We start from the raw sequence: 288,358 nt of genomic DNA on the forward strand, positions 1-288,358 counted from the left end.
ACACCTTCGCTTATCAAATCAAAGTTTATTTGTCACGTGCGCCGAATACAACAGGTGTAGACCTTACAGTGAAATGCTTACTTACAGGCTCTAACCAATAGTGCGAAAAAAAAGGTGTGTGTGTGTGTGTGTGTGTGTGTGTGTGTGTGTGTGTGTGTAAGTAAAGAAATAAACAACAGTAAAAAGACATTTGAAAATAAGAGTAGCAAGGCTATATACAGACACCGGTTAGTCAGGCTTATTGAGGTAGTATGTACATGTGGGTATGGTTAAAGTGACTATGCATATATGATGAACAGAGAGTAGCAGTAGCGTAAAAAGGGGGGTTGGCGGGTGGTGGGACACAATGCAGATAGCCCGGTTAGCCAATGTGTGGGAGCACTGGTTGGTCGGGCCAATTGAGGTAGTATGTACATGAATGTATAGTTAAAGTGACTATGCATGTAAGATAAACAGAGAGTGGCAGGGGGGGCAGGGGGAGGGCACACAATGCAAATAGTCTGGGTAACCATTTGGTTATCTGTTCAGGAGTCTTATGGCTTGGTGGTAAAAACTGTTGAGAAGCCTTTTTGTCCTAGACTTGGCACTCCGGTACCGCTTGCCATGTGGTAGTAGAGAGAACAGTCTATGAGGGGTGTGACATATAGAGAATGTTTACCATTAAAACTATAAGAAAAATTCATAAAATTCCACTACACTTACTGTACCTCAATTCCACTTTGCAAAGTTTCTACCTTCTCAGTTTAACTTCTCAAAGTATTTCCATACAGGACTTCACTGCTGTCGCTTGCCTTTCTCTGCCATTTTTTCAACTTAACGATAATGACGTAGTGGTGGAGAGTCAACTTCAAAATAATTGATTCCTGGCACATTAACTTCCGTGGTGACTCCCGTTTCTGAGTGTAAAAATTAGATTCCGCAAGGAATCAACACCTCTACACCTAAGATTCAGTATTTTTGGAACGGAGGAGACTGATTAGTAGCCGTACTTCGGAGAACACAAACACAGCATTGGGTTAATTCAACCCAGCAGGTTTGGGTTGTGCTTGACCCAACTGCTGAGTAAATTGCTGGGTTATAAAACAGCCCAGTGTGTTGGGTTGTGTATGTGACGACCCCCACAAGTGTCACGGGACTCGTCTGAAGGAATGGAAGTATGAAGGTAGATTTGTGCCACCCCAAAAAAAGGGGTTACATTATTTTTTACAAAAAAAACAGAATGTTACCTGAGCTTCTTATATCTCCTAGACATAGGACAGACACTTCAAAACCTTGTTTCTTATTATTTATTTTTGGGCTGTCTAGTTTGATAATTATGAATGTGTTATTCAATGTATTTCTCTGGGTTGTAGTAGTAAAGCCCCCCCGCCACCCCCCCAACAGCTTAGATTTACAGGGGTTAACAAACAGCCTGCTTTCCAGACCAGTGTGATCACAGGTCTCCCTGCGCAGTGAGTCATGTGGGTCACGTCAGCCAGGGTAGTTCGTCACAGCAAACAGAATCAAATTCAATTGTAATGTTTTGTAAAAAATGTAACCCACCATCCCTGGAGTATCCAGCAGATGCGAATACTTTCTGACTATTTTGACTGTCCACTGAGCCCTCTGGATCGCGGTCTCCTTCATATATTCCGCAACCTGGTTTGCCAGCCAGATATTGTTCAGCAACTTGGTCATCTGGGATGCCCTCTCACATTTGACTCTGTTGTGAGCACAAAGTATTGAATAAATTATAAATTCTATTTAACAATTTGTTTTCAAAATACACAACAAATCTTTCAACATCTACCTTTCAAGACCCAGCTACTGCTCAAGCTCGGTGTGTTGCTCGGTGTGTCCACAGTCCTGCGTATTCATGTGTGTGTCCAGAGGACCTCCCCTCTTGTATAAAAAAGTATTACAGAATACTCACTGCGTGTAACATGCTGACTAGACTGGGCGCACGTGCGCATGATGATTTCGTCCACCCGCACCAGACGCGATCACGACACGTAGGTTGAAAAATCAAAGCAAACTCTGAAACAACTATATTAATTTGGGGACAGGTCGAAAAGTATTAAACATGTATGGCAATTTAGCTAGCTAGCTTGCTGTTGCTGGCTAATTTGTCCTGGGATATAAACATTGGGTTGCTATTTTACATGAAATGCACAAGGTCCTCTACTCCGACAATTAAAATCAAATCTAATTTTATTTGTCACATACACATGGTTAGCAGATGTTAATGTGAGTGTAGCGAAATGCTTGTGCTTCTAGTTCTGCCAATGCAGTAATATCTAACAAGTAATCTAACAATTTCAGAACAACTGCCTTATACACACAAGTGTAAAGGAATGAATAAGAATATTACATAAAAATATCGATGAACGATGGCCGAACGGCATAGGCAAGAAGCAGTAGATGGTATAGAGTACAGTATATACATATGAGATGAGTAATGTAGGGTATGTAAACATTATATAAAGTGGCATTGTTTAAAGTGGCTAGTGATACATTTATTACATCCAATTTTTAATTATTAAAGTGGCTAGAGATGAGTCAGTATTTTGGCAGCAGCCACTCAATGTTAGTGATGGCTGTTTAACAGTCTGATGGCCTTGAGATAGAAGCTGTTTTTCAGTCTCTCAGTCCCAGCTTTGATGCATCTGTACTGACCTTGCCTTCTGGATGATAGCGGGGTGAACAGGCAGTGGCTCGGGTGGTTGTTGTCCTTGATGATCTTTTTGGCCTTCCTGTGACATCGGGTGGTGTAGGTGTCCTGGAGGGCAGGTAGTTTGCCCCCGGTGATGCGTTGTGCAGACCTCACTACCCTCTGGAGAGCCTTATGGTTGTGGGCGGAGCAGTTGCCGTATCAGGCGGTGATACAGCCCGACAGGATGCTCTCGATTGTGCATCTGTAAAGTTTGTGAGTGTTTTTAGTGACAAGCTGAATTTCTTCAGCCTCCTGAGGTTGAAGAGGCGCTGTTGCACCTTCTTCACCACGCTGTCTGTGTGGGTGGACCATTTCAGTTTGTCCGTGATGTGTATGCCGAGGAACTTAAAACTTTCCACCTTCTCCACTACTGTCCCATCGATGCGGATAGGGGGCTGCTCCCTCTGCTGTTTCCTGAAGTCCATGATCATCTCCTTTGTTTTGTTGACATTGAGTGTGAGGTTATTTTCCTGACACACACACCGAGGGCCCTCACCTCCTCCATGTAGGCCGTCTCATCGTTGTTGGTAATAAAGCCTACCACTGTAGTGTCGTCAGCAACTTGATGATTGAGTTGGAGGAGTGCATGGCCACGCAGTCATGGGTGAACAGGGAGTACAGGACAGGACTGAGAACGTAACCTTGTGGGGCCCCAGTGTTGAGGATCAGCGGGGTGGAGATGTTGTTTCCTACCCTCACCACCTGGGGGGCGGCCCGTAAGGAAGTCCAGGACCCAGTTGCACAGGGCTTGGTCGAGACCCAGGGTCTCGAGCTTAATGACGAGTTTGGAAGGTACTATGGTGTTAAATGCTGAGCTGTAGTCGATGAACAGAATTCTTACATAGGTATTCCTCTTGTCCAGATGATTTAGGGCAGTGTGTAGTGTGATTGCGATTGCGTCGTCTGTGGACCTATTGGGGCGGTAAGCAAATTAGAGTGGGTCTAGGGTGTCAGGTAGGGTGGAGGTGATATGGTCCTTGACTAGTCTCTCAAAGCACTTCATGATGACGGAAGTGAGTGCTACGGGGCGATAGTCATTTAGCTCAGTTACCTTAGCTTACTTGGGAACAGGAACAATGGTGGCCCTCTTGAAGCATGTGGGAACAGCAGACTAGGATAAGGATTGATTGAATATGTCCATAAACACAACAGCCAGCTGGTCTGCGCATGCTCTGAGGACGCGGCTAGGGATGCCGTCTGGGCCGGCAGCCTTGCGAGGGTTAACACGCTTAAATGTTTTACTCACTCTGGCTGCAGTGAAGGAGAGCCCGCAGATTTTGGTAGCAGGCCGTGTCGGTGGCACTGTATTGTCCTCAAAGCGAGCAAAGAAGTTGTTTAGTTTGTCTGGGAGCAAGACATCATGGTCCGCGACGGGGCTGGTTTTCTTTTTGTAGTCCGTGATTGACTGTAGACCCTACCACATGACTCTCATGTCTGAGCCGTTGAATTGCAACTCTACTTTGTCTCTATACTGACGCTTAGCTTGTTTGATTGCCTTGCGGAGGGAATAGCTACACTGTTTGTATTCGGTCATGTTTCCGGTCGCCTTGCCCTGATTAAAGCAGGGGTTCGCGCTCTCAGTTTTGCACGAATGCTGCCTTCAATCCACAGTTTCTGTTTGGGGAAGGTTTTAATAGTCGCTGTGGGTACAACATGACCGATGCACTTGCTAATTAACTCGCTCACCGAATGAGCGTATTCATCAATGTTATTGTCCGACACTATCTGGAACATATCCCAGTCCACGTGATCGAAGCAATCTTGAAGCGTGGAATCCGATTGGTCAGACCAGCGTTGAGCAGACCTGAGCACGGGCATGTCCTGTTTTTGTTTCTGTCTATAGGCTGGGAGCAACAAAATGGAGACATGGTCAGATTTTCCGAATGGAGGGGGGTATGCATCGTGGATATACCGCGGCGTACATTCGATATGCTGATAAAATTTAGGGAGCCTGGTTTTCAGATTAGCCCTGTTAAAGTCCCCAGCTACAATAAATGCAGCCTCAGGATATGTGGTTTCCAGTTTACATAGAGTTCAGTGAAGTTCTTTCAGGGCCGTGGATATGTCTGCTTGGGGGGGGGGGTATACACGACTGTGATTATAATCAAAGAGAATTCTCTTGGTAGATAATGCAGTTGGCATTTGATTGTAAATAATTCTAGGTCAGGTGAACAAAAGGACTTGAGTTCCTGCATGTTGTTATGATCACACCACGTCTCGTTAATCATAAGGCATACATCCCCGCACCTTCTTCTTACCAGAGAGATGTTTGTCCTGGGTGGAGAGATCCATTGTCCTGGATGGTGGTCCAAACAGAGGTTCCGCTTCGGGAAAGTCGTATTCCTGGTTGTAATGTTGGTGAGTTGACGTTGCTCTTATATCCAATAGTTCCTCCCGGCTGTATGTAATAAAACTTAAGATTTCCTGGGGTAACAATGTAAGAAATAATACATAAAGAAACAAAATACTGCATAGTTTCCTAGGAACGCGAAGCGAGGCTCTGTCGGCGCCGGAAATCAGGATATGAATTCATAGATAAATGGGTAAACAGAGTTCATTTCTAGTAATCTCTCCTCCTTCAGGCTTCTTCTTCTTTGGACTTTATATGGCAGTTGACAACCAACTTTAAGGTGCATTACCTCAATTCATCTTTCAATCACCCACGTGGATATATGCTCCTAAAAATTTTTTTTTTACCTTGCTGGCTTGGGGATTCGAACCAGCAACCTATCAGTTACTGGCCCAATGCTCTTAACCGCTAGGTTTAACTGCTAGGGGGGAGATTTTAAGGGATAGTTTCACCCGTATTTCTAAATTAAATATTTTGAGGGAAGGGTTATCCAGGTCAAATAGTTGAACAAAGGCAAGGGAGTGAGGAAAGAGCAAAATGAATCGGGGCGGCAGAAGCTTCAAGGTTAGAAAGGCAGGCCGATATTTGAACCCCTGACCTGCCTGCGGGGAAATCCGCAGGGAGGGATCTGTCAGCCTGAGGGTTAACAGATACAATATCTCAGTATACTACCTACTACTGTGGTGCCCTTGAGCAAGGCACATTACCCCTAAGTGCCCATGAGCTGCTCCCAGCCTGTGATGTGTGTGTTGTGTGTCAGGTTAGTCACTGTGACAGAATACTTGTGCAAATGACCAATAAAGCAAGTATGGTCAAATGAAGGCCAGACTATCTATGGTAGCTGTGCATGTAATGTATCTAGTCCCAAAGTGGCTGAATGGTTCTAAGAGGCTCTGGTGAAGTTAAGTCTTTCAAGTTTCCATTAAGGTTGTACTATTGGTTATAGATGACAATGTGGAAGACGTAGATGCTGTTTTATACATGGTCAATGAAAATCTGTGTGTTTTCCCCCTCAAAGCTCTGTCCCCACTCAGTTTTACTTACCCTCCAACTTTGGAATCAAAGAGGCCAGGTTCCACTCAGTCAGCGTATCTTTACAAAGCTGTCCATTCATTGGCCTTGACCTCTGCATTTAAGTACAGAAATTAAGAAATGTTAGAAACATAGCAGCAAGCGAGCTAACAAGATAAACTAACTTGGCTGCATCAAATCACGTTAGCTAGCTAAAATAATTTGCATTCATCCTCTTCAACTTCACAAGTCTGACTGAAGCTGCCAAAGTCAGAAACCATTGAAAACCAGTACAGCTAACTAACTCCATTAATCCCCATGCAAGCAAGAGATAACTGAACTATTTGCCAGGCTTAAATTAACTCAGATGGATAAAAAAAGAAAATCTAGCTATGTAAACTTAGCTAGCCAGCTAACATAGCTAACGAGTAAAACAGTGTCCAAGACAGTCCAGAAATGTCAGAAGTTAGCTAGCTACCAATACAGACACTGACATAGTTATAGCTAGCTAGCCAAACGTCAACAAAAATGTTTTACATTTAGTTATATTCTGTGACACTAGCAGTAAGCTAGTGTCACAAGCATGGTCTAGACGGCTAACATTAGTTAGCTGTACTAGTTTTCAATGGTTTTTATGACAGTGGCTAGCTAAAGTTACCACAGCCAGAGATATTAGCACAGTCGTTAGCTAGCTAATGCTCAAGCTAACGTTAGCTAGCCACATAATTATGATAGGACAACCTATTTAACCTGAATGAACATCAAATTAATAATGTTTGTTACATACCATTTTCACGGTTTTCAGTCAGCCAAAACACCCTTAGTCTGTCAAGATAACATTAGCCGTTTTCCACTCGTCAGTCACTCAGTCGCACTAGAATGATAATACTTGCAAGTATACTATTCATTGACTACAGCTCAGCGTTCAACACCATAGTACCCTAAAAGGTCTTCAATAAGCGAAGGACCCTGGGACTAAACACCTCCCTCTGCAACTGGATCCTGGACTTCCTGACGTGCTGCCCCCAGGTGGTAAGGGTAGGTAACAACACATCCGCCACGCTGATCCTCAACACAGGGGCCCCTCAGGGGTGCGTGCTCAGCCCCCTCCTGTACTCCCTGTTCACTCATGGCTGCACGGCCAGGCACAACTCAAACACCATCATTAAATTTGCCGATGACACAATAGTGGTAGGCCTGATCACCGACAACAATGAGACGGCTTATAGGGAGGAGGTCAGAGACCTGGCTGTGTGGTGCCAGGACAACAACCTCTCCCTCAACATGATCAAGACAAAGGAGATGATTGTGGACTACAGGAAAAAGAGGACCGAGCACGCCCCCATTCTCATCAACGGGACTGCAGTGAAGCAGGTTGAGAGCTTCAAGTTCCTTGGTGTCCACATCACCAGCAGACTAACATGGTCCAAGCACACCAAGACAGTCGTGAAGCGGGCACGACAAAACCTATTCCTCCTCAGGAGACTGAAAAGATTTGGCATGGGTCCTCAGATCCTCAAAAGGTTCTACAGCTGCACCATCAAGAGCATGGTGACTGGTTGCATCACTGCCTGGTATGGCAACTGCTCGGCCTCCGACCGCAAGGCACTACAGAGGGTAGTGCGAACGGCCCAGTACATCACTGGGGCCAAGCTTCCTGACATCCAGGACCTCTATACCAGGCGATGTCAGAGGAAGGTCCTAAAAATTCAAATGGCTACCCAGTCAAATGGTTACCCAGACTATTTGCATTGCCCCCCCCCTAACTCTACCTACATGTACATACTACCTCAACTAACTGGTGCCCCCGCACATTGACTCTGTACTGGCACCCCCCTGTATATATTGTTACTTTTTACTGCTGCTCTTTAATTTTTGTCTCTCATTATTATCTGTATTTTTTTTGTTTAAATTGCACTGTTGGTTAGGGGCTCATAAGTAAGCATTTCACTGTAAGATCTACACCTGTTGTATTTGGTGCATGTGACGAATACAATTTGGTTTGATTTAGGTGGACTTCACGCGCTGGTGGCAAGAGAATTAACCCATTGGCTGGGTGAAATATCCATAGCCCAACCTTAATAACCCAGCACTAACAACCAAACCTTGCTGTATTTACAGAAAACAACCAGAAAACTACAACTATTGACGCAGTGCCTGCAATCCAGCAAGTGGGTCTTCCAAACAAACCCAAAATAATTTTGAGTGTAACTTGCATCTCAAAGCCATGCATAAAAGAAGCCTTGACCTGTCTGGTGCACTCATATTTATCTGTCCTCAGTTTCATTGAAGGCCTCAATCTGTATTTTTGCCTTGCAACTGATTGCTTCTAGAAAGAGAGAGGAACAACACATGCTCCAGATGAGCTAGCTACTAGTTTAAAGCAATGAAAGATCTAATTGTTACAAATAATTAATGTATGGGCTACATTTATGAAGACAATACACTAATTTATCACTCAAAAAAAGTGTTATGAGTAAGTGCACCACAAACATTTTTCCAGGGTGTTGATGCATCCTCCTCCCAATACATCCTCTTCCAACACCGTGGGTAGGTGAAGGGTATCCATCTGCAAAGTGAAGTTTTGCTCTGATTTCAAATCAACTCATGTTATTGCTACAAAGCTACTTTAGCTGTTGTGCTAGCTAACATGCTAATGAACTGTGACACTAGCATATTGACATGCATATTCGTATTAAAAGACAGCAATGTATTCACCTAAAAATATAAGTGTTTAGACAAATCATTAGTTAGCTTGCTAACTAGCACATGAATTGTGCAAACGTTAGCTAGCTACGGCAAGCGCCATCCAGCGCATTTCCCACTTCTCCAGAGTCCAATTGTGGCGAGCTTTACACCACTCCAGCCAACGCTTGGCATTGCACATTGTAATCTTAGGCTTGTGGGCGGCTGCTCGGCCACGGAAACCCATTTCTTGAAGCTCCCGACTAACAGTTATTGTGCTGATGTTGCTTCCAGAAGCAGTTTGGAACTCGGTATTTGATGTTTCACCAACCAAGTTTATACAGTAACTTCATGGCCATACGGTGATGAATATGACACAGCATGTTTTAACTTAGAGAATTGAAAGCAAAATGGCACTTCATTTTATCTAACTAGGCAAGTCAGTTAAGAACAAATACTTATTTTCAGTGACAGCCTAGGATCAGTGGGTTAACTGCCTTGTTCAGGGGCAGAACAACAGATTTTTACCTTGTCAACTCAGGGATTTGATCTTGCAACTTTATGGTTTCTAGTCCAATGCTCTAACCACTAGGCTACCTGCCGTATTGTATTCAGGCATGCAATTAAATCCACCCCAAAGTGTCAAGCTACTATTTATTTAAAGCACATTTCAAAGTGTCTCAACACTTTATTAAAGGCAATATTCCAGTTTGTACCCTAGCTTATCAGCACACTATCATATTTGACCCCATCCTAGTGCCAGCCAAGAACCAGAGTGGACATACTCATGAGTCCTTTTCCATGGGTACCCTGTGACATCATGATGAATGGCTTTGCATTAGGTTGAGGTGGGTAGGAGATGGCCTCCTCACCCTCACCGCCCGAGAAAAACATGATGATCCCAGAGCAGGTCATTATAATTAAACTCATCTTTTGAGCAGTGGTAGTGGTGGTTTTTTTCTTTCCGCTGATGAAAAGAAATAACACTGGGGACAAGGTTTCTGCCGTGCAAGGCACATTTTATGCAGCGCACTCAGTTAATGGAATGATTATAGAGGCAGGGTACACACCTCTGTGTACTGTGTTTGTATGCATGGTTATGTAAACAAGTGAACATAGGAGTCTGCTCTTCTTTTGTGTGTGTGCGTGTGTAACTCTTTTAGAGGTCTTCTCCAATAATAAAGGGATCTGCTATCTCTGACACAGTACTCACACACATCATGGCATTATAAAATATAGAACAAGTTTTTAAAGAATACTGAGCCAAAGGTTTCGCCACAGTATGTCTGAATGGGGGAACAGAGGTGTTTGTGAAGCCTGTTTTAATAATTTTTAAAAATTCATTAGTCACACTGTCCAACCTTTCCCCAAAACATGTTTAAGGAATGACGGAGCAGGAGACATGTTTGTATATTATGGTAAGAACACACAATCCTGACTACCTTAAATTCCATACCAATACCCATGATTTAACTTAATAGAGGCTACCAAACAGCTGCCCAACACAGATTCAGATTATACAAAGATTATAGCACTACATTTCCTCTGTTCATAAGGGACAGCTATACATCTAAAGCAGTATCCCATTGTTTACGTGCCTTAGTGACTTGATGCCTTGTGTTTTAATGTACAGTGGGGGAAAAAAGTATTTGATCCCCTGCTGATTTTGTACGTTTACCCACTGACAAAGAAAGGATCAGTCTATAATTTTAATGGTAGGTTTATTTGAACAGTGAGAGACAGAATAACAACAAAAATATCCAGAAAAACGAATGTCAAAAATGTTATAAATTGATTTGCATTTTAATGAGGGAAATAAGTATTTGATCACCTCTCAGTCAGAAAGATTTCTGGCTCCCAGGTGTCTTTTATACAGGTAATGAGCTGAGATTAGGAGCACACCCTTAAAGGGAGTGCTCCTAACCGCAGCTTGTTACCTGTAAAAAAGACACCTGTCCACAGAAGCAATCAATCAATCAGATTCCAAACTCTCCACCATGGCCAAGACCAACGAGCTCTCCAAGGATGTCATGGACAAGATTGTAGACCTACACAAGGCTGGAATGGGCTACAAGACCATCGCCAAGCAGCTTGGTGAGAAGGTGACAACATTTGGTGCGATTATTCGCAAAAGGACTGAAATCCTGCAGTGCCCACAAGGTCCCCCTGCTCAAGAATACATATACATGCCGTCTGAAGTTTGCCAATGAACATCTGAATGACTCAGAGGACAAGTGCTGAAAGTGTTGTGGTCAGATGAGACCAAAATGGAGCTCTTTGACATCAACTCAACTCGCCGTGTTTGGAGGAGGAGGAATGCTGCCTATGACCCCAAGAAAACCATCTCCACCATCAAACATGGAGGTGAAAACATTATGCTTTGGGGGTGTTTTTCTGCTAAGGGGACAGGACGACTTCACCACATCAAAGGGACGATGGACGGGGCCATGTACCGTCAAATCTTGGATGAGAACCTCCTTCCCTCAGCCAGGGCATTGAAAATGGGGCGTGGATGGGTATTCCAGCATGACAATGACCCAAAACACACGGCCAAGGCAACAAAGGAGTGGCTCAAGAAGAAGAAGTCTCCAGACCTTAATCCCATAGAAAATCAGTGGAGGGAGCTGAAGGTTCGAGTTGCCAAACGTCAGCCTTGAAACCTTAATGACTTGGAGAAGATCTGCAAAGAGGAGTGGGACAAAATCCCTCCTGAGATGTGTGCAAACCTGGTGGCCAACTACAAGAAACGACTGACCTCTGTGATTGCCAACAAGGGTTTTGCCACCAAGTACTAAGTCATGCTTTGCAGAGGGGTCAAATACTTATTTCCCTCATTAAAATGCAAATCATTTTATAAGATTTTTGACATGCATTTTTCTGGATTTTTGTTGTTATTCTGTCTCTCATTGTTCAAATAAACCTACTATTAAAATTATAGACTGATCATTTCTTTGTAAGTGGGCAAACGTACAAAATCAGCAGGGGATCAAATACTTTTTTCCCCCACTGTATGGACATCCTTGTGAATCATTACAGAGGCATAGGGAAGACACAACCTCCTTAGGGATGAGCCAACTAATTAAACAAGGTTTTGTATGGAAGTGGAAGCGAATTGAACAGCATCGTTTTTACACGGTGACAGATAGACACAGAGTCCCATGGTGGGCTTCTATCACAGTGTGGGTGATGCACTGATACAAGGCGGCCAGATGTTTGTAGAAATTAGGGGTGGAGAAGCACAAAATGGGACATTGACGACTTGACGTTTATTGGGATGAGTCTTGTCCTGGAGGCAGAAATGAGCAATTCCCGCTAAAACAGGTATATTCAACTCTCACCCTACGAGGTCTAGAGCCTGCTGGTTTTCTGTTCTACCTGATAAGTAATTGCACACACCTGGTGTCCCATGTCTAAATCGGTCCCTGATTAGAGGGGAACAATGAAAACATGGAGTGAAACTGCCGTTGAGGTCCAGAGTTGAGTTTGAAGGTGCTAGATGTGCCAGCTGCAAAGTCAAAATTGTCTATATTGCTTTTTGGGCTTAATTTGAGGGTAGGGTTAGGCATTAGGGTTAGCAGTGTGGTTAGGGTTAGGTTTAAAATCTGATTTTAGGATTTTGTGGCTGTGCTAGCTAGTGACCACTGTAGAGCTTCCTCCAGTACACAAATCATCCCAATAAATGCTAACCTGTGACTTAAACCGCTGTCGGCATTATTTATATATTGCCGTGTAATGTTTTTGTGGCTGATGTATCTGTCATTTGTAAAGTGACAGTGAGTAATGGGTTTCACCTTTGCATTTCATTCGTCTGGTTCGTACAGTGCCTTCAGAAAGTATTCACACCCTTTGACTTTTTCCACATTTTGTTGTGTTACTGCCTGAATTTAAAATGGATTAAATTGTGAATTTTTGTCACTGGCCTACACACAATACCCCATAATGTCAAAGTGGAATTATGTTTATTGAAACTTTTACAGATTAATAAAATTAAACTACTTGTCTAATTGACTACTTGTCTTCAGTCAAGAAGTCAACCCCTATTTTTATGACAAGCCTAAATAAGTTCAGGAGTAAATATTTGCTTAACAAGTCACATAAGTTTCATGGACTCACTCTGTGTGCAATAATGGTGTTTAACATGATTTTTGAATGACTACCTCATCTCTGTACCCCACACATACAATTATCTGTAAGGTCCCTCAGTCGAGCAGTGAATTTCAAACACAGATTCAACCACAAAGACCAGGGAGATTTTCCAATGCCTCGCAGAGAAGGACACCTATTGGTAGATGGGTAAAAAAAGCAGACATTGAATATCCTTTTAAACAAGGTGAAGTTATTAATTACACTTTGGATGCACCCAATCACTACAAAGATACAGGCGTCCTTCCTCACTCAGTTGCTGGAGAGGGAATAAACCACTCAGGGATTTCACCATGAGGCCAATGGTGACTTTAAAACAGTTAGAGTTTAATGGCTGCGATAGAAAACTGAGGATGGATCAAAAACATTGTAGTTACTTCACAATACTAACCTAATTGACAGACTGAAAAGAAAGAAGCCTTTACAGAATACAAATATGACAAAACATGCATCCTGTTTGCAACAAGGCACTAAAATAATGCGGCAAAGAAATGTGGCAAAGCAACTTTTTGTCCTGAATACAAAGGGTTACGTTTGGGGCAAATCCAATATATTACTGAGTCCCACTCTCCATATTTTCAAGCATAGCGGTGGCTGCATCATGTTACGGGTATGCTTGTAATCGTTAAAGACTGGGGAGTTTTTCAGAACAAAAATAAACGGAATGGAGCTAAGCACAGGCAAAATCCTAGAGGAAAACCTGGTTCAGTCTGCTTTCAACCAGACACTGGGACATTAATTCACCTTTCAGCAGGACAATAACCTAAAACACAAGGCCAAATCTACACTTGCTTACCAAGAAGACAGGGAATGTTCCTGAGTGGCCAAGATACAGTTTTGACTTAAATCTACCTCAATCTATGGCAAGACTTGAAAATGGTTGTCTAGCAATGACCAACAACCAATTTTGGAAAGAATAATGGGAAAATGTTGCACAATCCAGGTGTGGAAAGCTCTTAGAGACTTAACCAGAAAGACTCACAGCTGTAATCACTTATTTTATAAAGTATTGACTCAGGGGTGTGAATACTTATGAAAATTTGTTATTTCATTTTCAATAAATTTGCAAAAATGTCTAAACATGTTTACACTTTGTCATAATGAGGTATTTTGTGTCGATGGGTGAGAATGTTTTGTGATGTAATCAATTTTAAATTCAGGATGAAACACAACAAAATGTGGAATAAGTCAACAGGTATGAATACTTTCTGAAGGCACTGTATCTGCGTGTTCTGTATACCCCTTTCAAACCCAAAGAGCCATGCTCAGCTCACACGTACACTCCTAGATTTGAAATGGAGGTGTGAATAAACATGCATACATGAAGCCTAGTTCCCCTGTGTCAAGCCTTCACTATTACCTTTAACTAGCCTGAGTAATTTGCTCTTCTCAGCTAGCTAATATTGGCGAGTTGCAATGAAGTGATCAATTTGGTCCTCGCTGTCAATAGACATGGATATTCATAGAACTGAAACGTGGGTCATTTGTCTTCAAACTCGCGATTATGTGATCTGTACAAACGTCTTCCATGAATACTTCTATGATAAATGTCAATTGTTGCAGCTTGATTCATCTTTTGTGAGTAGCTGTGGGTTGCAATGCTGACCCTTGGCCACAATTGGTTTCCTGATTTCTACCTCGAAATTCTTCACATTTGCAATCAACACCTCTAATTTGGGAGGCTAAAGCCTGTTGCTTGCTTTCCAGTCAAAACAGGTTGACTGTTCGCACACACAAAAAAAATTATTGAGGCAAGTCGATGTTTGGTAGCCGAAGTCTATGCCCGTTCGTTGGTGATTGGTCAACAGTACTACTCCTACAGTGGTTCTTCCTTTAAAAGTAGCGTCGTACTGCAGCACACCTTACGGGCTACCGCAGAATTCTATGGCACATTATTTAAATAAGTGTCAGCCACTGTTGACATTAATGCTAGTTAGTGCTAGTTTGACCACCAGAGGGCATCTTTGAGAAGCATTTGACAGTTTTTTTTAATATTGACTGTACTTGAGAATTATTATAATTTTTTTGTAAGAACATAGTATATGGGATTGATTTTAAGAAATGTAGCTTAATTAATTAGATTAATATTATGGTGTTTCTATTCCAGGAAAAATGAAAACCCTCAGGGTTTCCGTTTGGAAAATATGGCACTGTACAACATGACCGGTCGGGAGTAGGCTACTACTGTAAGTGACTGCGAGTGAAGGGCAAAATAATCCTAACATTTCCACACCTTAATTGTAGGCCAACCAATACCCAAATGGAGATTCAGTGTAAATAAAAATCTAATTGATTTATCAAGACCAGGCCCCATGCTTGTCTCAGAGCAGCACAAAACGGTGCTGAAATAGTTGACCACATGTGGGTAGGCTATCGCTTCAAATCCTATTATAACAATTGGATGACTTTGGGAGTTTCAGTAAGCAACAATTTGTTGACTTCATTAGCCTACTTTATTCAATTTTTTCTGTTATTCAGTGATATTTATTCCCATAGTAATTCGTTATGGATCCATCCAGATGTGGTTAGAAAACAGTGCATTTGGTGGGCTATGTAAAGAGACGGGAGATGTGACATGCCTCGCAAACATCCATTAATACATTTAGTCTCTAACCTCGGCAAGAGTCTATTGTCCTGCTGATAGCCCATCAAGGTTGGAAGGCTAGCTAGCACTGCGATGCAGTGCCTTAAACCACTGTGCCACTCGGGAGGCCCTAAAAATATATTTTTCATCTCTACATGTAGGTCTCTTGATTTAAACCCGATCGCACTTGTTTGGCATCAACTGAAAACATTAATCCGTAACTCTGCCAAGCCTACAAGCAAAGATGAACTGGTGAAGGCCATCAAGACATTTTGGCTTGAAAAATTGACAATACAACAATGCAACACATACATTGATCATCTCAGTAAGGTTTTACCTGTGGTCGTGCAGCTGGGGGGAAGTGCAACTAAAAGGCAGTTGAAATAAACATCTGCATTTTTGAAAGTCTTTTTTTCTTTAGACTACTTAAGCATCGAATACATTGCAAGTTGGGGGGATTTTCACACCTACAGTAGCCAGGCTATGAAGAGTCTATTGTCCTGCTAATAACCCATCATGGAAACATTGATGGACTATTACTCTCCGCCTCATGACCTCAAACTGCACCATTTTGTTTCTCTCCGTCGCCCACACGCACTTCAAACATTTGGATAATAAGGCATTTAAAGCATACTGAAGACAGAAGCTGCCTCTTAATGAGTTCCAAGAGCCGATCTGTTAGAGAACGATTATTTGTATTATTATTATTATTCACCATGCATTATAGTTATATTAAGCCCCTTAGATATTCTCACAGACCAGATTTGCCCTAACGAAAAATGCCCCTTAGATATTAATTTAGAATCATCCAATCCTGGAAACATTGTTTGCAGAATTCACAGCCCGCTACGCTTGTGAAAAACTAAATGCCCCAGCTGTCCATCACTACTGTGAATCTTAGTTAAAAGTTTTGTCACAATTAATTACAGATTTCTTGATTCATCTTAGATTAATTAGGTCTATGTTGTTGCTACAGCATCTCAAGAAGGACAAAGTAATATTGCCATTTTTCAAGTTGAGGTATTTTTTAAGGGAGTATACGAGGCACAGATGTTCACATAGCCTAGCCGAGTTCTTCTAGGAGCAAACCAAACTTAGTATGCAGGCACCTTCACCTTTACCCAATATGCATGACTTTTCCAGCAGATGCGAACACAAGCTGTGTGTCATGATGAAACCATTGTCGTGTCTTTTGCTTTCCAATAATTAAACCAAATGTTGTATTGCTGATTCCACTTGTTAGCCAGGGTTCGTGAAGATAACCAAGAATTTTACGACTTTCAGATGACTGAATAAGGTGATAATTAATAATTGACTGCTATTGATATAAAAGATTACCAGGTCTTTAAGAGTTTATTCGGAAGACAACAGCTCTATAAACATTCTTCCGTGGTGCCCCAACTTCCTAGTAACTACATTTACACGATTAGTTGAAACAGGTAATATTAATTACAGAGAAATGATTTTATAAAATAGCATGTCGTATCACTTAATCATCCTGACACACAGCTAAAGTCATACAAGAAAACGTCCCTAGCGGACGGAACCGATATGATGACTGGCTAGACAAAGAAAGGGGGTTGGGTTTGAATGAAAGCACAGGAAGACTAAGGAACTACAACTTGTTCAGAATGAGTCTGACGTAATAAGGTAATTTTTAGGTCAATGCCTGAAGGTCAGTCAGAATTGGTGTCGAGGGAGTCTGTAGTGGTTTTACCACAAGTCACTGTCTTCCACTATTGTAGTGGTATAGCTATGTTATCCCCGGAGGAGCTAACCACACGACGGAAGTACTCTCAAAGCACTGAACCAGTCGTACGTGGTGTGATCATTGTAACTTTCCTCTTGAATGGAGGGTTCTATTTATTAGTGGTATGTATGTTGACCATCAGAAGAGTGTTCTGGAGATTCCCTTATGCGTGTTGCAATCTGAGTGACCACTAACTCCTCTGTCGCTGTTATCAATAGCAATTTGACATGTGAGGTCTCTAATCCTCTTACGGATTGTTGCTGGACTGACTGTGGTATTGGTACTGGTACTCAAGGGGACCATTTGTCCTACCGATTTATTTTGAAATGTTATCCTACAGTAACACATGATTAGAGAATTTTACTAGTTGTTTTGTAGTGGCTACTACACATGGCAAGGAATGATTATTATTGCCATTTGTTTTGGAGGTGGAAAAGTCCACTGGACTTCCTTTATGACCAGTGTGGTACACCTCCGTAATATCTTAGATGTGTTCTAAGATAACCTCCGTCTAGGGGCCTGTCTGCTCCTCACTGTTCTCATAGGGGAGTTTTACAACTAGATTTGTCTTATGCTCTTGCGGCCTCGTACGGTGTTTCACGTAATCTCGACCTTGATGAGGCTCATCATGGGTCTGGGCTACTATTCCCCCCCTTTGTGTCTCAGGACCCCCCCCCACCCCCACCAGCGGGTGGTGTTTGTATCCGAGGCGCAAACGAAAAGTTCGGACCCTATGACCGAGTTGTCAGTGGCCACGTTGTTATGAGAATGGCTGTAACCTTTCAACCAAATCTCCTGGTGTTTGTGCTTCACAACGCTCAGTAGCTGTCGAGGTATGTCAGTCACCACAGCGTCCTCATGTGGCAACCTCTTCAGTACCTGCGAACTGAGAAGATATCTGTCTGTGATATCGCAAAGTGTTTCACCATTGGGAGTCATCGGGTCAGTTGCTGTCATTGTAAGGGGTGACAGTCCCCCACAAAGTGGAAGATGTATCATCAGAAGCAGAGTACACTCTGCGCATCAACGTTTTTCTTGCTGGGATGGCTGCAGTGCTTGCGGAAGTGTCCGAAGGGCAACATAAATTAATCTCAACTACCGTATTGCATGACTGCAAGGAGGTAAGTTGCTCATTCCCAGAGGCAGCTGGCTTGAAATCATGAAAAGAATGGTCAATCAGGTTTGCTGATGGGATGTGTCGAGATATCGTAATATCTCCTTGGGTCCGATTCTGTACCAAGAGGTTTCGAAACGTCTTTTCCCCAAGTGGTGCTTTCGACAGATACCCATCATGGGTGACTGCATTGCAGCTAGCGTTAGGGGAAGACAGTGTGGTCAGTGGAGAAGGCACTGTGACCTGTGACATACATGGTTGGTTTTCCAATCCATCAGTGGGAGTAACCGATCCATCAAGTCTACTCCAAGTAGCAGAGGTTCAGATTCGAGGCTGGTAACATACACAGGGTGAATGAGCGATACGTCCTGGAAGTGTAGTTTCAGCATGACTCTCAGTGTGAGAGGTGAGGTAGTCTGAGTGAATCCTCGAAGTGTAGTGCCGCATCATTCCACTTTTAACCAATGTTTAGTTGGCTTCAAAGCCCTTTTGAGATCATTGAACAATGTTAGAGAGATGACAGATATTGTCGCCACCGAATCAATTAGCGCATGACAAGTTAAGCAGTCCTGCAGGACTGTTTCCATGTATGGCCATTTCGAGTCGCGTTTAGTGGACATATTCCCCTCCTCTTGTGACTTATCTTTTACCTTTTTCTCCAATTTTTCTTGCTTTAGTTCTTCACGTAGTGGAACTTCTAGAGAACATTGGTCTATGTTTTGATCTCCTTTAACCCTTTGTTACACTTGTGCTCTGACACTGTGTGGGTAGGGTGCAGGAATGTAGTGAACAGGTAGATTGTATCGGTAGTCATTTTGATGGCGACGTACTTTACGGTTATTTTGACTGCGGTGGTTATTGGATTTGTGGTTTCGTGGTAGAAACGGTTGTTGTGCTCCAATACCTGATAATACACCCTCTAACTGGAGTGAGTGCTCCTGGTCAAACTTCAAAACCGAGTGGTCAGGGCTCTTAGATTTGCAAACTTTTGATGCCTCAAAAGCTGTGCTTGCAAGCTCTCTGAGTTGTAAGATAGGCAAGCCAACGTGGGCTGCAGGGCCCAAGTAGGTAATGAAGGTGGGATACATGTTTGACAGAAACATTTGTTTGAATAGTAACTACTCTTCCATTCCTGTTTTCAGTGAGTAGGCCAAAGTAAGCTGAACGAAGCCTATGATAGTACACCTGTGGGTGTTCATTCCGAGCTTGTTTGACAGTGTTAGCCAGTGAGCTATCGTGTTCGCGAGTCGCAGAGCCACTGAATTCTAATTTCAAAGCTGTGGCAAGTTTAGCGTAGTCATTTAGTATGTGTTGCTGTTGTAGACGAATGAACCTCGTCACGTGTCTATTCGATGTTCACTTCAACAGGTAAATCCTGTCAGAACCCGTAGCCTTCGGGTAGCCATCCAATGCATCCTCTATGTCAGCTAGGAACGTCTCAATATCATTTGGCTGACCTGGAATGGGGTCAAAGGTGGGGAAATTCTTGACGAGTTTGTCAAGGTATTCCACGTCAAGTAGGCGGAGAGGGTTGGCTTCATCCTGTGGGGAAGTTGGGGCCAAAGGGCCAAGAGGAGGAGCCAAGCTTTGGCTTTGTTGGCGAGGAGGCGCCATATTACTCAGTGCTGAATGGCCAAGAGGAGAAGACTGAGGGACACTTGAGGGAGGCAACGTCTGAAACCTATCGTCTTCACTCCTTTGAGTACCGGACTCCGGTTGCTTGGTTGGGTAGTCACACTTTAGCGCGTGACCATTCTGGAATTCCACCAGGTTGTACCTAAGGGTGGTATTCTGCTGCATTGCAGAGTCCACTTGAGCGCTTAGAGTACTGATCTTGGACACGTGAGTGTCGCACTTGCTCCTTTCGGTCTCAGACTTATCTGTCATCGTTTGCAGATAGAGGTTTTGCGTGCGGAGCGAGAGATTCAGTGATGAGATTTCTTCCGCTTGCATGGAAAACAATATTTCCATCTTCATCACCAGAGTTCTCTCAGCATTCATTTGGTCAGCGACTTCAATGAGTTCTGCTGATTTGTCATCCAACTTAGTCATTGTGTTCATTAACTGATCGTCTTTGGTCTGCTGAATTTGGAGTAGAACATTGTTACCTTGAGTAACGTTCAACAAAACTGCCTGCATGTTATCAATTTGCGCGCTCCTGTTTGTAGATAACTCGACAGATTTATCTAGTTTGCCATGGACTATATCGTATTTCGTTTTGGCTAAATCGAGTTGTTCCTGGAGACAACGATTTTGTTGAAGAGTTTGTGCTCATTCATTGTCATTAGTCTTTGCAATTACTTTTAATTGTTCAGATTTCAAACGCAGTTCCTAGCAGAATGTTTTCATTTCCTGCTTTGGTCAATAGTTGCTCGGTTCTCTCCACCTGTCCCCTCATGTTAGCCATGTCTTGCACATGCTTCAGCTGTGCACTGTGGTATTGGACTGATACCAATCGTTGATGGCGATACATATGTGCTAAAGTGGAGAGAACCGTCACAAAGCCTGTGTTCGATGGTTGATTTTGAAGAGCGTTGTTCGCTAATGGCATAATTAGGGTTGGTATCGCTGCTGAGTTCAGAGATCACACCTTTTATGGGTGGAGGTTCACTAATTAGTGGAGGAGTGGTGACCACCTCTGATAGCATGCACATTATTAGAAAATGTTTTAGGAAAATGTTCCTATTTTTTTCAAAGTTTGGGTTTGGTATTCGTTGGAAGCTGCAAAGACAAGTTTAATCTATTTATAGATGTTAACGAACCATCAGTAATGTGGGAGTTGGACGTGAATGAATTTGCAAAAGCAAATTGAATTAATTAATCAATGATAATGATTAATCATACCTGGATAGGCTTTCTGGGAATTAAACTTGAATTAACCTGAGAAGTTGGTTGATCCAGGTTAATATGGGAAGTTTAAAAGTGTCTCATTTGATTGCAAGAACCTTAAGGTATGCTCAACAATTTAACTTAATAAATTGAATGAGACGATGATAATCCATACAATCTCCATTGATTGATTGGATATCATAAGTGTAAACAATAGTTTAAATGTTAGGGTACATTCACCACTAGGTTCACTTCTCCCTAAGGCCGAAGCCACATGTGATTGAAGGAATGTACTGGCAATTCTTCAGAGATCACCGATAGCACACGCTGAAATCAAACGGAAGTACAAAGGGCGGGACTTCCATTGCGCATGGCGATGGAATTTAAATTTGTCACAGGAAAAACAAAATAGCTGTTTTCCCTTTGTTAGCTTAGCATCTAGTGCAAGCTAATCCTACTTTGTACATTTTCAGGCATAACATAGGATCCCCTTCAGCAAGGTTATGTTTTACTTATAACATATTATGTTCAAAATCTTTTTGGCGTTATTTTGATGATGTTTTAACAGCAATGCGCGGCAAACAACGCAATGCACCGTGGTCTACTCACGTGGAAACGCGCGAGAGAGAGATAATTATCGCTGGTCAAGCTAATATCTACTCAATTTCAATCGGCTGGCTCTTTGTCCTCGCTCGAGAAGTTAATAATGACCGAGCCTACCCGGGTCTGAAACGCTGGAGGCACAAATAGCCCTGCGTTTGTCCAAATGCTCTATTTCTGAAATGTTGATAATTAGCTTTATCAGCCCTAGTACTAGAATTGTGTAGCTTGCGATACCCACTAGCTACGTCAGAGAACAACACGGAGGCAGTCTTCAGAACACACACACACCACCAATAATTCCTATCTACAACTCCAATAATATGTATAATAAACTGGGTGTAGTATGTAATCTGCTCTTCAATTTTATATAGGCTGAATCAAAATGAAAGCGTCATCAAATTTTCGATTCCTCACACTGGGCGTCATTAATGTTGTGTCTTTGCTATGCCAGATTAAGTGATATGACATGCTATTTTATAAAATAATTTCTCTGTAATTAATACTACCTGATTCAACTAATCATCAAAATGTAATTACTAGGAAGTTGGGGCACCACAAAGAATGTTTAGAGAGCTGTTATCTTCCGAATAAACTCTTAAAGACCTGGTAATCTTTTATATCAATAGCAGTCAATTATTAATCGTCACTTTACTCAGTCTCATCTGAACGTCGTAGAATTCTTGGTTATCTTCACAAACCCTGGCTAACAAATGTAATAAGCAATACAACATTTGGTTTAATGATTTATTTACTATAAATACCTAAATAATCACACAGGATGGATCATACATTGATTACTAATTATGTCATACAAGAAAATGAAAACACAAAGACAGGGGGTTGGGTTTGAATGAAAGCACGGGAAGACTAAGGAACAAAAGGATTGGGTCTCTATCAGACCTCATGAAGCTATGCTATCGTAAATACAGAATCTTATGCATTCTAAATAACCGCCCATTTGGAAGAGGAAAATGCAAGAGCTGTGCTTCGATAGATTGGTCATAGATGGAAGGCTGGGTTGCCCAGCAGAGATCTCCCTTGTCCTTTGAAGAATATTTCTTGTGGTAGAACGGATACGTTGTGGTGCCATCGTTGTGTGGTAGAACGAATACTTTGTAGTACCCTGTCTTTCTGAAGAGATTGTCCGTCCTCTCCTAGCCTACGTTTACAGCTGCTGCTGCTAACTCGACGTCTAGGATGTATCACTTCTTCAGTGAATAAGAGTTCAAAGTTCATACCAAGTTGCCATACTATAAGCTCATGCTATATTCTGGCTGGTATAGTCGAAATTCATCCTTCCACCGTGTCGATCGTCACCTCCACGTTGAAATTAGCCCTTCTAAACGTATGGACATCAATCACAATGTTAATTTCGTTAGGTTGTAGTCATTCAACCATTCGCAACCAGACCTCATGCTGAGGTTGGCTTAGTTCTGTAGTTGATATTAACCCTTTTAAACGTATGGACAGCAGTCCTCACGTCATCAGGAACACAAGGTTGACTTTCATCAATGGGCTTTGTAGTGGTGGAGAGAAGGGCGTGTTTTATAGTTCACAACCAATGTCTGTTCACTTGGTGGGACCACTGAGTGAGCATAGTTCACTTATGAAAACATTTCTCTCATTTAGAAGCTAAAATTACATTTAATATTTTCACAAATAGTTTCATATTTAAACATTTAAATTGCACGACAATTCCATGTGAATCTGATAACTAGAATGTGTAGACTTTCCAAGATACAGTTTATGTCATCCTATCATCAGTAATAATGTATCAGACGACAACTGATCTGACATTATATTCTTTAAGTACCAACGGATATTTTCAACTGGTTGGATTACCGAAATATGGTTCCGTTCCCAACCTGTTACCAGACTCTCTCTATGTTAACAAAGGGTTTTCCAATGTTTCTGTAGAGTAGAGAGAGAAAAGGGGGAAAGGTATTTATGGGAGTCATAAACCTCACCAACAGGGCAACCAACAGGGCAACGTCATGACACCATCAACAATTTGTCAATTCCTGATAGAACATGGTGTGTGGTTAAAAAGCAAGACGGAATAATCAATAACGGACTTACTATTTTTAGATTCTGTCCAATTGTAAAAGGTGATTCTGAGAATGAAAAGCCTGTATCAATAGTTCATATACCAACTGATTATGTTGACTTCATCATGGTCAACACACTGATCCTAAGTTGACCAGGACACTGTCTTGTGTGGCAGAGAACTATTCCATTTTGATAAAGGACAGGGACCGAATACATAATGGTTTATGTAAAAAAAACACTGTTAAATAGGAAACTGCAACCCTAGCACTCATTCGAGATGACAGGCATCCGAACGGGGGATGTCAGTTTGCCCAGGAAGTATGTCTCACCAGGAAGGCGGTGGCTGAATGTTGTCATCATCACAGAATATGTCATAGAAGTAAAGAAATGTCATCACAGAATATGCAATAAAAGGAGGAAGGTCACAAAAATCATCATCCTTTTACCCCCACTCCCCATCCTGTTCTATCTGTCAGGAGGATAATGATTGAAAGCTGGTAAGGAATGGTGAGCATTCTGGCACAAAGTGCCTAAGGCCATCCTGCTTACGGAAAATGAACATTGCTTACTACTTTGTTGTAATATATCGCCGGAATCACCCCTTTTGGGCGTTCGTTGGAATTGCATACAAAACAGCACATTGGCTGGTAAACAGCACAGTGGCAAAGCTTCCTAGCTAGATGTTCCCACTTCCCTCCCTTGTTTGGTTAACATTGAAAAATTGTGCTGCTGATCATTTGCACAGACTTTAAACTTTCTCATCTCTGGTCATAAAGTGTCAAATATCAATGTCAAATTGCTTAATGTCTCCTTCAGTTTCCTCCTTCCCATTCATAGCTGGAACCATCGTAGGAGTATCGTTAAATCTCCGAGCTGTTTCGCAAAACCAACATTACTAAAGTTGCCTCGGGCCATTCATAAAATGGTATGTGTGTCGTTAGATGCTTTTTTCCCCCTTCCCCGCCACTTTATTCACAGAATATCTCTGCTAAACATACAATCAAGATGTTTATCTCTCTGACTGTGACCAACAATAACTTCAGAAAAAAGTTGTCAAAGTCTTTGCAATTGTTACAAACAAGTAAAGGATTGAAATTCAATCCGAGATGACTGCATTAAGGTCAAATAGACTAGATGTATGTACATTTTTTTTATTATATTGAAATAAATGTAATCGTTCAATCAATTGAGTTCTATTTTGCCAATAGGCTACTGTCTCAAATTTTTGCCTCAATAAATGTAATAATGTTTAGTCACCATGTTTGTTAATCATGTTGTTAATCTGTGATTTAATGCATAATAAGCCGCCTCAATAGTTGCAGCCATCGTTGGTGATATCGCTCTAGGAGCTGATCTGTCATAAGTATTGTGGAGTGATTATAATGTTAAGGTTAGATTTGAATGGAGAATGCTGATCCGAGGGCAGCGCTGCTTTTCTTTTGATCCTATTGGTATCAACACCTGGTCTAACGACATACTTAGCGAACGTTTTCTCTGCGTGGTATTTTGGGAAATCCACATTACTTCAGCCATTTTAGGAATGATGCATCGTTAAAACACTTGTGATGCCCCGTTTACATCGTGATGCATTTCATTACGCCGTGGGTCATCTTCACTGAGTCTTGCCCTATTACTGAATGGATAAGTGTAGTGTTTGTAACGCAAGATGGAGGACAGCCTATCTCTCGTCAGAGAGCGCATTTTATTTGGTGAGATTTGAAAATATGACCTTTTCAATCAAGACAGAATAAATATATTGTTTCAGGTGAAAATGTTGTTTTGTTTAGTTACGTTTTTCTCAACTTGTTTTTCTAACTTTATAGCACATCAAGCTAGTTTGCACTGCAGAGTAGCTCGCTAGCTAACTAAAAGCTGTGCAAGGTTGATGATAAGGTTGATGATACCATCAATTATCACCAATTATCAGCAAAAATAATCATTATTACCATCACAATAAACTTAAATGGGAGGCAACAGTCATAAAATATAATTGGCTTAACAGCAATTGTGTATTATTTAACATTACTATTAAAATACTAATTGTTTACAAGTTGCTAGCTATCCCATAAAGCCATCATTGGAAAACATATATCTTCTTCTGTGCTTTGGTAACTTCCTGTTCTTCAACGGACCTTCCATCTCGCAATGGAGCCTTCAACTGCAAGATGGTGTTGCGTTTCCCTTATGGACGTCCCCATTGAAATGCATGACATCCCGCACAACGTAATGGAGTGCTTTTGGGTAATGTGAACGAGCCTTAAACCTAAATTCCATCGCTATTGGGAAATGCAGGCGAACATAACTTAACTGAATCCGAACTTGCATCACTGCAGCTTAAGTAGTGTAGTTCTTAACTAAGTAGTTCTCGTACTCCAGAAATAGCTGTTTATCAATTTTTAACAAATAATTCCAGGGTGGTACAGTTGGGTTGTAACTGTGATGCACACAAAATGTATGGTCACATTTGTGTTTATGTATTGTTCTTTGTATTGGGAGGAATGTATTTACTGAAATGTCAGTCCTATAAGGTTTCGCCATTGTGATGCATTTATACTACTGTTGTTCAGTAGGGGGCAGTGAGACGTGTTCGCTTTGCACTGAGACTATATGTGATCCTGCACCTGTGTGTTCTCATAATTGAGAGAACCTTTGAAAGAGAAACCGTGTTCTCCTATTTCATAATTTATCCTGTGTTACAGGTCAGTAAAGTGCAAAAATACACTGAATACCACAATAGTTTTGTAACTTGCCTGTTGATGTCAATGTAATGGTTTTGATCAACATAGTAATTGTATAACTTCGTACTAGACAGAACACGCATGTCGAGTGTAAAATGAAATGATGGTGGTGCATTCCTTTGATCTAGAAAAAAACCGAATTGTTAACTCCTGAACATTTCTATTTTTGAAAATGACACTCCTGACAATATCCTAAGGGTTTCGAGAATTTAATGTTGTAACTGTGATGTTTAAGAACTTTGTAATTGTTGTACTGAAAATGTTAGAAAAGCGTTTAGCTTTTGGATAACTCCGGTTAGCTGTTTGCTAGCTCTGGTCAGTTGGTTGCTAGCTTCAGTTAGCGCTATGCTAGTTTGTTCAGTCATTTTCCAATAACTAGCATTAATGTCAGTTGCAATAGTCTTTCTATTAGCCCTTCTTACAGAGGGTGAATGTATTTTGAGCATGGGTATGAAGTAACCTCTAATGAGTTATACCAGTCTTTAACCTCTCTAGGGGAGATGGGACGAAATCGTCCCAAACTATTTAACAGCCAGTGACAAATCAGAGCGGCAAATTTAAAACCACAAAATGTCATAATTCAAAGTTCTCAAACATAGGACTATCTTACACCATTTTATAGATACACTTCTCCTGAATCGAACCACGTTGTCCGATTTCCAAAAGGCTTTACAGCGAAAGCAAAACATTAGATTATGTTAGGAGAGTACATAGACACAAAAAACCACACAGCCATTTCCAAGCAACTAGCATGCATCACAAATACCCAAAACACAGCTAAATGCAACACTAACCTTTGATGATCTTCATCAGATGACACTCCTAGAACATTATGTTATCCTCTATGGGCTAGGTGGGACGCTTGCGTCCCACCTACTCAACAGCCAGTGTAATCCCGTGGCGCGATATTCAAATACCTTAGAAATGCTATTACTTCAATTTCTCAAACATATGACTATTTTACACCATTTTAAAGACAAGACTCTCGTTAATCTAACCACACTGTCCGATTTCAAAAAGGCTTTACAATGAAAGCAAAACATTAGATTATGTCAGCAGAGTACCCAGCCAGAAATAATCAGACACCCATTTTTCAAGCTAGCATATAATGTCACATAAACCCAAACCACAGCTAAATGCAGCACTAACCTTTGATGATCTTCATCAGATGACACCCCTAGGAAATTATGTTATACAATACATGCATGTTTTGTTCAATCAAGTTCATATTTATATCAAAAAACAGCTTTTTACATTAGCATGTGACTAGCATGTGACTAACATTCCCACCGAACACTGCCGGTGAATTTACTAAATTACTCACGATAAACGTTCACAAAAAACATAACAATTATTTTAAGAATTATAGATACAGAACTCCTCTATGCACTCGCTATGTCCGATTTTAAAATAGCTTTTCGGTGAAAGCACATTTTGCAATATTCTCAGTAGACAGCCCGGCATCACAGGGCTAGCTATTTAGACACCCAGCAAGTTTAGCACTCACCAAAGTCAGATTTACTATAAGAAAAATGTTATTACCTTTGCTGTTCTTCGTCAGAATGCACTCCCAGGACTTCTACTTCAATAACAAATGTTGGTTTGGTCCCAAATAATCCATTGTTATATCCAAATAGCGGCGTTTTGTTTGTGCGTTCAAGACACTATCCGAATGGTAAAGAAGGGTGACGAGCACGACGCATTTCGTGACAAAAATGTTCTAAATATTCCATTACCGTACTTCGAAGCATGTCAACCGCTGTTTAAAATCAAGTGCATTCTGACGAAGACAACAAAAGGTAATCAAACTTTTATAATAGACGATTTCGTCCCACCGGCCCTAGAGAAGTTAACCTAACTAAATCAGAGGCTATGCCACTTGATAACCTTTACTCTGTACCTAATACTTCTCCCCCTTTCCCTTTTAAATGGTCTCCCTCAGGTTTTACGTATCTGGGTATATTTGTAACTCTTAAATTCCAACAAATGTATAAAGCCAATTTTGTTCCCTTGTTCGACACAATAAGACAGGATCTGGAGCGCTGGAACTCTCTTCCGATTTCATGGTTGGGTAGAATTTCCCTCTTGAAAATGAAAATTTTACCTAGGCTACTTTACCCAATCCAAATGATCCCAGTATTACTCTCCAATAAGGTAATAAAGGATGCAAATGGATGGCTAAGTTCCTTTATATGGAGTAAACGCAAGCCAAGACTTAAGATGGCAATATTGCAGCTGCCAAGTTCTATGGGTGGCTTGGATCTGCACAATATCAGGTTATATCAGTGGTGTGCCCACCTATGTTATATTTCAGACTGGATCACAAATGATGACTCCTCTATTTGGTTAGACATTGAGACTTCTCTTTCAAAATACCCTTTACAGGATCTTTTATTTTTCACAAGTTTCAAGTCTGTAAAAGATCACTGTAACAACCAGGGGCGGAAATCCCGGGGGGGACAGGGGGGACACGACCCCCCCATCCTGGGAAAAATATGATTTGTCCCCCCCAATATATCACTGAAACATAACTATGTAATTTAAATAATATTAATAATACGCAATGAAAGCAATTGTGCTGATTATAGACACTTAATAGCGCGTTTTTAAGTTTCAAAAGATTGCCACCCCCCCACCCTTTGCCTCACAATGGTTTGATCCACTGCCAGTTCCTAAGCTTGCTAGGTAACAGAGGGGTCGTATCCACTGTCTGAAAGGCACTCAATGAACGTAACTGACATGAGGTTAATCCAGTCAATCGCGCACACACACTAGCTGAATATGCAGAGCTAGCGCGCAAATATTAACTATTAAGCTAGCTAGTACCTATTCCATTTATGTGGCCTCGTCAAAGATGGAATCTTTGCTATCGTCAATTTATTCCAAGATCAGCATGCAGATGATGTAAGTTAGTGCTTCAAAGTCCCTGTGATAAGGTTAGCGATAAACTGGAGTCCAAACTGAACAGAACTACACTCTCTTCTACCATTTTCTTAAATATATTTAATGGTCTCGTTGCAAAAGCTAAATTGTCGCAAGGGAACTTTTATTTATTCATTTTATTTCACCTTTATTTAACCCGGGTAGCAAAGATTATAGCAAACACCACTGAAACGGAATTGGTGCTCGCTAGCTTTGCAAATTCAGCTATTGTTGAAAGCCAGCCAATATGAAACAAACTATTAAAATTACAAAAGGTTGCAGCAGATGTTGTGTAAATGGTGAACTCATACAGCTGTCAACTCTTGTCATTTTAATCCGTTTCACATTTGCTAGCTACCTTTTAGATCGAAGCCCAAATAGAATGATAAAAGATAAGATGATAGAAGCCCATCTCCTACTGTAAATAACCTACACACTATGTGTGTGTGTAGCCAGCCAGCCAGCCAGGTAGAAAAATGGCAGAAAAATAAAAGACGGATATCAGAGTATTTTTCAGTACACCAAAACGCAAAGTAAGAACCCTAGTAGCCTAATATCTCAAAGACTAGTTGATACAATGTCCATAAGAAAGAAATGAAATTCTAATGGAAATGTTTCACAATGATGTCATTAGGCAGAGCAGGCAACAGATGGCACACAGACAGCAGAGTTGGGGACAGATATGCAGGGACAGACTGGCAGAGACAGGGAGTCTCAGGTAAGTTTGTTGAGTCTTTGTTTGGCAACATTATGAAAGGTTCTCAATTTTTTTTACTTGTAATATAGGAACATAATTGGAAAATGCCATGGATACCCCCACTCTCAACTTAAACTGGTGACTGAACTAAGATTTGTTAAAGGCAATGGTATTGCTGTTGTGATTAGTTGTGTAGTTTTGGGTACCGGTAGTTAGGAGTACGGCAAACACCTTATTTCTTTGGTTCCTCAATATACATTTACCATATTACAATGTAGGCTATGTGTTACAGTACTACTTTTGGTGTCCCCCTCAGGAATTGCTCTTGAGAAAATTTCATATAATTGTCCCCTCCAAAGTTGATATCAGATTTTCGCCCCTGGTAACAACCCCATTACACTTAACACACTCAAAGTATGGAGGTCAATTCAACGTTTCCTGGGAAGGTCCAAACTAACCTCTGCTCTGACCCCAATTCTTAACAACCCAGATTTTGTCCCAGGATTGCTGGATGCTGGCTTTAACGTTTGGCTTAATAAGGGCATACGCAGACTAAATGACTTATTTGCGGATAAGATTTTATTGTCATTTGAGCAGATGGTCGAGAAATATCAACTCCCAAAGCAGGACTTTTTCTGTTTCCTACAAGTAAGACATTATATTCTGAAGAGCACCACCTTAATTGGCAACCCTGATATGTCTGTCATTGAAAGAATGCTTTTTTTCCCACAAAGGAAAATGTCTGTAAGTCTGTTTTATGATGCTTTAAGGTCATTTTCCGCTGTTGACACAGAGGGTGAAACAAGTGTGGGAGAAAGAACTGTCTGTTACTATTGACGAAGAGATGTGGGAGGACATTTGGAAATATGCAAAAACAATATCTATATGTAATCGTACTAGAGCAATTCAATTAAGAATAATACACAGATTGCAAATATCCCCAAATCGCAGACATGCTTTTAGCCCCTCTTCCTCTTCTCCTCAGTGTCTTAAATGTAAAACTGATACAGGCACCCTAACACGTTGTTTATGGTCATGTACCAAAATACAAAGATATTGGTCTGGTGTTCTGCAAGAAATTGAAAAGATCCTAGGGGTTGATCAAGAATTGGACCCAGTTTCTCTACTGTTAGGTCTCCCTAGTAGGCATGTTACTTCTGTGGGTAAGAGGAGGCTTTACAACATCCTCACCTTCGTAGCGAGGAAAAACATCCTCTTACAGTGGATTAGTGATAAGGTTCCCTCTATTAAAGATTGGCTTAAGATACTTTTTGAATGGGTGCCGCTGGAATATCTGACATGTACATTGCATTCTAAGACAGATCAGTTCTACAAAGTATGGGAACCTTACCTAAATTACCTAGAACCTGAAGTATCAGCTATTATGCTGCAAGGATTCTCTTAGAATGGTGGTGATCTATGTATTTCAGAGTTACACTGTACGTTCCATGTGGGGAACCCAACTTCTTGGTTTAAACTGAGCTTTTTTTATTTTTTTATTTTTACATTTCTGTTTATGTTTATGTTTGTTTAAAATGTATGTATTGAGAGACGCAATGAGGGGGATGGGGTGAGAGAAGCGCTGAGCGGGGAGAGGAAAATGGTGTGTGTGTGTGTGTACGTGCGTGCATACATACGGATATGTGTAAGTGAGTGCTGTTTTTTTTGCCTTGTCTTTGTTGTTGTATCTCTTAATATGGGTGAAAATTGTGAAACTCCAATAAAGTACTGTTACAAAAAATTGCTTTTCGGCAAAAGCACATTTTGCAATATTCTGAGTACATAGCCCGGCCATCACGGCTAGCTATTTTGACACCCACCAAGTTTGGGACAACCTAAACTCAGAATTACTATTAGAAAAATTTGATTACCTTTGCTGTTCTTCGTCAGAATGCACTCCCTGGACTTCTACTTCAACAACAAATGCTGTTTTGGTTCCAAATAATCCATAGTTATATTCAAATAGCTCCGTTTTGTTCGTGCGTTCAGGTCACTATTCAAAATATTCCATTACTGTACTTCGAAGCATGTCAAACGCTGTTTAAAATAAATTTTTTATGCTATTTTTCTCATAAATAGCGATAATATTCCAACAGGGCGACGTTGTATTCATTCAAAGGCTGAATGAAAAAAAATGGAGAATTCTCGTGAAAGCGCCTCTCAGTCTCACTGTCCCCAGGCTGACCACTCACAAATTCTCCTGCTGTTCTTCGCCCAGAGACAGCAGACACCCCATTCCACTTTCTGGCGCCTTCTGAGAGCCAATGGAAGCCTTAGAAAATGTCACGTTACAGCACAGATGCTGTATTTTCGATAGAGATGCAACAGAAGGACAACAAATTGTCAGACAGGGCGCTTCCTGTATGGAATCTTCTCAGGTTTTGGCCTGCCATATGAGTGCTGTTATACTCACAGACACCATTCAAACAGTTTTAGAAACTTTAGAGTGTTTTCTATCCAAATCTACTAATTATATGCATATTCTAGTTTCTGGGCAGGAGTAGTAACCAGATTAAATCGGGTACATTTTTTATCCGGCCGTGAAAATACTGCCCCCTATCCCAAACAGGTTAAAGGCTTTCATGTTTTAGAGTTTCCTATGGGACTATAGTGGGCAACAGTCAACTACATAATTATATCCTAAACAGGTGAATAAAAGTTAAGAGTAAATGTGTTTCAGGAATAAATGTAAAGAATTTTAGGATGTGAATTGGAATGATGTATTTTTTTAATATGTTCATGAAATAATATGTCAGGGATTTATGAGACAAATTGTTACATACAATGAAAAGACAGAAAATGATGATTTGCACTTGAGAGAACCTTTGAAAGAGAAGCCACTTTCTCCGATTTCATCATTTATCCTGTGTTACAGGAACTATTATCTGCTGCACCAGTCCCAAAATTGGGATTTGTAACATAACCCATGTCTTTTTAGTGATTGAGTGATGTTCTCTTCCTTGCACACCCTGACATTTCTATGCCTTATTTTGCCTTCCTGACAGATGCAACCAAAAACTTGTGCATACTTTCTATGCTAGGATAGTTTCTGGCCGTCGGTGTTTCAACAAAATATATTCCATCTAAGACCAAGAATGTGCTATGTCAAATAAAAAATGTTAGGTGCCTTACTTCTTCCAAAGAAACTGTCTCGACACTGTTTTAATGTGGACTTTCATTTGGCTTTGGGTGATGGTGAGGGAGGAAGGAGAAGAGAGGCTGAAGGGTGAGAAGGAGGGTGGGTTATGAACTAAGCTTGATGAAAAAGATTATTCCACATAATTTCCCACTCTTTGTCATTGGGGACATTGTCACAGTCAGTGAAGTTCTGTCTTGCAGTGAGCCTGGGCAAACATTGTAAAGCATGCCAATATTCTGCAGAGGGGGAATTAATTTATCCCAAAAGTACACACATCTCACCTCCTGTGGGTGGGGGCCTGTTCCATATGCATGGCTCAAGATGCCAAAGTTCTGCGGCATCTATGGTGTTGTCAGCACCTTTGCGATGTCACTTTGCCCGTGTCCTCGCTAATACTGTAGCGCTATCTCATTCCCTGTTGAAATGACCCCCTTACTCCCAGACACACACCCCAGAGAGATGCATTAGTCTTGTTTGAGTCTGTCATTGTGGAGCTAGTGCATTAGTGGGAGACGTAATTACAGAATTTCATCCTGGGTCCAGTCCTTTGCCACGTTGTGAAGGAGTGTCGAGATGTGGGCTGAGGTTATTATCCCCCTTCGTTGCTGCGTTGGAGAATGGGGACGAGTGGAGGCTCAGTGTAGGCGGAGGATAAACTCATGTGGGCGGTCTTGTTCGTAAGAATCCATGAAGGCTCTATGTCAGTTTTTTTTATTGTATTCTCTCTCCCCTTCTTTCTCTCTCCTATTTCTCCCTCTTGCCCTTGTGCCCCAGTCCCTTGGTGATAAGAAATGCCCTTTGCTGCAGTCATATCAGACCTCACTTCATGGGCCAATGAACCATGCATTCCCTCCAGCACTCTGGCTAAAGCAAGTGTCAATGGACAATGTAGTATTCCCAGTTGCACTTTAGCTGGTGTTCATGCCAATGGACCATTGGGCTAAATCTGATGTCTATCTCCTTTGGGAAGGCCTATAGATGCATACAAATGGCCTGTGAGTTATGTAGGCCGACAAAATCTCCAACAGCATATTCTCTAATAGCACATTTCCCAATGTCTGTATTGGGCTTGACTAATATTTCATAATCACGGATGTACTCAAACATCTTCCTGGGCAGATTGAACTCTGTTTCCGTCCAATATCAACAGTTTTGATGGACCTTGACATGCACAATAGAAGGTTTTAGAACGCTCCAGTTTCCTGGACACAGATTCAATCAATCCAACAGTAAGCAATGCAGATGTAGAAGCACTGTGGCTAGGAAAAACTCTAGAAGGCAGGAACCTAGGAAGAAACCTAGAGAGGAACCAGGCTCTTCTGGCTGTGATGGGTGGAGATTATAAAAGTACATGGCCGTTAAGGCCAGATTGTTCTTCAAGCTTTTCAAACTTTCAGACATGACCAGCAGGGTCAAATAATAATCACAGTGGTTGTAGAGGATGCAACAGGTCAGTACCTCAGCAGTAAATGTCAGTTGGCTTTTCATATCAGAGCATTCAGAGATCGAGACAGCAGGTGCGGTAGAGAGAGAGTTGAAAACAGCAGGTCCGGGACAAGGTAGCCCGTCCGGTGAACAGGTCAGGGTTCCATAGCCGCAGGCAGAACAGTTGAAACTGGAGCAGCAGCACGACCATGTGGACTGGGGACAGCCAGGAGTCATCAGGCCAGGTAGTCCTGAGGCATGGTCCGGGGGCTCAGGTCCTCCAGGAGGGGAGGGAGAGAGAATTAAAGGGAGCATACTTAAATTCACACAGGACACCAGATAAAATAGGAGAATAACACCAGATATAACAGACTGACTCTTTCCCCCCGGCACATAGAACATTGCAGCATAGATACCTGACAGCTGTGATGTTAGCATGTAAATCTTGGTGCGGCAAAAAAAAAAATATTGTGGGATGCATGCCAGCAAAGCCACTACACAACACTAAACAATACATTAATTGCACTATAACGGTGACAAACGGTACCCACAAATTGTTAGGGCCTACATAAGTCCCAACAGCAGTCCCAACAGCAGTCCCAACACCTTAGCACTGCTATCAGCAGAGCCTTGTCTAGCAGCAAAACAGTTAATTCAGCCTCATAGCTGATAAGGTTGACTTGCTTAAACAAATGTGGTTTCTACTGACAATTGAGTTGTACAAACTATGGTATAAGGGGACGACAAGCGGATGAGAGACAATCCGTAATATCGATTAAGACGTTAATGAGCGAGCTAGGACGGATGTAGTCAATATAGCTATTTGTTCAGCACTTTTGAAATGTACAGCGATAGAATTCAGAACATGGGTCATTCTTACAGTGTTCTCCCTGTACACCAAGTCAGAACCGAAGGAAAAAATAAAGGGAGGCATATAAGCAGAAAATGAAAGCTCTTACAATATTCGATGATTACATTTCTCAAAAACAGGTTAAAGGCTGTGTGCTCCACCACGTCAGAAAGTTGGCGAAATTAATTAAGAGGTGAAAATAGACCAAATTATTAGGGTGAGGCACATGGGCTACTAACAGCTTACTACACAACATACACTTAGTATTACTTTCTTTTCTACAGTATACATATCTCCTGGCATATTACATCATGTATGCAGCAGCACACAATACATTTTTGGACCTTGTTGTGCTGTGCTCACTTGAACAATTTTGTCATCAAACTTTGTCATCACAGTCTGTAATTCTCTGTATTTATGGTGCTTTCAAGACAACTGGGAACTCTGAGAAGAAGAAAAAAGTTTGAATCATGATGACGTTAGTGATCTTCAGGTCATAGCTCTAGAAAGAGGCCCGAGTTCTGAACTTACAATTCCAGGTTGGATGAAAGTTCAAAACGTATTTTCCCAGTCATAGCTTGTTTTTCCAGAATTCCCAGTTGTCTTGAACTCACTAAAGTCAGATTTTGCAGTTCCGAGTTAAGTTGTTTTGAGTGTGGCACAAATCATGCTTCATTGACAGCATGGCCAATGTTGAATGTTTATCATTTTAAACTAGGAAAAGAGACCCTTAATCTTAGACTTGGCCATGACTAGACACAGCCACTCCACTGAATGATTGCTTTGCATTGCTTGCAATTAGCCACTGATTCCTCCCAAACCACTCATTGTTGAATTTGTGATTTCCAACTTGTTGTGTAATGTTTATGTCCAATGGTAGATTGGCACTGATACATTTTATCTATAATTTCTCTTCATTATTTCTCTTCATTATGACAAGGTTAAAAAAGGATTTGCCAGTAGATTGTCGACTTGATTCATGATGATGACTGCTAGCTTAGATTTTGAAAGTACAGTATGATGTTGACATGATCAGTCAAATCAAAGCTACTGTAGATATAACGTGATTTGACGTTGTTTTATCTGTGGCCAATGACCTTGAGCCTTCTTGGATGGGCACTTCTAATGTAACTATATGGCAGCACCCAAGGGGCTAGAATTTTCCACTGATAGTGGATGCTGATTACACCTAGTCCTGGACTAAAAACCTATTTCAATGGAAATTCTCAATTGAATTACATTTGTTATCTGGACTAGGGCTGTTACGGTGACCGTATTACCACCTCCCTGGCGGTCACAAGTCATGAAGACAGTCAAATTCCACGTGACCGTTTAGTCACTGTAATTAGGCTTGTCCATACTGCTGATGGTCATTAGTAGCCTACCAAACTTGCTAACTGCCTGGTACTCAGCACTCTATTGTCCCTCTAATCACTCTGACATCAATGCAAAAAGATTTGAAAATCTAATTAAACACTTCATGAGAGCCCAAAGGCTATGCAATTGCGTGAAAAAACAGAGTGATGGCCTCTACTAAAAAGAGGAGGATCCAACAGCTTTCTATAGGCTTACAATATTTATTTCTCAATTTTCCTAATATTAAGCTTGTTGCTTCTCTTTACAACAGAAGTATAGCCTACCTGGATGGCATGAAAATGAAAAGGAAGGCCGCACACTCAGCTCAGATGCAATAATTTAATAACCTAATAACCAACGTTTCGACAGACACGCTGTCTTCATCAGGGTATAATGACAAACACTGCGGGACACTAGTTTATATAGTGTCGAAGGACACACAGGTGTCTGTAATCATGGCCGGGTGTGGCTTGATATCATTGGTTCATTTATAGATATAAATACAACATATAAAAAACTAATGGATAGCATACAATCACAGATACAATTTGGCTACATAGGCCTACAAACATTTACAATGAATAGCAAAATCACAATCACAAGACTGGCTTCAGATCAAAGTTTATGTTGAGACTGAAGGGAGCAAAGGATTTTAAATTAAAGATCCAGGCAGCCTCTAGTTTTAACAATAAATTGTCAAGGTCACCCCCTCCCCTAGGGAGGGTGATGTGTTCGATGCCGATATAACATAGGGATGAAATCGATTGGTTTGCTTCCAAAAAGTGGGATTCAACTGGGTACGTTGAGTTTTTGCTCCTGACGGTGCTCCGAGATTCGTACTTTTAATTCACGCTTTGTTTTAAGCACAATTTTTGCCACAAGGACAAGTTAGAAGATAAATAACTGCCTTAGTGGAGCATGTGATAACACCTTTGATTGGGATCTGTTTCCCTGTTTGGTGGTGTTTGAAGGATCTACATTTGTATGTACCATTGCATTGAGCGCAGCCATTACACATGTAGTTTCCATCCGGGAGAGGCACAAATAGACGTTGTGTAGGTGTATTTTTGAGTGGTAAATCAGAGTTTACCAATTGATCTTCGAGATTTCTGCCCCGTGAGAATACGACCAAGGGAGTGTCCGGAAACACATTTCCGATACTGTCATCGGATCTTAGAATGTGCCAAAGTTTGTGAATGATTCCCTTAATTTTTTCAGAGCACATTGAATAGCGGGTAGAAAGAATGCAAGTATGCTTCTTTTTACGAGGCTGTACTTGAAAGAGATCATGGCTCAATTTTTTTATTTATTTTCTCAATGGAATTATTAATCTGACCATTTTTGTACCCCTTCTTGAATTTTCTTTGCGTCTCAGCCATATTTCTGTCAATGTCCTGGGAAATGAACCACAGGAAAAGTGTCCTTTATTCGCTATTTAAGTGCATAGATGTCATGTATTTTTTTCCCCTGCCCCTGTTTCGAGACAGGTGCATAATAATAGTCCATTCTAAATCAAAACAAATTTCACACATATTGTATATCATTTAGTATATGTCAAGACAAGATTAAATCAAGATAGAAAATACTAGCTTATCACTTGTGAATTATATATTATCACTTGTCAATGTAGCCCAACGTAAGGCAAGAAACAATGCAGACCTTTTTTTTGCGACTTTTTCAAATCATAGTCGCACACCTCATGTAGCCTAGCCCATAGGCCTATATGTTAGTTAAGGTTTGTATCACAACTAAAGTTGCCAAATAACTTCTTAAAATTAAGCACATTAATCCGCTTTAACGGGTGTAGAGCAACTGGCATACATACGCAGCGCGTGAGTTTGAAGTGTGGGGAAGATCATTTTCACCATAGAAATGCACCTTTAGAATAAAAGCATTACATGCATAATCGCATTTGCTGTCAATTTTGATAATGGTGTATTCCCGCTGATGAAACATTCACGCTTATAACCTACTGCTTATAACCTATAATGTGAAGAAATAGTCTAATAGTTTATCAACATTTTAAGCTAAACGTTCTGATCTGGGGTTTTTTATGCTAGTGGTTGTATTAATTTGGGATCTATCGCATCCCTCAACTGTCCCAGACTCTGTTTGGAATGTTTATTTATTGCACAGAATATGTCAACTTTTGTACTATGAGGAAAAGTATATTGATGTATGCTTTTGCTGTTCGTTAAGCCTACTCATCTTGTTGGCTGATAAAAAGTAAATGTGGACAGTTCTTCCAATGTCTGTGCTTCCTCAGAGGTAGGGGGGCCAGCAGGCCAGAGGTGGATGAACGCAGTGCCCTTGTTTGGGTGTAGGGCCTGATCAGAGCCTGAAGGTATGGAGGTGCCGTTCCCTTCACAGCTCCGTAGGCAATCACCATGGTCTTGTAGCGGATGCGAGCTTCAACTGGAAGCCAGTGGAGAGAGCGGAGGAGCGGGGTGACGTGAGAGAACTTGGGAAGGTTGAACACCAGACGGGCTGCGGCGTTCTGGATGAGTTGTAGGGGTTTAATGGTTAGATAAAGGAGAGTCTTATCTTTAAAATGCTGTGAAATAGTCATATGTTTGAAAAATGGAAGTTTTTGGGTTTTTGTATTTTTTATATCATTGGATATTGGAGCAGGTGTTCCGCTAGCGGAACGTCTAGATGTAAGAGGGTAATCTAACCACACTGTCCGATTTCAAAAGGGCTTTACAACGAAAGCAAAACATTAGATTATGTCAGAGTACCCAGACAGAAATAATCAGACACCCATTTTTCAAGCTAGCATATAATGTCACATAAACCCAAACCACAGCTAAATGCAGCACTAACCTTTGATGATCTTCATCAGATGACAACCCTAGGACATTATGTTATACAATGCATGCATGTTTTGTTCAATCAAGTTCATATTTATATCAAAAACCAGCTTTTTTACATTAGCATGTGACGTTCAGAACTAGCATACCCCCCGCAAACATCCGGTGAATTTACTAAATTACTCACGATAAACGTTCACAAAAAACATAACAATTATTTTAAGAATTATAGATACAGAACTCCTCTATGCACTCGATATGTCCGATTTTAAAATAGCTTTTCGGTGAAAGCACATTTTGCAATATTCTCAGTAGATAGCCCAGCCATCACGGCTAGCCATTTAGACATCGACCAAGTTTAGCCCTGACCAAACTCCGATTTACTATTACAAAAGTTTGATTACCTTTGTTGTCTTCGTCAGAATGCACTCCCAGGACTGCTACTTCAATAACAAATGTTGGTTTGGTCCAAAATAATCCATCGTTATATCCAAATAGCGGCGTTTTGTTCGTGCGTTCAAGACACTATCCGAAGTGTAAATAAGGGTCACGAGCATGGCGCAATTCGTGACAAAAAAATTCTAAATATTCCATTACCGTACTTCGAAGCATGTCAACCGCTGTTTAAAATCAATTTTTATGCCATTTTTCTCGTAAAAAAGCGATAATATTCCGACCGGGAATCTGCGTTTAGGTAAACAGACGAAAGAAAACATAGCATGGGGTGGACGCGGGCACGCGTATGAGTCTCACAGTACTGTAACCAGCCACTACCCAAACGCGCTACTTTTTTTCAACCAGAGCCTGCAAAGCCACGATTCAGCTTTTTGCCGCCTTCTGAGAGCCCATGGGAGCCGTAGGAAGTGTCACGTAACAGCAGAGATCCTCTGTAATGGATAGAGATAATCAAGAAGGGCAAGAAATTGTCAGACAGGGCACTTCCTGCATGGAATCTTCTCAGGTTTTGGCCTGCCAAATGAGTTCTGTTATACTCACAGACACCATTCAAACAGTTTTAGAGACTTTGGAGTGTTTTCTATCCAAAGCTAATAATTATATGCATATTCTAGTTTCTGGGCAGGAGTAATAATCAGATTAAATCGGGGACGTTTTTTATCCGGCTGTGAAAATACTGCCCCCTAGCCATAACAGGTTAAATAACTCTAAATTGTGCAAATATGAGTACCTGTATCGTTGTTATTAACCACTCAACACAGAATAGCCCCATGTATGCAATTGCTCAAATATTTGGAGAAAATATCCTTTCTATTTTATTCAATTGTATTCTTCCTACTATAAAATACTATAAAATAATGCCATGGAATTCTAAGCAAATCTTGTCTGCTAAATGAACTAGTATAGCCCACAGCCATATGGCATAGCCAGATCAGTACCTAACATAAGGACAACTGAGTATGCTATTCTGTTCTTCTGAAATAGACTACATTTTCTTCATATCATGTTTCTTTAGACCTGTTTAAAATAAATCATGGATTTATTGTGAAGGTGTAGGCTATATACCATGGATTTATTACACCTTTTAAAATGTAGTTGTTCCAAAGGTCTGCATCAGTGGCTTGTAAGCTGTGTGTGGAGCCAGAAGATGCTACTGTAAATGTGTTTATGTTAATTATCGGTCAATTTCCATGAGACCGACAGTTATTTGTTTGACAATCACCGGCTGACAAAATTTTGTGTCCGCCACAGCCCTAATCTGGACCTTCCAAGGGAACCTATTACACCACAAGTAATCTACAGAAGTAGATTAGACATTTGTTTTTGGGCTAAATTATGGGATACTTTTACATCATCTGCCACAGGGCCTTAGGCAATTGCCTCGGTTGCCTGCCCTTACACTGTTGACAGCCCCTCTCTCTGTGCACTCAAGAAAGATATGAAGGAGAGACAAGAGGAGATGGAAATGCACAGTAGTGAGATATCCTGTAGCTAAAGGTAATGTGTCAGCCTATTAATTATGAAAATATAAAAAAAACACCATATTACTATGCTATTCATAATCAAATACACATTTTCTATAATTGTATGCTAACTGTAAGCCACCCTGCACAATCAATGAACCAACAGCATCGCCTAGTTCAGTTATTTAAAATGCTTTTCTGCAGTGCATAATATGGGGTAGGCTATCTATTGTATAACACCACAATCATTATTTTAATACAGGTATTTTTTCAGCCTTAGGCTCATATCAAGTGCATTTAGAAATTATTCAGACCCCTTGACTTTTTCTACATTTTGTTACGTTACAGCCTTATTCTAAAATTGATAAAATTGTTTTTTCCCCCTCTTCAATCTGCACACACTACCCCATAATCACAAAGTAAAAACAGGTTTTTAGAAATAGCACATTTGCCTAAGTATTCAGACCCTTTACTCAAACCTTTGTTTAAGCACTTTTGGCAGTGATTACAGCCTTGAGTCTTCTTGGGTATGACGCTACAAGCTTGGCACACCTGTATTTGGGGAGTTTCTCCCATTCATCTCTGCAGATCCTCTCAGTCTCTGTCAGGTTGGATGGGGAGCGTTGCTGCACAGCTATTTTCAGGTCTCTCCAGAGATGTTCGATCGGGTTCAAGTTCGGGCTCTGGCTGGGCCCCTCAAGGACATTCAGAGACTTGTCCCGAAGCCACTCCTGCGTTGTCTTGGCTGTGTGCTTAGGGTCGTTGTCCTGTTGGAAGGTGAATCTTTGCCCCAGTCTGAGGTCCTGAGGTCCGCTTTGGAGCAGGTTTCCATCAAGGATCTCTGTACTCAGCTCCATTCATCTTTCCCTTGATCCTGACTAGTTTCCCAGTCCCTGCTGCTGAAAAACATCCCCACATCATGATGCTGCTACCACCATGCTTCACCGTAGCGATATTGCCAGGTTTCCTCCAGACGTGACGCTTGGCATTCAGGCCAAATACTTCAGTCTTGGTTTCATCAGATCAGAGAATCTTGTATCTCATGGTCTGAGAGTCCTTTAGGTGCCTTTTGGCAAACTCCAAGCGGGCTGTCTTGTGCCTTTTTACTGATGAGTGGCTTCCATCTGGACACTCTACCATAAAAACCTGATTGGTGGTGCTGCAGAGATGGTGGTCCTTCTGAAAGGTTTTCCCATCTGCACAGAGGAACTCTGGAGCTGTCTGAGTGACCATCGGGTTCTTGCTCTCCTCCCTGACCAAAGGCTCTTCTCCCCCAATTGCTTAGTTTGGCTTCTTCCATTTAAGAATGATAAAAAAACACTGTGTTCTTGGGGACCTTAAATGCTACAGAAATGTTTTGGTACCCTTCCCCAGATCAGTGCCTCAACACAATCCTGTCTCAGAGCTCTACGGACAATTTATTCGACCTTATGGCTTGGTTTATGCTCTGACATGCACTGTCAACTGTGGGACCTTATATTGACAGGGGTGTGCTTTCCTAATCATGTCCAATCAATTAAATGTACCACAGGTGGACTCCAATCAAGTTGTAGAAACATCTCAAGGATGATCAATGGAAACAGGATGCACCTGAGCTCAATTTCGAGTCTCACAGCAAAGAGTCTGGATAGCTATGTAAATAAGATATTTCTGCTTTTTATTTCTAATAAATTTTCCAAAATGTCTAAATACCTGTTTTTAGCTTTGTCATTATAGATTGCTGAGAAAAACATTTATTCAATCAATTTTAGAATAAGGCTGGGGGTCTGAATACTTTCCGAATGCACTGTATAGGCCTATGCATATGCATAAGCTCTATGTGTATAGGTGTTTTGAATTAATCAGCACTTTAGAAAGCTCTGTCCATTTCGTTGAGTTAGGCTTTAAAAACATCAACCATGTTTTGCACTCAGTTTCAACCTGTTGTTCAAATTCTTTGTTCAAATTCATCAATCGCAGTGAGGTGTGTTTTAAAAGCATGATACTGCTTTGATAATAAGTGTTTGATGTCATTTTCGATTGTATTTGCATTGACGTCAGAGTGGTTAGAGGGACAATAGAGCCCTGAGTACCAGGCCATTAGTGACCTGATGGTCATTAGCTAATTAGGTACTACCAACTCATGTCCAGAGTGCATAAAAGGAGATTACCGTGATTCAACGGTCACTTGGAATTTTACTGTGGTTATAACTTATGACTGCTTGTGTGGCTTTAATATGGTCACCACAACAGCCCTATGGCACGCGAATATAATGAACAAACCACTGTTCATGATTCCACTCGTTCGCAAAGAGGCAGGCGCAATTACAACCTCACTCAACTCAAGAATATAAGCGTGCTGTGCTTTGATCAACGCTGGGAGCAATATTTACATGTTGACCCATAATTGATTTTATTAATTGTGTACAAAATATGTATAAAAATCACATCAAAAAAATTTGACGTCCAGACCTCGGTGTCCTCATATGTAGTTACGGCCCTGCCAGGGCAATTTTCTCCCAGGAGCTAGTGACAATGAGTGAGTAAGAGTTTTTCAGGCCCCCCTTGACAGTATTTTCCAAAAAACGTTCTAGTGAATATAGATTAATTGTTTCAAAGCATAATCATTTAACATGTTTGTGTCTAATCTTCCCCTCCATTGTCTTTGATCTGTAGTCATGCTAAACCAATTGTGAGTCATCTCTGGTCTGAAAAAGCTGGTCCTGATTGCATTGCATTTAAACAGTGTCTGGCTGTTTTTGAAGCTCAGGATTTGTATTCAACGAATACTATTCACTATCGATTCATTGCCTTTTGTTTTCCCTCAATCTAATTTCGTCCTTTGGTTCATGTTTGTGAAGTTAGTCTTGATAGACATGAGACGAGACATGGCTAATGTCTTCAAGCTCTAGGAATGATTTGCGGCAAACAATGTTGTATAAAAAACATCTCATCCTTATCAGAACTGAAACAATAATACTAACAGCTGACCCCTGAAAAATTATTTGTCTCCGAAACAAGACACGGCCATTATTGATCCTCAAAACAAATATGCCCACAGGGTCCATTAGCATCGAAAGTGTCCAGGGTCCAATAGATTATGATTTATCCTTTTGCCCTTTGCTATATCCCATTTTGTGTTTCCTTGTGTTTCTCATTAGATGCGGTGATAGATTGCTGTGAACTGTTGATCCACTATCTGTACCTGGTCTTGCTGGGTGTCAGCACCTTGTCTACCGATGGCCCATCCGGAGAGTACAGAAGTCTATACTCTTTCTATGGCCTGTGGTGAGTTTAGATATGGTAAGATTAATGTTTGATTAATGTCTGTGTGGTAGTCTGATGACCTAGGGAGATGTCTGCAACACCTGTTATGGCCCTATTATATTTAAAGCAAAGCAGAAGTATGTCTGGGGCTGGAGTCCCAGGAGATACAATGCGGGTACTCTCTCCAAGTTGGGGAAAGAAGGAATAAAAGGGGATAACTTTTCACGTTGTTCATTCAGATAATGGCCAGATTTTTACTCTTAGAAAGTGTGTCCACACACGTGTTATGTATCTTATTTGAATAAGATGTATTTGACATTGTCTCTTGATTTAACATGTATGATGAATTAATCTAGGGGTCTGTAATTCCAGTATCTCCATGGCTTCAGTGTCTGTTGGTTTTCCCTTCTCCTTGCTACGTAATTGATCATTTTATTTCACTGATCTGACAGAAAATCTACTCATTAATTTCCCACATTATATCAGTCATTCTCTAAAGGAAACTACAGAATGAGACATTGCTGTTCACTGAGAGTGGATTTCTGTGCCCCTGTATTAGACAATAGCAGAAAGTAAGGATTAACTAACTTTTGGTAAAAAATGATCAAATGAGACATAGGAACCCAACGATAAGTGATAACAAGTGATGTATCCAACTCTCCAGATAACAGCAGCCATTATATACACTACCGTTCAGACGTTTGTGGTCACTTAGAAATGTCCTTGTTTTTGAAAGAAAATCAAAAAATTTGGTCCATTAAAATAACATAAAATTGATCAGAAATACATTGTAGACATTGTTAATGTTGTAAATGACTATTGTAGCTGGAAACGGCAGATTTTTTTGTGGAATATCTACATAGGCGTACAGAGGCCCATTATCAGCAACCATCACTCCTGTGTTAGCTAACCCACGTTTATCATTTTAAAAGGCTAATTGATCATTTGAAAACTCTTTTGCACAGCTGAAAACTGTTGTTCTGATTAAAGAAGCAATACAACTGGCCTTTAGACTATTTGCGTATCTGGAGCATCAGCATTTGTGGGTTCAATTACAGGCTCAAAATGGCCAGAAACAGAGAACTTTGTTCTGGAACTCCTCAGTCTATTCTTGTTCTGAGAAATTAAGGCTATTCATTGCAAGAAAATGCCAAGAAACTGAAGATCTCGTACAACGATGTGTACTACTCCCTTCACAGAACAGTGCAAACAGGCTCGAACCAGAATAGAAAGAGGAGTGGGAGGCCCCGGTGCCCAACTCAGCAAGAGTAGATTAGTGTTATTTCAGTTTTTATTTTTAATACATTTGAAAACATTTTTTAAACCTGTTTTCTCTTCGTCATTATGGGGTATTGTGTGTAGATTGATGAGGAAATGTTTTTATTTAATCAATTTTAGAATAAGGCTGTTACGTAACAAAATGTGAAAAAAGTCAAGGGTTCTGAATACTTTGCGAATGCACTGTATTACGTGGTTATAAGAGCAATGAAATTAATGGTGACCATGAAGGTACATCTAATGAATACTTGAAAATAAGGGAGAGCCGCACACTCTAGGAGCTCAGATGCAAAAATGTAATATCCAACGTTTCGACAGCCAAGCTGTCTTCATCAGGGTATGATCACAAACACTGCGAGATGACTCGTTTATATAGTGTCAAAAGACACACAGGTGTCTGTAATCATGGCCAAGTGTGGCCTAATATAATTTGTTAATTCTCAAATATAAAAATGGCATACAAAGAACACCATACAAAAAACAAATGGATAGCACACGATCATAGATTCATTTTAGACTACACAAGCTTACAAACAATTACAATGGCAAAGTCACAATAATCACAAGAATGGCTTAAGATCAAAGTCTATGTTGAGACCGAAGGGTGCAAGGGTCTTTAAATTAAAGATCCAGGCAGACTCTCGTTTTAACAATAAATTATCAAGGTCACCCCCTCTCCTAGGGAGGGTGACATGTTCGATGCCAATATAACGCAGAGACGAAATCGAGTGGTTTGCTTCCAAAAAGTGGGCCGCAACTGGGTAAGTCAAGTTTTTGCACCTAATGGGATACATACTTTTAATTCATGCTTTGTTTTACCCACATCATTTTTTACCACAAGGACAAGTTATAAGATAAATATGTTTGTGGGTGTTTGAAGAATCTACATTTATAAGTGCCATTGCATTGAGCACAGCCATTACACTTGTAATTTCCATCCAGTAGGGGCGCAAATAGACGTTGTTCAGGAATATCTTGGGGTGGTAAATCAGTGTACCAATTGGTCTCTGAGATTTCTGCCCCGCGAGAATACGACCAATGGAAGGTCCGAAAACACATTACCGAGACTATCATCGTATTTTAGAATGTGCCAATGTTTGTGAACGATTCCCTTAATTTGTTCAGAGCGCTTTGAATAGCGCGGGTAGTTAGAACGCAAGAATGCGTTTTTTTGCGAGATAGACCTTGAAAAAGGTCATGTCTCGTTTTGTTTTGAATTTTATCAATGGCAATATTAATCTGATCATTTTTGTACCCCCTCTCCTTGAACTTTCTTTGCGTCTCAGCCATAGTTCTGTCGAAATCTGATTGTTTTTTGCAACTGTCAGCCCTCAACAAACTGTTACGATCAGTAGGTTTCCTGTAAAGATCAGTGTATAGAACATTATCTTCACACAAGATCAGAAGATTAAGAAAACTGATTTGACGTGTATCAGATTGCATAGTAAATCTCAAATGTTCAGAACAGGAGTTAAGAAAAGCATGGAATGCCTGGAGCTGTTTTGCATCACCCCTCCATAGAACAGAAATATCATCAATATACTGTTTCCAAATAATGATGTAAGGCAAGAAAACATTTTTGAGAGGATTGAAAATAGTTTCTCCATGTAACCCACATACAAATTAGCATAGTTAGGAGCCATGGGGGATCCCATAGCAGTACACTTCGTCTGAATAAAGAAATAATTTAGAAACATTAAATAGTTATGTGTAAGTACTATTTCAGCCAATGTTATAATGCAGGCACTGGAAGGTAATTCATTAGGGTCACGTTGCAGAAGAAAATGTTCCATAGCTTCAATACCGCCCTCGTGTGGAATATTTGTGTATAACGACTCAACATCAAAAGTAACTAACAATTATTCTCAGGAAGAGGATCAAGAGATTCAATGATAGAGATCATACTGCTGGTGTCCTTTACAAAGGAGGGGAGCTGTTCTGCGAGTGGTCTAATAAAAAAGTCAACAAAAGTAGATAGAGGGGCCATTACTGCATCAATGCCCGCTACAATAGGGCGCCCTGGAGGTTTTGTATCATTCTTGTGTAATTTCGGCAAAGTATAGAAAGTGGCAATTTTAGGGTGTTGAATAGCCAAAAAGTCGTGTTCTTTTTTGGTTATCTGACCAGAACTTAAATACCCATCTAGGACAGTAAAGATAGTGTTCTGAAATTGGGAAGTGGGGTCACTTCTGAGTTTCTTGTAAAAGGTGTTGTCAAGCAGCTGTCTATGACACTCATTTACATAAGCTGTCCTATCCATGAGTACAACCGACCCACCCTTATCAGCAGGACGAATAAGGACTGACGTATCAGATTGTAAATCAAGCAAAGCTTGTTTTTCATCCTTACGTAAATTATGGAAAGATTTGGACTCCTGTTTGTTCTTAAGGAGATGAACAACATCTTTTTCAACGAGTCTGCAATATGTCTCAATAGAGTGATTGCGATTGGCTGGAGGTATAAAATAGCTCTTGCTTCTAAAAGGAGTCGGAGTATGTGCAGGTGAGTAACCTACTGGTTCAATAGAAACATCACGATTAGGGGAGCTAAAGTATTCCCTTAAACGGATGTTTCAAAAAAACTTAAACATGTCTACCTTAACATCAAAATCGTTGCACTGGGTTGTAGGCACAAAATATAACCCTTTATTAAGCAAAGAGACATGGGCAGGGCTCAATATCTTGCTTGATAAATTAAAGACACTCAGTCCCGTGGGTTCTGGGACCGTGTGAACGGTCTCCTCTGCCTCTGATAGTCGTTTCTTCTTACCCCGTCGGGTGCGGCATCTCGTCGGGGCGCGTGTCCATGGCCACCTCCGCGCTTCCGTCGGCCCAGTCTCTCGTTGAGTAAAAAACTACCACTGGAAGCCGATGAGGCGCTGGTTGTAGAGTGTTGGTCAGACGGGGGTGGATCGAAGTAAGCGGCATCCCTCCTGCGTCTGCCATGGAGAGGAGGAGCAGGACCTCCTTTGTCAGGGTTTCTCCAGAAGTAGACTTTGTCCTCGGCCTTGTCTTTTTTGTCTTGGTTGAATTTCTTGATTTTAAGCTCCTTTATTTCTGTAGACAACTTGTCCTGGAGCGCTTGGTTAGTTTTCATCAATTCATTGAATATGCCATCATCATTAACAGCTATTTGTAGAGCTGTGCGTTTGTCTTAAATCGTATTAATTATAATCGTATGAATATATAATTATACCACAGAATTACACATATAAGGTTTCACATGTGCTCACAAAAATAATCAGATACCACTGACAAAATTACTGAACCGATGGCCTGTGTCAATTTGAATGCAGGCAATTTCCTCTGAGCAAATATAGAGCCAATATAAAAATGTATAAAAACCTTATTTTCACTTTGTCATTATGGGGTATTATGTGTAGATTGATGAGAAAAATCTAGAATTGAATCCGTTTTAGAATAAGGCTGTAACGTATCAAAATGTGGAAAAAGTCTAGGGGTCCAAATACTTTCTGAATGTACTGTATATGTCAAATCAAATCAAATCAAATGTTATTGGTCACATGCACATGTTTAGCAGATGTTATTGCGGATGTAGAGAAATGCTTGTGTTTCAGACCCTTTCAGAGACTTGTCCTGAAGCCACTCCTGCGTTGTCTTGGCTGTGTGCTTAGGGATTGTTCTCCTGTTGGAAGGTATTGGCTCAATCGGATATTACCTTTACATTTCAAGCGCGACACAGGGCTGCACACTGCAATATGGATTGAATCCAGCCCTAAACCTTTTCACTTCCTATAGCTGTTATGGCTTATATACCAGAAAATTATAAAGTAGATGAGCTGTTGCGCTAAAATCTGCTGTCTGCCATAAGAGAATTCAGCTCATGCTCAAAGTAGAAGCATAATGAACCGACCGGGTCTTGCACTCTCCCATTCCCTTCCTTAGGAGAACATGCGGAGGCGTAATGTAGATGTGAACTAGGTTGACAGGGGAGGTTGTACCACCTCTCAATCATACGCCCCCACTGCACCTTACCGACTCCTCCCCCATTATTTTTGTCATCACGCAGGTGTCATTCCTTATTTATTTTTATAGAATTTTTTTACTTCTCAAATTTTAGAAACATATACAGCTGTTAGATTATCTATAAAAAATGCAAAGTACATAACCAAGCACTCAAAATTAATAAATAACACAAATAAAATAGAAAACAATTTACTTTTACAAATGTCACAGAGGACTTATGTGCATTCAATTATACATATAATATCAGGCTGCAATGAGCTTCAGGGTACGTTTATTTTTAACAAATCTTAATGATTGCACAAAAATAACAAGCTCTCTTTCAAAAACTAATAATAAGGGGCTAGTCTTGAAAAATCTGCATTTGTATATAAAGAATTTGGCTAATACAATTAAATTATTGACCAGGAAATTGAAATAATTAGCATCTTGGAATAAATCAAATTTGACGTCATTGTATGTGGAATTGGAAATATTAATAGTCTTTGAAAACAATAAATCATGTAACTCCAGAAAGTGCTAATATGATCACAGTAAATGAAATATTTTCAGTTGTTTCAATGTCATTCCCACAAAATGTACAGTCAATGGAAGGATACATATAATTTAGAATTTTTAGATGTTTCTATTTGGCCTTGGATTGTGTCATAACGTGGCCCTTTCTGGGTATAGATTGTGGCTTCCCCCTCTCTCACTCTCTCCTACACCCAGGTTCTGTTATCTCAGGTTGTAAATTCCTGGTGGAGACTCTCTCCCCCTTTTCATGCATAGAGACCACAGACTGAACAAAGGATTTCACGTGGCCGAACTCCTAAATCCCCAAAATGGGAAAATGAAACAATATGTCCACTTGTGAGAAGGTGGGAATGGTCCGTGGACACCTAAGGGCCGGGTATGACGAGTATGTTTCATTTGGTGACCTCACGAAGGACAGGAAACACACATAACTATATCTCTGAATGTGTACATTTCTCAATTATGGTGTTTGCATTTAATTATTGTATAAAATGAATGAGTAAAGATGAATCTATTTGGGAAATGATGTAATGTGATGTTAAACCTTTTATGTGAGAGAATTGTATTCCCTTTAAAGTTTAACTATGTCCTTGGCCTGCTCCCGTGAGCACAGACATGATCAGGCGTCATAGAACCACCTTTTCTACTGTTACGAATAAAAGTCCCTCCTAAGAAAATCCTCTTTAGACTGAGCAAACCCACAGCGTGAGCTGATTGCGAATAGTATAGACCACGCATACCTCAGTGTAAGCTGGGGTTTGAGTACCAAGACTAAGCAAACCCACAGCGTGAGCTGTGATTGCGAATAGTTATTGAATTCCTAACCATATCACGTGGAGTATTGGCTACACAGCTGGAAATGGTTCAACTCTGAGACTATCGATCCCTACAGAATAAGAGCAAATCTTAGATACTAATTACTAATCTGCAGCTAGAAATTATGTAAACCTGGGGCGAGAATACCGACAACCACCAAAACATCTATTCTATTGGAACATTTATGAATGGTACTCTGAAGTATCCATTCTAACCATTAAAGACTTTGATCTTCAGGGAAACAGGAAGAGAGAGCGAGACGGATGAACTCTCCAGCAGACGGACCGGATTCTAACAGAGCAGATCACAATGACACATGGGCATAAGTATATATTGATTGCATTTATTCCCGAATGAGTGCACGTTCATGTGCAAAGGATTAGCATTTCAATTAATATAATTATCAACTGTGTGTAGTGATCCCTTTTGTCTTTCCCGCTTCTTTCTCAGTCGACACCCACTTCCCTTTGTCCACCAAGCCATCATATCGGCTTAGCCCACTAGGGAATCTTCCCTATCCTTGTTATGAACCAATATCTACTGTTTATTTGTTTATGCATTTATGTGATTAGTTAGTTAGTAAATAAATGATTAAGCCAATTGGCTTATGTATGATTTATAGTAAAGGCTGGGTTCGTGCAGATAACCAACAGATTACGACGTTTGGAATGAGACTGTTGTGAGGTAAAGAAGAATTAATTAATAGAAGACTAATTGATTAGATATTAACCTGTTATGGCTACCCGATTTAATATGGTTACTACTACTGCCCTGTAACTACAATATGCATATAATTATTGGCTTTGGATAGAAAACACTCCAAAGTTTCTAAAACTGTTTGAATGGTGTCTGTGAGTATAACAGAACTCAAATGGCAGGTCAAAACCTGAGAGATTCCTTTACAGGAAGTGGCCTGTCTGACCATTTCTTGAACTTCTTTGCCATCTCTATCTTTTACAAAGGATCTCTGCTCTAACGTGACACTTCCTACGTCTTCCATGGGCGCTCAGAGCCCGGGAAAAACCTGAATGTCGTCATCCCAGCCCCAGGCTGAAACACATTATCGCCTTTCTCAAGTGGCCGATCAAGGGACTGTGGGCTTAGGCGCGTGCCCTGGCCGCCCCCGTCGTTGTGATTTTTCCTCTGTTTGCCGAAAAGGAGATTCCCGGTCGGAATATTATCGCTTTTTTACGAGATAAATTGCATAAAAATTGATTTTAAACAGCGGTTGACATGCTTCGAAGTACGGTAATGGAATATTTAGAATTTTTTGTCACGAATTGCGCCATGCGCACGACCCTGATTTACCATTTCGGATAGTGTCTGGGACGCACAAACAAAACGCCGCTATTCGGATATAACGATGGATTATTTTGGACCAAACCAACATTTGTTATTGAAGTAGCAGTCTTGGGAGTGCATTCTGTCGAAGACAACAAAAGGTAATCAAACTTTTATAATAGTAAATCTGATTTTGGTGAAGGCTAAACTTGCCGGGTGTCTAAATAGCTAGCCCGTGATGGCTGGGCTATGTACTTAGAATATTGCAAAATGTGCTTTCACCAAAAAGCTATTTTAAAATCGGACATATCGAGTGCATAGAGGAATTCTGTATCTATAATTCTTAAAATAATTGTTATGCTTTTTGTGAACGTTTATCGTGAGTAATTTAGTAAATTGTTAGCAAATTCCCCGGAAGTTTGCGGGGGGTATGCTAGTTCTGAACGTCACATGCTAATGTAAAAAGCTGTTTTTTGATATAAATATGAACTTGATTGAACAAAACATGCATGTATTGTATAACATAATGTCCTAGGTGTGTCATCTGATGAAGATCATCAAAGGTTAGTGCTGCATTTAGCTGTCTTCTGGGTTTTTGTGACATTATATGCTAGCTTGAAAAATGGGTGTCTGATTATTTCTGGCTTGGTACTCTGCTGACATAATCTAATGTTTTGCTTTCGCTGTAAAGCCTTTTTGAAATCGGACAGTGTGGTTAGATAAAGGAGAGTCTTGTCTTTAAAATGCTGTGAAATAGTCATATGTTTGAAAAATTGAAGTTTTTGTATTTTTGAGGAATTTGTAATTCGCGCCACGCCTATCATTGGATATTAGAGCAGGTGTTCCGCTAGCGGAACGTCTAGATGTAAGAGGTTAAAATAGCTGAAGAGTTATATTCGGAAAAGTATAACTTTGTAATCTGAAGATTTTCCGTGGTGCCTCGACTTCCTAGTTAATTAAATTTACATGATTAGTTTAATCACACAATAATAATTACAGAGATTTGATTTGATAAAATAACAGTCTTCACCTTTAATGATGCCAAAGACAGAACAATTGTATAGGGAAAGACACCTATTTTGTTCTTATTTTCTTGGTTGTAGATACATAAAAAATGTGATGGATATACACTAATTCCTTTTTAACTGTTCTGGGAAAACATTTTTGGAACTAAGTTGTCTGATGTATATTGTTACACTTATCCTGTAAATAACAGCCATCTACAGTATGTATAAAGATGGTAGGAAAGGTGAAACATCTGAATATAATACCATCCCTTTCACAATCAGTATAAGGCAAGAAGAAATAGCATTTATGACTTAACAATATTGCTTAGGATGACAAGGAAAGACATGTTTTATCATAAAATCATTATAGCTGAGGATATTATCACTTTCATCTAAAAGATCTGTAACAGACCAAATATTTTTGTTAATCCATTCTTCAATGAATATGGTATTTTTTACATTACAGAATACACCTATTATTCCATATTGGTGTGTTATGTGGAGTGAAGTTGTGTTTATATGCCAATGTCCAATATAATAACACTTGGTGAAATGCAGAAAGTTTCACAGGTAGTTTGATAATATTAAAGACACATCTAAGCAAGAAGTCTATTCCTCCAATCTATTCCTTTTTAAAGATGGAAGCAGGGACACTGAACCACAGGCTATCTGTACCACAGAGAAAAGACAGTAATGACTAGTTTCAAAATACCATTCATAAATTCTAAATCAATAACATTCCAGCCCCCATCCTCATAGGGTCTAAACACATCACAATTTCAAATGTAGTGAACCTTGTTCTTCCATATGCTATATAATTTAAGTTAGTTTGGTCCATACTTTTTATAAACTGGGACAGCTAATGACAGCTGGATGGATTATCCTTCATTCTAATAAAAAAGGGTTCCAAAATGGATCTTCGTCTGTCCCCATCGGAGAAACCTTTTTGGTTCCAGCTAGAACCATTTTTGGATTCAGGAAAAGGGTTCTACCTGGTACCAAGAAGGGGTCTTCAAAGGGTTCTCCTATGGGGACAGCTGAAGAACCCTTTAAGGTTCTATATAACACTTTTTTGTCTGAAGACAAACTTTCCATTTTTGTCAGTACAATTCTTCTAAATATCAAATCAAATGTTATTGGTCACATGCGCAACAGGTGTAGACTTTATTGCCCACATGAAGCCATCTGCCATCTGCCCGGTACAGTTGAAACCGGGATTCACCCGTGAAGCGCACACTTCTCCAGCGTGCCAGTGACCATCAAAGGTGAGTATTTGCCCACTGAAGTCGTTTACGACGCCGAAATGCAGTGAGGTCAACATCCTGGTGAGGATGACAAGCACGCAGATGAGCTTCCCTGAGACAATTCCTGACAGTTTATGCAGAAATTATTTGGTTGTGCAATCCCACAGTTTCATCAGCTGTCCGGGTGGCTGGTCTCAGACGATCCCGCAGGTAAAGAAGCCGAATTTGGAGGTCCTGGGCTGGCGTGGTTACACGTGGTCTGCGTTTGTGAGGCCGGTTTGACATACTGCCAAATTCTCTGAACATTCAATTATGCTACAGAAATTAACATTAAATTATCTGGCAACAGCTCTGATGGACATTCCTGCAGTCAGCATGCCAATTGCACACTCAGTTAAAACTTGAGACAATCTGGCATTGTGTTGTGTGACAAAACTGCACATTTTAGAGTGGCCTTTTATTGTCCCTAGCACAAGGTGCACCTGTGTAATGATCATGCTGTTTAATCAGATTCTTGATATGCCACACCTGTCAGGTGGATGAATTATCTTGGCAAAGGAGAAATGCTCACTAACAGGGATGTAAACAAATTTGTGCACAAAATCTGAGAGAAAAAAGTTGGAACATTTCTGGGATCTTTTATTTCAGCTCATAAAACATGGGACTGTGTTTATATTTTTGGTCAGTGTAGTTAATGAAGTTATAGGACTACTGCTGCATTTCTCTGAGTTCCATGTGCTAATTTCTTTAGCTGCCAATGGAACAGTGTAGGCTATCAATGTGTCCATATGGCAAAGGCTGGTTCTCTTGCATTAGATGAATTTTAACTTTGAGATTTTTACCATTTCATTCTTATTTGTATGATTAACCACGTGACAATAATTTTGAGAAACAAATACCAAATAGTATTTCTGAATATCAGGAAGGCCCATGATTCATTGATCATTTTGAACGGCTTACTCAGAGGTTTCTCCCTCAAGGAACTTCCTGAACATATTACATAACATATTACAAACTTCTTGAACCAGTCTCCCAAAAGGGGTAGAGAGATTGCACTGAGGAGGTACAGTATGTTATACATTTTTATTGTGTCTATTTTACCCCAAAGTGAGAGAGGGAGGTCTTTCCATCTTTCAAGGTGATCAGATATCTTTTTACTTACAATGTTAAAGAGAGAGAATTTCATGTATTTTGGGTTTTAGTGTTACTCCAAGGTATTTAATTCCTTCTGGAGACCATTTGAATGGAAGGGAGGCAATACTGTCTTTGTGACAGTGTATTTTTAAAGGTATTGCCTCCGATTTGCCCCAATTGACCTTATAGCCAGATAGCTTGCTGGGCATTAAGTACTGTTAGCAGGATGTCATCTACATAGAGACTTGGTTTGACGGTCTCTTTACCTTTATTAATTCCTTGTATCCTTTTATCATCTCTCAGTAAGCAGGCTAAGGGTTATAAAGACAGAATGAAGAGCAAAGGTGAGAGAACGCACCCTTAGTGTGTTCCTCTGTGGAGGGTGAAGGCATCTGACATCAGATCATTAGAGCTGATTTTGGCTGTTGGTTACTTGTATAAAAGTGATATATTCTTAATAATGTTTGGCCATAAACCAAACTCTGATCGTGTTCTAAACAAGTATGACCATTCTATGTGGTCCAATGCCTTCTCCGCATCCAAGGAAACAGCCATTGTTGGGAAATAGGACTCTGGTGTTTGGGACTCTCTGACATAAAAAAGACATTTGCATGAGTTTTGCATGTTGTCTGCTATTTGTCTATTGTTTACAAAGTCAATTTGGTCTTTGTGGATTAGTTTGTGTAACATCTTATCTAAGCTAATATCTTACCAAATATATTATTATCCACATTAAGTTGAATTGGTCTGTAATTGCTGTAATCTACCGAGTCTTTATTTTGTTTGGTCAATAGGGTTATTATCAAGGAGTTCAATGGTTTTGGAAAGGTGCTTTAGAGTTGTTTTTAAAACCTTTTAACAATTTCGATGACCGTTGCAAATCAAACACTCCAATTTGTGAAAATCACATTCTAAAGTTTACAACAGCTGTGATGCAGTACGTCCTGTTACCCTAACTAACCAAATGAATGCCCCAGTTCTATTGCTATTCGGGCTTTGCACTGACTGTTCATCTAATGGGATGGTTCCCTCTCTCTGTTTCACTATCTGTCTGTTATTCCCTTTCTCTTTGTCTCCTTCGTTTCCTCCCTCTGTCCCTGAGGATGTGATTAAAAGTGTAGGCGGTCCCGGTGGGAAATCGGTCATGTCACTGCATTGTGTGTCCATGGTGGACTGTTTTTCCTGCTCACCGCAAGCTAAATTACTGTGCAGACTGGGGTGGAGGAGGAGGAGGAGGAGGAGGAGGAGGAGGAGGACAGATGCTATTTTAAAGAGACTAGAGAACTGCACTAAACCCTTAACACCACTGTTCCATCTCTCCACCATGTCCCCTCCAAGTGGCTTTTATGGAACACTTTTAACAGTGCTTCTAAACTTGAATTCCTGGAGGTCTGTGTGCATGTCTGTGAGCGCTGTAGTACATTCCTAAGCCAAATTTTCACTCAAAGGAAAATTGGGCAGATTTATTAAGACCAATTAAAATGTTGGTCTTATTGCCAAACACCTATGAAACAGAATAGACTTAGGCCGGGATTCAATCCGAACTGTTTTAAAACTTGCTTGAAATTTAAAGGTCAATTCCAATTAAACCGTCAACTTGCTCTGTTAATGAAAGAACATTACCTTTAAATTCCCAATGCAGCCATTTTTAATATCAATATCAAATAATTTCTGGGTAACAATGAAGTACCTTACTGTAATAGATTTCTGATAAAATGGGCAAAAATTGCTTTTTAGCAAAAAACTATTTCTCAAACAAGAATTTTGCTAGGACTGTCTAGAGTGAGTGGTCTGAGCAGATAGGGGGAAACTGAAAACCAGCTGTTTTTGGCAGAGTGGTTTGGAACTCCTTTTGTTATTGTTCTATTAACCAATTTATCGCATGGTGTGGTCACCATGGAAAGCTGAATCTCACACCTATGCAAACCTTCTGATTAGAAGGTCCTGTGTAAATTGTATTTTCAACCAGCAACTATTAGGAAATAACACTGATCCAGTGGGAAAAACATAATAGTTGGACTATTGGTCTGCCCTTACAAAAATACCTTTGTTGCGGCAAACTTCCGGCAAGTTTGTGACAAATTTGCTACAAACTAAATAGTGTGGTGAATCTGCAGCAAACCTTTGGAAACAATAGCATTTATTGCCACTGGCTAACAATTCTCTCAAGATTATATTTGAATCTGTGGCAAACCTACAATACATCCCAAAAAGGTATGTGGACACCTGCTCGTCGAACATCTCATTTCAAAATCATGGGCATTAATATGGAGTTGGTCCCCCCTTTTCCACTCATCTGGGAAGGCTTTCCACTAGATGTTGGAACATTGCTGCGGGGACTTGCTTCCATTCAGCCACAAGAGCATTAGTGAGGTTGGGCACTGAGGTTGGGCACTGAGGTTGGGCACTGATGTTGGGCATTTAGGCATGGCTTGCAGTCGGTGTTCCAATTAATCCCAAAGGTGTTCGATGGGGTTGAGGTCAGGGTTCTGTGCAGGCCAGTCAAGTTCTTCCACACCGACCTCAACAAACCATTTCTGTATGGACCTTGCCTTGCGCACGGGGGCATTGTCATGCTGAAACAGGAAAGGGCCTACCCCAAACTGTTGCCACAAATGTGGAAGCACAGAATCATCTAGAATGTCATTGTATGCTGTAGAGTTAATATTTCCCGTCATTGGAACTAAGGCGGCTAGTCCGAACAAAGAAAAATATCCCCAGACCATTATTCCTCCTCCACCAAACTTTACAGTTGGCACTATGCATTGGGGCAGCTAGCATTCTCCTGGCATCTGCCAAGCCCAGATTAATCCGTCTGGGTTAATCTGCCAGATAGTGAAGCGTGATTCATCACTCCAGAGAATGCATTTCCACTGCTCCAGAGTCCAATGGCAGCGAGCTTTACACCACTCCAGTCAACGCTTGGCATTGACATGGTTATCTTAGGCTTGTATACGGCTGCTCGGCCATGGAACCTAATGTCATGAAGATCCTGATGAACAGTTCTTGTGCTGACATTGCTTCCAGAGCCAGTTTGGAACTCTGTAGTAAGTGTTGCAACCGAGGACAGCACTCGGTGGTCCCATTCTATGAGCTTGTTTGGCCTATCACTTGAGGCTCAGCCATTGTTGTTCCTAGACGTTTCCACTCCACAATAACAGAACTTAGAGTTGACTGGGGCAGCTCTAGCAGGGCAGAAATTTGATGAACTAACTTGTTGGAAAGGTGGAATTTTATGAAGAAAAAAAATATCCCAATGCCCCAGGACACTGTCCTGTGTAGGATGCTGTCTTTCGAATCGGATGTTAAATGGGTGTCCTGACTCTCTGTGGTAACTAAAGATCCCATGGCACTTATCGTAACAGGGGTGTTAACCCCGGTGTCCTGGCTAAATTCCCAAGCTGTCCCTCATACTATCACAGTAACCTAATCATCCCCAGTTTACAATTGGCTCATTCATCCCCCTCCTCTCCCCTGTAACTATTCCCCAGGTCATTGCTGTAAAGGAGAATGTGTTCTCAGTCAACTTACCTGGAAAAATAAAATACAAAAATAAATGACGGTGCAACGTTGAAAGTCACTGAGCTCTTCAGTAAGGCCATTCTACTGCCAATGTTTGTCTATTGAGATTTCATGGCAGTGTGCTCGATTTTATACACCTGTCAGCAACGGATGTGGCTGAAATGGCCAAATTGACTAATTTGAAGTGATGTCCACATACTTTTGTATTCAGTATACAATATAGTGTACAGTGCATTCGGAAAGTATTCAGACCCCTTGACTTTTTCCACATTTTGTTACATTACAGACTTATTCAAAAATGTATTAAATAGTTTTTTTCCCTCATAAATCTATACAGAATACCCCATAATGACAAAGCAAAAACAGGTTCTTAAAAATGTTTGCAAGTTTATATAAAAAAACTCATATCACATTTACATAAGTATTCAGACCCTTTACTCAGTACTTTGTTGAAGCACGTTTGGAAGAGATTACAACCTCAAGTCTTCTTGGGTATGACATTACAAAATTGGCACACCTGTATTTGGGGAGTATCTCCAATTATTTTCCAGGCACAGCTATTTTCAGGTCTTTGCTGAGATGTTCAATCGGGTTCAAGTCCGGGCTCTGGCAGGGCCATTCAAGGACTTTTGGGGTTTTCAGAGACCTGAAGCTACTCCTGCGTTGTCTTGGCTGTGTGCTTAGAGTCGTTGTCCTGTTGGAAGGTGAAGCTTTGCCCCAGTCTGAGTTCCTGAGTGCTCTGAAGCAGGTATTCATCAAGGATCTCTCTGTACTTTGCTCCTTTCATCTTTCCCTCGATCCTGCGTAGTCTCCCAATCCCTGTTGCTGAAAAACATCCCCACAGCCCGATGCTGCCACCACCGTGCTTCACCGTAGGGATGATTCCATATTTCCTCTTGATGTGAAGCCTGGCATTCAGATCAAAGAGTTCAATCTTGGTTTCATCAGATCAGAGAATCTTGTTTATCATGGTCTGAGAGTCTTTAGGTGCCTTTTGGCAGACTCCAAGCGGGCTGTCATGTGCCATTTACTGAGGAGTGGTTTCCGTCTGGCCACTCTACCATAAAGCCCTGATTGGTGGTGTGCTGCAGAAATGGTTGTCCTTCTGGAAGATTCTCCCATCTCCGCAGAATAACTCTGGAGCTCTGTCAGAGTGACCATCGGGTTCTTGGTAACCTTCTCACCCGATTGCTAAGTTTGGCCAGCTCTAGGAAGAATGATGGCATGATGAAACCCTAGATCATTGTTATTCTAACTTCCGCATCACATATAAGGCCCTCCCCCGCCCTTCTTTCAGAAAAGCTGACCACGACTCCATTTTGTTGCTCCCAGCATATAGACAGAAACTTAAACAGGAAGCACCCGCGCTCAGGTCTGTTCAACGCTGGTCCGACCAATCGGATTCCACTCTTCAAGATTGCTTCGATCACGTGGACTGGGATATGTTCCGCATAGCGTCGAACAACAACATTGATGAATATGCTGATTCGGTGAGCGAGTTTATTAGCAAGTGCATCGGTGATGTTGTACCCACAGCGTCTATTAAAACATTCCCCGACCAGAAACCGTGGATTGAAGGCAGCATTCATGCAAAACTGAAAGCGCGAACCACTGCTTTTAATCAGGGCAAGCTGACCGGAAACATGACCGAATACAAACAGTGTAGCTATTCCCACCGCTAGGCAATCAAACAAGCTAAGTGTCAGTATAAAGACAAAGTAGAGTTGCAATTCAACAGCTCAGACACTAGCGGTATGTGGCAGGGTCTACAGTCAATCACGGACGACAAAAGAAAAACCAGCCCCGTCGCGGACCACGATGTCTTGCTCCCCGACAGACTAAACAACTTCTTTGCTCGCTTTGAGGACAATACAGTGCCACTGACATGGCCCGCTACCAAAACCTGCGGGCTCTCCTTCACTGCAGCCAACGTGAGTAAAACATTTAAACGGGTTAACCCTCGCAGGGCTGCAGGCCCAGACGGCATCCCCAGCCGCGTCCCCAGAGAATGCGCAGACCAGCTGGCTAGTTTGTTTACGGACATATTCAATCAATCCTTATTCCAGTCTGCTGTTCCCACATGCTTCAAGAGGGCCACCATTGTTCCTGTTCCCAAGAAAGCTAAGGTAACTGAGCTAAATCACTATCGCCCCGTAGCACTCACTTCCGTCATAATGAAGTGCTTTGTGAGACTAGTCAAGGACCATATCACCTCCACCCTACCTGACACCCTAGACCCACTCCAATTTGCTTACCGCCCCAATAGGTCCACAGACGACGCAATCGCAATCACACTGCACACTGCCCTAACCCATCTGGACAAGAGGAATACCTATGTAAGAATTATGCTAATCGACTACAGCTCAGCATTTAACACCATAGTACCCTCCAAACTCGTCATTAAGCTCGAGACCCTGGGTCTCGACCCCGCCTTGTGCAACTGGGTCCTGGTCTTCCTTACGGGCCACCCCCAGGTGGTGAGGGTAGATAACATCTCCACCCCACTGATCCTCAACACTGGGGCCCCACAAGGGTACGTTATCAGCCCTCTCCTGTACTCCCTGCTCACCCACGACTGCGCGGCCATGCACGCCTCCAACTCAATCATCAAGTTTGCAGACGACACTACAGTGGTAGGCTTGATTACCAACAACTACGAGACGGCGTACAGGGAGGAGGTGAGGGCCCTCGGAGTGTGGTGTCAGGAAAATAACCTCACACTCAATGTCAACAAAACAAAGGAGATGATCGTGGACTTCAGGAAACAGCAGAGGGAGCAGCCCCCTATCGACATCGACGGGACAGTAGTGGAGAGGGTGGAAAGTTTTAAGTTCCTCGGTGTACACATCACGGACAAACTGAAATGGTCCACCCACACAGACAGCGTGGTGAAGAAGGCGCAGCAGCGCCTCTTCAACCTCAGGAGGCTGAATAAATTCGGCTTGTCACCAAAAATACTCACAAACTTTTACAGATGCACAATCGAGAGCATCCTGTCGGGCTGTATCACCGCCTGGTACGGCAACTGCTGGGCCCATACCGTAAGTCTCTCCAGAGGGTAGTGAGGTCTGCACAACGCATCACTGGGGGCAAACTACCTGCCCTCCAGGACACCTACACCACCCGATGTCACAGGAAGGCCAAAAAGATCATCAAGGACAACAACCACCCGAGCCACTGCCTGTTCACCCCGCTATCATCCAGAAGGTGAGGTCAGTACAGGTGCATCAAAGCTGGGACTGAGAGACTGAAAAACAGCTTCTATCTCAAGGCCATCAGACTGTTAAACAGCCATCACTAACATTGAGTGGCTGCTGCCAACATACTGACTCAACTCTTGCCACTTTAATAATGGAAAAATTGATGTAATGAATGTATCACTAGCCACTTTAAACAATTCCACTTTATATAATGTTTGCATACCCTACATTATTCATCTCATATGGATATACCATTTTTTTAGCAGACGCTCTTATCCAGAGCGACTTACAGTAGTGAATGCATACATTTCATACATTTTTTTTTGTACTGGCCCCCCGTGGGACTTGAACCCACAACGCTGGTGTTGCACACACCATGCTCTACCAACTGAGCCACAGGGAAGCCTACCATCTACTGCATCTTGCCTATGCCGTTCGGCCATCACTCATTCATATTCTTTTATGTACATTCCTTTGCACTTGTGTGTATAGTTGTTGTGAAATTGTTAGGTTAGATTACTTGTTAGATATTACTGCATGGTCGGAACTAGAAGCACAAGCATTTTGCTACACTCGCGTTAACATCTGCTAACCATGTGTATGTGACAAATAAAATTTGATTTGATTTGATTCTAAGTCCCAGTTTATGCTACAGTAGCTACATTGTTTATTTATATAGCATTTATACAAATCAGAAACATTTAGAATGCTAGTGTCAGTGAGAAGCATATTAACATCAAGACAACTTTGTAACAGCTGATGTAATTTTCCCAAAACCTTACTTGCAATCAATTGATTACAACATTACCCCAAAAATGGAGGCGGCAGGTGGCAGTGGGAGGATGTAGGGAACTGGTCTGTCTGCCCAATATAAAGGATCAACTGGCGGAGGAATAAAAATAGCATAAATAGGAAAGTATACCAGTTTCGTTTGAGGACCAGTATGTTGACAACTGTGCCATACAGATTGCAAAATAGTTGGGAAGAGATTTTTGTACCGATTCCACTGTACAGGGTGTATGAGTTGATATATAAAACAACGCAAGATTCTTTTCAGCGAATTTTACAGCTAATGCCGGTTTGCCTGGGGCTGATGCCATGCAGGTGTTTGTACACATCCATATACACACACTCTCACTCAAATACACACATACACTGACACACACATATGTAAATAGTGCCAGACATGCACTCAAACCTGTACAGTTGGCCTTGCTGTTATGATTTTAGTTGTCCTTGATGTCATTTGTTTTTTTGTATTGTTGTTTTCTGTTTTCTTTTGTCTTATTTTTTCTCATGGGTTGAAAGCTATTGCTTAGTCATCACTTGGCTCATGTAAATTCTGTAGCTGCCCCTTTAAACATCCTAAGGGCAACATCCCTATAGAGTTCACATTTCTCTCATGTAAATGTTGTAGCTACATAAAAATGTTACAGAAATAATGTATTTAGGAAATACAGTCTTTGCTCTTTTCTACATTAGCACACTGATGATTTCAAGTTATATTGGATTTATTTTTGTCTGTTTAGTATATTTAGTACATTTATTATGTTTAGTTTTCTTTGTGAGAAGCAAGTTCGTTTAAAGTTAGATGTTTTATTCATGTAGATAAAACATTTCAATGTTGTTAATACACAAAGTTACCAAAAATTGGGTCTAATTTGCTTATTCATAATGAGTTTGCAGCAAACAGTAGAATGTTCATCACAAGTTTCCCAGTCGCCGCAAATTTGCGGCGACTTGGGAACTTCTGGTCACAATGATGAAAATAATAATAAGAGGATAGAGGTTCAGTTATTTGGTCTTTCATTGGACTCACAAACTTAATTAATGGGACCATCCAACATCCAGTTGGGAATGTCCTGGATAGAAGTTAAAGGTTAAGTCTTATGACCGTGTGACCCTAGTAGCGCCCTTGTAAAAGGAGAGCTCTCTGAAGTCAATCTACGGTATTGACCTAAAAAACTTGACGACATACCACGGAAGTCCCACTGAGCATATTAAATGGAAAAGATATTCAGCAGAAGACCTAAAATGTCTTAATCCAACCCAATTAGGGCTGCATGTCTGGAAGACCTTTTTCATATTAAATGTCACAATGCTGTTTTTAAATTGATAATTAAGCTTGAAAAAAATGGTAGTGTGGGAAGTACTTTCCATCCGTCTCCTATAGTGCAAGAGCAAGCATAGGCTTTTATGGCCATGCATGTGAATAGAGTAGTCTTACATTACAGCAATGAGTTTATAACTACCAAACCAAATGAGGCCTTCTTCCTCACAAAGGACGGTTAAAGTAAAGGAGTTCATGTGTGGGTTACAATTACCTTCACTGACAAATAAGGTTTGTAAAAAAAAAAAATTGGACGGGAGAGGTCTGGCCGCCATCAATTTGTCTCACGCAGGCGACAGCGAAGACATCTGGAAAACGTCCATGTCAAGTGATTCGGAGTACATCAAATCAAATTTTATTGGTCACATGCACCAAATACAACAGGTGTAGACATTACAATGAAATGCTTACTTACGAGCCCATTACCAATAAAGCAGAGTTAAAAAGTAAGACAAGTGTTTGCTAAATAAAAAAAGGAAATAGTAACACAATTAAAAACAATAACGAAGCTACAGTGTGTATACAGTACCAGTCAAAAGTTTGGACACACCTACTCATTCAAGGGTTTTTCATTATTTTTACTATTTTCAACATTGTAGAATAATAGTGAAGACATCAAAACTATGAAATAACACATATGGAAGTGTAGCAAGAAAGATTTTTTGAATAAATCAAAATATACACTGCTCAAAACAATAAAGGGAACACTTAAACAACACAATGTAACTCCAAGTCAATCAGGCTTCTGTGAAATCAAGCTGTCCAATTAGGAAGCAACACTGATTGACAATAAATTTCACATGCTGTTGTGCAAATGGAATAGACAACAGGTGGAAATTATAGGCAATTAGCAAGACACCCCCAATAAAGGAGTGGTTCGGCAGGTGGTGACCACAGACCACTTCTCAGTTCCTATGCTTCCTGGCTGATGTTTTGGTCACTTTTGAATGCTGGTGGTGCTTTCACTCTAGTGGTAGCATGAGACAAAGTCTACAACCCACACAAGTGGCTCAGGTAGTGCAGCTCATCCAGGATGGCACATCAAGAAGGTTTGCTGTGTCTGTCAGCGTAGTGTCCAGAGCATGGAGGCGCTACCAGGAGACAGGCCAGTACATCAGGAGATGTGGAGGAGGCCGTAGGAGGACAACAACCCAGCAGCAGGACCGCTACCTCCGCCTTTGTGCAAGGAGGAGCAGGAGAAGCACTGCCAGAGCCGTGCAAAATGACCTCCAGCAGGCCACAAATGTGCATGTGTCTGCTCAAATGGTCAGAAACAGACTCCATGAGGGTGGTATGAGGGCCCGACGTCCACAGGTGGGGTTTGTGCTTACAGCCCAACACCGTGCAGGACGTTTGGCATTTGCCAGAGAACACCAAGATTGGCAGATTCACCACTGGCGCCCTGTGCTCTTCACAGATGAAAGCAGGTTCACACTGAGCACGTGACAGACGTGACAGAGTCTGGAGACGCCATGGAGAACGTTCTGCTGCCTGCAACATCCTCCAGCATGACCGGTTTGGCAGTGGGTCAGTCATGGTGTGGGTCTGGCATTTCTTTGGGGGGCCGCACAGCCCTCCATGTGCTCACCAGAGGTAGCCTGACTGCCATTAGGTACCGAGATGAGATCCTCAGACCCCTTGTGAGACCATATGCTGGTGCGGTTGACCCTGGGTTCCTCCTAATGCAAGACAATGCTAGACCTCATGTGGCTGGAGTGTGTCAGCAGTTCCTGCAAGAGGAAGGCATTGATGCTATGGACTGACCCCCCCATTCCCCAGACCTGAATCCAATTGAGCACATCTGGGACATCATGTCTCGCTCCATCCACCAACGCCACATTGCACCACAGACTGTCCAGGAGTTGGTGGATGCTTTAGTCCAGGTCTGGGAGGAGATCCCTCAGGAGACCATCCGCCACCTCATCAGGAGCATGCCCGGGCGTTGTAGGGAGGTCATACAGGCACGTGGAGGCCACACACACTACTGAGCCTCATTTTGACTTGTTTTAAGGACCTTACATCAAAGTTGTATCAGCCTGTAGTGTGGTTTTCCACTTTAATTTTGAGGTTGACTCCAAATCCAGACCTCCATGGGTTAATAAATTGGATTTCCATTGATTATTTTTGTGTGATTTTGTTGTCAGCACATTCAACTATGTAAAGAAAAAAGTATTTAATAAGATTATTTATTTCATTCAGATCTAGGATGTGTTATTTAAGTGTTCCCTTTATTTTTTTGGAGCAGTATATTTTAGATTCTTCAAAGTAGACACCCTTTGCACAAGGGCTATTTGACCAAGGAGAGTGATGGAGTCCTGAATCAGATGATCTGGCCTCCACAATCACCTGACCTCAACCCAATTGAGATGGTTTGGGATGAGTTGGACCGCAGAGTGAAATAAAAGCAGCCAACAAGTGCTCAGTATATGTGGGAACTCCTTCAAGACTGTTGGCAAAGCAATCCTCATGAAGCTGGTTGAGAGAATGCCAAGAGTGTGCAAATATGTCATCAAGGCAAAGGGTGGCTACTTTGAAGAATCTGAATTTTAAACAAAGAATTTGTTTCACACTTTTTTGGTTACTAAATGATTTCATATGTGTAATTTCATAGTTTTGATGTCTTCACTATTACTCTCCAATGTAGAAAATATACACCAAAAAAACCTTTAATGAGTAGGTGTGTCAACTTTTGACTGGTACTGTATGTAAAGGAGATTTCTGTATTTAACTTTCAAATAATTTGCTAATTTTCTAAAAACATGTTTTCACTTTGTCATTATGGGGTATTGTGTGTAGATGGGTAAGAAAACAAATCTATTTAATCAATTATGCATTCAGGCTGTTACGCAACAAAACTTGGAATAAGTCAAGGGGTACGAATACTTTCTGAAGGCACTGTAAAATGAGAAATCATATTGTAATGTCTAATTCAAAGACAGGAAGTTGCATGAATAACAATCAAATCAAATAACTCAAGTGAGTATGTTTTTTGTACTGTACTGCTGGTCATACTGCAAATTAACTTGCAGCCTTGAATCACTCTCGTATTGTGGTGGTGAATAAAACCGACATTAATATAGAATTGTTGTTTCCGATCAATGAAAATGTTGTAATTAATGTTGTTTTATTGTACTGGAAAAAATGACAAACAATAATTGAATGTGTTGATTAAGAAAAAACGTTCTAAAACAATTCTGATTGGGGTGACAATATCCTACAAGAATGATCAAAAACCTATGGAATCCAATATGATAACTTTTGATTTCCAATAGGAAAAAAGTAGTCCAATAGGATTCCAATATGATTCTGATAGAGGTGACACAAAATCCTATAGGGTTGCAAGAATCCTATAGGATCCAATAGAACCAATAGGATTCTTTTAGAGCAATCACAAATTATATAGGAATATTTTTCTTTTTCTAAGGTTTCACCCATCTTTATCCAAAACCCCATTGGCTGCGTTAAGATCAGAGCTCTGTACAGCAGCTAATCTTAACAAACATTGTATGAAATGTCATTTCTTCTCGGTCTGAAATCATCCATCACGTACTGCGACAACAATACACAGCTTGAAAATGAATAGGCTTTATTGGATTTGCAACTTTACCTTTGTTTTAGACAGAAATTATAAATTACCTTAACAACGAAGAAGGATCGATAGCAAGCACAAAACAGGCACAGACTGTCATGTCATATAACCGATTTACATGTCTTCTTGTCTTTTAAGGAGTGATTAAATGCTACGAATGAAAAGGCGAGTAAAACAAAAGGAACAAAGTATTGCTCTGAAACAGAAGAGTAGCTCCTCTCTCACGGGATGCTGACGTTCATAAAGGGAACTATTTTGTACGAAACTTTTCGCACCGTTGACTGATCTAGATATTTGATGTAGTGATGTAATTCAATTGGCAAAGATTTCAGGATCATGGACCGCGCCTGCACGTGGTGGTTACTAAGGTACAGAATAACAGTTTCAGTGATAGGCTACTATCACAGCACTTAGCCCAAATTTGGTTAGATTTTGGTCAAAAGAAGTTGAGAGTCGGCTGCATATGACTGGTGTAGCCAACTGTACCCTACTTTTTCTGTAGTGGAAGTGGCAGCAAAATAAAAGGTGGAAGTGGCAGTGAGGTCAGGCGGCCGCAGAATAACTTCTATTCGCTCGCTTTCATCTGCATTGGCCTTTTAACCCTCACTGCATTTTCAGGTCATTTGTACCCCCTTCGAATACAAAATGCTCAGTTCCATGGCGCTCACGTCATCTGTGAAAGTAGTACAATAATATCAACACAGACGGAGAGAGTCTAGTCCAGCGGTGTGTGGATTTTAACTACCACATGGTGGAGCACAGCCTCATCAAACTTTGTTCTGGTTTTAAACCCTGAACTGGGAAACAAAGTTCAACATTTGGAAAACATATTATTCAAAGCAAAAAGTTTCTCTGCAATCAACTTTAATGGATTGTAACTCAGAAGCCCACATTTTTCGTCTCTCCTAAAAATGCCAACCACACGCTTGTGCTGAGAAAACGGATTGCGATGATTGTGCCCAACGTGAGCCTCAGCGGCTGCACAAGGACCAATAGCGCGCTGTGTGCGGTTGCTGGAGACAGGAATCTGGAAGCGTCATACCGCACCAGCCTAAGCCCGACCGGGAACCTGATAGTCGCTGTGTGTTTGGGCTTTATTGGTACCTTCGGATTCCTCAACAACCTCCTGGTTCTTGTCCTCTTCTGCCGTTACAAGGTGCTGCGCTCGCCTATCAACCTGCTACTAATTAACATTTCCTTCAGCGATCTGCTTGTGTGTGTGGTGGGCACTCCGTTCAGTTTCGCGGCAAGTACGCAAGGAAGATGGCTCATAGGAAAAAGTGGATGTGTATGGTACGGGTTTGCCAATTCACTATTTGGTAAGTGTACTATAGAGTTGCTTCATTATTAGCGTTTGGTTATGTTTCAAATGTGGTTGTAAAAGAGGTATAGGCTATCCTCGATGTGGTGTGCGCTTTTGGAATCTGGCCAGCACAATGCGTAGAGGGGATATGCTTGGTATTCTTTTTTATAGTTTAATTTGAATATCACAACTGCATATCGATAGTCATCAGTTCCAACCGTAGCATGCATGATGGGTCCTTTCTATTCAAACGTCCATATATCACCAATTAATATCTTGTTTCGACATCCCCTTCTGAAGTCTCTGACTCATTTGTGATAGATAATAAGATGTAGAAAAATATATAAATATATAAATATATATATATATCTTGTCATACACATTAAATCAGGCTAGTTAAACATGATCTCTGCTTGATTAAACTGCATTATGGTGTTCACTGTAGGTAGGCTACATGAAAATAGCTCTGACGCCCAGGTGCATCAAAAACAAATCTTATTTGTTAAATGTTTAGACATTTTGTTTAGTCTTCATTTAAAGTGCACGCCCGACTGTGTTGTGAGTCAAATTGGGTATTTAGTCTGTTAAAATTGTAGTTTTCACATGATTCATATGCGGTCTTCAAAGGATAATGAAATGCATTTGAGGGCACCAACAGGTCGGATATCAAATCAAATGTATTTATATAGCCCTTCTTACATCAGCTGATATGTCAAAGTGCTGTACAGAAACCCAGCCTAAAACCCCAAACAGCAAGCAATGCAGGTGTAGAAGCACGGTGGAAAGGCCAAAACCTAGGAAGAAACCTAGAGAAGAACCAGGCTATGAGGGGTGGCCAGTCCTCTTCTGGCTGTGCCGGGTGGAGATTATAACAGAACATGGCCAAGATGTTCAAATGTTCATAAATGACCAACATGGTCAAATAATAATAATCACAGTAGTTGTCGAGGGTGCAATAAGTCAGCACCTCAGGAGTAAATGTCAGTTGGCTTTTCATAGCCGATCATTGAGAGTATCTCAACTGCTCCTGCTGTCTCTAGAGAGTTGAAAACAACAGGTCTGGGACAGGTAGCACGTCAGGTGAACAGGTCAGGGTTCCATAGCCGCAGGCAGAACAGTTGAAACTGGAGCACCAGTCCACCTTGCTGTCCCCAGGTGGACTGGGGACAGCAAGGAGTCATCATGCCAGGTAGTCCTGAGGCATGGTCCTAGGGCTCAGGTCCTCCGAGAGAGAGAAAGAAAGAAAGAGAGAAAGAGAGAATTAGAGAGAGCATACTTAAATTCACACAGGACACCGGATAAGACAGGAGAAATACTCAAGATATAGCAGACTGACCCTAGCCCCCCGACACAAACTACTGCAGCATAAATACTGGAGGCTGAGACAAGAGGGGTCAGGAGACACTGTGGCCCCATCCGATGATACCCCCGGACAGGGCCAAACAGGCAGGATATAACCCCACCCACTTTGCCAAAGCACAGCCCCCACACCACTAGAGGGATATCTTCAACCACCAACTTACCATCCTGAGACAAGGCCGAGTATAGCCCACAAAGATTTCTGCCACGGCACAACCCAAGGGGGGGCGTCAACCCAGACAGGCAGACCACGGCAGTGACTCAACCCACTCAAGTGACGCACCCCTCCTAGGGACGGCATAGAAGAGCACCAGTAAGCCAGTGACTCAGCCCCTGTAATAGGGTTAGAGGCAGAGAATCCCAGTGGAGAGAGGGGAACCGGCCAGGCAGAGACAGCAAGGGCGGTTCGTTGCTCCAGAGCATTTCCGTTCACCTTCACACTCCTGGGCCAGACTATACTTAATCATAGGACCTACTGAAGAGATGAGTCTTCAGTAAAGACTTAAAGGTTGAGACCGAGTCTGCGTCTCTCACATGGGTAGGCAGACCATTCCATAAAAATGGAGCTCTATTGGAGAAAGCCCTGCCTCCAGCTGTTTGCTTAGAAATTCTAGGGACAAATAGGAGGCCTGCGTCTTGTGACCGTAGTGTACGTGTAGGTATGTACGGCAGGACCAAATCAGAAAGATAGCTAGGAGCAAGCCCATGTAATGCTTTGTAGGTTAGCAGTAAAACCTTGAAATCAGCCCTTGCCTTAACAGGAAGCCAGTGTAGGGAGGCTAGCACTGGAGTAATATGATCACTTTTTTGGTTCTAGTCAGGATTCTAGCAGCCGTATTTAGCACTAACTGAAGTTTATTTAGTGCTTTATCCGGGTAGCCAGAAAGTAGAGCATTGCAGTAGTCTAACCTAGAAGTAACAAAAGCATGGATTCATTTTTCTGCATAATCTTTGTACAGAAAGTTTGATTTATGCAATGTTACGTAGATGGAAAAAAGCTGTCCTTGAAATAGTCTTGATATGTTCGTCAAAAGAGAGATCAGGGTCCAGAGTAACGCTGAGGTTATCATGTCCTTTCAACAACCAGATTGTTTTAACAACAGTGTGCTATCTGTCACATTTTTTGTTGGGAGACTGTAGCAAGAGTGCAAGATTGTAAAGTCGAAAGATAGATTCCCCATAGGCTTCCTCGCCAAGAATGAGAGTATAGATACAATTGTATTGCACAGGAGATGCTTCAAGAGCTTTAGTCACAATCAACTGTGGGTGTTATAGCTGTCTATTTACTGATAAACCATGCAGTGATATGGTTCGATGCCTATACTGTAAAACCTTGAAATGTGACACGTTTTTAACCAAGACGTCAATGTTTAAAACTTAAACATTAGGCATTTAGGCACATTAAGCATTTTGATTTGCTAGTATTCTCATCTTAAACACAGGCTTTCAGAATACAGAATTAAACATGATAGTCAGCTTTTTCCAGTCAGTTCCAACCAGGAGAATATCTATATCTCCTGAGTGTTTCGATTTTAAACACAAGTGTTTACTTTCCTATCATCCTGTTTTGAGTGCATCTAATCATTAGAAATGTATGTGACCTTCCATGTCTTTTATTCAGTTCAGTGTTAGGAATGTCTGTCACCTTACCTACATTTCAGCGCAACTGAACATGTCATTTAATTTAATAAATATTTTTAATTGCGTGGTGTTATTACTCCACATTGTTAAATGTATTTCTGTTAACTCAGAGTGAAAAAGATGTAGGTGGGGCCTCATCATTTTTCCCAGTATGCTTTGTTGCAGGTAGATTTTTAGAATAGTTTGTTTTAATATCTATTTAATTTCCTCATGCACATTGATTAATTAATTCATCTATACAAAGATAAATAACTGGCATTTTTCTAAACTAATCCAATCTGTTAGCTAGTCTTGTTTATTAAGTCCTTCACCATAGTAGTCATTCAGGGTACAGGTTGAGTGTGATAAAATATTCAAATTCTTGAATATCCTCCCTCACTTCACAAACCAGCGTATTGTGACATGCAGGTCTGATGTGGCCCGTGAGCCAGGATTTTCAGACCTCAATGTCGAGGATAACTAGGCCATAACTAAAGGCCTTATGTAATGTATAAGATGTTGCCATAAAGGGTTTACTTTTAATTGAAATACATTCACTAAGGCAGTCACTTGGTGAAAGCTTCAGGAATAGAATTTATTTAATGCAGCAACCAGGTCTCTGTCACTAACAAACACAGTCATTCTCATTCACTCAAAAGGCACGCTGGGAAAAATGAAAATACGTATTTTACACCCTACAGTGTTTAGTGTTTAAAACCTAAACACATTGTGAGAATAAACTTGTTAATGTGTTTAAAAAGTGTTACAGAGAATAAACATGTTCTGGTGTTTACGATCTAAAAACACTATGACGTGTTTTCATTGAAATTCTAAATCCCTTGATGCATTTAAAAAGTGTTACAAAAAAGTGTTTAGTTATGTGTTCAGATCATAAACACTTGGTTTTACACTGTACAAGAGATTCAGGATACCATTGACTTAATTTTCTGTGATTTCAAGCTAACTGAAATAATCACTTCAACAGTGACTTTGAGTAATTTTATCAGTCCTACTCTGTGATGCTGCTTCAGTCCCTCACAGATGTCTGGAGTTTAGAACTGTGCCATATTGGCTTCTCATGAGTTAAGTTTTCTGAGTGTTAGATAATGAAGGTTATGTAAATACTCCACTCGGGCTTATTCAGAGATATCGGTCTGCCTCTTTGTGTGGTTTTTACTGTTGTTTTTGGAGTTGGGCACCCTCCTAATCTCTCCTAATTGTCCGAAGCCCAGCTCATTTGCTGCCTTGCACATTAAACTGTCCAAAGTGCATTAGTCCATCCAACCAGGCCTCAATAGGCTGTAAAGGAAGAATCACCAATGTTCCTGTGATCTGCTCTCTCCACTGGCTTCCAGTTGAAGCTCGCATCCGCTACAAGACCATGGTGATTGCCTACGGAGCTGTGAAGGGAACGGCACCTCCATACCTTCAGGCTCTGATCAGGCCCTACACCCAAACAAGGGCACTGCGTTCATCCACCTCTGGCCTGCTGGCCCCCCTACCTCTGAGGAGGCACAGTTCCCGCTCAGCCCAGTCAAAACTGTTCGCTGCTCTGGCACCCCAATGGTGGAACAAGCTCCCTCACGACGCCAGGACAGTGGAGTCAATCACCACCTTCCGGAGACACCTGAAACCCCACCTCTTTAAGGAATACCTAGGATAGGATAAAGTAATCCTTCTAACCCCCCCCCTTAAAAGATTTAGATGCACTATTGTAAAGTGGTTGTTCCACTGGATATCATAAGGTGAATGCACCAATTTGTAAGTCGCTCTGGATAAGAGCGTCTGCTAAATGACTTAAATGTAAATGTAAATGTAAATCTGTTTGCTGATATAAACACACATTTATTGAAACTGGCCATATGTGGGCTGCTCGGGTTGTTCTAGGCCAGAACCAGTGCATATCCTCTTTTTATAACATCTCAGGCTCTCTGCTATCTTTATACAACAGTATTTAGCAGCTATAGCTCTTTTTAATAGTCTCCATAAGCTTGTTTAAAGCCCCACTGGCAAATTGTGTTTTAATGTGTCCAGACCTGCATTAATACTCATTGGCACCATTTTAAAATAAAAATGTCATGTTTCAACCCAGTATGGTACATCCAAACCAGTTTTAACTGCCCCAATCACACCCAAACCTAGTCCCTCTCCTTTGACCACACATGATAAAAGCTGGAATGTCAGCCCCTAAGACATGTTGTCACGAAGATATATACATGTTGGTTTTCCATCTGCCCCTTGTGATTAAGAGATGCTGGCAGTGCAGAGACATTCAGGGGGCTACAGTCTAAAAATGGCACATCCAACTTTGTATCATGAATCCAGTTTTTTTTTCAATTGAATTTTGCTAAACAATGCATGTTCCATTAAAAAGCTTTTCCACACTGGTTTGGCAGTGGCGGTGAGCCATGGCGAACAACAGAATACAACCATCACTTAGGCCTATTGAATACAGATGCATTTTTCATAGAAAATTATGTTTAGTGATACTCCAGCATGGTTAAATTCATTCATTGTTTGGGAAATTAAGTTGACATTTACAGAAAATGTATATTTTCCTGTCTTCAACAGCTTATTTCTAAAACAAAAAAAGGGTGCTTTTCGGTAGAGCTATGGGCAGTATCATAAAATATTTACAACTTAATTTAATACAGGAACATTGTTAGTGCATCCCTTCAGGTTAGATAAGTGATATCCTTGTGACATTGTTAAAACTTTTTATACTCGCAGAACTATCTTGACCTTTTCTCTTCTTAAATAGTTTTTTGCCTCCAAATTGAAAGGAAGCTCACATAGCATCACACCAGCTCCCAGAGTTTTGGCTGGGACATTTCATTGTGATCATTTCAAGTCTCTTAGTCTTGATTTATTGCTTACTAAGTTACCCACTATATGAGACATTCAGTGGTTCTGCATTACTTATATTAGCCACTGAAGTGATAACAGTACGTTCCACAAGGAGCCAATTTACTAACCCTTTGACAAGTTTTGGCATCTGAATCTGAGGCATGGTGTGTGGTCGCTAGGCACTGTTGCTCCCAGACATCAACAAGGGTCCATTTTCCATTGGCTGTGGCTGAGGAATTACTCAGAGTCACTTTTGAAGTGATTATTTCTCAGTTTCAGTGTTATGCACTCAGGCTTGTAGGATCTGTCTTATACAGGCTTGTCAGAAAAAATACTCAGTGGAAGAAGAATATGTATCATAAATCATGAGAATAAGAAATAATGACTTAGAGGGGAACAAAACTGAAAGTATACACATTTATAGTATACACACAATTTAAATGTGTTTGGTATCAAATATTTACGATTGTCACGTCCTGACTAAATTACTCACGATAAACGTTCACAAAAAACATAACAATTATTTAAAGAATTATAGATACAGCACTCCTTTATGCAATCGCGGTGTCCGATTTTAAAATAGCTTTTCGGTGAAAGCACATTTTGCAATATTCTGATAGCTCACCATCACGGGCTAGCTATTTTGACACCCACCAAGTTTGGTACTCACCAAACTCAGATTTACTATAAGAAAAATTTGATTACCTTTGCTGTTCTTCGTCAGAATGCACTCCCAGGACTTCTACTTCAATAACAAATGTTGGTTTGGTTCCAAATAATCCATAGTTATATCCAAATAGCGGCGTTTTGTTCGTGCGTTCAAGACACTATCCGAAGGGTGATGCGCGGACGCGTATCGTGACAAAAAATATTCCATTACCGTACTTCGAAGCATGTCAAACGCTGTTTAAAATCAATTGTTATGCGATTTTTCTCGTAAAAAAGCGATAATATTCCGACCGGGAGACGTCCTTTCCGTTCAAAGACTCAACATCTAAAATGGACACTTCACGTGCACGCACGCACCCGTCTCATTGTTCTCAGATCGACCACTTACCAAATGCGCTACTGTTTTTCAGCCTGGGACTGCAAAGTCATCATTCAACGTTCTGGTGCCTTCTGAGAGGCTATGGGAGCCTTACAAGGTGTCACGTTACAGCAGAGATCCTTTGTTTTGGATAGAGATGACAAAGAAGGCCAATAAATGGTCAGACAGGGTACTTCCTGTACAGAATCTTCTCAGGTTTTGGCCTGCCATTTGAGTTCTGTTATACTCACAGACACCACTCAAACAGTTTTAGAAACTTTGGAGTGTTTTCTATCCAAAGCTATTAATTATATGCATATTCTAGTTCTGGGCAGGAGTAATAACCAGATTAAATCGGGTACGTTTTTTATCCGGCCGTGAAAATACTGCCCCCTATCCATAACAAGTTAACATGCTGGTACAAATGAGGTAAAACCAATTTAAGTTTCCCTGCATTAAAGTCCCCGGCCACTAGGGGCTCTGCTTCTGGATGAGTGTTTTCCTGTTTACTTATGACTGTATACAGCTAATTGAGTGTGGTCTTAGTGCCATCATTGGTTTGTGGTGGTAAATAGACAGCTACAAAGAATATAGATGAAAACTCTCCTGGTAAATAGTGTGGTCTACAGGTTATCATGAGATACTCTACCACAGGCGAGCAAAACCTTGAGACGTCCTTAGATTTCATGCACCAGCTGTTGTTTACAAATATACATAGAGGCTGCTGTTATTTCTTGCCGAAAACGCGTAAAACCTGGTAGCTGTATGTTATGCATGTCGTCGTTCAGCCACGACTCAATGAAACATAAGATAATACAGTTTTTAAAGTACTGTTGGTAGTATATACGTACTCGTAGTTCGTCTCTTTCATTATCCAATGATTGTACGTTGGCCATAGAGGCTGCTGTTATTTCTTGCCGAAAACGCGTAAAACCTGGTAGCTGTATGTTATGCATGTCGTCGTTCAGCCACGACTCAGTGAAACATAAGATAATACAGTTTTTAAAGTACCGTTGGTAGAATATACGTGCTCGTAGTTCGTCTCTTTCATTATCCAATGATTGTACGTTGGCCAATAGGGACCGATGGTAAAGGCAGATTACCCACTCGCCGCCGGATCATTACAAGGCACCCAGACCTACGTCCCCGATATCTCCGTCTCTTTCTCCTGCGAATGACGGGGATGAGGGTCTTGTCGGGCGTCTGGAGTAAATCCTTTGTGTCCGACTCGTTAAAGAAAAAATCTTCTTCCAAGTATTGGGTGGATAATCGCTGTCCTGATATCTAGAAGCTCTTTTCGGTCATAAGAGATGGTGGCAGAAACATTATGTACAAAATAAGTTACAAATAACGCGAAAAAACACACAATAGCACAATTGGTTAGGGGACCTTAAAACGACAGCCATCTCCTCCGGCGCCATTTAGGTAGAATACAGTATATACATATAAGATGAGTAATGCAAAATATGTAAACATTATTAAAGTGACTAGTGTTCCATTATTAAAGTGGCCAGTGATTTCAAGTCTATGTATATAAGGCAGCAGCATCTAATGTGCTAGTGATGGCTATTTAAGGTAGTGAGTGCTACAGAAGTGAGTGCGATGGGGCGATAGTCATTTAGTTCAGGTACCTTTGCTTTCTTGGGTACAGGAACAATGGTGGCCATCTTGAAGCATGTGGGGACAGCAGACTGGGATAGGGAGAGATTGAATATGTCCTTGAACACTCCAGCCAGCTGGTCTGCGCATGCTCTGAGGACGCGGCTAGGGATCCCATCTCGGCCGGCAGCCTTGCGAGGGTTAATACGCTTAAATGTCTTACTCACATCTGCCACGGAGAAGGAGAGCCCACAGTGGTCGGTAGCACTGTGTTATACTCGAATCAGGCGAAGGTGTTTAGGTTGTCCGGAAGCAAGACGTCAGTGTCCGTGATGTGGCTGGTTTTCCCTTTGTAGTCCGTGATTGTCTGTAGACCCTGTCACATATGTGTAGTGTCTGAGCCGTTGAATTACGACTCCACTTTGTCTTTGTTCTGACGTTTTGCCTGTTTGATTGCCTTACGGAAGGAATAACTACACTGTTTGTATTCGGCCATATTCCCAGTCACCTTGCCATGGTTAAATGCGGTGGTTCCTGCTTTCAGTTTTGCGTGAATGCTGCCATCTATCCACGGTTTCTGGTTAGGATAGGTTTTAATAGTCACAGTGGGTACAACATCTCCTATACACTTCCTGATAAACTCAGTCACCATATCAGTGTATTCGCCGATGTTTTTCTCAGAGGCTACCCGGAACATATCCCAGTCTGCGTGATCAAAACAATCTTAAAGTGTGGATACCGATTTGTTAGACCAGCGTTGAATAGTCCTTAGAACTGGTACTTCCTGTTTGAGTATCTGCCCATAGGAAGGGAGGAGAAAAATGGAGTCGTGATCAGATTTGCCAAAGGGAGGGCGGGGGAGGGCTTTGTAGACATCACGGGTAGTTGGAGTAGCAGTGTTTGAGTGTTTTAGCAGTGCGAGTACTACAGTCAATGTGTTGATAGAACTTCTTTTGCGTCTTACTCAAATTTGCTTTGCTAAAATCCCCAGCTACAATAAATGCAGCCTCAGGATATGTGGTTTCCAGTGGTTTCCAGTTTGCAAGTCCAGTGAAGTTCTTTGCGGGCCGTCGTGGTATCGGCTTCAGGGGGAATATACACGGCTGTGACTATAACCGAAGAGATTTCTCTTGGGGGGGGGATACAGTCTGCATTTGATTGTGAGGTATTCTAGGTCGGGTGAACAAAAGGACTGTATGTTGTCACAATCACACCATGAGTAGTTAATCATGAAACATACACCCCCGCACTTTTTCTTCCAAAAGAGATATTTATTCCTGTCTGCGCAATGGACTGAGTATTCTTGGGTATATCCCGAGAGAGCCATGTTTCCGTGAAACAGGGTATGTTACTATCCCTGATGTCTCTCTGGAAGGAAATCCTCTCCCTGAGCTCGTCAACTTTATTATCCAGAGACTGAACATTAGCGAGTAATATACTCGGAAGTGGTGGGTGGTGTGCGCGCCTCCTGAGTTGGACTAGAAGTCCACTCCGAATCCCTCTTCTCTGCCGGCGGTGTTTTGGATCAGCCTCTGGAATCAGTTAACCTCTATGGGCTAGGTGGGACGCAAGCGTCCCACCCGTGGTGCACTCCATCAACAGCAGGTGCATTTCAAGAGCGGCAAATTTGAATCCAAATAAATGTCAAAATTCACATTTTTCAAACATACAACTATTTTACACCCTTTGAAAGATAAACATCTCCTTAATCTAACCACGTTTTACGATTTCAAAAAGGTTTTACGGCGAAAGCATAAATTTAGAGTATGTTAGGACAGTACATTTACAAGAGTTGTGTGTAATGTTGTGCCAATTCAAAGACAGGCGTCACCAAAACCATAAAATCAGCTAAAATGATGCACTAACCTTTTACAATCTCCAACAGATGACACTCCTAGGACATTGTGTTAGACAATGCATGCATTTTTAGTTCTATCAAGTTCATCTTTATATCCAAAAACAGCGTTTTACTGTGGCGTTGATGTTCAGGAAATCGTTTCCCTCCAATAACCGGCATTCAAGTCAGCACCACAAATTAAATAATTAAAATTAGAAAACATTGGTAAAATATTATATTGTCATTTAAAGAATTATAGATTTACATCTCTTGAACGCAATCAACTTGCCAGATTTAAAAATAACCTTACTGGGAAATCACACTTTGCAATAATCTGAGCACTGCGCCCAGAAAAATACGCGTTGCGATACAGACTAGCCGCCATGTTGGGGAGATCTAAAATCGAAAATACTATGTAAATAATCCATTACCTTTGATTCTCTTCATCAGATGTCACTTCCAGGTATCACAGGTCCATAACGAATGTAGTTTTGTTCAAAAAAGCTCATCATTTATGTCCAAAAATCTCCGTCTTGTTAGCACATGATCTAAGCCCGCCGGACTTCACTTCATGAACGAGGGGAAAAAATATATTTACGTTCGTTCAAACATGTCAAACGTTGTATAGCATAAATCATTAGGGCCTTTTTTAACCAGAACATGAATAATATTCAAGGTGGACGAATGCATTCTCTTTTATAACGTATTGGAACGAGGGTACCCAACATGAACTCGCGCGCCAGGTGTCTAATGGGACATCATCGTTCCATGGCTCTTGTTCGGTCAGATCTCCCTCCAGAAGACTCAAAACACTTTGTAAAGGCTGGTGACATCTAGTGGAAGCAATAGGAAGTGCCAAAATATTCCTCAGCCCCTGTGTTTTTCAATGGCATAGGTTTAAAGGTAATACAACACATCAGATATCCACTTCCTGTCAGAATCTGTCTCAGGGTTTTGCCTGCCAAATGAGTTCTGTTATACTCACAGACACGATTCAAACAGTTTTAGAAACTTTAGGGTGTTTTCTATCCATATATAATAAGTATATGCATATTCTAGTTACTGGGTAGGATTAGTAACCAGATTAAATCGGGTACATTTTTTTATCCAGCCGTGCAAATACTGCCCCCTAGCCCTAACAGGTTAAATTGCCCTGGGGGGGGTACGAACAAAGGATGCGATTTGGGAAATTTGTATTCCTGATCGTAATGGTGGTAATGCTGGTGAGTTACCGCCGCTCTGATATCCAAAAGATCTTCCTGGCTGTATGTAATAACACCACAAAAATTCTGGGCTGACAACGTAAGAAATAACACATAAAAAAACAAAATATTGCAACGTTGCTTAGGGGCTAGATGCACGGCTGCCCGATCTATCTGCGCCGTTTTCTTGGTTGTTTTTCTTGACAGCTGTGTGACAACAACTACTGACAAGGATAACCTCTCACTTCATATTCTCTTTCAGGCCAATTCAGAGGTGAGGTAAGTGAACACAACTCAGACTTTCATGTAAATCATTAACTGATGTCAATGGGTGACTTATGTGGAAATTTGTGTAAAGTTTGCAGATCTCAAGTCGTAATACCGTCTTTATTCTATGTTGTTAGTTGCCCAGCATAGGAACATCATATCGCTGAATAAACAATCTACCTAAAGAAAATCACATCAACTTATCCTCAAGAGGACCCTCAAGAAGCTGTGCTCATGACATTAGCACAATATCTAGCTTTGGTTTTGAGGCTGTAAAACAGTTGAATGTTGCATACATCAGTCTTGCCATTGGACCTGAACGGCCAGTATTGTAGTTAAGTGATGTCTGGAATGACTTTAGAACCTGCTGCCTCAACTAAATGGCCTGAGATGAGAACTCAGCAAGTTTAAGACCGGAAAACATTATTGCAGTCACACATCTTATTTCACATTAAAAGGGCTTGCTTAGTTAGCAGCCCTTGGCAACCATTTAGCCAGTCCAACTCCTCTTTGCATTTGTATCCTTATCTCGCAGTGTCATTGTCCTCTATTGTATTGAAAAAGACTTCCTTCCTCTTTTGAACTTCCTTCCCTCCATCATTCCTTCGTGATCCTGCATACGGTAATGCACTACATGACCAAAAGTATGTGGACACCTGCTCATCGAACATCTCATTCCAAAATCATGGGCATTAATATGGAGTTGGTCCCCCCTTTGCTGCTATAACAGCCTCCACTCTTCTGGGAAGGCTTTCAACTAGATATTGGAACATTGCTGCGGGGACTTGCTTCCATTCAGCCAAAATAACATTAGTGAGGTTGGGTATTGATGATGGGCGATTAGGCCTGGCTCGCAGTCGGCATTCCAATTCATCCCAAAGGTGTTGGATGGGGTTGAGGTCATGGCTTTGTGCAGGCCAGTCAAGTTCTTCCACACCGGTCTCAACAAACCATTTCTGTATGGTCCTCGCATTGTGCACAGGGGCATTGTCATGCGGAAACAGGAAAGGGCCTTCTACAAACTGTTGCCACAAAGTTGGAAGAACAGAATCATCTAGAATGTCATTGTATGCTGTAGCGTTAAGATTTCCCTTCACTTTAACTAAGGCGGCTAGCCCGAACCATAAAAAAATACCCCCAGACCATTATTCCTCCTACACCAAACTTTACAGTTGGCACTATGCATTCGGGCAGGTAGAGTTCTCCTGGAATCTGCCAAACCCAGATTCGTCCCTCGTACTGTCAGATGGTGAAGCGTGATTCATCACTCCAGAGAACACGTTTCCACTGCTCCAGAGTCCAATGGCAGCGAGCTTCACACCACTCCAGCCAACGCTTGGCATTGCTCATGGTGATCTTAGGCTTGTGTTCGGCTACTTGGCCATGGAAACCCATTTCATAAAACTTCAGACGAACAGTTCTTGTGCTGACGTTGCTTCCAGAGGCAGTTTGGAACTCGGTAGTGAGTGTTGCAACCGAGGACAAACAATTTTAAGCACTTCAGCACTTGGCGGTCCCGTTCTGTGAGCTTGTGTGGCCTACCACTTTGTGGCTGAGCCGTTGTTGCTCCTAGACATTTCCACTTCACAATAACAGCACCTACAGTTGACCGGGTAAGCTCTAGTAGGGCATAAATTTGACAAACTTACTTGTTGAAAGGTGGAATCTTATGACAGTGCCACGTGAAAGTCACTGAGCTCTTCATTAAGGCCATTCTACTGCCAATGTTTGTCTATGGAGATTGCATGGCTGTGTAATATATATATACACTTGTCAGCAACGGATGTGGCTGAAATATCCAAATCCAGTAATTTGAAGGGGTGTCCACATACTTTTGTATATATATTGTATCTGCCTCAGGTGTACACAGGCTTTGAATTAACCTAACCTTGTCTGTTCTTGCTGAATGCAGAAGTTGGACTGTATTCTGTATATGGCCCTGATTCGTGTAGTGTTTTTTGTCAAGGTCGGTGAGAACTCTCAACAGTATAGGGAAGCAAAATCACTCTAACGTAAAGGTCATGATACGATGGTAATGAGCAAGTCCTATAAATAGTGAATAAACACATCTCACAATACTCATTATGTATGATGGGAGGTGGGATTTCAGAGCATTAGTATTCCTATACAGAGTTGCCTTGGGTGCAGATAGCAAAGGTAGTCATTTGTACTTTATCCGTAACCTTTTATTCATACAAAGAAAAAAAGTACACAGCTTATGTTAATTGTGTAAGCCACTTTCAGATCCTGTATCTTGTCAGTGGTGCATTCTTTGACCTTTTGTGCCCGTAATTCCTTTTAAATGTATGCACCTCCTCTGGCCTTATGAAAGATAAAGCAGAGCTTCCCAAACTTTTGCAAATGCTTCCTTTCTCTAATCTGTATCATTCCCACATTGAAAGTCATTCAGAGTGGTTGTCTTCTTTCGAAATTGAATTTATTCAACCACACAGCCTCTTCTCCATAATAAAACAGTGTATCCACTTGAGTCCAAACTTTTAACAATGGGCCTTCATTCATTTTCTTATACACGGGGTACCAGTACCGAGTCGATGTGCAGGGGTACGAGGTAATTGAGGTAGAAACAATGTATTTGGACTCCTTCCTTTTTCCACATTTTGTTACGTTACAGCCTTATTCTAAAATGGATTAAATAAAAACAAATCCTCATCAATCTACACACAATAATGACAAAGCAAAAACAGGTTTTTGAAAATGTTTGCAAATGTATAGAAAATTGAAAACAAATACCTTATTTACATAAGTATTCAGACCCTTTGCTATGAGACTCGAAATTGACCTCCGGTGCATCCTGTTTCCATTGATCATCCTTGAGATGTTTCTACAACTTGGTTGGAGTCCTCCGGTGGTAAATTCAATTGATTGGACATGATTTGGAAAGGCACACACCTGTCTATAAGGTCCCACAGTTGACCGTGCATGTCAGAGTAAAAACCAAGCCATGAGGTCGAAGGAATTGTCCGTAGAGCTCCGAGACAGGATTGTGTCGAGGCACAGATCTGGGGAAGGGTACAAAAGAATTTCTGCAGCATTGAAGGTCCCCAAGAACACAGTGGCCTCCATCATTCTTAAATGGAAGAAGTTTGAAACCACCAAGACTCTTCATAGAGCTGGCTGCCCGGCCAAACTGAGCAATCGGGGGAGAAGGGCCTTGGTCAGGGAGGTGACCAAGAACCCGATGTTCACTCTGACAGAGCTCCAGAGTTCCTCTGTGGAGATGGGAGAACCTTCCAGAAGGACAACCCTCTCTGTAGCACTCCACCAATCAGGTTTTTATGGTAGAGTGGCCAGACATAAGCCACTCCACCATAAAAGAAAAAGGCACGTGACAGCCCACTTTGAGTTTGCCAAAAGGCACCTAAAGGACTACTAGACCATGAGAAACAAGATTATCTGGTCTGATGAAACCAAGATTGAACTCTTTGGCCTGAATGCCAGGCGTCACATCTGGAGGAAACCTGGCGCCATCTCTACGGTGAAGCATGGTGGTGGCAGCATCATGCTGTGGGGATGTTTTTCAGCGGCAGGGACTGGGTGACTAGTCAGGATCGAGGGAAAGATGAACGGAGCAAAGTACAGTAAGATCCTTTATGTAAACCTGCTCCAGAGCACTCAGGAACTCAGACAGGTTCACCTTCCAACAGGACAACGACCCTAAGCGCACCGCCAAGACAACGCAGGAGTGGCTTCGGGACAAGTCTCTGAATGTCCTTGAGTGGCCCAGCCAGAGCCTGGACTTGAACCCTATCTAACATCTCTGGAAAGACATGAAAATAGCTGTGCAGCGATGCTACCCATCCAACCTGACAGAGCTTGAGAGGATCTGCAGAGAAGAATGGGAGAAACTCCCCAAATACAGGTGTGCCAAGCTTGTAGCGTCATACCCAAGACAACGCAAGGCTGTAATCGCTCCCAAAGGTCTGAGCTAAGGGTCTGAATACTTATGTAAATGTAATATTTCTGTTTTTTAAAATGTATACATTTGCAAAAAAAATTTTAAAAAACTGTTTTTGCTTTGTCATTATGGGGTATGGTGTGTAGATTGAGGGAAAAAATTATATTTCAAGGGGTCTGAATACATTCCAAATGCACTGTATGTACAGTACATTTAACTAGGAATATAGTTCCTAGACAACAGGATCGATAATAAAGAGTAGCAGCAGTGTATATGCTGAGTCAAAAAAGCGATTGCAAAAATGGTTAATGCAGGTGCTATTTGTTTAACTATTTAACCAACTATTTAGCAATCTTATGGCTTGGGGGTAGAAGCCTTTCAGGGTCCTGTTGGTTCCAGACTTGGTGCATCGGTAACGTTTGCTGTGCGGTAGCAGAGGGCCTTCCTCTGACACCGCCTGGTATAGAGATCCTGGATGGCATGGTGCTCGGCCCCAGTGATGTACTGGGCTGTATGCATTACCCTCTGTAGCGCCTGCGGTCGGATGCCAAGCATTTGCCATAGCAAGTGGTGATGCAGCCAGTCAAGGTGCTTTCAATGGTGCAGCTGTAGAGCTTTTGGAGGATCTGAGGCCCATGCCAAATCTTTTTAGCCTCCTGAGGGTGAAGAGGTGTTGTTGTCCCCTCTTCATGATTTTGTTGGTGTGTGTGGACTATGATAGACCCTTAGTGATTATTCTACAATGTAGAAAATAGTAAAAATAAAGAAAAACCCTCGATTGAGTAGGTTAGTCCGAACTATTGACTGGTACTGTATATTATAATCAAAACAGTAGGACTATAGTACTTTTAAAACTCACCTCACTGTGATGATCAATTTGAAGAAAGAAGTTCAAAAGAAGGTTAAAACCGTCCCAAACATGGTTGTTGTGGATGTTGTTTCAAAACCTAACATAAAGAAATGGACAGCACTTACTAAGGTGATGATTAATTCAAAACACCCATAAGTATAGTAGAGCTTATGCATATGCATAGACTTATGAGTACAACACCCCCCCCCCCAAAAAAATAAGAAATTGGATTGTGCCGTTATTAAATGCATAGTGTACCGCATATTATGGCAGAAAAACATTTAAAGAAACTGATTAAATATGTCTTTGGAACACAATTAGTCTAGCATATACTCAAAAATTAAACAAATTCAAGTAATCACCTTTGAGTGTGAACTGTATTATGTATACTGGATGAACTGGTTACCTTATGCTATGTTCACAAAAATATCCATGAGTCTGGAAGAGAAAGTATAGCCCTAGGCGATGCTGTTGGTTCATTGTTGGCTCACAGTTAGCTGTTCAAAATAGAAATGCAGTAATTGTAGGCTAAGTAATAGTGCTTTTTTCCCATAAATAATTGGGTGACACATTACCTTTAGCTATGCAGAATATATCACCATCACGCTTTCTCCTCCTCTCTCTCCTTTATTACTTTCTCGAGCGTGTAGACTGGCTGTCAAAAGTTTAGTGAAATATGTTTAGTTGCGTACACATGTTACTATCGATGTTCCCGAACAGATTTCACTTGGTTTCCCAAATTAAGCACTGGGTAGCTGCAGGAACAAGGTTGGAAAGCCCAAGGCATACAGAGTTTCAGCGGAATATCATCGTTCGGGGCAGACAGAGCATGCTCCTCAAACAGTGGTTGATGCATGGAGTGAAATAAGTGTTCTTATATGTATTTCTCAGCTGCTCATCAGCTGCACATCTCCGCTATAAAACCGAAGTAGCCTACAAAACGGAGTGGTGAGAAACCTTGCGGGCTCCATTCGCCATTCGAGTGCATACAGATGCCATGTCTTTTATTCCCCCTGCCCCGGTTCCTGCCCATTTCATAATCGGCCATTCTAAATCAAGATTAAAGACTTTAAATGGAGCATAATCTGATGGGTGAAAATATGACCACTTGATGAGAGAACAGCTGCGCAGCCTGAGACAAGGAACAGAGCTTTTTTGCAACTTTCTCAAATCATCAATAGCCTATAGTCGCGCCATGCAGCCCATATACGTTTTGATTTCTAAGACATTCTATGGTTTGTATCATTCACAACTAAAGTTGCCAAATAACTGAATCTAGCATATAGGACCTTTTTCAAATGATCCCTTTTACGTTCAACATAGCCACTTCATATGCAGAGTCGCTCCTTAATAGGAAAAATATCCTTTAGATTTTCTTCAGCTAAATTCAATTATATTCTTCTTATTAAAAAAATCATATAAAATAATATAATGGCACACGATGTATTAGCATATCTTGTCAGAAGCCTATGGCATGGAGCATATCCAGATGTTTTAAGATGGCACCGAAGAGGATGGCTGCCGTTTTACATGCTCCTAACCAACAGTGCTATTTCGTTAGTTTTTTTGCGTTGTTTGTAACTTTTTTTTTTTAACTTATTTTGTAAATAATATTGCTGCTACCGTCTATTATGACCGAAAAATTACTTCTGGACATCAGAACAGTGATTGCTCACCTTGAACTAGAAGAAGCTTTTTCCTTTAACGAGTTTGACAAGAAGAATATACTGCTTTCCCAGGAACAGGCCTAAATCCCCATTGTTTGCGTGAAGAAAAGACAGCGGAAAAGGGGGCGCATGTCGGGCTGCCTTCTGAGAATCTGTAGGCGAGCGAGTAAACTCCCATTGCCATCTGTTCTACTGCAATCATTGGAAAATAAAATTGATGAACTACGATTATCCTTATCCTACCAACGGGACATTTAAAAACTGTAAAATCTTATGTTTCACCAAGTCGTGGCTGAACGACGACACGGATAATATAGAGCTGGCAGGATTTTCCATGCACCGGCAGAACAGAGAAGCTACGTCTGGTAAAACGAGGGGTGAGGGCGTGTGTCTATTTGTCAATAACAGCGTATGCGCGATGTCTAATATTTATGAAGTCTCGAGGTATTGCTCACCTGTGGTAGAGTACCTTATGATAAGCTGTAGACCACACTATCTACCATGAGAGTTCTCACCTATATTATTCATAGCCGTCTATTTACCACCACAGCCCGCTGCTGGCACTAAGACCGCACTCAACCAACTCTATAAGGCCATAAGCAAACAAGAAAATGCTCGTGCAGAAGCAGTGCACCTAGTGGCCGGGGACTTTAATGCAGGCAAACTTAAATCAGGTGTACCAAGTTTTGTCACGTGCAACCAGAGGAAAAAAACTCTAGACCACCTTTACTCCACACACAGAGATGCATACAAAGCTCTCCCACGCCCTCCTTTTGGCCAATCTGACCATAATTCTATCCTCCTGATTCCTGCTTACATGCAAAAATTAAAGCAGGAAGTACCAGTGACTTGCTCAATACAGAAGGGGTCAGATGACGCGGATGCTATGCTACAGGACTGTTTTGCTAGCACAGACTGGAATATGTTTCCTGGGATTCATCCAATGGCATTGAGGAGTTTACCACATCAGTCACCGGCTTCATAAGTGCATCGACGACGCCGTCTCCAAAGTGAACATGCATACATATCCCAACCAGAAGCAATGGATTACAGGCAACATCTGCACTGAGCTAAAGGCTAGAGCTGCCACTCTCAAGGAGCGGGACACTAATCCGGACGCTTATAAGAAATCTTGATACGACCACCGACGAGCCATCCAACAGGTGAAGCATCAATACAGGACTAAGATCGAATCCTACTACACAGGCTCTGACGCTCGTTGGATGTGGCAGGGCTTGCAAACTATTCTTTCTTCTATGCTCGCTTCGAGACAAGCACTACGGAACCATGCATGAGAACACCAGCTGTTCCGGATGACTGTGTGATCACGCACTCCGTAGCCTATGTGAGTAAGACTTTTAAACAGGTTAATATTCACAAGGCTGCAGGACCAGACGGATCACCAGACGCTAGCGAAACAGTCCTGTAGCTTATCATCCGCTTCATCGGACCACTTCCATATTGAGCTGGTACTTCCTGTTTGAGTTTTTGCTTGTAAGCAGGATTCAAGAGGATAGAGTTATGGTCAGCTTTGCCAAATGGAGGGTGAGGGAGAGCTTTGTATGCGTTTCAGTGTGTGGAGTAAAGATGATCTAGAGTTTTGATCATCTATTTGCACAGGTGACAATTAGGTAAGACATATTTCAGTTTCCCTGCTTTATAATCACCGGCCACTAGGAGCACCACCTCTGGATGAGCATTTTCTTGTTTGCTTATGGCCCTATACATCTCTTTGAGTGCGGTGTTAGTGCCAGCATCAGTTTGTGGTGGTAAATAGACAACTACGATAAATATAGATGAAAACTCTCTTGGTAAATAGTATGGTCTACAACTTATCATAGGTATTATAAGAGGCGAGCAGAACCCTCAAGACTTTCTTAATATGACAGCTGTTGTTAACAGAAAGACACTCACTTCCCCCTTGAGCTTACCCGATGCTTCCGTTTGATAATGCCAATGCATAGAAAAACCAGCTAGATGTATATTATCCATGCTCTTGTTCAGCCACGACTCTGAGGAACATAGGATAGTCTTGAACGGAGCTCATCCAGTTTGTTCTCCAGTGATTGTACGTTTGCCAATTGAACGGAGGATAGAGGCAGATAATTTATTTGCAGACTTAGTTTTGTAAGGGTGCCCGCATGCCGGCCTCTCTTACGCCGTCTTTTCCTTTTCCGAGTATCTGGGATACATAGCCCATCTGTAAATAGCCCCTCCAACTACCTACCTCATCCCCATATTGTTTTTATTTACTTTTTGCTCTTTTGCACACCAGTATTTCTACTTGCACATCATCATCTGCACATCTATCACTCCAGTGTTAATTTGCTAAATTGTAATTACTTCGCTACTATGGCCTATTTATTGCCTTACCTCCGTATTCCATTTGTACACACTGTATATAGATTTTTCTATAGTGTTATTGACTGTACTTTTGTTTATCCCATGTGTAACTCTGTGTTGTTGTTTTTTGTCGCACTGCTTTGCTTTATCTTGGCCAGGTCGCAGTTGTAAATGAGAACTTGTTCTCAACTGGCCTACCTGGTTAAATAAAGGTTAAATAAAAAAAATTAAAAAAATTGGGCCTGATCCGGGGTGAGCGGTATATCCTGCGCCCTCGACTCATTGAAGTAGAACTCTTCATCCAAATCGAGGCTAGTGATCGCTGTTCTGATGTCCTTTTCGGTCATAGGAAACGATGGCGGAAATATTACATAGAAATATTACGTTTCACTTCAATGAAAAAACAAACAAGATAAAGAAGATGAGGGGTCAGGTTTCTGGGAGCAGTGGCTGGATATGAAATGCTCCTTTGCAAATGCTGCAGAGTAGGAAGTATGTGCATTGAAAGGTGAGAAATTATAGAATGCTCTATGGAAGCTTCTGTGGCATCTATTCATCACTGGTATCATTGGCCCTCCTGCAGAATGTCTAAAAGCTAAATTCTGCATGCTCTATGCTACTTTGTGTGAAGCAATCACACTTACATGTTGTATAGTACATTGGAATCTCTCTTTGCAAAGTAATAACAACCTATATGGATGCATTACTTACACTTCCAGGGTAAAACAGTAGGAAGCCAGCATACACTCAAGTGTGATATCATTTACTTGTGTCTATATGAGCACTCCCACTAATGATTCTGCATGCATTTTTGTTTAAACACCCCGTAGGTAAACATTTGTTTTAAGGCTGGAGTGTTGTGTCTGTGTTGTCTTTGACCCCCGATGAACTCCTGTATTGGCCCTGTTCTACATAGTCTGAGCAAGTGTCTGTGTTCTCGTTTCCAGGCATCGTGTCCCTCATCTCCCTGGCCGTGCTCTCCTACGAGCGCTACAGCACCATGATGGGCCCAACCAAGGCCGACTCCACCAACTACCGGAAGGTAGCCTTGGGCATCACTTTCTCCTGGTTCTACTCCTTGATGTGGACCCTGCCGCCGCTCTTCGGCTGGAGCCGCTACGGCCCCGAGGGGCCCGGTACCACCTGTTCCGTGGACTGGAAGGCCAAGAGTGCCAACAATGTCTCGTACATCCTCTGCCTCTTTGTTTTCTGCCTCATCATCCCCTTCCTGGTCATAGTCTACTGCTATGGTAAGCTGTTGCATGCAATCAAACAGGTGAGTAGGACAACCGCACTTGTTTTCTTGGATTCATACATTTATTCATGTTGATTTTCATTACAGTAGCTATTGCACAGAACTCTGTTACAGTGCACACTACTAAATGCATGGACTACTGTTCCTTGGTCTAGGCAGTGCTGAGTTGCAGTTAGAGACATTTGTGGCCCTCTCCGACCTCCCCATCCTTACTAATAACAACACACACTATGGGGTATTTTTGCAGCTACTTAATTGTGGCAGTAAATGTACTAGCTGTTGTAAAAACACATGGAAATGACTAGAGATTCACGCATTAAAATATTTCAGCCATTGTCCAAGTTCAGAAGTTAAATACGATACAATATATGGAATAAACCACAATTGTGTCTAGAGTGCAGCAATGATGTATGTTACGGTACTTCCAACTTGTCTCACATTTGTATGTTCTTAAGCGCATTATTACCCCAGTAAATCATCATGAACTATGGCAGCTTTTGTTTTCGCTTCCACTCTCATTTCTGACTATCAGCAGACAAGCTGTAAAGGAAGCGTTGTCTCACACAGAGAGAGACCTCCCGGGGATCTCACCTTGCTCTGATTTCTGAAAGCCGGTCTCAGAGCAATCTTTCCAGGATTACAGCTCACTCAACACTTAGTGCATCATGCCTTAAATGATAAACGCTCAGCGGCTCATCAACAACCATGAGGAACGACATGAATAATAACCAAAGTTTCCATTATTTTAATAAGCAGATCCCTCCTTTCTTATTTTTTTCCTTTTCTTTTTTTTCTTCTGAAGACGCATAGTAATGAAATCAGAGATGCTGACAGCATTGAATTCCCCAAGCTAATAAAGTGCTCGTCTATGGTCCGGGCCACATGAGGATAACAAAATCGATTCATCTATTTTAAGCTGCGACAGGCTCCACCAACTTTACCTTATCAATGATAAATAGCCAATCAACGTAAGGGAGGTGAGGGAGGGAAGTTTTGGATGATGCAGCTTCCCCATTGTTATCGTCTTTTTATTTATGCCGCATTGTATGGAAATTAGGGGTGTTTATTAGTAGAGAGGAGTTGGTCATGGGACAGACTCCCTCTCTCTGTCCTTGCATAGAGAAGACTTAGGGACATTTTTGCAGGTATAACTACAGTGCCTTGCAAAAGTATTTATCCCGCTTGCCGTTTTTCCCCCCAAAAATTGCACTACAACCTGTAATTTAAATTGATTTTATTTGGATTTCATGTAGTGGACATACACAAAATAGTCCAAATTGGTGAAGTGAAAAAAATAACTTTTCAAAAATGTCTAAAAAAATAAAAAACGGAAAAGGGGTGCATGCATGTGTATTCACCCCTTTGCTATGAAGCCCCTAAATAAGATCTGGTGCAAACAATTACTTTCAGAAGTCACATAATTAGTTAAATAAAGTCCACCTGTGTGCAATCTAAGTGTCACATGATCTCAGTATACATACACCTGTTCTAAAAGACCCCAGAGTCTGCAACACCACTAATCAAGGGGGTACTACCAAGCAAGCGGCATCATGAAGACCAAGGAGCTCTCCAAACAGGTGAGGGACAAAGTTTTGGAGAAGTACAGATCAGGGTTGGGTTATAAAAATATCTGAAACTTTGAACATCCCATTAAATATATGCATTATTAAAAAATGGAAAGAATATGGCACCACAACAAACCTGCCAAGAGAGGGCCGTCCACCAAAACTCACGGACCAGGCAAGGAGGGCATTAATCAGAGAGGCAACAAAGAGACCAAAGATAACCCTGAAGGAGCTGCAAAGCTCCACAGCGGAGATTGGAGTATCTGTCCATAGGACCACTTTAAGCCGTACACTCCACAGAGCTGGGCTTAACGAAAGAGTGACTAGAAAAAAGCCATTGCTTAAAGAAAAAAATAAGCAAACACGTTTGGTGTTCGCCAAAAGGCAAGTGGGAGACTCCCCAAACATATGGAAGAAGGTACTCTAGTCAGATGAGACTAAAATTGAGCTTTTTGGCCATCAAGGAAAATGTTATGTCTAGCGCAAACCCAACACCTCTCATCACCCCGAGAACACCATCCCCACAGTGAAGCATGGTGGTGGCAGCATCATGCTGTGGGGTTGTTTTTCATCTGCAGGGACTGGGAAACTGGTCAGAATTGAAGGAATGATGGATGGCGCTAAATACAGGGAAATTCTTGAGGGAAACCTGTTTCAGTCTTCCAGAGATTTGAGACTGGGATAGAGGTTCACCTTCCAGCAGGATAATGACCCTAAGCATACTGCAAAAGCAACACTTGAGTGGTTTAAGGGGAAACATTTAAATGTCTTGGAATGGCCTAGTCAAAGCCCAGACCTCAATACAATTGAGAATCTGTGGTATGACTTAAGGATTGCTGTACACCAGTGGAACCCATCCAACTTGAAGGAGCTGGAGCAGTTTTGCCTTGAAGAATGGGAAAAAATCCCAGTGGCTAGATGTGCCAAGCTTATAGAGATGTACCCAAGAGACTTGTAGCTGTAATTGCTGCAAAAGGTGGCTCTACACAGTATTGTCTTTGGGGGGGTGAATAGTTATGCACGCTCAAGTAAAACATTTTTTTGTCTTATTTCTTGTTTGTTTCACCCAAAAATTATTTTGCATCTTCAAAGTGGTAGGCATGTTGTGTAAATCAAATGATACAAACCCCCCTCCAAAAAATCTATTTTAATTCCAGGTTGTAAGGCAACAAAATAGGAAAAATGCCAAGGGGGTGAATACTTTCGCAAGCCACAGTGTATAATTTATTCCATCCTAGTCAAATTTTGTCATCTGCTTGCATGCAGCTCCCCTATCAAGGTGTTTTGGTACCTCCCATATGCACTATGCATTTGGTAAGACCCAAATGCAGACTGTGTTGAAGTACAATGTTTATTACAGCAACAGAGGCAGGCAAACGACAGGTCAATGCAGGCAGGCGTCGATAATCCAGAGTGGTGGGGCAACGGTACAGGACAGCAGGCAGGCTCAGGTTAGGCAGAAGTCGGTAATCCAGAGAAGGGGCAAAGGTACAGGACGACAGGCAGGCTCAAGGTCAGGGGCAGGCGGAGTGGTCAGGCAGACCGGTTCAGAGTCGGACAGGCAAGAGTCAAAACCAGGAGGGCGAGAATAAGAGAGAATGGGGAAAAGCAGGAGCTGAGACAAACTGCTGGTTCACTTGACAAACAAGACGAACTGGTAACAGACAAACAGAGAACACCTGTATAAATACACAGGGGATAATGGGGAAGATAGGCGACAATCACAAGGACATTTGAAACAGATCAAGGCGACACTATCCACCATTAATAGTGACAATAGTGGGAGGTGGATCATTTGTCCAGATCTGCAATAGGCTAACTAGAAATCTTACCACACATTATTGTTGTGTGGTGCATTGACACAGAAAACTGTTGGTGGAAAATTTGTTGCATATATTTCATACCATGTAATATCCTGTAGTACCCTTGCATTCTCTTTTCCATACTTGTCTGTAAATACACATCTAGAGAGTATACTTGCATTTGACAATACGGAGCTCAGAAACACATGGTTATCTGACTCAAACAGTTTGCATGTTTTTAAAATGCCAATTAGTGGGACCTTTGCAAGTGATCTTGAGGAAGCTTGTGGGCCACAAGCTGCCACTTGTGGGCCACAAGTGGCAGGTCTCGCTCCTTCACTCTCCGTTTCTCTCTATCTTGGCTAATATCTCTCAATCTCTTAACCACTCTCTCTGTCGCTCTGTGTGTCTCACTCTTTCTCTTTGTCTCTCTGCGCCTTTGCATCCCCATACAGACTTATCTATCCACATCGTTAACCTGTAGTTACGAGGCCTTGAATCAGATTAATCCACTACTTCTTTGACTCTTGACTTGTGATTAGCAGAGGGAAAACATAGGTGGTTGATGTGCTAGGGGTTCAAATTGAAGTTTTGTAGGAAAGCTTCTGCCATCCGGAAGGAAAAGAAACGAGCTACGATTTGCTGTGAAAAGCACTTTGTTACATTTACATCTATGTCATTTAGCAGACGCTCTTATCCAGAGCGACTTACAGTAGTGAATGCATACATTTCATCTCCATACTGGTCCCCCATGGGAATCGAACCCACAACCCTGGCGTTGCAAACACCATGCTCTACCAACTGAGCCACACGGGACCTGTTAGTCAACCTGTTCGTGTTGCCAATACCAAAGACCTGGTCAGAGGCAAGTCACACATCGAGAGGCATTGTATATATTTATCTATCGTCAGTCACTGAAGAAAGGAACTGCATTTGTCCGAGCCTAAAAAATATGATCAGACAATTTGAGATGAGCAGGTCACGGCTGTCTCATTCGAACATTGCACAGATAACAACAGCACTCTACAAACCAGTGCTTTCCAACTCCGAGAGCTACCCTGTGGAAATACAGGATCCTGTGTACAGAAGTTCTCATTTTCATGTTTGTTTCTTCTTACAACAGCGACTATGGTTGCAAAGGGAAGGTGTATTCCTGGAAACGTTCAAAATTTACCAGTAAACTACCAGAATTTTGGTAAATCGATTTTTTGTCATTGTATGTTTAGTCACCTTTTTGGGTACTTCAGATTATCACAGGTATCTGTAATTTTATGTAAAATATATAAAATAATAAAAATAAGATTTAAAAAATAAAATAAAAAGCTGTAAAACATTATCCTAAATATAAACCATCAACTTTAATATGCTGTTTAATATGAGGGTTTCAGCATTAAATATGTTTTTTTCACACTTTTACCAGATTAGCACACATTCCATAAATCTGATCTAACAAAGTGGCACAGCGGTCTAAGGCACTGCATCTCAGTGCAAGAAGCGTCACTACAATCCCTGATTCGAATCCAGGCTGTATCACATCCGGCTGTGATTTGGAGTCCCATAGGTGGCGCACAATTGGCCCAGCATCGTAAGGGTTTGTCTGGGGTAGGCCGTCATTGTAAATAAGAATTTGTTCTTAACTGACCTGCCTAGTTAAATAAAGGTTAAATAAAAAAAATATGGATATTTGTGAAATCCGTAATGATTTATGCGTTGTAACAGGCTCACATTTGGTTACTTAAGTCCGATTTCGACATATGTGGCTGTTTTGCTTGCAACATTTAGAAGTTGTCCTTTTTCAGGATTAGAAGAAGTGACTGCTAAATGCTAACTCCCGTTCGTTTAAGCTGGTTAGCATAGCTAGCATACAGAAATGGGTAGTGGTAGTCAGAGTTGTTTTTAACTGTAACGCAGTTGATTGGTGATGATGACATGAACATGTGTTGGGGTTGACATCTATACAAGCATTATATTCAGATTTTTACCTTAACATAGTGTGAAATACACATATAAACCATAGCCTAAATTTTTCAAAATTTTTCTGGGGGGGCAGTGAGGAGATTTGGGATCGTTCCCCCATGCATTTCCATGGCAATTCCATTGTTTTGGTCGAGTTTGATTGACCTCTTTACCGCATCTATATTGGTCAGGAAGAAATCAAAACCAGTCAAATTGGAGTGAATGGCAGTTGAGGCATAATTTTACTTATGCAGGAAAATAAAAGTAAGGCATGTGATATATCAGTATTTATAAACTGGGTGGTTCGAGCCCTGAATGCTGATTGGCTGACAGTCGTCGTATACCACAGCTATGACAAAACATGTATTTTTACTGCTGTAATTAGCCGTGGTATATTGGCCGTATACCATACCCCCTCGTGCCTTATTGCTTAATTTGTAATATAATTATTGTCAACCTAAAATATTGTTATAGTTTATATTGGTTTTATACCAATTGTCTATATAAATAGCCTCTAAAATATATGTCAACAGACCATAAATGTCTCAATTTTAGTTTTTGGGGAAAGCTGTGAGTGCTATTACAGTATATGATACAATATCAGTACTTGTTGCATTTACAACTTGTCTAAGTCCTATTATCAACTGATTTCAGCCAGTGTATGGCTGTGGATCGACTGCATTGTTTGAATGGAATGTTGGCATATTGGCAGTTTAATTTGACACATTTATGGAATCATTCCTCTAGAACGGTCTTGCTAGCTAGCTAGCAAACATACAGTGCAGATAAATTCTTCAAATTCATTATTTTACACAAAACCTTATCACAGCACTGGCAAACCATGGTTGACCAACTGACCAAAATGTCTGACCTTTATCCCATCATAAGACGGTTCATATCCATTCTAGTATTCTAATTCCTAATTCTATGGGTTCGACCCCCTCCCCCACATTCTATCCCCTATTGTGTGCAGAGCTTCCACCAGCTTGATAATATGGCTGTTGTAACCAGAACGGGTCCCAGGGTGTGTGTGTGCACACAAGTGTGTACATGTTTGTGTGTGTATATATGTGTGCACATGTGTGTGCCTTTGTGTTAAGGCTGGTTTACAGTCTGTCTATCGACATGTCTATAGACAATTAGAATGCGACAAGTGTTGCTGGTCAAAATGCAATTTAATTTATACTCCAGTAAAATGTCTGTAGACCATCGCTGCAACTGTCAGTTTCCTTGTTGCACAGACATGAAAAAAGTTTAAGTCTCTGTGACTGTCGCAACATCCGTTGTTGTGTTTACTAGACTGCCACAGCAACCAGACTTGTAATTATATTGTTGTTGGTTTATTTTCCTGTAATGATGAATAAAAAGTAGTTAAAGTTAAGATGCTGTCAGCTATACTCTGGTCATTATTTGAACTGGCTATCTCGCCAGCTAGCTAGCTAACAACGAACCAAACCTTTGTTTAGAAAATTGTTTATAGTTGCCTGGCTTGCTAGGTTGACATTTACCGAATTTATTTTTAAGCGGATGGGTTTCTTGGTGTTAAAAAAGAGAAAGTATGCTATTTGGAGCACCGGGCTGCTGATGTCATGCAGAGGCTGTCGTTTTGTGTTTATACTTTTACGTAATGGCAATGATGTCGGATAACAATAGAATGTTCATGATGTCGCTACGACAATTGTCTATAGACATGTTGATAGATGGACAGTAAACCAGCCTTTAGTCCCCATCTTAAGAGTGCTAAACGAAAAGCAGTGAAGCAAAGCGCGTCTGTGTTTCTAGTGTGCTTGTGTGCACAAGTGTGTGAAATTGTACCTGGTTGTCGGGATTGGGCGAAGTGAGCACTTTGCAGAGCCGTGTGTTATTGGAAAATCATACCTACTTTTGGACTTTACTATTTTGTATTAGATAAGTAATGGGAAAATTGCCCATGCCCGATGCCATTTGCAAGCTGCGAGTGTGGTTGGAAGAAATGTCCTAGTTTCCTGTGAATGTAAATTATTACTGACGTGAAACGACACACACGGTAGACATTACACATGCACATACACATGGTCTATAGTAATTGTTTCAATTAGAGATCTTGGTTTATTGCTGGCTCTAAAATAACATTATACAGTCTACTGAATACTGTACATGTACAGTATCACTGTAATTGTATAGGATCGACTACTAATTTAATTTTTGCATTACAAAACCACATGACAGCAGTGACCCATTCAATTGCTGTGGAACTGGAGACTGAGGCTTTTCATTATTTTGCACTTTCAAATGAGCAATTAGCGAAATGTCAGTTATTTTTTGTTTTTTAACCTCTCTTGGGTAGGGGGCAGTATTTTGACATCCGGATGAAAAGCGTGCCCAAAGTAAACTGCCTGTTACTCAGGCCCAGAAGCTAGGATATGCATATAATTGGTAGATATGGATAGAAAACACTCTAAAGTTTCTAAAACCGTTAAAACTATGTCTGTGAGTATAACAGAACTGATATGGCAGGCGAAACCCCGAGGACAAACCACCCCCTCCCCCCAAAGAATCTGCCTATCCCTATTTTCGATGGCTATCACTTTTATTATAAGGCCAAGTCCTCCCAGATTGCAGTTCCAAAGGCTTCCAGTAGATGTCAACAGTCTTTAGAAAGAGTTTCAGGCTGGTTTTTGGAAAAATGAGCCAGAAATTATAGTTGTTCTAGGTGGCTCCCATTTTGGCTGTAGTGTTTCCAAGCGCGTGGAAGAGAGCGCGTTCTTTGGTATTTTTCTCCGGTAAAGACAATAACGATTCTCCATCTTAAATGTTATAATTTATTTACATGTTAGGGTACTTAAGGTTTGATTATAAACGTTGTTTGACTTGTTTGGAAAAGTTTATTAGTAACGTTTGGGATTCATTTTGTATACATTTTGATTGAGGGAAACTGAGTGGATTATTGACTGAAGCGCAACAGCTAAACTGAGTTTTTATGGATATAAAGAAGGACATTATCAAACAAAAGGACCATTTGTGATGTAACTGGGACCTTTTGGAGTGCCAACAGAAGAAGATCATCAAAGGTAAGGCATTTTTTATATCGCTATTTCTGACTTTCGTGTCGCACCTACCTGGTTGAAATATGTTTTTCATGTGTTTGTATGCGGGGCACTGTCCTCAGATAATCACATGGTTTGCTTTCACCGTAAAGCCTTTTTCAAATCTGACACAGCAGCTGGATTAACAAGAAGTTAAGCTTTATTTTGATGTATTACACTTGTGATTTTATGAAAGTTAAATATTTATAATACTGTCGTTTGAATTTCACGCTCTGCGATTTCACCGGATGTTGGCGTCCCACCTGCCCATAAGAAGTTAACTTGAAAAGGGAGGGGGGTTCTACTTTATAACATATGAAATATTGGATACAATATTGAATTTGGCCTTTACTACTATAGCCCATAAAAATGCATTGAATAAGAAATTCATAGATGGCAAAAAGACAGTCAAAAATATAACATATAAGACAGCTCAGAAAATGTTTTATTTAACCCCTTATTTTTGTTGTTACCTCCATACTTCCATTCATTTGTACCTTCAGACGAGTTCTGTGATAATTGTAGCTGAAACGGTTCTGACGCTACAGACAGCAGTTGGCACATCAGCATTACTGACTTCAGACGAGCCCCGTGGGGCTTGTGAGGGTCGTAGAGCAAAACGGAGAACATCGTGAGAGTCTTATCTTTTCATTGAGTTTGCCAAACCATTAGTATGCTATAGACGTTTTCGTAAGAAGACCGATTTTCGGGATGTCCCATGGTCTGACAAACACCGCTGTAGCTCGGCCACCTTCCACCGTAGATGCGGAAGGCCGACGGTGGATTGAGGCAGATGTGGTGGATTGAGAGGCTGCCCATGCAAAAAATCAGATATGCTATACATTCAAAAGTATGTGGACAACAGTTCAAATTTGTGGGTTCGGCCATTTCAGCCACACCCGTTGCTGACAGGTGAATAAAATCAACCACACAGCCATTCAATCTCCATAGACAAACATTGGCAGTAGAATGGTTTTACTGAAGAGCTCAGTGACTTTCAACGTGGCACCGTCGTAGAATGCCACCTTTCCATCAAGTCAGTTCATCAAGTTTCTGCCCTGCTAGAGTTGCCCCGGTCAACTGTAGGTGCTGTTATTGTGAAGTAGATATGTCTAGGAGCAACAGCGGCTCAGCCGCGAAGTGGTAGGCCACAGTTGTGTCTGTCCTCAGTTGCAACACTCACTACCGAGTTCCAAACTGCCTCTGGAAGTAACGTCAGCACACGAACTGTACGTCCGGAGCTTCATGGACGAGCAGTCGCACACAAGCCTAAGATCACCATGCGCAATGCCAAGCATTGGCTGGAGTGGTGTAAAGCTCGCCTCCATTGGACTCTGGAGCAGTGGAAGCCCGTTCGCTGGAGTGGTACATGTGCCAATACATAGTGCCAACTGTAACTGCTAGGCCCGTTAGTTTCAGTGAAGGGAAATCTTAATGCTACAGCATACAATAACATTCGAGACGAGTATGTGCTTCCAACTTTGTGATGACCATTTGGGGAAGGCTCTTTCTTGTTTCAGCATGACAATGTGTGAGCTCGATGCTCAGTTTCTCGAAAGATAAATCAGATCAAGCCTGAACTGTGCGATGTACTAGGGCAGGGGCGAAAATCTGATATCAACTTTGAAGGGGACAATTACATGAAATTCTCAAGAGCAATTCCTGAGGGGGACACCAAAAGTAGTGCTGTAACACATAGCCTACATTGTAATATGGTAAATGTATATTGAGGAACCAAAGAAATAAGGTGTTTGCCGTACTCCTAACTACCGGTACCCAAAACTACACAACTAATCACAACAGCAATACCATTGCCTTTAACAAATCATAGTTCAGTCACCAGTTTAAGTTGAGAGTGGGGGTATCCATGGCATTTTCCAATTATGTTCCTATTTTACAAGTAAAAAAAATTGAGAACCTTTCATAATGTTGCCAAACAAAGACTCAACAAACTTACCTGAGACTCCCTGTCTCTGCCAGTCTGTCCCTGCATATCTGTCTCCAACTCTGCTGTCTGTGTGCCATCTGTTGCCTGCTCTGCCTAATGACATAATTTTCAAACATTTCCATTAGAATTTCATTTCTTTCTTATGAACATTTTATCAACTAGTCTTTGAGATATTAGGCTACTAGGGTTCTTACTTTGCGTTTTGGTGTACTGAAAAATACTCTGATGTCCGTCTTTTATTTTTCTGCCATTTTTCTACCTGGCTGGCTACACACACACAGTGTGTAGGTTATTTACAGTAGGAGATGGGCTTCTATCATCTTATCTTTTATCATTCTATTTGGGCTTCGATCTAAAAGGTAGCTAGCAAATGTGAAACGGATTAAAATGACAAGAGTTGACAGCTGTATGAGTTCACCATTTACACAACATATGCTGCAACCTTTTGTAATTTTAATAGTTTGTTTCATATTGGCTGGCTTCCAACAATAGCTGAATTTGCAAAGCTAGCGAGCACCAATTCCGTTTCAGTGGTGTTTGCTATAATCTTTGCTACCCGGGTTAAATAAAGGTGAAATAAAATAAATAAATAAAAGTTCCCTTGCGACAATTTAGCTTTTGCAACGAGACCATTAAATATATTTAAGACAATGGTAGAAGAGAGTGTAGTTCTGTTCAGTTTGGACTTCAGTTTATCGCTAACCTTATCACAGGGACTTTGAAGCACTAACTTACATCATCTGCATGCTGATCTTGGAATAAATTGACGATAGCAAAGATTCCATCTTTGACGAGGCCACATAAATGGAATAATTACTAGCTAGCTTAATAGTTAATATTTGCACGCTAGCTCTGCATATTCAGCTAGTGTGTGTGCGCGATTGACTGGATTAACCTCACGTCAGTTACGTTCATTGAGTGCCTTTCAGACAGTGGATACCACCCCTCTGTTACCTTGCCAACTAAGGAACTGGCAGTGGATCAAACCATTGTGAGGCAAAGGGTGGGGGGGTCGCAATCTTTTGAAACTTAAAAATGAGCTATTAAGTGTCTATAATCAGCACAATTGCTTTCATTGCGTATTATTAATATTATTTAAATGACATAGTTATGTTTCAGTTATATATTAGAGGGGACAAATCATATTTTTCCCAGGATGAGGGGGGTCGTGTCCCCCCCCCCCGGGATTTCCGCCCCGTGTACTAGGGAGTTGTAGTTTCCAACAGACCAATAATCTACATAGTTTACCACAGAAAACGTGGTAATTAACTACAATGACCATTACCCATTGCATGCACGCCTACTTGTCCCGTCTATGTGGAACAGATACGGAGAGAAGAGAGAACGCGTGATCAAGAGGGACAGAAAGCAGTTGCTTCACAAGGTATCTCTACCTGAAAATACATGATCTAAGTGATTGATAGTTGGTATTCAGCAGTCATAAATGATGACTTATTTACTTTGAAGAACTACTAAAATAATGATTTTGTCACAGCACAGCATAGGCAGCAGCTCTATAGAGTCATCAAATAAAACGAATACACAACAACTGAAATATTATATCTATATATATATTTTATTAAAGTAAAGTAATGTGACTAAATGATGGTTAATAAGTAATAAGCAAAAATGGGCAGTCACTACCATCATGGGATTTTTATTAATTGTTGTATTCTGTGTTACAGTATTCAGCCCACATAATGCGTAGTGCATTTCATGTAAAAAATAATAATAATCGAAACTGAAATCGAAAAACATGGTTATGTTTTAATAATTTACCTAAACCGAACCAACCTCAGAAAGCACTAATCGATTAGTACTACTTTCCATTTAACTTTTTAAAATTGTAGACTAAACTATTGGGAACAAAAAGCAAACAAACGACTACAAACAACTACTTCCATGGCAACATGTCAGGCCATAATCATAGATGTCATTTCCTTCCATTCTGCCATGGCAGCTTATGACTGACACCAACCACTGAAAAATGAATCGCTCACCTCTTAGGGATATCTTTGTTCCTGATTGTGGAACCGCCTGACATTTAACTGCTTGCGCTGCCGACCTGACATCTTATATTTCAATTTAGCAACCCTGCAACTTTGTGACAATTATCATGTTTCCAAAGAGCGTCCGTTACTAGCATATCACAGTCATGAAATTGGGTGTTCCATACCTGAAATCTAATTTAATTATCCTTTAACTTGGCTCTATATTTGCTCAGAGGAAATTGCCTGCATTCAAATTGACACAGGCCATCGGTTCAGTAACTTTGTCAGTGGTATCTGATTATTTTTGTGAGCACATTTGAAACCTTATATGTGGAATTATTTGGTATAATTAACTAATTCATTTGTTGATGTATTAGAGATACCTTCATGTTCACCATTAATTTCATTACTCTTATAACCACATAATATATAATCCATTTGATGTTTTGATCAATGGAACTTTGTACCTCCATGATCCCCAATTGAAGAACGTTAGGCCACTCTAAAGCTTATTTTGCCACAAGTTTGACAACAAATAAGCTCGGTTCAATGGATATTCCTAATATTTGGACTGAGATTTCCTATGTCCTGTGAGTTTACAAATTTTGATTTCTGTGAAGTTTCCCTAATATATTGGGAGAAACTTCAGCGGCCAATTGGATTTAGAGAATGTGCTGATGATTTACGTTTTTACATTGGATAAACCTTTAGCTGGTGAAACTAAGTGAAACTGCAGGTAAAGAACTTCAAACCTTTTGATTATCACAGTCCATGGCTAGGTTCCGAAGTTAGCATGCATACCCAATACAACTCTTCATTCTGAGTGGTAGTGTACATTTTGACTGAGCCAATATTCCTGATCCATATGTTCATTCTCTGAAACTCCCTTTTGGTATTTTTCTCTTCTATTTTTGATCATCACTCTCTATCTGACTCTTTCACTGTCCTTCATTCGCAATGAAAGCCTTTCTCCTCTCCGTAATTGCCATTCCAACACACACTTCAGACATGTCTCATCTCCTGTCCAATTTTTGATGGTTTGGGCAACCGTTTTCTGTCGATAAGGAGGCATGCAACAGTTTCACAGCTGTCAAGATGATACCACACAGCAGTTGCATTGAAATAGAGGAACATTTGACATAGACACCATACAGTAGTAGTCTTTTTTATTTTAATGATACATTTGGTGTCCAATGTTCTGAGTTGCGACAACTATTGCTATTAATTGGGCATGGCTTTGTAGGGATTAGAAGTCATTTTAACAACGACACCACCTACTTAATTATACTTTTAAAGTGTCAATGTGATGTGTGTGTTTGATACATGTCAGTTTAATTCTTTGTTTGTGTGTAACATGTCCCCTGTGTACTACATTTTGTGATGGTAAAATATTTTGTAATAATCACCTCTTTCCTCCCTCTACATTGGTGATGACACACTCGACAGGCAAAAAACAGCAATTATGTGTTCACTTTATTGAAATACAGTTAGATGTAGAGTGAATAAGAGCACGTTTGCAGCAACAGATTGACAGACATTTATCCCTTAGCGGTGAATACCTGTCGGATTTAGTCATTTTTCCTCAATCCCTTGGTTTTAAGTGATTATCTCTGCTTTGACACATCCAAATTGTCTGTGGCCATGATTTCACTTAGCAAGGTCTGTCACATAGGGCAGACCCATAGGGAAGGCTGAAATACTTCACACTTATTACCAAGTTGTGCTTGCTGTTAGTTACCAAAGTGTTCTGCTTTCATGCTCAGTGACAGGTTTTTTTCCCAACACCATTGTCTCACATCAGATAGCGTGACGGCCATCTGCACTGATCTGTCTAATAACTCGCAAACGCTCATGGGATAGCTAAAAAGACGTCTGGCTACAATATGCTGTCCTAACTAGTGCTGTTGCGGTGACTGTATCACCGCCACACCGGCAGTCATGAGTCATGACCGCAGTAAAATTCCATGTGACCGTTGACTCAAGGTATTCTCCTTTTATGCATTCTGGACATTCTTTGGTAGTACCCAACTTGCTAACAACCATCAGGTCCTAATGGCCTGGCACTCAGGGCTGTATTGTCGCTCTAACTCTGACATCAATGCAAATGTATTTGAAAATCAGATGAAATCGTTATCATCAAAACAGTATACTGCTTTTAAAACTTACCTCAATGTGATGATCAATTTGAAGAAAGAAGCCTGGTCCTGGGCTGTGTCGCAGCCGGCCACGACAGGGAGACACATGAGGCGACACACAATTGGCCCAGTGTTGTCCGGGTTAGGGGAGGGTTTGGCCGGGGTAGGCCATTATTGTAAATAAGAATTTGCTCATAACTGACTTGCCTAGTTAAATAAAAAATTAAAAAATTAAATTGTACCAGTGGTGTAGTGGTGCCTGGAGAAGTGGGTATACTATAATTTTGCCCCAGAAAATGCAAGCGGCCAGCCCGGCGAAGGAAAGGCGCCATGTGTAAAAAATTCTATAACAAACAGTGACATACACATTGAATGACTTAAATGATAAATCCCATATTGGTCTTTCAGTCAGGCCAAACCAAGTTGCACTGCGCAGTAGGCTAATAGTAGGCCTACTATTGAAACATATAAACTGAGTCCGAAATTCACAGGTTTCAGATATTTCTTCAGGTTTTTGTTCTGTCATACTTTTTTTTTACAGAAATATGACGAAAATGTATGTTCTAATTCCATAACAATGCTTAACCCACATCAGGAGACCACTTTTGAGAGTATTTACCATTTAATTCAAATGTGTAGGCACCTAGCACTATTGTTTGATTGAAGGTGTTTCTGGATTGATGCAAATAATCATGATACCATTCTGACAGGTAGGCATAGTCTACTTTGTATCTACAGTAGTTAACATTTAATAGAGAAGATTTTTGGAAAAGCCTTTCCATCTACCAGAAGACTTTTAGGCCAATCATTAGCATCGCTATATTTTTCCTGTTCCTTAATTGTTTCAAACCTGGATGTTTCGCTTCATTTTATGAGCCATGTGTTAGCTTTCTACAAAGTAGCCTTAAGAAAAAATCCCACTATAGAAGCGTGGAGGCAATTATTTTAATAACGACTTACTCATATGCATTCTCTTGTTCTTCTTTCAACTTTCTTTATTGTCTAGCAGCCAAATGGCATTATCCTAATCATATTAGCAGCCCATGATAGTTCTTGCTTCTTTAAAATCCCCCCTCTTCCTAACTGATATTTCCATCTCTGTTCATGAAACCGCTTGATTTTAGAAAGGTGTTTTCCCTCAAATTGCATTTTGGAACATTCACGTGTAGGCCTACCTCAGTGTGTACATTTCTGTGCATAAAATGTGAAGAAATAATAGTTTATCAACATTTTAAGCTAAACATTACGATCTGTTCCATCAGCCATATTAATTATTAACTTTGATACTTATCAGTGAGTATAGGCAATACCCGCTTAAAAATAAGTGGGTAGCCTATATGGCTTACCTACAGTACGTATACCCTCCACTACTCCACTGATTGTGTCTTATACAATACATAGCCTACCGCATATTGCATATTACGCATGGCAGAAAAACTTCCAACAAAACTGATTTAAGATGTCTTTGGTACATAGGCTAACTGGTCTAGCCTATATTTTAAAATCACTTGCTTTCCCAAATGTAGCACTGGGTAGCTGCAGAAACAGGGTTCGAGAGCCCATGTCATACAGAGTTTGGGCGAAATAAGTGTTCTTATATTTATTTTGCAGCTGCTCATATTAAGCACAGCTCTGCTATAAAATCGAAGTAGCCTCCAGGCAAGATTGAAAAAAATGGACCAGCGGGAAAGCGTGCAGCCTCCATTCGCTATTCGAGTGCATACAGGTGACGTCTTTTTTCCCCTGCCCTTGTTCCTGCCCATTTGTTAATAGAAACTAATTTCATATACACTACATTAATAAAAGTATGTGGACACCTGCTCATCATTCCCACTCTTTGCTGCTATAACAACCTCTCCTCTTCTGGGAAGGCTTTCCATTAGATGTTGGAACATTAATGAGGTTGGGCACGGATGTTGGGCGATTAGGCCTGGCTCGCAGTTGGAGTTCCAATTCATCCCAAAGGTGTTAGATGGGGTTGAGGTCAGGGCTCTGTGTAGGCCAGTCAAGTTCTTCCACACAGATCTCAACAAACCATTTCTATATGGATCTCGCTTCGTGCACATGGGCAATGTTATGCTGAAACAAGAAAGGACCTTCCCCAAACTGTTGCCACAAAGATGGAAACATAGAATTGTCTAGAAAGTTATTGTATGCTGCAGCGTTAAGATTCCCTTCACTGGATCTGAGGGGCCTAGCCCGGACCATGAAAACAGCTCCAGGCCATTATTCCTCCTCCACCAAACTTTACAGTGGTGCAGGTAGCATTCTCCTGGCATCCGCCAAACCCAGATTTGTACTTTGGACTGCCAAATGGTGAAGTGTGATTCATTACTCCAGAGAACGCGTTTCCACTACTCCAGAGTCTAATGGCGGCGAGCTTTACACCACTCCAGCCGACACTTGGCGTTGTGCATGGTAATCTTAGGCTTGTGTGTGACTGCTCGGCCATGGAAACCCATTTCATGAAGCGCCCGACGAAGAGTTATTGTGCTGACATTGCTTCCAGAGGCAGTTTTGGAACTCGGTAGTGAGTGTTGCAATTGAGGACAGACGATTTTTACGCTCCACGCGTCTCAGCACTCTGTTTTCCTGTTCTGTGAGCTTGTGTGGCCTACCACTTTGCGGCTGAGCCGTTATTGCTCCTAGATTTTACACTTCACAATAACAGCACTTACAGTTGATCAAGGCAGCTCTAGCAGGGCAGAAATTTGATGAACTGACTTGTTGGAAAGGTGGCATCCTATGACAGTGCCACGTCGAAAGTCACTGAGCTCTTCAGTGAGGCCATTCTACTGCCAATGTTTGTTTATGGAGATTGCATGGCTGTGTGGTCGATTTTATACACCTGTCAGCAACGGGTGTGGCTGAAATAGCCCAATCCACTAATTTCAAGGATTGTCATACTTTTGTATATATAGTGTATTAGTAAAGACAAGATTTAATTGAGAATAGTCTGATGAGTGAAAATATGATCACTTGATGAGAGAACAGCTGTGCAGCCTGAGGCAAGGAACAAAGCGCAAGCTTTTTTGTGACTTTCTCAAAATGATCAATAACCTGTAGTCGCATCATGCAACCCATATATGTTTGATTTCTAAGACATTCTAAGGTTTGTATAATTCACAACAAAAGTTGACAAATAACTCTTAATCTAGTGTATAGGACCTGTTTCAAATAATCACTTTCAGCTCAACATAGCCACTTCATATGCGTACTCGCTCCGGAATGTGAAAAATATCCTTTCTATTTTATCAAGCTAAGTTCAATTATATTCTTCTTACTATAAAATCATATAATTTAAAATAATGGCAGCGTATATATACCTATCTTGTCAGCTAAATGAACAAGCAGCCTAGAGCATAGCCAGATAACATACAGTAGGCCAACTCATATTCTGTTCTTCAGTTTCTTTAGACATGACTAAAATAAACAATGGATTTATTGTGATGGTGTATATTAAATTGATCTATTAGACTTTTTGAATGTAGATGTTCCAAAGGTGCGCCTCAGTGGCTTGTATGCAGCTTGTATGCGTGGAGGCCTGGAGGTGCTAAACGTGTTTATGTTAATTAACCGTCAACTGCCGAGAGACCGGCAAACTTTTGCATGATAATAGCCAGCTGACAAAATGTAATGGCTGCCACAGCCCTAGTCCTAACATTCAAACATGTTACCAAGGTGACATCATCCATTGAACCCCCTTTCATCCTCAAAAGAGTCAGAGTTAATCTTACCAAAAACTATAAACATTTAGCTAATATTGATGTATTTTTTTCATGAGCAAGCCTTCACTACTTAATTCTACATCTAGTGAATGTGTTTTGTGGTGGTAGAATCAGTATTTATGACATTTGAAATGTGCATGGTCATTTGCTAGTTAAGGAGTAAGTGTCTGCTTGCTGGCTGAACCAGTCTCAAATCAATCCATATTAAATGAAAGGCAGGGATGCTAACAACACCAGTACACACACTCAATGCTGAATACTCCCTCTAGTTAGCTAACTAGCTAGTGTAGTCAAGTTTTAGATAATGTACAAATTTGTTTTCTTGACATCTGTTCTTCTGTGATTAGTGCGGAGAGTTCTACAGCACAGCTGACTGCTCTCTGCATAGTTATCACGTTGGCCAATTGTTACAAAGTAGCCAGCTGGCACCGTGTCAACTTTTCAGATTCAGATACATGCTGATTCCTGAGAACAGTCCCATAACTTTGATGCTTTACCACTTTGGTGCCTTTGGGAGTATGTCCCTACTGGAGAAAGAGGTGAATGAGCTTTGTGGTAAGATGATAGTTCTGAGGCAGGATAAGGAGGAGCTGAGAGAGAAACTGGCAACGGTCGAGAGCATCATGAGGAGAGAGGTAGCTGGCATCAGGGAAGATCTACAAAGGGAGTTGTCATAGAATTGCTACAACACAGACATCACCATCCACACTCTAACAAAACAACTGGAGCAACCCTCACTATCACACCCTCACATCCCCTCATCAACAGTACCACTGCTTCTCATAGTGAACCTCCGGAACTCACACACTCAGCCCAAGAGGTGAGTAACTAGACCCAGTACAACTCCTCCTCCCTCACCAGCACATTCCCCTCGTCAGATAGGTCTGGCCAGACTTCCCCAAGATCATCCCAGCCCCAGAGCACCAGAACTAGCGGAGCCATGCTGGGACCCTCAGGCGAGAGGAAGACAACGAAAGGTAACCTGTGGTCCCCATCCCAGTACATCCAAAGAACATCACTCCAGACACCACAGCCCAGAACAGGAGCACACAGGCAGAGGACCTTGTGGCCTTCATTTTATATGACTCCAATGGGACATTTCTCATAGAGAAACTGCTAGTCCCTGGCATGTCAGTCAGAAAGCTATTTTGCCCAACAACAGCAAGTGTCTTAAAGTCTGTCAAGCAACAAATTTAATTGGGCCAAACATATTATAATTCACACAGGTACTAATGATTTGATGGTAATGATAAGACATGTAGCTCCTGCAATGCAGCAAGTGGCAGCCAGAGTTGTAGAGAGATTTCCTAACACCAAAATCACTGTGTCCACCCTGTTACCATGTGGCGATGTGCCCTTCCACATTATTCAAGGCAAATAACGCTGAGCTGTCTAGAGTTCTGTGCACTCTTGGACAATGTTTACCTAGAGAACCACCATGACATTTACCACCCGCTGATGTGCAACCTAGTACACTTGAACAAATAGGGTTTCAAGGTGTTTGCTAGGAAACTGAATGAAAAAAAACAACAAAAAAAACAGGAACTCTGCTATACATCCTCCAAGATAACAACCACCAGCCCCCACCTAGAGAGACCAGCACCACCCTACACCACCAGGCCCTAATCCAGAGAGGCCAGCTCCACCCTGCACCATCAGGCCCCTTCCAGAGTGGACAGCACCCACCCACCCACCCCACCCCACTACCCCCCATGCTAACAGGACAAAACCCCAATCAGAAGAGACCAACAGTCCAGCAACACAGCTATGGAGAAGTGGCACAAAGAATAGAGCACCCTGCTGCAGCTGAGCTAACAGGGCCTGAAATGTACCTTTTGGTCCACCAGCAACTTAGACAAACTTTTCTGCCTGTGCGCAGAGCTTCTAAAAAGTAATCTTTCACCCAGCTCTTCGCGTGCGCACATCCCCCAGCCAGGCAGTGTTACAGCACAAGGTAGGATAGGATTCATAGTTATTTTACTTTGTGTGATTAATTTACCAGCTATGAAAGAAAACGGCAGAAATACTTTGAAAACAGCTACTGCAGCATTTATTTTACTATAAATGTGATCATACTTGACCATTTTTATTCACAACTGCGAGTGAAATGCTCACACTGTGCAGCCCAGCTGACCACCCGCCAACGTGGCTGGTGAAATAAACATCTTACCCACCAATGCCAAAATCTACCCACATTTGGCAGGCGACGATTGTTAATTTTAGGCCCTGCGAGCTAAAATCCATGAATTCCTTATTTTGTATTATAAGAAATAAAATTATTAGAAATACAACCTATTATCATTACGAGTTCAGTTTTATATAAGCTACCCAAGAAAGAGTTAACGTTAGCTCCTATAAATATATGTAGCCTCAGAAACAAAGTTCATGAGATTAGTAATTTGCTAATCTTAGATCATATTTTAATATATTAGCCTTTTCTGAGAATCTTGATGATACAGCAGTAGGAATAAAACGATATAACATCTATAGAAAAGAAGGGAATGCTTACGGGGAGGTGTTTCTGTATTATTCTTAACCTTATTCCTGTAAAGCTCAGAGAGGATCTCATGACAAATGAAGTAGAAGTGCTGTAGTTGCAGGTTTACCTGCCTCATCTGAAGCCTCTTCTTTTAGAGTGCTGCTATAGACCACCAAGTGCAAACTGTCAGTATCTGGAGAATACGTGTGTGATGTTAGATAAGGTCTCTGATGCTAACAGAGAAATGTATTTTCTTGGTGACCTGAACATTGACTGGTTATCATCTAGTTGTCCTCTCAAGAGGAAGCTTCTTACTGTGACTAATGCCTGTAATATGACCCAGGTTATCACTCAACCAACTAGAGTGTTTACTAATAGTGTTGGATCTGTGACATCCACTTGCATTGATCATATCTTCACCGATGCTGCAGAGCTTTGCTCCAAAGCAATATCCGTTCCCATTGCCTGTAGTGACCTTTACATTGTGGCAATAACAAGGAAAGCCAAAGTACCAATGGCAGGAGCTAAAGTTATTTAAGAGATCATACAAAATGTTTTCTCAAGACTCTTTTGTTGAAGATGTAAACATGTTATGTTGGCCTGATGTGTATAAGGAGGAGAATCCAGATGCAGCACTTGGGAGTATTAGTACAATTATTCTTGCCAATTGTTGACAAACATGCACCTGCTAAGAAACTGTTAGAGCCCACTGGATCGATTAAAAATTGTATGATGCAAAAAAGGTGGCAAACAAGTCAGGCTGCTCAGCTGATTGGTTGACATACTGTCAATTGAGACATTTTTTTTATTTTTAAGAAATTGTATTTCCAAACAAGATATTACATAAAAAACTATGGGGAAAAGACTTAAATGCACCTTAAATTATATTATGGGCAGAAAACCCAATTCATCGTTCATTGAAGTTGATGGGTCATTTATAACAAAACCTTATGATATAGCTAATCATTTCAATTACTTTGAACAGGGAAGGAACAGTGAACCATCATATTAGTGTATTGAATATCTAATAATGAAAGAGAAGGATTGCTGTATTGAATTTGGTCAAGTTTGTGTGGAAGAGGTGGAAAAACAGTTGGTATCCAACCACCAGGTATAGACAACCTAGATGGGAAACTATTGAGAATGGTAGCAGACTGTATTTCTTTATTTGCCATGTCTTTAACCGAAGCCTAAAGGAGTGTGTGTCCCCACAGGCGTGAAAGGAAGCTAAGGTAATTCCACTACCTAAAAATAGTAAAGCACCCTTTGCTGCCTCTAACAGCCGCCCAATCGGTTTACTGCCTGTTCTTAGTAAACTGATGGAGAGAATTGTGTTTGAATAAATACAATGCTATTTTTTAAAGAACACGTTAAATACTGACTTTCAGCATGCATATAGGGAAGGGTATTCAACTTGTACTGCACTGACTCGGATGACTGATGATAGGCTAAAGTAAATAGATAATACAATGATAGTTGGGGCTTTATTGTTAGATTTCAGTGCAGCCTTTGATGTTATTGATCATAATTTCGTATTGAAAAAACTAACTTGTTATGGCTTTCCATCACCTGCCATCACATGGTTGGAGAGTTACTTATCCAATAGAACTCAGAGAGTATGCTTCAATATAAGCTTCTCTAACATCAGATATGTACAGTGCGGTATCCCTCAGGGCATTTGCCTTGGGCCGTTACTCTTCTCTATTTTTACAAATTATTTGCCACTAGTCTTACAAGAAGCTAAAATGACTATGTATGCTGATGTTTGCAGACACATCAGCACATACAGCCAGTGAGTTCACTGAGACTCTTAGCAAGGAGTTGCAGTCAGTGCGGACAAAGTGTTGGCAAAACTGTTATCAAGGCAAAGGGTGGCTACTTTGAAGAATCAAAAATATATTTTGATTTGTTTATCTCTTTTTTGTTACTACAGGATTCCGTATGTGTTATTTCATAGTTATGATGTCTTCACTATTAGAAAATAGTAAAAATAAAGAAAAGCTCTTGAATGAGTAGGTGTGTACAAACTTTTGATTAGTAGTGTACATAAAAACAGATACAATATGTTTTTGTATCACAGCACCTCTCCTCTTTCTGTAGATATAATTTAACTGTACTGTATATATGAATATGTATATATGAATAGTGTGTAAATAGTATTTTTGTTGTCTCTTGGTGTCTTTCCTATATATAACTCTTATTTAATAAAAAAATTGAATTTAATGTAATATCTTATGTTGTTCTTGTCTAAAACTGTTCTGTACTTTGTCATGTATTTGTATGTTTTATGTGGATCCCAGGAAGAATTGCTGCTGCATGTGCAGTAGCTAATGGGGATCCTAATAAACTAAACAACTTAATCAACAAGCTGGCAATCTAGCTACCTTATCGGCATTCAAACAAGCTTGCACTAGGCTGCTAGCTGGAGCATGGTTTGGTTTGCCGCAGTACAGTGCATTCGGAAAGTATTCAGACCCCTTTACTTTTTTCACATATTGTTACGTTACATTTCTTTCCTCATCAATTTTCACACAATACCCCATAATGACAAAGTGAAAACAGGTTTTTAGAAATTTTTGCAAATGTATTACAAATAAAAAACAGAAATACATTACTTACATAAGTATTCAGACTTGAAATTGAGCTCAGGTGCATCCTGTTTCCATTGCTCATCCACAGGTGAACTCCAATACAACTTGATTGGAGTCCACCTGTGGTAAATTCAATTGATTGGACATGATATGGAAAGGCACACACCTATCTATATAAAGTCCCACAATTGACAGTGCATGTCAGAGCAAAAAACAATCCATTAGGTCCAAAAATGTATTTGAACCAGTGGGCTAGGTGGCTGTACTACAGATACAACGCTAACCAAACAACAGTGATAGGTGGCTGTACTACAGAAACACTGGTCATTGTCGTGGGAAAGACGCATTGTTAAAAACTTTTGTAAATAACTGGTTGCAGTAAAGAGCCAACCTGGATACTAATAGATCCTGAGGGAAATTGACGAGTACAAACAGCTTTATGCTATGGAGGAACAACATACTCCATCATGGAAAGATCTGGCTACCTCACAAAAGAACTCTAACCCTACAAAAAAAAGAAAGACAGATTTATCTACAGACACAGACGATTTCCTTAACGTTGAAGTAGAGGCTAGTGCTCTGGCTGGAATCCATGCAACACTGGAAAAGTTGTGTGAGGAGGTAGCAGGGCTGAGGGGGAGTTTGGAGTTTAGCCAGGGTGAAATTCTCACGTTCCAAGGAGAGAACAAAGCATTCACAGCCAAGGTAAAATCCACAATTCCAACATGGATTGTCTACTCAGGGAAACCAGGGTAATGAGGGAGTCGCTACTAGACATACAAAGCCGTAGCATGCGTGAAAATGTAATATTTTCGGGGATTCCTGAGAACGCATCCAATAATCCAGATGGTGCGATGAGAGAATTCATGCAATCTGCCTTGAAACTTCCTCTAGAGACTGTAAACAAGGTGGCTTTCCACCGAGTACACAGACTTGGAGCTCGGAGCGACAAGACCAAGGGTCCCCGACCTATCATCGCAAAATTTGAACACTACCAACAAAAGGAGTTGATCAAAAGCAGGGGAAGGGAGCTTAAAGGGACCAAATTCGGTCTCAATGATCAATTTCCACGGGAGATAAACAAACGTCACAAGAGGTTGTATCCTGTACAGAGGCAACAGAGGGAGAGGGGTAAGCGTGCTTTTGTCATTGTGGACAACTCTTTATAGATGGACAGCTATTCCGAGACAGCTCCATAACACCATGGCTGTGCTAAATTCTACAGGGACTTCAGGTTCCGAAAAAAAGAAACTATGGGAACTGTAAAAATATCTGAACACTATGAAGTGGATATGAACACATACGTACTCAATTACATGCTCGCTTACACATACGGACTTATACATACACATACACACTTCATCTCACCCTCTTCTCTCACTCTCTCTCTTTTCTCTCCCTCCCTGCCCTCTCTATTGTTCGAGAACTGTTCTATAATTTAATATGTTTCTTGTTTGTCTATCTTTTCTATGTCTCTGTCTACATGTTTATACAGTTGAAGTCGGAAGTTTACATACACCTTAGCCAAATACATTTAAAATCAGTTTTTCACAATTCCTGACATTTAATCCAAGTAAAAATTCCCTCTTAGGTCAGTTAGGATCACCACTCGGCGACGACCTGGAGGACGAGGCGCAGGGCGATCCGGGTGGAGACGGTGAAATTCCTGCAGTATGGAAGGGTCCAGAATGTCCTCCACTGGCACCCAGCATCTCTCCTCCGGACCGTACCCCTCCCACTCCACGAGGTACTGAAGGCCCCTCGCCCAACGCCTTGAGTCCATGATGGCTCGCACAGTATACGCCCTGGCCCCCTCGATGTCCTCAGGCTGCTGGAGCGGACCAGCCACCACCGGCCTGAGGAGAGACACATGGAACGAGGGGTTAATACGGTAATCAGGGGGAAGCTGTAACTTATAACATACCTCGTTCAGTCTCCTCAGGACTTTAAATGGCCCCAAAAACTGCGGACCCAGCTTTCGGCAGGGTAGGCGAAGGGGCAGGTTTCGGGTCGAGAGCCAGACCCGGTCCCCCGGTGCATACACCGGGGCCTCACTGCGGTGGCGGTCGGTGCTCGCCTTCTGTCGCCTTATGGCCCGTTGCAGGCGCACATGGGCAGCGTCCCATGTCTCCTCCGAGCGCCGAAACCATTCATCCATCGCAGGTGCCTCGATCTGGCTCTGATGCCACGGTGCCAGGACCGGCTGATAACCTAGTACACACTGAAACGGAGACAGGTTAGTGGAGGAGTGGCGGAGGGAGTTTTGGGCCATCTCTGCCCAGGGGATGAAAGCCGCCCACTCCCCCGGCCGGTCCTGGCAATAGGACCGCATAAACCTACCCACATCCTGGTTAACTCTCTCCACCTGCCCATTACTCTCGGGGTGAAACCCTGAGGTCAGGCTGACCGAGACCCCCAGACGTTCCATGAACGCCCTCCAGACCCTCGATGTGAACTGGGGACCCCGATCAGACACTATATCCTCAGGCATCCCGTAGTGCCGGAAGATGTGTGTAAACAGAGCCTTCGCAGTCTGTAGGGCCGTAGGGAGACCAGGCAAAGGAAGGAGACGGCAGGACTTAGAAAACCGATCCACAACAACCAGAATTGTGGTGTTTCCTTGTGATGGAGGAAGATCCGTCACGAAATCGACACCCAACTGGACACTGGTTGGGAGTGGGCTCCGTACATAACGCCCGCTCAATGTCTGCGTCAACCTCCCATACCACCGGTGCCACCAGGCAAGAAGCTGGAAGTATGGGAGTGGGATCCGTGGACCGCTCCTTTGTGTCATATATCCGGGACAGTGCGTCTGCCTTAGCGTTCTGGGAACCTGGTCTGTAGGATAGGGTGAAAACAAAACGGGTGAAAAACATGGCCCACCTTGCCTGGCGAGGGTTCATTCTCCTCGCCGCCCGGATGTACTCCAGATTGCGGTGGTCAGTCCAAATGAGGAAAGGGTGTTTAGCCCCCTCAAGCCAATGCCTCCACGCCTTCAGAGCCTTGACAACAGCCAACAGCTCTCGGTCCCCCACATCATAGTTTCGCTCCGCCGGGCTGAGCTTCTTCGAAAACAAAGCACAGGGGCGGAGCTTTGGTGGCGTGCCCGAGCGCTGAGACATCACAGCTCCTATCCCAGCCTCGGACGCGTCCACCTCTACTATGAATGCCAAGGAGGGATCAGGATGAGCCAGCACGGGAGCCGAGGTAAATAGAGCCTTCAGGTGACCAAAAGCCCTGTCCGCCCCAGCAGACCACTGTAGTCACACCGGTCCCCCCTTCAGCAAGGAGTTAATGGGAGCCGCTACCTGAACAAAGCCCCGGATAAACCTCCGGTAGTAGACGGCAAACCCTAAGAACCGCTGCACCTCCTTTACCGTGGTTGGAGTCGGCCAATTACGCACAGCTGAAATGCGGTCATTCTCCATCTCCACCCCTGATGCGGACAGGCGGTACCCTAGGAAAGAGACAGAGTGTTGGAAGAACAGACATTTCTCAGCCAACAGTCGACCAAGCACCTTGCGCACCAGGGACACATGCTCGGCGCGTGTAGTGGAGTATATTGGAATGTCATCTATATACACCACTACACCCTGCCCATGCAGGTCCCTGAAAATCTCGACTACAAAGGATTGGAAGACTGATGGAACATTCATCAACCCGTACGGCATGACGAGGTACTCATAGTGCCCAGAAGTGGTACTAAATGCTATCTTCCACTCATCCCCCTCCCGGACACGCCCCAGGTTGTAAGCGTTCCTGAGATCCAATTTTGTGAAGAAGCGCGCCCCGTGCAATGACTCGGTCACACTGGCTATGAGAGGTAGCGGGTAACTGTACTTAACCGTGATCTGATTTATACCTCCATAGTCAATGCACGGGCATAAACCTCCATCCTTCTTCTTCACATAAATTAAACTCGAGGAGGCAGGTGAAGTGGAAGGCCGAATGTATCCCTGTCCCAGAGATTCGGAGTCATATGTTTCCATATCCGCCGTCTCCTCCTGAGACAGAGGATACACATGACTCCTCCAGAATGCGAGAGCCAAATCGGCATATTCAGGGGGGATGTGCATGGTGGAGACCTGGTTTGGACTCTCCACCATAGTTGCACCTATGGAAACACCTATACACCTCCCTGAGCACTGACGTGACCATCCCTTGAGAGCCCTCTGTTGCCACGAAATAGTGGGGTCATGATAGGCCAACCAGGGAAGCCCCAACACCACAGGAATGCAGGAGAATCAATCAGGAAGAGACTAATTCTCTCCTTATGACCCTCCTGCATTATCATACATAGTGGAGCTGTGACCTCCCTAATCAGGCCTGACCCTAAAGGACGACTATCTAAGGCAAGTACAGGGAAGGACATCAACAGGAACAATAGGGATCCCTAATCTAAGTGCAAATGAACGGTCAATAAAGTTCCCAGCTGCGCCTGAATCTACTAGGGCCTTATGCTGGGAATGCGGGGAAAACTCAGGAAATTCAATACATACACACGTGCGCAACAGGGGGCTCTGGGTGAGTCAGGTGCCTACTCACCTGGGATGATCCACCAGTGACCTGCCTGCTGCCTCGACTCCCTGGGGAACCTCTCCAGCACCGACCAGCAGTGTGCCCTCTGTGGCCACAGGTGGTGCAGGAAACGGCCCCCCCTCCGGTCACCCTTAGAGCAGCACCTCCGAGCTCCATAGGTATAGGATCGGAGGTGCTAGGGTATGGAATGGACGGACCCCGATCCGGAAGTCCGTGGGTGGCCAACAGGTTATCCAGCCGGATGGATAAATCCACTAGCTGGTCGAGGGTAAGGGTGGTGTCCCTGCAGGCCAGCTCCCGATGAACGTCCTCACGTAGACTACACCGGTAATGGTCGATCAAGGCCCTCTCATTCCATCCCGCGCTGGCAGCCAGGGTCCTGAAGTCCAGTGCAAAGTCCTGTGCGCTCCTCATCCCCTGTCTGAGATGGAACAAGCGTTCCCCCGCCGCTCTCCCCTCAGGTGGATGATTGAAGACCGGCGGGTGAAATCCTCATAGCGGACCAACGCTGCGTCTATTCCTCCCCATTCTGCGTTGGCCCACTCAAGCGCTTCCCCGACAAACAGGAGATGAGGGTGGACAAGCTCTCGTATCCCGAGGGAGCCGGATGGACGGTCGCCAGGTAGAGCAGGAACCCCTGGCACCCGGGCAGCCGTCCCATCATATGCCCTTGGGAGCGAGAGCCGAATCCCACTGGGTCCAGGTGACGGAGGGATGGACAGCGGTGTGGGTTGGGGTGAAGTTAATGGGGGTGTGGGAAAACCCCCTCTCTCCCATCGCTCCATCATGTGCTGCTGGACGCGCTCCTCCACTGGTAACGGAGGACTGGATGCACCTGCTGACTCCATTTTTTAGGTGCATGTTTCTGTCAAGTGTCAGTGTGCAGTGGTTAGGACGGAGTCAGGCGCAGGACACATAACTGAGTACAAGACGTACTTTACTCGAAAATGAAACAACAATGATTTCCACACAGGGAAAAACACACCAGCTCACAGAAGTCTTGAAAACTAAACAAAGAACAAACATGCACAAAACCATGTGGGAACCAGAGGATTAAATAGGGAATAAATTATAACGTAATGGGAACCAGGTGTGTACAATCAAGACAGAACAACATAGAAAAAAAAACGTAGATCGGTGGCAGCTAGAAAGCCGGTGATGTCGACCGCCGAACACCGCCCGAACAAGGAGAGGCACCAACTTCGGCGGAAGACGTGACAGAGAGAATGATTTATTTCAGCTTTTATTTCTTTCATCACATTCCCAGTGGGGCAGAAGTTTACATACACTCAAATAGTATTTGGTAGCATTGCCTTGAAATTGTTGAACTTTGGTCAAATGTTTCGGGTAGACTTCCACAATAAGTTGGGTGAATTTTGGCCCATTTCTCATGAGCTGGTGTAACTGAGTCAGGTTTTTAGGCCTCCTTGCTCGCACATGCTTTTTCAGTTTTGCCCACACATTTTCTATAGGATTGAGGTCAGGGCTTTGTGATGGCCACTCCAGTACCTTGACTTTGTTGTCCTTAAGCCGTTTTGCCACAACTTTGGGAGTATGCTTGGGGTCATTGTCCATTTGGAAGACCCATTTGCAACCAAGCTTTAACTTCCTGACTGATGTCTTGAGATGTTGCTTCAAAATATCCACATAATTTTCCTTCCCCAGGATGCCATCTATTTTTTGAAGTGCACCAGTCCTTCCTGCATCAAAGCACCCCCGCAACATGATGATGCTACCCCGCGTGCTTACATTTACATTTTAGTCATTTATCAGACGCTCTTATCCAGAGTCACTTACAGTAGTGAATGCATACATTTCATTTCATTTCATGCATATTTTTGTTGTTGTTGTACTGGCCCCCTGTGGGAATCAAACCCACAACCCTGGCGTTGCACACACCATGCTGGAGTTGCAAACACCATGCTCTACCGACTGAGCCACAGGGAAGGCTGGTTGGGATGGTGTTCTTCGGCTTGCAAGCCTCCCCCTTTTTCCTCCAAACATAACGATGGTCATTATGGCCAAATAGTTATATTTTTGTTTCATCAGACCAGAGGACATTTCTCCAAAAGTACTGTCTTTGTCCCCATGTGCAGTTGTAAACCGTAGTCTGGCTTTTTTAACCTGTTGGGGCTAGGGGGCAGTATTTTCACGGCCGGATAAAAAACGTACCCGATTTAAACTGGTTACTACTCTTGCCCAGAAATGAGAATATGCATATAATTAGTAGATTTGGATAGAAAACACTCTAAAGTTTCTAAAACTGTTTGAATGGTGTCTGTGAGTATAACAGAACTCATATGGCAGGCCAAAACCTGAGAAGATTCCATGCAGGAAGTGCCCTGTCTGACAATTTGTTGTCTTTCTGTTGCATCTCTAACGAAAATACAGCATCTGTGCTGTTACGTGACACTTTCTAAGGCTTCCATTGGCTCTCTAAAGCGTTCAGAAAGCGGAATGACGTGTCTCCTGTCTCTGGGCAAAGTACAGCAGCAGAGTTTGTAAGTGGCCTGCCTGGGGACAGTGAGACTGAGATGCGCGGTCACGAGACTTCTCCATTTTTTTCTTTCAGTCTTTGAATGAATACAACGTTGTCCGGTTGGAATATTAGCGCTATTTTACGAGAAAAATAGCATAAAAATTGATTTTAAACAGCGTTTGACATGCTTCTAAGTACAGTAATGGAATATTTGGAATTTTTTGGTCACGAAATGCACTCGCGCGTTACCCTTCGGATAGTGACCTGAACGCACGAACAAAACGGAGGTATTTGGATATAACTATGGATTATTTGGAACCAAAACAACATTTGTTGTTGAAGTAGAAGTCCTGGGAGTGCATTCTGACGAAGAACAGCAAAGGTAATCAAATTTTTCTAATAGTAATTCTGAGTTTAGGTTGCCCCAAACTTGGTGGGTGTCAAATTAGCTAGCCTGTGATGGCCGAGCTATGTACTCAGAATATTGCAAAATGTGCTTTCGCCGAAAAGCTATTTTAAAATCTGACAAAGCGTTTGCATAAAGGAGTTCTGTATCTATAATTCTTAAAATAATTGTTATGTATTTTGTCAACGTTTATCATGAGTAATTTAGTAAATTCACTGGAAGTTTTCGGTGTGTATGCTAGTTCTGAACATCACATGTTAATTTAAAAAGCTGGTTTTTGATATAAATATGAACTTGATTGAACAAAACATGCATGTATTGTATAACATAATGTCCTAGGAGTGTCATCTGATGAAGATCATCAAAGGTTAGTGCTGCATTTAGCTGTGGTTTTGGTTTCTGTGACATATATGCTTGCTTGGAAAATGGCTGTGTGATTATTTTTGGCAGGGTACTCTCCTGACATAATCTAATGTTTTGCTTTCGCTGTAAAGCCTTTTTGAAATCGGACAACGTGGTTGGATTAACGAGAGTCTTATCTTTCAAATGGTGCAAAATAGTCATATGTTTGAGAAATTGAAGTTATAGCATTTTTGAGGTATTTGTATTTCGCGCCACGCGATTCCACTGGCTGTTGACTAGGGTGGGACGCAAACGTCCCACTGGCCCAGAGAGGTTAATGGAGATTTTGGAGCAGTAGCTTCTACCTTGCTGAGCGGCCTTTCAGGTTATGTCGATGTAGGACTCGTTTTACTGTGGATATAGATACTTTTGTACCCGTTTCCTCCAGCATCTTCACAAGGTCCTTTGCTGTTGTTCTGGGATTGATTTGCACTTTTCGCACCAAAGTACATAACGCGTCTCCTTCCTGAGCGGTATGACGGCTGCGTGGTCCCATGGTGTTTATACTTGCGTACTATTGTTTGTACAGATGAACGTGGTACCTTCAGGCATTTGGAAATTGCTCCCAAGGATGAACCAGACTTGTGGAGGTCTGCATTTCTTTTCTGAGGTGGTCTTGGCTGATTTCTTTTGATTTTCCTATGATGTCAAATAAAGAGGCCCTGAGTTTGAAGATAGGCCTTGAAATACATCCACAGGTACACCTCCAATTGACTCAAATTATGTCAATTAGCCTATCAGAAGCTTCTAAAGCCATGCCATCATTTTCTGGAATTGTCCAAGCTGTTTAAAGGCACAGTCAACTTAGTTTATGTAAACTTCTGACCCACTGGAATTGCGATAAAGTGAATTATAGGTGAAATAATCTGTCTGTAAACAATTTTTGGAAAAATGACTTGTGTCATGCACAAAGTAGATGTCCTAACCGACTTGCCAAAACTATAGTTTGTTAACAAGAAATTTGTGGAGTGGTTGAAAAACGAGTTTTAATGACTCCAACCTAAGTGAATGTAAACTTCCGACTTCAACTCTATTTGTTTACAACAAGCAAAGGGTAATATATCAGAATAGGGACATAACATATTGTACAGAATAGGGAATAGTAACATATTGTACGGGATACTTTTGTACTGTAGTGAAGTCGTCTCTATAGTAATGGAGGGTCTCTTTCATGATCATGTGAAACGTCAATTGCTATGGAAATGCTGGGGTGTGTTTTTCAATGATGTTAAAAGTAATTATGATGCAACTATGATGGTGATATGCTGAATATTAAGGCTATACACAGTACATGTTACAAACATAGACACTCAACCATGCAAATTGACAGGGTTATTATTTATTTGGACATCACACATTATAGTCTTACTCCTATACCGTTATTGTACACACTCTCACTAAATCACATCCAATATCATACACATCGCCCGACTCAGATTGACTACACACATAATATCTTGTCTCAACTTTCTAACATCTGTGGCATTGGCTCACAGGTAAACAGGCAAGGGAATAAAACAAATATTGCTCGAACGTATTTCTTGAATTCTAAATATCAGACATTTGAAAGCTCTAATTTTGATCATCATAATACCTCTCAAGGCTGTAACTTTACAAACACTAATTATGGTCAATTTAGACTGAGAATAGTATCTAGTTATGGTAAGGGGTGAAATAAGTATAGCCAGTTATAATTGTAACGGTTTAGTATATAATAAAAAAAGAAGATCAGTCTTTGAGGGGCTAAAAGAAAAGGAATATAACAGTTGCAGTTAGCAAATGCATGCTTGTCCCAACCCACATTTCGACAACTGAATGGGGACTTCCCTGCCTGCAAAATATATTTGATTGACAACTAAGAGATTTGCTGTGGATAACAGTCGTTCAAAATCAGCATAGCTAGCTAGCTAGCAAAGCAATTCACATTTCTTGCTAGCTAACCAAATGACACCTGCATCTCTAGCTGTAGCCACTGAAAAACAATATGAGGGAAAAAATTTGGTCACTCATCCACTCCTCCAATGACATGACATCCTCCCAGCAGCTAGCTAGCTAGCTAGCTAATGTTAGTCTCCGTGTTTTTAGCTAACTAAAGAAATAGCTAGCTACATAAATACATAGTCAGCTCATGGGCCGTGCTGAAAAAGCACAATGAATTCGCAGGCCAGACATAGCCTATGTGTTTTCACAAAAAAAAACATGCAACTGCGACCCAAACTGGCCGTTGTTTTATTTTTTTTTTTAAATATGTCCCCTTATGCTGTTGTATATAGCATGTTAACATATTAAAACAAAAGAAGAGATAAATCCTATTTGTCCAGCCTTTTCTGCTATGCTTGCAGATGTGCATAATATAGTATTTAATAACTCCAAATAACAAAAATGTAGCTATAGGTTGTTGTAAAATTTTAACTTAAATGGTTTTCCTTTTTTTGCACTGCATGGATCACTGGTGCGGTTGAAAGTAGCATTGCTGTATGCTGCACTCGAAATGTCTTGTAATTGAGTAGCCAGACTAGGCTACTGCTCAAATGTTGCTATAATAGGCCTACAAGTTTCTCCTTTGCATGGTGTTTTTTTGCAGGTTTTGTTTTTTGGATATTCGTTGTCAAGCTTTAAAACCAAAACCAGACTGCAACATTTTAGGAGCCTAGTTAGGACTGTGGTATGTGTCTGTACACATGCATCAGGCTATTATTTCTTAAAGATGATGAAAAAGTAGATGACTCAACTGTTGACTCATTTACACTCGCTTGTTTGTCCTATTCGGCTTGCGGGCCTTGTGTTTGACACATGTGCTATCCTATTAGCCCCGTTATGACTGACGTGTGATCATTGCTCTTGCTAGTTTGATTGTATTGACATTCCCAGCCTTATTTACAGTCATCCATTTTCATTCAAAATATTGAGAATTGAAACTGAAACAGTGCATCCCAACTGGGTGGAAGCAGCAAACAATGTACCAGACCAGCTGTGATTTACAACTTTGGACTACCAAGAAATGTATCGGTGAATTATATTAATCATACATGGATATGCATCCATCTGACATGCTCAAAGTAAACTGCCTGTTACTCAGGCCCAGAAGCCAGGATATGCATATAATTGGTACCATTGAATAGAAAACACTTTGAAGTTTATAGAAATGTTTAAATAATGTATGAGACTATAACACAATTGATATGGTAGGAGAAAATCCAAAGAAAAACCAACCTGAATTATTTATTTTGTTGAGAGCCCGTGCTCTTCCAATGGAAAGCTATGGGGCATATGCAATTCCTATGGCTTCCACTAGATGTCAACAGTCTTTGTTCAAGGTTTCAAGCTTGTTTCTTCCCAAACAAGGAAGAATTTTGAGTTTTGGTACTGGGAGTCAGAGTTGGAAATCAAATCAAAGTTTATTTGTCACGTGCGCAGAATACAACAGGTAGAACTTACAGTGAAATGCTTACTTACAGGCTCTAACCAATAGTGCAAAAAAAGGTATTAGGTGAACAACAGGTAAGTAAAGAAACAAAACAACAGTAAAAAGACAGGCTATATACAGTAGCTAGGCTATAAAAGTAGCAAGGCTACATACAGACACAGGTAAGTCAGGCTGATTGAGGTAGTATGTACATGTAGCTATGGTTAAAGTGACTATGCATATATGATGAACAGAGAGTAGCAGTAGTGTAAAAGAAGGGTTGGCGGGTGGTGGGTGGCGGGACACAATGCAGATAGCCCGGTTAGCCAATGTGCAGGAGCACTGGTGGGTCGGCCCAATTGAGGTAGTATGTACATGAATGTATAGTTAAAGTGACTATGCATATATGATAAACAGAGAGTAGCAGCAGCGTAAAAGAGGGGTTGGGGGGCACACAATGCAAACAGTCCGGGTAGCCATTTGATTACCCGTTCAGGAGTCTTATGGCTTGGGGGTAAAAACCTTTCCATCCTAGACCTGGCACTCCGGTACCGCTTGCCATGCGGTAGTAGAGAGAACAGTCTATGACTGGGGGGGCTGGGGTCTTTGACAATTTTTAGGGCCTTCCTCTGACACCACTTGGTGTAGAGGTCTTGGATGGCAGCCAGCTTAGCCCTAGTTAGTGATATACTGGGCCGTACGCACTACCCTCTGTAGTGCCTTGCGGTCAGAGGCCGAGCAGTTGCCGTATCAGGCAGTGATGCAACCAGCCAGGATGCTCTCGATGTTGCAGCTGTAGAACCTTTTGAGGATCTCAGGACCCATGCCAAATGTTTTTAGTTTCCTGAGGGGGAATAGGCTTTGTCGTGCCCTCTTCACGACTGTCTTGGTGTGTTTGGACCATTCTAGTTTGTTGTTGATGTGGACACCAAGGAACTTGAAGCTCTAAACCTGCTCCACTACAGCCCCGTCGATGAGAATGGGGGCGTGCTCGGTCCTCCTTTTCCTGTAGTCCACAATAATCTCCTTAGTCTTGGTTATGTTGAGGGAGAGGTTGTTATTCTGACACCACCCGGCCCGGTCTCTGAACTCCTCCCTATAGGCTGTCTCGTCGTTGTCTGTGATCAGGCCTACCACTGTTGTGTCGTCTGCAAACTTAATGATGGTGTTGAAGTCGTGCCTGGCCATGCAGTCATGGGTGAACAGGGAGTACAGGAGGGGACTGAGCACGCACCCCTCCAGTGTTGAGGATCTGTGTGGCAGATGTGTTGCTACCTACCCTCAACACCTAGGGGCGGCCCGTCAGGAAGTCCAGGATCCAGTTGCAGAGAGAGGTGTTTAGTCCCAGGATCCTTAGCTTAGTGATGAGCTTTGAGGGTACTATGGTGTTAAACGCTGAGCTGTAGTCAATGAACAGCATTCTCACATAAGTGTTCCTTTTGTCCAGGTGGGAAAGTGCAGTGTGGAGTGCAATAGAGATTGCATCATCTGTGGATCTGTTTGGGCAGTATGCAAATTGGAGTGGGACTAGTGTTTCTGGGATAATGGTGTTGATGTGAGCCATTACCAACCTTTCAAAGCACTTCATGGCTACGGACGTCATTTAGGCAGGTTGCCTTTGTGTTCTTGTGCACAGGGACTATGGTGGTCTGCTTGAAACATGTTGGTATTACAGACTCAATCAGGGACATGTTGAAAATGTTAGTGAAGACACCAGCCAGTTGTTCAGCACATGCCCGGAGCACACGTCCTGGTAATCCGTCTGGCCCCGCAGCCTTGTGTATGTTGACCTGTTTAAAGGTCTTACTCATGTTGGCTACGAAGAGCGTGATCACACAGTCGTCAGGAACAGCTGATGCTCTCATGCATGCCTCAGTGTTGCTTTCCTCAAAGCGAGCATAGAAGTGATTTAGCTCGTCTGGTAGGCTCGTGTCACTGGGCAGCTCGTGGCTGTGCTTCCCTATGTAGTCTGTAATAGTTTGCAAGCCCTGCCACATAAGGCGAGCGTCAGAGCCGGTGTAGTATGATTCAATCTTAGCCCTGTATTGACACTTTGTCTGTTTGATGGTTAGTCACAGGGCATAGCAGGATTTCTTATAGCTTCCGGGTTAGAGTCCCGCACCTTGAAAGTGGCAGCTCTACCCTATAATCCATGGCTTCTGGTTGGGGAATGTAAGTACAGAGAGCTGCAGAACCCCCTGAAAAATCAGAATTATTATTGTTTTTTACAAAAGTAGTGCACTGGGCCTTTACTAGACCTGTATTAGCGGACCGATATAGCTGTCACACTCATGTTTACTGCAGCTCAAAAACACATGAGTAATTTGGGTGACAGGCTTTTTGGTCCTTGAGTAAAACAGCACAGCTAAATCCTGTAGACACTGAGGTTCATCAGCACCATTGTACCCCTGCATTATCACACTACATATATCTCCTTAACAAGACAAGTATTACTTCATTAATTGGCCTTTACCATGAGTTCTTGTTTTTCAACAAATACTTTTGTTCCTGTTTGGCCATCATTATAAATAAGAATTTGTTCTTAACTGACATGCCTAGTTAAATAAAGGTTCAAGGTTTCAAGGCAGTACATGAAAACATTGGCGAAATCTGTGGAACGTCAGCATCCCAGATTTTCCTCTCCCTTCTTGTTTTTATTCTGGTGTTTGCTGGAGCCAGAGCCATTTGTTGACGATCTCAGATGCTCCGTGTGTCAAATATAACTTCTGCTTTTTCATTATATTTATTTTTATTTGCGAGAGCTGGCGTTCATGGTGCCCAAATATATCTAAGCACTCCTCCAAGCAGGAGCAGAATATCATCCAGTTTGTCATTCCTGTTTTGGACTCAACAAAGCGACTTCGAAATCAATCCCTTCCAAGGCTCGATTTGATCTATATTGTTCAAGTTCAGCACAATATCGCAAATTTACATTTAAAGTTTATTTCAGATTTAGCCGACATACAGTGCATTCGGAAAGTATTCAGACCCCTTTACTTTTTCCACATTTTGATACGTTACAGACTTATTCTAAAATTGATTAAATAAATATTTTTCCTCTTCAATCTACACACAATACTTCACAATGACAGAGTGAAAACAGGTTTTTAGAAATGTTTGCAAATGTATTAAAAATAAAAAGCTGAAATACCTTACTTACATAACCCTTTGCTATGGGACTCGAAATTGAACAGACTCAAAGTACATCCTGTTTCCATTGATCATCCTTGAGATACTTCTACAACTTGATTGGAGTCCACCTGTGTTAAAGTCAATTGGTTGGACATGATTTGGAAAGGCACACACCTGTCTATATAAGGTCCCACAGTTGACAGAGCAAACACCAAGCCATGAGGTCGGAGGAATTGTCCGTAGAGCTCCGAGACAGGATTGTGTCGAGGCACAGATCTGGGGAAGGGTACCAAAGAATTTCTGCAGCATTGAAGGTCCCCAAGAACACAGTGGCCTCAATCATTCTTAAATGGAAGGAGTTTGGAACCACCAAGACTCTTTTTAGAGCTGGCCGCCCAGCCAAACTGAACAATCGAGGGAGAAGGGCCTTGGTCAAGGAGGTGACCAAGAACCCAATGGTCACTCTGGCTACCATCTCTGCAGCAATCCACCAATCAGGCCTTTGTGGTAGAGTGGCCAGACAGAAGCCTCTCCTCAGTAAAAGGTACATGACAGGAGTTTGCCAAAAGGCACCTAAAGACTTTCATATCATGAGAAACAAGATTATCTGGTCTGAAGATTTTTTGTAACCCCTAGCCTTTTAAACAAAATATCACAGATGAGTCACAAATGTTCAGCTGCCCCTTGAAGGGTGGTAGGTTAATGTGGTAACAGGCCTGGAGTTTGTTGCTTTCATTGTGCAGGTGATAACTGATGCATAGTCACCTTCATACAGTAGTCACTTCACCCTTACCTACATGTTCAAATTACCTCGACTAACCTGTACCCCCACTCATTGACTCGGTACCGGTACCCCCTGTATATCGCCTCATTATTGTTATTTTATTGTGTTACTTTTTATAATTTTTTACTTTAGTTTATTTGCTAACTCTTTCTTGAACTGCACTGTTGGTTAAGGGCTTGTAAGTAAGCATTTCACAGTAACCTTACTATGAAATGCTTATTACATGTTATAATTCGGCGCATGTGACAAAGTTTGATTTGTCCTGGCCAAACTAACAAAAATTCAGAGAAACTGGACATTATTGTGAATGCTGCTAAAGGATTATTTGATCTGCAAGACCTCATTGCAGGGAATTTTGTCACAAGATGTGCCCCCTGAGCCTGAAGGGATCTGAGTAAACATTTCACTTTGAATGTAGGAATATATAGATTTTTGTTTATTATACATTTTTGTTGATTATGGGATTTATTTTTCACCCTTTCTCCAATTTCCCTTTTCTATGTTAAAATGTGAACTATTCACCCCACCCAATAGGTGGCAGCAATACACAATTTTGGGATGTAGTCCGCCCTAAAATCCTGAAGAAGAAGAAGGAGAAGCGGTAAGTGCCAACACACTCAAGTCAAGTGCCTGTGAGATTGAGAGAATTCAGCCGACGACCGTTGAAGCAAACTCAAACATTGAAAAACAACCTAGTTTGTGAGCAAAACAATGTAATTAACCAAGAAAATGAGGACAAAGTCTCACTTTAGTAGACTTTTGAGTAAATTAGACCATATTTTATGCATGTGCACAGCGCTTCTAAAAATGAATATTTCAGCACTCCTTGCGCACAGCCCCTCAGCCAGGCAGTGGTGCTGCGCGACGTGGGATATAGGATTTGTAGTTCTTTGTGCGATTACCAGCTATGAAACAAAACAGCAGAAATAATTTATACATGTGCTCATACTTTTAACAATATTTTTATTTGCACATGCAAATTAAATGCTCACACTGTGGAGCCCTGACCACCCACCAACGTGGCTGGTGAAATATACAGAAGACTGAAATATAACAAAATCATTTGACATAGAAAAACTGCATTCTTTGGCTGTTTAAAAAATATATTTTAATTATGAAAAATATGAATAACATTCCACCCATGAGGCCACTAGAGGGTCATTTGGTCATTTGACTGCAGGAAAGTGCTTCTGTTACTGGACGGTATCTGTTTATTTAGTACATCACTTCCTCATAGCTTTGATAAAGAGAGGGGTGGGGTGGTTGGTGTATCTGTTACATCTGCTATCCAACACATCAACAGATTACACATCAATTTTAATCTAAAACATTGAACATTAATGAAGCCTAAGCTAAAAAATGATAATACTTTTATTTCCCTTTTGACACACATTTTAATCGCATAGACCAGTGGTTCCCAAACTTTTTACAGTCCCGTACCCGTTCAAACATTCAACCTCCAGCTGCGTACCACCTCTAGCACCACAGTCAGCGCACTCTCAAATGTTGTTTTTTGCCATCATTGTAAGCCTGCCACACACCCACTATACGATACATTTATTAAACATAAGAATGAGTGTGAGTTTTTGTCACAGCCCTGCTTGTGGGAAGTGACAAAGAGCTCTTATAGGACCAGGGCACAAATAATAATATAATAATAATCAATCATTTTGCTCTATATTTAACCACCTTACATATAAAACCTTATTTGTTCATCGAAAATTGTGAATAACTCACCACAGGTTAATGAGAAAGATGTGCTTGAAAGGATGCACATAACGCTGCAATATTTGGTTATATTGGAGAGAGTATCAGTCTTAAATCATTTTCTAGTGAGGGCCGAAAATCCACTCTTACATAGTTACGTGGTTGCAAAGGGCATCAGTGTCTTAACAGTGCGATTTGCCAAGGCAGGATACTCTGAGCGCAGCCCAATCCAGAAATCTGGCAGTGGCTTCTGATTAAATTCAATTTTCACAGAACCGCTTGTTGCAATTTCAATGAGGCTTTCTTGATCAGATATCGGTAAGTGGACTGGAGGCAGGGCATGAAAGGGTTAACGAATGCAGTTGTTTGTGTCATCCATTTCTGGAAAGTACCTGCGTAATTGCGCACCCAACTCACTCAGGTGCTTTGCTATATCACATTTGACATTGTCCGTAAGCTTGAGTTCATTTGCACACAAAAAAATCATGCAATGATGGAAAGACCTCTGTGTTGATCTTGTTAATGCAGACAAAGAAGAGCTCCAACTTCTTAATTATAGTCTCAATTTTGTCCCGCAAATTTAATATAGTTGCGGAGAGTCCCTGTAATCCTATATTCAGATCATTCAGGCGAGAAAAAACATCACCCAGATAGGCCAGTCGTGTGAGAAACTCGTCATCATGCAAGCGGTCAGATAAGTGAAAATGATGGTCAGTAAAGAAAACTTTAAGCTAGACTCTTCATTTAAAAAAACGTGTCAATACTTTGCCCCTTGACAACCAGTGCATGTTATGTTGTAAAAGTGTTACATGGTCACTGTCCCTATTATTGCATAGTGCAGAAAATACACAAGAGTTAAGGGGCCTTGCTTTAACAAAGTTAACCATTTTCACTGTAGTGTCCAAAACATCTTTCAAGCTGTCAGGCATTCCCTTGGCAGTAAGAGCCTCTCGGTGGACGCTGCAGTGTACCCAAGTGGCGTCGGGAGCAACTGCTTGCACGCGCGTTACCACGCCACTATGTCTCCCTATCATGGCTTTTGCGCCATCAGTACAGATACCAACATGCTCAGCAGCTACATTTGGCTACATACAGACTGTTAGTGGAATTCCTGCAAGAGAGTAACGGTTAATGTGATTGGATGTTAATTATTTGACTAGGCTACCTGTATTTGTCATTGTGTTGTTATTTTGCTGAACACTAGATAGTTTAATTTCATTTTTGGCAGTGAAACGAGGCTACTCAGGCAAGAAAAAAACAACACCTAAATGTATAGCCCCGATGGAAAATATAAATGGACTGTTTGAAAATGTGAAGAAAATACACATGAATCACATTGCGCGTACCCCTGGGTGTAAACATACCCCAGTTTGGGAATACCTGGCCTAGACAATCATGAGAAATCCAGTATTTTAAAAGTGTCACTTGAACACTTGCATGAAGATGCCCACATGCAGGAACCAATGGGATGCTCGAGGGGGGGGGCGTTCCTGGAACGCCTTGATTTGTGGGCTGCAATCACACACTTTTGCCCACAATTGCCTCTAGACTTCCAACCTTGCAAGCCTTGCCTTGCCTTAACATAATGCTTTAATAACAGATGCCGATTTTTACCCCCAGCCTTACTTTTTTCTCTTTCTTTCTGTAAAAGCAACAATCATTCCCTGTGTCTGACCTCGCAGAGGGGAAACACCTTGATGGTGTGACAGAGAGGGAAGGAGGGATTGTTGGAGCCAAAGCACAGAAGGAGAATCTGGCTGCATATTTTAATTCACGAGCAATAAAGAAAAAACACCAGGTAAAAAACCTATAGTGCCTTCAGAAAGTATTCACACCACTTGATTTTTTCCACATTTTGTTGTGTTACAGCCTACATTTAGAAAGTTTTACATTTAGATTTGTTGTCACTGGCCTACACACAATACCCCATAATGTCAAAGTGGAATTATGTTTTGGGGAATTTTTACAAATTCATAAAAAATTAAAAGCTGAAATGTATTCAACCCCTCTCTTATGGCAAGCTTAAATACGTTAAGGGGTAAAAATGTGCTTAACAAGTCACATAATAAGTTGCATGGACTCACTCTGAGTGAAATAATAGTGTTTAACATGATTTTTTGAATGACTACTACTCTGTACCCCACACATACAATTATCTGTAAGGTCCCTCAGTTGAGCATTGAATTTCAAACACAGATTCAACCACAAAGACCAGGGATTTGGTTTTAATGCCTCCCAAATAATTGCACCTATTGGTAGAAAAACAGACATTGAATATTCCTTTGAGCATGGCGAAGTTATTAATTACACTTTGGATGGCGTATTAGTACAGCCAGTCACTACAAAGATACAGGTGTCCATCCTAACTCACTTAACAGAGACGAAAGAAAAGCTCAGGGATTTCACCATGAGGCCAATGGTGACTTTAAAACAGTTACCGAGTTTAATGACTGTGATAGGAGAAAACTGAGAATGGATCAAAAACATTGTTACTCCACAATTGATAGAGTAAAGAAGGAAGCCTGTACAGAATACAAATATTTCAAAACATGCATCCTGTTTGCAACAAGGCACTAAAGTAATACTGCAAAAAATGTGGCAAAGCAATTCACTTTTTGTCCTGAATACACAAAGTGTTATGTTTGGGGCAAATCCAATACAACACATAACTGAGTACCACTATCCATATTTTCAAGCATAGTGGTGGCTGCATCATGTTATGGATAGGCTTGTTACCGTTAAGGACTGGGGAGTTTTTCACGATAAAAAAGACATGGAATGGAGCTAAGCACAGGCAAAATCCAAGAGGAAAACCTGGCTCAGTCTGCTTTCAACCAGAATTAATTCACTTTTCAGCAGGAGTATAACCTAAAACACAAGGCTAAATCTACACTGGAGTTGCTTACCAAGAATGTTGCACAATCCAGGTGTGGAAAGCTCTTAGAGACTTACCCAGGTGCTTCTACAAAGTATTGACTCAGGGGGTGTGAATACTTATGTAAATTAGATATTTCGATATTTGATTTTCAATACATTTGCAAGAATGTATTTGTCATTATGGAGAAAATTTTGTCTGTAACAGACCCAAATGTGGAATAAGTCAAGGGGTATGAATACTTTCTGAAGGCACTGTAGGTGTCATTTTAGATTCTGAACTCAATTTCAAATCACACATTAGGAATGTGACCAGCTTTTTACCACCTGAGGAACATTGCCAAGGAGCGGCGTTTCTCTCTCAGGCTGATATAGAGAGACTCGCCCATGCTTTTATTACAAGCAGGCTTGACTACTGTAATGTGCTCCTGCCTGGTCTCCCCAAGAAAGTCATTGGTCAACTACAAAACATACAGAATGCTGCAGCTGAATGCTGACCAAGACCAGACGGAGAACACACATTACACCGGTTTTAAGTTCTCTGCACTGGCTGCCAGTAAATTCTAGAATACATTATAAGATTATTCTATTCTATTAAATCCATGATTGTGCACCCCAATACATGTTAGACATGCTTTTTAATTATGTACCCGGTAGGTCCCTCAGGTCCTCTGGTACTGGCCTTTTAACTAACCCAAATCCTAGGACCAAGAGGCATGGAGAGGCAGCCTTTAGTTGCTATGGCCCTAGCCTCAGAACCTGAGGGGTCTGAAACTGTGGTCATTTTGAAAGAGATCTTAAAACACACCTTTTTAGCTCTATTTTTCCTTAGGGTGATTTTTACTCTTTGAGATGTTATTTTTATTGTACATTTTCTTATCCTCTGATGTTTGCTGTGTAGTAAATATTTCTGTTTTTATTTTCATCGTTTTTTATTAGTTATTTTTCCTGTGAAGCACATTGCGTTGCATCCATGTCTGAAATGTGCTATAGAAATAAAGCTTGATTTGATTTGATTTGGAAAGGATTGTGAGCGTTTGTGGCAAGGCGCAGTCGAGCGTTCAGGCTTCTTGCTGAGAAAGCCCTTTACCGGCGACAAGTGAATCTTGGCAGGCCACAGGAGCCTCATGTAGGGTAATGCGAGAGACACAAAGAGTGTGATCAATCACATTTAACGGCTCGAGCAGGACTGGCAGGAAGTCCTTGTGGATTCAGGAATTGGAATGCTGAAGCGAAACAGGCAGTCAAAAGTGCTGTGTGTGTGTCTTTGTGGGGTATGTGTGTGTCTCTGGTGTGTATGGGCATACAAATGTACTATCTTAATTTGATCACTCTGTTTCCTGCTCAGCAGGGAATGCAGACGGTAGTGTATTCAAGGTTTAAAAAGGCTTCTAAAGTTTATATTTTCCACTTTAAAATGTCAGACTTGATTTATCCTACCAAAGAAATTATCAACCTCTACAAAAATGTCCATTCATTATAATCCACACAATAATTCACAGTTTCTGTTGTTGCAGGATTAAGATAGCACATTTGTATAAGTGAGTGTGGCTGTTTGATTTGGAATACCAAAGCTTGTGAATGTGCGTGTGTGTGTGTGTTTATTTGTTTTTTTGGGAGGTGTGGGTAAAGTCTTATGTGTGATAAGCTTAAAGAGTGTGTGTGTGTGTGTGTGTGTGTGTGTGTGTGTGTGTGTGTGTGTGTGTGTGTGTGTGTGTGTGTGTGTGTGTGTTGTGTGTGTGTGTGTCCCGTTGCTTCTAATACTTCACAACATACTGTAGAAAGACACTTTGGGTAAATACAAAAATACATCTTCACAACTCAAAATGTATGACATGGCATTAGTGGAATTAATTATTTCTCAGACTTTTAGCTTTTCCCTGGGGTATGGAGAGAAGATGAGGAGAATAATGTTAGATCTGATTGGTGAGGATGTAGCTTTCTGAGGCATTTATGTCCTAGTGGGAGATATCGACTTGACTTTGTTATCATACACAGCTGCAGCTGTCAAACCCTGCTAAGAAGAAATCACCAAAATACTTATCCAAGTGAAAGCTACAAGGCACTACTTCCTTTATTCTCTGAAATGTATTTTCCTTAATGATAGCTGCACACAATCATTCATGTCAGAGTTAATGTCAGAATAGTAAATCGATACATTTACCTCTGTGTTTTGCTCAATAAGTAACACCAGTCTATCTTTCAGGTTTTGATTTTACTCTGTAGTTTTACAGAAGTGTGACCATTGACTCTGGAATCGAGCTGACATAGTCATATATAATAAATGAACATATAAAGTTGATTGTTAATCATTTGAACTTCAAGATGGCCCAATTGATTCCCTTACAATTCCCTTGCGAAACATCCACAGATTCTTCCTCATTATATCGAATTTTAGGGAAGAAAACCTATTCTGAGGTGGGAACAGACATCGCTGTAACACTTGATTGAGCTCTTGCCACTGTTTTGGGCCTTGCCTTGATTCAAAAGCCCCTGAGATGAACCAGTGCAGTTTTGTTCTCAGGATTAAGTTGGACGCAACTGGAAATAAAATAAGCAATAGGAGATAGGAAATTCAGTCTTCACTCAGAAAGATGATTTAATTTTTCGCAAACCATTCCATTCTTGCTCATCTCTCCCAAGAGTTTGAGGCATAGATGATACTTTCTGGAAATGTCCCCATCCAGAACTAATTTGTTTGGCAGATGCTTTCTAAGAGTCTCTGAGGGAAGCCATGTTGTGGTGCGGGTGGCAGGTTTGTGTTGTTTAGCGGGGCATGCAACCACGTCCCTAAAGGTGGAAGAGGCCTGTTTGTCTTTCCTCTGCAAACAGTACAGGGTCATTTTGCTTTCGCTTCACTGCCCAGGCGACACAGAGGCTCAACTGTTCCAAGGCTGGCAAGCCACCGATGCTAATCACCTCATTCTGCAAGATGGAGAAGGTGGGAGTCGTAGGAACACGTGCCATTTATCACCCCAATTCTCCGCTGATGGGACACGCACTGGACATAGATTGGACATCAAATGGTCATGAAAGGCCACACATTTCTTGCTCTCCCAGCCGCTCCCGCACTTCCAGCAATAGGTGATGTTCACTGACCGGGCCAGAGTCGGTTGCAGTCGGTTAATCCATTTAGGTTGTCTACTACTTTAAATTGACTGATTATGTGGATTAATTAAGCACATTAAGGTGCTCTAATATATGGCCTGGTGCCGGTGCTGTCAGAAAGAAAGTGTCTTCTCGCAGAGTTGTTGGCTCGCTTTAAGGAGACACTCCAAGGGGAGATGGGGGGGGGCAGGATTGACTCCAAGATTGATCATTGGCCATGTTGTAAGGCCGTCTCCTGGATGTAGTGTAAACATGCCACCTTGAGTTATCCTGTGCCCTGTAGAGCCAGGAGATGGGTACATTTCACTTTGCTAATGTACAATATATTTCAGGCAAACCATTATACAGGGGATTCTCCCTTGCCTTTCACTGACGTCACGTTATTTGATGTATGAATGCCATTTCAATTTAACATCCTTAACAACCCGCCATGTTTTGTTTACAGCAGTATAGTGTAAATGGTTAGCCAGACACATTACGTTACCAGCTTCACAGGGTGGCAAAGCCGGGCATGGACCCCACCAGACCTTCCCCCTCCAGTTTTGTTTCCCCATAAACATAACAAATGGTATATGAATTACCTGCGAGGCCGGGCCTTCCACTTGCGCAGACCGGGACAGAGCCTATATGCCGGCTGTTAACTCTTGATCTGAAGAGGGGTGAGGGAGGGGGAATGTAATTATGTAATATTTAGTAATAAAAATCCCCAAAATTCATTCTGATTAGGATGCTAGCCATGCAATGTCATAAGGTACCACCTTCATTACGTTGTTAAGGAAGCTCATTGGCTCCCAGGGCATTTTTTTTCTCAAAGTTGTTCACATTTGCAGATAGCTACAGTTAGTTATTGCTAGTAGCTACTAGCTTCATTAAGTTTTGGTAGCAGCGCGCTGAATAATTATAGCTAGTTGACTATGCTTTGATCAGCATGAATATCTGAAAATGGCTAGGCACCATGTCGATAGTGATGCCAAGCTCACCGACCAGCATGCAGGCCCGACCACCGAGGCTGAGGAGCCTAGCAGCAAATGTAATAGCCGCCCATCCCTCACGTGCCCTGCTGACCAACAAGATCGAGAAAAGCAATGGCCTAGCACCAGCAGCACGAGCGTAACGTCACAACAAGCACCTGCACCTCTGTTACCACAGCCACATGCACCTGACAACCTATTAAATCTAACCAAAACTGAACCAGTGGAAGCAGAGTTTATTGTGGCTTGCACATTCTTGCAAAGTGAAATCGCAACCACAGCCAGCAACAACAAATGGACCCCACTCAGTGTTTGTTCTACAAAGATACAGCAGGTCTTTGTCAGCAATGCCGACTGTGCTGTTCACACTGAAACATGGTAAAAACATTTTGGGCATCTACAGCAATGTGCAAAAATTTGTTCTCCACCCTGAAGAATGTATTCAGTGAACGCAGACTCTGAACACAGAGCATGTTACATCAACGAAAAGCCCAGCTTGTCCAGCTGGCATTTGAGAGGGACCTGGCAGGTAAATTTCACCAGGAAGGAGAATGGAATCAGAAACTTCTCATGAGGTTGAACACAGCATCGAGGAGGCTACAACTCTTCTAAATGGTAAGCTACAAATCAAATCAAATTGTATTAGTCACATGCGCTGAATACAACAGGTGTAGACCTTACAGTGAAATGCTTACTTACGAGCCCCTAACCAACAATGCCGTTTTAAAAAATATGGATAAGAATAAGAAATAAAAGTAAAAAGTAATTAAAGAGCAGCAAGTTCTTTTTGGTCATAAGAGACGGTAGCGGCAACATTATGTACAAAATATGTAACAAAAATAAGTTGCACGTAAAACGTCTGCCTTCTTCTCCAGCGTCATTTTTACAACCTTTTCCCTCAGTAAGTTTAGACCTTTGCTTTTTACTTAAATGCAGCTTTTAGATTTATCTGTGATTCTTAATGTCCTTGCTTGTGGGTCAAATTGCTATTGATAGATATAAAGCTTTGCGTTATTTGATGGGTATAGGGACAATGACCCATGTAGCCTCATTGGTTGTGCTCTGAGGTGAGCCCTGGTGCAATGCTCCTGTTGTCCTGGCTGTCCACTCCAGTGGTGCTGAAATTGGCAGCTCACGTTATCCTTTCATCGGCTGACTGGCGTAGCTTTCATGGTTCTGAATCGATGTTACGGTGTGTGGTGTTTAAATGAGCACATCTTGGGCTACCAGTCTTTGTGGGGCTTTACTTCAACATCGCGTGCTTTCTTGTGTGCAAAGTTACAGTTGTTGTGTATATGGCTGCATTTCAGATAGGCCTACATTTCTTTTTACATGTTGTATGTTGCAGTAGTAGGACCAATACCGTGTGTAGCCTACTAAAAGAAGTAGGCAAACGTTCACTGTTATCATTCATTTGCATTACACACTGTCATTGTGTGATAGGCTATGGTAAAGGTGATGTCAATACTATGAAAATGACACAGCCTGCTTTTTCGCCCCCTACCTGCTCTCTCACTATAGTGTGTGTGTGTGTGTGTGTGTGTGTGTGTGTGTGTGTGTGTGTGTGTGTGTGTGTGTGTGTGTGTGTGTGTGTGTGTGTGTGTGTGTGAAACTCTCCCACACATAAAATATTGCGCACCTGGAGAAGTTGCGACTTGGTTACGCTCATTGCATAGTGTCACAAATTTGACAGCAATGTAGCCTATAGCTCTAATTATTGACGTTTAAGTTATGACGCCTGTAAGAAACTTTGATAGCTTAGTGTTGCGCATTCTGTCGAGCTGATCTGTGTGTGTTGGTAGGCTCTTACAGTACTGGGCATTGGCAGCCCACAGTTACATACAATTCAACACTTAAAGAAGTGCATTTGTGAGGTGGTGTCCCCATGTTTCTCCTTGCCTATTTTTTTTTTTTTACACCAAGTCCTCATAAACACTGTTTTGTATTTAGCTTATGAGGGCAATGGAGGTAAAACATAAGCCTGTATGTAGACCGCAATCACATTCAGACCTGCTGAGCGTCCATCACAGACATGGAAATTCTGTGCCAATGTGACACAGAAGACATCTTTCAGAGGTTTTTGTTCCCAGGAAGGGACACTCGTTTGGCACATACTATTTATTCTACTTTATTGACATTTCAGTCTCAGCCAGAGTGAAAAGGACCCCCTATACTTGGCATGCACATACACAGCACTCACAGACACTGCATCTGGATTAAAGTTAACACCACAATCTGTTGGCATAGATTTGTATACATTTTTTAATTGCACTGCACAACATAAAATGGCTTCAGTGCCTGCCAAGGGAATTCAAAAGATAATGCACTTATTAATGTCTACATTCATGTTTTTGCCACGTTTAAATTATATTACAGACAGAGTAATGTATACTTTTAGATTATATTATGTGAGCTAAACTATATACATATATATATAAAAACATTTCCCTTCAAGTATAATTTTTTAGGTTACTAATGTTACTACAACAACCAAAAAATACTTAAATACATGTAATTTTGTTCTTGAAACTTTTAATTGAAATACTGTAGAATTCCATTCATTCCTATGGAGGACTGCTCCTACTGGGGAGTGCCAATATGCCGACCTGTGGCTTCAAAGCCTGTTCGATGCGACATCATCTCGCTGAGTCTACCTTTAAAGGTACAAACTTTAGTAAGAGAACTAGTTCCCACATTTTCACTAACATTTCACCCTTTAGTTTTGTGGGATAATGGAATTGCTGACCATTGGTAACTATACCTAACGAATACTGCTCGCTGCCACAGATTTTTTTTTTTCTTTCTTCAGAGCAGTAGATGATATGAAGACAGTGAGTCAGACAGACAGATAAAGTGAGACAACACCTCTTATTGGCTACACCACACTGATCCTTGAAGGACATTTTGTCTACCTTTGTATCTCCCGTATTTCTGTCTTTCCAAGTCACTGAGCAGTCTTGATTTACCCAATCAGTCTTTAGATTGAACCCATTAATTGTCCTTTGCTCAGTGCTGACTCAGTGAAAGAGTCATGGAGACAGAAAGGAAAAACGTTATCTTCTGGATCAAAGCCCTGTTGGAGCCAAATCGAGAGTGTATCAAACATCCGAAGCCCTGCATTAAAAAAAGGATCTTAAAAAATATGGACAGAAGCCTTATGTCCAATGTCAATTTGGCATTACCTCTCTAACTCTGACCTTTTCTCACATGCTTTAAATATAATGGTCCATAACTTCTGTCTTAAAGAGTAGTGGAGTCTGCTGTTCAATCAGTGATGATAATCGATTAACTAAGTAGCATCGGGACAAAACAGTGGGCAGTGTCCCTTTTAGGCCTTGTGTTGTGCATGGAGAGTGAATAGTTAGCTTTTTTAGGGAAGTGCAAAGATGCTATGAGGTAGATGGGTGCAATCCTTACGAAGACACTGGTTTAAGGCAGTTAGCTCTTAGCCTTTTGGCGAAATCGGTCTCTGCCCCTAGGCAAAGCTGAAAAATATTGCTTATAATGCAGAAGGGTCAAGAACAGAATGAATAGGCCCAAGCAGTCATTACTTTAACCGATAGGACAAATTACTGGAAATTCCCACTGCAAACAGAATAATTATGGTCATGTTTAGGAACAATTTATATAAAAAAATACTTTGAAATGTGATAGTACTCCCCTGCTCGCTAGTGCCTAGTTCTCCCACACACATAACCCATAATACAAAGGGGAGCTGGAAGAGGCCTCCAACATTTATCAAATCATCACAGTGTTGTCTTTAGAGAGACAGTGGGAGAGATCGACTGAGAAACCTGGTCTCAGAGCATTACGTATTATTCTGTATGTAAATCCGAGATGCCCTTTTAGTAAGATATGTTACTTTTCGTATGGTATTTATTAATTTGTGGATGACCATAACCCATTTCGTATTTATGTTTAATTTTTAAATGTAACCTTTATTTAACAAGGCAAGTCAGTTAACCTGTTATGGCTAGGGGGCAGTATTTTCACAGCCGGATAAAAAACGTACCCGATTTAATCTGATTATTACTCCTGCCCAGAAACTAGAATATGCATATAATTATTAGCTTTGGATAGAAAACACTCCAAAGTTTCTAAAACTGTTTGAATGGTGTCTGTGAGTATAACAGAACTCATTTGGCAGGCCAAAACCTGAGAAGATTCCATGCAGGAAGTGCCCTGTCTGACAATTTCTTGCCCTTCTTGATTATCTCTATCCATTACAGAGGATCTCTGCTGTTACGTGACACTTCCTACGGCTCCCATGGGCTCTCAGAAGGCGGCAAAAAGCTGAATCGTGGCTTTGCAGGCTCTGGTTGAAAAAAAAGTAGCGCGTTTGGGTAGTGGCTGGTTACAGTACTGTGAGACTCTGGCACGTGCCCGCGTCAACCCCATGCTTTGTTTTCTTTCGTCTGTTTACCTAAACGCAGATTCCCGGTCGGAATATTATTGCTTTTTTATGAGAAAAATGGCATAAAAATTGATTTTAAACAGCGGTTGACATGCTTCGAAGTACGGTAATGGAATATTTAGAAATCTTTTGTCACGAAATGCACCATGCTCGTGACCCTTATTTACACTTCGGATAGTGTCTTGAACGCACGAACAAAACGCCGCTGTTTGGATATAACTATGGATTATTTTGAACCAAACCAACATTTGTTATTGAAGTAGCAGTCCTGGGAGTGCATTCTGACGAAGAACACCAAAGGTAATCAAACTTTTCTAATAGTATATCTGACTTTGGTCAGGGCTAAACTTGGTGGGTGTCTAAATAGCTAGCCGTGATGGCTGGGCTATCTACTCAGAATATTGCAAAATGTGCTTTCACCGAAAAGCTATTTTAAAATCGGACACCTTGATTGCACAAAGGAGTTCTGTATCTATAATTCTTAAAATAATTGTTATGTTTTTTGTGAACGTTTATCGTGAGTAATTTAGTAAATTCACCGGAGGTTTGCGGGGGGTATGCTAGTTCTGAACGTCACATGCTAATGTAAAAAGCTGGTTTTTGATATAAATATGAACTTGATTGAACAAAACATGCATGTATTGTATAACATAATGTCCTAGGTGTGTCATCTGATGAAGATCATCAAAGGTTAGTGCTGCATTTAGCTGTGGTTTTGTTTTTTGTGACATTATATGCTAGCTTGAAAAATGGGTGTCTGATTATATCTGGCTGGGTACTCTGCTGACATAATCTAATGTTTTGCTTTCGCTGTAAAGCCTTTTTGAAATCGGACAGTGTGGTAGTCATATGTTTGAAAAATTGAAGTTTTTGTATTTTAGAGGAATTTGTAATTCGCGCCACGCCTATCATTGGATATTGGAGCAGGTGTTCCGCTAGCGGAACGTCTAGATGTAAGAGGTTAAGAACAAATTCTTATTTACAATGACGGCCTACACCGGCCAAATCCGGACAACTCTGGGCCAATTGTGCACCGCCCTATGGGACTCTCAATCACGGCTGGTTGTGATACAGCCTGGATTCGAACCAGGGTGTCTATAGTGATGCCTCTAGCACTGAGATACAGTGCCTTAGACCACTGCGCCACTCGGGAGCCCCCTGAGTGGTGTATGATACACTATATATATAAAAGTATGTGGACACCCCTTCAAATTAGTGGATTCTGCTATTTCAGCCATACCCGTTGCTGACATGTTTATAATATCAAGCACACATCTATGCAATCTCCATAGACAAACATTGGCAGTAGAATGGCCTTAATGAAGAGCTCAGTTACTTTCAACATGACACCATCATAGGATGCCACCTTTCCAACAAGTCAGTTTGTCAAGTTTCTGCCCTGTTAGAGCTCCCGCCGTGGAAACGTCTAGGAGCATCAACGACTCAGCCGCAAAGCGGTCGGCCACACAAGTGCACAGAATGGGACCGCCAATAGTGCATAAAAATCGTCTGTCCTCAGTTGCAACACTCACTGCCGATTTCCAAGCTGCCTCTGGAAGCAACGTCAGCACAATCAATATTCGTTGGGAGCTTCATGAAATGGGTTTCCATGGCCAAGCAGCCTAAGATCACCATGCGCAATGCCATGCGTCGACTGGGGTGGTGTAAAGCTCGCCGCCATTGGACTGAAGCAGTGGAAATGCGTCCTCTGGAGTGATGAATCACGCTTCACCATCTGGCAGTAAGACGAACGAATCTGGGTTTGGCGGATGCCAGGATAACGCTACCTGCCCCCAATGCATAGTGCCAACTGTAAAGTTTGGTGGAGGAGGAATAATGGTCTGGGGCTGTTTTTCATGGTTTGGGCTAGGCCCCTTAGTTCCAGTGAAGGGAAATCTTAAACGCTACAGCATACAATGACATTCTAGACAATTTTGGAATGAGATGTTCAACGAGCAGGTGGCCACATACTTTTGGTCAGGTAGTGTATGTTATGAATTACAATTCATATTATATGTTACGAATTTGCAAAACATGCAATATGTTATGAAATTTCAAAACGTATGATATGTTATGAATTCTAGCTAGGTGCCTAACGTTACCTAGCTTGCTAATGTTAGCTAGGCTGGGGCTTAGGGGTTAGGTTTAAGTTTAGGAGTTAGGTTAAAGGGTTAGCTAAAAACATGAAGATCAGGGGAAGGGTTAGCTAACATACTAAAAAAGCTAAAAAGTAGTAAGTAGTGGAAAGTTGCTAAATAGCTAAAATTCTAAAGTTGTTCCTGATGAGATTCGAACACGCAACCCTCCGTTCATTTTTGCCTTACGAAACCATCTGTCTTATGTAACCATACCAAACGTAACATATACTATATGTAGCTCACGGATTTCAGTACAGAATAATACGAAATGCTCTGAGACCAGGTTGGACTGAGAGTGAATCTCGCTACCATGATTAGCTGCCATGAGAATAGTGATTAATGGCTGAAACCCGAAAGTTGTTTTATGTTTTAGTAATGTTTTTTGTTGTTGTTTGGGTGGGTGAAAACACTCCTATCCCCTTAATTATGTCTGCACTGCAGCCTTTTGAAACCTGGTTCCTGCCGAAGTGTCTGTCTCTGTGGCAACTTGAGTGACAGGGGATGATGGACGGTCATCGGGGAAACAGTGCAGATAGTCAAATATAAACAGCTCATGTTTGTGCAGAGCAAGAGGCCCAGCGGGCTTTGTGTGTGTGTGTTTCTATGGCCACGACAAGATGGGTGACATTTAGCCCTGATGTCTCAGTGTGCCTCCCAATGGAGATGCCAAGATTCGAACCCTGTTTACATTTTGGGAAAAATGTTAAGAAATTAGGATTCCTGTCGCACACCAGTACCTAAATAGACAATGCACTCTGTCAGAACATGCATGTCTGGGAAAAGTGGTCGATGGTGGGCCACTCGATCTCATTTCTTTCGCTTTGTTTCTCTGATTCCACTGTCAGTGCATTCCCTGTGTCTGATGAGCAAGAGTGACATTCCAGATGTTGCTCTCTCTCACTCGTTGTCTTTCTCTTCCTCTGTTACCCCTTTTCCTCTGGTCTCTTTCTTCGACTGCACATTCCTTCCTCTAATCTCCTTCCTTGCATCTTCTCTACTTCCCTGCTTATTGCCTCCCCAGGTTAGCGGCATCAACACAGCTATGAGCAGGAAGAGGGAGCACCGTGTTCTTGTCATGGTAGTCACCATGGTGCTAGTGTACCTGATGTGCTGGATGCCCTACGGGGTCATGGCCTTGCTGTCCACCTTCGGACGCCCCAGCCTGATCACCCCTGAGGCCAGCATTGTCCCCTCAGTCTTAGCCAAAACCAGCACGTTCATCAACCCCATTATCTATATCTTCATGAACAAGCAGGTAAGATATATAATCATGGTCATAATGTAATAGTCATACTTACAAAATTCCCAGGTTTTCCAGAAAAGGGTGGCTAATTTGAACACTTTTTGGTTTACTACATGATTCCATATGTGTTATTTCATACTTTTGATGTTTTCACTATTATTCTACAATGTAGAAAATAGCAAAAATAAAGAAAAACTCTTGAATGAGTAGGTGTGTCCAAACTTTTGACTGGCACTGTACATTACCTGACTGTCATAATGTAACATTTGCCCGATGTCAACTACATCTTCACAAACAGGTGAGAGAAACTTCGTAATCATCCACACGAATTATGCAGATAAGTTACAAAATAATTATCTAAAGTGGGTGAATCCTCACTACAGAAACAATGAGAAAGAAAAGAAAAGTGAGAGAAATAGGGTTCACTGGTAAACAGCTGTGAGCTGTGGGCATAACATTGTGTTGGATAAAATCCACAAAGAAATGGTTAATTGACCACATAATCAACATTTTACAATAGCCATCTGTCTCCGGACTGGAACCCCATTGAAAATGTGTGGTTTGAATTAAAGAGGGCAGTCCATAAACGCAGACGAAGGATATCAAGGATTTGGAAAGATTATGTTTGGAGGAATGGTCAAGATCCCTACCAATGCTTTCTCCCATCTCATAAAACCTTTTATAAATGTCACAGTTTTGTTATCCTCGCAAGGGGAGGGTGCTGGAGTATTGAAAACGGGAGGCAATCATTTTGAGATGTTAATGACTTGTTCAACAAAATCTCTTTGTCAGAGTGTGCGCAACTGGTCGAAGGAAGTCAGGTGCAGGAGAGCAGAGATAAGTGAACAGGCACACTTTATTCAGGCAGAGGAAAATAGCCTGATGCAACTGCTTCACAACTCTCCGGCCCAAGGAAAAAAGCGAAGCGCACAAATTACACAAATAGGTACAAATAACAAAACCACGGGTTACAACAATACCCGCCGTAAAACCAGCCTGAAGCGTCACACACGTAAAGAACGAACAATACCACACACAGACACGGGGGGAACAGAGGATAATATACACGTAGAGTAATGAGGGGATGTAAACCAGGTGTGTGGGAAAACAAGACAAAACAAATGGAAAATGAAAGGTGGAGCGGTGATGGCTAGAAGACCGGTGACGTCGACCGCCGAACGCCGCCCAAACAAGGAGAGGGACCGACTTCGGTGGGAGTCGTGACACTCTTTCACTGGGCAATTGTATTAGTATAAAATACACTGAACAAAAATATAAACGCAACATGCAACAATTTCAAAGATTTTACTGAATCAGTATATTGAAATAAATTCATTAGGCTTTAATCTATGGATTTCACATGACTGGGAATACAGATATGACTCTGTTGGTCACAGATACCTCAAAAATAAAAGTATGGGCGTGGATCAGAAAAACAGTCAGTATCTGGTGTGACCCCATTTTCCTCATGCAGCGCGACACAACTTCACGTAGAGTTTATCAGGCTGTTGATTGTGGCCTGTGGAACCTTGTCCCACTCCTCCGCAATGGCTGTGTGAAGTTCCTGGATATTGGAGGGAACTGGAACACGCTGTCGTACACATCGATCCAGTGCATCCCAAACGTGCTCAATGGGTGACATGTCTGGTGAGCATACAGGCCATGGAATAACTGGGACATTTTCAGCTTCCAGGAATTGTGTACAGATCCTTGCGACATGAGGCAGTGCACTATCATTCGAGTTTCTACTTTTACAAATCCACCTTTCCAGAAATAAGTCTCTCACTGTTGCCGCTTGTCATAGACCCCCCTCAGCCCCCAGCTGTGCCCTGGACACTATATGTGAATTTATTGCCCCTCATCTATCTTCAGATTTCGTACTGTTAGGTGACCTAAACTGAGATATGTTTAGCACCCTGGCCATCCTACAATCTAAGCTAGATGCCTTCAATCTCACACAAATTATCAAGGAACCTACCAGGTACAACCCTAAATCCGTAAACATAGGCACCTTCATAGATACCATCCTGACCAACTTGCCCTCTAAATACACCTCTGCTGTCTTCAACCAGGATCTCAGCGATTACTGCCTCATTGCCTCCATCCGTAATGGGCCCGAGGTTAAACGACCACCCCTCATCACTGTCAAACGCTCTCTAAAATACTTCAGTGGGCAGGCCTTTCTAGTCGACCTGGCCCGGGTATCCTGGAAGGATATTGACCTCATCCCATCATCCCATCATGCCTGGTTATTCTTTAAAATCGCTTTACTCACCATCTTAAATGAGCATGCCCCATTCAAAAAATGCAGAACTAAGAACAGCTGTAGCCCTTAGTTCACTCCAGACTTGACTGCCCTTGACCAGCACAAAAACATCCTGTGGCGTACTGCATTAGCATCGAATAGCTCCCGTGATATGTAACTTTTCAGGGAAGTCAGGAACCAATATACACTGTCAGTTAGGAAAGCTAAGGCTAGCTTTTTCAAACAGAAATTTGAATCCTGTTGCACAAATTTCAAAAAGTTTGGGACACTGTAAAGTCCATGGAGAATAAGATTACCTCCTCCCAGCTGCCCACCGCACTGAGGCTAGGAAATACCGTCACCACCAATAAATCTACGACAATCAAGAATTTCAATAAGCATTTTTCTATGGCTGGCCATGCTTTCCACCTGGCTACCCCCTACACCGCCCAACAGTTCTGCACCCCCCGCAGCAACTTGCCCAAGCCCCCCCCCCAAGCCACCCCTATTACTATACTAGCCTGTTCAACTTCTCTTTCATATCGTTTGAGATCCCTAAAGATTGGAAAGCTGCCGCGGTTATCCCCCTTTTCAAAGGGGGAGACACTCTAGATCCAAACTGTTACAGACCTATATCCACCCTACCCTGCCTTTCTAAGGTCTTCCAAAGCCAAGTTAACAAACAGATTACCGACCATTTTGAATCCCACTGTACCTTCTCCACTATACAATCTGGTTTCACAACTGGTCATGGGTGCACCTCAGCCACGCTCAAGGTCCTAAACGATAGCATAATCGCCATAGATAAAAGACAGTCCTGTGCGGCCGTTTTCATCGACCTGGCCAAGGCTTTCGACTCTGTCAATCACCACATTCTTATCGGCAGACTCAATAGCCTTGGTTTCTCAAATGACTGCCTCGCCTGATTCACCACCTACTTCTCAGATTGAGTTCAGTGTGTCAAATCAGAGGGCCTGTTGTCCGGACCTCTGGCAGTCTTTATGGGTGTGCCAAAGGGTTAAATTCTTGGCCCTACTCTTTTCTCTGTATATATCATTGATGTCGCTCTTGCTGATGGTGATTCTCTGATCCACCTCTACGCAGACGACATCATTCTGTATACATCTGGCCCTTCCTTGGACACTGTGCTAACAAACCTCCAAACGAGCCTCAATGCCATACAACACTCTTTCTGTGGCCTCCAACAACTTAAATGCTAGTAAAACTAAATGCATGCTCTTCAACCGATTACTGCCCGCACTTGCCCGCCCGACTAGCATCACTCTCTGGATGGTTCTGACTTAGAATATGTGGACAACCACAAATACCTAGGTGTCTGGTTACACTGTAAACTCTCCTTCCAGACTTACATTAAGCATCTCCAATCCAAAATTATATCTAGAATCAGCTTCCTATTTCGCAACAAAGCCTCCTTCACTCATGCTGCCAAACATACCCTCGTAAAACTGACTATCCTACCGATCCTTGACTTCGGCGATGTCATTTACAAAATAGCCTCCAACACTCTACTCAGCAAATTGGATGTAGTCTATCACAGTGCCATCCGTTTTGTCACCAAAGCCCCATATACTACCCACCACTGCGACCTGTATGCTCTTGTTGCCTGGCCCTCTATACATATTCGTCACGCATCCCACTGGCTCCAGGTCATCTATAAGTCTTTGCTAAAGCCCTGTCTTATCTCAGCTCACTGGTCACGATACACCCACCCGTAGCACACGCTCCAGCAAGTATATTTCACTCGTCATCCCCAAAGCCAACACCTCTTTGGCCACCTTTCCTTTCAGTTCTCTGCTGCCAGTGACTGGAACGAATTGCAAAAATCACTGTAGCTGGAGTCCTATATCTCCCTCTCTAATTTTAAGCATCAGCTGTCAGAGCAGCTTACCGATCACGGTACCTGTACACACCCCATCTGTAAATAGCACACCCAATTACCTCATCCCCATATTGTTATTTTTTCCCCCCTCGTTTGCACCCCAGTATCTCTACTTGCACATCATCATCTGTCACTCCAGTGTTAATGCTAAATTGTCACTATTTCGCCACTATGGCCTTTTTATTGCCTTACCTCCCTAACCTTAGTACATTTGCACACACTGTACATAGATTCTTCTATTGTGTTTTGACTGTATGTTTGTTTATCCCATGTGTAACTTTGTTGTTTTTGTCGCACAGCTTTGCTTTATCTTGGCCAGGTGCAGTTGTAAATGAGAACTTGTTCTCAACTGTTAAATAAAGGTGAAAGAATTTTTTTTTTTAAATCATGCAGAAAGATTGTGTTCGGTGTCCATACTTTATGCCAGCATGGGGCACAACATTGACATCAGCAAACCGCTCGTCCACACGACGCCATACACGTCTACCATTTCCCGGTACAGTTGAAACCGGGATTCGTCCGTAAAGAGCACACCTCTCCAGCATGCGAGAGGCCATCGAAGGTTGAAGTCGGTTACGACGCCGAACTGCAGTCAGGTCAAGACCCCGGTGAGGATGACAAGCACACAGATGAGCTTCCCTGAGATGGTTTCTGACAGTTTGTGCAGAAATTCTTCGGTTGTGCAAACCCACAATTTCATCAGCTGTCTGGGTGGCTGGTCTCAGACAATCCTACAGGTGAAGATGCAGGATGTGGAGGTCCTGGGCTGGCATGGTTACACGGTTGTGAGGCCGGTTGGACGTATTGACAAATTCTCTAAAACGACATTGGAGGCGGCTTATGGAGTAGAAATGAACATTACATTCTATGGCAACAGCTCTAGTGGACATTCTTGCATTCAGCATGCCAATTTCACGGTCCCTCAAAACTTGAGTCATCTGTGGCATTGTGTTGTGTGACAAAACTGAACATTTTAGAGTGGCCTTTTATTGTCTGTCCCCAACACAAGGTGCACCTGTGTAATGATCATGCTGTTTAATCAGCTTCTTGATATGCCACACCTGTCAGGTGGATGGATTATCTTGACAAAGGAGAAATGCTCACTAACAGGGATGTAAACACATTTGTGTTCAAAATTTGAGAGAAATAAACTGTATGGGACATTTCTGGGATATTTTATTTTAGCTCATGAAACATGGAACCAACACTTTACATGTTGCTTTTATATTGTTCTTCAGTATAATATATATATATATATTTTAAATTGAGCATACAATATAGCTCAGTATTTGTATTATCCATGCCCCTTCATCTTCCCCAAATAAATGAACTGCTACTAAATATGGTATACGAATAACAGAGATTTACTAAATCAATTAGATGTTTACTTATCAAGAAATAGTACATACAAACACCAGTACCTGGTTTCCCTTCCATATTGAAATCAAGAATAAATAAATAATAAATGAGAAATAAACCAGCTTACTGCTCTACAATGTCACATGAAATGTACAGTAGCTAGGGTGGACCAATTTCTTTTGCAGATTCTCAAATGAAAATGAAAACAAAAGTTGGTTCTGGAAGTATTGTGATTATTTGGTTGCATAAACATGATGTGTGCTTTAACCCCACAATTTTGGCCTAAATAAAGAGGATAGGTTGCTGCTGTTGGTCAGTGGTCAGAGTCTGGGAAACAAGCAGGCTGCCTCTGACTGGGAGAGAAACAGGCTTGCTTAAGCCTACAGCCTGAGGTTCGTAGAAACAACCCTTGTCTAAATCTGTAGCCTACTTGAAATTAGATGTTTTAAGGTTTATAATACTACCAAAGTGCCCAATATAACCGTTACCAATTACCACTCTTTTGAAAAATGCGCATTCTCACTTTCTCCATTTAAAAAACCATAATTTGTGCTTATGAATTTACCATGTTACATTTGACTGTACTATTTTAAATGTTCCAAGTTAGCCTTCCCTCCACAAACCAAGGCTTTGGAGGACCACGCCAAACCAAAAGCATAATTAGCGGCGGGGGGGGGGGGGGTCCAATCAGAAAACGAGGAAATGAGTACCACTGTGTGGTGTAAAAGACACAGAAAGCCAGTAGTTGTCTGACGCTTTATGTTGGGAAAATAATTTCCTATCAATCAAATCAATCATGGTATATTACTGAGGACGTCAAATTGACCTGTCTCTAATATTGGATCGGGCATGACCCCCGTCCTCCCGCAAGTTAAGCGCTTTACTGTGAGACATGGTCATTGACATTTTAGCATGGTACTCCTCACATCTGTCACCTAGTCAATGCTCCTAATTTCTATGTGAAGACGTCTCCATTCCATCTTAGGCCATGTCTGCTGATGAATTTCGTCTATGATGTTGAACCTTCATTAGAGCGTTGACGGTCCGTTACTGTATATCCTTATAAGCAAACAGCCAATCAATCGGAGACAATCAACATATTTAGAGGAGGTCATCTACTAAAATTATTAATAGGAGACATGGCATCTTCCTCACCAACGACTCAACCCAGAATGCAGTAACGACCAACTCTCTGCCTTGACAGGGGATTTCACCTTCACAGTCCTTCTCTCTAGAAATTGGTCATACACCCGGTTCAACCATTTATTTTCACCAGCTTACCCTATGTTTGCTATGATAAAGTTATGATGTACTGCATATAGGTAAATTCATTACTGATCTGTTTCACCTGTCTTGTGCTTGTCTCCACCCCCCACCAGGTGTCTCCCATTTGTCCCCATTATCTCCTGTGTATTTACATCTGCATTTTCTGTTTGTCTGTTGCCAGTTCGTCTTGTCCCGTCAAGTCCTACCAGCATGTTCCCATGTTTCCTGTGCTCTAGTTTTTCCCCAGTTCTGCCCTTTCTGCCTGTCCTGTACCTGCCTGACTCTGATTTAGATTACGACTCTTTGCCTGCCTTGACATTCCGATTGCCTGCCGTCCTGTACCTGGCTGAATCTAATTTGGATTACGACCCTTTGCCTGCCTTTTGCCTGCCCCTTGTACTGTAATAAACTCTGAGACTCGTACTATCCACCTCCTGTGTGTGCATCTGGGTCCTAGCCTGAGTGCTGATAAGAAGCACCAATTGACTTTGTTTTCTCTTTGTCAATGAGACAGCATTTCTCTCTCAACGAGACCAACGGTCAAAAATAAATGGTTGATCTTCTATCTTTACCAACTTGTGAAACTTCCTGCACCTTCAGCATCTGGTGTGGGACAGAATATTTAACAACCCACCTAGTGCTTGTCCACTATTTCTGATAAGATCGCTCTAATCAAATGTATTGGCTACACTGTGATGTTATCCGATTGGTAGTGTTCCATTATCAACTTGTCAAACTAACTCAAATTATCAGCTGGTCTTACTGTGGGCATAGTGGATGAAGAAGGTACAAAAATAGGGTATTTCTCTGAATGCAGCTATCGTTAGGGACTTTATTATACCCAGAAACACCTAGGCAGTGCCAACTTAGAGGAGGGAAACTTCTGTAACTCAATCACAAGTACTGCCACATTGTAGATTGTGTGTGCATGTATACAAAGCACATTTGAGAACAGGGCTACCTAAATTCTATCAGCATATTGATTGCATTACGCGCAGGGGTAATACACTCAATCACTGCTACTCTAACTTCGGCGATGCATACAAAGCCCTCCTCCGCCCTCCATTCGGCAAAATTGACCCCGACGCCATTTTGCTCCTACCATCTTATAGGCAGAAAGTCAAACAAGATGTACCAGTGACTAGAACCATTCAATGCTAGTCTGACCAATCGGAATCCACGCTTCAAGATTGTTTTGATCACGCGGACTGGAATATGTTCCGGTCAGCCTCAGAGAACAACATTGACCTATACGATGACTGTGAGTGAGTTTATAAAGAAGTGCATTGGAGATGTTGTACCCACTGTGACTATTAAAACCTACCCTAACCAGAAACCATGGATGGATGGCGGCATTCGCGCAAAACTGAAAGTGCTAACCATTGCATTTAACCATGGAAAGAGGTCTGGGAATATGGCTGAATATAAACAGTGTAGTTATTCCCTCCACAAGGCAATGAAACAAGCGAAATGCTGATACAGGGACAAAGTGGAGTCACAATTCAACGACTCAGACATGAGACGTATGTGGCAGGGTCTACAGGAAATCACGGACTACGTGAGTAAAACATTTAAATGTGTTAACACCTCGCAAGGCTGCTTAGCTGCATCCTCAGAGCATGCGCAGACCAGCTGGCTGGTGTGTTTACGGACATATTCAATTGCTCCCTATCCCAGTCTGTTGTCCCCACATGCTTCAAGATGGCCACCATTGTTCCTGTACCCAAGAAGGCAAAGATAACTGAACTAAATGACTACCGCCCCGTAGCACTCACTTCTGTCATCATGAAGTGCTTTGAGAGACGAGTCAAGGATCATATCACCTCCACCTTACCGGCCACCCTAGACCCACTTCAGTTTGTAAACCACCCCAACAGGTCCACAGACGACGCAATCGCCATCACACTGCACACTGTCCTATCCTATATGGACAAGTGGAATACCTATGTAAGAATGCTGTTCATTTGACTACAGCTCAGCATTCAACAACATAGTACCCTCCAAGCTCATCATCAAGCTGGAGACCCTGGGTCTCAACCCCGCCCCATGTAATTGAGTCCTGGACTTTCTGACAGGCTGCCCCCAGGTGGTGAAGGTAGGAAACAACATTTCCACTTTGCTAACCCTCAACACTGGGGCCCCACAAGGGTGCATGCTCAGCTCCCTCCTGTACTCCCTGTTCACCCACGACTGCGTGGTCATGCACGCCTCCAACTCAATCATCAAGTTTGTAGACGACACAACAGTAGTGGGCTTGATTACCAACAACAACGAGACAGCCTACATGGAGGAGGTGAGGGCACTCGGAGTGTGGTGTCAGGAAAACAACCTCTCACTCAACATCAACAAAACAAAGGAGATGATCGTGGACTTCAGGAAACAGCAGCGGGAGCATCCCCCTATCCACATCCAAGGGACAGCAGTGGAGAAGGTGAAAAGTTTTACATTCCTCGGCGTACACATCACAGACAAACTAAAATGGTCCACCCACATAGACAGTGTGGTGAAGAAGGTGCAACAGCGCCTCTTCAACCTCAGGAGGCTGAAGAAATTTGGCTTGTCACCAAAACCCTGACATACTTTTACAGATAAACAATCAAGAGCATCCTGTCGGGCTGTATCACAGCCTGGTACGGAAACTGCTCCGTCCACAACCGCAAGGCTCTCCAGAGGGTGGTGCGGTCTACACAACGCATCACCGGGGGCAAACTACCTGCCCTCCATGACACCTAGAGCAACTGATGTCACAGGAAGGCCAAAAAGATCATCAAGAACTCAACTACCCAAGCCACTGCCTGTTCACACCGTTACCATCTAGAAGGCGAGGTCAGTACAGACATTACCCAAATAATTGATCAGGTATAGACCCTGGTATATATTGTGATATACAGTGAGGGGAAAAAGTATTTGATCCCCTGTTGATTTTGTACGTTTGCCCACTGACAAAGAAATGATCAGTCTATAATTTTAATGGCAGGTTTATTTGAACAGTGAGAGACAGAATAACAACAAAAAAATCCAGAAAAACGCATGTCAAAAATGTTATAAATTGATTTGCATTTTAATGAGGGAAATAAGTATTTGACCCCCTCTCAATCAGAAAGATTTCTGGCTCCCAGGTGTCTTTTATACAGGTAACGAGCTGAGATTAGGAGCTCACTCTTAAAGGGAGTGCTCCGAATCTCAGTGTGTTACCTGTATAAAAGACACCTGTCCACAGAAGCAATCAATCAATCAGATTCCAAACTCTCCACCATGGCCAAGACCAAAGAGCTCTCCAAGGATGTCAGGGACAAGATTGTAGACCTACACAAGGCTGGAATGGGCTACAAGACCATCGCCAAGCAGCTTGGTGAGAAGGTGACAACAGTTGGTGCGATTATTCGCAAATGCAAGAAACACAAAAGAACTGTCAATCTCCCTCGGCCTGGGGCTCCATGCAAGATCTCACTTCGTGGAGTTGCAATGATCATGAGAACGGTGAGGAATCAGCCCAGAACTACATGGGAGGATCTTGTCAATGATCTCAAGGCAGCTGGGACCATAGTCACCAAGAAAACAATTGCTAACACACTATGCCGTGAAGGACTGAAATCCTGCAGCGCCCGCAAGGTCCCCCTGCTCAAGAAAGGACATATACATGCCCATCTGAAGTTTGCCAATGAACATCTGAATGATTCAGAGGACAACTGGGTGAAAGTGTTGTGGTCAGATGAGACCAAAATGGAGCTATTTGGCATCAACTCAACTCGCCGTGTTTGGAGGAGGAGGAATGCTGCCTATGACCTATGACCAAAACATTATGCTTTGGGGATGTTTTTCTGCTAATGGGACAGGACAACTTCACCGCATCAAAGGGACGATGGACGGGGCTATGTACCATCAAATCTTGGGTGAGAACCTCCTTCCCTCAGCCAGGGCATTGAAAATGGGTCGTGGATGGGTATTCCAGCATGACACTGACCCAAAACACATGGCCAAGGCAACAAAGGAGTGGCTCAAGAAGAAGCACATTAAGGTCCTGGAGTGGCCTAGCCTGTCTCCAGACCTTAATCCCATAGAAAATCTGTGGAGGGAGCTGAAGGTTCGAGTTGCCAAACGTCAGCCTTGAAACGTTAATGACTTGGAGAAGATCTGCAAAGAGGAGTGGGACAAAATCCCTCCTGAGATGTGTGCAAACCTGGTGGCCAACTACAAGAAACGTCTGACCTCTGTGATTGCCACCAAGTACTAAGTCATGTTTTGCAGAGAGGTCAAATACTTATTTCCTCATTAAAATGCAAATCAATTTATAACATTTTTGACATGTGTTTTTCTGGATTTTTTTGTTGTTATTCTGTCTCGCACTGTTCAAATAAACCTACCATTAAAATTATAGACTGATCATTTCTTTGTCAGTGGGCAAACGTACAAAATCAGCAGGGGATCAACTACTTTTTTCCCTGTAACGCCCTGACCATAGTGAGGAGTTTTTGTTCTCTATTTTGGTTAGGCCAGGGTGTTACATGGGTGGGCATTCTATGTTTATTTTTCTATGTTGGTTTGGCTCTTTGATTTGGCCATGTGTGGCTCTCAATTAGGAACAGCTGTAGATCGTTGTTGCTGATTGAGAGTCATACATAGGCAGCCTGTTTTTCCTTTGGGGTTTGTGGGTGATTGTTTTCTGTGTCGAGTTATTCCTGACAGGACTGTTTGGCTGTCGTTTCTTTTTGTGTTTCGTTTGTAGTGTTCTTTCATTTATTAAAATTCCTAATGATGAACACATCCTCCGCTACACCTTGGTCTCTTTCTGACGACGGCCGTTACAGAATCACCCACCAACAACGGACCAAGCAGCGGAGGAAGGAGCAGCAACAGGAGAAGAGCATTCAGGATTCCTGGAAGTGGGAGGAATTACTGGACGGAGAAGGACCATGGGCTCAAGCTGTGGAATATCGCCACCCGCAGTGGGAGATCGAGGCAGCGATAGCTGAGAGATGCTGGTATGAGGCAAGGGAGCGCAACAGGCACGAGAGGCAGCCCCAAAACATTTTTTTGGGGGGGCACACGGGGAGTGTGGCCGAGTCAGGTTGGAGACCTGAGCCAACTCCCCGTGCTTACTGGAAGCAGTGTGGTACTGGTCAGGCACCGTGTTATGCTGTGAAGCGCACGGTGTCTCCAGTGCGCGTTCATAGCCCGGTGCGCTATAGGCCAGCCCCCCGCAAGTGCCATGCGAGAGTGGGCATCGAGCCAGGTCGGAGTGTTCCAGCTCAGCGCATCTGGTCTCCGGTGCGCTGTCTCGGTCCAGGCTATCCTGCACCGGCGCTGCGCACTGTGTCTCCGGGGCGCTGGGAGGGCTCAGTTCGGCCTATGCCTGCGCTCCGCCCGTGCCGGGCCGGGCAAAAGTAGGCATTCAGCCTGGAGTATGGGTGGCAAGCCTACGTACCAGAACTCCAGTGCTCCCCCACAGCCCGGTTTATCATGTGCCTCCTCCTCGGACCAGGCCTCCAGTGGGTCTCTCCAGCCTGGTCTATCCTGTGCCTCCTCCCAGGACCAGGCCTCCAGGGGGTCTCTCCAGCCTGGTCTATCCTGTGCCTCCTCCCAGGCCAGGCCTCCAGTGGGTCTCCCCATCCTGGTACATCCTGTGCCTCCTCGGACCAGGCCTCCTGCGGGTCTCCCCAGCCTGGTGAGTCCTGTGCCTGCGCCCAGAGCCAGGCCTCCTGCATGTCTCCCCAGCCTGGTGAATCCTGGGCCAGAGCCGCCCGCCAGTCCGGAGCCGCCAGAGCCGCCCGCCAGTCCGGAGCCGCCAGAGCCGCCCGCCTGTCCGGAGCCGCCAGGGTCACCGCCAGTCCTCCGGCGCAGCCAGGGACGCCACTTAAGTGGGCTAAGCCGAGGGTGGAGCGGAGTCCATGGCCCGCACCAGAGCCGCCACCGTAGGAAGGCCCACCCGGACCCTCCCCTTTAGTGTCAGGTTTTGTGGCCGGAGTCCGCACCTTTGGGGGGGGGGGTACTGTAACACCCTGGCAATAGAGAGGAGTTTTTGTTCTCTATTTTGGTTAGGCCAGGGTGTTACATGGGTGGGCATTCTATGTTTATTTTTCTATGTTGGATTGTTTCTTTGATTTGGCCGTGTGTGGCTCTCAATCAGGAACAGCTGTAGATCGTTGTTGCTGATTGAGAGTCATACATAGGCAGCCTGTTTTTACTTTGGGGTTTGTGGGTGATTGTTTTCTGTGTAGAGTTAATCCTGACAGGACTGTTTGGCTGTCGTTTCTTTTCGTGTTTCGTTTGTTTGTAGTGTTCTTTCATTTATTAAAATTCCTAATGATGAACACATCCTCCGCTGCACCTTGGTCTCTTTCTGAAGACGGCCGTTACATTCCCTCACTGTATCTTCCTCTGCTCCCTTGTTTGTGTTATTGTTACCAAATGTATTCCCCTCACGGACAGATAAAACAGAGTGTATTTTTGTTGAATTATTCAGAAGGTTTTATTTGTGGTAGTGGGAGATTGGCCGTGAGCTCCAGAAAAAAGTGTGATGAAAGGTTTGACTATTCGGAAATAAAAGTTCAGACATGAATGCCTTTTTGTGTTTGTTGGACAGCAAAGAACAAAGTTTCCGAAGTTAAGATTATTTAAAAGAGTATTGTTTTGCAGGTGGAAAATTATTGAATCCCCTTAAGGGATGTAAAACTTTGCCATTCTGTCTTATTAATGGCCTTGGCGCATCTTGGTGTCCCTTTCAGAGTTATTAATTGCGGTAAAGCCTTGTTTACATGCATTTGCTTTCCTTCTGTCTTAATGATGAAGGGCTGGATCGTGGCTGCATTAATTCTGAGTATGATTAATCACATCGCTTTTTACTGATGTGTTCTGCTTCACACTGTTTCACGCAGTCATCTCTTTTCATCAAAGGGGTCAGAATAAGTGGTAAGTAAAGCACTGTCAGCTTGTTTCAGTGTGTGTATAACACTAAGACAGTGGCTGTTTATCGTGTAGCGCTGGAGATGGAAGAATCCCAGGGCGGGATGACGTTGTCTAGTGGACACAGGCATGTCATGAGTTTTGACTGGAAATACAATACATTGTTTAAACTTTGTTTAGTGAACTGGAGCATGTCATCTTGTATGAGACTTGTATGAGACTTGTATGAGACTCATAAATAAAAGAAAACCTCAATATAACTTGAAGTATTCAGTAAAATAATATGGCTAACACAATCGTCATCCTTATATCCATAGCTCAAAGGCAAATGGATGTTCAGGTGACAATCTAAAATAAGTGTATGATATCAGTAATATGTAGGCGGAAGGTAGCCCAGAGGTTAGAGAGCCGAGCCAGCAACAAGATAATTGCCCATTCGAATCCCAGGTCAGATGAGAAAAATCTGGTGGGAAATGAGCCGACCACCAGAGGGTTGGCATCAGTATCCTAGCTGCCATCTTCAGCTTTTGTGCCCTTGAGTAAGGCACTTAACTGCTCACTGGGCGCAGTGTGTGTGTGTTTGTAATAGGCATTCCAGACTTGATTTGGCTCCATTCATGTAAAAGAGACGGCTCATTTGGCTCCCAAAGTCATGCCCCCCTTTCATCATGGGGGAACATGGCTCCCAAACGGTTCTTCGTTCAAAATGCTTAAAAATTCACCTAGAACCATGAAAAAAATGCAAATCTCCAATGTAAAGCCCCAAAAGTAAGCTACCATTATGTCAGATCGTGAAATGCGTGTTCAAATACATTTTTAACTGGCCAAATTATTAGATGGCCTGCAAAGATTGTTTTTACACTGACGAGCTCTCCCCACTATTTATTGTTTCTGTAGTGAGGATGCACCCACTTTAGATAACTATTTTGTAACTTATCTGCAGAAAAACGTTGTGTGGAGCTCAAATAGCAGTAGTAGCAGTATGCAAATCAGGGAGCCACTGATGCGATTAGTTTCCTGACATTCGCCAAAATGATTCATTCAAAAAGAACCGTTCGTTTGCGAATGACAATCAAATCAAATCAAATGTATTTATATAGCCCTTCTTACATCAGCTGATATCTCAAAGTGCTGTACAGAAACCCAGCCTAAAACCCCAAACAGCAAGCAATGCAGGTGTAGAAGCACGGTGGCTAGGAAAAACTCCCAAAACCTAGGAAGAAACCTAGAGAGGAACCAGGCTATGAGGGATGGCCAGTCCTCTTCTGGCTGTGCCGGGGTGGAGATTATAACAGAACATGGCCAAGATGTTCAAATGTTCATAAATGACCAACATGGTCAAATAATAATAATCATAGTAGTTGTCGAGGGTGCAACAAGTCAGCAACTCAAGAGTAAGTGTCAGTTGGCTTTTTCATAGCCGATCTTTGAGAGTATCTCTACCGCTCCTGCTGTCTCTAGAGAGTTGAAAACAGCAGGTCTGGGACAGGTAGCACGTCCGGTGAACTGGTCAGGGTTCCAGCAGGTCGGGGACAGCAGGTCGGGGACAGCAGGTCTGGGACAGGTAGCTCGTCCGGTGAACAGGTCAGGGTTCCATAGCAGCAGGCAGAACAGTTGAAACTGGAGCAGCAGCATGGCCAGGTGGATTGGGGACAGCAAGGAGTCATCATGCCAGGTAGTCCTGAGGCATGGTCCTAGGGCTCAGGTCCTCCGAGAGAGAGAAAGAAAGAAAGAGAGAGAGAAAGAGAGAATTAGAGAGAGCATATTTAAATTCACACAGGACACCGGATAAGACAAGAGAAATACTCCAGATGTAACAGACTGATCCTAGCCCCCCGACACAAACTACTGCAGCATAAATACTGGAGGCTGAGACAGGAGGGGTCAGGAGACACTGTGGCCCCATCCGATGAAACCCCCAGACAGGGCCAAACAGGCAGGATATAACCCCACCCACTTTGCCAAGCTGGAGGCTTGGCAATAACCCCACACCACTGGAGGGATATCTCCAACCACCAACTTACCATCCTAAGACAAGGCCGAGTATAGCCCACAAAGATCTCCGCCACGGCACAACCCAAGGGGGGGCGCCAACCCAGACAGGAAGACCACGTCAGTGACTCAACCCACTCAAGTGACGCACCCCTCCTAGGGACGGCATGGAAGAACACCAATAAGCCAGTGACTCAGCCCCTGTAATAGGGTTAGCGGCAGAGAATCCCAGTGGAGAGAGGGGAACCGGCCAGCCAGAGACAGCAAGAGCGGTTCGTTGCTCCAGCCTTTCCGTTCACCTTCACACCCCTGGGCCAGACTACACTTAATCATAGGACCTACTGAAGAGATGAGTCTTCAGTAAAGACTTAAAGGTTGAGACCGAGTCTGCATCTCTCACATGGGTAGGCAGACCATTCCATAAAAATGGAGCTCTATAGGAGAAAGACCTGCCTCCAGCTGTTTGCTTAGAAATTCTAGGGACAATTAGGAGGCCCGCGTCTTGTGACCGTAGTGTACGTGTAGGTATGTACGGCAGGACCAAATCGGAAAGATAGGTAGGAACAAGCCCATGTAATGCTTTGTAGGTTAGCAGTAAAACCTTGAAATCAGCCCTTGCCTTAACAGGAAGCCAGTGTAAGGAGGCTAGCACTGGAGTAATATGAGCCGTATTTAGCACTAACTGAAGTTTATTTAGTGCTTTATCCGGGTAGCCGGAAAGTAGAGCATTGCAGTAGTCCAACCTAGAAGTAACAAAAGCATGGATACATTTTTCTGCATCATTTTTGGACAGAAAGCTTCTGACACACACACAATCACTAGTGTGTGTGTGTGTGTGTGTGTGTGTGTGTGTGTGTGTGTGTGTGTGTGTGTGTGTGTGTGTGTGTGTGTGTGTGTGTGTGTGTGTTTGTGTGTCTGTGTTGGGTGGAAAACAATGAAAAACAAATGTCTTCTTGTAAAACCAATAGTGGTTATACTTGTATGGTATTATCCCCAGGACCAAGTTTGGGAAACGCTGCCATAAGATATGAGAGAGAGAGAAACCTTGACTTCTTGTAAACTATTTCCTACACCAGTCCAACATTACGTGTATCAAGTGCAACATTTACTCAACAGTAAAACACTGGTGTTCCGAGTTGAATACCCTCTATGTCTTCACTGAAGGTGTTTTGCTCACAAGTTTAATATTAATGCAAGATATATTTAGATATAATGGTATGTCATGACAGTACGAATGCTCCACTGTCCCTTCCTGGCACTTTCAATTATACATTCTCCTCCCCGTGTATCCCACCAATGGCTGACCTTTCAGGAAGATTTGAGCCCACTCATCCACTCAACTGAGACACGAATGTCCTGTATGTCATTTTCAGTCTTCAATTCCTCCCAGCCCGTTACTATGGAAACTGTGAGTTGAGGCGAGTTGAAGACTAAAAATGCTGTACAGATACAAGTGGCGGCATGTGTTTGTCCCATGAAGACCTATGGTAACAATTATCAGAGAAGACAGATCATTGCCCTCTTGACGGGGGTATGGCACTTGGCTTATGGTGAGTACAATTTTCTACTTCTCTTCCTCTCAGTACAGTGGAGGTGGCCATGGATGTTGCAGATGGGTATGGTTAAAATTGCAAAAAAAAACAAGCATAGACTGAGAGGAAAAGATTGGAACAAATAAACAATCAACTACATCATAATGTTGAATTTGGTTTCGCCCCCCAGAACTTTACAGTTTCTACGTTTCTAGCTACCACTGGAGGTATAAAGTGTATTGGAGTTTGGACCTTGAACTATAAAGTCTATGGTTCAGAAATATCCCCAATTTAACTTGCCTTAACTTGTTTAATTACATTTGAAAAATGAGGGTGCCTTAACCTCTTACATCTTGACGTTCCGCTAGCGGAACACCTGCTCCAATATCCAATGATAGGCGTGGCGCGAATGACAAATTCCTCAAAAATACAAAAACTTCAATTTTTCAAACATATGACTATTTTACAGCATTTTAAAGACAAGACTCTCCTTTATCTAACCACACTGTCCGATTTCAAAAAGGCTTTACAGCGAAAGCAAAACATTAGATTATGTCAGCAGAGTACCCAGCCAGAAATAATCAGACACCCATTTTTCAAGCTAGCATATAATGTCACAAAAAACAAAACCACAGCTAAATGTAGCACTAACCTTTGATGATCTTCATCAGATGACACGCCTAGGACATTATGTTATACAATACATGCATGTTTTGTTCAATCAAGTTCATATTTATATCAAAAACCAGCTTTTTACATTAGCATGTGACGTTCAGAACTAGCATTCCCACCGAACACTTCCGGTGAATTTACTAAATTACTCACGATAAACGTTCACAAAAAACATAACAATTATTTTAAGAATTATAGATACAGAACTCCTTTGTGCAATCGAGGTGTCCGATTTTAAAATAGCTTTTCGGTGAAAGCACATTTTGCAATATTCTGAGTAGATAGCCCAGCCATCACGGCTAGCTATTTTGACACCCACCAAGTTTAGACCTGACCAAACTCCGATTTACTATTAGAAAAGTTTGATTACCTTTGGTGTTCTTCGTCAGAATGCACTCCCAGAACTGCTACTTCAATAACAAATGTTGGTTTGGTTCAAAATAATCCATAGTTATATCCAAATAACGGCGTTTTGTTTGTGCGTTCAAGACACTATCCGAAGTGTAAATAAGGGTCACGCGCACGACGCATTTCGTGACAAAAAATGTCTAAATATTCCATTTCCGTACTTCGAAGCATGTCAACCGCTGTTTAAAATCAATTTTTATGCCATTTTTCTCATTAAAAAGCGATAATATTCTGACCGGGAAAGCGTGTATACGTACAAAGAGAGAGAAAATAAAAGCATGGGATCCCCTCGTGCACGAGCCTGAGTTTCATAGTACTGTGACCGGCCACTATACAAACGCGGTACTTTTTTTCAGCCAGAGCCTGCAACGCCACGATTCAGCTTTTTGCCGCCTTCTGAGAGCCCATGGGAGCCGTAGGAAGTGTCACGTAACAGCAGAGATCCCCTGTATTGGATAGAGATAATCAAGAAGGCCAAGAAATGGTCAGACAGGGTACTTCCTGTACAGAATCTTCTCAGGTTTTGGCCTGCCAAATGAGTTCTGTTATGCTCACAGACACCATTCAAACAGTTTTAGAAACTTTGGAGTGTTTTCTATCCAAAGCTAATAATTATATGCATATTCTAGTTTCTGGGCAGGAGTAATAATCAGATTAAATCGGGTACGTTTTTTATCCAGCCGTGAAAATACTGCCCCCTAGCCATAACAGGTTAAAGAACTACTCATTCCCCAATTGAGTCCAGGTGACTCAAGTTAACCAGAGAATAAAGGATGTGTATTGTGTCCTAATCAAAGTTCAGTAGTGAGAACCTAGAGGGCTACAAACTGTCAGCAGTCCCTTGAGAGCAACAAGCGTTGTCTCACCTTGTGTATTCAGACCTTTTATCCAAATTATGACTTGAATTAAACACGCATTGAAAAGAAAAGCAGCCGACTCTGCATCTCTGCCTCCCCTGAGGAGCATTGAAAGGCATTACATTAAAGGCCTAATGAACTGTCACGTCCTGACCATAGAAAGCTGTTATTGTCTATGGTAGAGTAGGTCAGAGTGTGACAGGGGGTTTTCTAGTTTAGTTTTTCTATGTTGTCATGTTCTAGTTTTGTATTTCTATGTTGGGTTTTGTTTGGGACGATCTCCAATTAGAGGCAGCTGGTCATCGTTGTCTTTAATTGGAGATCATACTTAAGTAGGTGTTTTTTACACCTGGATTTGTGGGAGATTGGTTTTTGTACAGATCAGTTTAGCCTGCAGTACATGACAGTCGGTTTTTTCTTTGTTTATTGTTTTGTTAAATTAAATTTATCATGAGCACTGACCACGCTGCACCTTGGTCTCCTCATTGCGACGATCGTCACATGAACGTGTAGATGGGTACATGTAATGTAAAATATGTGCTCACAAAATATGTCCTCACTGGCTTAGAGCTTGTGTTCATTATCGACTGCAAACGTATGACCCCATCCAGAAACAACCCTTTGCTTATACCCCCATTACCCCATAGGCACATGTGTAGACCTGAGACAACTGATGTTGAAATTATGGCAAACAGTCCAGCAAGTTTATCAGAGAAAAAGATGGCGCTACTTACAGTGCCTTCAGAAAGTATTCACACCCCTTAACTTTTTCCAAATGTTGCTGTATTACAGCCTGAATTTAAAATTGACTAAATATAGATTTTATTTTACTGGCCTACACACAATACCCCACATCATGTTAAAGTGTAATAATGTACATTTTTTATTTGTCAAATTACTAAAAATGAGAAGCTGAAATGTTTTGAGTCAATAAGTATTCAACCACTTTGTTATGGCAAGTCTAAGTAAGTTCAGTTGTAAAAATCTGTTTAACAAGTCACATAAGTTGCATGCACTCACTCTATTGGTTAACATGATTTTTAATGACTACCTCATCTCTGTACCCCACACATACAGTTATCTGTAAGGTCCTTCAGTCAAGCAGTGCATTTCAAACACAGATTCAACCACAAAGACTAGGGAGGTTTTCCAATGCCTCGCACATAAGGGCACCTATTGGTAGATTTTTTTTAAAGTGGAATATACCTTTGAGCATGGTGAAGTTATTACTTACACTTTGGATGGTGTATCAATACACCCAGTCACTACAAAGATACCCAATACAACCACTCAGGGATTTCACCATGAGCCCAGTGGTTACTTTAAAACCGTTACAGAGTTTAATGGCTGTGATAAGAGAAAATTGAGGATGGATCAACAACACTGTAGTTACTCCATAATACTAACATAAATGACAGAGTGAAAAGAAGGAAGCTTCTACAGAAAAAAAATATTCCAAAACATGCATCTTGTTTCCCATAAGGACTAAAGTAAAACTGAAATGTGGCAAAGAAATTAACTTTATGTCCTGAATACAAAGCATTATGTTTGGTGGAAATCCTACACAACACATCACTGAGTACCACACTTAATATTTTCAAGTATGGTGGTAGCTGCATCATGTTATGGGTATGCTTGTCATCGGCAAGGAGTAAGAAGCTTTTCAGGATAAAAGAAACAGAATTGAGCTAAGCACAGGCAAAATCCTAGAGGAAAATCTGGTTCAGACTGCTTTCCAACAGACACTGGGAGACAAATTCACCTTTAAGCAGGACAATAACCTGAAACACAATACCAAGATGACATTGAATGTTCCTGATTGGCCTAGTTACAGTTTTGACTTAAATCGACACGAAAATCTATGGCAAGACATGGAAATGTCTGTCTTGTAATTATCAACAACCGTCTTGACAGAGCTTGAATTAAAAACAAGCTACTAAAAATAGGGCGTCTTCACACATTGTTCGAGCTATATTTCTAATCAGCGTTAGATTATTTGTATATTGTATTTTTTTCATTTGGTCTGGTTGGTTTCACCGTGCCAAATTTCAAACAAACTAAAATGCCTAAACAAAACCATGTGTTAATGCAAGTCATATGTTTAAATCCATCTATGATTACCAAGAAGCATAACTTGTCCCAAACTTCATATTACTTTTGCTTTGGTCTTCCAACAACATGCGGGAGAAATTTGCTCAATAGCTGCTCTAATTGCGACGTGAATAGCCTTTATTCAATAGCCTATTGTAACGAGTGCGCTGAGTTGAGAAGCAAGTACAGGGAGTGAGTGTTTTAATAAATAAACAAAACAATAAATACAAAACACAAACAACGTACTGACATGAAACAGAGTCAATAACACCTGAGGAAAGAACCAAGGGGAGTGACAGATATAGGGAAGATAATCAAGGAGGTGATGGAGTCCAGGTGAGTGTCATGAGGTGCAGGTGCGCTTGACGATGGTGAAAGGTGTGCGGGATAATCAACAGCCTGATGACCTAGAGGCCGGAGAGGGAGTATACCTGACACCTATATCCCCGTATAGCCCCCATCTCCCTTAATCTGCATCCAATGCGCTCATGAATGCGTTGCTACTCATAATGTTTCAGATATATCAAGTTATGGTACTGAGTGCATTTTATAAAATGCTTGCAGTCAAACAACCAATAATACTGGGCCTCCGGTTCTTTTCCTGTGTTTGGTCCAGACTGCTTCCTCACTGCCTTCTCACCTGCAGCGAACAGCACTATGGTAGGAATGGAAACGCACTGAGACCATCCTTTTTGAGCGAACCATGGTGCATTGTTTAGTGCGCTTCAGAGTGCGGATAGAGTGCTCCCACTAGTCCAAACTAACCGAACTAAGGGGAAAACACACGCCAGAGTTTGGGAAATATGCTATAGCGCACTTGACATTTAAAGGTGATTTTCAATTGAGCCGACAGCTTTTACCATGCCATCTCTGCGAATGCGGTAGCATTGCCTTTAAACGCTGCATTGTCGACTAGAGCACACAGATTGAATCCTGGCCTTATATAAACCCTTGTGTTTGCTGAGCTAGCCTCGGAGCACACTAACTCCTCTACCCCTCTTCGTGACATCTAGGTTGTATGTTTTCATCTAGATCCAGCTTCACTGTCATTAACATGACCAGAACAGTCAAAATCCATGACAAACTCAAACTTCCTGCTCATAGACCCGCTTTTGAAGTTTCCATATTTCACCCATATATGACCTTATGCTGTGTCTCCTGCTCTGCTTTCCATAACTCACTCATCTATCCAATTCTCTCAGTGCCTCAGTAAGGTTTGTGTTTTGACAGCTGACAAAATCAGGGTATGCTCAACAAGATCATAGAGTTTCTATGCTTTATACACCCCATGCCAGTCTTCAGTCTCTCCAATTTGACATTATGAAATGGGGATTGTGTTTACTTTGCCAATGCATGTACTGTGGGTCAACACAAGGTGGATCTGTGTTACTGTATCTTTGTTTTATCTGGATGATCTTTTCTGTGTGTGTGTCTATTGTCTTTGTGTATTCCCTCTGAAGAGGCAGCGGTGCCGTAGGACACTCTCCTTTTTTACGTCTCTTGAGAAAATGTAGTAGACTATAAGTATACATGAAACTCGCAGAGTATACTAAGTACACTACGTTTTCTCAAGGGAGGTGACGTCAGAGCCCTTAAGATGACGGTATGGAACGGGAGGGTTGTTAAAGTTCAGCCTGGGACGTAGGCCTTTTCTACCAAGGTCTCTGTCTCCATCTGTATGTGTGTATGCCTGTAATAAAAATGAACCAAATACCCTCATTGCATTGTTATGCTTTCAAAACTGGATATGAAGTTTTTTAATAACACACTCTGTCTGTCAGCCTCCAACAAGTGCTAAATTAAATATCTGCGCTTTGAGCTCGTCTTTGAGCTTTGTTGACTTTGTTGCAAAAAGTGATATCAGTGTGAAACACGGCACCTGTGGTTTCCTGATCAGTTTGTAGATTTTAAATATGGATGGCATGTTCATGCAGATTTCCTTCTATAACTTCCCCCCCAAACAATGAATTTCCATGCTCATCTGCTGCAGGCAGCTACTGACGCTTCTTTTCCGAAATGTTTTCCGATATGTTTATATAATGTTGTCGTATAACTTTTAGAAACACTTTATAAAATGATATAAGTATATACAAGTTACTTTGTTGGTGGATTAAGGGGATAGTGGAGTCACTGCGAATGTGAGTTGCTTTTCAAGTTATGATATGAGTTATAACAGCTATTAGGACCTCACTCCTTCCTTTACCATGCAGCGTGTCTTGAGACCAGCTATCTAGTCCATTTTGTAATCATTACTCATCTGTATGGGACGGGAGTATGATGTAGTGGTTAGGGTACGTATGAGAAAAATCAGTCTCTGTCACGTCCTGGCCAGTATAAGGATGAATTGTTATTGTAGTTTGGTCAGGACGTGGCAGAGGGTATTTGGTTTATGTGGTTCGGGGTGGTGGTTTTTCTAAAAAGGGCATTTGATTTATGTATTCCGGGGTTTTTGGGCACTGTTCCTTGTTTATGTAATTCTATGTTTAGTCTAGGTAATCTGTTTCTATGTTGAGTTAATTGGGGTGGACTTCCAATTGAAGGCAGCTGTGTGGTGTTGCCTTTGATTGGAAGTCCTATATTAGTTGGGTGTGTTTGTCTGTGTATTTGTGGGAGATTGTTTGTTTCTTGTTTTGCCGAGTGAGCCTTTCAAGACTGTTTCGTTGTTCGGAAGTTCGTTTTGTTTTGTTGTTTTGGTGTGTTCATTCTGAGTTAATAAATGTCAAGATGAGCGTACACATACCTGCTGCGTTTTGGTCCTCCTTAACCGACGACAACCGTGACAGAATCTTCCACCAACTAAGGACCAAGCAGCAGAGGAAAAGGCATTTCGAGTTGGACTGGCGGGAGAGATGGACCTGGGAGGAAGTTCTGGACGGGGATGGACCTTGGCACCAGGCTGGGGAGTACCGTCGCCCACGGGAGGAAATTGAGGCAGCCAAGGCAGAGAGGCGGAGGTACGAGGCCTTGGACGCGCTGAGGGTGAAGCACGAGAGGCACCCCCAATATTTTTTTTTGGGGGGGGCACACGGGTAGTTTGGCTAGGCCTAGGAAGAGCCGGAAGCCAGCTACCCGTGGTTATATGGAGGAGCGTATGAGGTGGAGAGCGCCATGTTTCGCTGAGGAGCACACTATCTCACCCATAAGCACGCACAGACCGGTGCGCGTTATTCCAGCCCCTCGCAGGTGTCGTGCTAGAGCGGGCATCCAGCCTGGTAGGAGGATGCCTGCGCAGCGCATCTGGTCGCCGGTACGCCTCCAAGGACCAGGCTACCCAACTCCCGCTCTACGCACGGCTACCATCAGGCCCCTGCACAGCCCAGTCCGCCCTGTACAAGCACCCCGCTCATACAGGGCTACTAGTTCCATCCAGCCAGGACGGGTTGTGCAGGAGGTAAGATCAAGACCGCCTGTGCGCCTCCATAGCCCTGGGTTTCCAGCTCCTGTCTCTCGTGCGGACCTGGAAGTGCGTCAGCCCAGTCCGACTCGTCCTGTTCCCGCTCCCCGCACTAGCTTGGAGGTGCGTGTTCCCAGTCTGGTACGTCCAGTACCAGCACCACGCACCAGGCTTCAAGTGCGTCATCCCAGTCCGACGTCGCCAGAACTGCCCATCAGTCAAGAGTCGCCAGAACTGCCCGTTAGTCAAGAGTCGCCAGAACTGCCCGTCAGTCAAGAGTCGCCAGAACTGCCCGTCAGTCAAGAGTCGCCAGAACTGCCCGTCAGTAAATAGTCGCCAGCGCCGCCCGTCAGTGAAATGCCAGAGTGGCCAGACTGCCCGGAGATGCCAGAGTGGCCAGACTGCCCGGAGATGCCAGACTGCCCGGAGATGCCAGACTGCCCGGCGATGCCAGACTGCCCGGCGATGCCAGAGTGGCCCGACTGCCCGGCGATGCCAGAGTGGCCCGACTGTCTTCCGGGACAGCCCGAGTGGCCCGACTGTCTTCCGGGTCAGCCCAAGTGGCCCGTCTACCCGGAGCTGCCGGGGTGGGTCGTCTGCCCGGAACTGCCTGAACCAGAGCCACATCCAGATATAGGTGGGTTGGGGGGGGTGTAGCACAGTGCCGTCGTTGACGGCAGCCACCCTCCCTTCCCTCCCTTTAGTTAGGGGGATTTTTTTGTTGTTGTTTGGGGTTTTTGTTAATTTGAGGTGCTTCCGGGGTTAGCACCTTTAGGGGGGGGGGGTACTGTCACGTCCTGGCCAGTATAAGGATTAATTGTTATTGTAGTTTGGTCAGGACGTGGCAGAGGGTATTTGGTTTATGTGGTTCGGGGTGGTGGTTTTTCTAAAAAGGGCATTTGATTTATGTATTCCGGGGTTTTGGGCACTGTTCCTTGTTTATGTAATTCTATGTTTAGTCTAGGTAATCTGTTTCTATGTTGAGTTAATTGGGGTGGACTTCCAATTGAAGGCAGCTGTGTGGTGTTGCCTTTGATTGGAAGTCCTATATTAGTTGGGTGTGTTTGTCTGTGTATTTGTGGGAGATTGTTTCTTGTTTTGCCGAGTGAGCCTTTCAAGACTGTTTCGTTGTTCGTAAGTTCGTTTCGTTTTGGTGTGTTCATTCTGAGTTAATAAATGTCAAGATGAGCGTACACATACCTGCTGCGTTTTGGTCCTCCTTAACCGACGACAACCGTGACAGTCTCTGTTGTCCTCTTATTTTATCAGGCTTTTTATATAGCCAGTCAAGGTTTCCTGCGCCTCACATTATCAAATACTCATTCTTGATTGAGAACCTAATTAGTTCAGCATTTAATACCATTTTGGAAATGTACAAATAATGAGTGTCTCTCAGCATTGTCCTATGTGAAAAGGCAAGGTGAGACAACAAGCTCGACGAACGATAGGGAGAAAAGAGGAAAAGGAGGTTTCCGACCAGACGGTTCTTGATTAGTCATAATTATTCACCATGGCACTTCTCAGAGATAGAGGGAACAAGAGAAAGGGAGAATTGATTTCCCTGGTGAGAAACGTGCAACTTGAATGGACCCTTTGTTTGTCAGCAGGAAGTAGGAGAGTTTAGGAGGTTGTGCCTGCGAAGGTGAGATGGGGAAACAACCTCAAGTAGGTACATAAGCATCTATAAGTGGTCTTTGTGGGGTTGGGTAGGAAACAACTTGAAGTTGGTATAATGGTCCTTAAACCTTAATCCTGCTGTTTGTGACGGATAAAGAGTAACAGCAGCACATACATTATTTGTTTCCCCCATTTTAAGGAAGGCAATGACTGGTTGGGTTGGAGTTTTGTAGCCTCACCATTCATTATACACTGCTCAAAAAAATAAAGGAACACTAAAATAACACATCCTAGATCTGAATGAATTAAATAATCTTATTAAATACTTTTTTCTTTACATAGTTGAATGTGCTGACAACAAAATCACACAAAAATAATCAATGGAAATCCAATTTATCAACCCATGGAGGTCTGGATTTGGAGTCACACTCAAAATTAAAGTGGAAAACCACACTACAGGCTGATCCAACTTTGATGTAATGTCCTTAAAACAAGTCAAAATGAGGCTCAGTAGTGTGTGTGGCCTCCACGTGCCTGTATGACCTTCCTACAACGCCTGGGCATGCTCCTGATGAGGTGGCTGATGGTCTCCTGAGGGATCTCCTCCCAGGCCTGGACTAAAGCATCCGCCAACTCCTGGACAGTCTGTGGTGCAACGTGGTGTTGGTGGATGGAGCGAGACATGATGTCCCAGATGTGCTCAATTGGATTCAGGTCTGGGGAACGGGCGGGCCAGTCCATAGCATCAATGCCTTCCTCTTGCAGGAACTGCTGACACACTCCAGCCACATGAGGTCTAGCATTGTCTTGCATTAGGAGGAACACAGGGCCAACCGCACCAGCATATGGTCTCACAAGGGGTCTGAGGATCTCATCTCGGCAGTCAGGCTACCTCTGGCGAGCACATGGAGGGCTGTGCGGCCCCCCAAAGAAATGCCACCCCACACCCTGACTGACCCACCGCCAAACCGGTCATGCTGGAGGATGTTGCAGGCAGCAGAATGTTCTCCACGGCGTCTCCAGACTCTGTCACGTCTGTCACATGTGCTCAGTGTGAACCTGCTTTCATCTGTGAAGAGCACAGGGCGCCAGTGGCAAATTTGCCAATCTTGGTGTTCTCTGGCAAATGCCAAACGTCCTGCACGGTGTTGGGCTGTAAGCACAACCCCCACCTGTGGACGTCGGGCCCTCATACCACCCTCATAGAGTCTGTTTCTGACCGTTTGAGCAGACACATGCACATTTGTGGCCTGCTGGAGGTCATTTTGCAGGGCTCTGGCAGTGCTCCTCCTGCTCCTCCTTGCACAAAGGCGAGGTAGCGGTCCTGCTGCTGGGTTGTTGCCCTCCTACGGCCTCCTCCACGTCTCCTGATGTACTGGCCTGTCTCCTGGTAGCGCCTCCATGCTCTGGACACAACGCTGACAGACACAGCAAACCTTCTTCCCACAGCTCGCATTGATGTGCCATCCTGGATGAGCTGCACTACCTGAGCCACTTGTGTGGGTTGTAGACTCCGTCTCATGCTACCACTAGAGTGAAAGCACCGCCAGCATTCAAAAGTGACCAAAACATCAGCCAGGAAGCATAGGAACTGAGAAGTCGTCTGTGGTCACCACCTGCAGAACCACTCCTTTATTGGAGGTGTCTTGCTAATTGCCTAAAATTTCCACCTGTTGTCTATTCCATTTGCACAACAGCATGTGAAATGTATTGTCAATCAGTGTTGCTTCCTAAGTGGACAGTTTGATTTCACAGAAGTGTGATTGACTTGGAGTTGCATTGTGTTGTTTAAGTGTTCCCTTTATTTTTTTTAGCAGTGTAGTTCATTTTTCTGATAATTCAGCATTCGAGCAAACAGATGCTGTACAGTTAGTCCAACTTGACTCAAGTCTTTCTGTCTCCCCATCTTTTTTTCTGTTTGTCCGTCTGTATGTTGGGGATGTGTTTGAACGTGGGCATGTGTGTATGTGTTTGTTCACTGGTATGCCAGTTCTACAGGTGCTTCCGAGCCCTGCTGAGGTGCCAAGAGCCCCAGAGGGGTTCCAGCGTCAGGAGCTCCTCCAAGGCGCCGACCAAAGCTGTCCGTGGTGGCACCAACAAAACCAACGACAACAACTTCACCTTCGAGGTGGCCTCCCTCGGGCAGCCCACCAGCGTAGTCCCCCAGCTGGGGAACGCAACTGTGTACGCAGCCGTCCCCGCTTCCTCTGACATGGTCAAGCCCAACATGGTGTCGCTAGTGGCCCACTACAACGGCGAAGGTCTGAGGCCGTCAGGGGTTACGACCTCTAGGAACCAATTACAGGGAGGGGAGGTGGATCCAGAGGGTCCGTCAAAGTGGATTTAGTGATGTTACGAAGCTTGCCTCTTGCCAGTATGATGGACAGGAGGCATAGAGGGAAATCTTTGAAAGCCTCATGACTCTTCGGAAGTGGAGCCACAGGAGCTACTAGTCCGTCTTGAGGAAGGACATCAATCTGTCTGGCTCTGCACAATGTTATACATTCTTTCGCCATTTACTTTCTCAAATACACCTATGGACTGAGAGTGGGGAGAAAAGGGTGTGAAGAAACCCTGTTATTTTTTTACAATTTCTAATGTTTTGTCAAATATATTAGTTCTATGAAATGTCATGATGTGATTTCACCGTCTGTACCTTTTACAGTACAAAGATAAAGAGCGATAAAGAGTGCATTTTTGTATTGATCTGAGATTGGAATAACAGATTGAGGAAACGCAATTATTGTATTCAAGTATTTTCAGGAGACAGTTTTCAAAGGTGTCAAGATGACAAAGCGCTAATGACAAAAAAACAACAAACACTAAAGGTAATGATGGGATTGTACTGTTAATGATTTTTTAGCATTGATCTACTGCTGAACTCAGCAGTTCCATCACTCAAACATATTCAATTGTAGCTAGTCACGTATATAATTTGTCATAAACATAGGTAGCATGTGTCTGGCATGTATACTTCTTTTGAAAAACATTTTATGTAAATATGAAAAAAAGTACAAAAAGTTCCATATGTGGGGCATGGATCTGGAGGTCCAGGGTACTGTTGGTTTTCTTTTCTCCCAGGTGGTAAATTGATTGATTAATGTAACTTATTGGCCAGAGATTCCACTCACTGTGTTAGGTCGCAATCAGTCCCTGATTATTTCTGGCCTTGCGGTCTGGATCTGAGAAAAGGGGATCTAATCTGTTCTGACAAAAATGTTGTAATTGTTTTACTATATGTTGGGTCTGTAGGCATTGCAATCCTCAAGTGACTTGAATAGAGCCCTGCTATGTAATATAAACTAGCTTTAACAACTTTACAGCATAATGTACAATAGTTTGTTCCTTTTCATGTGAAATATGATGGCCCGTGTTGTGATTAAGGGCCTACTACTAGATAGGTTGTTTACTTTGGCTAATTTCCTATTTGAATATCAATGAAGTACTTTGGGACATAAAACCATGAAAATAATCACATTTGCATCATACCCAATTGGGTCTGACTGCATGACTTGTTATGACATGATACTAAAGTGAAAGTAGAGGACTGGTAGAGCATGTCCTCTTGAGATATTGTATTATAACCTTAAGTCTTACAAAATGTACTGTATACATTGGTCCTCAACCTTTGAGGCTATGCTCAGTGCTTCAGGTGGAATAAAAAATGTGTATTGGTGCACCAGTGAGTAGGCCTAATGGCCCACTTCATGTACAGTGTGTGCAGTATGAACAAAGTGCACTTTCTGTTTTTTTTTTTTTAAGTGGAACACATTTTTGTTCAAATCTGAAAAATGCGACTTTTAAAGTGGCAATCAGCAGCTGAAACAATAACAAAGCATCACTGTTTCGCTAAAAGGCTGAGGTATGGGGCTGGAGAAATGTAGCACTCTCATTCATAGACAGAGCTATGGATGTAAGGACAAAATTATAGTTTTTACCATTTACATCATTTACAAACAATGGAGTAAAACAAGCTTATATTTTGGTTCTGACGGGGTACGACAGTTGAACTAAGGTCGTGAGGCATTTCTAAGTTGTTCTTCAAGAATCAATGGGTACATACACATTTATATGTCCAAAAATGTGTGTAGCAACTGCAGATTGCCACTTCAACTATGGACAAACCAGTTATAGTATGTAAATAATATTATACCAAAGCAATAGAAATTTCATACTGTATTGAGTGTTGCAGTTTATTAAAGACTTTGAAAACAATGTATAAAGTCTTCTGTTGATGATGTATTCAGTAAAGAGCTGCTGTACACACTAGGCCCATTGAAAGTGGAAACAAGAATCTGGTAACTGTGAAGTGAAGTGATGTTGTAGTTTTACACAATATGCAGATGTATGATAATTTAGTAGCCTTATCCGAGCCAGAACGTACCTGTTTCTGTTACGTGAAGCAACTTAATATAAAGTACACCACCTTGACAGGTCTAGTCTATTGCAGGACCTCACCCCCAATCCATCTCCTCAATGCTGAGTAGTGTCAACCTACTTTTGCATGAGACATATCTGTTGCAGTAGGAGAGGATGTATACAACATTCAGACACCTGTTTTCACTTCACCTCCCTTTCATGTATGATTGCCTGACAACCAAGAAGGCCATTTTATTAGCTTTAGGTAAGGGTTGAGGTTATGGTCAAGTAACAGGCAATATAACTTACCCTATATATGGCTGTAAAAGATTAACCACAAGCCTAAACCACAATCTTTTCTGGCAAAATGCCACATATTGATGTAACCCTCAAGCTATCAACATAAGTCACATAAGCAAAGGGTGGCAGAAGAGTATGCCACAATTGGCAAAGCACCAGATAAAACATGTATATCCTCCTTTAGCATTATAAAGTACTTTGCTCCTTAGAGCAACCGTAATGGAGTGTTTATAAAGGCTTCATTAAGAAATCATAAGATGTATTTAGTAAAGTGTAAATCAATTGACCCTTCGCTAACCCCCGCCCCCCTTGGTTACTTTTGCAACCTCAGACAACATTTTCCTAGGACACCCAATTCCCCCTTCTGACCACTGGCGAAATCCCCTCACAATGATCTAAAACTGTGTATTAATACACAATGAAATTGAACACAGACTACCCCTTGCTAATCAGGAGACTCTCTGGTATGTTGTGGTGGACTGTTATTACAATTGCTTCACAGGAACCTGGTAAAATAAAGGTTGTAGTGAGGCTATCCACTGGATGGCTCTGAATGCACTGTCAGCATGCATCCAAAGTTACTAAACACTTTTGGAGCTATCTAGTGCTCTCTCAAATTGTATCCTGATGCCGATGAGAGTTGTATTCATAACATGGCTAACTAAGCTAAATAACATTCATTTGAAAAAAAATAGTTATATTAACTAGCTAGCTAGCGATAACAACGTTGGGTGGTCAATAAGACTGAGAACTAGTTAGCTAGCTAAATGCTGAGCTAGCAAATGATGTAACAAATGTAATTTTGCATTTAAAAAGTACTCCAACAGGCTCTGCATTTCAGGAATCACATTAGCAAGTACCCTTGGTTCACTATTCAATTATTTAGCCATTTAAACAGTTTGTCTTTGTTGGAAAACACAGGTTTTGTAAAACCCTCAATGGCTTTCATCTAGTGGTGGGGAGTCACCTCCAAAATAATCAATTCCTCGACACATTGCCCCTCGACTCAAGGTGTCAGTTCTCATTTCTGGGTGTCAAGCTTCGATTCCGCTAGGAATTAGACTCCTAACATTCAGGATTTTTGCAACGGAGGAAACTATTTCACGTAGTGTACTTCGAGAACACAAACTCTTGCATCTTTAACAGCAAATAAAGAGTGAGCTAGTGAGGGGGAGAGAGATGGGAGGGGGGACAGCCAGACATAGGTAAGCGTGTTGGCAACGAGGTAGACAGTCGGAAACTTGCATCGGTAATCAAATGATGCAAAATATGTCTCGCACAAGAAGACCAAATACACACTAGCGTTTTTCATGGCGAAGAGAAAGAGGAGCAGGTGATCCAGCAAGGGAAAGAGAGGATTGGGGAGGCAGACAGACAGTCAGAACCGTGAGCATACAGTGAGGGAAAAAAGTATTTGATCCCCTGTTGATTTTGTACGTTTGCCCACTGACAAAGAAATGATCAGTCTATAATTTTAATGGTAGGTTTATTTGAACAGTGAGAGACAGAATAACAACAAAAACATACAGAAAAACGCATGACAAAAATGTTATAAATTGATTTGCATTTTAATGAGGGAAATAATTATTTGACCCCCTCTCAATCATAAAGATTTCTGGCTCCCAGGTGTCTTTTATACAGGTAACGAGCTGAGATTAGGAGCACACTCTTAAAGGGAGTGCTCCTAATGTCAGTTTGTTACCTGTATAAAAGACACCTGGGAGCCAGAAGTAATCAATCAATCAGATTCCAAACTCTCCACCATGGCCAAGACCAAAGAGCTCTCCAAGGATGTAAGGGACAAGATTGTAGACCTACACAAGGCTGGAATGGCCTACAAGACCATCGCCAAGCCGCTTGGTGAGAAGGTGACAACAGTTGGTGCAATTATTCGCAAATGGAAGAAACACAAAAGAACTGTCAATCTCCCTCGGCCTGGGGCTCCATGCAAGATCTCACCTCATTGAGTTGCAATGATCATGAGAACGGTGAGGAATCAGCCCAGAACTACACGGGAGGATCTTGTCAATGATCTCAAGGCAGCTGGGACCATAGTCACCAAGAAAACAATTGGTAACACACTACGCCGTGAAAGACTGATATCCTGCAGCGCCCGCAAGGTCCCCCTGCTCAAGAAAGTACATATACATGCCCGTCTGAAGTTTGCCAATGAACATCTGAATGATTCAGAGGACAACTGGGTGAAAGTGTTGTGGTCAGATTAGACAAAAAATTGATCTATTTGGCATCAACTCAACTCGCCGTGTTTGGAGGAGGAGGAATGCTGCCTATGACCCAAGAACACCATCCCCACCGTCAAACATGGAGGTGGAAACATTATGCTTTGGGGATGTTTTTCTGCTAATGGTACAGGACAACTTCACTGCATCAAAGGGACGATGGACGGGGCCATGTACCGTCAAATCTTGGGTGAGAACCTCCTTCCCTCAGCCAGGGCATTGAAAATGGGTCGTGGATGGGTATTCCAGCATGACACTGACCCAAAACACACGGCCAAGGCAACAAAGGAGTTGCTCAAGAAGAAGCACATTAAGGTCCTGGAGTGGCCTAGCCAGTCTCCAGACCTTAATCCCATAGAAAATCTGTGGAGGGAGCTGAAGGTTCAAGTTGCCAAATGTTAGCCTTGAAACCTTAATGACTTGGAGGAGATCTGCAAAGAGGAGTGGGACAAAGTCCCTCCTGAGATGTGTGCAAACCTGGTGGCCAACTACAAGAAACGTCTGACCTCTGTGATTGCCAACAAGGGTTTTGCCACCAAGTACTAAGTCATGTTTTGCAGAGGGGTCAAATACTTATTTCCCTCATTAAAATGCAAATCAATTTATAACATTTTTGACATGCGTTTTTCTGGATTTTTTTGTTGTTATTCTGTCTCACTGTTCAAATAAACCTACCATTAAAATTATAGACTGATCATTTCTTTGTCAGTGGGCAAACGTACAAAATCAGCAGGGGATCAAATACTTTTTTCAATCACTGTAGGCTATATCTTGGTAATCTGTATCCAGCAATGTCTTGTCTAGCAATGCCTTGTAAATTCACCAAAAGTATATTCAACTATATATTAGGCTATCAATAAGTACGGCTAAGCTGTTCTTCATGGTGCCATGAAGAATAGAATTGAAGTTGAACATCGCCAAATGCAGCAGTTTAATGGTGCCAAACGGGATGGTTGCCGCCTTATCGGCTCTTTAGCATCCATGCTATTTTGTTTGTTTTTTGCGTTGTTCGTAACTTGTTTTGTACATAATGTTGCTGCTACCGTCTCTTATGACCGAAAAGAGCTTCTCGACATCAGAACTGCGATTACTCACCTCAGATTAGAGAGAGTTTTTCTTCAATGAGTCGTACGGGAGGGATATACTACAGACACTCGACCAGGCCCAGAGCTGCCCAGTGACATGAGCCTACCAGACGAGCTAAATAACTTCTATGCTTGCATCGAGGCAAGTAACACTGAGGCATGCATGAGAGCATCAGATGTTCCGGATGACTGTGTGAACACGCTCTCCGCAGCCGATGTGACTAAGACCTTTAAACAGGTCAACATTCACAAGGCTGCAGGGACAGACGGATTAACAGGACGTGTACTTTGAGCATGCGCTGCCCAACTGGCAAGTGTCTTCACTGACATTTTCAACCTCTCCCTATCTGAGTCTGTAATACCAACATGTTTCAAGCAGACCACCATAGTCCTTGTGCCCAAGAACACTAAGGTCACCTGCCTAAATGACTACCGACCCGTAGCACTCAGGTCTTTATCCATGAAATGCTTTGAAAGGCTGGTCTTGGCTCACATCAACACCACTATCCCAGAAACCCTAGAACCATTTCAATTTGAATACCGCCCCAAAATATCCAAAGACGATACAATATCTTTTGCACTCCACACTGCCCTTTCCCACCTGGACAAAAGGAACACCTATGTGAGATTGCTATTCATTGACTACAGCTCAGCGTTCAACACAATAGTGCTCTCAAAGCTCATCATGAAGATAAGGACACTGGGACTAAACACCTCCCGATGCAGCTGGTTCCTGGACTTCCTGACGGGCCGCCCCCAGGTGGTAAGGGTAGGTAACAACACATCCGCCACGCTGATCCTCAACACGGGAGCCCCTCAGGGGTGCGTGCTCAGTCCCCTCTTGTACTCCCTGTTCACTCATGACTGCACGGCCAAGCATGACTCCAACACCATCATTAAGTTTTCTGATGACACAACAGTGTGAGACAACGATGAGACTATAGGGAGGAGGTCAGAGACCTGATCGTGTGGTGCAAGGACAACAACCTCTCCCTCAACGTGATCAAGACAAAGGAGATGATCGTGGACTACAGGAAAAGGAAGACCGAGCACGCCCCCAATTCTCATCGATGGGGCTGTAGTGGAGCAGGTTGAGAGCTTCAAGTTCCTTGGCATCCACATCACACCAAGACAGACGTGAGGAGGGCATGATAAAACCCATTCCCGATCAGGAGAATGAAAAGATTTGGCATGGGTCCTCAGATCCTCAAAAGGTTTTACAGCTGCACCATCGAGAGCATCCTGACGGGTTGCATCACTGCCTGGTATTTTATTAACTCTACCTACATGTACATAGTACCTCAATTACCTCGACACCGGTGCCCCCGCACATTGACTTTGTACCGGTACCCCCTGCTATTGTTATTTACTGCTGCTCTTGAATTATTTGTTATTCTTATCACTTACTTTTTTTGTATTTTCTTAAAACTGCATTATTGGTTAAAGGCTTGTAAGTAAGTTCTATACCTGTTGTATTCGGCGCATGTGACAAATACAATTTGATTAGCCCTAAATGTGCAATAAAAAGTATTGTGCGCCTATAGCTTATTTAATGAAACTCTGGCTGACTGTTGATGTCCTAGGTCAGGGCACTCCAACCATGTTCCTGGAGAGATAACTTCCTGTAGGTTTTCACTCCAACCCCAGTTGTAACTAACCAGATTCAGCTTATCAACCAGCTAATTATTGAATCAGATGCGCTAGATTAGAGTTGGAGTGAAAACCATCAGGATGGTAGCGCTACACAAACAGGGTTGGAGAGCCCTGTCCTAGGCAATAGATCGCAAAGCAGCATCCCTGCTAAACTTTTTGGAAATGGGAAGTTCACTTTCACATCCATAAACACAGTCAAGTGCAAACATGGTTCAGCAGCTCAAATAAATATGAACATTGTTATTAAGAGGGACGTCTACCATGGATCGCTAGAAAAAAGTATGATCACACTTCATCAATTTAAATATTATGGGGAGACCTATAAATTTGGCAGCCAAGCACAAGTTATCAGTGTAGCATATTATCATCTACACACGACGCATTCTCGCTATACACCAAGTCACTTGGCTCTGTCATATCCTCACATGGTCTCTCCTATCATTGCTACACAGACGACACACAATGAATCTTCTCCTTCCCCCTTCTGATAACCAGGTGGCGAATCGCATCTCTGCATGTCTGGCAGACATATCAGTGTGGATGACGGATCACCACCTCAAGCTGAACCTCGGCAAGACGGAGCTGCTCTTCCTCCCGGGGAAGGACTGCCCGTTCCATGATCTCGCCATCACGGTTGACAACTCCATTGTGTCCTCCTCCCAGAGTGCTAAGAGCCTTGGCGTGACCCTGGACAACACCCTGTCGTTCTACGCTAACATCAAGGCGGTGACCCGATCCTGTAGGTTCATGCTCTACAACATTCGCAGAGTACGACCCTGCCTTACACAGGAAGCGGCGCAGGTCCTAATCCAGGCACTTGTCATCTCCCGTCTGGATTACTGCAACTCGCTGCTGGCGGGGCTCCCTGCCTGTGCCATTAAACCCCTACAACTCACCCAGAATGCCGCAGCCCGTCTGGTGTTCAACCTTCCCAAGTTCTCTCACGTCACCCCGCTCCTCCGTACACTCTACTGGCTTCCAGTTGAAGCTCGCATCTGCTACAAGACCATGGCACTTGCCTACGGAGCTGTGAGGGGAACGGCACCTCCGTACCTTCAGGCTCTGATCAGTCCCTACACCCAAAGAAGGGCAGTGCGTTCATCCACCTCTGGCCTGCTCGCCTCCCTACCTCTGCGGAAGCACAGTTCCCACTCAGCCCAGTCAAAACTGTTCACTGCTCTTGCACCCCAATGGTGGAACAAGCTCCCTCACGACGCCAGGACAGCGGAGTCAATCACCACCTTCCGGAGACACCTGTAACCCCACCTCTTTAAGGAATACCTGGGATAGGATAAAGTAATCCTTCTAAAAAAAGATGTACTATTGTAAAGTGGTTGTTCCACTGGATATCATAAGGTGAATGCAGAAATGTGTAAGTCGCTCTGGATAAGAGCGTCTGCTAAATGACGTAAATGAAATATCTTCATGCCTACAATAAAACCCTACAGGCTTCCGACATAAGAGTCAATTCAATTATTAAGAATTACAGGGGGCAATTTCGAAAAACTAAGCCTGTGTAAATCGTCCTCTGGAATAACGCACATGCTTTGATAATAATTACAAAACCAACATCTCTAGTAATAACCATCCGAATATGACATGGTAAAGAATAGGTTTATCAGCATAGAGCACGCCGCATCATCCCATGAGATCCGTCAAGGTTGCGCAAAGCAGAAATACTGTATTACTGAAATATTCTAGTTCCTACACATCACATTCTATATTCAAACAACAGGCCTTTTATAGGCTAAGTTGATGAGCAAATGGGCACCATCATGCTCATGCCAGTCCTCTAAAACGCAAATGTTGTCTTACTAGTAGGACTTCGCAATAATGAGGTGGTGTGTACATGTGTGCGCATTTGTTTCAGCGTGTTTTGGGAGTCGACTCCAAAAATCCTGGAGTCGTGCACCGCTACTTCATGTGTTTCAAATGTGAGCATGTCCGAGGTGTTGGACTAGATGACAGTTGCTATCCGTTGGAGCGCTCTGATTGGTTGCCCAACATTCTGGGGCGGGGCTTAGTGAAGGGTCAATTGGGTCCCAGCAACAAATTATCATTGTCTAGGAGCATTATCTCTTAAAGCTTTAACAGGGAAAAGCTTGCACAAGTTAGCAAGAACAGGAAACAACAAGAGATTACCCAGCAATGTGATGCTGTGCCGGTATAGATTGTACTCCTTGTAATAGACCTTTGAATTGATGGAATCAGGACCCAAACTGATGCTATCAGCCTGGAGTGAAGCAGACATTTGGAGTTTGCGGTGCAGGGCTGGGATTTGGACACTAGTGTTCATAGAGGCCTCAAGGGAGTGGAGATCTGATCGCTTCAATAATCAACATGGCTGGCCCACATTATCGTGGATCATTCCGATTTCCCCCAGAAGGCTGCAGCCAGGTAATGGCTGATTAACCTTGTGGATAGCCTGATGACATCCCCACCTCTTAGGATAGGAGCCTGAATGAAATAAAAATGATCCTTTTTGTCATGGATCAGTTCACCTTTGGGCGAAAATTGTTCTGATAAATAGCCGGCATGTAATGACAAAGGTCCTGCGTCACAATTGAATATTTTTCTTCCCACAGCCGTAGAACAGCAAGGACTCCTCAATGTGGACATAGGAGAGGAAAACAAACAAAAGGAAGAAATGAAAAGCTGCTCTTCAGCTTTGACCTGACAGAAAGTTTACTTCTTTATTATAATTTTTTTTAAGTACAATTATATTACTCTAGTGTTAGTAAAAATGATTGATAACTTATTTAGAATTATTCATAATTGTTTTCTTGATTGTATTTTTAAAATTTTTGGCCAATTATATATCCAACATGTGTGTTCTAATCATACACGTATTAATTATACAGCTATTTAACCCTCAACTCCTATTTTGTTCTTATCCTTAACCACAGGTTAGACGCTGATAAATATCCTGTGAGATTTGAACTTGCATTAAAATTAAAGACATAGGCTGTGTCTTCTGTATTCTGCTCCTGTAAATGAATAGTGTCTGTGACACCAAAGTGCTCCAAATCTGTCTTATATTCTATTGACATGCCCCGGAACAGGTGGAATTTGTCTTCAGCTCATGCCAAATAACACTCACTGCCATGGCGCTTGGCTGTGTGCCCAGCTATCACTGGATGGCCAGCATTAAAATGATGAACCACAAGGTAAATACAGAGAGATGGGGAAGGACATTGAATAGCTAATTGGTTAATTGTATGTATCCCTACAAGACCTTTCCTCGTATGGATTTCTTAATGACGATTATTCCATCTGACCTCTCAGGATTTGTGCGTGCAGGAACCGTCATGTTCCCACTTCGCCACTTGATTGCTCTTCAACCGAGTTCTAGAACCTTATTTGTTGGATAAATACTCCACCCATAATGTGGTATTGTATTATGTTTCACATGGCATAGTAGCAGACTTGATGTAATATTCAACTGAATGGCCATAGGGCAGTTTGGGCAAATTCTGATGGGCTGGTCCAATCTTTAGTTCAGTGGGCTGGTCTAAATTGGGGATTTTGTTCAGAATTATCATTATTTCACCAATAATGCGCCATCAAGTAAAAATATTTCCTGGTGTGTTTGAAATGCCAGGGACCATTTCTGGTCCCAGTCCATCCATGTTGAAACCCATCTCTAACCCTCTTAGCAGAAAGGTGAGTGGGTAACCCACCTCTAACCCATTCACATTCCAGATCTGTGCCTAGGGGAAACATTACCACTGGAGCATAGTTCCCAATATCCTTCTATCGATTAATTTTGAATGTTTTTTTTTTTACATTGTTTGAAGAACCAACGCACTGGGATGTACACTACACAAACACCCAGACAGACAAAAGCACACAGGACTGTCACGACTTCCGCCGAAGTAGGCTCCTCTCCTTCTTCGGGCGGCGTTCGGCGATCGACGTCACCGGCTTTCTAGCCATCACCGCTCCATTTCTCATATGTCCATTTGTTTTGTCTTGTTCCATACACACCTGGTTTTCATTCCCCAATCAATCTACATGTATTTAGTCCTCTGTTCCCCATCATGTCTTTGTGTGTAATTGTTGATTGTTACTTGATTATTTTGTAAGGCGCTGCACTTTTGTTATAGACCGTGTTTGTGGCACTAGTATGTTTTATGTGCTGTCATTGTTGACCGGTATTAAAGTGCGCCTGTTTAATATACTCCGCTCTCCTGCACTTGACTTCGCCTCCCATATACACGCCTAACACATGCTTCTATTTCTTCTCATTTCGTTATCAGTCCATGAATTATTTAGCCTTTATAAATCCAGGTTAGTGGAGATAAAACCTTTTGTGCAAGTAAGCAATGGAATACCTGGTCCAAGTAAAATCTTAATTGTGCCGAATACCACAACAAACTTATAGAGCCAGAAATGTTTTTGAGAGGGAAACTCTGCATCTTGTTGATCCACTCAGATATATACTGGTGTTGTAGTGATAGCACTGCAAATTGCAGTCAGAGCTCCACACACCTTAAGTCTTTACTTTAGATATAAATGCAATGGTAATGTTAGCTAGATAGCATGAAGAGCACCGGAGTTTAGCACAGCTAGGTTTAATGACGATAGTCGATAGATAATGGCAACAGAAAGTAGCCACCTAAATTAAACCTAACGACTTCATAATGATGACAAAGGGATTATTTGTCTACTTTAGAAATGTCATTGTAGTTCCAACCCACGCACGTTCTGGATTCAGTCAGTTATCATAACAAACATAAAATTGGACTGACACGCTGTGAAACCAGTGAATAGAAAGCTCTCCCGGGGGAGTGACAGGACAAACAGGGTCAGGAATATAATTACAGGTGACTGGATAAGTTTTGCCTTTTAGATCATAGCGAATGAGGTTAAATGGACACGGGAGACCTGATCCAAGATCAGAACACTGAAGTGACCTGGACCCGCAAGGCCTTCGGCCTGACTACTGGAGCTCTGCATAAAAGAGTAAGGCTACCTCTCTTTCTCTCTCTCTCTCTCTCTGGCACACACAGACACACATTCACACACCACATCCGTATAACTATCCTAATCTTCTTCCAAGTGAAAAAGGAAATGGTATTTTTTTATGCATACGGGTGTGGATGTACATCTCACAAATTAAAAAGAAAGAAGATGGTCACGTCAGTGACAGATAGTTAGTTGGCAAAAGTTGAAAGCGCTTGACATACTTACTGTATGCTGAATTCTACAGTGACATTAATGGCAAGCATTTCAGTAAGGATGCCAACTGGACACTATTGGGTCAGTCTCTGTCTTGTGGTCAAGCCAGACCATCTGCAATTAGATACAATACCAGTACAATCCTCAAGTGAGGGCCCTTCGAGAGTAAGGATGAGAAACTCTCTAGTTAGTTATTGACTAAAAGAGACTTCTTTAAGGCCAAAGTTTTGTAAAGATCTCAGAATAGTGGAGAATAAAGCATGTATTAGTTTATAATTATCCATTAACGAATATGTCATCCAATTCAACAACACAGACATTAGTAAGCACTTTATGACTGACATGATCGCATGAGGCGGCAGGTAACCTAGTGGTTAGAGCGTTGGGCCAGTAACCGAAAGGTTGCTAGATCGAATCCCCAAGCTGACAAGGTAAAAATCTGTCGTTCTGTCCCTAATCAAGGCAGTTAACCCACTGTTCCTAGGCCCTCATTGTAAATAAGAATGGGTTCTTAACTGACTTGCCTGTTTAAATAAATAATAATGGCCTCCAATTCTGAACTACTTTCTTTTCATTTCTACCCACACTACGTGGCTTTTCACCACAGAAGAATGAGGATATGTCCCAAATGGCAGACTATTCCCTTTATAGTGGACTTTTCTTTTTACCAGAGCCCTTTTAAAAGTAGTGCACTATAAAGTGAATAGTGTGCCATTTGTGACACATACTAAGTCGCGATTAGAAGACAGAAGCCATGGTGAAACAAAAGCTTGTAAAATAAAACAAAGCGGCCATCATTGTGCCTATGCCAAAGTGATTTATGTTAAGGTCACGCTTTGTCTTGGTAACATTCCACAGTGCAGAGTGGATTGATTGACCAATTTGGTTCTGCTTTAAATGAAGTGCAGCTTATAAAGGCTACATAAAGCCTTCATAAGCACCACAAATGTGCTACAAAGCATCTATAACCGTATGTCATGGTTTATAAAGGTTTCATAAATTTGGCATAACTGTGTGACATAACCACCAATGTCAAATGTGAGAACCTACTATGTAGAATATGACATGAACCTGTGCTTCTAAAAGGGTGACATAAGCATGACTTTATAAAAGCTTTATAAATCATATTCATTTGAGGCTTCACAAAGCATCTATAACCTTATCATGTCATACTCAAAACAATGTATAGAATGGCCCAACCTTTTTCCCTCTTTGGTGCATAGCCAATTAGACCTGACCCCAACCGTCATGTCATTCAAGTCATAGTAGTCACATAACACCAGGAATCACTTACCTTGATTAAAGCCCCCAAGATAAGGAAATGGAAAGTGGCTTTCTTCTGGAACCAAGTTACGTCTTCCTCCGTACACAAACACACACACAACAACATAGCGAGCCATATCGTGCGGTACTGGACACAGTTAGGTCTTTGACACATTCAACCTCTACCAGCTGAGAGATCAGCCACAGAATGTTGACTAGAAGAATTCTCTAACACATGCACAAAAACAAGCCTTGCTGGTCTATCACCCCATTTAAATACCCCTCACACTCTACAGTAACCTGAGGATCTTGAGAATCTTCATAAATGGGCAGAACGTTTATAACCTATTTATTGACACTTTATTTAGTGTCCTGTGATACTTCGTATTAAATGAGACTCCTTCGGTCATTCATAGCACATACAGTTGAAGTCGGGAAGTTTACATACACCTTAGCCAAATACATTTAAACGCAGTTTTTCACAATTCCTGACATTTAATCCCTGTCTTAGGTCAGTTAGGATCACCACTTTATTTTAAGAATGTGAAATGTCAGAATAATAGTAGAGAGAATGATTTATTTCAGCTTTTATTTCTTTCATCACATTCCCAGTGGGTCGGAAGTTTACATACACTCAATTAGTATTTGTTAGCATTGCCTTTAAATTGTTGACCTTGAGACAAATGTTTCGGGTAGCCTTCCACAAGCTTCCCAGAATAAGTTGGGTGAATTTTGGCCCATTCCTCCTGACAGAGCTGGTGTAACTGAGTCAGGTTTGTATGCCTCCTGGCTCTCACACGCTTTTTTAGTTCTGCTCACAAATGTTCTATAGGATTGAGGTCAGGGCTTTGTGATGGCCGCTCTAGTACCTTGACTTTGTTGTCCTTAAGCCATTTTGCCACAACTTTGGAAGTATGCTTGGAGTCATTGTCCATTTGGAAGAACCATTTGCGACCAAGCTTTAACTTCCTGACTGATATCTTGAGATGTTGCTTCAATATATCCACATAATTTTCCTACCTCATGATGACATCTATTTTGTTAACTGCACCAGTCCCTCCTGCAGCAATGCACCCCCACAACATGATGCTGCCACCCCCGTGCTTCACGGTTGGGATGGTGTTTTCGGCTTGCAGGCCTCCACCTTTTCCCTCCAAACATAACGATGGTCATTGTGGCCAAATAGTTCTATTTTTGCTTCATCAGACCAGAGGACATTTCTCCAAAACGTACGATCTTTGTCCCCATATGCAGTTGCAAACCATAGTCTGGCTTTTTTTATGGTGGTTTTGGAGCAGTGGCTTCTTCCTTGTTGAGCGGCATTTCAGGTTATGTCAATATAGGACTCATTTTACTGTGGATATAGATACTTTTGTACCTGTTTCCTCCAGCATCTTCACAAGGTCCTTTCCTGTTGTTCTGGGATTGATTTGCACTTTTCACACCAAAATATGTTCATCTCTAGGAGACAGAACGCGTCTCCTTTCTGAGTGGTATGACAGCTGCGTGGTCCCATGGCGTTTATACTTGCATACTATTGTTTGTACAGATGAACGTGGTACCTTCAGGGGTTTGGAAATTGTTCCCAAGGATGAACCAGACTTGTGGAGGTCTGCAATGTTTTTTCTGTGGTCTTGGCTGATTTCTTTTGATTTTCCCATGATGTCAAGCAAAGAGTCACTGAGTTTGAAGGTAGGGCTTGAAATACATCCACAGGTACACCACCAATTGACTCAAATGATGTCAATTAGCCTATCAGAAGCTTCTAAAGGCATGACATAATTTTCTGGAATTTTCCAAGCTGTTTAAAGGCACAGTCAACTTTGTGTATGTAAACTTCTGACCCACTGGAATTGTGATACAGTGAATTATAAGTCTGTAAACAATTGTTGGAAAAATTACTTGTGTCATGCACAAAGTAGATGTCCTAACCGACTTGCCAACACAATAATAATAACAAGACATTTGTGGAGTGGTTGAAAAATGAGTTTTAATGACTCCAACCTAAGTGTATGAAAACTTCTGACTTCAACTGTACATCAATGCCTTATAGCTAATGCTGCTGTACTTACTTTAAAGTCAGACACCTTTGGTCATTAGTAAGACATACAGTATCATTCAAAAGTTTGGACACACCTACTCATTCAAGGGTTTTTCTTTATTTTTGCTCTTTTCTACATTGTAGAACAATAGTGAAGACATCAAAACAATGAAATAACACATATGGAATCATGTAGTAACCATTTTTTTCAAAATAAATGATATATTTTAGATTCTTCCTTTTGCCTTGATGACAGCTTTGCACACTCTTGGCATTCCCTCAACTACCTTTATTAGGTAGTTACCTGGAATGTATTTCAATTAACACATGTGCCTTGTTAAAAGTTAATTTGTAGAATATATTTCCTTCTTAATACGTTTAATTCCATATGTGTTATTTCATAGATTTGATGTCTTCACTTGTATTCTACAATATAGAAAATTGTAAAAATAAAGAAAAACCCTTGAATGAGTAGGTGTGGCCAAACTTTTGACCGGTACTGTGTATAAAGGCTTAATGATGTAAACACACGAATGTGTTAACACATAAGGAATTATCATTAACAGCTAAAACACATTTAAAAAAGTTTAAAAAACATACCTTTCCTTTTATTTTGTTTGTACTGTATTTTAAATGAGTTAGAACTGTATATAAACAAAGCGTGAAAGAATAGCAGCACATTTTTACCATGAGGATAGATGCTCCTCTCCTCCAGTTCTATTAAACAAAAACAATATCAAATGCACTGGGGGGGGGGGCGAACAGTGGCGCCCACTGTTTCTTTCAGATATAAGCTGGTGTACAAAACCGAAAGTAAAAACAGTCAAAAGCTAAAGGACGGGAAGCATAGAAATTGTGCCAATACAATGGATGTACATATAACAAAATATTTCGGTCACCCATACTGCTACAGTGCTTTTCAAAAGTATTCATCCCTCTAGGCATTTTTCCTATTTTGATGCATTACAACCAATAATTTAATAGATTTCTATTTGGATTTCATGTAATGGACATACACAAAATAGTCCAAATTGGTAAAGTGAAATATAAAAAATACTTGTTTAAAGAAATTCGAAAGAATTAGAAATGGAAAAGTGGTGCGTGCATATGTATTCACCCCCTTTGCAATGAAGCCCCTAAATAAGAACTGATGCAACCAATTTCCTTCAGAAGTCACATAATGTCCACCTGTGTGCAATCTAAGTGTCACATGATCTCAGTATAAATACACCTGTTCTGAAAGGCCCCAGAGTCTGCAACACCACTAAGCAAGGGGGCACCACCAAGCAAGCGGCACCATGAAGACCAAGGAGTTCTCCAACAAGGTCAGGGACAAAGTTGTGGAGAAATACAGAACAGGATTGGGTATAAAAAAATATCCAAAACTTTGAACATCCCACGGAGCGCCATTAAATCCATTATTAAAAAATGGAAAGAATATGGCACCACAACAAACCTGGCAAGAGAGGGCTGCCCACCAAAACTCATGGACCAGGCAAAGAGGGCATTAATCAGAGAGGCAACAAAGAGACCAAAGATAACCCTGAAGGAGCTGCAAAGCTCCACAGCGGAGATTGGAGTATCTGTCCATAGGATCGCTTTAAGCCGTGCACTCCACAGAGCTGGGCTTAACAGAAGAGTGGACAGAAAAAATCCATTGCTTAAAGAAAAAAATAAGCAAACATTTTTGGTGTTTGCCAAAAGGCAAGTGGGAGACTCCACAAACATATGGAAGAAGGTACTCTGGTCAGATGAGACTAAAATTGAGCTTTTTGGCCATCAAGGAAAACGTTATGTCTGGCGCAAAACCAATACCTCTCATCATTGGGGTGCCATATTCTTTCCCAGAGAACACCATCCCCAGTGAAGCATGGTGGTGGCAGCATCATACTGTGGGGAAGTTTTTCATCGGCAGGGACTGGGAAACTGGTCAGAATTGAAGGAATGATAGATGGCGCTAAATACAGGAAAATTCTTGAGGGAAATCTATTTCAGTCTTCCAGAGATTTGAGACTGGGACGGAGGTTCACCTTCCAACAGGATATTTACCCTAAGCATACTGCTAAAGCAACGCTCGACTGGTTTAAGGGGAAACATGTAAATGTCTTGGAATGGCCTAGTCTAAGCCCAGACCTCAATCCATTTGAAAATCTGTGTTATGACTTAAAGATTGCTGTATACCAGCGGAACCCATCCAACTTGAAGGAGCTGGAGCAGTTTTGCCTTAAAGAATGTGTAAAAATCCCAGTGGCTAGATGTGCCAAGCTTATAGAGACATACCCCAAGAGACTTGCAGCTGTAATTTCTGCAAAAGGTGTCTCTACAAAGTATTGACTTTCGAGGGTGAATAGTTATGTGCACGCTCAAGTTTTTTTGTGTAATTTCTTGTTTGTTTCACAATAAAAAAAATATTTTGCATCTTCAAAGTGGTAGGCATGTTGTGTAAATCAAATGATACAACACCCCCCAAAAATCATTTTTAATTCTAGGTTGTAAGGCAACAAAATAGAAAAAATGCCAAGGGGGTGAATACTTTCGCAAGCCGCTGTACATACTGGACTTTATTTTTATGATTAACAAACAGATCTGCTTATCTGATGTACAGCTTAATGTCTTTCAGTAAACAGCCCAACGCACCATCTCTGTGTTTTTCAGCCAGCCAGTAACTCCATTTCACGCAACAGAGATGCTCCTTTAACAACTTCTCAGTGTAGTTGCCACGTTGCCTCTTCACTTATGTCTTTATGGTGCCCCATGCTCTCTCAATGTGTTGTGTGTGCCAGTGACGGGGTTAATAAATGATCTTCTATGACAGACGGTAACCATTCTCCTCCAGAGCATTTCTATATGCTCTCCACTCATCAGACATAATTAAGTAACCACTTCTGACATGGTGACGAATGATGGCAAGAAGATGGAGCATCTGTCCAACAACCTGAGGTTGGGTTTTCTGCTGGTCCTTCCTACCTCCAATATCCCAAAGACCCAAGAGCATCACCTCCATGTCCCTCTGAATCTTACTGCCATTTCATTGGTATTTAGCTTGGTATGTGACACAAGGTCAAAATAAATGTAACTACTCTATAATGATGAGTAATGTATCCTAACCATGTTAAAAAAATCAATCATTGAATTCCTTTTTTTTTGTAGATACAAAACATGACCAAAAGTATCTGGACACCTGCTCGTCGAACATCTAATTCCAAAATCATGGGCAATAATATGGAGTTGGTCCCCCCTTTGCTGCTATAACAGCCTCCACTCTTCTGGGAAGGTTTTCCACTAGATGGTGGAACATTGCTGCGGGGACTTGCTTCCATTCAGCCACAAGAGCATTAGTGAGGTCGGGCACTGATGTTGGGCGATTAGGGTCACAGTCGGTGTTCGAATTCATCCCAAAGGTTTTCAATGGAGTTGAAGTCAGGGCTCTGTGCAGGCCAGTCAAGTTCTTCCACACCGATCTCGACCAGTCATTTTCTGTATGGACCTCACTTTGTGCACGGGGGCATTGTCATGCTGAAACAGGAAAGGACCTTCCCCAAACTGTCTCCACAAAGTCGGAAGCACAGAATCATCTAGAATGTCATTGTATGCTGTAGCATTAAGATTTCCCTTCACTGGAACTAAGGGGCCTAGCCCGAACCATGAAAAACAGCCCTCAGACCATTATTCCTCCACCAAACTTTACAGTTGGCACTATGCATTTCGGGCAGGTGGCATTCTCCTGGCTTCCACCAATCCCAGATTCATCTGTTGGACTGCCAGAATGTGAAGCATGATTCAGCACTCCAGAGAATGCATTTCCACAGCTCCAGAGTCCAATGGCAGTGAGCTTTACACCACTCAAGCCAACACTTGGCATTGTACATGGTGATCTTAGACTTGTGTGTGGCTGCTCGGCCATGGAAACCCTGGCGAACCGTTCTTGTGCTGACATTGCTTCCAGAGGCAGTTTGGAACTCAGTAGTAAGTGTTGCAACCGAGGACAGCACTCTACAGTCCTGTTCTGTGAGCTTGTGTGGCCTACCACTTCACGGCTGAGCTGTTGTTGCTCCTTGACGTTTCCAATTCACAATAACAGCACTTACAGTTGAGTAGGGAAGCTCTAGGTGGGCAGAAATTTGACAAACTGACTTGTTGGAAAGGTGGCATCCTATGACGGTGCCACGTTGAAAGTCACTGAGCTCTTCACTAAGGCCATTCTACTGCCAATATTTCCCATGGAGATTGCATGGCTGTGTACTCGATTTTATACACCTGTCAGCAACGGGTGTGGCTGAAATAGTTGAATCCACTAATTTGAAGGGGTATCCACATACCTTTGTATATACACTGTATAATGTATTTCAATCATACCTTTCTTTTTGGGAGGGGCATTTTTGTCAGTGTTGCTGAGCTGCTTGCTACTGTAGGGCAGCACAGACCTGAAGTGACTCTTCTTAACAACTGTATGCAAGAATTTGCTGTGTGTTGTCTTAGGAATTCATCATTCTCTGTGTTGGTCTTGCCAACCCCCATTGTCACACCTCTGAGAAGCAGAGGTTACATCATGTAGGTCTGATATCTGATTGGAGGTTAACTTTACAGAAATACTATTGGTCAACAACTCAGGTTTTGAATCCAAACAACTCAGATGATTAAAAAAGATGAATTGTTCATTCTCATATTTGTTCCTGACCTGCTGTGCTGAGATACTCTTTCCTTCTCTTTTTTTTTTCTTGCTTTCTCTCTCCACCCCATGGACTTTTGGGGCATGGCCTTTCAGGCTATGTTTTTTTCTCTCCCTCTCTCTGACCATGCTTAGAATAATGCCTTGTAATGCTTGTTAATGCTTTGAAACTTACGTTTATGCCTTGTATGGGAATCCAATCATTTTACAAAGTAATTAAATACAATTGTATTTAGAATTCCATTCTCAGACGTTTCTATTACTATAACGCAACCATAGTCTCCTTGCATATTCCAATTTATCCTATGGAGTCAGATAAAGATAATTCATTTAATGGGCTAATTGATTTGTCTCATTACGAGTCGCATGTGAGGTATTTATAATACACACATATCAAAAAATGACTGCCCACTACAGTTAATGGTGACCCCCGACATGATATATCTTGCAGATAATTTGGAATTTATTCCATAAGATTCCCCGATATATAACGAACACATGCATTATGGAAAATATGCAAGCAATAGATGTTTTTGATTTATGGCAGTCATCTTGAATTAATGATGTGATAAAATTAGGCAAGAATGGGCTTACATTTGATTTGACTAGGGATGAAATTGTTAATTACTTGCAATATGTTGGCATAGGAAAACATCTAAGAACATGTTCATTCTGGAGCTTGTTGTGTTTTTACTTGGGAAAAATGAATTGCGACACAGCAAACTAGCATGGAACATGCTTGATACGACTGAAGTCCCAGAGAACCGCAGAGCGGAAAAATAGAGTTGTTGCAAGCAGAGCTTCAAGCATGCGAAAAAGAGCATAATTTGACTGGGTAATTTCTACATGACGTGCAGAGAGATTTGTTAGAACAGAGCACTAATTGGCTCCAAAGTGACTTGCCTGTCTTGGATACAGATAGCGGGATGGACACACAGTCAGTCCAACCTATGTGTGTGGTGTGCGAGTCCACGCTGCTCTCTAGTATGCAAGCAGGCCAAGCTGCCAAAATATCTCACAGTGCAGCTATTGGGACAGGTACAGAGGCTAATCCCAAACAGCCCACAAAGCGTTGTTGTGTATTCTGCTAAAGGGAAGGGCATATGGTCAGGCGTTGTTGGAACCGAGGCAGAGGAAATCCTCCTGCACATTTTAGGCAGCCTGCAGGCCCACAGAGTAGAACCAACTATTCAGTTAGGTTTTGTAACTCTTGTCACAGAAGTGGTCATAAAATCCTGAAATTATGGGATTTAGATAGAGGCAGACTGTCTCGATTCTACTTGCAGCATAGGGTAGATTTGGAGCTTTCTCCTAAAACTTGGGATATAGATTATTTGTGTGTTAATCATTTCTTCCTTTGCAACTCAATAGTTTCTATATCCATTTGTGATGGTTATATACTGTAAGCAGTGGCGATTTCAGCATGTAAATCTTGGTGGGGCCCCCAAACATTTATTTTGTGGGATGCATGCCAGCAAAGCCACTACACAACACACATCACTAAACAATACATGAATTGCACTATAACGGTGACAAACGGTGCCCACAAACTGTTAGTCCCAACAGCAGTCCCAACACCTTACCATTGCTACACCTGGCTATCAGCGGAGCCTTGTCTGTCAGCGAAACAGTTCATTCAGCCTAATTTACTGCCTTTCAAAAAAAACTATTATATGGCTGACTTCAAATCAAATCAAAGCCCTTAACCAACGATGCAGTTAAGAAAAAAAGAGTTAAGAAAGTATTTACCAAAATAAATTGAAGTAATAAAAACTAAGAAAAATAGAAAAATAACAAATAATTAGGAGCAACAATATGTGTGGGGGCACTGGTTAGTCGAGGTAATTGAGGTTAATGTACATGTAGGTAGAGGTAAAGTGACTATGCATGGATAATAAACCAGAGAGTAGCAGCAGCGTAAAAATGCTGTTGGGGGGGCCAATGCAAATAGTCCGGGTAGCCATTTGATTAGCTGTTCAGGAGTCTTATGGCTTGTGGGTAGAAGCTGTTAAGAAGCCTCTTGGACCTAGACTTTGCGCTCCGGTACCGCTTGCCGTGCGGTAGCAGAGAGAACAGTCTATGACTAGGGTGCCTGGAGTCTTTGGCAATTTTTGGGACTTTCCTCTGACACCGCCTGGAATAGAGGTCCTGGATGGCAGTACCCTCTGTAATGCCTTACGGTCGGAGGCCGAGCAGTTGTCATACCAGGCGGTGATGTAACCAGTCAGGATGCTCTCGATCGTGCAGCTGTAGAACTTATTGAGGATCTGAGGTCCCATGCAAAATCTTTTCAGTCTCCTGAAGGGGAAAAGGTGTTGTCGTGCCCTCTTCATGACTGTCTTGGTGTGCTTGGACCATGATAGTTTGTTGGTGATGTGGACACCAAGGAACTTGAAGCTCTCAACCTGCTCCACTACAGCCCCGTCGATGAGAATGGGGGCGTGCTCGATACATTTTCCTGTGGTCCACAATCATCTCCTTTGTCTTGATCACATTGAGGGAGAGGTTGTTATCCTGGCACCACACTAACAGGTCTCTGACCTCCTCCCTATAGGCTGTCTCATCAAGAGCGTCGGAGCCGGTGTAGTACAATTCAATCTTAGTCCTGTATTGATGCTTTGCCTGTTTGATGGTTTGTAGGAGGGCATAGTGGGATTTCTTATAAGCGTCCGGGTTAGAGTCCCACTCCTTGAAAGCAGCAGCTCTACCCTTTGGCTCAGTGCGGATGTTGCCTGTAATCAATGGCTTCTGGTTGGGGTATGTACGTACCGTCACTGTGGGGACGATGCACTTATTGATGAAGCCAGTGACTGATGTGATGTACTCCTTAATGCCATCGGAAGAATCCCGGAACATATTCCAGTCTGTGCTAGCAAAACAGTCCTGGAGCTTAGCATCTGTGTCATCTGACCACTTCCTTATTGAGCAAGTCACTGGTACTTCCTGCTTTAGTTTTTGCTTGTAAGCAGGAATCAGGAGGATAGAGTTATGGTCAGATTTTCCAAATGGAGGGCGTGGGAGAGCTTTGTACGTGTCTCTGTGTGTGGAGTAAAGGCGGTCTAGAGTTTTTTTCCCCTCTGGTTACACATTTAACATGCTTGGTTAAACAAATGTGTTTTTACTGACAATTGAGATGTACAAACTATGGCATAAGGGGACGACAAGCAGATATGAGGCAATCCGTAATTTAGATTAAGACATTATTGAGCGAGCTAGCACGGACTTAATCAATATAACTATTTGTTAAGCACTTTTGAAATGTACAGCAACAGAATTCATAGCATGGTTTATTCTTACAGTGTTCTCCCTGTACACCAAGTCAGAAACATAGAATAAATAAAGGGGACATATAAGCAGACAATGAAAGCTCTTACAATATCTGATGATTACATTTCTCAAAAACAGGTTATAGGCTACATATGCACCACCAAGTCAGAACAGTAGGCGAAATTAAGAGGTGAAAATAGATACAATTATTAGGGTGAGGCACATGGGCTACTAACAGCTTACTACACAACATACACTTAGTATTACTTTCTAAGCTACAGTATACATATCTCCCTATATTAATACATGATTTCTGCAGCAGCATACAATACATTTTTGTACTCACCTTGTTGTGCTGTGCTCACTTGAACAGGAAGGTGGCGCGGCGGTCCTTCGTGGGCAAACTTTGTCATCAAAGTCTGGCATTCTCTGGATTTATGGTGCTTTCAAGACAACTGGAAACTCGAACAAAAAAGGTTGAATCATGATGACGTCAGTGATCTTCAGGTCGTAGCTCTAGAAAGAGGCCTAAGTTCCGAACTCGCAATTCCGAGTTGGATGAAAGTTCAAAACGTATTTTCCCGGTCGTAGCTTGTTTTTCCAGAGTTCCCAGTTGTCTTGAACTCACTAAAGTCAGATTTTGCAGTTCCAAGTTTTAACAGTTGTTTTGAGCGTGGCACAAATCATGCTTCATTGACAGCATGGTCAATGTTGAATGTTTATAATTTTAAACTATGAAAAGAGACCCTTAATCTTAGACCACACAACTTCACTGAATAGCAGGCTAGTGATTGCTTTGCAATGCTTGCAGTCAGCCACCGATTCCTTCCAAACCAGTCATTGTTGAATTTGCGATTTCCAACTTGTTGTGTAATGTTTATGTCCAATGTGTCACAACGTCCACAGAAGGTGGCGCCTCTCCCCGGTCGGGTGGTGCTCGAAGGTCGTCGTCGCCGGCCTACTAACTGCCACCGATCTATGTTTCAGTGTCTGTTAGTTATGTCTGTTTTAGGTTGCACCTGTTTCGTGTTTGTCATTAGAGGGGGGGGGTATTTAGTTTGTGTTTAGTTAGGATTCGTGCGGGATTGTTTTATGTTACGTGTGATAGGGGTCAGAATTTATGTACGTAGTTGTTTGTGCTACGTGTTGGATAGGCATTAGGGTTGCCGGGCTGCGCCCCGTTTAACTTTGAGAGTGGAGTCGTTCTCTTAGTTTATCTTTTGTGCACCCTGCCTTGTATTTTGGATTTTTGCCCCTTGGCAGTATTAAATACGTTTTTGTTCAACGGACCTCAGTCTCCTGCGCCTGACTCATCCCTCCTGTTATTTACTGCCCGTGACACAATGGCCGATGAGCACAGATAGGTTTTATCTATAATTTGTCTGCATTATTTCTCTTCAGATTATATGGATTTAAAAGGATTTGCCAGTAGATTTTTGACTTGATTCATGATGACTGCTAGCTAAGATTTTTAAAGTATGATGTCAGTCCAATCAAAGCTACTGTAGATATAATGTGATATGACGTCATGTTATCTGTGGCAAATGACCTTGAGCCTTCTTGGATGGGCACTTCTAATGTAACTCTATGGCAGCACCCAAGGGGCTTGAATTTTCTAGCTCTACCCTTAGACTTGGTGGTGACATAGCGTCCCCATGAGTGACAGAACACTGAGCCAATCACGGCGGAACGCTCCGTATTGTCTGCTGGCTTGCCCCACCACCACAGAAAGCACTGAGCTAGGCTGAAACACCTGCATTACAGCTGCCTTACTCAAGAAAACAAAAAAGAGAATGTTTGTACAGTGCCTTGCAAAAGTATTCATACCCCTTGCCATTTTTCCTATTTTGTTTGTGTTACAACCTGTAATTTAAATGGATTTTTATCTGGATTTCATGTAATGGACATACACAAAATAGTCCAAATTGGTGGAGTGAAATTTAAAAAATGTATTGTTTAAAAAAAAGTGGTGTGTGCATATGTATTCAGCCCCTTTGCTATGAATCCCCTAAATAAGATCTGATGCAACCGATTACTTTCAGAAGTCACATAATTAGTTAGATTGCACACAGGTGGACTTTATTTAAGTGTCACATGATCTGTCACATGATACACCTGTTCTGAAAGACCCCAGAGTCTGCAACACCACTAATCAAAGGGCACCACCAAGCAAGCGGCACCATGAAGACCAAGGAGCTCTCGAAACAGGTCAGGGACAAAGTTGTGGAGAAGGACAGATCAGGGTTGGGTTATAAAAAAATCTCCAAAACTTTGAACATCCCACGGAGCGCCATTAAATCCATTATAAAAAAATGGAAAGAATATGGCACCACAACAAACCTGCCAAGAGAGTGCTGCCCACCAAAACTCATGGACCAGGCAAGGAGGGCATTAATCAGTGAGGCAACAAAGAGACCAAAGATAACCTGAAGGAGCTGCAAAGCTCCACAGCGGAGATTGGAGCATCTGTCCATAGTACCACTTTAAGCCGTGCACTCCACAGAACTGGGCTTTACGGAAGAGTGGACAGAAAAAAGCCATTGCTTAAAGAAAAAAAATAAGCAAACGCGTTTGGTGTTCACAAAAGACATGTGGGAGACTCCCCAAACATATGGAAGAAGGTACTCTCGTCAGATGAGACTAAAATTGAGCTTTTTGGCCAGCAAGGAAAACGTTATGTCTGGTGCAAACCCAACACCTCTCATCATTGTGGTGCCATATTCTTTCCCCGAGAACACCATTCCCACAGTGAAGCATCATGCTGTGGGGATGTTTTTCCATCGGCAGGGACTGGGAAACTGGTCAGAATTGAAGGAATGATGGATGGTGCTAAATACAGGGAAATTCTTGAGGGAAACCTGTTTCAGTCTTCCAGAGATTTGAGACTGGGACGGAGGTTCATTTTCCAGCAGGATATTTACCCTAAGCATACTGCTAAAGCAACGCTCGACTGGTTTAAGGGGAAACATGTAAATGTCTTGGAATGGCCTAGTCAAAGCCCAGACCTCAATCCAATTGAAAATCTGTGTTATGACTTAAAGATTGCTGTACACCAGCGGAACCCATCCAACTTGAAGGAGCTGTAGTAGTTTTGCCTTGAAGAATGGGAAAAAAATCCCAGTGGCTAGATGTGCCAAGCTTATAGAGACGTACCCCAAGAGACTTGAAGCTGTAATTGCTGTAAAGTATTGACTTTGGGGGGGTGAATAGTTATGTGCACGCTCAAGTTTTCCGTTTTTTTGTCTTATTTCTTGTTTATTTCACAATAAAAAAACATTTTTATCTTGAAAGTGGTAGGCATGTTGTGTAAATCAAATGATACAACACCCCCAAAAATCTATTTTAATTCCAGGTTGTAAGGTAACAAAATAGGAAAAATGCCAAGGGGGTGAATACTTTCGCAAGCCACTGTATATGTTTTTACAATTATTACTGCACAATCACACTACATTTGTACATAATTAAGGAATGTTCTTTTCATGTCCACGCACCCACCCACCCCTATCAAATTTCCAATCTACACTCCCCCACACAACCCTACCCCCAACACCCATCTCTTCCCTATGGCTGGGAGAAGAGCAGACAAATCATAGCAGTCCTAAACATAATAATCTTTTGTTGAAAATGTATTTTAGCCTGATATTCAAGATCTAACTATAACCAGCTAAAATAATCTTACCATGTGTATGCATCACATTTGCACTTTCTTTATGAACATTCCATGTTGGCATCTGTCACATCGCATTTTCTTCTTTAGTACAACTTTAATTTTCATCCATTTCACTACTTTACGCACATTTTTCCTTGAGTCGTGCATGTGAATTAACTTACACAATTCTACACGGACATGTCTGTCTATTTCGCCAAATATCTCACAATGTGTATATTTAGACTTTTTCAAGTCGGACACCATTTTAACCATGAGAATCTCCTCTTTTTAATTAAGTAAGGCCAGCAGCGTAGACTGTCCTGGTGCTACTTCACATCCTCCCTCTGGAGTTATTCCCCATGCCTCTTTTACTTGTCTTCCTGCTTCCCCTACTGCGTTAGAGAGTTGTATGCAAGTTGAACTACATAATACCGTAGGCAATGCATCCGAGATATATTTCCTAATCAGTTTAGGTGACAGATGTGCTCACTCGTCTATAAAGATTTTTCCTTTTCTGCTTTCATTTTCTAAATTGCAACTTCTCCAGGTAACTGGAGAGCATTCAGTAGAGCCATCACCTCTGGTCCATTCTTCACAGGAGCTCCCAGTGATGTCATGAATCCTCTGTTTTACCACATTTTTCCAAAATCATGGATAACACCAAAAGCATACCTCAAATTGGGGTAGATATTAGCTGTTTTTCCTTCAGCCTGTTTACATGCTTCTGTCAAAGCCACCAATTTCTCCACCTGTGCTGATGTTCCTGCAGGTCACATGCATGTCACTATCACATTGCCCATTGTAGTAACTGCCCAGCCTGCCTTCCTCACACCCCCCTCAACAATGCTTGAACCGTCTGTGTATAAGATAAACTCAGGGTTTTCCAACGGACGACTCTTAATTAACCCATCAGAGAGATGATCCAAAACCAACTCACAACAGTCATGTTCAAGTAATGTGGTATCTGAGGATTCATCAGAGTAGCTGGATTACATGGTGTGCCACGTTGTATGATGTTAGGAGCCTCCACTACTTTAGTTTCATCCATAGCCTTCTTGCTAGTACACTGGTCCATATCCAAAGTTCCACATTCATTTTTCTTCGTAGTCCAAATAACCAGGTTCTGAACTGTAGATCCCTGCAGTTGTCTAATTTGCCATGTCATCTTCCATTCAGAAATGTTCAATGTGAGAGAGTCAAGTTGCATAATAACATCAAGACCTAAAATAGGTTGTTCAAATGAGCCACACCCCTACATCAATCTTCATTGGACCAATAGAAATTGATAATGGTTTGGTCTGTTTCATATCTGTCCCCCCCACCCCCACTCCTGTTGCTCTCATCTTCTTGCCCGTGTACTGAGGACATATGTTTTGCATAAGATATGGGCAATACAGTAACTTCAGCACCCGTATCAACTAAACAAATCTACTGCAAAGGATTAGCCCCTTCTTTCCAATTTTCGACTAAACTGACATACCCAAATCTAACTGCCTGTAGCTCAGGCTCTGAAGCAAGGATATGCATATTCTTGGTACCATTTGAAGGAAACACTTTGAAGTTTATGGAAATGTGAAAGGAATGTAGTAGAATATAACACAATAGATCTGGTAAAAACAATACAAAGAAAAAACCAACCGTTCTTTTGTATTTTTTTTGTACCATCATCTCTGAAATGCAAAAGAAAGGCCATAATGTATTATTGCAGCCCAGATGCAATTTAGATGTTGGCCACTAGATGGCATCAGTGTATGTGCAATTTTTTTTGACTGTTCCAATGAACCATTACATTTATGTTCAAAATGTTGTATCAAGACTGCCCAAATGTGCCTAATTTGTTTATTAATAACTTTTCAAAATTGTCCACTCTCCTCAAACAATAGCATGGTATTATTTCACTGTAATAGCTACTGTAAATTGGACAGTGCAGTTAGATTAACAAGAATTTAAGCTTTCTGTCACTATCAGATATGTCTATGTCCTGGGAAATGTTCTTGTTACTTACAACCTCATGCTAATCCCATTAGCCTACGTTAGCTCAACGTCCCGTGGAAGGGACACTGATCCCAAAGAAGTTTTAACCATCATGTTGACATATATTCCATCCGATTTCATATGCACACCAGCTAAGATGGGAAGTAAGAGGAGTCTATTAGTTTACAAACACAGCATCCAGCAAACTCTACTGCTGAGCCGAAGAGAGCTTCTTAAATTTCTGCATCAGCATTATGTCGTTGGGGCTGTTGTCTTTATTCCATTTTCCCTTAAACAGACCCTTCTTCTCCTGGCCACTTCTTATAAAGGCACATTTTTTTTCACAAACATTCTCGTTGCCGGTGACCAGAAATCCCGCGATAATGACATACACCAGGTATCTCGTTTGCTGAATGAGTAATGTTGTTGGTTTCACTCAAAACTAGCACAACTCTGATATCCACATCTTGTGGATGCTTCAAAGATTTTGAACATTCATCCAACTGTTTTGATGATTCTGATTTATGTGTGATTACTGTCACTAGAGGTTTGTCTTTACTTCCTTTTACAGCCTGTGTTCTGGTTGGCCTAAGACATCGTTCGTCACCGCTGTCAGAATCTGTTGACTCAAAGCCAGGCAGTGCTGACCAGATGCTTGAAACCCAATCATCCTTGCGCAACTCGGGGTAGATTGAGGGAACAAAGAGTCCACAGGTGGGGGCCACGTCTGACTTTTTCACCCGTGTCTTGTCCTCTACTTTGAAATGGTTCTTTATATCACCAGACAGTGAATTTAAAATCTGTTTAATGCTCACACCCGGAAGAGCTGTTTCGCCCTTTTCCAGAGTGGTTTTCTCACTTAACAATGACATTACATCACCTTCAAAAGTTGTATAATATATTTCTATATGTCTATATTTAAACCCAAAATGTATCCCCTTTTGAGGACTCAAAACTCTTCCAGAACACAAACTGTCTCTGTATGGCCTGGCTACCCATAAAAACTTATGTTCCCTTCAAAAAGCTTGTCGAAGGCTTACATTAACCACACGTGTAAAAATTGCTACTCAACCAGCAACTCACTTCTATGCATCAAGAAGGTTTCGCAAAAAGAAAGGACTTTTAATAGAGGACTTAAACCCCTATAATAGAGAACAAAGACAAAGGCCTCAAACCTTTTAATAGAGAACAAAAGACTTCAACCTTATACATCACAGATACAGTATGTATCACTCGTTGCATGCACAAATTTTAACCTGATTTGATTCTTTTAAAATTATTTTGTTCTAGATTCACCCAGCAATTATGCCATCAATCAGGAGATTAAGCGGTGACTCTCCCAAAGTAGGATGCGGTCAGCCTTCTTTCTTTCTCCTGGAACAACACACAATTTAGTTTTTCTTGTTGTTGTTCAGACCAATTCATCTGGGTCACGGCACCAAATGTTAGCAGTAGATGTTACTCTTCAATAACACAGTCCCCAAAGCAAATCAGGGGGTGAAAAATAAGTTTATTCGTAGCGGAAGAATCATGCTTGGAAGTAGATGGTAGACGTTCATGGCCCCCTGTCCTCAGTGATTTTCTCCTGAGTGATTCTCTCCTCAGAACAAAGGGACAGGATGTCATTTATAACCGCCGACCCTAGCCTGTGGCTGACCAATTAGAAGTCCTTGCAGTACAACTGGGCCAATGGCCAAATAACAAGTATCCTAATTCAGGCTCAGACCAATGAAAACATAGCACACGTTCAGGACTGATATTCCTAACAGATTCTAAACAGATGTTGAACTTAAAAACAATTCCATTGATCGTTAATTCTAGTCCTCTCGTCCTCTGCGTTGTGTATTTATCCTAAAATATTCTTACAATGTGTATATTTAGATTTTTTTTAAAGTCAGGCAACATTTTCATCAGGATGATCTTCCTTTCTAATGACATAAGATTGGGCAGCGTACTCTGCTGTCATCAATCGCTAGACCAGAAATAATCAGAAGTTGACATGTTTTCCTTATTTTCACATTACGCAGAGGATGTTTGCTTTCTACATGAGTTGTTCTTTTTCTGATATCGTCCTAAGAACAGATTTATTTATTTCACCTTTCTTTAACCAGGTAGGCCAGTTGAGAATCAGTTCTCATTTACAACTGTGACCTGGCCAAGGTAAAGCCAAGCAGTGGGACAAAAACAACAACAGAGTTACACACGAGATAAACAAACGTACAGTCAATAGCACAATAGAAAAATCTATATACAGTGTGAGCAAATGTAGTAAGAATAGGGAGGTAAGGCAATAAAAAGGCCATAGTGGCGAAATAATTACAATTTAGCATTAACACTGGAGTAATAGATGAGCAGATGATGATGTGCAAGTAGAGATACTGGGGATGAGGTAGTTGGGTGGGCTATTTACAGATGGGCTGTGTATAGTTGCAGTGATCGGTAAGCTGCTCTGACAGCTGATGCTTAAAGTTAGTGAGAGAGATAAGTCTCCAGCTTCAGTGATTTTTGCAATTCGTTCCAGTCATTGGCAGCAGAGAACTGGAAGGAAAGGCGGCCAACGTAGGTGTTGGCTTACGGGATGACCAGTGAAATATACCTGCTGGAGCGCGTGCTACGGGTGGGTGTTGCTATGGTGACCAGTGAGCTGAGATAATGCGGGGCTTTACGTAGCAAAGACTTATAGAAGACCTGGAGCCAGTGGGTTTGGCGACAAATATGAAGCGAGGGCCAGCCAACGAGATCATACAGGTCGCAGTGGTGGGCAGTATATGGGGCTTTGGTGACAAAACGGATGGCACTGTGATAGATTACATCTAGTTTGCTGAGTAGAGTGTTGGAGGCTATTTTGAAAATGACATCGCGAAGTCAAGGATCTGTAGGATAGTCAATTTTATGAGGGTATATTTAGCAGCATGAGTGAAGGAGGCTTTTTTGCGAAATAGGAAGCCGATTCTAGATTTAATTTTGGATTGGAGATGCTTAATGTGAGTCTGGAAGGAGAGTTTACAGTCTAACTAGACACATAGGTATTTGTAGTTGTCCACATATTCTAAGTCATAACCATCCAGAGTAGTGATGCAAGTCGGGCGGGTGGGTGCGGGCAGCGATCGGTTGAAGAGCATGCATTTAGTTTTAATAGCATTTAAAATGTCTTTGGGCTAGGCGTGCTGCTAGCACCCCACCTCGACAACATCCGGTGAAATTGCAGAGGACCAATTTCAAAATACAGAAATAGTCATAATAAACATTCATAAAAAATACAAGTGTTATACATCGGCTTAACCTCTCTGGGCCAGTTGGACGTTTGCGTCCCATCCTAGTCAACAGCCAGTGGAATCGCATGGCGCGAAATACAAATACCTCAAAAATGCTATAACTTCAATTTCTCAAACATATGACTATTTTACACCATTTGAAAGATAAGACTCTCGTTAATCCAACCACGTTGTCCAATTTTAAAAAGGCTTTACAGCGAAAGCAAAAAATGTGATTATGTCAGGAGAGTACCCTGCCAAAAATAATCACACAGCCATTTTCAAAGCAAGCATATATGTCACAAAAACCAAAACCACAGCTAAATGCAGCACTAACCTTTGATGATCTTCATCAGATGACACACCTAGGACATTATGTTATTCAATATATGCATGTTTTTTTCAATCAAGTTCATATTTATATCAAAAACCAGCTTTTTACATTAGCATGTGATGTTCAGAACTAGCATACCCACCGAAAACCTCCGGTGAATTTACTAAATTATTCATGATAAACATTGACAAAAAACAGAACAATTATTTTAAAAATTATAGATACAGAACTCCTTTATGCAAATGCTATGTCAGATTTTAAAATAGCTTTTCGGTGAAAGCACATTTTGCAATATTCTGAGTACATAGCTCGGCCATCACAGGCTAGATAATTTGACACCCACCAAGTTTGGGGCAACCTAAACTCAGAATTACTATTAGAAAAAGTGGATTACCTTTGCTGTTCTTCGTCAGAATGCACTCCCAGGACTTCTACTTCAACAACAAATGTTGTTTTGGTTCCAAATAATCCATAGATATATCCAAATACCTCCGTTTTGTTCATGCGTTCAGGTCACTATCCGAAGGGTAGCCTGAGCGCATTTCGTGACGAAACATTTCTAAATATTTCATTACTGTACTTAGAAGCATGTCAAACGCTGTTTAAAATACATGTTTATGCTATTTTTCTCGTAAAATAGCGATAATATTCCAATCGGACAACGTTGTATTCATTCAAATACTGAAAGAAAAAAATGGAGAAGTCTCGTGACCGCGCATCTCAGTCTCACTGTCCCCAGGCAGGCCACTTACAAACTCTGCTGCTGTACTTTGCCCAGAAACAGGAGACACGTCATTCCGCTTTCTGAACGCTTTAGAGAGCCAATGGAAGCCTTAGAAAGTGTCACATAACAGCACAGATGCTGTAATGTCGATAAAGATGCAACAGAAGGACAACAAATTGTCAGACAGGGCATTTCCTGCATGGAATCTTCTCAGGTTTTGGCCTGCCATATGAGTTCTGTTATACTCACAGACACCATTCAAACAGTTTAAGAAACTTTAGAGTGTTTTCTATCCAAATAAATTATGATATGCATATTCTCGTTTCTGGGCAAGAGTAGTAACCAGTTTAACCTGTTTAGGATAGGGGGCAGTATTTTCATGGCCGGATAAAAAAACGTCCCCGATTTAATCTGGTTATTACTCCTGCCCAGAAACTAGAATATGCATATAATTATTTTATTTGGATAGAAAACACCCTAAAGTTTCTAAAACTGTTTGAATGGTGTCTGTGAGTATAACAGAACTCATATGGCAGGCCAAAACCTGAGAAGATTCTATATGGGAACTGCCCTGTCTGACCATTTCTTGTCCTTCTATAGCCTCTTTATTGAAAATACAGGATCTCTGCTGTAACGTGACATTTTCTAAGGCTCCCATAGGCTCTCAGAAGGCGCCAGAACGTGGAATGATAACTCTGCAGTCCCTGGACAAAAAACAGTAGGGGTTTTGGAAAGTGGTTGTTCTGAGAACAATGACACTGGGATGCGCGTGCATGTGACGACTCCATTTTACTTCTTTCAGTGTTTGAATGGATACGTCTCCCGGTTGGAATATTATCGCTATTTTACGAGAAAAATCGCATAAAAATGGATTTTAAACAGCGTTTGACATGCTTCGAAGTACGGTAATGGAATATTTTGACGTTTTTTGTCACAATATGCGCCGGCGCGTCATCCTTCGGATAGTGTCTTGAACGCAAGAACAAAACGCAGCTATTTGGATATAACTATGGATTATTTGGAACCAAAACAACATTGGGTGTTGAAGTAGAAGTCCTGGGAGTGCATTCTGACGAAGAACAGCAAAGGTAATCCAATTTTTCTTATAGTAAATCTGAGTTTGGTGAGTGCCAAACTTGGTGGGTGTCAAAATAGCTAGCCATGACGGCCGGGCTATCTACTCAGAATATTGCAAAATGTGCTTTCACCGAAAAGCTATTTTAAAATCGGACACCGCGATTGCATAAAGGACTTTTGTATCTATAATTCTTAAAATAATTGTTATGTTTTTTGTGAACGTTTATCGTGAGTAATTTAGTAAATTCACCGGAAGTTTGCGGTGGGTATGCTAGTTCTGAACAAAACATGCTAATGTAAAAAGCTGGTTTTTGATATAAATATGAACTTGATTGAACAAAACATGCATGTATTGTATAACATAATGTCCTAGGAGTGTCATCTGATGAAGATCATCAAAGGTTAGTGCTGCATTTAGCTGTGGTTTTGGTTTTTGTGACATTATATGCTAGCTTGAAAAATGGGTGTGTGATTATTTCTGGCTGGGTACTCTCCTGACATAATCTAATGTTTTGCTTTCGCTGTAAAGCCTTTTGAAATCGGACAATGTGGTTAGATAAAGGAGAGTCTTGTCTTTAAAATGGTGTAAAATAGTCATATGTTTGAAAAATGAAAGTTTTTGCATTTTTGAGGTATTTGTAATTCGCGCCACGCTCTACCATTGGATATTGGTGAGGCATTCCGCTAGCGGAACATCTAGATGTAAGAGGTTAACCTGTTGGGGCTAGGGGGCAGTATTTGCACGGCCGGATCAAAAACGTACCCGATTTAATCTGGTTACTACTCCTGCCCAGAAACTAGAAAATGCATATAATTAGTAGATTTGGATAGAAAACACTCTAAAGTTTCTAAAACTGTTTAAATGGTGTCTATGAGTACAACAGAACCCATATGGCAGGCCAAAACCTGAGAAGATTCCATACAGGAAGTGCCCTGTCTGACAATTTGTTGTCCTTCTGTTGCATCTCTACCGAAAATACAGCATCTGTGCTGTAAAGTGACATTTTCTAAGGCTCTCATTGGCTCTCTAAAGCCACCAGAAAGCGGAATGGGGTGTCTGCTGTCTCTGGGCGAAGAACAGCAGGAGAATTTGTGAGTGGTCAGCCTGGAGACAGTGACACTGAGATGCGCGTTCATGAGAATTCTCAATTTTTTTCTTTCAGCATTTGAATGAATACAACGTTGCCCGGTTGGAATATTATCGCTATTTTACGAGAAAAATAGCATAAAAATTGGTTTTAAACAGCGTTTGACATGCTTCTAAGTAAGGTAATGGAATATTTTGCATTTTTTTGTCACGAAATGTGCTCGCGCGTCACCCTTCAGATAGTGACCTGAACGCACGAACAAAAGGGAGCTATTTGAATATAACTATGGATTATTTGGAACCAAAACAGCATTTGTTGTTGAAGTAGAAGTCCTGGGAGTGCATTCTGACAAAGAACAGCAAAGGTAATCCAATTTTTCTTATAGTAATTCTGAGTTTAGGTTGTCCCAAACTTGGTGTGTGTCAAAATAGCTAGCCGTGATGGCTGGGCTATGTACTCAGAATATTGCAAAATGTGCTTTCGCCGAAAAGCTATTTTAAAATCTGACACCGCGATTGCATAAAGGAGTTCTGTATCTATAATTCTTAAAATAATTGTTATGTATTTTGTGAACGTTTATCATGAGTAATTTAGTAAATTCACCGGAAGTGTTTGGTGGGTATGCTAGTTCTGAACATCACATGCTAATGTAAAAAGCTGTTTTTTTATATAAATATGAACTTGATTGAACAAAACATGCATGTATTGTATAACATAATGTCCTAGGCGTGTCATCTGATGAAGATCATCTAAGGTTAGTGCTGCATTTAGCTGTGGTTTTGGTTTTTGTGACATATATGCTTGCTTTGAAAATGGCTGTGTGATTATTTTTGGCAGGGTACTCTCCTGACATAATCTAATGTTTTGCTTTCGCTGTAAAGCCTTTTTGAAATTGGACAATGTGGTTAGATTAACGAGAGTCTTGTCTTTTAAAATGGTGTAAAATAGTCATATGTTTGAGAAATTGAAGTTATAGCATTTTTGAGGTATTTGTATTTCGCGCCACGCGCTGTTGACTAGGGTGGGACGCAAGCGTCCCACCTAGCCCAGGAATGTTAAGAAAAATTCCATGCAGCCTTGTTTACAAGTTCAAACACTAAAATATGAGATGTAAGCTACACCTCGATTAGGCTGATAGAAATCCTTAACAACACGAGTGGGTTGGGTGTGGCTTTGTGACAATGATCACAAGAGCAGCTGCTCACCGATTTGACATCTCCAAAGCAGTTCCTCCTCCAACACCAAACATGAGCTACGCAGGCCAAAACAGCAGCTATGCAGGTGTCAGCTATCGCCAGTTCTCGCTTGATCTGAATTAATCCAGGCCCAAGTTGTTTTAGAAGGTTAGAAATTGCTCCATAATTAAAATTCTATAAAGTAATTTGTAAGCGTGCTCACATTTGATTAATTCTTGATCACAACAATATAATTTCAATTGTAAGCACAGGCAGGTAGCTGGGGAATGGACATCTGCATTGCAAACCCACTTTAGCTAAAAGAAGGTTTCCACTTTAGCTGACCATTTTTAGCAGCATTTGATCTTAAACTTTTATTCTCTCAAGGTTAAAAGTACGCAATTGCATGTTAAATATTCACAAGAGTGTGTACTTTCCTCGAACTATCACTGGCAAGGCAGTGCAGAAGTTTTTAATGAAATGCACTTTCCTATTCAACTCATAGACAAAATCCTTGACTCAAAGCATTCCAGTTGTCATACTATTAAATTCACTTCCCAAAACATTACAGCGAATCATCACACACACAAAAATGATCAAAAACAAAACAATTTCATGGTTCAGGAAATTCAATTTTCAAGTTCATGGCAGTTCAACAAAAATAATTTCTGTTTTCCCTAGTTTCCTTGGGGTTCTTACAAATATCAGAGTGGTAGGAAACTTTTAAGGGGGACAATGTTGAAGTTTCCACTGTAATAACTAAACATGTATTAGTTCACAGTTCAATGCCAGTGTGTTAGTACTGGATTTACGTAAAAGAGTATGCATTTTGCTACAAGACAGAGAGTACCACAAAAATAATGATGAAATGTCAAAGGGTCGGTAAACTTTGGCACCATCATGTCAAACTCAGCAACAACAAAAAAATGTCCTCTCACTGTCAACTGAGTTTATTTTCAGCAAACGCAAAATGTGGAAATATTTGTATGGACATAACAAAACTCAACAACTTAGACATAAACTGAACAAGTTCCACAGACCTGTGACTAACAGCAATTGAATAATGTGTCCCTGAACAAAGGGGGGGGGTTCAAAATCAAAAGTAAGTCAGTATCTGGTGTGGCCACCAGCTGCATTAAGTACTGCAGTGCAGCTCCTCCTCATGGACTGCACCAGATTTGCCAGTTCTTGCTGTGAGATGTTACCCCACTCTTCCACCAAGGCACCTGCAAGTTCCCTGACATTTCTGGGGGGGAATAGCCCTAGCCCTCACCCTCCGATCCAACAGGTCCCAGACATGCTCAATGGGATTGAGATCCGGGCTCTTCGCTGGCCATGGCAGAACACTGACATTCCTGTATTGCAGGAAATCATGCACAGAATGAGCAGTATGGCTGGTGGCATTGTCATGCTGGAGGGTCATGTCAGGATGAGCCTGCAGGAAGAGTACCACATGAGGGAGTGTACTGATCCTGTGCAGTGTACTGATCCTTACACGTGGTCTGCCACTGCGGGGACGATCAGCTGTCCATCCTGTCTCCCTGTACCGCTGTCTTAGGTGTCTCACAGTACGGACATTGCACTTTATTGCCCTGGCCACATCTGCAGTCCTCATGCCTTCTTGCAGCATGCCTAAGGCACGTTCACGCAGATGAGGAGGGACCCTGGCCATCTTTCTTTTGGTGTTTTTCAGAGTCAGTAGAAAGGCCTCTTTAGTGTCCTAGGTTTTCATAACTGTGACCTTAATTGCCTACCGTCTGTAAGCTGTTAGTGTCTTAACGACTTTTCCACAGGTGCATTAATTGTTTATGGTTCATTGAACAAGCATGGGAAACAGTGTTTAAACCCTTTACAATTAAGTTCTGTGAAGTTATTTGGATTTTTACGAATTATCTTTGAAAGAGAGTAGAGCTGTAAATAGGTTAATGCAATGTGCTTTGACATAGAACAGAGTAAGCATATCTCTGAATTCTGTGATTCCACGTAACATCATTCCAAAGACATTCTTCCTTTTTCTTCCATTCCCTTTCTCTTCCATCCCCCCCATCTGTCAGTTTTTCCTACTTATTCTTCCCCTCCTGCCTTTCTGTCCCTCACCCTTTACGAGTCTCTCTACAGTAAGTGGATTTCATGAAAGCATTGTTATGGTGGTTTTGTCCATGACATTCATTTTGTGTCCTTTTACCTTGTTTTGCGAAGGCAGCACATCACATTTAACTGATAGTTGTCTTTATCGTGTCAATTTAACATTTTGGGGGGAATTTAACCTGTTGGGGCTACAGGTTAGCAATGAACCCCGAGTCGGGATTGCTAACAAGGCTGGAAATTCAAAACATCAAAAATCTAATAATTTCAATTTCTCAAACAATCAACTATTTTACACAATTTAAAAGATAAACATCTCCTTAATCTAACCACATGGTTCGATTTTCAAAGAGGCTTTACGGCAAAAGCATAAAGTTAGATTATGTTAGGACAGTACATAGCCACAAAAGTACAAACATCCATTTTCAATTCAAGGTCAGGCGTCACCAAAAGCAGAAACCAGCTAGAATTATGCACTAACCTTTGTCAATCTCCATCAGATGACACTCCTAGGACATTATGTTATACAATACATGCATTTTTTGTTCCATCAAGTTCATATTTATATCCAAAAACAGCATTTTACAGTAGCGTGAAATTCAGATTTTTGTCTTCTCTGAAATGCTTCCGGTGAACATAACAAAATTACTATTCGAAAACATTGGTAAATTATATTATTGTCATTCAAAGAATAATATATTATCATCTCGTAATTGCTACCGAATGGCCAGATCTCAAAATAACTTTACTGGGAAATCACATTTTGCAATAAACGGGGTGCTATGCTAAGAACAACAAGCTATGCTATACAGTTAGCATCATTTACATTTACATTTAAGTCATTTAGCAGACGCTCTTATCCAGAGCGACTTACAAAATGGTGCATTCACCTTATGATATCCAGTGGAACAACCACTTTACAATAGTGCATCTAAATATTTTAAGGGGGGGGGGGGGGGGGGTTAGAAGGATTAGAGCATTATCTAATATCGATAATAACATTGTAAATATCCCCTTACCTTTGATTATCTCCATCAGAAGGCAGGCATGCCAGGTCCGGAAGGCATCCCAGGTCCGGAACAAATGTGGTTTCTTTTGACAAAGTTCATAATTTATGTCCAAATAACACCAAGTACTTAGCGTTCATTATGCTCCCACAAAACGTGGTGGGGGGAGTGTAAAATCATGCCGAAAAGCTAAAAAAAACCTAGTAAATAATCTATTTACGTTCGTTCAAACATGTCAAATGTTGTTTAGCATTAATCTTTTGGTCCATTTTTAACGTTAAACATCAGTAATATTTTCACACAACCTATCCTATGTCTAGATAAACAATGATGACAAACTCACGTTTCTCAGATTTATGCACAGGCGCAAAAAAATGAAGTGATGACATGTAAACTTCCTTGGATTCTAATTTGCTCTCTGTTTATCATAGACGCTTCAAACAACTTTATAAAGATCGTTGACATCTAGTGGAAGCCGTAGGTGTTGCGAAATGAATCCTTTCTCACTATGGTATCTATAAAACAATGACACTAAATAGTACAGTCACAAAATTCACTTTTTTTTTTATCTATTTTTCACAGGTTTTTGCCTGCAATATGAGTTTTGTTATACTTACAGACACCATTCAAACTGTTTTAGAAAATTCAGAGTGTTTTCTATCAGAATGTGTTAATAATATGCATATCCTAGCTTCTGAGTTGGTGTAGGAGGCAGTTAAAAATGGGCACATATTTTTTTCAAAATGTCTCAATACTGCCCCCGAGCCCCAACAGGTTTTAAGGTTTCAAAATATTGACTCAGTATATTTTAATTTTGTGTTTTCTTTTTGTTTTAGTGAACTGTTTGATTCAATGTTTAAAATGGGTATTTTTGTACAAATGGTTTTAATTTCTTCCTACATGGGTTATGGCTCATTGCATAGTCTAAATTATCAAAAACAAACTCATCTCCCTAACCCAGAGATACCGCTAAAACCTACTTTTACTGATGGTATGTTAGCTTTTATCGTTCAGAGGGATCCGATTGTGTTACCATTTGACTCCTACTGTGACATGCAAATAAAACTTTCTCATCTACAGGGTTTGGTCTGGCTAAAAACTGTGTTTGCTGTATCAGATGACTGTAGTTTGGATTATTTTAAATAATCTAAGTGCAGAGAGATTTTATCAAGGTATTTTATTATTATTCCACTTTTGGTGTCAGGAAACATTCACACAAACCCAGGCCCATTGGCTATGGATTAACTTCCCACTCCAAAAGATGTTAAAACTAGATCAGGGTTGGGACTGATGCATATTAATGTGAGGAGTTTGATGCCGAAATTGGACATGATTAAAGTCTGCATACTGTCTTAGTACTGTCCGAGACCTGGCTTAAAGAAATCTGTCCTGAATCAGTCTATAGGCTTGGATGGTTATAATGTTTATCGATGTGACCGACATAGTAAGGGGGGAGATATAGCCATCTATATTAAAGACAGTTATGTGGTTACTGAACTAAGGTCTTTATCTAAACCAAAACAGTTTGAGTTTTTAGCATTGAAGCTGCAGTTATTGAAAGCAGTGAACTGTGGATGTTACAGACCTCCATCTGCAAAAGTAGAATCCCTGGATTCTCTGGCTGAACTTATACGTTGTTGGGTGAAAAAATGAAATGGTCCTTATGGGCGATTTAAACTGGGATTGGTTATCTCCAAACTCTGAGGCCATAAAAGGACTGTTCAATACATTACATTTTACTCAAATTATAAATGCGGCTACAAGTCTCAATTCCAAAGACATCTCTAAGTCAACACTTATTAATGTTATTCTAACAATCTGCATAAATACTCGCTAATGATTTAAGTGATCATTGTGAAGTTGCTTGCATTAGAGACACCAAAATCCTCAAAGTGTCCTCTTGGTTCATAGTCAAATTAAATTTTACGCAGTTCTGTGAGCAGGCATTCCTGCATGAACTTTATGCATGCAACTGGGATAGGATTGCGCTTATTCCAGATATAGAATTAAAATAGGAGAAATCCTCTTCGATGTTTTCTACTATCTGTGATAAACACGCCCCTCGCAAAAAGTACCGGGTAAGAGCTAGAGACAATCCCTGGTTTACAGGGGAATTATCTGATTTGATCCATAAACGAAATACACAATGGGCCAAAGCCAGGAAGGGTAATTCCCAGACTGAATGGCAGTTATTCAGGGCACTGAGAAATAAGCGCACCTTGTTAATACGGAAATGCAAATCTAGCTTTGATTACGAATCTATCAGATAAAATGTTATTGGTCACATACACATGGTTAGCAGATGTTAATGTGAGTGTACGAAATGCTTGTGCTTCTAGTTCCGACAGTGCAGTAATATCTAACAAGTAATTTAACAACTTCACAACAACTACCTTATAAACACAAGTGTAAAGGGATGAATAAGAATATGTACATATAAATACACTGCTCAAAAAAATAAAGGGAACACTTAAACAACACAATGTAACTCCAAGTCAATCACACTTCTGTGAAATCAAACTGTCCACTTAGGAAGCAACACTGATTGACAATACATTTCACATGATGTTGTGCAAATGGAATAGACAACAGGTGGAAATTATAGGCAATAAGCAAGACACCCCCAATAAAGGAGTGGTTCTGCAGGTGGAGACCACAGACCACTTCTCAGTTCCTATGCTTCCTGGCTGATGTTTTGGTCACTTTTGAATGCTGGCGGTGCTTTCACTCTAGTGGTAGCATGAGACGGAGTCTACAACCCACACAAGTGGCTCAGGTAGTGCAGCTCATCCAGGATGGCATATCAATGCGAGCTGTGGCAAGAAGGTTTGCTGTGTCTGTCAGCGTAGTTCAACATTTTGGGAGGGGCAGAAAACAGTTTTCAACCAGCGATTGAGTTGAGACTGCTGTAGAGCTCATCACAGACACAATTACTCAATGCCGACACATCTTTCTAGCTGATTTACACGCTGAAGCTATGTTGCGCTTGGTGACCTCTGACTGTTTCATCCTAACATTGTTGGTGGCAACGTGGATAACAATATCCCTATACTCTACACTCGCCAGTTTTAGCTTGAGCCAGCACCATCTTCAGATTAGCCTTTATGTTGGTAGCCCTGCCCCCTGGTAAACAGTGTATGATCACTGGATGATTATTTTTAAGTCTAATATTGCAGGTAACCGAGTTGCCAATGATTAGGGTTTTCAATTTGTCAGAGCTAAATGTTGGGAGGCTTCAGCGGCTCAGACCTGTAGCTCAGTTGGTAGAGCATGGTGTTTGCAACGCCAGGGTTGTGGGTTTGATTCCCACGGGGGGCCAGCACAGAAAAAAAATGTATGAAATGAAATGTATGCATTCACTACTGTAAGTCGCTCTGGATAAGAGTGTCTGCTAAATGACTAAAATGTAAATGTCAAATGATGCAGTGAATGAAACTGCCACATGCCGGCCTACGGTTCATTTATTTCATTTTACAGAGATTGAGCTTTCAGAAGTTGTAAAGGAACTCAAATCTATTGATATTAAGAAAGCAGCTGGCTCGGATGAATGAAACCCATATTTTCAAAAAATGTGTGCAGAGATCATTGCTGCCCCTCTCACTCATATATTAAATATTTCATTGGCGAGTAATACCATTCCAAAAGTCTGGAAAGCACTCTATATCACGCCTTTACATAAAGGTGGAGATCCGTCCTAGTTGGATAACTTTCGTCCCATATCTAAACTGTCTACACTTGCAAAAGTTTTGGAAAACCTGGTGAATTCACAGAACTCACAGACTTTCTTTATAACAACTTAGTTTTATCTCAATTCCAGTCGGGTTTTAGAGCCAAGCATAGTACAATTACTGTTGTAAGTAAGGTTGTATGTGATATTCTAGATGCTCAGGACAAGAAAAATCACTGTGTTTCACTTTTTATTGACTTATCGAAGGCCTTCGACACTGTTGACCATGCCCTGCTGTTGTAGAGATTAAAAAAGGTTGGTTAACCTGTTGGGTCTAGGGGGCAGCATTTGCACGTCTGGATAAAAAAAATGTACCCGATTTTAATCTGGTTACTAATCCTACCCAGTAACTAGAATATGCATATACTTATTATATATGGATAGAAAACACTCTAAAGTTTCTAAAACTGTTTGAATGGTGTCTGTGAGTATAACAGAACTCATTTGGCAGGCAAAACCCTGAGACATTTTCTGACAGGAAGTGGATACCTGATGTGTTGTATTGACTTTAAACCTATCCCATTGAAAAACACAGGGGCTTAGGAATATTTTGGCACTTCCTATTGCTTCCACTAGATGTCACCAGCCTTTACAAAGTGTTTTGAGTCTTCTGGAGGGAGATCTGACCGAACAAGAGCCATGGAACGATGATGTCCCATTAGACACCTGGCGCGCGAGTTCATGTTGGGTACCCTCGTTCCAATACGTTATAAAAGAGTATGCATTCGTCCACCTTGAATATTATTCATGTTCTGGTTAAAAAAGGCCCTAATGATTTATGCTATACAACGTTTGACATGTTTGAACGAACGGAAATATATTTTTTCCCCTCGTTCATGACGAGAAGTCCGGCTGGCTTACATCATGTGCTAACGAGACGGAGATTTTTGGACATAAATGATGAGCTTTTTTGAACAAAACTACATTCGTTATGGACCTGTGATACCTGGAAGTGACATCTGATGAAGAGAATCAAAGGTAATGGATTATTTACATAGTATTTTCGATTTTAGATCTCCCCAACATGACGTCTAGTCTGTATCGCAACGCGTATTTTTCTGGGCGCAGTGCTCAGATTATTGCAAAGTGTGATTTCCCAGTAAGGTTATTTTTAAATCTGGCAAGTTGATTGCGTTCAAGAGATGTAAATCTATAATTCTTTAAATGACAATATAATATTTTACCAATGTTTTCTAATTTTAATTCTTTAATTTGTGACGCTGACTTGACTGCCGGTTATTGGAGGGAAACGATTTCCTCAACATCAATGCCATAGTAAAACGCTGTTTTTGGATATAAATATGAACTTGATAGAACTAAAAATGCATGCATTGTCTAACATAATGTCCTAGGAGTGTCATCTGATGGAGATTGTAAAAGGTTAGTGCATCATTTTAGCTGGTTTTATGGTTTTGGTGACCCTGTCTTTGACTTGACAAAACATTACACACAACTCTTGTAAATGTACTGTCCTAACATTCTCTAAATTTATGCTTTCGCCGTAAAACCTTTTTGAAATCGTAAAACCTTTAGCGTGCATAAATATTACTAACAAAGCCAATACTTTGTAGAGCCACCTTTTGCAGCAATTACAGCTGCAAGTCTCTTGGGGTATGTCTTTATAAGCTTGGCACATCTAGCCACTGGGACTTTTGCCCATTCTTCAAGGCAAAACTGCTCCAGCTCCTTCAAGTTGGATGGGTTCCTCTGGTGTACAGCAATATTGAAGTCATACCACAGATTCTCAATTGGATTGAGGTCTGGGCTTTGACTAGGCCATTCCAAGAGATTTAAATGTTTCCCCTTAAACCACTCAAGTGTTGCTTTAACAGTATGCTTAGGGTGTCACAACCTGACCTTTCTCCCTTGAGTGTACTACCTGAGGTTGCCACTGGAGAGCACCCTTGGGTTACTTCTAGTATCCAGGTGACCCTGATTGGGCTTATTGGGATCACCTGCTGGATGACTATTTAGGTTCCTCTGTGGACTGTGCCAGTTACTCAGGTCTTGTTCAGTGTTCTCGTGTGCCCTTGCTTTGCTATGAAGACCTGATGTAAATATTCTGGATTTACCCTTACCTCTGCCTGCTGTGTTTCTCTGCCCCTGGGTCTGAGTTCGAACTAGCATTATTGTCCCAGTCTCAAATCTCTGGAAGACTGAAACAGGTTTCCCTCAAGAATTTCCTTGTATTTAGCGCCATCCATCATTCCTTCAATTCTGACTGGTTTCCCAGTGCCTGCCGATGGAAAAACATCCCCACAGCATGATGCTGCCACCACCATGCTTCACTGTGGGGATGGTGTTCTCAGGTGATGAGAAGTGTTGGGTTTGCGCCAGACATAGCGTTTTCCTTGATTGCCAAAAAGCTCAATTTTAGCTGACGAGAGTACCTTCTTCCATATGTTTGGGGAGTCTCCCACTTGCCTTTTGGCGAACACCAAACGTCTTTGCTTATTTTTTTCTTTAAGCAATGGCTTTTTTCTAGCCACTCTTTCGTTAAGCCCAGCTCTGTGGAGTGCACGGCTTAAAGTGGTCCTATGGACAGATACTCCAATCTCCGCTGTGGAGCTTTGCAGCTCCTTCAGGGTTATCTTTGGTCTCTTTGTTGCCTCTCTGATTAATGTCTTCCTTGCCTGGGGTTTTGGTGGGTGGCCCTCTTTTGACAGGTTTGTTGTGGTGCCATATTCTTTCCATTTTTTAATAATGGATTTAATGGTGCTCCGTGGGATGTTCAAAGTTGTGGATATTTTTTTATAAACCAACCCTGATCTATACTTCTCCACAACTTTGTCCCTGACCTGTTTGGAGAGCTCCTTGGTCTTCATGGTGCCGCTTGCTTGGTGGTGACCCTTGGTTAGTGGTGTTGCAGACTCTGGGGCCTTTCAGAACAGGTGTGTATATATACTGAGATCATGTGACACTTAGATTGCACACAGGTGGACTTTATTTAACTAATTATGTGACTTCTGGGGGAAATTGGTTGCAGCATATCTTATTTAGGGGCTTCATAGCAAAGGGGGTGAATACATATTCACGTACCACTATTCCGTTTTTTTTACAAGTACATTTTTTCATTTCACTTCACCAATTTGGACTATTTTGTCTATGTGCGTTACATGAAATCCAAAAAGAAATCAATTTAAATTACAGGTTACAATGAAACAAAATAGGAAAAAACGCCAAGGGGGATGAATAATTTTGCAAGGCACTGTGCTTAAACTAATAACAAACAAATTATTGTATTTTTCTTGTCTATATTGAATACATCATTTAAACATTCACAGTGTATGTAGGAAAAAAATATTTCAACCCCTAGGCTAATGACTTCTCCTGTCACATCCTGATCTTTTTCACCTGTCCTTGTTATTGTCTCCACCCCCTCCAGGTGTCGTTTGTTTTCCCCAGTGTATTTATCCCTGTGTTTCCTCTCTCTCTGTTCCAGTTCGTCTTGTATGTCCAAGTCAACCAGAAGTTTTTCCTGTTCTCCTGCTTTTGCTAATTCTCATTTTTGTAGTCCTCCCAGTTTTGACCCTTAACTGTTTCTGGACTCTGTACCCGCCTGCCTGACCATTCAGCCTGCCATGACCTTGAGCCTGCCTGCCACTCTGTACCTCCTGGACTCTGATCTGGTTTTGACCTTTTGCCTGTCCACGACCATTCTCTTGCCTACTCCTTTTTAGATTATTAAACATCTAAGACTCCAACCATCTGCCTCCTGTGTCTGCATCTGGGTCTCGCCTTGTGCCCTTATAGTTTAGCCTTCTTGCCTGGTCACCCTCGCAAAATAGGTTTTTAACCTCAATGGGTTTTACCTGGTTATATAAAAATGTTTCCCTCCCGCTTGCGGAGGAGGTTACGAGCTCTGCTGCTGATTCAGGCTTTGCTGTCTGGCCAAAACAAACGCCTGGAGAAACTTCAGCTCTCCAAGGGCTGCAACTGCCAAACTCTCTAGGTGAACCTCTCTAATCCTTGTCAATAGTAAACTACTGTAGTGAAATACCGGCACTTTTTCGCCATCCACCCCAAGTGGTTAAATATAAGGTTCAGGTCACAAGGACATCATAGAGGTAAGGCCAGTAAACGCTCTTTTGATTTTCATTGTTCGGCCTGCCAACATGGACATGCTTTCCAAAATCCTTGATCGATTCCATGTCCCCTTTCTTTCTGTAATAACAAATGATTGTACTGTCAATCAATAGAGTAGGATAATCTTCTTGGACTGGAAAGCTCCTTAGCGTAATTAAGAGAAGAATGTTATACAAAGGCAAACTACAGTTGAGTTGTTCAAATGGTACTTTATTTGTTTTGTTACCAACTATGTTTTCTAACTACACTCCATTGGTTTCCCCAACTTAAATTGGATTCTTATTTCAGAGCTGAGTGACACCCCCTTTCGCCCCAGTCCCAGGCTCAGTCACTGAACTCTCCTTCAAAATGTCCCTTTTGATTCTACCAGTGATGTCTACTGATTACGAATTTCTGCTTATTCTCCCTTGTGCCCCTTGACCACGACCCTGACAAGTAGGATTGTTGAAACCCTTTTAACTTTTTTTTTTTTTTACATCGAATACATTTAAAAAATAAAGTAACCTTTTTAACTAGGCAGGTCAGTTAAGAACAAATTCTTATTTACAATGATGGCAATGACGCTGGGCCAATTGTGAGCCGCCCTATGGGACTCCCAATCACGGCTGGCTGTGACACAACCTGGAATCGAACCAGGAACCAGGGACTTTCTCAAGGCTTCTGGAAAGAAATGCGGGCGAGATGCTCAACCGGTTTCGCTCATTCAGCTGACACTTTCAACCAGTTCTCCCCATTAAGCAACGAGTCGGAGTCAGAAGCCTTCTCAGGTCTCTCCTCCGTCTGTTACAGGGTCTGAGCCGCTGAAGCCTCCCAACATTTAGCTCTGACAAATTGAAAACCCTAATCATTGGCAACTCGGTTACCTGCAATATTAGACTTAAAAATAATCATCCAGTGATCATACACTGTTTACCAGGGGGCAGGGCTACCGACATAAAGGCTAATCTGAAGATGGTGCTGGCTCAAGCTAAAACTGGCGAGTGTAGAGTATAGGGATAATGTTAGGATGAAACAGTCAGAGGTCACCAAGCGCAACATAGCTTCAGCGTGTAAATCAGCTAGAAAGATGTGTCGGCATTGAGTAATTGTGTCTGTGATGAGCTCTACAGCAGTCTCAACTCAATCGCTGGTTGAAAACTGTTTTCTGTCCCTCCCAAAATGTTGAATTTGTAGATAAATGGCCCTCTTTCTGGGACTCACCCACAAACCGGACCAAGCCTGGCCTGCTGAGGAGTGACCGACTCTATCCTAGCTGGAGGGGTGCTCTCATCTTATCTATGAACATAGAAAGGGCTCTAATTCTTCTAGCTCCACAATGAGATCGGGTGCAGGCCAGGGAGAAGGCTGTTAGCCAGCCTGCCAGCTTAGTGGAGTCTGCCACTAGCACAATCAGTGTAGTCCGCTAGGCTATCCCCATTGAGAACGTGTTTGTGCCTCGATCTAGGTTGACAAAACAAAACATGGCGGTGTTCGCCTTAGCAATCTCACTGGAATAAAGACCTCCTCCATTCCTGTCATTATTGAAAGAGATTGTGATATCTTAGATCTCAAAATAGGGTTACTTAATGTTAGATCCCTCACTTCCAAGGCATTCAAAGTCAATAAACTAACCACTGATCCTAATCTTGATGTGATTGGCCTGACTGAAACATGGTGCAAGACTGGTGAATTTACTGTGTTAATTGAGGCCTCTCCTCCTGGTTACACTAGTGACAATATCCCAGCCATTTCAGTCATTTCAAGCCCTATTGCCCTAGTTTTGTTGAATGAACCAGCCCATCTGGCATTTCCCCGAACTGCCCTATAGACAGTCCAGCTTTGTGCTGACTCGCGTCCTAAGGTGGAGAAATTCAAATTCCCTCTGCCCCCCTTGACTTGACTAATTAGAACGTAATCTTTACAGTCTCTCAATTGTCAGCAGTTGATTGGAACACCAAAGCGTAAAATGCCAGTGAATGCAGACATGGAGTCGGTGGTCTTATAATGCATTCATTAAACCAGGAACATGTTCTCACCATCAGGAGCCATGCATGAATGAAGCCTGGGATGTCATATCACTCAAAGGTCTTGAAGATCATCCGTAGTTAAATAGGAAGTAAACAATTAATGAAATGCTTAATTTACTCTTAACTGAGCATTTTTAATGAACAAGCGTTAGCTTGATTAATTCAGTTGAATTGACATTGATGGCAATAGAGGAAGAGATAAAATAATCAACCACAACATTGTTTGAAGTTGTTCCTAGAATTACCATAATATTTTTCTGTAGTTTGAAACTTCACATTCAGCTTTTAAAGTCAAGTTTTGTATTCTGAATGAGTATTGACTAGAGTATTGAATGTACTCAGTGGGATGCATTGAACTTTACCTACAGGTTACTGTTAAAATATTGTTAACACTTGAGTAAATGAGAGATAAAAAACATCTAATTAAATCCAATTGCATTTAACACACTCTTGCTCTGTAAACAACAGGTATAGACTAACAACTTACTTACGGGTCATTTTCCAACAATACAGCGTTAACCTCTCTAGGGTCGGCTGGACGAAATCGTCCCACCTACTCAACAGCCAGTTGAATCCCGTGGCGCGTTATTCAAATACCTTAGAAATGCTATTACTTCAATTTCTCAAACATACGACTATTTTACACCATTTTAAAGACAAGACTCTCGTTAATCTAACCACACTGTCCAATTTCAAAAAGGCTTTACAACGAAAGCAAAATTAGATTATGTCAGCAGAGTACCCAGACAGAAATAATCAGACACCCATTTTTCAAGCTAGCATATAATGTCACATAAACCCAAACCACAGCTAAATGCAGCACTAACCTTTGATCTTCATCAGATGACAACCCTAGGACATTATGTTATACAATACATGCATGTTTTGTTCAATGAAGTTCATATTTATATCAAAAACCAGCTTTTTTACATTAGCATGTGACGTTCAGAACTAGCATACCCCCCGCAAACTTCCGGTGAATTTACTAAATTACTCACGATAAACGTTCACAAAAAACATAACAATTATTTTAAGAATTATAGATACAGAACTCCTTTATGCACTCGCTATGTCCGATTTTAAAATAGCTTTTCGGTGAAAGCACATTTTGCAATATTCTCAGTAGATAGCCCGGCATCACAGGGCTAGCTATTTAGACACCCACCAAGTTTAGCATTCACCAAAATCAGATTTACTATGAGAAAAATTTTATTACTTTTGCTGTCTTCGTCAGAATGCACTCCCAGGACTTCTACTTCAATAACAAATGTTGGTTTGGTTCAAAATAATCCATAGTTATATCCAAATATCCTCTGTTTTGTTTGTGCGTTCAAGACACTATCCGAATGGTAAAGAAGGGTGACGCGCACGACGCATTTCGTGACAAAAGAATTCTAAATATTCCATTACCGTACTTCGAAGCATGTCAACCGCTGTTTAAAATCAATTTTTATGCAATTTTTCTCGTAAAAAAGCGATAATATTCCGACCGGGAAAGCGTGTTTAGGTTCAAAGACGAAAGAAAATAAAACATGGGGTCGACTCGTGCACGCGCCTCAGCCCATTGTCCTCTGATAGAGCACTTGCCAAAAGCGCTAATGTTTTTCAGCCAGTGGCTGGAATTACATCATTCAGCTTTTTCCCGCCTTCTGAGAGCCTATGGGAGCCGTAGGAAGTGTCACGTTACAGCAAAGATCCTCAGTCTTCAATAAACAGAGTCAAGAAGCTCAGGGAATGGTCAGAGAGGGCACTTCCTGTACAGAATCTTCTCAGGTTTTTGCCTGCCATATGAGTTCTGTTATACTCACAGACACCATTCAAATAGTTTTAGAAACTTTAGTGTGTTTTCTATCCAAAGCCAATAATTATATGCATATTCTAGTTTCTGGGCAGTAGTAATAACCAGATTAAATCGGGTACGTTTTTTTATCCGGCCATGTAAATACTGCCCCCTACCCCCAACAGGTTAAGATAAAGACAATATTTTAAATAAAAACTAGAAAAAGTGACAAGGAATAAATATACAGTGAATAACGAATAACAATAATGAGTAAAAGTAATATGGCTATATACGGGGGTACGAGGTAATTGAGGTAACTATGTACATATGGGTATACGAAAGTATACTGAAAGCAAAGTACATTGAAAGCAGGTGCTTCCACACAGGTGTAGTTCCTGAGTTAATTAAGCAATTAACATCCCATCATGCTTAGGGTCATGTATAAACATGCTGGGCAGGACATTATTTTGGCCACCATGGCTAAGTCCCCATAGGACAATAATGGTCCATCCACAGGGCACGAGTGGTCACTGAATGGCTTGATGAGCATGAAACTGATGTAAGCCATGTCCGTGTCAGTTAACAGATCTCAACCCAATTGAACACTTATGGGAGATTTTGGAGCTGTGTCTGAGACAGTGTTTCCCACCACTATCAACAAAACACCAAATTATGGAATTTCTCACGACAGAATGGTGCCGCATCCCTCCAATAGAGTTCCACAGCCTTATTCTAATGGATGAAGAAAAAAATATCGACACACAATATCCCATAACAACAAAGTGAAAACAGGTTAAAAAAAATTGCACGTTCAAAAATAAATAAAACTGAAATACCTTATTTACATAAGTATTTAGACCCTTTGCTATGAGACTTGAAATTGAGCTCAGGTGCATCCTGTTTCCATTGGTCATCCTTGAGCTGTTTTTACAACTTGATTGGAGTCCGCCTGTGGTAAATTCAATTGGTTGAAGATGATTTGGTGAGGCACACACCTGTCTATGTAAGGTCCCACAGTTGACAGTGCATGTCCGAGAAAAAAACAAACCATGAGATCGAAGGGGTTGTCCGTAGAGCTCCGAGACAGGATTGTGTCGAGGCACAGATCTGGGGAAGGGTACCAAAAAAAATGTCTGCAGCATTGAAGGTCCCCAAGAACACAGTGGCCAAACTCTGTTCCTCTGTGGAGATTGGAGAAACTTCCAGAAGGACAACCATCTCTGTAGCACTCCACCAATCATGCCTTTATGGTAGAGTGACCAGACGGAAGCCACTCCTCAGTAAAAGCCATATGACAGCCCGCTAGAAGTGCTTTTACTTTCAGTTTTGTACACCAGCTTCAAACAGCTGAAAATATAATATTGTTTGTTATTTAAAATGTATGTCATAGTGGTTTAGATATTACAATGATTCTCTACATCCTCTATGTGTAAAAAAAATAATTAATTGACTTACCTGTATAAAGAAAACATTTTTTTTTTTAAATCACTCAAGGAGAGAGAAACCTATTTCTATTATTCTACCTAATGCTGGCTGTTAGACTAATGTCCTTTTTTTTGTTCAAATGCAGACAATGACCCAAAACGCCCTGCTGCCTGGATTATCATTGCAAATGAGGGCATAAACTGGGTCAAGACACCAGCAGAGTAAGTAGACCACTTTTCCACAGCACAACTCAAAGTTTTTACAATAGTGAGACTCACCACGCTTACTGTAGGCCTACAGTAAATCTAACACATTTTTATCAACTCTACATGTAGGTCTCCTGATTTGAACACGATCAAATTTGTTTGACATCAACTGAAAACGATCATCCATAGCTCTGCCAATCCTACAAGCAAAGATGAACTTGTGAAGGCCATCAAGACGTTTTGGCTCGAGAAACTGACGATACAACAATGAAATAAATACATTGATTATCTCAGCAATGTTTTACCCATGGTTGTGATAGGGGTAAGTGCAAGTAAAATGTAGTTGAAATAAACATCTGCATTTTGAAACAGTCATTTTTGTATCATTCTTTTATTAACGAAAGCACAAATGTTGATGAACAAATACTGTATATTCTTTCAATTGGATATATATCTTTACCTATTATAATGTTGATTTGTTTCATTTTATAAATAAAAAAACTATAGGCCCTTAACCAATGTTCTCTGTAGACACACAGAGGCACAACGTGCTGCAATTGTAGGGGATTTTTCACACATAGGCCAGGCTAATGCGGCTAATTGATTCGTGTGAGAAATGATAATACTGTTTGTTTTCCTGGCTGAGTCAATGAGCTTAACTCTTCGGAAACCAAAGTAACTATTGAAGGCATTTAATTTATTCGTTATGGAAGGCTTGGCCTATTCAGAATGCTATTTTGCAAAATCAAGCTATATTTGTGATTTGAAAACCAAGAGAACAGAGAACAGCTGGTTTCAATGGCATATGAGGAAGTATAAATTCATTCTCTCAATGTTTGTATGGTCGGATTTTGGCTTGGCTACTGAAGCAAGGTTATAAATGCCTCATTGGGACTATTTGAAGTAAAATGTACAGATGATGTTCTCTCTAGGGATGTGACGAATTGAAAAAAAATCTTAACATTTAAACTGCCATTTTTAAAATCAGTTTTCCATTAAAACGATAAGATCATAAAAATCATAATTCCATGTGAATTCACAATCCAGCTGTGCTTTTCAGATGGTTAAGCATTTCCCCCGGAATACCATTACTGTACCTCGATTCCACATCTCAAAGCTTGCATTTCCTTCTCATTTCACGTCTCAAAGTATTGTCATACAGGACTTTGCTGCTGTCGCTCTGCCATTTTTCCAACTGTTAACGACGATGATGTGGTTAGTGGTGGAGATTGAAATCAAATAATTGATTCCTCGACTCCCGGTGTCGACTCCCATTTCTGAGTGTCAAGGTTCGACTCCCAAGATTCAGTATTTATGGAATGGAGGAGACTGATTAGTTGCCTTTGGAAACAACTGAGCAGGGGGAGTGCAGTAGTTGGAGGGCGCGAGAGGGAGGAGGGCAGTTGCCTCGGAGGAAATGGAGTCCCTAGAGAAAGCAAGAACAAGATGGTTGTCAGGAGTAGTGCAGTATTATCATAAGGAGACATATACTTGGAGGTCTAAGAGAGAGAGGGAAGAAGAGGGTGAGCTTGAGTCAGATAAAAATGGTGGAAAAAAGGGAGATGTTTGTAAAAGAAGAATGGTAGAAAGTGTAAGCAGAGAGAGCTGAAGAAATGGAAGTGAATGAGGGTGAAGTATCGGAGGTGGTAGGTGTGGTGAAGTTATCGGAGACCAAGGTTTTCACCAAGGATCAGGAAAAAGATGAGTCTGTGACAGTTTATTTTTATTTATTTATTTCACTTTTATTTAACCAGGTAGGCCAGTTGAGAACATGTTCTCATTTACAACTGCAACCTGGCCAAGATAAAGCAAAACAGTGCGACAAAAACAACAACACAGAGTTACACATAAACAAGCGTACAGTCAATAACACAATAGAAAAATCTATGTACAGTGTGTGCAAATATAGAACAATAGGGAGGTAAGGCAATAAATAGGCCATAGAGGTGAAATAATTACAATTTAGCATTAATACTGGAGTGATAGATGTGCAGATGATGATGTGCAAGTAGAGATACTGGGGTGCAAAAGAGCAGGAAGATGAATAACAATATGGGGATGAGGTAGTTGGGTGTGCTATTTACAGATTGGCTGTGTACAGGTACCGTGATCGGTAAGCTGCTCTGACAGCTGATGCTTAAAATTAGAGAGGGAGATATAAGACTCCAGCTTCAGTGATTTTTGCAATTCGTTCCAGGCATTGGCAACAGAGAACTGGAAGGAAAGGTGGCCAAAGGAAGTGTTGGCTTTGGGGATGACCAGTGAAATATACGTGCTGGAGCGCGTGCGACGGGTGGGTGTTGCTATGGTGACCAGTGAGCTGAGATAAGGCAGGGCTTTACCTAGCAAAGACTTATAGATGACCTGGAGCCAGTGGGTTTGGCGACGAATATGTAGCGAGGGCCAGCCAACGATAGCATACAGGTCGCAGTGGTGGGTAGTATATGGGGCTTTGGTGACAAAACGGATGGCACTGTGATAAGACTACATCCAATTTGCTGAGTAGAGTGTTGGAGGCTATTTTGAAAATGACATCGCCGAAGTCAAGGATCGGTAGGATAGTCAGTTTTAAGAGGGTATGTTTGGCAGCATGAGTGAAGGAGGCTTTGTTGCGAAATAGGAAGCCGATTCTAGATTTAATTTTGGATTAGAGATGCTTAATGTGAGTCTGGAAGGAGAGTTTAAAGTCTAACCAGACACCTGGGTATTTGTAGTTGTCCACATATTCTAAGTCAGAACCGTCCAGAGTAGTGATGCTAGTCGGGCGGGTGTGGGCAGCAATCAGTTGAAGAGCATGCATTTAGTTTTACTAGCATTTAAAAGCAGTTGGAGGCCACGGAAGGAGTGTTGTATGGCATTGAAGCTTGTTTGGAGGTTTGTTAACCTGTTGGGGATAGGGGGCAGTATTTGCACGGCCGGATAAAAAAACGTACCCGATTTAATCTGGTTACTACTCCTGTCCAATAACTAGAATATGCATATAATTAGTAGATTTGGATAGAAAACACTCTAAAGTTTCTAAACCCTGAGACAAATCCTAACAGGAAATGGAAATCTGATGTGTGGAATCACTTCAAACCTTTGCCATTGAAACACACAGGTACTTATTAATAATTTAGCACTTCCTAAGGCTTCCACTAGATGTCAACAGTCTTTACAAAGTGATTTGAGTCTTCTATGGTAGAAACTGACCCAAAGAGAGGCTTGGGAAGTTGGTCACAGGGGGAGGGCTATTACTACTATGACGCGGGCGCCCATGGGAACCCTTTTGTTCCGAAACGTTTAGTAAGACAATGCAATCGTCCGCCTTGAATATTATTGAAGCTCTGGTTGAAAAAGGCCCTAAAGATTTATGCACCGGGGGATTGGGTCTGGCTCTCGACCCGAAACCTGCCCCTTCACCTGCCCTGCCGGAAGCTGGGTCTGCGGTTTGTGGGGCCATTCAAAGTCCTGAGGAGACTGAACGAGGTTTATTATAGGTTACAACTCCCCCCTGATTATCATATTAACCCCTCATTCCATGTGTCTCTCCTCAGGCCGGTGGTGGCTGGTCCGCTCCAGCAGTCTGAGGTGCTGGAGGTTCCTCCGCCCCCTCTGGACATCGAGGGGGCCCCGGCGTACACAGTACGAGGCATTATGGACTCCAGATGTCGGGCGAGGGGCCTTCAGTACCTCGTGGAGTGGGAGGGGTACGGCCCGGAGGAGCGAAGCTGGGTACCGGCGGAGGACATCCTGGACCCATCATTAATCCAGGAGTTTCATCGCTTCCGCCCGGATCGCCCTGCTCCCCGTCCTCCGGCTCGTCCCTGAGGCCGGTGTCGGCGCGCGGGTACTGTCACGACTTCCGCCGAAGTCGGCCCCTCTCCTTGTTTGGGCGGCGTTCGGCGGTCGACGTCACAGGCTTACTAGACACCACCGATCTATGTATCCCTGTTCGTTTTGTTTTGTCTTAATTATACACACCAGTTTATGATTCCCTGATTAGGTTCATTATTTAACCCTCTAGCTTCCCTGTTTGTCTTGTCCGTGATTGTTCATGTTTGTGGTTGTTGGAGGTGTTTCTCCCAACCCTGTTATTTTGCTGTGGGAGAAGTTTTATTGTGGTTTTTGAGTAAACACGTTTGTTTGCACTCATCCCTGTGTCCTGCGCCTGACTCCACTACTTCTCCAAATGAAAGCGTTACACAGCTGTCTATCGTTGTCTCTGATTAGGGATCATACTTAGGCAGCCTTTTTCCACCTTTAGTTTGTGGGATTTTGGTTTTGGTACTGTGCTGTATGCCCTACTGAACGTTACGTTTTCGTTTTGTATTTATTTTGGTTTTGTTTCGGTGTTCATCTAAAAAAGAAAGATGTACACTTACCACACTGCACCTTGGTCTAATTCTTCCCTCAACGAACGTAACAATAACATGTAGTCGTCTGCTGCAATATCCCATTTCTGACAATGATTGACGAGTTGTGCATTCCGAGATGCCGTTCTGCGCACCACTTTTGTACTGCACTATTATTTGTCTGTCGCCTGCCTGTTAGTTTGCACGATTCTTGCCATTCTCCTTCAATCTCTCTAATCAATGAACTGTTTAAGCCCACAGGACTGCATGTTTTTTGTTTGTCACACCTTTCTTGGTAAACACTAGACACTGTCGTGCGTGAAAAGCCCAGCTGGGCGGCCGTTTCTGAGATACTGGATCCGGCGCGCCTGGCACTGAAGTTCATACCATGCTCAAAGTTGCTTAGGTCACCCGTTTTGCCCATTCTAACATTTAATCAAACAGTAACTGAATGCCTCACAGCCTGTCTGCCTGCTTTATATAGCAAGCCATGGCTATATATAGCAAGCCATGTGACTCACTGTCTATAGGTGCGATCCATTTTCGTGAATGAGCTAATAAATTGGCCAGTGAGTGTATTTTTATTTGTCGTTGTGGTTTGAACATCAGATGAACCCATAAGAAGTATGCAGCCTATTACAAGTAAGCTAGGCAACAAGATAGCATCCTAATTGTGGCGACACGGGTCCTTCCTCTGTTGGGTGACCTTCCTCGATGAGCCAGGAAAAAACATCAGAAAAGGGAGGGGATGCCTAGGAAATGGCTCTGTGGGTTATGGTTATAAATAGATAAATCCTATGGTACAACCCAGTTAGGGTTGTACCATAGGATTTGTCTATTTATTCTGCATCCGTTGGTACCAACCATTAGTCTGTGTGATTAATGGGGGCTGAGCTAGAGCGATACTTGTCAGACAAGGGCGGATTCCGAAGGGGCCCGGGTCTGGGTCTTTTTGACAAAAACGTCTGTAGAGTCAGAATGGTTTCGGGTACAAACTATAAGCTCACATAGTTGCTGTCACAAACTCCAAACTCCACACAGTTGTCACTGACTAGTTGGATATTAATTTCCCACTTACAGCATTCATATAGATTCATTTTTTATCAGCTTTTTGCATTGGCTGACTTTTGTCATTAAAACTCAAGAATGGAACTGTTTATGTCTGTGTTTTGTGTTCTACTTGTAGCCCTAGTTGTCCTGCAAAGAAAATCGTAAAACACTTAATTGTGAGGCTAAATATAAGGGCTGGCCATGCAGATAAACAAAAGTCAGATAAATGGAAAGTCGACTTTTGCTGGGGTCTCAGGACTGATAGGGTTAAAGGGCCTTCACTGACAGTGACTGTTGGTGCCCCTTATCCGCCCGCTCATTCTTTCCTCTCTCTTGCGCTCCCTCAAGCTAAAAAACTTCCCCTGGAAGATATGGCTCGAGGAAATTAGACAGCTGAGAAATCAATGTGTCGTCCCTGGGGTGTGGGGGGAAAGATCCAACGCTGTGGCAACTTGGAAGAGAGCCTGTCATTTTCAGTCGTTTAATTTCCCAGGTCCCTGAGGCTGAAGGGAGGGAGGGGTAGGGCCGAAAACAGAATGAGTTACCAATTAAACTCGTGGGAATTTACCTATATGGATAGGGCTAAATTGAAATATTTCTTAAAGAAGAAAGTACTGTATAACCATGGCAGCAATTGAAAGGGAACAATTGCGTTCATGGGAAAATTCTAAAAATTATTAGACCAAAGGTGATTACACCTGAGATAAGACTGAATCCATTTTATCTGCATTTTACATTTACTGTACTTTTCACCATTTTCTTTTTTCACAAAATCTGAAAATACTTTGGATACATTCAGTAAAATTAGGAGAATATTCCTGAATAATGTGTTGTAGGTGCAACATAAGTCAAAAAAATGAAAAAGGTTTGAGTGAGAGGACTAACTGATGTCTGTTTACAAGTGGACACACACCTCTCCAGAAGGTGCACGTTTCCTAAGTAATTCCAATACTCTTTTATGACTCAAAAGCCCTATTCGCACGGGACTAGTATTACCAGAGAATGTTGGTTATGCATTTATTTTTAATGAGTACGATGGGAGACAGTGTGCTGGATTCAAGCACAGAGCGCAGCAGGTGTTAATTAGTAAAGTACCACAGGAGGAGGCAGGTAGCTGGTTCCAGGGGCAGGCAGAAGGTCATTCACAGGGACTCCAAGAAGGTAACAGTACAGGCAGCGAAAAGGCTAATAACGTAGTCCGGGAGATCAGGCAAGAGATTGATGACAGGAAATCTGATAGACAAAAGTACAGGCAGGGAATAGGCAAAAAGGCATCATTAGTGAGGATGGCCAAAAAACTACGATACACGGGAAGACTAATACGGAAATAACCAGCGCTCCGAATAGAATGTGTATCAATACAAATAATACCTCACAATGATGGGGTGCAAAGAATTTGTGATGGTCGTCGAAAGGAGTAGACCAAGGTGCAGTGTGGGAAGTGCTCATATTTCTTTATTGTAAATCAGAACACTAAATCAAAATAATAAACAACGAAAAACCGAACATCACGTTCTGCATGCTTACTGAGCTGTACAAAAACAAGATCCCACACAGGAGGGCAAAAGGGCTGCCTAAGTATGATTCCTAATCAGAGACAACGATAGACAGCTGCCTCTGATTAGGAACCACACTCTGCTCAACACAAAGATAGAAAACATAGAATGGAACATAGAAATACCACAACCTAGATTGCCCACCCCATATCACACCCTGACCTAACCAAACTAGAGGAAATAAAACGTCTCTCTAAGGTCAGGGCGTGACAGAATTGAACTAAGTAGTGTGTGTAAATGACATACAGGTGTGTGAACAGGTGATCAGAATTCAGGTGATTGGGATCTGGAAAGTGAGCTGCGTTCAGGGGATCTATGTAGACGTTACATTATTACCCTAGAATGTCCGTTATTCCAAAGGACGATTCGGACAGTTATGACAGAAGCCTGGAGTTTTTGTTCTAGGCATGAAGATATTTCAAGAAGTCCGGGCAATAACAGGCTACACTGATAACTCGAGCTTGGTTCCCAAGTTTCTAAACCTGTCACGTTCTGACCAGTAAAGGGGTCATTTGTTATTGTAGTTTGGTCAGGACGTGGCAGGGGGGTATTTGTTTTATGTGGTTCGGGGTGTGTGTTTATGTAGATGGGTATTTGGTTAGAGTACTCCGGGGTTTCTGGGTTATGTTCTATGTGTCGTATTCTAGGTTCTATCTATGTTGTGTATTTCTTTGTGTTGGCCTGGTATGGCTCTCAATCAGGAACAGCTGTACATCGTTGTTGCTGATTGAGAGTCATACTTAGGTAGCCTGTTTTCACCTGTCGCTTTGTGGGAAGTTGTATTCCTGCACTGCTATGTTTAGCCTGCTGAACTGTTAGGTGTCGTTCGTTTTGTTGTTTTTGTGTGGTGTTCGTAATAAAATAAATATGAGCATTCACGTACCCGCTGCATTTTGGTCCACTTCCTACTGTCACGGCTCCTCCTCTGCAGTGCAGGGGCGGTTCCTCCTGCAGGCAGAGGAGGGTCGTTAGTGATTGGAGCTGGTGTGATTGGAGCCACCTGGACTCAGGGTATTTAACAAACTGCTCCACTAACCTCACTCTCGCTTGGCTTGCTCTCTCTCTCCCTGCTCCTCCAGGTATGATCCTGTTTTGTTTATTCCTTTGTTGGTTTATTTAGTTTCCACTCAGTCATGTTTACACACACATATTCATGCATCCATGCACCCTACATACACCCTACATTATGACATTTCCACACCTCATTCCTTTTTCTTTGTTTAGAATTAATAGTTTTGTTTTAGAATAAAGAACTTTTTAAATTGGCCTATACCGGTTGTTGATGCCCTCTCATTTTTGCCACAGGCTATGAGCCGGCCTGTGACACTCGACGACCGTTACAGAACTTTCCACCACCAACGGACCAAGCAGCGGGGTAAGGAGCACGATGAAGAAGGATGGACATGGGAGGAAATGAGGAGGAGCATATCCAGGGCTATGGAGGAGTTAAGGGAACCTGAGAGGCAGCCCCAAGATTTTTTTTTGGGGGGGTGGCACACGGGTAGTTTGGCTGGGCCTGTGTTAAGCCCCAAGCCAACTCCCCATGCTTATCGGAGGCAGCTTGTTACTGGTCAGGCCCCGTGCTATGGGGTGATGCGCATGGTGTCGAGGCTGAGCATTCACAGGCCGGTGTGCGCGGTGCCAGCACCCTGCATTTGCCAGGGGGAAGCGGGCATCCAGCCAGTAAAGGTGGTGCCAGTACTGCGCTCAAGACCGCCAGTGTGCCTTCACGGCCCAGTGTATCCTGTTCCCGCTCCTCGCACTAGCCCTGAGGTGCGTGTTTCCAGTCTGGCACATCCAAAGCCAGCACCACGCACCAGGCCTCCAGTGCGTCAGCCCAGTCCAACTCGTCCTGTTCCTGCTCCCGCACTAGCCTTGGTGTGCGTGTATCCAGTCTGGCATCTCCAGTACCAGCCCCATGCACCAGGCCTCCAGTGTGTCAGCCCAGTCCAACTCGTCCTGTTCCTGCTCCCCGCACTAGCCTTGGGGTGCGTGTATCCAGTCTGGCATCTCTAGTACCAGCCCCACGCACCAGGCCTCCAGTGTGTCAGCCCAGTCCAACTCGTCCTGTTCCTGCTCCCCGCACTAGCCTTGGGGTGCGTTTATCCAGTCTGGTACCTCCACTACCAGCCCCACGCATCAGGCTTTCAGTGCGCAGTCCCCGTCCAGAGCTTCCGACGACAGTACCCCGTCCAGAGCTTCCGACGACAGTACCCCGTCCAGAGCTTCCGACGACAGTACCCCGTCCAGAGCTTCCGGAAACAGTGCCCCGTCTAGAGAGGGCCCACAGTCCGGAACCAAGAGAGAGGGCCCACAGTCCGGAGCCGAGTGAGACGGCCCACAGTCCGGAGCCGAGTGAGACGGCCCACAGTGATGTCATTGCGTGATAACGTAAAACTGCGTTATTATGTAGAATTCACAATAATCTTACTCAAATTGACTGGCCAGCTCGGCAAAAAATATGATTTGACATTTGTTATGGTACAAACTCCCACTCTTTTCTGTAGTTCTGGCTGTACAATTTCGATTGAGACATGTTGATTGATGTTGTAAGTTCTGTTCAAGATCAAACATTCGTGACCAACTATATTCATTGGGTCTGGCTCGTCGAACCCGTATTACTGCTGCTGCAGTCAGCCAACAATGATTTGCAATTTGCTGAAATTGCTGCTGGCCGGCTGCTGCCTGTGCACGAGCTGAGCGCCTGCTGCTGACGTCACTCACAATGCACTTTTGCAGCCAGGCACGTGTGTTGTGACTGAGTGTGTGACAGAGAATCATTTTTGTGTCATTTAGAGGGAAAATGTGTGCATTTTAGCATTTGAGTCACTTTCCAAAAGTTGCTAATATTGTTTGAAAAAACAGTTGCCAGGGTAGTCTGAAAAGTTGCTAAATCTAGCAACAACATTGCTAAATTGGCATCACTGTACCCAACCTCCCCAGTAAAATGAATCCTGTCCGAATGGGGCTAAAGAAGAGTCTTCAACTATAAGGTGCTTTTTTGAGAATCCTAGCTGTGCCGTTGAGGAACTAGAACAAGTACACTTGTAGTTGTTTTGTTTGGAACACAACCCTGCATCCCCGCCATCACACAATTACTGTTGTTATTTAGGCAATCCAAAAACGTTCCACTATAAATCGCAATCTGGGTTAAGAGGGCATAATTTGAAAGCGTATTCTATTGCAGAAGTGGCTATCTAAATGATAAAATATGATATTACAGTGTTAGGCTTTCACAATGTAATCCAGGAAAACAGATTATAATTTTGGTGTGCATAGAAAGAATTCATGAGTACATTCAGGTGAGTGTGCCGTGGCGAATTTTCTTCACAATAGACAAACATAGGTTAATTCTGTTCAGAACAACCAAGGGTATGACGCCATGTCATCTTGTAACTGTACATCAAACATAGTGATCACAAACATTGACATTGTATTTAGCTTTATGATATGGAAACGTAAAGTGCGGATGTTAGGCTTGATTGTAATGACATCAAAGCAGTATTTATTATAATCCTCAACGTCTGATCTTTCAAAAATACATTGAGTCCTCTTAATTTATAGCATTTGTCCCCATCCCTCCAATGGGGGCAACTTCTTGCCGCATTTATCAGTGCCCAAATCTGCAATTGTTAACCCGCATATGGTTACGGGTGTAAAGGGCTACAGTACCCAGGTGAAGTGAGTTATTCATATAGTGGTTTATATGGTTTGCTGCAGTATATATTATCACAAATATGATATACGCAACAGCAAATAAAAAGATCCTAAATACTTTTCCCCAGCTGAGAAACTCTGCATAACTGTCTGTATTTCAAACTGAAAGCTGGCTTATATAACCGCAAATTATTCTGTCTAACACTATGAAAGGACAGGAAATTCTGCCTCTGGACACTTTATGGTTTGGACGGAAGCCGGCTAATGATGTACAGATCAACTGAAAGTATTATAACATGTTATACCAATCCAGAAATAAATCGATGACAAAAATCAATGAAGCTCAATAAAGATATCAATAACAATACATATACCACCAAATCATCCCCCCTCTCTTGGGCCGGTGTGCAACCCTAGTACAGCTTCTCTCCTCGTTGGGAAGTTTTGTGAAACAGAAGACCAAGTGTTATGAATGGACTGAGGAATTGGAAGTAAGGGAGTATACGTTATTTATAATGAGGGATACCTGGAGAAAATCAGTCCTCTCTAAAATTAAAATGGATGGCCCTCCCTTCAGTAACATATACTGCATATTCTTCCCAACCCTCCCTGCAAACTTGAAAAAAAAAAACAAGTGACCTTCCCCTATACCCAAAATAACAATTAAAAGATAAAGTGTATAGCAGAGAACATGCCTACCATTTACCCTCACTCCTAGGACAGACCAGAGTCTCAGATATGCCGGTTTAGAAACTGTTCTTAGTTTTGTAAACGTTATATGGCAAAGTAGCACGAAGGTTGTGGATTTGGAGACCACATTTCTACAATGAGGGAAAAAAGTATTTGAATCCCTGCTGATTTTGTACGTTTGCCCACTGACAAAGAAATGATCAGTCTATAATTTTAATGATAGGTTTATTTGAACAGTGAGAGACAGAATAACAACAAAAATCCAGAAAAACACATGTCAAAAATGTTATAAATTGATTTGCATTTTAATGAGGGAAATAAGTATTTGACCCCCTCTCAATCAGAAAGATTTCTGGCTCCCAGGTGTCTTTTGTACAGGTAACGAGCTGAGATTAGGAGCACACTCTTAAAGGGAGTGCTCCTAATCTCAGCTTGTTACCTGTATAAAAGACACCGGTCCACAGAAGCAATCAATCAATCAGATTCCAAACTCTCCACCATGGCCAAGACCAAAGAGCTCTCCAAAGATGTCAGGGACAAGATTGTAGACCTACACAAGGCTGGAATGGGCTACAAGACCATCGGCAAGCAGCTTGGTGAGAAGGTGACAACAGTTGGTGCGATTATTCGCAAATGGAAGAAACACAAAACAACTGTCAATCTCCCTCGGCCTGGGGCTCCATGCAAGATCTCACCTCGTGGAGTTGCAATGATCATGAAAACGGTGAGGAATCAGCCCAGGACTACACGGGAGGATCTTGTCAATGATCTCAAGGCAGCTGGGACCATAGTCACAAAGAAAACAATTGGTAACACATTACGCCGTGAAGGACTGAAATCCTGCAGCGCCCGCAAGGTCCCCCTGCTCAAGAAAGCACATATACAGTATCTCACATTTTTGTAAATATTTGAGTATATCTTTTCATGTGACAACACTGAAGAAATGACACTTTGTATAACAGTTTAAATTTGCTGTCCCCTCAAAATAACACACAGCCATTAATGTCTAAACCGCTGGCAACAAAAGTGAGTACACCCCTAAGTGAAAATATCCAAATTGGGCCCAAAGTGTCAATATTTTGTGTGGCCACCATAATTTTCCAGCACTGCCTTAACCCTCTTGGGCATGGAGTTCACCAGAGCTTCACAGGTTGCCACTGGAGTCCTCTTCCACTCCTCCATGACGACATCACGGAGCTGGTAGATGTTAGAGACCTTGCACTCCACCTTCCGTTTGAGGATGCCCCACAGATGCTCAATAGGGTTTAGGTCTGGAGACATGCTTGGCCAGTCCATCACCTTTACCCTCAGCTTCTTTAGCAAGGCAGTGGTCGTCTTGGAGGTGTGTTTGGGGTCGTTATCATGTTGGAATACTGCGCTGTGGCCCAGTCTCCGAAGGGAGGGGATCATGCTCTGCTTCAGTATGTCACAGTACATGTTGGCATTCATGGTTCCCTCAATGAACTGTAGTTCCCCAGTGCCGGCAGCACTCATGCAGCCCCAGACCATGACACTCCCACCACCATGCTTGACTGTAGGCAAGACACACTTGTCTTTGTACTCCTCACCTGGTTGCCGCCACACACGCTTGACACCATCTGAACCAAATAGTAGTGTAGAATAGTCACTACTGTAGTAAGAGGATGCTGTTTAAGCCAATCAGTATCCAGGATCCAAACTACCCTATACATAACACTGGTAATGTCACTAATGTAATTCTATTGACAACATTGTTGGCTTGGGTGCCTTGGTCCACCAAAGAGCACCTTCAATATACAAAGTTATCCTAACTCTTTGCTTATTTGAGCTGTTATTGCCATAATATGGACTTGGTCTTATACCACCCCTTCCTTGTCACAACACAACTGATTAAGAAGGAATGAAATTCCACAAATTATCAAGGCACACCTGTTAATTGAAATGCATTCCAAGTGACTACCTCATGAAGCTGGTTGAGAGAATGCCAAGAGTGTGCAAAGCTGTCATCAAGGCAAAGGATGGCTACTTTGAAGAATCTAAAATGAAAAAAAAATGTTTTATTTGTTGAACACTTTTTTGGTTACTACATGATTCCATATGTGTTATTTCATAGTTTTGATGCCTTCACTATTATTTTACAATGTATAAAATAGTAAAATAAAGAAAATCCCTGGAATGAGTAGGTGTGTCCAAACTTTTGACTGGTACTGTATGTGAATACAAGCATATGGTCATACTGTGCTCACACTGTCTGTGATAGCTGATAAAGATGTAGACATGAATAGAAGAGGCGAGGGAGTGTGGGGACTCGTAACAACGATGAATAACACTGTCTAGCACGTAATAACACATTACCGTCAGGAAGAGGTTTTTTGACTTGAGTGGACCAGCTTTTATTTTTCATCCCTGTAAAGAGGGATGAATGGGATTGAGGATGAGGGGATGAATGGATGGAGGTATAGAAAAGGTTTAGAAAAGCAGCTTACAACTGGGTCTTAATGTAGTGCGCTGGAAATTTCACATCAGCAAAGTGTGATAGCATACAGCAACAGTTGTCATCTCATTTCTTACACTTTAACATCTGATTTACTTGAAAATATATATTTTTAAGTCTTTGTATGTTTATTGGATAGAGAGAGATAGAGGAACGATTGCTGAAATAGCAGTGGGCCGGATTCAAACCCATGCTGCAGTGGTTTACTATATGTGCACCAGAGGCAGCATCATAGACTGCTAGACCACCCGAGGCCACAACACTTTATTTTCTTAACAAAAGGCACATCTCAATAGGTAGTCCAGGTATGTCATGACAGGTGCCTTTCCTCTTTTCTTCTCTATTGCGCCTCTATTGTTCCTCAAGCAAGGGGGAGGCCGACTACATCACGAATTCCATTCAGACCAACTCCTTCAATGGCCTACTCCTTGAAGTTTGCGGTTGTGTAAAAAAAAACTACTTTGCGCAAAACAGATTTTTTTTACCCTTTAGTGTGTGCACTTTACTGTATTTATACTTGGGATATCACTTTTCAACATTAAAAGTAAAAAAAATCACTGGAGGAGGTCTAAGTATTCGCTGTTTATGCAAACGGCGGGAGGTTTCTATGAATTAGCATGATGCTATCATGCATTGTGTGCCAGAGTGGGGCTTGTGAGGGGGTGGTTTTAGCAATGAACTAGGAATGGATAGAATAAGCTGTGAAGAGAGCGGCTATGAGAGACACAACTGTTGTAGTTATCCTAACTCTGTTGCCACTTCCAGGGCAACAACGAACTTTGAGGGAATAAGATAAAGAAGTTCAGTAAGTGATAAAATACCATACAAGAGAAGTATACCAGTAAATCCTGTAGAAGTAGGGATTATAATCTAATGTCATGTATAACTTTGTATGAGGTAAAAAAAAAGGCACCTAAACTAGGGCACCTGAACTAGTTTGGTAATATTGTAATGAAACAGGCAGGGAGCAGGTCTCGAACCCTCGACCTTCTAGCCCGAAGTCCAGCGCGCTATCGACTGTGCCGCAAAAGCATGCTCGAGCAGCAGAGTCGATATCCGCGCTTATAAACCCAGGGTAGTTACACTACTCTCTCCTTTCAAAGAGCGCGCCCTCGCGACTCTACATCTTACAGGAATGTGTTCACCAGCCAAGCACACGCACTGTCGTGGATGCAAGGTCCGATCACTTCTGACACCAATGTAATGAAACAGGCAGGGAGCAGGTCTCGAACCCTCTACCTTCTATCCCGAAGTCTAGCGCGCTATCGACTGTGCCGCAAAAGCATGCTCGAGCGGCAGAGTCGATATCCGCGCTTATAAACCCAGGGTCGTTACAATATTTTAATACTTATATTTACCTCATTTGCTTTTGAAAAAAATATTATTATGACAAAACAATGCCACTATAAACAACTTTGATTAATATTTCACAGTTGATACCCAAGACGTGTCATTTCTATTCAATCAGGGATATTATAGGGTAGAAGGGGACTATTTAAGAGTGCTTAGTGGTTACCCTTTAACCCTGATGGCCAGTTTGAACTCGACAATGGACTTGGGATTGCTGAAATCCATCAGGTAAGCGTTTGACTGGTTCATCATTGACCTCTCTCCTATTGATTTCTGTAACTTGTCACTAGTTTGGTAGATTGATGGGTCGAGAAAAAAGTAGTGCTCCTCACCCTCGGTTCTGTTCTTTCTCCTCCGTTGTTCTTCTTCACCTTCTCCATCACCATTCAGTCAACTCAGTAAAAATTATTCACGCCTCGCAGTTTCTGCTGGATCATCCATCATCCAACGACTGCCGTTCGCTGGTTCGTCTTTCTCATGAGGAAGGGCTTTCGCAAAATCCGCAAAATCCTCCAGCAGTCTGTGAGGGTAGGCAATGGTGAGGACCAGTGGAAGCTGCTGAGGGGAGGACGGCTCATAATAATGGCTGGAACAGAGCCAATGGAATGGAATCAAACACATGGAAACCATGTGTATGATGTATTTGATACCTTTCCACTCATTCAGCTCCAGCTATTACCACGAGCCCATCCTCCCCAATAAAGCTGCCACCAACCTCCTGTGGTGAGGACAGACTCTGGATAATAAGAAACTGTTTAGGTCAGTGTTGTGTCGGGGTAGGTTCCTTGTTAATCATTGGCTTATTGGTGAAATCAGCAGTCAGACAATATCTTCTTTAAGTAAATCAATCAAACCTTTATTAATGTGATTGCAGACAGAAGTTGGCAATGGTATGTTTCAGAGTAAGTTCTACCTGGTGGTATGATCACCTACGTCAATGTATGTGTGCAGCAATAAGCTGAGGTTACCTTATAAGGTAACCTAGTACAGTAGCTTCTATGAATTCATTAAAATTGTCCACTGTCACACAAGATCAAAATGTCAAAACCAGACAGTGGTTACTTCTTTTTATCTAGTTTTGGTCTGACTCAGACCTAGCCTGCAAGCACACTCTTGCAACAGCTAGGGCTTAACCACAAAGACTAATATAGATGGCTTGTGCAACGTATAGTGGCAGAGTTTTAGACACATAGCAACAGTATCTATTGTAAGGCCTGCAGCAAAACATATGAATCTTAAAGTCCCCTTAATCAATAATGGGGAGAGTCTTTGGGACCCTAACCCTTACAGTTGCTGTGAAGAGAGCCTTTCAAACAAGATCTTGCTGATGAATATGTTGAGGTCCCAAATGGGAGCTATACTGGATAATCCATTGTGCTTTTTGGTGAGGACGCTTGAAAGCTCCCTCCAGGTTGGTTGCAACCTAGGTGCCCAGCCTAGGTGGAAGCAGTATCTAGGCACACAGGCACAGCTTTCGCTATAACTCAGTCGAGACTTTAAGTAGAACTCCTGCTGTCTTTCTTTTATGTGGCCCATCTCTCATTCTCTCTCTGTTTCTCAATCCATCTCTCTATCCATAAAGGTGTTTCAAGAGAGACTTTTTTCTATCAATCTCTCCCTCTCCTAATGAAACATTCGTCAGAGTCCGCAGCTGAGGTGTCCTAGTGTGATATCTGTACGACCGTCCAAAGAATAGACAAGGCCATCTGCTGTCTTAACCAGAAGAAACAAACAAACAACATCAATGTTTCAGGTCATGCTACAATGCCAACCAAATGGGCATCTATCTGGGGGTTTCAGAACACAATGAACAACTGACACAAAGACTTCCATTAACTTAACATACAATATACTACAATATCCTCGACCTTGATGAGGTATCATGGGCAGGGGATTGCCTCCACTAGGTGTTCACTTCACACAACTTCCAACCCAAACAAGTTCATCAATAAACGTTAAGTCAACAATAAATAACGGCTGGCCAACATTGGAGAACACCATTTTTAATTGGGTCCAAGGATTTTATCTCTTTGACTTTGGTTAGGGGATATTTTCTCTGTTCTGTGGTTCTGAGAGAACAATTATCTTTTTCTGGTGTATATCAGGGTGGTCCTGGAGGATGTCCAACCTAATCAATATGCTCTTGGCATCCTGTTATCTCCCTTCTACCTGATCTTGGGGGAAAAAACAACCAAGGCCAACCTCTGAACATTCTAAATATTTAAAAGTTTACCTTCTTGTTTAAACTTGTATTAGTTCCTAAACCTGTCTTTTTCTTTTCAGGGCCAAAGTATAAGAAAGGAGAAAGCTTACATCCATCAAGCCCCCCCAAAAAATTGAAAGGGTCAGAGGCAAGGTGGGGGAAAAAGTCCAACATTAATATGAAACCGGAGCTCTAATGTTTGTAGACAGCCCGATGCTTTACTAGTAACAATGTATGTCCTTGGAGAGGAGAGTGAGTATGTATTTTGGACCTGGGTGGCACCTGGCCACATAGACCTCATCACGCACTCCCCCTGACGAAGTTGATTGATGAGCTGTGTGGTTAATGGTGTCTTTATTCTCTAAAAGAAAGTCACAGGGCCAGAAGCAACTGTCAGAGAAAAAAAGGTTGTAAAAGTCTAGGGGACTAGGGAATCAAAGGTGAAGCTGAGCATAGATGTCAAGTGTCAATGTGCAGCAGGTGGGATGGAGTCAGGCGCAGGACACGGAGAATGAGTAATAAAGGTCTTTACTCAACAAAACAACTAAATATTCCACGTAGGGAAACAAACTCAGCTCACAAACATACACGACAGCTTAACACGGAACAAACATGCACAAAACCAATGGGGAAACCAGAGGGTTAAATAGGGAACAATAATTAAGAAATGGAAATCAGGTGTGAACAATGAAGACAAAACAAATGGAAAAAGAAAATGTGGATCGGTGGCAACTAGAAAACCGGTGACGATGACCGCCGAAAGCCGATCGAACAAGGAGAGGGACCAACTTCGGCGGAAGTCGTGACAATGGAACTGTGTAGCCCCAAGTTTCATTAGACAGCTACTCAACTTCTCTGGAGGAGAAAAACGTGTTGTTGCTTCTAAGAAGTGACATAGAACTATATGAACAATGGTGTGATAGGTGTACTTTGTCATAACCTGCAATTAGCAGCACCACCACATATAACCACGGAGAAGATTGTGGATTACAGGAAATGGAGGACCGAGCACACCCCCATTCTCATTGAAGGGGCTGTAGTGGAGCAGGTTGAGAGCTTCAAGTTCCTTGGCGCTCTGGTACTGCTTGCAGTGCGGTAGCAGAGAAAACAGTCTATGACTTGGGTGACAGGAGTCTGACAATTTTTTGGGCTTTCCTCTGACACCGCCTAGTATATAGGTCATGGATGGCAGAAAGCTTGGCCCCAGTGATGTACTGGGCTGTACGCACTACCCTCTGTAGCGCCTTATGGTCAGATGCCGAGCAGTTGCCATACCAGGCAGTGATGCAACCGGTCAGGACGCTCTTGATGGTGCAGCTATAGAACTTTTTGAGGATTAGGAGGAACTTTTGACCCGCTCCACTACAGCCTGTCGATGTTAGCCCCATTAACATTCAATCTTAATCCTGTATTGAGGCTTTGCTTGTTTGATGGTTCGTCTGAGGGCATAGCGTTTTTTTTATAAGTGTCATGACATTGGCCTGTTCGTGAGGTTTATGACCCCCATAAATACCTTTCCCCCTTTCCTCTCTCTCTACTCTACAGAGTGACTCTTGGAAAGCCCTTTGTTAACATAGAGAGAGTCTGAAAACATCAAAAGGGTGGGGACCAGAACCATATTTCGGTAAATCAACCAGTTGAAAATATGCGTTGGTACTTAAAGAATATGATGTCAGATCAGTTGTCATCTGAGACATTATTACTGATGATAGGATGACATAAACTGTATCTTGGAAAGTCTACACATTCACAAAGTCTACACATCAGATTCACATGGAATTGTTGTGCAATTTAAATGTTTAAATGTGAAACTATTTGTGAAAAGATTAAATGTAATTTTAGCTTCTAAATGAGAGAATGGTTTTCATAGAGTAAAAACTCTGCTCACTCAGTGGCCCCCACCAAGTGAACAGACATTGGTTGTAAACTATGAAACATGCCCTTCTCTCCACCACTATATAAGCCCTTTACAAAAATGTAACATTTGTGTTCCCGAGGATGTGAGGACTGCTGTCCTGACTTTAAAAGGGCTAATATCAACTATAGAACTAAGCCAACCTCAGCGTGAGCTGAAAGTATGGCAACTTGGTATGAACTTTGAACTCTTATTCACTAAAGAAGTGATACCTCCTAGCCGTTGAGTTAGCAGCAGCAGCTGTAAACGTGGGTTGGGAAAGGATGGACAAAGTATCTGTCTACCACACGAGGACGGTACTACAATGTATCCACTCTACCACCAGACATTCTTCAGAGGACAAGAGATACCTGCTGGGCAACCTGGCCTTCCATCTACGACCAACCTATTGAATAGCAGCTCAGAGTAAATATTTCTTGCATTTTCCTTTTCCAAATGGGCGGTTTTTTAGAATGCATAAGATTCTGTATTTACGATAGCATAGCTTCACAAGGTCCGATCAGAGACCCTCATCCTTTTGTTCCTCAGTCTTCCCACGCTTTCATTCAAACCCAACCCCTTTCTTTGTGTAACCAGCCGTCATATCGGTTCCGTCCGCTAGGGACGTTTTCTTCTATGACATAATTAGTAATCAGTGTATGATCCATCCTGTGTATATGTAATTCTGTGTGATTATTTAGTAAATAAATAATTAAACCAAATGTTGTATTGCTGATTCAACTTGTTAGCCAGGGTTCGTGAAGATAACCAACCAAGAATTCTACGATGTTCAGATGAGACTGAATAAGCTGACGATTAAGAATTGACTGCTATTGATGTAAAAGATTACCAGGTCTTTAAGAGTTTATTTGGAAGATAACAGCTCTATAAACATTATTTCGTCATACCCAGACTTTCTAGTTAATTACATTTACATGATTAGTTCAATCAGGTAATATTAATTACAGAGAAATTATTTTATAGAATAGCATGTCATATCTCTTAATCCGGCATAGCAAAGACACAACATAGTGTCCCGCTCCTTGAAAGCCGCAGCTCTAACATTTAGCTCGATGCAGATGTTGGCTGTAATCCATGGCTTCTGGTTGGGATATGTACGTACAGTCACTGTGGGGACAACGTCGTCGATGCACTTATTGATGAAGCCGATGACTGAGGTGGTATATTCCTCAATGCCATTGGATGAATCCCAGAACATATTCCAGTCTGTGCTTGCAAAACAGTCCTATAGCGTAGCATCCGCGTCATCTGACTACTTCCGTATTGAGCGAGTCACTGGTACTTCCTGCTTTATTTTTTGCCTGTAAGCAGGAATCAGGAGGATAGAATTATGGTCAGATTTGCCAAATGGAGGGCGGGGGAGAGCTTTGTATGCATCTCTGTGTGTAGAGTAAAGGTGGTCTAGAGTTTTTTTCCCTCTGGTTGCACATGTGACATGCTGGTAGAAATGAGGTAAAACAGATTTAAGTTTGCCTTTGCCGCTTCTGGATGAGCATTTTCTTCTTTGCTTATGCTTTTAGAGTGCGGTCTTAGTGCCAGCATCAGTTTGTGGTGGTAAATAGACGGCTATGAATAATATAGATGAGAATACTCTTGGTAGATAGTGTGGTCTACTTACATCTAGACGTTCCGCTAGCGGAACACCTGCTCCAATATCCAATGATAGGCGTGGCGCGAATTACAAATTCCTCAAAAATACAAAAAATACAATTTTTCAAACATATGACTATTTCACAGCATTTTAAAGATAAGACTCTCCTTTATCTAACCGCACTGTCCGATTTCAAAAAGGCTTTACAACGAAAGCAAAACATTAGATTATGTCAGCAGAGTACCAAGCCAGAAATAATCAGACACCCATTTTTCAAGCTAGCATGTAATGTCACAAAAACCCAGAAGACAGCTAAATGCAGCACTAACCTTTGATGATCTTCATCAGATGACAACCCTAGGACATTATGTTATACAATACATGCATGTTTTGTTCAATCAAGTTCATATTTATATCAAAAACCAGCTTTTTACATTAGCATGTGACGTTCAGAACTAGCATACCCCCCGCAAACTTCCGGCGAATTCACTAAGAATTTACTAAATTACTCACGATAAACGTTCACAAAAAGCATAACAATTATTTTAAGAATTATAGATACAGAACTCCTCTATGCACTCGATATGTCCGATTTTAAAATAGCTTTTTGGTGAAAGCACATTTTGCAATATTCTAAGTACATAGCCCAGGCATCACGGGCTAGCTATTTAGACACCCGGCAAGTTTAGCACTCACCAATATCAGGTTTACTATTATAAAAGTTTGAATACCTTTTGTTGTCTTCGTCAGAATGCACTCCCAGGACTGCTACTTCAATAAGAAATGTTGGTTTGGTCCAAAATAATCCATCGTTATATCCGAATAGCGGCGTTTTACCATCTGAAATGGTAAATCAGGGTCGCGCGCATGGCGCAATTCGTGACAAAAAAAATCTAAATATTCCATTACCGTACTTCGAAGCATGTCAACCGCTGTTTAAAATCCATTTTTATGCCATTTTTCTCGTAAAAAAAGCGATAATATTCCGACCGGGAATCTCCTTTTAGCTAAACAGAGGAAAGTAAACAAAGCTTTCGGTCGACGCGGGCACGAGCCTGAGTCTCACAGTACTGTAACCAGCCACTACCCAAACGCGCTACTTTTTTTCAGCCAGAGCCTGCAAAGCCACGATTCAGCTTTTTACCGCCTTCTGAGACCCTATGGCAGCCGTAGGAAGTGTCACGGGACAGCTAAGATCCTCACTCTTCAATAAACAGAGACAAGAAGAACGACACCTTGTCAGACAGGCCACTTCCTGCCTGAAACCTTGTCAGGTTTTTGCCTGCCAAATGAGTTCTGTTATACTCACAGACACCATTCAAACAGTTGTAGAAACTTTATGGTGTTTTCTATCCATATGTAATACGTATATGCATATTCTAGTTACTGGGTAGGAGTGGTAACCAGATTAAATCGGGTACGTTTTTTATCCAGCCGTGAAAATACTGCCCCCTAGCCATAACAGGTTAACATAAAGGTACTCTCAGGCGAGCAATACCTCGAGACTTCGTTAATATTAGACATCGTGCACCAGCTGTTATTGACAAATAGACACATACCCCCACCCCTCATCTTACCAGACGTAGCTTCTCTGTTCTGCCGGTGCATGGAAAATCCTGCCAGCTCTATATTATCTGTGTCGTTGCTCAGCCACAACTTGGTGAAACATAAGATATTATGGTATATTACATGTACAGCTGGTAGGATAATCTTGATCGTAGGTCATCGATTTTATTGTCACATGATTGCACGTTGGCCAATAGAACGGATGGCAGTGGGAGTTTACTCGCTCGCCACGAATTCTCAGTAGGCAACCCGACCTCTGCCCCCTTTTTCTCCGTCTTTTCTTCATGCAATTGACAGGGATTTGGGCCCGTTCCCAGGAAAGCAGTATATCCTTCGCGTCGGACTCGTTAGACTCGTTAAAGGAAAAAGCTTCTTCCAGTTTGAGGTGAGTAATCACTGTTCTGATGACAAGTTTTTTTTCGGTCATAAGAGACATTAGCAGCAGCATTAGGTAAAAAATTATTTAAGAAATAAGTTAGCATCCTCTCTGGCGTCATTTTTCTTGATAAAGTTTGCAGACGACACAACAGTGGTGGGCCTGATTACCAACAATGACGAGACAGCCTACAGGAAGGAGGAGTGGGCCCTGGCGGAGTGGTGCCAGGAAAATAACCTCTCCCTCAATGTCAGCAAAATGAAGGAGATGATCGTGGACTTCAGGAAACAGCAGAGGGAGCACGACTCCATCCACATCGATGGGGCCGCAGTGGAGAAGGTGAAAAGCTTAAAGTTCCTCGGCGTACACATCACTGACAATCAGAAATAGTCTACCCACACAAACAGTGTTGGGAAGAAGGCACAACAGCACCTCTTCAACCTCAGGAGACTGAAGAAATTTGTCTTGGCCCCTAAGATTCTCACAATCTTTCACAGATGCACAATTTAGAGCTTCTGATCAACGCATCACCGGGAGCACACTGCCTGCCCTTCGGGACATCTACAGCACCCGGTGTCACAGGAAGGCCAAGAAGATCATCAAGGACCTCAGCCACCAGAGCCACGGCCTGTTCACCTCGTTATCATCCAGAAGGCGAGGTCAGTACAGGTGCATCAAAGCTGGGACTGAGAGATTGAAAAACAGCTTCTATCTCAAGGCCATCAGACTGTTAAATAGCCATCACTAGCCGGCCTACACCCAGTACCCTGCCCTGAACTGTCACTAGCCGGCTACCACTCGGTTAGTTACTTAGCCCTGCACCTTTAGAGGCTGCTGGCCTATGTACATAAACATGGAACACTGGTCACTTAAATAATGGAAAACTGGTCACTTTAATAATGTTTACATACTGTTTTATCCATTTCATATGTATATACTGTATTCTAGTCAAGTCCATCCTATTCAACTATTGCTGTACATATACTATTATATCCACCTATTCTTCAGATATACTATATATTCTATCCACATACTATCCATAATGTCTATACATCACATCATATATATAATTATACTGTGGACTCCGACATCCGTCAACCTAATATTTCTATATTTCTTAATATATTTGTGTGTGTTGTTAGATATTACCGCACAGTTGGCGATAGGAACATAAGCATTTCGCTACACCCGCAATAACATCTGCTAAACATGTTTATGCGACCAATAAAATTTGATTTGACATATACACTGATTGTAGAAAACATTATGAACACTGCTCTTTTCATGACATAGACTGACCAGGTGAAAGCTATGATCCCTTATTGATGTCAGTTGTTATATCCACTTCAATCAGTGTAGATAAAAGGGAGGACACAAGTTAAATAAGGATTTTTAAGTCTTGAGACAATTAAGATATGGATTGTGTGCATGCCATTCAGAGGGTGAATGGGCAAGACAAAAGATTGAAGTGCCTTTGGCGGGGTATGGTACTAGGTGCCAGGCGCAACGGTTTGGGTCAAGAACTGCAACGCTGCTGGGTTTTATACACTCAACAGTTTCCAGTGTGTATCAAAGGACTTCCAGCCAACTTGACACAACTGTGGGAAGCATTGGAGTCCCTGTGGAATGTTTTCGACACCTTGTAGAGTCCATGCCCTGACCAATTGAGGCTATTCTGAGGGCAAAATGGGGAGGGTACAACTCAATGTTTTCTACACTCAGTGTATGTACTGTATGGCAGACCTGGGTTCAAATAGTTTGGGCCAGTAACCAGTTAGGCCTACACCTCTTTCATCATCTATTTATGGGACAGCCTTTCCACATTAGTGGAACATTGCTAGGGACAGTATTTCCAAAATTGTACATTAGCAGACGATATCGAACAACCTACTGTATATAAATACCCCATCTGTGTGTACACTTGGCACTATCACAGAGCAGCTGAACCGGACTGACCCTGCAATCAAACTTGGAGACAATGGACACCTGTGTCTGGTACCCCCGTGTCTGTGTGTGTCATTCGTTCGAAGTGGAGCCGCTGCACTCGGTTTGACGGGTGGCCAAGAGCCATTAGATTTGTGAAGATCGTAGAGCGTGTGGCTGACAAGCACAAGTGTCAGGAGGAGGCCGTTTTCTGAGATTGATGTGTTTGTTGCCTTGGAAGCAACGGTTTGCCGAAACCCCGGAAGATGTCAGTGTTGTTGCAGAAGACACAGCTGTTTGTTTAGAGCAGTAGCGAGACCATTGAATCACACACCTTTCTACTTAGATAGACCTGGCTGTCTGAGAAGAGACACCAGCACATAGGGCCCTGGGCTATCGCAATGACAGGTCTACTGATGTCAACTGTCTAAAGAGGTCAATTAATAACATTTCAATGGCTAAATCAAGCATGAAGCCTATACAACAGGCACACAAACTTAATGTCCTCTTATGTTGTGATATTTACAAGTCTTTCATATTAATTTGTTCTTGGCAGGAACTGCTTTCATAAAGTTTTACACGGACTTTTGTTGTTCGTCTTATTTTGCTCTGCTAATAATGGTATGAGTATTGAATGAAACATGACTGAAACATATCAGTTTTTTACAATCGCTTACACACTAAAAGTGGTACTTGAGGCACACTCAGTGAAACCATTAACCTGTCTGGGCTAGGGGGCAGTATTTTCACGGCCGGATGAAAAACGTACCCAATTTAAACAGGTTACTACTCTGGCCAAGAAACTAGAATATGCATATTATTAGTAGATTTGGATAGAAAACACTCTGAAGTTTCTAAAATGGTGTCTGTGAGTATAACAGAACTCATATATGGCAGGCAAAAACCTGAGAAAAAGTCAACCAGGAAGTGGAGGATGTGAGAATTGTAGTTCTTCTTTCTAGTCCCTTTCGAAACTACAGTATCTGTGGGGTTATGTTGCACTTCCTAAGGCTTCCATTGGCTGTCAAAAGGCTTCAGAAAGTGGTTTGAGCATTCTCCTGTTTCTGAGTGGACTGCCTGGCAACAAAGGGATTGGATATGCTTGATCCCGCGGGCGCACCCCTCCTTCTTTTTCTCCTTGAATGAATACGCTATTGTCCGGTTAGAATATTATCGCAATTTTACGTTAAAAATACCATAAAGATTGATTTTAAACAGCGTTTGACATACTTCTAAGTACGGTAATGGAACATTTTCACTTTTCGTCTCTGGTACCGCGCTCGCGCGTTATGCCTTTGGATAGTGCTCTGAACGCACAAACAAAACAGAGGTATTTGGACATAAATATGGAGTATTTTGCACAAAAACAAAATTTCTTGTGGAAGTAGCAGTCCTGTGAGTGCATTCTGACGAAGATCAGCAAAGCTAAGAGAATATTTCTAATACTAATTCTGAGTTTAGGTTGCCCCGAACTTGGCGGGTGTCTGTATAGCTCTCTGTGATGGCTGAGCTATGTACTCAGAATATTGAAAAATGTGCTTTCTCCGAAAAGCTATTTTCAAATCTGACAAAGCTATTTTCAAATCTGACAAAGCGGTTGCATCCAGGAGTAGTCTATCTATAATTCTCTAAATAATTGTTATATATTTTGTCAACATTTATGATGAGTATTTTTGTAAATTGATGTGCACATTCACCGAACGTTTTGGTGGGAATACATTTTCTGAACATCACGCGCCAATGTAAAATGCTGTTTTTGGATATAAATATGAACGTTATCGAACAAAACATACATGTATTGTGTAACATAATGTCCTAGGAGTATCATCTGATGAAGATTGTCAAAGGTTAGTGCTTCATTTAGCTGTGTTTTGGGTTTTATTGACACATGTCCTTGATTGGAAAATGGCTGTGTGATTATTTTTGTCTATGTACTCTCCTAACATAATCTAATGTTTTGCTTTCGCTGTAAAGCCTTTTTGAAATCGGACAATTTGGTTACATCAAGAAGTGTATCTTTAAAATGGTGTAAAATAGTTGTATGTTTGAGGAAGTTGAATTAAGACATTTTGTTGTTTTTGAATTTGCCGCCCTGATATTTCACTGTCTGTGTCCCGCAGGCCCACGTAGCCGATAGAAGTTAACTCATGTACTTAAATTCAGAACAAGTCTGCAAAACTGCAAGCACATTATCTGCTTTACACTCAGTTTGCAATTGCAAAACACACTTTTTGCAAAACACTAAACACAGTTCTCTACATTAGACACATCATTCAAAACTAACAGGTCTTGTGTTTCATTTGGAAAACACTGCCATTCCAAATGACACACTCATTTACCGATTACCTACACCCACTGCTCACGTGTGAAAATACTTATAGCTAATTTCTTCACTTAGAAATCAGAGCTTGAGCACTATAAATAGGCTTCAGGTTGTCTTTCTTGGTTTGGACAACAAAGGAGGCCAATTTTGGAGAGAGAGAGGAAGAGGAGTGAGAGTAAGAGGGGGACGAGGACAGACGAGGAGGAGGCCTGTGGTGACATAGATGAGGGGGCATGCCAGGGCTGTGTACGCCAGTCCAGACGCTACTTGTTTAGCCAGAGAGAACATTGCTTGTGATGTTGATGAGGTGCTGTGGCCAGACGCAAATAGGAGACGGGATGCACTCTAATAGTTTTTTTTTCTTTATAGTAACAAGCTTATTTGTTTATCTTCTACTGTATTTGTTTTGTCTGTTACTGTTCATCCTGAAATGTGGATGAAAATACAATGTTTTGAGAAAGAAATACGTTACAGGCGTTGAAAGGGACAGACCAAGGCGCAGCGGTTATAGTGCTCATCTACGTGTATTTATTTAGAGAGAGTGAACACTTAAACAAAAATAACAAATGACAATCACCAGTTCTGTAAGGCACACAGGCCATACAGAAAATAACCACCCACAAAAACACAGGAAAAACAGGCTGCCTAAGTATGGCTTCCAATCAGAAACAACGAAAGACACCTGCCTCTGATTGGAAGCCATACGTGGCCACACATGGAAAAAGAAAACTAGAACATATCCCCTTGAAACAAACAAACCCCAAAACACACAGAAACAACACCCCCTGCCACGCCCTGACCATACTACAAAGACAAATGACCCCTTTTACTGGTCAGGGCGTGACAATACATTACATTTTTTCTCCCCTTGCATTTCTGTTTATAGTGTAAATATATACTGAATATGCATACATACTGTATATATTTGTGCACATACTTGTACATGTGAGTGGTATGACAAACTGTCGTGGACTCCACTGAACATGCAAAAGACAAGATGGTAGTGTTTTACATTTGTCACATCCGTGTGTAGTTAGCGTGTATAAGAGCTAATCATTTCATGGTTTGTGTGTAGAGTTTTGATTCAAAAACTGCATTTTGAGAAGAGTTACAATAGTTTTGAATTAAGTGTTTGGTTTTGCAAGAGATGTGTGAAAATTTGCATGTTGTGTGTGTGTGTTTTGGGGTTTTGTGTATAGTCTAGAGAAAAGGAGCCATAGTATCTGAAATCATGTGTCAGCAAAGTTTTTTTCCAGGAACAATAAACCAGACTATCCATCCAAAGAACAATCAAAAGAGATTTGACTATTTTAGACTGTCCAAAAACAATATCTTCAAATATCTTTTTTACGACAAAGGGCCAGGACCTGCATTCCAAAAACAATCACAGTAGGCCCATGCATTTCTCCCTCAACATCAGACAAAACACTTCAAACAAAATAAAATGTCCGACATGAATCTTTTCAATCTTTGTTTAGTGGTTGGAAACCTACTTTTTCTTATCCTTATATATACTGTAGCCATGGTGAGCATACTTCAAAAAATATATATTTCACCTTTATTTAACCAGGTAGACTAACTCCCTGTGTTATAAAAGTATCAGCCTGTAGAAACAGCACCACTGTCTGCTCACCAACAGTTTTTACACCATCTTCTAGAAAGATATTACTATTTTCCCAATGACAAAGTTATGAAATCCAACATCATATGATCTTTTCAATCACTGAGTCAACTTAGTTCACCCAAGACACTTAGGATGATTTGGACACGCTGCTGGTAGTGTTTATTATCTATCCTGTTGCCTAGTCTTTACCCCACTTTACCCCTACCCGCTTGTATATAACTACCTCAATTAACTCGACCGACATGGTACTGTTACCCCATTATCGTGACTCATTGTGTATTTATTCCTTGTATTATTATCTTTCTATTATTTTTCTCTCTGCATTGTTGGGAAAGGCCCATAAGTAAGCATTTCACTGTCAATCTACACCTGTTGTTTATGAAGCATGTGACAAATAACATTTGATTTGATAACTCATTCACTGGTGTGCAAGCACAAAGAGCTATATTTTTTTGTCATCCAACAATTGTAAACGCCTGGAGTTTGCTAAACGGCATTGGCACTTGGATTAAAACCAGTGCTTTGGTCAGATGACGTGAAAATAGAGCTCTTTGGCCATGCACTCCAGTGGTGGGTTTGGCATCGAAATGAGAATCCATGAGCAGAAAATAACCCCACACCTATGGTAAAATATGGTGGTGGATCTTTAATAGTATGGGGCTATTTTGCTTCCACTGATCAGGAGGCTCTTGTTAAGGTCAATGGCATCATGAACTTTACCCAATACCAAGATGTTTTAACCAAGACACTGAACTTTGACTGCAAGTGGATCTTCCAGCAAGGCAATAGCCCCAAGCACAGATAAAAATCCACCAATTTAAAAAAAAAATTGCCATAAAATCAATATTTTGCAATGGCCAGCTCAGTCTCCGGACTTGACACCCATTGAAAACCTGTGGTTTGAATTGAACAGTGCAGTTCATAATCGCAAACGAAGGACATCAAGAATCTGACAGGATTCTGTATGGAGGAATGGTCTATGATCCCCCCCTCCCAATGTGTTATCCAACTCAACCTTTTTTTGAAAGACTCAGTGCCGTTATCCTTGCATGGTGAGGTATTGAAAGGTATTAAACACAATTAATTTTGACCCTTATCTGTTTGAGAATTTTATGTTATTACTTGATAAACAAAATCTATTTCTCTGAGCAATTGTATTAGTATAAAATCCTTTCCAATCCTTTTTAGCATACAATACAGCACACTATTTTAATTCTTTATTTTATATAGTAATTTCTGCTCATCTCTCTTACGTTTCTCCCTCTCTCTCTTTCTCTTTCCTAAAAATCTCATTTTCTCTGGACTGTACAGGTGAATGAAGGCATATCAAGGAGATATCAAGATAAACATAAAAGTAGTTCATAGCTGACAGGAAATTAAGAGTCATCCATCAAACACTTGGCTACCTACACAACATGTCAGAGAGACCCAAGGGGTCTTGGCACAAATTGGTTTAATTATTTATTTACTAGCTAATGAAATGGGAACACAGGATAAACATACAGACTTCGCACTGGTTATTGACTGGAGACTTAATATGCTAAAACAGGTCCCTAGTGCAATGACAACAACATGGCTGCTTGGTAAAGAAGAGATGGAGAGAGAGAGGGACAGACACAATTAACATTGGTACATTCAGAAACTACTCTCACCTACAGTAACCATATGCTCTGCACACGAACTGCCGCCTACTCTGAGTAAGAAATCATGAATGTATTTGCGTGAAATGCCTGGGTTCGCCGGGGATCACTCGGTGGACAGGGCAGCCTTGGAAAGGGGGTTGGACCTTTTTGTGGCACGCTTGTAAGGCTCTGATTGTCGAAAAAGGTTCCAACAAGTCTTCTACTGTTGTCCTCTGTAGTTGTCCGGTATCTGGTGACTTGTCGTGTAGTCTTGAACAGAACTAAATAGCTCCATTCGCTCTTGAAGATGCTTCTTTGAAGATAGGCTAGCCAGCCGTATCGATGGTTTGAGCAACAGGATGGTCCTACTTAAATTCGCTTTGGAAGATACTTTACTTAGGACAGCTAATCAGCCATACCAGTGTTTGTCAAGGGAAGTGAGTTTATCGTCTCCACCTCGTGTTGTGATTCAAAGTTCAAACCACTTTAAACGTGCAGCTGCAGCTTCACGTTTATCTGGTCTGATGTGTTTTTTTCTTAAATATGGCTTCCAAGCAATTATGCACGTCCTACCAGTATGGGACAAGATTAGGACATTCCCAAAATATGTGGTAATGGTTTGCCTCATTAGATCCACATAATCTCTAACATCCCGTTCCATTACCCTGATGTCTTTTCTGTAGATGAGTGGTAAAGCATCGCAAAATATTTTTTAATGAGCTTGCTCATTTCCATTGTGATTGGCATAAGGTTTCCCACTTCTCCATAGAAATGACCATGTTCCCCTCTTGTTCCCATTTATGCTTTAGGTGTAGGACTTTAAGAGGCTATTGTGAGAGATTTGGGACTTTAAGAGGCTATTGTGTAGTCCAGAGACAATTTTGCTGCATGGTTCAAATTTAGAAGCAGATAAATATTTTTAATATGCCATGTTCTATAGTCTCCGAATCCTCCTCCTTTATGATTTCGTCAAAGCGATGACGCATTTGGAGATATCTATAAAAATCTTGACCTTCTAATCCATACCTCTTTCTTAGTGCTTGGAAGCTTTGGAGCGCCCCCTTGTGTACAAACGTACAGCAGGCTGAGAGGCCTTTTGTTGCCCACCGGTTATCTATTCTACTGGGAGCAAAATCGGTATCATAGGCACACCATCTTAGTATTTTCTCTGAATCTTTCAAATTATGTTTTTTAACTATTTCATGACAAATCTCCAAAGGTAAAAAGGTAAATTGATCCAGGGATTATCTTTATCTATGAACATGTCTATCAACTATCATAGCTTTTATTGGGAGTCCCCTTGTAGTTTCACACTCAATTTCCTTCCACCTTGCTGTGTAGACCGTGTTTCACCAGCACACAAGTGGCCCTATCTGTGCTGCATAGTAGTATTCTCTTAGACATGGGAGAGCCATTCCTCTGTTCCCTTTCGAAAACTGCAAGGTTTTATATCTGATTCTAGGCTTTTTCCCTTGCCATATGTATCTGAAGATTAACCTGTCCCATTCCATGAATTGCTGCACAGGCACCTCTAATGCAAGAGTCTGGAAGAGATGTAGTAAACATGGTAATATATTCATCGTAACTGACTCAATCCTAGAGTGCCTGGGGTGGCAGGTAGCCTAGTGGTTAGAGTGTTGGGCCAGTAACCAAAAGGCTGCTAGATCAAATCCCTGAGCAGACAAGGTAAAAATCTGTCATTCTGCCCCTGAACAAGGCAGTTAACCCACTGTTCCTAGGCCGTCATTGTAAATAAGAATCTGTTCTTAACTGACTTGCCGAGTTAAATACATAAAAAAAGGTTTAATCTTAAAATATTTGAATTCAGAGGCCAATAGTTAATGATTGACAGTTTTGTAATGCATTTAGGTAATGAACACCAAGGTATTTCATAGACTCTGCATCCCATTTCAGACCATACTTGTCCCTGATGTCCGCCAGGGATGTAGCTGAACGTAATACCCCGAGATTTCTGTACCTTTATAACCTGAGAGGGACCCATACACTTCCAGAAGTGACTTCAGTTCTGGGAATGATTGTGTAGGTTGTCCCAGAAAAATCAACATATCATCAGCAAATAATGGCAATTTCTGCACTCCTCCTGCCATATCTATTCCTTTGATGTTATTATTTTGTTTAATCCATTGACTCATGGGTTCTATAAACAGGGAGCGAAGAGAAGGGGGGATGCAGGGCATCTCGGTCTATAACCTCGTTCTTATATAAATGGGTTTGAGAGGTCACCATTGATTTTAATTATTGCTGATGGTCTATCATATAATGCCTGAAATGCATCCAAATCTATACAAGAGATAGGCCCATCTGACAGAATCAAAGGCCTTCTCAGCATCCATGCCCAATAGAATGGCTTCTACCTTATTCCCTTGGTTATATCTCATAATGTGTAGTGTTGGTCTAATACTCTGTCTTTGTCTGATAAAGCCTGTCTGGTCTAAGAGAATAAACTCTGGTAAGATATTTTCTATTCTTCTGGCTATAGTTTGTAATCCAAATTTAGGACTGAGATTGGCCTGTATTTTCCAAAATCTAGTCTATCTTTCCTTCGGTATAAGTGAAATGATGGCCTCTCCATGAGGAGGGGATGTCACTTTTCTGAAATGCTCAGTTACAGTCTGCAAGTAAATTTGGGATAATCGGCACGCTAAATAATTTATTCCATTCAGAGGTGAAACTGTCTGTGCCAGGGCATTTGTCTGGTTTTAGTCTAGTAATAGCTGTACTTTATTCCTCTGTGGTTGGGAGTGTAGGTGTCTGTAAAGATTTGTAGTATCTCTTCTACTTTATGTTGAATTATTTTGGTTTGGGGGTTTCTTAACTTGTAGATAGTATTATCTGCTGGTTGTTTTCTCAATCTATAGGCTAATAGTTTCATAGACTTACTTACTGCCTACTTCATTTACAATACTGCTTGTGAATACATTTAATCTATTTAATTCTTGATCTTTTTAATTTCTTGTTCACCTTGGGATCTAAAGTGTTGTCGTGACTTAACTTTAACATTTAATCTGAAGACTGTTTATTTGTTACCTGATTAATTTAATCATCTAACAATTAACCCATTAGGATCTGGGGCACCACAAGAGCGGTTCTTTAAAGAGTTACCATCTCCCGAATTAAACTCTAAAAGGTCTTTACCTATCACATCTATAATCAGTCAAATGATTAATCATAACCTCGTATCATATCATAATTCTGAACCTCCTTGCATCTGCAAAACCCAGAGCCTTACTTATGATTCAGTACTACACAGATTGGTTTAATTATTTATTTACTTGCTAATTAAATGGGAACACAGGATAAACATACACACTCTGCACCGGTTATTGACTGGAGACATAATATGCTGAAAACAGGTCCCTAGTGGAATGACAACAACATTGATGCTTGTTAAAGAAGAGATGGAGAGGGACAGAGATTATTAACATTGGTACACTCAGAAACTACTCTCATCTACAGTAACCATATGCTCTGCACATGAACCGCCGCACCCTTTGAGTAAGAAATCATGAATGTATTAAAGTGAAATGCCTGGGTTCACCGGGGGACTCTCGGTGAACAGGGCAGCCTTGGAAAGGGTGTTGGGCCTTTTCGCTGCAATTTTGTAAGGCTCTGATTGTCTAAAAAGGTTCCAACAAGTGTTCTATTTTTGTCCTTCTCTGTAGTTGTCCGGTATCCGGTGACTTGTCATGTAGTCCTGAACAGAACTACAGAGTTGACTTTCCTTCCATTCACTCTTGAAGAGGCTTCTTTGAAGATAGGCTAGCCAGCCATATGGATGGTTTGAGCAGAGTAACAGGATGGTCCTACTTAAATTCACTTTTGAAGATACTTTACTTAGGACAGCTAATCAGCCAAACTAGTGATTGTCCGGGAGGTGAGTTTATTGTCTCCACCTCGTGTTGAGATTCAAAGTTCAAACCACTTTAAACACATACGTGGAGCTTCACGTTTCGTTCCGATCCCTCGGTTACAGAATAGATTCTGATGTTTTCACACCTAGCAGGGCTCCCTTGGTCTGTTTGGTTAGCCACCAGCTGTCATTACGTCTTCTGGATTATTTCCTCTGCTCCATATATTCGTTCCTTGACTTTGTCAAGTCTTTTATTGGCTTTGTTAATTTAATCTTTGATGTCTTCAAGCTGCTTCTTGTTATCTCGTCAGAAAACTTTTAGTTTCAGAAGTATCGTGTTCAGGTTTACTGCCATTTCTTCATCCTCATCATGGGGGGGAAGTGCTTCAGCTGCGGTCATATTCTTTGTTTGGTTTCTCTGCATGTTGTTTGTTTGTCTTCCTTTGATGGTTGTTTTGCCTAAGTTTCCTTGTAGCCCCATCTCTTTTGCTCATGTTGTTTGAACTTTGTAAAAATTGTTTGAAGTTTTAGGGGCTTTTTAAATCTAAATATCGGGAGGATTTTTCATTATGCTGCCATGAGGTTGGTGTCATCACCCGGAAGTCTATTACAAGGACTTTTTAAGCACCAAATTATGGACATTTCTGATTTTCAAGGTAGGTCTATTCCAGTACTTGAATTTCTGAGCTTCATATTCAAGTAGGCTACTTCAAGGTGTAACATGGAAACCAAAATGTATTTGTCATATTATGTTATTTCATTAGCAGATCATATTGCGAAGAAGCCCACTAGGCTATGTAATTTGTTGTCATTATATCCAGAATAATTAATAAGAATAGCATTGGGTGTTGCGCAATAGTCTCTCCTACACAATTGTGGACAGTCCAATCCGAGGCAAAAAAACATGAAAACATGAACTCATTACCTTAATGTTTTCTCCAACAAGCCATGGCATCCCTAAAAGGAAAAGACAAAGAGCAACTCTATGAAAAATCTATGAAAACATAGCTAAAATACTCTCAAAGCACACCAACACAAACAAACTGCTAAAATCTGTTAGAAAAGTTGATTCACTTGAAAATAAAGTAGAGGCTATCCTGTCAACAGACCTGCCAACATGCACGCATTTTGCGTACCAACTACGCAGTTCTTTGTCCACGTACACAGGTACGAGATCCGAGTTGAAAGTACGCAGAAATGAATAGGGCCTGATTTTTTGGGGGTTCCATTTTAATAAAAAATAAATCCACTGAGTAAATCTAACATCCCGATTCTTGAGCTGCAACACACAGACATGTACAGAGTTTGTGTCAACAGACATGGAGATTAAAAATCATTAATCGACGTAGCTTTCCCGTGTCTGCCCGTCCTCCTGTTTGTTGTGGTGCTGAGTTTGCTGACTGTCAGCTGTACATAAACACATGGACAAATCCCTTTTCGACTCAGTGTGTTGTGGAAAGGTAAACACTAATTGTTTCAAGCTAACGTTAGCGAACATAAGATGGACATTCAGTGGGCACTAAAGTACCAGCAGTTCACTCGCATTTGCTAGTGAAAGAAATTAAATACAAATACAAAAAATAACTGGTCGCATTTGTGAGAGTGTGAAGTTTACATACACTTAGGTTTGAGTCATTAAAACTAGTTTTTCAACAACTCCACAAATTTCTTGTTAACCTTTTACGGCTAGGGGTTCCGCTAGCGGAACGTTTCGACAATATCCGGTGAAATGGCAGAGCGCGAAATTCCCCAAAAATTATTTGAAATATTTAACTTTCATACATTCACAAGTGCAATACACCAAATTAAAGCTTAACTTCTTGTTAATCTAGCCACCATGACCGATTTCAAAAAGGCTTTACAGCGAAAGCAAACCATGCTATTATCTGAGGACAGCACCCCATCAAACAAACACATGACGATCATACTTCAACCCGCCAGGTGCGACACAAAACTCAGAAATAATGATATAATTCATGCCTTACCTTTGAAGATCTTCTTCTGTTGGCACTCCAATATGTCCCATAAACATCATAAATGGTCCTTTTGTTCGATAAATTCCGTCGTTATATCTCCAAAATGTCCATTTATTTGGCGTGTTTGATTCAGAAAAACACCGGTTCCAACTCGCGCAACATGACTACAAAATATCTATTAAGTTACCTGTAATCTTGATCCAAACAATTCAAACAACTTTCCTAATACAACTTTAGGTATTTTTTAACGTAAATAATCGATAAAATTTAAGACGGGATGAACTGTGTTCAACACCGGACGAAAACAGTGGAGCGAGCTTTCAGGTTGCGCGCCCCAACCACAACAGTACACTAGACTCGACCCTCATTCTGAAAAGCCATACTTCTTCATTACTCAAAAGAAAAACATCAACCAATTTCTAAAGACTGTTGACATCCAGTGGAAGCGATAGGAACTGCAAGCAAGTGACTTAGAAATCTAGATCCACATAGAAATCCCATTGAAAACACTGTCACCTCAAAAAAAGATTTTCCTGGATGGTTTGTCCTCGGGGTTTCGCCTGCCAAATGAGTTGTGTTATGCTCACAGACATAATTTTAACAGTTTTAGAAACTTTAGAGTGTTTATCCAAATCTACCAATTATATGCATATCCTAGCTTCTGGGCCTGAGTAGCAGGCAGTTTACTTTGGGCACGCTTTTCATCCAAAATTCCGAAAGCTGCCCACTATCGTAAAAAAGTTCAACTATAGTTTTAGCAAGTCGGTTAGGACATCTACTTTGTGCATGACACAAGTAATTTTTCCAACAATTGTTTACAGACAGATTATTTCACTTATAATTCACTGTATCACAATTCCAGTGGGTCAGAAGTTTACATACACTAAATTGACTGTGCCTTTAAACAGCTTGGAAAATTCCAGAAAATGATGTCATGCTTTAGAAGCTTCTGATAGGCTAACTGACATAATTTGAGTCAATTGGAGGTGTACCTGTGAATGTATTTCAAGGCCTACCTTCAAACTCAGTGCTTCTTTGCTTGACATCATGGGAAAATCAAAAGAAATCAGCCAAGACTTCAGAAAAACATTGTAGACCTCCACAAGTCTGGTTCATCCTTGGGAGCAATTTCCAAAAGCCTGAAGGTACCATGGTCATCTGTACAAACAATAGTACGCAGCCATCATACCTCTCAGGAAGGAGAGGCATTCTGTCTCCTAGAGATGAACATACTTTGGTGCGAAAAGTGCAAATCAATCCCAGAACAACAGCAAAGGACCTTGTGAAGATGCTGGAGGAAACCGGTAAAAAAGTATCTATATCCACAGAAAAAACGAGTCCTAAATCAACATAACCTGAAAGGCCGCTCAGCAAGGAAGAAGCCACTGCTTCGAAACCGCCATAAAAAAGCCAGACTATGGTTTGCAACTGCACATGGGGACAAAGATCATACTTTTTGGAGAAATGTCGTCTGGTCCGATGAAACAAAAATAGAACTGTTTGGCCATAATGACCATCGTTATGTTTGGAGGAAAAAGGGGGACGCTTGCAAGCCGAAGAACACCATCCCAACCGTGAAGCTCGGGGGTGGCAGCGTTGTGGGGGTGCTTTGCTGCAGGAGGGACTGGTGGACTTCACAAAATAGATGGCATCATGAGGGAGGAATATGATGTCGATATATTGAAGCAACATCTCAAGACATCAGTCAGGAAGTTAAAGCTTGGTCGCAAATGGGTCTTCCAAATGGACAATGACCCCAAGCATACTTCCAAAATTGTGGCAAAATGGCTTAAGGACAACAAAGTCAAGGTATTGGAGTGGCCATCACAAAGCCCAGACCTCAATCCTATACAAAATTTGTTGGCAAAACTGAAAAAGCTTGTGCGAGCCAGGAGGCATACAAACCTGACTCAGTTACAGCAGCTCTGTCAGGAGGAATGGGCCAAAATTCACCCAACTTATTGTGGGAAGCTTGTGGAAGGCTACCCAAAACGTTTGACCCAAGTTAAACAATTTAAAGGCAATGCTACCAAATACTAATTGAGTGTATGTAAACTTCTGACCCACTGGGAATGTGATGAAAGAAATAAAAGTTGAAATAAATCATTCTCTCTACTATTATTCTGACATTTCACATTTTTAAAATAAAGTGGTGATCCTACCTGACCTAAAGACAAGGACTTTTTACTAGGATTAAATGTCAGGAATTGTAAAAAACAGAGTTTAACTGTATTTGGCTAAGGTTTATGTAAACTTCCAACTTCACCTGTACATTTAGTTCTCGGTCCATTAGTTATATTTTCCACACAACATTACGAGGATCACACAACCTGATAGACTGTAACTGTAATTATTATCCACATCACAAAAAGCATTACAAAAGCATAATCAAAAATAAATATAAACATTATGGCATTAAATAGAGTCGGAAGTTTAGAAGACTGCGCGATGAAGAATGAATGAGTGTCCGGTATTAGTTGTAGAGGCAATGCTTCTAAAATGCCTTTGCACTAGATTTGAGATTTTATCAATTTCGAAAATCTGAAATGATGTATGCGCTGCAAAGAAATACAATAGGCACCTGTACATAGGCCTGGTCTACTTCCACCTTTCGGCTGTGATGCTGGGGATATTGGTCATATTCCACAGCAATGCAGACTGTGAACGAATATTCAGTCTCGTTTCCAAGAACAAACCCAGTACAGAGCCTCCCTCAATAGAGACATGCTGAGTGCCCTCATTACCAAGGTTTCAATGATTGCCAGAGGAACTGTTTGCCACAGAGAAGTCTACCTTGATGCACTGCTGCGTAAGGCTAAATCTGCTAGCTACCAGGCAAATCTGTCTAGGAAATTATTTCCTGAACATTTGAAGGTCTCCAGAAGATTTGTGCTCACCCACTGTTTCCTATCATAGATTTTTTGTTATTTTTTGTTATGGATAACATGTTTATTTGATACTGATGCTCTGCTTCAAACATTTGTTTTTCTTATCATATGTTTTTTTTATTATCGTGGATAAGTCATTTGTACATTTTGTTAAACAAATAACTTGTTATTATTTGTTTAATAAAAAAATGTAAACTCAAAGAATAAAATGCCCTTTGTGTGTTCTTTCTAATTAGATCTTGTTAGTGACGTTTACCATATATGTAAATGGCGTGCTGTCAAGAAAGAAAGTATTCCAAACTTTTATAGACTTGATTTAGTACAATTCTATAATTGCGATCAGACTCAAACAGTGAGCGAGAGGGCGTGCGGGGAAAGAAAACCCAAATTCGGCGCGTGTTACACGTGCGAGTTGAATCTCCAACTTGCCGCACACGTCTGGTACTCTAAAAAGTTGGACAGGGTTGGCAGGTCTGTGTCAGACACGTACAAACAAGGCGTGCGCATGAACATACAAGACAAAAAGAATGACCTTTTGGAAACGAAGTTACAAACTTCGTACAAAAAAAGGAGACATTCCAGCTACTTGGTCAAACTGATATCAGAGGAACTTGAACCGGTTATATCACCGGAGGATCTGGAGCGATGCCATAGGATCGGCATTAAACAGAAGAACACTAAATATACGCATGGTAATCTTCAAACTATGAAACTAACAGACCAAAGTCAACATTCTGAAGGCACAAGGGGGAAAGGATATCCAAATTCAAGGCCAGACCATTCAATTTGTCCAGGACATGTCTGCTAAACTGAGAAAAAGACGCAAGGAGTACCTGCCAATCAGACAGTCACTGGATGAAGAAGGGATTAGGTCTCAACTCCGCTGTTGGTATTAAAGAGATCACAAAGGATGGAATTCACAAGCACCAACGAAGCCCTTGCCAAGCTGCAGGAAACCTTTCCAGTCGAAGGCCTACAGACACTGTGAGTAATGAAGACCTCCAGACACTGCACGTAATGGAGACCTCCACAGGCAGAGGAGAACCCCCTACATCAAGAAGAGGACAAAGTGGGAAAAAGAGACAAGCACACTGTAGGCTACATACAGTGATGCCTAAAATCAGTTTATCTTAAATGAGACAATATTCCTTTCCCTTTCCCCCAATACAATCCCTTTCCCCAAGTAACTGTCCTTCTCTTATGGTGTAACAATAGAAGTAGCCAATGCCAGTGGGCTACATGGACACTGAAAAGACAATTCAAAGGGTGAAATATAGCATGTATCAGGAAGTGCAGTCACTCTTTAAACACAATCATCTGGCACCCTGAGCAGCTCACATACACATCTACTTCCTTGTTGTTTCAGTAAGTCTTCTGTTGATTCTGTTGTAAATTAACTTTCCATAAAATGTCTATGTATCGATAAATAGTGAATTATCAATGAATTATATCAGCTTCATCAAACAGAAACAGTCAGCAGATGGTATATGAAGGATAAAAAATACTATCAATCTTCTCTTTCTTGCATTATTCACTTTACCGCTCACATTCCATCTGTATTCATGTATCACCTCCTAGAAGGTGGTGACAAAACAAGTTGAATTCTGAGGAATTGATATTGCCATGGCATGTCAGACACAAGGTATGCTTATCGATAATTAGAAGTGACAGCAACCCAGGGAATAATGACTGAGTTATCTTAAGTGAGGAAAAAACTAAGGAAGATAGACATGTATACAATATGGATGTATTAGCCTGATCTCCAGCTTTAGGCATTTTTTTTCAAACCGTTGTACAAGGTAGTTAAACCTGTTTAGGATAGGGGGCAGTATTGACACGGCTGGATAAAAAACGTACCCGATTTAATCTGGTTACCACTCCTACCCAGTAACTAGAATATGCATATACTTATTACACATGGATAGAAAACACCCTAAAGTTTCTAAAACTGTTTGAATGGTGTCTGTGAGTATAACAGAACTCATTTGGCAGGCAAAAACCTGACAAGGTTTCAGGCAGGAAGTGGCCTGTCTGACAAGGTGTCGTTCTTCTTGTCTCTGTTTATTGAAGAGTGAGGATCTTAGCTGTCCCGTGACACTTCCTACGGCTGCCATAGGGTCTCAGAAGGCGGCAAAAAGCTGAATCGTGGCTTTGCAGGCTCTGGCTGAAACAAAGTAGCGCGTTTGGATAGTGGCTGGTTACAGTACTGTGAGACTCAGGCGCGTGCCCGCGTCGACCGAAAGCTTTGTTTACTTTCCTCAGTTTAGCTAAATGGACATTCCCGGTCGGAATATTATCGCTTTTCTACGAGAAAAATGGCATAAAAATGGATTTTAAACAGCGGTTGACATGCTTCGAAGTACGGTAATGGAATATTTAGATTTTTTTGTCACGAATTGCGCCATGCGCACGACCCTGATTTACCATTTCAGATAGTGTCTGGGACGCACGAACAAAACGCCGCTATTCGGATATAACGATGGATTATTTTGGACCAAACCAACATTTGTTATTGAAGTAGCAGTCCTGGGAGTGCATTCTGACGAAGACAACAAAAGGTAATCAAACTTTTATAATAGTAAAGCTGATATTGGTGAGTGCTAAACTTGCCGGGTGTCTAAATAGCTAGCCCGTGATGCCTGGGCTATGTACTTAGAATATTGCAAAATGTGCTTTCACCAAAAGCTATTTTAAAATCGGACATATCGAGTGCATAGAGGAGTTCTGTATCTATAATTCTTAAAATAATTGTTATGCTTTTTGTGAACGTTTATCGTGAGTAATTTAGTAAAATGTTAGCGAATTCCCCGGAAGTTTGCGGGGGTATGCTAGTTCTGAACGTCACATGCTAATGTAAAAAGCTGGTTTTTGATATAAATATGAACTTGATTGAACAAAACATGCATGTATTGTATAACATAATGTCCTAGGGTTGTCATCTGATGAAGATCATCAAAGGTGAGTGCTGCATTTAGCTGTCTTCTGGGTTTTTGTGACATTATATGCTAGCTTGAAAAATGGGTGTCTGATTATTTCTGGCTTGGTACTCTGCTGACATAATCTAATGTTTTGCTTTCGTTGTAAAGCCTTTTTGAAATCGGACAGTGTGGTTAGATTAACGAGAGTCTTGTCTTTAAATAGCTGTAAAATAGTCATATGTTTGAGAAATTGAAGTAATAGGATTTTTAAGGTTTTGAAAATCGCGCCACAGGCTGCAAGTGGCTGTTACGTAGGTGGGACGAATTCGTCCCGCCTAGCCCATAGAGGTTAAACGGAGAGCATTGACATGGAATTTGCCCACAAGAGGGCAGAGCGTTTGTTACTGCCTTGTCCAAACCTCACAGATTTGATCCCTGTATGGTAAATTGTTTTACCCTCTCATTATCCCTTAACCTCAACCTGTCACAAGCAAATAAACCCTACATCTTGGTCGCAGATTTAGGCAACCAAGTTGTGCATTTAAAAGCTGATAGGACGTTTGACTGCAGCGTCACAGTTTGAAGTTTGGGTCTTTTGGACAATCGTCTGTTTTTGCAATGAGTTTGTTAGATAATGTTGGATACTGCAATGTTACTCTACATGAGACACAAGAGGCCACGAGTTGTGTTAGTCTACAAAACACAGTCATGCGCATGCAGGCCTGAACGGTAGATAGTGGAGAGTGAACTGTTGCAGAGTACATGTTTAAAGAGAGTAGCCATGCAGCCCCTAAAACCACACTGGTAATCCAGAAACCAATGCTTGAAGCGGCCAACGCGATCTATCACTGCCACGCAGTAGGTCACATCCCATTAGTTAGAATGCACTCAGCCTTCTGTATCGATTCTCACCACTGAGAACAATGTAGCATGTGTGTGTGCAGTGGGGAGGGTCATGCTAGGGGGAAGGCCGGGCCGGGAAACAATACAGAGTGGATTGCAAGAGATAGCAAATTTATCTTTGAAAAAAGCAAGATGTTCAAAGTTGAAACTGTGCAAGGTCAGAGGACTTCATCAATACATAAGTGACCGAACCATTCTCCAGCACAGCAGTGCATTCACGTTGAGGTCCCATTTATTAAGTCATCAAAGAACAATTGTTTATCGAACGTGTGTGTATTCTGCTGTAATTAAAATGTGAAAATAATGAGTTGAGCACCAGGTTGGATTATTCAACTTTAATTAATCACACCTCTCCTTGGGCTTAGCTTTGCAAATAAGACAATTCTTCCAGTCAGCTTTTCTCTGTATTGTCCAATGAAAATAAAAGCAGGAATGGTGAAATTAAGATGTATGTGTTCTATAAGCAAGTGTGACTTCAAGGTAATACATCATTAAAAAAGTGTGCCACCCTCCCAGTTTGAAGCATTTTGAATAAAGGGTTCATAGGTGACTTTTTGTAATTACACTCAGCTAGAGTCTAATACAGCCGCTAAAACCAATATCTTCCTCACCCTCATTTTCTTTTCCATAATCAATTAACGTTAGTAAATTGGGTGGAAAAACGTCCTTATGTGTGTTGTCCTCATTGGCAAAGTATCTGTATTGTGGCTGCTTCCTCACGCATCACTAATCCCTTAACATTTTGCAGTCTGTCAGCTGTAACCACACTGATTAAGGCCAATCCAAATCCCATTACATTAGGCTGACTGGAGAAAACCATCCTTGTGCAGAAAACACCTCTCTTAGGTAGAAGTTGCCCCTATGCTCAGATCTTCCCTGTACCACCTGTGCGTAAAATATGTGCATGCATGATTGTAAATCGCTTTGGATAAAAACGTTTGCTAAATGGCATATATTTATGTATTATTACTGTATATAGGATCAGCTTTTCCTATATCTATTCTTGAACATAAACACCAGGAGACATGAGCTGAACTGACATTGTGCCAACAAAAACTATAGGCAACTATCACCTGAGCCCCAGGGAATTATGTACCAACCAGAACAGGAGTCTACTTCCTCCCTTTATATCTCACTGTTTGTTCTCTTGATTCTTCTCTATCTGCCTCAGTTTAGGCTACCCTTTTGGGGATACTGACAAGAGTCTTTGCTAGTGTAACGATATGCGCTGAGAGTCGGGAAGCAAGTTTACTAAGAAAGTTTCTTGTATTATTACCTACAGCCGGAAATAACTTTTGGATATTAGATCTGCGGTCACTCACCAGAAATGCAACTTCCCTGACCTGAATCCTTTGTTTGAACTTCTCGAGGCAGCTCTATTCATCCCGGTGGCTGTCCCAAATGGCGATGCCGGAGAAGAGGAAGAAGTGGGGCCCCAGTCAGACTCAGGCGGCATGCATGCCATCCACCACTTCCGAGTATATTATTTGCTAATGTTCAGTCCCTGGACAATAAAGTAGACGAGCTCAGGGCAAGGATCTCCTTCCATAGAGACATCAGAGACTGTAACATACTCTGTTTTACAAAATCATGGCTCTCTCCGGATATGTTGTCCGCGTGCATAATTTTCTTCGGTCATTGTCACTGCCCTGTATATACCCCCCAAGCCGTACACTGGACTACGTGCAAACCGGAAACTTCATATCCTGAGACTGCATTTACTGTAGCTGGGACTTATACATCAACACTCTCCTCTGCAAAACGGCATCAAGGACACTGGATCATGGACACTCTCCTTTCTGGGATGGCTACGAGGCCCTCTGTCACGTTTACTCCCGCTCCCCCTCTCGGGCGCTCGACATCGCCATAAGCAAACAGGAAAACGCTCATCCAGAGGCGGCGCTCCTAGTGGCCGGGGACTTTAATGCAGGGAAAGTTACATCAGTTTTACCTAATTTCTATCAGTATGTTAAATGTGCAACCAGAGGAAAAAAAATTCTAGTCCATCTTTACTCCACACACAGAGACGTGTACAAAGCTCTCCCTTGCACTCCATTTGGCAAATCTGACCATAATTCTATCCTCCTGATTCCTGCTTACAAGAAAAATTAAAACAGGACGCACCAGTAAATCGGTCTATAAAAAAATGTGTCAGATGAAGCAGATGCTAAACTACAGGACTGCTTTGCTAGCACAGACTGGAATATGTTCCGGGATTCTTCCGATGACATTGAGGAATACATGACATCAGTCACTGGCTTCATCAATAAATGCATCGAGGACGTCGTCCCCACAGTGACTGTATGTACATACCCGACCAGAAGCCATGGATTACAGGCAAAATTCGCACTGAACTAAAGGGAAGAGCTGCCGCTTTCAAGGAGCGGGACTGTAACCTGGAAGCTTATAAGAAATCCCGCTATGCCCTCCGACGAGCCATCAAACCATCAAACTAAGATCGAATCGTACTACACCAGCTCCGACGCTCGTCGGATGTGGCAGGGCTTGCAAACTATTACAGAGTACAAAAGGAAGCACAGCCAAGAGCTGCCTAGTGACACGAGCCTACCAGATGAGCTAAATAACTTCTATGCTAGCTTCTAGGCAAGTAACAGTGAAACATGGATGAGAGCATCAGCTGTTCTGAACGACTGTGATCACGCTCTCTGCAGCTGACGTACAAGGCCGCAGGGCCAGACGGATTACCAGGACGTGTACTCTGAGCATGCGCTGACCAACTGGCAAATGTCTTCACTGACATTTTGAACTTCTCACTGTCTGAGTCTGAAATACCAACATGTTTCAAGCAGACCACTATAGCCCCTGTGCCCAAGAACACTAAGGTAACCTGGCTAAATGACTACCGACCAGTAGCACTCACGTCCGTAGCCATGAATTGCTTTGAATGGCTGGTCATGGCTCACATCAACACCATTATCCCATTATCCCAGAAACCCTAGACCCACTCCAATTTGCATACCACACCAACAGATCCACAGATGATGCACTCTCTATTGCACTCCACATTGCCCTTTCACATCTGGACAAAAGGAACACCTATGTGAGAATGCTATTCATTGACTACAGCTCAGCGTTCAACACCATAGCACCCTCAAAGCTCATCCCTAAGCTAAGGATCCTGGGACTAAACACCTCCCTCTGCAACTGGATCCTGGACTTCCTGACGGGCCGCCCCCAGATGGTAAGGGTAGGTGACAACACATCCGCCACACTGATCATCAACACGGGGCCCCTCAGGGGTGCGTGCTCAGCCCCCTCCTGTACTCCTTGTTCAATCATGACTACATGGCCAGGCACGACTCCAACACCATCATTAAGTTTGCCGATGACACAACAGTGGTAGGCCTGATCACCGACAACGATGAGACAGCCTATAGGGAGGAGGTCAGAGACCTGACTGTGTGGTGCAAGGACAACAACTTCTCCCTCAATGGGATCAAGACAAAGAAGATGATTGTGGACTACAGGAAAAGGAGGACGGAGCACACCCCCATCACCTGGGCCAAGCTTCCTTCCATCCAGGACCTCTATAGCAGACGGTGTCAGAGGAAGGCCCTAAAAATTGTGAAAGACTCCAGCCACCCTAGTCATAGACTGTTCTCTCTGCTACCATACGGCAAGCGGTACCGGAGCACCAAGTCTAGGTCCAAGAGGCTCCTAAATAGCTTCTACCCCAAAGCCATAACACTCCTGAACAGCTAATCAAATGGCTACCAAGACTATTTGCATTGCCCCCCCACCCCCACTCTGGAACGCTGCCGCTACTCTCTGTTATTATCTATACATAGTCACTTAAATAACTCTACCTACATGTACATATTACCTGAATTACCTCAACACCGGTACCCCCACACATTGACATTGACTCTGTACTGATACCCCTGTATATAGCCCCGCTATTGTTATTTACTGCTGCTCTTTAATTATTTGTTATTTATATCTCTTCCTTAGTTTTGTAGGTATTTTCTTAAAACTGCATTTAAGTATGCGTTTCACTGTAAGGTTGTATTCGGCGCATGTGACATATACAATTTGATTTGATTTTCTCATCATTACACACACCTGCCACCATCGTTATGCGCACCTGCACCTCATGAGACTCACCTGGACTCTTTCACCTTCCTGATTACCTCCCCTATATCTGTCACTCCCTTTGGTTCTTTCCCCAGGCGTTATTGACTCTGTTTCTGTTTCATGTCTGTACGCATTTAATGTTTCTTGGTTTGTACTATGTTCTATTTATTATTACATTTGCACTCCCTGTACTTGCTTCCCGACTCCCACCGTACACGTTACACCTTCCCCCGCCCTCCCTTTGGCAAATTAGATCACGCATCCATTCTGCTCCTGCCCACCTATAGGCAGAAACTTAAGCATGAAGCACCCATGGTAAGGACTGTTCAACATTGGTCTAAACAATCGCAGGATTGTTTTGGTCTGCCAATGAATATATTTGAGATTCTTCAAATAGCCACCCTTTGGCTTGATGACAGCTTTGCACACTTTTGGCATTCTCTGAACCAGATTCATCAGGTATTCACCTGGAATGCATTTCAAGGCACAGGTGTACCTTGTTAAGTTAATTTGTGGAATTTAGTTCCTTCTTAATGCGTTGTGTTGTTGCAAGATAGGGGGGTATACAGAAGATAGCCCTATTTGGTAAAATACCAAGTCCATATTATGGCAAGAACAGCTCAAATAAGCAAAGAGAAATGACAGTCCATCATTACTTTAAGACATGAAGGTCAGTCATTATGGAAAATGTCAAGAACTTTGAAAGTTTCTTCAAGTGCAGTTGCAAAAACCATCAAGCGCTATGATGAAACTGGCTCTCATGAGGACCGCCACAGGAATGGAAGACCCAGAGTTACCTCTTCTGCAGAGGATAAGTTCAAAAGAGTTACCAGCCTCAGAAATTGCAGCCCAAATAAATGCTTCACAGAGCTCAAGTACAAGACACATCTCAACATCAACTGTGCAGAGGAGATTGTGTGAATCAGGCCAAAATGACAGCAATAAGATCACAAAAAACAAGTCAGTAAAAACATGAACACTGCACTCCAATCAAGAACTGTAAAACTGCTTAAAGCTAAAAGTTAATTCAGGTGCTGCAGCTCCATCCTCATCCACTGTCGCTTCCTCGACCCGCTCCTGGAAGTCATAACACAAATTGGTCATTATTTTCAGTAAACAAATGATAAAAATGCCGGTTTAATGTCGACTACCTACTACATTCCTTTGGTACTAGCACAATAATTTAGCTATACTGACCGACTGGATTAAAGTGAAGTAACAAAAAAAATGTAAAGAAATTATAATGAGCTGGTGCATGTTTGAGAGTGTCTGCTATTTTGTCATCTACCTCTTGGTAGGTAGCCTTGGGGTGTGCTTTCAGGGACGCTCCTATGTTGTGAAAAAAATGTAAATGGTACCTTCCATGTCATATCACTACTTTTCCACCTATGCTGAGACAGAGGCTGTCCCTCTCTTCCCTCAGAGGCAGTTTTGGCCATGAGACCTCTCTCCTTCACCTTTCCTTTGTCCCCTCTCTCCGATCATAACAGGTGGTAGGATTTTACATTTAGTTTGTAACTGCATTTAATTAAAATGAAATGTTAATAAATGCACATTTGACTTACCATCACTTGACCAATAATACTATCTACTAAATTATAAGAAATAACTATCTAAACTTGTGCATTTACTTACTTGTGACGGCATCATAGATTGATAGCTCATTGAAGGCCCTCTTCCCCTTCCTGCCCTTCAAGGAGTAGCCTGTCCACAGCTCCACTGTTCCAATTTTTCTCAGAATTCGTCTGATTCCTGAGCCCAGGTCCTGGCCACAGCAGAGGGTCAGGTATCGGATCTGATTCAAAAAAAAATAAAAAAAAATAAATCCCACTCATTTGTGTATTCCTCAGCTAAAACAGCTGGCCAGAAAAAAATGTATTCACTGTTTAACGAATTTTCCCCCCAGAAAAGTGAGGCGAGCGAGCAAAAAATAAAAAAATAAAAAAACATTTTGTGGATAAGGAATAACAGTAGCTTACCACATTGTCCTAGGCTGCTATATGGACATGAACAATAGGATAAATATTCAATTTCAGGCTGATTTTCAGATTATAATTATTAATACACAAATTAACATTAATGAACATTATTCACATAGGATGTATAATAGAATGCACTATTCTATCATGTTCAAAAATGATTGGGAAAAAAAGTTATGTATGAATGTATTATCAGTTCATTAACCTACTTAATTGTATAGTCTAACAAATTTAAGAATCATTGACAATAAATAATTGTAATGAAATTAAAATGTTGATGCATAATAATAACCTGAATGCATCTCTATAGCCTATAGGCGTTTGTCACGGCTTCCGCCGAAGTCGGTTCCTCTCCTTGTTCGGGCGGCAATCGGCGGTCGAGGTCACCGGTCTTCTAGCCATCGCCGATCCACCTTTCATTTTCCATTTGTTTTGTCTTGTTTTCCCACACACCTGGTTCACATTTCCCTCATTACTTGTCGTGTATTTAACCCTGTTCCCCCATGTCTGTGTGTGAAATTGTTTGTTGTAAGTGCTTGTGCACTTTGTGACTGGTGTGCGATGGGTTTTGTACCCATATTTTGTTTGTCAATCAAGTTAGGTCTGCCAAATTAATGTAGCATTGGAAAAAATACTTAAATCCAACCATAGGTTATACTCTATCTCCATCAACATAATAAATGTTGTTTATAGCATGCACAATAAGAAGCATAAATCTATATAGAGCAAGCTTGACTAAATTCGAGCCCAGTAACTTTGCTCACTGCGTCCTCCTTCGATTGTCTCGTCTGGCTGCCATGAAAAGCCCCCTTGGAGACAGTCGATCACATCATTGTGGAGCTGCTGAACTGCAAGAAGTGTGTGTGTGTGTGTGTGCCACTGGCGATGTACTTTGCTGGACATGCTAGCTGTTCTCGGTGGAGCATCATCACTTCAAACGCATTCATCTTGGTATTATTGGTTGGCCTACTTCTACTGATAGTACCGGTATTATGTAAGTTATGAATCGCAAATCACCATACAGCTGACACACTTCGATTTCATCAATCATTTTGACTTAATTTTGGCTGTCCAAAATACTATCAACTTGCACTGCATCTTTGCTGATGAATGCCTTGATCTCTGGTTCAATGACATTGTTGTTTAGTCTATTAATCGCTTCTAATAGATCAAAAAATTATGCAATAACCATGAATTTAACCACTGTTTGTTTATAATGAGGAACGTCCCACGTTTATGTTTAACCTGGACACATAAATAGTAGGAATTTGCGCTGGCTTCAGCCTTGACGACATGAGAGAGAAATGAAACATCTGCAAGTCGCCTGCAGGTGCGAGCGTGTGTTTCACTGTCCAATCCGAGGCTCGAACATGATCGCATGTATCACGCCCTGATCTGTTTCACCTCTCTTTGTGCTTGTCTCCACCCCCCTCCTGGTGTCACCCATCTTCCCCATTATCCCCTGTGTATTTATACCTGTGTTTTCTGTCTGTCTGTCTGTTGCCAGTTCGTCTTGTTTGTCAAGTCAACCAGCGTTTTGTCTCAGATCCTGCTTTTCCCCAGTCTCAACTTTTTCTCGTCCTCCTGGTTTTGACCCTTGCCTGTCCTGACTCTGAGCCTGCCTGCCGTCCTGTGCCTTTGCCCCTACTCTGGATTACCGACCTCTGCCTGACCTGACCCTGGGCCTGCCTGCCTGCCGTCCTGTACCTTGGCCCCACTACTCTGGATTATCAACCCCTGCCTGCCTTGACCTGTCGTTTGCCTGTCGTTTGCCCCGGTTATTACAATAAACATAGTTACTTCAACACAGTCTGCACTTGGGTCTTACCTGAAACCTGATAGTATGAACTGGCCATGACTGACCCAGCACACTTGGACCAGCTCCGCAATGCCATCTCCTCCCAAGGAGACATCATTGGTAGACACGAGGACATGCTTCGTGGTCTGATGGAAGGGTTCCAGGACGTGGCTGAATGTCACGACCTAGCATTGGGCGCTTTGCGGGAGCAATTCCGTGGGCTGCCTACTAGGCAGCCTAACACGACGGTGACCTCCCAGATCCTCAGTAACAGAGCTGGTAGCAGCACCATCACACCGATTTCCTGAGAACCACTCTTACCTCCCCCAGAGTGCTACGATGGAGATTCCAGAACCTGCCGGGCCTTTCTCTCTCAGTGCTCCCTTGTTTTCGAGCTGCAGCCTTCTTCCTTCCCCTAGGACCGCTCGAAGATAGCGTACATTATTACGCTGATGTACGGGAGGGCACTCGCCTTGGCCATGGCGGTGTGGGAGCAACAATCCGCCGTCTGCCTCAGTTTGGAGGTATTCATGGCGGAGAAAAGTTTTTGAGGCTCTGGTGTCCGAGAGAGAGTTGCTTCGGCAGGGCTCCCTCAGTGTGGCAGACTATGCTGTGGAGTTCCGCACAGGGTACATGGAACCCGGAAGCGCTGTTCGACACATTCATGCATGGATTATCGGAGGGGGTAAAGGACGAGCTTGCAGCCTGGGAACTACCGCCAGATCTCGACTCATCGCCTTAACCATCCGGATCGATGGATGGTTACGGGACCGTAGGAGGGAGAAGAGGTCTGATTGTGGTCCCAATTGCTCACTCAAGGATTCCACCTTGCATCTGATGAACTCCGGAAGTCCCCGAGAGGATTCACGCTTACACGAGTCCCTCCAAGAGCCTCCAAAGACTGCCGAGTTGCCTCTTCCCGAACCGATACAGTTTGGCAGGCCTAGGCTACCTCCAGCCAAATGCGTACGCAGACTTAACACCCAGAGTTGTCTGTATTGCAGTACTGTCAGTCATTATGTGTCTACCTGTCCCTTCAAGAGACCTAGCTAATTTGTAGGAATGAGTACTCTGGTGGGTCTTAAGGACAATGTTGCTTCTCCCCGTACTCACCCTCCTCTCCATGCCACCCTGCTGTCTAGGTCTCTCCAGATACTCATCGTCTCGGGAGCCAATATGAGTGTTATGGACGTTACCTTGGCGTCCGAGCTGGGCATCCCCACTCAACCTCTCTCCATTCCTATGGATGTTTGAGCACTGGACGGGCGCTCTATAGGCACGGGTCACCCACCATACCACCCCCATCAACCTACGAGTGTCGGGGAACCACAGCGAGATGATCCAGTTCCTGCTAACTGAGTCTCTGCAGGTATTGGGATTTGCTTGGCTCCAGCAACACAATCCCTCTATTGACTGGGTTACTGGTGGCATTGTGGGCTGGAGTCCGTCCTGCCACACTTTTTGCCTGAAGTCAGCTCTGCCTGCCCCGGGACATATTCCTGGGGGCTTGAAAATTGCCCCGGACCTCTCTGCCAGCCCCACGGAGTACCAGGACCTCCAGGAGGGGTTCAGTAAGGCCCGGGCCACTTCACTTCTGCAGCACCAACCGGTATCCAAGAAGGTCATGTCGTGTCTTTGGCTATGCCGGATTAAGTGATATGACATGCTAACTTATAAAATGATTTCTCTGTAATTAATATTACCTGATTAAGCTAATCATGTAAATGTAATTAACTTGAAAGTCGGGGCACCACGGAAGAACGTTTATAGAGCTGTTATCTTCCGAATAAACTCTTAAAATACTTTGTAATATTTTACATCGATAGCAGTCAATATTAACCCTTGTTTTATTTTCAGTCTCATAATGAAAGTTGTAAATTCTTGGTTATCTTCACGAACCCTGGCTAACAAGTTGAATCAGCAATACAAAACTGGGTTTAATTATTTATTTACTAAATACCTAACTAATCACACAGAATTACAAATACACAGAATACAATGATGTCATACAGAAAACGTCCCTGGTGAACGGAACCTGTATGAAAGCTGGTTACACAAAGGAAAGGGGGTTGGGCTTGAATGAAAGAGCGGGAAGATTTAGGAACAGAGAAACAGCCGCTATGCTATTGTAAATACATTATCTTATGCATTCTAAATTACCGCCCATTTGGAAAAGGAAAATGCAATAAATATTTACTCTGAGCTGCGCTTCGGTAGATTGGTCGTAGATGCTGGCCGGGTTGGCCAAAAGATCTCCCTGTTTTCGGAAGAATGTCAATGGTGGTCGATTGGATACGTGGTGGTATCTTCGTCTGGTTGTTAGACTGGATCCGTCGTCCGTCCTTTCCTAGCCCACGTAAGCAGCGGCCGCTGCTAACTCAACGGCTAGGAAGTAGCACTTCTGTAGTGAATAAGCTCAAAGTTCATACCATTCGCCACCAAAGCTCACGCCGAGGTTGGCTTAGTTCTGTCCTTGATATGTGTGTCCTTCTAACGTAGAGGCTGCAGACCTCCCGTACTGGAACAACGTGGTTATCTTTTCGTCAAAGGATTATATAGTGGAGAGAGGGAGGGAGGTGTTTCATCGTTTATAACCCCTGTCTCTTCACAGGGTTGGGCCACTGATCGAGCAGGGCACTTTCCTTATGAAAACCCAAATCTCTCATTCGGAAGCTAAAATTACATTTCATCTCCTAACAAACATTTTCAATATCAAACATTTCAATTGCATAACAATTCCATGTGACTCTGATAACTAGAGGGCGTATACTTTCTCAGATACAGTTTGTCGTCCTGTCATCAGTCATAATGTCTCAGATGACAACCGAACTGACATACATACTCATTACGTTCCCAAGCATTTTTCCAACTGGTTTTATTAACAAAATATGTGGTACCTTTCCCCATTTGTTTGATGTTCCCAGACTCTCTATATTTAACCTGTTAGGGCTAGAGGGCAGTATTTGCACGGCTGGATAAAAAAAATGTACCCGATTTAATCTGGTTACTAATCCTACCCAGTAACTAGAATATGCATATACTTATTATATATGGATAGAAAACACTCTAAAGTTTCTAAAACTGTTTGAATGGTGTCTGTGAGTATAACAGAACTCATTTGGCAGGCAAAACCCTGAGACATTTTCTGACAGGAAGTGGATACCTGATGTGTTGTATTACCTTTAAACCTATCCCATTGAAAAACACAGGGGCTGAGGAATATTTTGGCATTTCCTATTGCTTCCACTAGATGTCACCAGCCTTTACAAAGTGTTTTGAGTCTTCTGGAGGGAGATCTGACCGAACAAGAGCCATGGAACGATGATGGCCCATTAGACACCTGGCGCGCGAGTTCATGTTGGGTACCCTCGTTCCAATACGTTATAAAAGAGTATGCATTCGTCCACCTTGAATATTATTCATGTTCTGGTTAAAAAAGGCCCTAATGATTTATGCTATACAACGTTTGACATGTTTGAACGAACGTAAATATATTTTTTCCCCTCGTTCATGACGAGAAGTCCGGCTGGCTTAGATCATGTGCTAACAAGACGGAGATTTTTGGACATAAATGATGAGCTTTTTTGAACAAAACTACATTCGTTATGGACCTGTGATACCTGGAAGTGACATCTGATGAAGAGAATCAAAGGTAATGGATTATTTACATAGTATTTTCGATTTTAGATCTCCCCAACATGACGTCTAGTCTGTATCGCAACGCGTATTTTTCTGGGCGCAGTGCTCAGATTATTGCAAAGTGTGATTTCCCAGTAAGGTTATTTTTAAATCTGGCAAGTTGATTGCGTTCAAGAGATGTAAATCTATAATTCTTTAAATGACAATATAATATTTTACCAATGTTTTCTCATTTTAATTATTTAATTTGTGGTGTTGACTTGACTGCCGGTTATTGGAGGGAAACGATTTCCTCAACATCAATACCATAGTAAAACGCTGTTTTTGGATATAAATATGAACTTGATAGAACTAAAAATGCATGCATTGCCTAACATAATGTCCTAGGAGTGTCATCTGATGGAGATTGTAAAAGGTTAGTGCATCATTTTAGCTGGTTTTATGGTTTTGGTGACCCTGTCTTTGAATTGACAAAACATTACACACAACTCTTGTAAATGTACTGTCCTAACATACTCTAAATTTATGCTTTCGCCGTAAAACCTTTTTGAAATCGTAAAACGTGGTTAGATTAAGGAGATGTTTATCTTTCAAAGGGTGTAAAATAGTTGTATGTTTGAAAAATTTGAATTTTGACATTTATTTGGATTCAAATTTGCCGCTCTTGAAATGCACCTGCTGTTGATGGAGTGCACCACGGGTGGGACGCTAGCGTCCCACCTAGCCCATAGAGGTTAACACAGCTATTCAAGTCCTTCAGTAGATTCAGAGAGGGGAAGAGAGAAAGGTATTTATGGGGGGGGGTCATAAACCTTACCCACAGGCCAACGTCATGACAGTCAAGACAGATGCGCTGGCACGCCGCTATAGCCCCGCGGCTACACCCCTGGAAGCCAAGACCCTTTCCCCCCCCCGCTCCAAGATCATTAGCCCCTCTGCTGTTCGTCCTCTGTTGCCCGTACCCTCTGTATACTTCCTACCTTTCCTGTGTTTAGAATTAAAGCCATGTCTCACAGCACTTTGTCTTCTGTTAGTGTGATCTGAAGCTGTTTGGTCTCCTGGGCATCAACTTGATAAAGCCTCAAGGGAGAACGGACAGTGCACAGGGATGTGGAGAAAAGTAAGGCGGGGCATCCGTTAAACAGTAATTCAACTTTGTCCGGCCTAACGGAAGTGTATATGATTCATCAGAGAAAAAGGTGCCAGTCTTATAGTTCACAAATCAAAGGAAGAGACTGAACAGCATATTTACATACAGAACGAAGTGATCGGACAGATTGTTTACATGACAGTGGATTGGTGTAATTCCGTGATATGCCCTGGTTACTGTCCGGGGGGAGTCAGACTTACTGATGCCCAGCTGTCAACTCGTTCACAAGCCTGTGACCGTTTGTGTCTGATCCTTCTTATCAGAAACCAGTTGTTCTTAAACAAGACAGATACATCAGGAAATCATTTTGTAATAAAGACAAAAGTATTTCCTCTAAGAAAATTGTACCACAACAGGTAATGTCACCTCTGACAACACATTCAACGTCATAACATAGTCCAACCATATTCACAAGCTCTTAATAGGACGGTCTATTAAAACACTGGGAACACACACACGACAATGCTGTAACAATGTGCCACACTATTGTGCTATTGCTTTGCTGCTGCCTCCACCACCCCAGCCTCCACCTTTTGGTTCTTATATGTCTGGGAGATTGATGCCTAGGCAGCTGTCTGTCATTGCTTTTACCATTTAAAGCATAGACATTCTGAGCTAAGAGCTTTTGTGATGCAGAACCATACTGTCAAAAATGAATGTATATTTATTCGTTATTGATTAAATAAATTCACTAATGTTGAAATTAATACTGGAGTATGCTGACTCAACTGGATTACAATAGTCCACTAGCTGAGGTTCGGCTTTGTTTGTGTCAACTTAGGGCTCCACTGGACTGGTAGACCTTCAAAGACTTCAGAATGTAACAGTAGATATGGTCAATAAAGGCTGGGCACTCCTGCCCTAGACCAAGTAATTGCAGATACTTAACATCCACTCCGCGACATAGCCATACAGACCATTAACATTTCAACCTACTCAATTTCTACTGCTCCGCAACGCGGGAAAGAACTACCATTATGATGGCAGAAAAACTTCAAAGGGAGCTACGAGAGGGGATAACTAGCAGAATAATTATTGAAGTTAATTTCATGCATACCACATTCCAAACAGAGAAACTGTAGCGTGTGCTAGGCCCCATAGCCAAAACAATAAAAAAAAAAACTCCAACCTAACAAACCCATCTTGATCAACTCAGATATATATGGTTGAACGTTACAAGTCTATCCATAACTGTTACATTACTTCGCATTTTGTTAACAAGCTGTCTGGTGGTGGAGAGCTAGTTTCTTTACATATGCTAATGAAAGTCTGTAGATCGCAAGCGGGAAGAGGCACTGGCTGGAGTCTTTTTCCGTTTAACTAGCTTGCCGCCGAGTAACCGACACAAAGTAGCTAACGTTACTGACCACAAATGAATGCGACCATACCAGTCTGGTTTCAATGGTAACTGTACAGCTAGGTTGGTTAGTTGTTTATGAGCTCTAAAATATGTCTTCAAGTTCTAACACGTGGCACTATCCTAGTAACGTAGCTAGGCTAAGCTATCTATTAGCCAACTGGCCAACTAGCTGGCAAGCTTCCTCGCTAGTTAGATAGCCTGACATCATCAAAATGTCTTTATCTGGGGAGCTGGGAGTACACTAACTTACTTGTAAGATTTAAATAGTACACGCTGGATAACTTACCTTTCGTAAAAACTTCCAGGAGGTGAACTGTGTTGGGTCAGTCGGAGTCGATGTTGTCTTCGCTGTTCAGCTGTGTGGTTTCACTTTCACCAATTAGTAGCGTAGCTGCTTTTTTCTGTCTCCAGCCTCAGAATCGTTAATAGCCACACCCACTTTTATATTTGTAATGACAGATAATGGGGTCAAAAGGAAATATTCAGGATGAACCGTCGTCAGGCCATCACTACTGCTAGCTACTTTATCTGTCTGTAGCTAGCCGCAGGTAGCATAGGTGGGCATACAGGATCCGCCCTTTTGGACTTATTTCCACTTTTTACACAAAGTTTAATAACGTATTTACACACAGCTATTACCAACATACGGGTATCGGTGTAATCCCCCTTCTAGTATACATAACAAATCCTTTTGGCTGAACATTATTGAAAACACACTAAACAAGGTTATAACGGGATTGTTGGCCCCCAAAAAATATTATTGTTATAAGCTACATTCATAAATTAATATAATAAAAAAATATTGTTTTCAGGTATCGTTCCCTCTTCCATAGACCTATACTGAGGTCAAAATTACATCATGAATTCCCATACATTTATTAAATCAGTAAAATTATGGAAAAATAAATGGCGGAGGGGAAGAGCTGGATCCACTTCCTTTACTCCAAACACAAGTATGCTGGCCCCAGTATCTTGGGATCTCTGTCGTGGAGTGATATTCAAAGCTCAGGGTAGATATCCTCTCTGAATAACCTGTTTGCCCTCGGTTTGCCTTGAATGGCCTGTTCAACAGCATCGGCCAACAAACATCCAGCCGGTTATTTCCATATTGATGAATTTGATTTTGTACCTTGTTGCTCTCTTACAAAGGTGATTTGCTCAGCATTGGGCTATGCTTGTGATAAAGTAAAATCGTCATCACTAGGAAAATGCGGAAAGGTTGAATCTGGATTTATTAGAAGATATGCAAATAATGTAAGCATGCAAATGATGGGTACACAGTCCATAGTGGTGAGTCCAAGTATCTCTGATCTGTATAGACATTGATGGAACATGGCTGATGAGGGCATTTCAGCATGGGTTACATCATGGAACCAAGAACCATTTGTGTCAAGAAAGCTAGGCCCTGTGTGCAAGGACAATTTCATCGAGGGCACATCGTTCTTCAACAAGACAGCATACAGGATGATCAAAACAGACCAAATGGGTTTCACACAGGGAAACAGGCTTGGTCATCAATTGATTAAACAGTTCTGGTATTCTGCTTCAACGCCACAAAAGGCATTCCTTCACAATATACTTGCTTGCCAATTCCGATTCCTGTACTTATTGCATCTGCAATAGTCTTGAGAACCTGGTCATGCCGCCAACCCACTCCCACAGGCTTTGGTTTGCATCTCAAAATGTGCTTCAGCAATCGTCATCTGGAGCATAGCCAGCATGCTAGAGGCTCCAACTGAACAGGTTGGATAGGCTGTGTTGAACCTCACAAACTTCCTGGATATGGGACTTGATGCACTGTGGCCCCACTTCCATGAGACTTTCCTCACTGTCTGCTTCCACCAGGCTCCTTGCCTCCTCATACCCACTATTTGACATATCTTATCTCCCTCCACTGCTGCTCTTATTTTATCCTACACTAAAGGCCCTCTTTTCATATTTGGAGATAGGTTCCAAGACCAGCTCTTCCCCAGAGTCACAACTGCCACAAGACTAATGTGGAGCAGTCAGGTATTTATCCTCGCTCGGCCGCAAGTTTTTGGAACAACTTCACATGGATCCACAACCACAAGCAGCACTATCCAGGCTCCATGCAGGCTGTCATCCATGGCCATTTGCATTCTGGTCCCTGATATGAAAGCAAAGCTGCATTGTGCCACTTTCAAGTTAATTTTGAGACTTAAATTCCTGACTTTTCCTGCATGTTTTCTTTAGAGAATAGAGAAAGGACAGCCCTAGAAACATTTTACTTGATATGTTTCTTTGATTTTAGCATTGTTTTAATATGTGTATTATGATATACACTGTATTTACTTTAAGTGTATATATTCCAGAATGTCTATTTATTACTCTAATGGTATATAACTCTATTAACATTATGAAATGTTTGTAGAAAGATGTTAGATAACAAGGGATATTTAAGTACAATCTTTAAATGTTTCTTCAGTAACACAATGGCAACGTTGTTGGTAGACACATCACAACTCTCAAATAAACATTCCAAAATGTTCTTTGGATATTCACAAAGTAGTCTGACATTCTGTACAGTTGAGGAACTTTTGGTGAACATTACAAATACTACTACAGTGTCACCAAAGTGTCCTGACATTCAGAACCTCCAAAGTACTTACTGAAAACGTAACTAATATCCATATGTAGTCAGATATACCACCACTTGACATACTGACAATGTTCCATAATGTCGAGGTATAATTCTCATTGCAACTTTAGATGTAACTATGCATGGCTCTATATCAAAAGTTCTGAATTGTTATATCCCGACATTGACCTGACATTTAGAAAATTGAAAGGACTAACTGGGAATGTTATGAAGGTTCCCAAAATGTCACCAAAATCATCATATTGTTAAGTCATTTTAGAACTTTTCTAATGAACGTTTCTAATGTCCCCTTATGCTCAGAAAGAAAATGTTACATATAGATCACCAAGGGACATACTGTACAATACATATTTTCCTAAGTCTTTTGAGTAACACAACTGCAATGTTGTTTGTAGACACACCAAGGCTCTCAAAGGAACATTCCTAAATGTTCTTTGGATCTCCCAAAAGTGATCTGACATTCACTGGAC

At 41.9% G+C, this 288,358-nt stretch overlaps 1 protein-coding gene across 1 annotated transcript; it reads left to right on the forward strand.

The window, feature by feature from the left end:
* The first annotated feature begins 69,152 nt into the window (after nucleotides 1-69,152).
* On the forward strand, nucleotides 69,153-176,998 carry LOC106568690 (vertebrate ancient opsin-like). The gene is made up of 4 exons (XM_014139251.2): nucleotides 69,153-69,911; nucleotides 91,377-91,705; nucleotides 146,326-146,559; nucleotides 174,774-176,998. Exons 1-4 carry the CDS (start codon nucleotides 69,542-69,544, stop codon nucleotides 175,128-175,130), a joined length of 1,290 nt encoding a protein of 429 aa, XP_013994726.2. The 5' UTR covers nucleotides 69,153-69,541; the 3' UTR covers nucleotides 175,131-176,998.
* Nucleotides 176,999-288,358: the final 111,360 nt, after the last annotated feature.

Source organism: Salmo salar, chromosome ssa14 (assembly GCF_905237065.1).
Source record: "Salmo salar chromosome ssa14, Ssal_v3.1, whole genome shotgun sequence".
Lineage (NCBI taxonomy): Eukaryota > Metazoa > Chordata > Actinopteri > Salmoniformes > Salmonidae > Salmo > Salmo salar.

Bases quoted from the DNA above. Each gene is read 5' to 3' on its own strand.
- LOC106568690 (XM_014139251.2), top strand. From the start codon at position 69,542: ATGATTGTGCCCAACGTGAGCCTCAGCGGCTGCACAAGGACCAATAGC. The intron at 69,912-91,376 runs GTAAGTGTACTA...TCTCGTTTCCAG, and splicing joins GTTTGCCAATTCACTATTTG to GCATCGTGTCCCTCATCTCC. The intron at 91,706-146,325 runs GTGAGTAGGACA...TTGCCTCCCCAG, and splicing joins TGTTGCATGCAATCAAACAG to GTTAGCGGCATCAACACAGC.